We start from the raw sequence: 288,358 nt of genomic DNA, 5'->3' as shown, positions 1-288,358 counted from the left end.
TCGCAATGCATTAGAATACATTGTCATGCAACTGTACAGAGAAAGAGAGAATGAAATGTTTGAAATCTTTCTCTTGATCGTTTGATCACTTGACGTATGATCTGATTTCCCCATGTATTGAGTCTAATGTAAAATTTATCTTGAAGGTAAATCCGAAGTGGAACCAAGAATCCGAAAATATTGCGCGACATGATCTTTACAGAAATCGTAAAACGTGCTTCCCGCGAGATGGCATTCCTCATATTACTTCGGGATGTACTCCCGTATGTATGTACACCTCAATCATAGTCGAGTCTATTTGCATACAATCTCTCCCGCGCATCTCATTTGTCCTTCTTGTGGGAGAAAATTTTGTGTGTAACCTTTGTGTGACGTAATCTGCGATGACAGGAGGCGGTGACACACAGCCAGCTAGATTTTTCCTTTCACACCAACGTTTGGTATATATTCCCCCTTCCCCCTCTCACCCTTCGGGCAATTTAGCGCGACGAAATGTGGGGAGCATTAAAAGTTCGCGATAAGAATTTTTCTGAGAGGCAAAGGTCGCGAGTCGCATTCAGGTCGAGTCGCGGCAGGTCCGAAAACGCTTCATAAAATTGCACGCGCGACCCCTCACACGTGATTCACGAGCAGTCTTGTCCCTCGTCCCGTGAGAACGTTTCACACGCGTGAGATAGACATAACACACGTACATGTACGACGTATATATAACAAGTAAAAGAAATTTCACGGCGAAACGGTACAACGTACATATACGACGACGGCAGATAACCGGATAACCGGCATTACGTAATCGGCGTTAAATATAATTATGCAGATCGGGATCGTATGCGCACCGACGTGTCTCTCTTAACATTTACCTTTAGCCCGGCCTGGATCGTGACGCTTAAGGACGGGTCACGCATGTGAGGGGAAAGAGGGAATTCAGCCGGTTCCTCTAGCCCAGACGACAAAACGCGACACCGAGACAGTGCTTCTCTACTGTGTCGCTGGTGAGAAGTATATATCGCTATAATGGGAAACGGTATTATCCATATTTAAGATCGTCATTTTCCCGCGGACCAGATAGCAGTTTACATCTTAAGACATGCTCGTTCGAGACATTCTCAGCCACGTTTCCTGTTATTACGATCAGTTGACATGGTTTCTTTAAATTATTTTGTTTTATATATATGTATATAGAATATATACATATATATATATATATATATATATATATATATATATATGTATACAGGGTGTCCGATTCGTGAGGGACCAAACGAAAAGTGATGATAGATTGGATCAAACTAAGAAGAAAAGTCCTCTACCATTTTGCAAAATTCGCAATAATTATTAAGTAATAAGCAAAAATGTCACATGAAGGTTTAATTTTTTAAATGGAACCCCCTATTTTTTATTATGTATTCTTATAGCTTATCTCGAGAGCTTTCCAAAACACTATAATAAAGTATTTCTTCATTGTACTTTTCGAGTTATGAGGCTTGAAATAATTTCTTAATTTTACATAAACCATAAAATATCTAGTAAAATATTCATTTTTCGATTATCTTACCTTAATACTTTTATATGCAAAATAATGAGAGGAATCAATTGGTGTAAAGAAAAAACATAGTTGTTTTTAAAAAAAATATGTAATTTGTAATTAACAATTACATTTTTTTTTTTTAAACAACTATGTTTTTTCTTTATACCAATTGATTCCTCTCATTGTTTTGTAGAGGACTTTTCTTCTTAGTTTGACCCAATCTATCATCATTTTTCGTTTGGTCCCTCACGAATCGGACACCCTGTATATACAGGGTGTATCTTAAAAAGTGGGAAGTATTGCGATGGTGGATTTAGGACACAAAAATAAGAGAAAAAGTTCATATAAACATATATACAAAACATCCATTGATAACGTCGAGATACTTCGTCAACGTGTTGAAGATGGTTGCCGGGAAATTCGAGCAATACCCGGAATTTTTGAAAAAGTCAGACAATCTATGATGAGACGTGTTGAAGCCTGTATTCAAGTTAGAGATAGTCATTTTGAGCTCTTCCTGTTACCTTAACTATCTTAATTCTGTTGAAAAATAAAAGAAGCTATAACTTGAAAACAAGATCATATCGGATATATGTTTATATGAACTTTTTCTCTTATTTTTGTGTCCTGAATCCACCATTGCAATACTTCCCACTTTTTAGGATACACCCTGTATATATATATATATATATATATATATATATATATATATATACAATTGTGTGTATATGCAATATTCGTATACATATATTATGTCAGAAATTGAACTCACAATCAAATTTACAAGTCAATTGCTCATGTAATTAATACGAAACTGTTTCAAATTTTGTTCAGGTTCTCGAAATTTAAAGGATGATATTTTATGTTATGTTTACTGTGAATCGAAATGTTTTTCTAATGTGTGTGTGTGTGTGCAAGAGGATCTCTCATGCTTGATTCGTGTAAACAATATTCACAGCACAACGATTTATATATAAATCAAATTTATATGGAATAATATATCATCTGTTTTTCACGCTTCCATGAAATGCTTGCTTACGAAAGAAGCATCATTATCAAGAGGATGTATATTTCTCTCTCTCTCTCTCTCTCTTCTCTACTCTTCGCTTCTGTTCCAATTTGTTCATTACACGGCTGAGGAAACTAATTGATTAAACCATGACGAAAACAGGGGAAGCGGATGGTTTCAGAAATCTGCTACGATTAATACGAAACGCTCATAAAATGCGACACTTTATCTGTATCAAATATTTAAAAAATTAAAATTTTTAGAATCCTAGAAAAAAATTTTTCTTGAAATTATTAAAATTAAAATGAAAATAAAATTAATTTTATAAAATAATATGTAAAATTGATCGTATTAATCTTAGAAACTGCAGAGATTTTTATTTAACAATAGACTGCTTATTTTTTCTATGGAGGAAACTTATTTTTCGATACAAAAAAAACGCTGGAAAAAAAACTAAGTATTTTTAAGCAAAATATATCTTAAGAATATGAATTTTTTAAGCAAATGAAAGCAGAATTTAAGCGAATAAAAACGAATTCTGTCTAGTTAATTAAGTTTATGCTCCAGGAATAAAAAGTTTTTTCTCTATCGTATCATCTCTATTAAATTGATTAATTTTATTAGTTGTCCCTTTCATGAGAAAAAATAATGAAATAAATGCTATGCGTTTAATTGTGTATATTAGTGAATTGTATCAACTTGTTCCTTTTTTCAGCGTTTTTACTACAAAAGGTTTCAGACTTACCTTTTCGCTGAAATGGGGGAAACTTATTTTTTAACATCGATCCGCAAGATTATAAACAAGAAATATTACAAGGAGTATTATAAATATATAATTTATATATTATAAATATACAATTCAAATTTTCACGAAAAAATGTACAATTTAGGAAAAATTAAATATTTTTAAGAAATTTTTGTAAAATATATATTCGACGAATTTTGTTTCGTGGATCGCCTCTACTGCTTTCTCGGACATGTACGCGTCAACATACAATAACGGTAAAGTAAATTTGCGGCTTTCACGCTTTTAGATCTGTTTCGCTTCTACCTCCGTATGTATATGTATATAATACAGGCGGCGAATTTAAAAGGACTTGTACACGTTGCGTGTTCGCGATCTGCGTCATATTTAATTGCCAATAAACTGCCTGCTCTACTCGCCCGTCGAGTTTGTGCATCTTGTTTTCCAACATAAAAGTTTCCGCATGAAGTTTTAATCGAAACGCAAGAAATTAAACGATCCGGACGCGATCGCTTAATAGAAACAACATTCCCCGCGCGAGAAAATCCGTCTACTTCTGCGCATCTTTCAAATGTTATTGAATAAAAGAATCACTTGGCTCTTGGTGAAAAATAAATCGCGATAAACGAAAGCTAACTGCTCGCGTATCTTGTTTTCGCATTTGACAAATATCTACTTATTGCAATCAAGTCTTGCAATATAAAATTAAATTTAAAATTTGTAGTAAAAATTAATAAAAATTAAATGTGCAATAGAATATTTTTTGTAAAAAAATTTGTATTATCCAGATATGTAAAAATATCACTATCAAATGGTTATCTTATTAATTTTTACTCTTTATAATTTGTTTTTTTAATTGTTCAATGCTTAGAGAGACAATCGTTTTGTTTATTTTTCAGCGACGGGATATAATTCTTGTTACTAGCTTGTTACTATTATTTTACACGTGTTGAGTGATAATGAAATTTCTCAAACCGACAAACAATTAACTAAAACACTCGCCCCCTGGTAGCTCGTTAAGATTTTTCGTGCGCACTCATACGAACAAAATGAAAGTACATACGTACAATTAATTATAATTACAAACCACGCGCCACATTGGACTGTACTCGTGCCTCGACATTGCATTTTTGTCATCGACGAAGCGCCGATAATAATGACAGCGATCATTAACATCGCCTTTTTTGCCGCCAAACTTTAATTTATCATCAAGTTGGCGAATACACGACTTTCTCGTATCGCCAACTTGATGATAAATTAATTCTGTATCAAGATTTTCTTTTCTTTTACACGATTTTCTTTTCTTTTATGGAAATTTTAAACTTTTTCGAAATGCAAACACTGAAAAAAGAAACAAGTTGATGTGCCAATCTAATAATATATACAGTTATTACGCGTAACATTTGTCTTATTTTTTCTTCTGACGGCTAATAAAATTAATTAATTTTAAAAAAAGATGATATAATAGATTAGAAATTTTTTACCTCTGAAACATAAACTTATCCGACTAACTAGATAAAACTCGTTTAAATTCTGCTTTCATTCGCTTAAGAAATTCATTTGTTTAAATAAATATATTCTGCTTAACAAATATTTAATTGTATTTTTTCATAAAATATCTTTTCCTTGTGATATTTTTATCAATAATTATAATCTACATATATATCTTGTGGATGTGTCAAAAAATATCTTCCTCTTTCGAATTTCTTGCACAGATTCTAACGAAAAAGTCAGCATCCACTATCATTGAAATTTCTTTAATATATTTTCAAAACATGTATTTAATTTCAAGATATTGATTAATTGAATTGACAAATCATGTTAAAAAGTGAATAATGTAAATTAAATAACTTTTAAAATAAATCTAGTTCCAATGTTATCTTGTTAACAGATCGCGAAGAAAGTCCCGAATCGCGAAAACTACAAGGATGGAAACGGTGCCCTTGTGATTTAGTTAAATTTGCCGACGAAGTCGGGAATAAATCTCTTCGCGAAAACAACTGGCCTTCGCATGCAGATAATAACTTTGAGCACGAAGGCTTTCCCTTGAGAGCTTCTGATTACGATATAACATTTCGCACCCACATGCGCGTGTAAGAACGATCAAGAATTAGTACACGAAAATGATACTTTGTTTTTGTGAATCAAGTCATATCGTTAAGAGCATATCACAATATGTACACATATTTCTTGAACTTTTAGATAATTGACTATAAAAAACGACTTCAAGTCGAAATTCTATTTATTGTATAATTACATGTATTTACAAGACACATTAGGCTATTCGTATATCTTGAATTTTGTCGCGAAAGTAGAAATCTAATTGAACATTTTATAATTACATATGCCGCTTGTAATTTATTATCAGATATTTATACCTTTTAATATAAGTGGTACATAAAAACCAAATTATTTTTATAGCAAGAGGTAGAAGATGGAAGAATTTTCTTTATATAAATAGTTTGATGTAATCCCCAATTTACTCTCCTCTTTCTTTCTTAGCTAAACAAGATACAGATCAGTTATAAAAGCGATCCAACTGTTTCCATCACCGTTAGAATATTTCCAGGAGAAATAATCTCCGATGAAATAAAGTTTCCGACCAGTGCTAGATAAGAAGGAAGCGCCCCATTATAGAGCGCACTTCTCGAAGCCTAGAGATCGGTTCGGAGAAACAATTCACGGCGATTTCCCGTCGACGCGTTAACGGGAACAATCGCGTCGATCGAGCCTGCGGATCTCCTCGAGCCCTGCGAACGGCTGCATCGAGCGGAATAGCAGGGCGTGGGGTTGACCGGACTACTCTCCGGAGAGCCGAGATCGCTCTCGCAAGGTGGCCTCAAGTGGGATCGTGGAACGAAGGGGAGGGAGATGGAGGAAACGACGCGACTTAGAAAGTGAAACTGAAAACGTCTCTCTAATGCGAGAGCGGACCCCACCCTGGCGTGGCCTCACACTGCACGCTCCCACACATGCGTGGATGTGCGCGCGATCAACGGCGTATTCATAAACGACACCGGGGGAAGAGTTAGCGTCACGGTGAAACCAAACTTGTTGAAGACAAGTAAGAATTTCTTTTACGTATTTTACGTTTAAAATGGAATTTCGAAATAAGAGAAAGATGACGAGGAATATACACGAAAATTAAAATTAATTCTACATTCGTGTTGCGAGTAAAGAGACAAAAACTTGTGAGACGCGGATGTAGGGGCAAAAAACTTGGAATTCATCTTACCTATCATCAACCGATCGTCTGACATCCGCCTCTTCTACCGCGAAAAAGATAGGAACAAGAAGGGGAGAGGAGAAGGAGCAGAACGAATTTCGTGAAAGGATGCCGAGAATAGGGGAGAGACAGGCGATGAAGGAGGGGAGAAAATTTTTGCGCAGTCTGCCCTCGCTCTTGGGAGTAAGTACATATGCAATGCTTGCAGAGGACATATGTACAGTCGTCATTGCGCGACGATATCGCGAACATCCAGGAAGAACAGCGAGGTGGGGGCGAGAAGGAAGAGGAGGAGGGAGGGTAAGAAGAGGAAAGATCTCTTAGAAAGTAAAATCAAAGAGCACCAAAATAAAAGAAAGAAAGAAAGAAAAAAAGAGAGGAACATTTCCACACCGGTAAACACTCCCCACCCTCATCGAAAGAGACTGTATTCGAGTGAACACCCACAAACAGCAAGTCGACTGTTAGTTAACTGTCAGTCGGCAGAAAAAGTCAAAAGTTAGGTTAGGTCGACTTCAAAGTCAGACTGAATGTCAACTTAAAGTCGATTAACAGTCGACAAATCGACTATAGCTGACTGGCAGTCAGCTAATAAGTCGACTTAGAAGTCAACTTTATGGCGATTATAAGTCAATTTTCAGTCAATTTTCAGTCAATTTAATGTCAATTTAATGTCATGTCCATTAACTACTAAATTTTTATTTTAATGTCATTTCTCAAAAACTTGATCAATTTAATTCCCAATGGAAAATAATTGGTATTAGATATCCACTAGATATTCTTCATAGGCTTAAGGATATCCACGAATATATGAAAAATAGCAATTATAGATGCTGTAAATATCCAAATGCCCACAATTCGAGGTTTCATAAATATCTACAGGATATGTTGTAAACCAATATCTTGTAAATATCTGTACAAAATTCAGTGGATATTTATTATATATAAATACATTTTTTATTACGTATATATTGATATTTATTCTTTGATGGATATTCATTTAATGTTCTATATATAGATACATATATGATGGAATTTTAAAAAAATAACCGTCTGTGGTTAATTATATGGAGCTCTGGAGCTCCTTGCAAAAGCTAGAGAAGACGCGACTATAATAGTCCGCTCTCTTTGACCGATAAGCCGTGATTTTCGTGGGACCCGTGCCGCGGCCTTATATTATTATCTTAGATGAATTCCACTTTCGAGTTAGGCGTTTTCCTTTTCCACCTAGCGGCGAGGCGTGAAGCTCGTGGAAGCATATGAATATTTCTATTTATCCATTGGATATCTTTGATAGCTACTTAGTGAATATACACTCACACGCGAAAGAACGAACTATTAAATTTTAGCAAAATTTTTTAACATCTTTCAATAGCAACAAATCAGCAGAAAATCACCGTATTAATATGAAATAAAGCTCAAATTAAACAAGTCCTCTTAAAAACTAAAAAAAAAAAAAAATTTGAGTTAAAAGAAATGTTTTACAAAATGACGAATGCTGAAGATAGACTTCGAAAAATAGAAAACAAATTCTTTTTTAAACTGCTGCATTGCTCAGGAAAATCGGCTCCCTGGTGCAAATACTTTAATTATATAATATTGTTACATATAATACAATTAAAGAATAATGAAATTAAATCAACCAAGTCTTTGAAAATGCCTAATTTAATCAACTTTTCGCTTTACCGAAAGGCGACTTTTAATTTTCTGAAAATGGTCGACCTTAAGTCGACCTATAGTCGATAGTTAAAGTCGACAATAAACCCTACTAGAAATAGTTGACTAAACGTCGACTTAAAAAGACGACTTCAAGTTGACTAAAAAATGTCGACTATCAGTCGGCAAATAGCCATTTGTGCTGTGTGGGCATGCACGCTACGCACGCGGTACGCATGATTACCGCTGGCCGTATCTCCGTAGAAATGCGGATTGGCGACGAGATTCACGAGAAGCGGAATAAAAGTGGAGCGCCCGGCTATTCCTCTCTCTCCTCTTTTTTTCCCTCCTTTCTGTTGTTTGTCGCTCGTATCGTCCCACAGATCGTGGTCCAAGGAATTTGACATTCACAAATTTTTTAGAGAGCACCTAAAGTTTTCGAAGAACCTGATAAGATTTGATCTCTTTGAGGGAAATTATAATTAAAATATATGATAAATGTATAATTTATAAAATAAATAAATTAATATATACAATGAATATTTTAGTATATAATACAGCATTTTCTTTTTTCCCCTCTGTTTTATTATTTAAAAACCGAAAGGCAATTCTTTGTTATATTATATTCCAAGGAAAGGTAAATGCATTACGATATCGGATCGATTCTCTTCGAAGCGGAAAGATGATCGGCGATGGACGGAGAATCGCCACCGGCTTTCGTCGAAGACGTTCGAACGGAGCGCCGGAGTGAATGAAACGAGTGAAAGTGAATAAGTCGACGGAGATTGCGATTATATACGGGTAATGTCGATACACGATAGACGCGCTTCATTGATGAAGTGACGGGTTGAAATATGAAGCAATATTGCCGTTGAAAACCTCGCCTATATAACTTCGTCGAAATTGATCCAACGCAGTAAAAAGCAACATTAACACTGACGATACTGTCAATTAATGAGACTTTTATATATATAGCTGATTTTAATGAGAAAAATCACTATGCCTGATGATGAGTAGGAAAATCTCAAAAATTGTTTTCCATATATTTTTCCATATTATATTATGATTCAAGGAAGAAAAATATTAGAGAATAACTATTTCTCATAATTTTTTCGATGCTGAATACAATTCTAATTTCCAAATTGTTGCAAGACGTTACAATTTTCAGGGAAAATTATAATCAATGTTGAAAAAAGGTATTTTAATGTATGTTCTTTATTGCAATCAAAGTTATGCTGTTGGGTTTTTTCAATTCTCAAAAAAAATTTATTTTGTTGTAAATGTAAATCTATTGCGGAAAAGTTGCGAATTAGATCTTTAAAGATCTACCAAATAACTTTCTCTCAATTATGTTTATGGATTTTTGGTCATTGAATATGAATCTGACGTCAAAATTGATAAATTCAGAATGATAAGATTAATATGGCAAATGTTAAAATTAGAAAATGTTCGAATTTTTCAAATTTATGTATATGTAAAAATTTATATGTACATTTTAAATTTGTCAATTTTAACACACAGAGATTCGTATTTAGTGATTTAAAACAGCCTCAAGTTTAAATAAAGAAAAATTATTTAGTAGATTTTTCAATGATTAAATTCGCAATTTTTCTGTAATAGATTATATCATATATATTTAATTATAAGTCTTTTTAATGGTAATCGACAAATTCCTTTTGAAAGCTAAAAATCCTATAACAACATATGTCTTTATTTGCAACAAAACTTCTTCAATAAATCACATACTGTATCTATAACATGTTTAAAAAATATTTTGTACCCTTTTTTTCTTTAATCGCACATTTTTCAAAATTGTGTAATGGAGCAATTAAGTACTCAATAAGAATTGAAAAAAATAGATTCAATAAAAATCAAAAAGATTAGGAAAAATTATTTTTTATTATATTCAATTATTTTTTTGTTATATTATATTCATTTTTTAATATATTTATTATTATAATTTTTAATATATTTATAATATATTATATTTGAAAAATTATTTTTTAATTGTATCATAATATTTTTAATTATTGATTGTAATTTTTAAATAATTGATATATGAAATTATATATATATATATATATATATATATATAAATTATTGATATTGATAAACAAAAATAAATGCGAAAAATAAATGAAATCTGTGAAATTTCTTTAAACTGTACATCTAGTTACATTTAGACCCAATTCTTGCAATAATAAATTCCATAAATTAAATTTCATAGATATATGGCGTACCGATTGTTATCGAATAAATGTTATCTAAATGTATAACGATTTATTATCTATCATATGTTATAAATAATTTCAAAGTGGAAATGAATAAAATGGTTCACGCGTATCCGTGGAAATCTTATTTACGGACGCATCCAGTTTATTCTATTAAGGCCTTTCGAAATATTCTTAGGTGAACCACGCGCAGTTCCCGACTTCCCCCTCGCAGGTGCGATAATGGGTCACTACTTTCGCACTGGCACACCTGGGTTTCCTCGCAAGCTTACCTTAGTCTTTGAATTTTGTTGTGCGCATCTCTACGAGCGTGAGATCTTTCATTTTTTCACATTTCCCGACAAGTATCTCTCTTCGATTCTACTGGAAATTAATTATCTGATTAATGAAAATATCGTGCTTGTATCATATAATTTTCATACATAAATATTTCTATTTACTTTGCATCTAGAATTGCACGAAATATTAAGACAAAGATTTCTGTCTCGTCTTGAAATTTGATATAAGAAAATATTTTTAATTAATTGTCAAGTCAATACCGAGATTAAGATTGTCAAGAATATTAATTTAAAAGAAAAACTAATATATGTATATTTGTAAATTAGATGAGAAAAAATTACGTTATATTAGGTAAACTTAAATAGTTTTATTTAATAAATAAAAACATTTATATTTAACAAATTTAGGAAATATTAATAAACAATATAAATTATTATTATTAACAATATAATTAATAAACAATATAAATTATGTTAAACAATATAAAATTTTATATGATTATTTAAATACACAAAACTTTGCATACAGCACATGTATGCAATTCTCTGAATGTGAGCGTCTGGATTTTAGTATCACTGTATATAACTCTTTGTAAAAATAATATACAATATATATATATATATATATATACATTTATATATTATATATATTTATTTATATATATTTATTTATATATATTTATTTACTTATTTACTTACTTATTCATTTATTTATTTATTTAAAAATCTCGCCTTGTTCCGATTTTATTAATAATTTTAATCGAATATTGAATAATTGTTTAAATTATAAAAATTATTTAATATTAGAAAAATTGTTAATAAAATCGAGACAAGGCGAAATTTTTGCTATGAAGAGTCAATCAAGATTAAAACAAAATTGAAGTTTTCGAAAATGTTCACAATATAATATTTTTACTAATATTCTTACCTTGAGTCTTGTACAACCATATTCGCATCTCATAAATTATCCTATCTAATAATTTATGCGCAACGACCTGGCTTTGACGTAAAAGTAAAATTACTGTTTAAGCGTATTACAATCTCGATGATTAATAATCGCTAATTATATAATGTCATGTTATGACAAGAATCCCATAAAGATTATTCCTATAAATATTATCTGCTTACCTTAACGAAACTTGGAAATTGATTTCCAATACTTGTCTCTAAAATGTAATATCTTTCTCATAATATTCAATATCTTTCTATTTAACTATGACATTATAATAAATTATACGAGATGATGCTTAATTATTGTATACGCCCTATACGTCCATATGACATATGTCGATGTAATAATTACGAACGTAATGTCGATCGTCTGTTCACAATGCGACAGACATATTTGATGGGAACATCGTATCTCGATTCGCTTCTAAAGAAGCTATTTATAATCATAATTTCAATTTGATTCAGTTGCAAATTGGGCAAGAATAATTATTACGGCTCGTAATGCATTAAAATAAAACGACGATAAAAACTCTTTTCCTACGTCCCCCACAAGAGAAGGGAGAGGAAGACGAGATGTACCAGGAAAACACTATGAGAATATTAAACCATATCTCGCACAAGTGTGTCTACCATTACTCACAATCCCATCACGGTCCCGCATCTTCTCGTCTGGTGCTGCATTTGCCGTCCATTGAGAAACACATCGTGTAAGAATGATGTGTACGTATTGCGCCTTTTATCTCGTTGTTGCATTACGTATTCAATAGTAAAAAGCCTATGTTTTTTTATTAATACGGGAATTAATAAGAATATGAAACATACTCATTAGTTTATTTTTGCCTCCAGTAAATTTCATGGTGAGAAATTTCACGTAAAAAATTTCGTTTTCGCAGTTTGAAGAATTATTTGAGCGAGTGGATTTTTTAAGTTCACATGAAACTTTTCACTTTTCATGTTTCTATTCTAGAGATGAAGTTACATTTCGCTGCCTAGAAGATGATATATGATATTTCAGAAACGCGATTTTAACCGGAAAATTCAAGCAAATCATATTTGCTTTTTGTAATATTTAATCAAAATTCTTTTCCGATTTCTATTACGATTAAACAAAATATTTAAAGCAGTTTGTTCAAATAAAAGTTAGCAGTAATCTAATGAATATTGCTTGTTATTTAATTTTTGTTGACACTCTAAATTAATCAAATCAAGCTTCAATAAGATATCAATTAAATATTCTGAGAATTTTTCATAAAAATCACATTGTAAGATGATGAGAACAGATATCAACATTTTTATCTCAGTAACAGTTTACAGAATTTATGCTAGGTATATATGCATTGCCCCTTCCTTGTTTTCAATTTCTACGGCATCTTGTTGTTGCAGTTAGTCGACTCTTGGACACACATACATACACATGACCGCGAATTCTCGAAATACATTCGTAACTCCTCAGTCTCATACATTTGCCGACGTGATCTCTCCACCCTTCCCAAATTCCTGCGAGTTTTATTTGTAGGCTTAAATCCTGCCTTGACATTGCACAAGCCTCTTCCCTTCGTACATTCTCTGTATATTCTCAGAGTTTGCCGGCGGTCTTTTGCAATTTTTCTCTGTATGTGTGTGTGTATGTGTATATATGTGTGTATTACTACGCACCTCGCTTAGTGAGATTTATGAGAACTTGTCGAGATTTTTCCTTCACGCTAAACATGTATCAAATTACGGCCTGTAAGTATAATATGGCGTCGACTCTCAATATTATTATTTCAAGTACTAGAGTAGATTATAACATAAAATTTCTTGTTTTATTACGATTTCTATTTCCCATTATGTACTTAAATTGGACTTATTGTGTTAAGATAAAAGCTAATTTTATATATAAGACTATTTTCCAATATATTCTTCAAAAAGATTGATATACTTGTCCCATCTTGGCACGAATTTGAAGATCCCCTTTCGATAAAAATCCGGCTCTTGATGTTTAAATCGTTCTTGAATAGCATTCTGTACTGCTGCATCATTAAGGAGACAATTAGAAGAAAAAGGCCTGGATTTCTCTTTCTTATGAATTTTCTTCACAATAATATCAGACCTCGTTCTTCACAATAATATCAGACATCGAACTCAGGAACTTTTGTAATCACTTAATTGGACCATTATGGAACATCCTCCCTACAGTTTAGAATTATCTCCTTCCGATTTTTACTTATTCGGACCGCTGAAGAAACATCTCGGAAAAAACGATTTCCAGATAATGCAGCGATATAGAATTGCTATTCAAGAATGATGTTTACAAGAGTCAGAGAAAGAGAGAAGATAAAGCGTATCAATTTTTTGAGGATTATATTGAAAAGTAGTCATTAACTTATATTTTAACATAATAAATTTAAGTAATAAATAAAAATTGCAAGACAGGGAACCTTGCTTTCTGATAGCCCCACTCTAGTCTTACAATTATACAGGTTATAATTGTTTCGAAGAAAAAATATGTAATTCGCAATTAACAATTACATATTTTTTCTTAAAAATAATTATGTGTTTTCTTTACACCAATTGATTCCTCTCATTATTTTGTACATAAAAGTATTAAGGTAAGATAATCGAAAAATGAATATTTTACAAGCTATTTTACGGTTTATGTAAAATTAAGAAATGATTTCAAGCCTTATAACTCAAAAAGTACTTGAGGGAAAAATATTTTATTATAGTGTTTTGGAAAGCCCTCAAGATAAGCTACAAGAATATGTAATAAAAAATAGGAAATTCCATTTAAGAAATTGACGGTGACTTTCACGTGACCTTCAAATGACTCTCCGAGGTCAAATCATTGCCACCATCTGATGGCTCCCTTCAAGCCATATAACTTTTGTTTGAAACATTTTTTTATTTAACACACCGTTTCGGAGATATTTGAGCGTATTATTTAAAATGGGACACCCTGTATGTCAACGAGATATAAAAATTCAATATTATCGATCATATGCTCGCGACGATGACCCGAAGGACATATTTTCCAGGCATGAAGAATCCGGTGAGGATTCTCCCGACGGGGTGTGCCCCGTAAACGGTTCCCTAATGCTCTATCTCTTCCTCTCCTTTTCTCGGTCTCCTCCCGCTAATCCCATAAATGGCGCGGTAGTGACGGCGAGACCCGACGGTATCAGCGTCAGGCATCTCGGGCACCGTGTGCCTTACCGGCGATGTGTACCTACTACACACGTGTGGGAAGAATGTGGAATATCGCGAGTGGAATGAAGCAACACAGAACGCAGACCATGCACGAGCGTACGTACGCGAATACACGGAGGCGCATGGATGCGCTCTGGCGGGCGTGTAAACGCATAATCACCAGGAACAAAACGCCGCGAATTACCGCCTCTATCCTCGTAAATGGGGATCTCCCCGTGCCGGCTCTCGCCGCATTAACCCCTTGCACTCTCGGCCAGATTGATCACGTGAACACATACATACACACACTCGCGTTCTTTTCACTCCTATACGTATGCGCTTTGTAAATTGATGATACTGAAATCGGGATAATCGTCGGTTCGGTAGCTCGATAATAGAAGGAAATGTTGCACGAATTTTTTTCTCGATCCTTCAACTCTCAGAATGATTCTAAGATGAAGTGATAGTATTTTTCCGTATTAATTTATTTCATATGTTAATCTTCGAGCGATGAGATGATAATATCGATATTTCGATGGGCGTGTTGAAATATGCTAAAATACGCAAGAATAGCAAGATGATTATACTGTTTCGCGTTTCTATCTCGAATAGACAATAACACATGCCCACGATCTCCTAGGTGGGTAATGATTACGATATTGTCAATGGGAAGAACAATACGCGATTTGGTGGATAATTACTGCTCGTAATTATTCGCGCATTTATATACGTCCGCGTGAAATATCGGATAAGCAATTAATATCGAATCGTGGAAGGAATATCGTATTATGATATTTTCAACGTTTTCGAATTTTATCTTCTTTTCATATTATATAACTTTCCTAAAACAGACTTTTACAAGAGAGAAATAAAAACTTTTAAACAATTTTTATATCGGTAATTATTATGAAAACAATTACACCTTGATTTTCACATATATAAATCATCAACAGTCTTAAAACTTTATAGCCAGAACGCGCGTGTATAATATAATCGATAGAGTTCTAAATCACGTCTCGATCTTCCATGACGATTAGGGTAAATGATAGTGGCTTCAACATGATAATAGTCTTCTTTTGGGATTTCATAATCAAATATATATGTTATTCGTTCTCATTAATTTAATAAATTATTATATAACAGAGCTCATGCACAAAAAATAAATAATACAGAAATCGTTTCAAGTAATAATACATATTTGAATAGCTCATTAGCATAAAACGATTATCGCAATCGTTTATTTATAAAAAGGTATAATTACTTTTTTTTTACATATAAACACGATTGTTTCATAATTATTCTCGTTAACAAAAAAGAAAAGATTATTTCGCGCGTTAGCGTCAATCGTTAACGTCAATTAATACACACGAATTATTACGTACACGACGTGCGTAATTTAAAAATCAAACATGTCGTTTACTATTTAAATATCGAAAGAAAGAAAGGGAGGGAGAAAGAGAGAGAGAGAGAGAGACGAAAAATGAGCTCGCCATCAACTCAATTATGATCACGAGAGGCAGGAAAGACGAAAGAATGAAAAAAAAAAGATAATTACCGAACGCGATCGGTAGATTAGGTGTGCATGAAATAGTTGACTATATGTCGAAAGCAACCAGCTGGTTTCAATTGCGTCATGCTGAAGATTTTCAAGGACTCCTCCGGGCTGACCATCGGTAGTCGGATCTGAATGATATGTGTCATAGTTTGCAATTACTCGACAATTGTTTCGATGACAGCAACAGTTTCATTATTTAATTGGACATCGAAATTTCTATATTAAATCATGATATGTGTAGGACAATTTATATAAAAAAATATATCTTTTTCATAATTGTTATAGATTTACTGACAATTTATTTTTATTTCACCATGTCAGTATAAAAAATTAATTATATTAAGATATAAAAAATGATTTAACCCTTTTGTGCCTCGGCTTTCCTAAAAGAGATGCGTTTTATATGAAGACGGTTTTATAAATTTTTGGGGATGCTGGATTGAATTTGCTATCAAAATTTAAATTCAAAATGGCGGCCATAACAAGCTGAAATATCGATATATTCAAAATATGAGCTTGGATTTTATTTTTATACATATTATGTTTTTTTTCTATACAAACACACGCTCGATTCGCAATGTTATTATACACTTTTTTTGCGAGACTCTGTTGCCCATCATACGTATGATTTTTCGACATACATAATATACGGTTATTCCTCACTATCTAAATGTTTGATTTTTCGCAAAGTTTAGACAATTATATTTTATTGAAAACATCACATTTCAAAATGCGTCTCTAAAACAAGTCTAATTAAAAATCGATTATTTTTCAAAAGTTCTGATTTTTTTCATAAGTGGCACATATACAGGGTGTCAGGGCAATCTCTTCCCAAAAAGAAGCTCTTGTAGCTTACCTCGAGAGCTTTTCAAAACACTATAATACAGTATTTTTTCATCGAGTACACATAATTGTTTTGAAAAAAAAAGAATATGTAATTTGCAATTAACAATTACATATTTTTTTTCGAAACAATTATGTGTTTTCTTTACATCGATTGATTCCTCTCATTATTTTGTACATAAAAGTATTAAGGTAGGATAATCGAAAAATGAATATTTTATTAGATATTTTATGATTTATGTAAAAATTAAGAAATTATTCCTCATAACTCGAAAAGTACTCGATGAAAAAATACTTTATTATAGTGTTTTGAAAAGCTCTCGAGGTAAGCTACAAGAGTTTTTTTGAAAAGTGATTGCCCTGACACCCTATATATGCCAGAGATATGAAATGGTTAAAGAGAGAGACAATAATTTTACTTTAATAACATATAATGTAATCTTATATAAGATAAGAAAAAATTCCCTTTTAAAAGACTTGCTCCATTATACTTACGTGCAGGCTGAACAATGCGTTTTATATGTAAATTGACAGAGAATGTCATCTCCTCTCTATCTCTCTTACTATGTCTGTGTATGATAATATACCTTTCTTATGCATCAAAGAGAAAAGTAGCAGTTGGCGATTTATTGAAAGTGCAATGTTTAAAGTCGAGGTTTTACACCAAGTCCAAAAGCATCTTTGCACACCTGGCGATAAACGTCTGTCAGCGAAACGCAGTAAGCATTCTTTAGTGATTCACCGGTTGAGATCTTACACTTGTTCGTAAGAACCAAGAAACCGTATTAGCATCATTGGATGTTGACGCGTATCTCGCGAGATTATTAAGCAGTTGTCGTGACCTCGTGTCGGGAACCTCAACCGATTTCTCATCACGGTCGACAGCAAGAAGCTTGTCGTAAAACTTGTAGCGAATTATTTTCAAGAGACAGAGTCTGTCGCAAATAATGATAATTAAAATAACTGTAATCTCTATTATATCAATTATTCAAGCGTAATCGATTATTTGATGAAGAAATATGGTGGCGTTTCACATGCCAAATGTGCTCATATTATTAAGGTGCGAAAATTTTATTTACCTTTAGTACATTTTTCACTTTTACTTTTCGATAGGGTTGTACGAGATACCAAGATTAGTTTTGATATATTTTGTCAGAAAATTCGAAACAGAATAAAGATTTTTAATTAATTACCAAGACAATAACAAGACTAATTGTAAGATTGTCAAGATTATTGATTTGATGTTGTCAAGAGTGTCAATTTAAAAAAAAGCTGAAATATGTATATTATTTTATAAATTAGATGAAAAAGAAATTTCCTTACATTATGTACGAATTTTTAAAAAATTTTATTTGATAAATAAAAACATAAATTTTTATATTAACACATTTATAGAAACAATTAACATTAAAACAAAATATAAAATATTATATAATTATTTAAAATTAAAAGTTAAAAGTTTTGTTTAGCTAAATAACGTGTACAATTTTACACTTTTATTTTGTTTATTGTATTAATTATTTCTAAATTTGTTAATATAAAAGTTTTTAAAAGAAGCTTTTTTAATAAATAAATTAAATATTTCATTGAAAGTTTCGTTAAATAAATTTATACATATATATTGTATCGAGGAAAAAAATAAACAAATGACATAAATAATTATCAGGTTATATTATAAAAAAATATGTTAAATATATATATACATTATTTTAAACAATTGTTCAATATTAGATAAAAATTATTAATAAAATCGCGACAAGGCAATACTCTTTTGCTATAAAGATTCATTGAGAACCATCAAGACAGAGAAGATTTATATAAATTTTCGAAAACTTTTTTTCAATATCAATACAATATTTTTACAAAGATTATCTTGTTTCAAGTCTTGTGTAACCCTACTTTTCGATTTCGCGAACTATTTTGTACACAACATCCTACTCATATTACTCACGTCCAATATATATGTATATATTAACGCTCGCGTAATAGGTCAAATTGATAAACGCGTGTGACAGCATGTCGACGTTCGATAAATTTGCCTTCGCAAAGAACGTGTCTTCTTTTTTGATAATAGTAAAGTCAAAACACGTAACGGCAGGCATTTCGCGGATCATTACGGCCCGAGATCCTTATCGAATCGGACATACCTTATGATTTATCATCCGGCCGCCAAAAGTGCACAAAGAAATATGATTACGCGTTGCGTAACGCGACGAGGTGTGTAACGAAGCCGCCCGATGGATGCTTGCGCATCGCTCTGACAGTTACGTAGGCATGCATTTTCGCTACGCGCGGCTGCGTAAGCGTTTGCTACGCATTCACCGCTCCACCCATTGAAAAACGCGACGGTTCGCGATGACCAACCCAGACAGAACAGGAAAAACGCGCTGCCTTTCTTCCGTGTCTCTAGCCTATATAATAATAAATATTCACTTGCTCTCGAATACATGCGAATGAATCCTGCGCTGCCAGTCTCGCCGGTTTAGAGACACATGATTTCGCGCGCTCTTATTGGAAACTTGATTTGGTGAAACAAAAAATATAGATCAGAGTATATATATATATATATATAGGGAGAGAGAGAGAGAGAGTAGTAGTAGTTACGGAAGCATAGTGTTGTGTCACACGCGAATAATGAAAAGAAAGAGAAAATAAAAAATAGAACGTTAAAAAGTAAGATATGAAATAAAATAATAAAATTAAGGATAAACTTTCGAAAACGATCCACGCTCGATTGTCACGAATTTTTATAGAAACACTGTAAATGATGTCAAATGAATGTCCTTAAGCGGATTTTTATCGATACAAACATTTAATGCTAAAAATATTTGGTAATTATTTACTTATACGGATCACCTCCCGATTTCAATAATTCTCACATGTTATCAAGATCATCACTCTGAGTAATATTGTGAAGGTTTTAGTCGGCGGTCATTGATTATTAAAAAGTTATAAACAAAAAATGTCTAATGAATAATATGTAATTTTATGACACCGTGTACAAATTATGTTGTCGTTTGACATTGTTTACCTTTCTTATATTGAAATCAGATAGTGGAACAATGATAGGCTTCTATGTTTTTGATATTTCTTATGACTTTGAAAATATTTAAGAGAAGGTGAGTTAGTATAAGACAGATTGTTGTACAGTTAACATGAAGTTCTACGAGTTTCTCGCTTTAACAACAAAATATGATGAGTTATTAAACTATTTGTGCGCGAAAAATGTTACATTTGTAACTTTCTATGCAAAGTGAAGTATATCCCGCATCACAAACATGGGTTGGGTTAGGTTATATCTTCTGAAAGTGGGGCCCCCCGCAGGGGGGCGGAACACACTGTCCACGCATGTACTTTCCAAGATGAAGCAAAGTTCACTTAATCTTGACCTCCATTAAGAGTAAATTTTGCTTCATCTTAGGAAGTACATACGTAGGTACAGTATGTTCCGCCCCCCTGCGGGGGGCTCCACTTTCAGGAGATATAACCTAACCCAACCCGTATTTGTGATGCGGGATACACTTCACTTTGCATAGAAAGTTACAAATGTAACATTTTTCGCGCACAAATAGTTTAATAACTCATCATAAATATATAAGTATAAGTAAATAATTACTAAATCTTTTTAGCATTAAATGTTTGTATCGGTAAAAATCCACTTAAGGACATTCATTTGACATCATTTACAGTGCTCTTACAAAAATCCATAGTAATCGGGCGTGGGTCGTTTTCGGAAGTTCAGCCAAAATTAATGAGATATAAAATTTTAAAAAATAAAATATAAAAAATATGGATACGTTGAAGAATACAAAAAAAAGTATGATATAAGTGTACACATTTTTCTATGAATAATATCGGGATCGTTCTCAGTTTTAGACCTCTGCAAGTATTGTTGCAAGCATTAATAAGCTTCGCTCTTTCTTCATCCCCAACACCCTTTCGTAATTATCGTCGAAGCATTGGTAGAATTTAGATCTCGAAAATTGTGCAAGTGGAAGGATCACAATCGACAATCCCGGCTCAACCGAGCTAGATCTTTATACTCGAGACTTATCTCGGATGCATCATTAAAGCAAGTCGTTGCGCTCACGGGATTTCGCGAAAATTACAACGAACGAGGATCGATCCGAAGATCGACAATAAAGACGAGTTTGCGACCGTCGTGGTAATCTATGTCGATGCAAGTCAAAGTATTACAATATCTCTATTAGCACATCGAGTTGCTGCGATGAAGTAAAGCCACAAAAAAACCACATTGTATGTACAAGAATCAGCTACATTACCAGTCTCATTTTTATAGTTCTCATTGCATGATAGCATATATACAATACTTACTTATCTTCAATAAGAATTGCACAAGAAATAAAATCAAGATAGAACTTGAGAAATAATAAATGTCAATGCTTTTTCAACAATTTTTGTCTTTAATCATAATTATTTAGAATCCTGCATTGAACTTTTATCGCACATAATGTCTCTTTTTTTCATTTTTATTATACTGTGTATATCTCAAAATTATTATATATATCAAATATTCTTTTAATGGATTTGTAGTTTAATTTTTTTAGCAAAGGTGTGGGGTATTAACGAAAAATGAAGAATTTTTTATAAATTTTCAATTATATATCTTAGTGTAAAATCAAGTCTCTAATTAAAACTCTATTCAAATACATTTCATTTAAAATTAACTCCATTTAATTGATAAGTTTTTCTTTCTCAATTATTTATAACTCAAAGATTATTGATATTTCAATTAATATTTTTACTAAAAAAACTCGTTTTCTCAAATTGGCAATAAAACTCATTAAAAAAATATTCGGTAATTTTGGAATACCTTGTATACAAATTCATGACGGAATGTCCAAGAGGAAATTTTTCTCCTACTTCGATCAATTTTCAATTAAATATCTATTTTGATGTTTTAAGTCAAATCACTCTCTTTTAAATCTATTTAATCTATAATTTTATCGAAAATTTCTCTTTTAAATTTCTAAGTGGAAAAACTATTATTATGCATATTATATTTACTTTATGTTTACATACTATATTTATTATATATATTTTGACATACAAGGCAAAGAAGCTCAATGATTCTACGTAAATCAAATAATCGCGCGAAATCTTTTCGAATCTACAAATGTAAGATAATATTGAGGTTACAAAAATAAGAGAACGCAAAGTTTCGAGATATACTCGAGATTATTCGTGTCAGTTGTAACAAGAGGCGCTGAATTAAAGCGATCTCTACCCAAGCGGATCTCAACGATCCACGAGAGAGAAGCGTTTAGGATGATTTGACTTTCACTATGAGGCTTCCGGTGCGCGCGCGCACGCACGCCATTGTCAACAACGTTCTTAGCAGGGCGACGCGATTCCGCGTGCGTTCTTTCTTTGTCGACAATCACACCATCAGCGACATCGTGTCGTGCCGTCCTCGACGATATAGGCCTACTCTGTTCGCGTAGGCGTCTAATGACGGGTTCCGCGACAGAAATGCTCGCGTGTATACACGCGTGTCAACCCCGTCCTTAGCCCCGTCATATGAGAATAGAATGCGCGAAGCGCAAAGAGGAAAAAGGGAGGGAAAAAGGAGGGAGAGAGAATCTGTCGCGACCGTCGGTCACGAATTCCTGACCCGCCTCCGTAAATCTCAAATATCACGATCGACAACCCTGAAGTGACACTAAGACTTATAGCAAACTGTCATCTGGCTCTCTCGGAGACCTCTCGTTGGGCAACTTCGGGACGCAATTTTGATCGCAAAGAAAAAAAAGAGAGACAGAAAATCTTAGGCCCGTATTTATAGTCGTTTCTCGAATCTCGTCTCAAGAACGTATCAGATGAGATACTCAGATTGGAGTTTTGTGTCTTGAGATACGAACGGTTCAATAGTTACATTTTGATTAAAGATCACTTGAGACTGTATTTAATTGAAAAATGGAATAATTACTCACATGAAATTCGTCTTGAGTTTTAAAATATTGATTAAAGCAGCGATACGCGCTTGTTTGAGTAACCTTTTTTTAAATAAGTGTCATAAGTGAATACAAAAGTGACAGAATGTCATCGATACAAAAAAAGAAAAATTTTACATCTTTTGAAAAAAAGTTTTCACTTGAATGCATGGTCAAGTACAAACATGTTATTGAAAATAAAAAAACGGATGGCAGTTCCATTAAAGCCAAGCAAGAAGCATGGCTCAAGATTGCATCTGCTTTCAATGCTAGCACTTATATTAATGAAAAGGTAATTATTATATAGTCTAATTATATCTGTATCTTATTATATCTGTATCTCTTAATAAATTCCTCTTCAGACCACCATTCGAAGGGATTTCGTGCATCTTTAATATAACGTTTTGGTAAACGTTCGCGTAATTCCTCATGTATATCATATTGATCATAATTTTCATAAATATCATATTGTTCATAATTTTCAATCCAATTCATTTTAATTAACCTGTACATTGTTAAAAATTTTGTAATAAAAATATTTTCACTATTAAGTGCTTCTTTACTATGAAGTAAAAATATTATTTATATTACTTATATTAATCATATATTAATTATTTATATTATATTATTTATTTTATTTATATATTTATTTATTTATTATATTACTTTTTTATTATTAGGTACACTTATATATTATTAAACTGCAATATAAACGTACTTCTATGAATCAATTGATGATTAATCTGTGTAAATTATTTTATAAATTCTGTCAACTTTTCCTCAAGTCACTTTCGAACCACACTTGAGTGATACGCAATTTTTCCCGACTCAAATCTTAGCTACGAAATCTAAAGACTATTAATATGTACACGTATGATCTTTTCTCAAGTATCGATTATTGAAATGCAATGAACATAGCTGCATCTCAAGACAAACTTCCTCTGAGTATCTCTATTGAATCGAGATTATAAATGAATATCATATCGATTCTTAAGATTCATTTATTAAACCGTATCACATCTCAAGATTAGTTTTAGCTGAGTTTCTCAGCAGAATCACGACTATAAATACGGGCCTTAGCAATGTACGCGATATAAGATTCTGGTAAATAATTATTTATTTATTTTTTATATATATAAAAAATTATGTGTAAAATTTAAAAACGCAACGTAATTTTACGCAGAAACATAGTAAAGAATTTCTTTGTTAGCAATTCCGTTGTGTGGAGCGTCATCGGACATCATAATACCCCTTGAATGCGTCGCTTGATGGTTCTTTTAATGATATGATAGTGGCCGCGTGCCGCCGAAGCCGAAGGTTCAAATTTCCAAATCGAAACACAACACGACGCATTTATTGGAAACGAGCCGCAGTAAGAAAGAGGGATCAGACATCGCACACCTTTTTGTCCGACATGACAAGAGATTACAAAAAAGGTCATCAAACTGTGAAAGGGAGAGCCTTTTCTCGCGTTTCTCCGCTCTTCGTCTGCCTTTTTATTATCATTATTATTATTTTTTATTCCTCTTTTAATCCCGGACCGTATTAATAACTGTCCTGACCAAGTAACTGTGTCAGGATCGTCATGATCAAGTTGCGTAACAAGACGGGGAAATCCGCGAAGATCCGATGATGATCTAAAGTCTCGCAGGGCGTATCTTGTCTGCTCAAATTACTCGCCATGCTTAGGTTTCGCCAATTTGAAGCTAAAAAGCCAATTAAAGATTGACCCAGAAACTCGCGAATTGGGTAAATTTTCTGCCAAATACCGAGTAAAGATGAGTAATCCATCAGAAAACCGCGTGATCGGTATTTTTCACTCAAGAATGGAGAAGATCAGCCTCGTAAAATTGAAATCTTTATTGAAATAATATATTAAAATTATTTTATTATTGTATATATATATATATATATTCTCTCTTCTCTATTATATTGTATGTTCCATCCATTTCTAGATGTTGTAAATTTAATTATAACGAGTGACAAAATAATTATACATTATTTATTTATATATATATTTTCAATATCCATTATATTAAACAATAATATTAAACAATAAGAAATCATCATAATAAATCATCATAATATTATTAAACAATAATAAATCACGTGCATATATTGATTCAAGTATTCAAAAATCAATCAACTCTGTTATATGTACAAATTGTAATAATTTCAAATTTTTTAAGTCTAAGATAAGAAAATAAAGTAAATAAATCAGTAAAAAATGAATTAAGCAATCACAAAAGTATTTTTCTCTAACGATACATGTTAAAGACATAGACTTACGAGATCGATCAGAGAGAGAAAGAAACGAGTTGAAAGACTTTTAAGCCGCCAATAGAGCAACGAAACACTGACAACAAGCTGGTCCGGTCCTAGGACAACCGGATCGTCATCGCGGAGAGAAACCGGAGCAAAGTATCTTATGGTGGGGATGGGACAATACAGTTGCAGCGGTGAATTAGCGCGGCCGGGAGGCGAAATAGAAGGGATATCACGATGTGATGAACGAGTTAGAAACGATGAGAAACAGTTTCGATCTTTGACGAAGATGAGTACATTGACCCACTCTTGATACAATTGCGTCAATATCGAAATCGAAACGGATTAAGTAGGAAGTCGATAAAGATAACCAAATGAGTCACGTAACGAAATCAAAGGTACATATGTAAATCGAAAATCATAACATTGATATACAAAGGCAGAATCTCAAATATTTTAAGTCTTTTTAGAGGTTCTTTTATGATGTTGATTTTATTTCAATAAAACTTTAACAGCAATCCGCCGTTTGTTAATTATAATTATATTAAATAATTTGTAAATTAAAGTTTGAATTCGATCTTTCAATGAAATTATTCTTAAAACCTCTCTCTCTTTTAATTTATACGGTCTATTTGCAATGAAGTTCAAAATAAAAGTCTAAAAATGTATGTGTTTTACTTTTTCAAATGTTTTCTGCATTATATGACATTTTTAAAGTTCTAAACAGTTCTATTATATCTTAAATTTTGTTACAAAAGTCATATTATCTAAAACAAATTTTAATACTCAATGAAATATAAAATCTATTGTAGAGGAAAAGAGAGAGAGAGAGAAAGAACTATTATTTGTTATTTAATCTTGCTTTTGTATTTCCTTTTTTTTCGTTGGAGCCCTGAACGTATCAAACATGCAAACGAAGAAGAAGAAGAAGAAAGAGGTGAAGAAAAAAACGGAGAAAGAGACGAATGTATTCGTGGACGATGGAGTGTCGATACAGTTGCAAAGGTGAATTAGTTGCTTGAGAGGTTACGCCGCGAGTAACGATAGAGAAGAGATAGTGACTGTTCGATATTTCTCATCTCTCGTCCCTTTTCCCCCTTCTCTTTTCATTCCTCTCTCTCTCTCTGTCTCTCTCTTTCTCGTTTCCGCGAGAGCGTGTGGCTCGACTGGGAGAATTCCGGTGTGTCGGTGACCACCGAGTGGGAGTGGTGCACCAACACCATCCACCTCCTCACCGGGGTTCCTGCACGGACCGATGCACAGAGAGTGGGAAAAGGACAGTCACAAGAAGAGCACCGGAGGAATCTAGCGGAGAGGAAGAAACGTTGGCTAGAGGGAGAAACGTCCTTCGACAACAGGGAGTAGGAAAAGGAGCACGAAGAGAAGCGCATAGAAGCAAGAAGGAGGGATACTGAAGGAGGGAGGAGGGCAGGTCGCGTGCCCGGCGTGGTGTTACTCTGTGTGGCTAAAAGAGAGGAGAGCACTTACCTTACTTTACCGACGTCTCTCACGGTTAACACGCAGGGTAGCTCTCCTTCACTCCGCGTTCACACTTACACGAACAAACGCACGACAGTTATCACGCATACAAACAAGTGTCAGCGTACGCTCATACCAACCCGCGTCGCGGCCACACCGTATGATCCGATACATTTACGTACACGGATACTCGATCTTCTCGGTGTATTTCCCGTGTGTGTAGCTCACCTACCTACCTACCTACCTACCTACCTACCTACCTACTTACTAACCTACCCGCCAGCCTACGGATTCAGTCTCCCCGCCCAATCGACGGTACCCGCGACAGTATATACGTATCCACGTGTCTGTGTGTACCTGTGTGTGTGCAGGCGGCATCGCCCCGCTTTACACACGGCTTACTCACCACCGTACGAGGACCACTCCACTCTCGTCGCGTCTCACGAATCTCCTTCGCGAGAGCTGCTCTTGCTGATATTCCGCTTCGTCCCGTGCCAGGAAGGTGAATGAGAGGGGAGAGGGATATCACGCCTCGCGAGAGAGGATCTGGACAACGGAGCACAGGCGCCAAACGATCGCCGGACGGTGGTGAGCAACGGTGGTTCGCTCCTTCCATCGTTCCTGAAGAGAGAGAGAAAGAGAAACGTTGAAAGATCAGGACCTTACGTTCTGTCAACGCGCGATACGAATACAGGGATTGACAGTGTCGAAATCCCTCGAGAATCCCACCGAATTTTCGCTGTGCGGGAGAACTTTGAGACAAGGTGATCAATCATCGTTTAACGTGCCGATCACAAGGGACTTCTAGTCAGAAAGGATAAAATTTTCCTGAAACGATAAGTCTACGTTGTGTGGTGTGTGTGGTATTGATAAAGGGATAGGCACTCGTGTATATTGCCTGAACGGGAACGATCGAGACACCGTTATCCGAGCACGTGGTCGCGCTAAGTGTAGTAAAAACGAGGATCTTCTAATTGGATATATTATTGAAAAACGGTCCAAAGGTTTGCGGAATGTTCGTGCGGACGTTTCGACAACCCGTATCCTCATAAACGGGCCGACTTTCAGCACTCGTACAGGTGAAAGGGGAGAGAAAAAAGAAGAAAAGGAGTGACCTCTGAAATGTGAGGATAGTGTGTTGTTGCCAAACGAGTGCTCTTTTGTCATCTCCGTCGCCTGCTTTTATTCCTCTTCTTCCCCAGTGTTGTCTTTCCATCTTCCTCTCTGTTTTTCTCTTCTCTCTCTCTCTCCATCTCTCTCCCCCCCCCCCTCTGTCTCTCTATCTATCTATCTATCTCTATCTCTATCTCTCGCCCGTATTATGAGCAGGGCAAAAATGGAAAAGTGTCACGAATCAACGGAAGTGCTACCACCCTCGGCAAGGTCGAGATATGACGTATAAGGTAAAATAACTTACGATTCTCTCTCTTCCTCTTTTTCCTTGTTTTCTTCGCGATATCCTGGTGTTTTTGATTCTTTGAAAATCGTGCGAAGATTGTGTTCGGTATTCGTCGAGTCTAAAGGAGAATATCTAAATTTGGAAATTAATATCTCCCTTATATATATATATCTAACATCAAATCGCTGGTAGAGCTGATAAAATAACGAAAATATGAATTAAAATATACAGAAACATTGCAGAACAGATTCTGACATTTTGAAAAAAATATAAAGACTGTTGATAGAATTTATGTCAATTTAATAAAATAAAATTTAATAAAATTTAATAAAATAAAATTTTATAAAATAAAATTTATAACATAAATATGTATTGCAGTTTATACGATCCATCAAATTACGCGCTCAAAATTGTATAAGTTAAAAATCTCGTACATATTCCTGCTTTCTCTTTGTAAGTAAAATTGCAAAATGAAAATTGCCACACGAGATAACTTACACGATTGTCTTAAGGTTTTAATATTGGAATTATAATACCTATCTCTTAATTGAGTGTCTCGGGGCTAGATTTTCTCGTTAGTGCGGTAGCTCGTTGTCGACAAAATCTCAATTCGTACTCCTTTTGGCGCCAGCGTCTCCCGGTAAAATTACGGCGCCTATTTGAAATGCAGACCTGAGGTGTCGCGAGAGCGCGATAATCTATGAACGGGAACATCAGGAATGAGTGATTGGCGCATACATACAGAGAAAGAGACTTTCATTTGAATAAAGACAATCGAACGCGCGCGCAGAGTCAAGAGTGTGATTACGGAAGTTGCTTCGCGCTTGATGGCTTGTCTATGTTACATTTGACACGTACGCGCATCTCGCGAGGAGAAAATATGGTAATGTGACAGTAACTAGAGCTGATTAGTATAGGATGTAAACATTATCTGCTGCATTATTTTTAATGATGCACAATTTATGATATTAGAAATTTTTAAGTGTTTGGCGAAAAACATCGATAAAGTACTACAAATATTATTTCGCATATCCATGATTATGTAATATTATATAATAATCATAAATTCAAATATTATCTTCTCTACAATTGAGAAAACTAATAATTTTTGCTTGAATTTATATAAAATATTCGTGAAATTATATTTCGTATTTTCTCATGAGAGCACAGCTTGAAAAAGCCTTACGTAATATGGAATTAATCGCACATATTGTCACGGGGATCAATGACAGTTCGCGTCTTGACATTTCGCGCGAAAAACGCATCCGACATCTAACACGTTCGAAACCAGTTCTAAAGCTGCGCTTGCGAACTCCCTCCCGAGCAAAAGCAAAGTCACCCACGTTCGTTCTTATATCACGATTCGTTCTGCCGGAAAGTAGACATTGCAAAAGCTACGTTTCTGCCGTTTCCTCGTTCATAAATTTACGTGCCTTCAGGCGTACGCCTTGACTGCGCCCATTCGAGAACACGTGAGACCGCCCGATTCACGAGACAAGCAGGAGACTTTGATAAATATATTTATATTGAAACAATCGAAAATACTACATATCGCATTAATGCGATATGAATACAAAAAAATGACTATCACTAAATTATTCGGAAATGTATATATAAAATATCATTCGCATAAACATGCCCGAAATTTTAATTTAAAATAAATTTATCCGAAATTTAGAGTTTTGGAATACGATTTTATTTTACATGCAATACAGGAAATATATTTAAAACTAAAATATATATATATATATATATATATATATATACAGGGCGATCCTGAAAAACGTTATGTCTTTAAAATGACGTATTCCTGACACCATTCTAAGACAATTTTTCCTTTACCAAAATTTGATTTGAAGCGTAGTTTTTGAATTATGAGCAAAAATAGTTAGTAAATCACGCGTCGGGTACAGAAAGCAGGCAGGAGCGGCGCGGCGTGCCGCGAGCGCGGGCGCAGCTGACCGCCCGATGGGTGATTATCACCGCATGAGTCGCTAACTATTTTATCTTATAACATAAAATTATGCTTTAAATAAAATTTTGGTAAAGAAGAAAATGTCTTAGAATTATGTCAGAAATATGTGTTCCTTAAAATAACGTTATTTTAATAGTGAAAAGTTGTTCCGGATCGCCGGCCGTCCGACGTTGCAATCAGCTGATTGCTACACGCGATGTGTGTATGGCGAAGTGTGTGCGTAAGAGAGAGAGAGAAAGAGAGAGAAAGAGAGAGAGAGGGAGGGTAGGAGGGACAGACATTCATACACACGCACGCACTTTTTTTCTCGCTTTCTTTCTCTCTTTTACGCAACACTCATACACTCTCTCATTCAGTCTCTCACTCACACTCTCTCGGTCACTCACTCACTCACTCACCTGCTTACTCACTTGCTCACTCACCTTGTAGCAGCGTAGCGAATCTTCATGCTATGTATTGTTGTTATCTGCTGCACGGTTATGATTGCTAGAGATGCGCGACACATCGAAATTTTTTCGATTATTAGTCTCACACTCGATTGACACAATACAGATTACACGATAACGAGTTTACTGTTTATTCACTCACTATTGATTTATCGATACCAAAAATTACTTTCAAAGAAACGCGAATGCAAACAGCACATGACTCGACGCGAAGCGACGGACCGCGGAGACTGCGCGACCACAAGAGTTATGTTGCCAGAAACGCGACACGCGACATCTAACAAACGACTTGCGCGTGGCGCGTGATTGACGCGAGATAAGACGAACGATCGGCTAAAACCTTCGCATTGCGAATGCGGTAGAAAACATGAAACGTATAATGACATACTTAAAAAATTAATTATTTATTATAAATAATAACTATTTCTAATTATAATAAATAATTATTATTTTAAAAAGCATGTGTTGTACGTTATTACGTTTTCGAAATTATTGCATTCACGATGCGAAGATTTAAGTCAATCGCAAGAATAATGTAATTTTAATTACGTCGCGTGTCGCGTTTCTGGCAACATAACTCTTGTTGTCGCGCAGTCTCCGCGGTCCGTCGCTTCGCGTCGAGTCATGTGCTGTTTGCATTCGCGTTTCTTTGAAAGTAATTTTTGGTATCGATAAATCAATAGTGAGTGAATAAACAGTAAACTCGTTATCGTGTAATCTGTATTGTGTCAATCGAGTGTGAGACTAATAATCGAAAAAATTTCGATGTGTCGCGCATCTCTAGCAATCATAACCGTGCAGCAGATAACAACAATACATAGCATGAAGATTCGCTACGCTGCTACAAGGTGAGTGAGCAAGTGAGTAAGCAAGTGAGTGAGTGAGTGAGTGACCGAGAGAGTGTGAGTGAGAGACTGAATGAGAGAGTGTATGAGTGTTGCGTAAAAGAGAGAAAGGGAGCGAGAAAAAAAGTGCGTGCGTGTGTATGAATGTCTGTCCCTCCTACCCTCCCTCTCTCTCTCTTTCTCTCTCTCTCTTACGCACACACTCCGCCATACACACATCGCGTGTAGCAATCAGCTGATTGCAACGTCGGACGGCCGGCGATCCGGAACAACTTTTCATTATTAAAATAACGTTATTTTAAGGAACACGTATTTCTGACGTAATTCTAAGACATTTTCTTCTTTACCAAAATTTTATTTAAAGCATAATTTTATGTTATAAGATAAAATAGTTAGCGACTCATGCGGTGATAATCACCCGTCGGGCGGTCAGCTGCGCCCGCGCTCGCGGCACGCCGCGCCGCTCCTGCCTGCCTTCTGTACCCGACGCGTGATTTACTAACTATTTTTGCTCATAATTCAAAAACTACGCTTCAAATCAAATTTTGGTAAAGGAAAAATTGTCTTAGAATGGTGTCAGGAATACGTCATTTTAAAGACATAACGTTTTTCAGGATCGCCCTGTATATTGTATAATATAGTCATGATGCATTCACACATTAAAATATGCGACATACAAAAGTAGTTGTAGAATTTTTTCTTAAATTTTTCCGTGAATTATAGACTGTGTGTGTAAAAGAGTAGATTTAAGATATATTAATTGATATAATATAAATATTTACAGCTACATAAAATACCAAAAAAATGAGCTATTATTATCGATTAAAAATTAAATTATTATTTATCTTTAGATGAGTTTAAACTGACCAATCAGACATCTCTAATTTAATTGGTCAAATTATACGTAAGAATAAAAAGAGACGCGAGTCATAGAATGTTCGATTAAACGAGATATCAACAATACATTATTCATAGAATAATGAGCTTGCATCGATGGCGCACGCAAAGATGCACTACTATAGATATCTCGAGGACAGTTTAATAGTTAATTGATAATTAACGTCATAATTTTTATCGTTGTTTTCACAACAACATCGTGAAACCGATGTTGGGGCGTCGAGAGCTCTCTTGTCCCGTTATTTCCTTCTTCCGTTGCCTTCGCTGTTTCACCTCGCGCGATCCATCTCTGTCTCGCTATCGGCAATTTGTTAGAATCAGTTTCGGCGAATCCATTGACCGTCCGCCGATTGCAATAAATTGCAAATTACATTGGATGCAAATCTTGCGTGAAAGTAATTGTAAATGATACGTGCCGAAATCCCTTAGGAATACCAATAAATCGCGCGAGCAGAAAATTTAAGGAAGTAAATTGCCATGAGTTTCTCCCGATCTTTCTTTTATTGACAATTGGTCCTTCACACACATTCATACAAATTGTTGGGATTCTTTTTGGTTTCAGCAATTTTATGTCATCATCATCATCATATATATATGATGATGACATAAAATGCTTTTATTACGATTATAAGACAGAAATTAATATAATTATGCGTGGTAAAATAAAGAATACTAGTGATATAATCTCACATTAAAGAAATAAAAATGATAAATTTTTATTTATTTATTACATAAAACATTACATAAGTATTATATAAATATATAAAACATATAATATAGACAAAATAAAATATATATATAAGGTATATAATAATATAAACTATTATTATTATATTTTTTCCATAAGTTTCCTTTTCCTTCAATGGGAGCAGAATCACGCATATTATTTTATACAAAAAAAGTGAATCAAATTATATAGAGCTAAATATATGATGTAACAGAAAGCCATAGACAACAACATATTCAGTACATTTTTCTCTTCAATTCAATCCTTGTAAAACCGAATAGAATTTGGCGGTGTTAAGCAATATTGCACAAACGACATCAGGATCTCCTATCTCTTTTTTTTACGTTGCTCAACAAACCAGGCAAATGTATACAAGCGTCGACAGATCGGTATTTGAATACGGCGGCTATTACGAGAATACAGAGCATGACAATCATGAGAGACTCCCAGACGTCCGAACAATGTCCTCACTTCAGTTATAGACTGGCGCAAACGGCAATAAAACGGGCCGCAAACGACAATACCGTCACCGAGAGTACCGGTCATTAAGTATCTCTGTCGCATGATCTACCAATCGTCTTCCACGAAATTGTACATTGTTACAATTCCATAAATTAAAAGGCAGAAAGTCAATGAGAAATATTTGCAGTCTTTTATCGTTCTTTTAATTTGTTTCCCTTTTATTCCTTCTTTGTAAATCTTGTCCTCACACACACACACATACGCGCGCGCACGCACGCACGCACACGCACGCACGCACACACGCACGCACGCACGCACGCACGCACGCACGCACGCACGCACGCACGCACGCACGCACGCACGCACACACACACATACATACATACATATATATATATATATATATATATATATATATATATATATATATATATAGAGAGAGAGAGAGAGAGAGAGAGAGAGAGAGAGAGAGAGAGAGAGAGAATAGCTTTCTTTTAGTTATAAAATTACAAAATAAATTTAAAATATTTAATAAAATATTTTTCACGTAAAATCTTTTCTTAAAAAATGTTAGATTTCTAATTTAAGTTTTGTTGCCTCTATCTTATTTCTACACTTTTAACATAAAAACTCTTCAATTATATAAAAAATATAATAAAAATATTTTAAATATTGGAAGAATATAATTTAATTTTATTTTTTAGGATCAATATAGCCATATCCATATTGTTTGTCCAATTTGTAAATAAATTCTGCATGAATAAGTGCAATTCTTTTTTGTAACATAAACTGTTGTTTCACTTTGTAAGGCAAATTATATCCTATTTCAAAGATTATTATTATTTTTAATTTTTATTTCTAAATTTCTTTTCATGCACACAGTTTTTTTTTTCAAATTATATCTCCACAAATTATTTTTTACATGAAATCTTCTTTTAAAAGAATGTTAGATTTCTAATTATTAAATTTAACTTTTGCTTTACTGTATCGTTTATATATTATATTTTTAGAATTAAAACTGCTTCAATTTTATGGAAAATTTAACAAAATATCTTCTTGGAGAAGATTATAAAAGCGTAATTTAATTTTTTATTATTATATATATATATATATAATGTGCAACTGTTAATTGCAAATTAATATTTTTTTTAAACAACTATATGTTTTCTTTAAATTAATTGACTCCTCTCGTTATTTTTTACATAAAAATATTGAAGTAAGATTATCGAATAAATATTTTATGAAATATCTTACAGTTTATATAAAATTAAGAAATTATTTCAAATCTCATAACTCGGAAAGTACTTAATAAAAAAATATTTTATTAAAATATTTTGGAAAGCTTTCGAGATAAGCTATAAGAATATACGACAAAAAATAGAGGATTTCATTTAAAAAATTCAGAACGATCTTCACGACGTAATCTTGACGACGCTGTTCAATGTTATAGTAATATTACTATATAATGAGTCACTTAAAATTCTACAACTTTTGTATGAAGCATTTTTCTTTAAAATGCTTTATTTTCGAAATATTTGGCCGTTCCAAGACTTTTGAGGCATTCTGCATATATGTATATATATGTATACACAGGGTGTCCCAGACTTAACGAATCAGCCGTTAATAGCAAATTCCTGAGATCATTTAAAGGCAAAAATTCTAATACCAAAATGTTGAGGAAGACTTTATAAAAATGTTCAAACTACTGACTACTGTCGCATTGAAGACACAATCGCGCTCACTGTAGAATCCTATTTTTCATTGATCTCTTTATCGATATTATCGCGCTGTACGCCTTGATGCACTATGTCCCTGAAAGGGTCTCACAGGAGAACGTAACGCGCCGATTGGTAATCTTTAATCTTTTGTAGCGCCGACACTACATCTTCCTCAACATTTTAATATTAAGGTTTTCGTTTCCAAATGATCTCAGGAATCTACCATTAACGACTAATTCGTTAAGTCTGGGACACCCTGTATGTGTGTGTGTGTGTGTGTGTGTGTGTATATTTACCGTCCATACATTCATAAATAAATTATTTGAATGAGCGATGTATCAGATTTTTTGCGATATAAACAGATTCGCTTTTTATGCAAATTATACTCCGCCGGAAAAAGAGCTTACATAAGAACTTAAGTGGGGAAATTTGAAACAATTTCAATAGTCTTTTCACGGGGATACCAGTAGCCGTAAATGTAAATTCGTTTCACAAGATCTTCGGTAGCATAGAACTACAATGCGTGGGCTCTTCGTCTCTGTTTATATATTTTCGCACGTACAATGGACTGGCTGTTTTTAAATTAAATTCGACGACTATCGTGAATACCATTATTCAGATCATTGCCGTTTAAAAGACTCCATCTTGCATTATGGACGATTAATACAATGTGAATCGAAAAAGTCTTTGAATTTACGATTCTCATCGAGTGTCGATGGGACTCCGAATAACGAGCAATCACTGCTTCGGATGCAGTATCTCATTGATAATGATAAGTCGTAGGAACTTGTTGTTTCTCGATTCACTTGCAAAGGAAAAATATGCGCAGACCGGTTCATTTTTACACGAAATTATTACATGTAATCCGTCATCGGTAATGCCGCATCACGTCGAAACTTATCGATTCTCGCTCGCTCATAAAAGTTATTTTTTCTCTGGATTTTATATAATTAATATAATAGTCCTCAAAGTACTACCGGGAGGATTTGAAATTGAATTGGAATCTTGAAGTCGTATTTTTAATGTCGATTCGGTGAATTTTGCGAATTCCAGCGCTTGCGATGGAAATGACAATTTATTGATCGAGGATGAAAAAATTTCACAAAAACACGGAATATTTCATTACATCTCGTTGGAAATATACACCTAAAGCACTTTTATGCTGCTTTCTTGCATGCAGCAAACATTTATACTATCGAACATGTGTATACTTTGATTTATAATATGCATTGAAGTAAAATCATTGTATAAGGACAAGGCACACTTTTTTCTTTTAAGCAAATTATATATTAATTATAAACAAGATACGTTTCTTTTAAGCAAATTATATATTATTAATTAATTATTTTCTAATTAATTACACAGGCCTGCGGGGGCAGTTACAAAAAGCAGAGTAGCTGAATTTGATAGATTTTTTGACGCTGAAAACAAATCTGGCCTCAGAATTTCGCCAGCACATCAGGTTTTCGAGTAATTCATATTTAAATAGTCGAAAAATGGCAATTTCAACAAATTTCATGAATTTCTTATGAAAGAACCTAATTTTTTGAAATATTTCTACCAATGCCATCATATAATGCTAGTCTACATCTTTCAAATCCATTTTCGATTGCCGCTGCACGATTTTTTTTCGCTGAGATATACAAGTATGAAGTTATAAGAAAATTTACATAAGCATTAATATGACAAATCCATCTTGAAATTTGAAAAAGCTTACATGTCAGGTTCGGTTGTCCAAAAAAGTCCTGTAAAAATATATCTAATACAATTGTTACACATTTTGATAAATTTTTCTAAATTTTATATCTTTTTATTGTGATTCTGTCTGTCATATCGGATGCGCTATTTTTAATTTCAAAAATGACAGGCGATGTTCAAAAATTTATATTTTTACCCAAATTTTGATTCGTGATAAGACAGAGAGATAACATGGTTTGAATTAGAATAGCTTATTGGATCACAATGCATGACCAGTCTTATAACTTGTATATCTCAGCGAAAAAAAATCGTGCGGAAGCAATCGAAAATGGAATTGAAAGATGAAGAATAATACTGTACGATGCCATTGACAGAAATATTTCAAAAAATTAGGTTCCCTCATAATAAATTCATGAAATGAGCCGAAATAGCTATTTTTGGACTATTTAATTACTCAAATTACTCGAAAACCTGATGTGCTGGAGAAATTCTGCAGCCAGATTCGTTTTCAGCGTCAAAAAATCTATCAGATTCACCTTCTCTGCTTTTTCTAACTAATCAAACCTAAAGTTTCGCCTGTGTTATTAATCGTTTCATTATTAAAATACAAGGAATGCGAAAATGATCGTAAAAATCTAGTCTGATAATTTTATCATTAACTTATAAAAATACAACCTGTAATTTTACATAATGAGCTTTTATAGATTATATTATAATAATGCTATAAGAAGCGTTATATCATTCGTTATTTAATTGTAATGGACGCGACATTGTTAGCCTTGATGAAAATGCGGCTGCGATCTTCAAATGGACATGGCGACCTTGCTAGCGTAGAGAGATAATTGTAGCGATGGAAACTTAAATTTGAGGCCACAGTCTACATTCGAAATGTAAGAACGACGATAATATCGCGTAATGTGGTGGTGAACGAAGACGTAAAAAAAGGGCGGGACAGAACCTATATGTATCATTATTCCACACGTGTGTATAAATATGTTACCGCTTTTGAGTCTCATACACACATCTCGTTGACCCTCTTATTTCACCTTGCGATTCACTTTCCTTCTATACGTTGCTCGATCGAATATTTATAATTTTAAATATACAGCTGGATAAATATTTAGCGATGCAATGCAATTTAATTTAATTAATGTTGTGCACGAGATAGTACACGCGATTAAGGAATGCTGAAAGTACGAAGACAACATTTCGTGTCCAAATGACTGTGAAACGAATTGACTTTGTGATTTTCGACTACACTGCGTTAATTATTTTTTAGTCAAAAATAATTAACTCAAATTATTTTTAAGCAAAAAATTAATGAATCGAATTATTTTCGAGTCAAAAATATTTGAATCAAAATTATTTAATATCATAATTTTTTTTATATAAAAATTTGCCGCAGAATTAAATGAAAAATGAAGATAAATATAATACATGCAATTCCCCAAATTTAATTAAATAAAAGCGTATATTATCAAAAAGTATCCATAAGTAAGAGAAAGACTTATATAAGCTTTTGTAGAGAAATGTGAAAATTTGTTCTCTTTAACAGTGCGATATAACAATGAGAACTTATCGCGTGTGCATTAAATGCGTTTCTGATTTGCTTAATCAGCTCTCCATCATCGCTGAAGCTTGCACACACTTGTTACTTTTCGCTCGTCATTGTAAGACAAGCCGCCTCCTGTCTTGGCATTGTTACACGCGGACATAATCATGAATTGAAATCGAAACCAGCATCTTAAGACGGTCAGTCATCCGACAAATTGAAGGGATATTAGTGTGTATAAATGTTGCGTGTGTGTATGTGCGTGTATGCTACGATTTTTGTCGCTTATTCTCATTATTCATTTTTTCATTCTCGAATCAGAATTATGATCCTATTTTCAATCTCAATTTTCTCACATTTATAAATTTGAAAAGATTTCGACAGATTTGATTTATATAGAAATTGTGGAGAGATCTCCTCTCTTTTCTCTCTCTCTCTCTCTCTCTCTCTCTTTCTCTTTTTACTTTGTGCCTCCAAAAAACGAATTTTCAACTTAGAGGTTTAAAAGAGAAGTTTTGAACAAAACTATAACTAAATGGTTTCGAAAATAATCGAAACAGATGTTAAATTAAAAAATTAATAAAATAAAAAATAAAGGTTAAATTAAAAAATTAATAAATTAAAAAATAAAATCGAAGGTAGGAGAAAAATTTATTTCTACCATGTTTAGCACTTTAGCGTGCTGAAAATGAAAAAGGATCTATAATTATACGACAAATTTGTCGTCTAAAGATACTGCAATCCATTCCATTTGGCTATTTATCAACGGATATAAAAGGATAGTAGACGTTAAACGTGATTGCCGATTTGTCAGACTGAAAACGGAAATATTCTCACGATCGATGCGGTCTATTAACGATCTACCTGCTCATTAAAATTGCAGAAAATCTTCGCGAGCCAGCAGAGAGAGAAAGAGAGAGAAAGGTACTTAGATTATCCCATACATCCTTTCACCAATTTTCGTTTCGTGCATCATTAGGCGACGGCCTTGTAAATAGTATCTTTGAGTATCATTTCGTTCCAAGGTTGCCAGGGCATTTCTAATTTAGACATTGATTAGATCTCTTTCTCTTTAAATATATCGCGATAGATCTTAATATCTACGGAAGCCATTTCGCGGAGACTTTTTGCGAGTTTTGTGAAAACTGATAATCGCGATTTTTTTGCGTGTTAATAAACGAAAATATTAGAAATGTTTAGATTTTACTCAGCGCAAAGAATAGTAAAAGATTATTTATTTTTCGATTTCCATGATTGATTGAAAATTTTGATTTTCAATACCATTCGCTATGTTTAACGTTATGTTTAACCTTTCGATTCAAAAGTTCGCGAACTCATCGAATGTAAATGCAAATCAAATGTATTCGACGATTTACATCTAACTTATCGATGTGCGACGCCAAAATTTATGTACGAGAGCGCAAACTATTTTTTCGCAGTGAATTTATCAACTCTTAAACAATTTCGCAAATCTCGATATTTTAATCAAAGCAAAAAAATCTTAATTAATCAAAAAAGATAATTATATCATTATATATTATTATTTACTTTTGTATTCTCTTATCATCAACATTTTTCATATAATTATTTATTTTCTGTGAATATAAAAAAGATAATAAAATATCTAGATATGTGCTTGAAAGCTCAAAAGTTTAATTCGTTTGTAAATAAAAAACGACCACATTTTATTATATATTTTATTATTTCTCTGAGAAATCGTAACTCGTAATCGTATTCTCGATCGTGAAAAATACATCACATCCGAAATGTTAATCCTTTGAAAGAGACGTTGCGGCAACCGGGAGAAAGAAATAGGCCACGAAGATGACAATACCAGAAGATAGTGTTGGAGGCTCCGCGTTCTTACAAGAGAGGAGATGGGAGACTGTGCCAAAGGAGAGACGGGAGAAATGGCGTTGACTAACAAACGATGATTTCGTCGTACAGCGTGAATATTTCATAAGGAAATGGTCAGAGATGTCGCGCAGAAGTTGGGCACTGTGATGATAGCGACCAGACGGATCAGCAGATGATCGAGCGTGAAGAAAGGAGACGAGAAAGACGCGTTTACGACGAAAGAGAGAGAGGGGAAGAGGGGGGGAGGGGGAGGGGGGAGAGAGAGAGAAAAGAGGAACGGGACAATTGCGGAAGACGATGGAAGGCAAAGATGGATGAAGCGAAAGAGGGGTTTAAAGAAAGGGAATCAGGCCACAATAGCTGGGCAATAACCCCCCTCCCCCCTCCCCCGAAAGAAAATTCATGAAAATCTATTCCTGATTTCGTAGCCGATCGTTGTATATATTTATACGCGATATGGAAGAGTTTGTGTGTATAAGATCTCTCTGGGTTTTTTTTTTGTGTGATTGATCGAAAGAGGAGAGTCCCCTCATAAAACATACGTACCCGTAAAAGCACGCCCTGATCCGATTTAATATTGATGAGATGCTTAATTTCGAGAGTCGAGGATAGCCTACTTTCTTTATTTTTGTACAAAAGGCGAGTTAAGTGTTTGTATTCATCGATAAATGTTGATAAAATATTTTAATCGCTTATTAAACCACCAATCCACTCTAGCAATATATAAAATTGATAATTTTCAGGAATTTTTTGTTGAAAAATATTAAAAATTGATCCCTTTAGTATATTACACATTTACATAGATTTTACATTGATGTTTTTACATAATATCAATATTTTTAAATCTGATTCGACGGTATAATATGCTGCTTCTCGTGTAATTCTCATGTTATTTGAAATGAATAAGCTCGGTCTAGTTTCATTATGTAGAATATTTATGAGATACTGAATCTAATTAGAGAAAATTGTAAAATAACATTAGTGTTATTTTAAAATTAGATTTTAATTAAAATGTTAAAATTTATTCACTTCTCGTAAATTAGTATTGATTACAAATTAATATCAAATAATTTATTGTACTTAGCTAATTGTATTGATCTCATACCAGTTTTTATTTTTACTTTCATTATTTTTTTAGATCTGTAGTTTTTTTAAGACGTTTTTTATGTACTTAGCGTACTTTTTTTATCTTTGTAAGGTTTTTTAGAGGGATATCACCACTTTTTGTAAAAATTTATACTATATCTGCAAAAAACATATATGCATTTTTTTAGCATTTAGCATTTCGAGGCTAACTGAATAAAAATAAAATGCGTTTTAATTTCTTAGGAAGAATCTATGTACAATATTTCTGCAATGTAAGATAGATTTTATGGCAAATGTTATTTGAAGTATACAAACCCTCACGAATTGCTTCTAAGTACTTGGCTAGTTGCAATTATTAATTTCATATTTAGTTTTGATACTTAATTTATTTAGAGGATATTTTTAAGGGAAAATTATTTTTAATTTTTATTAACTTTTATTATTTTTTAAGTTTTAGGGGAAAACATTTAAAAAGTTTTTTTATTTTATACAAGTTGTCATGCTTTGTGTATACTTGGTGTATTTTCTTTTATCTTTGTAACATTTTTCTTTATGGGATATTACTGCTTTTTGTTAAATTAATACACACAAAAAAGTGTGTGTGTGTGTGTAACCTTTAATCACTTTATCATTTCTCTTCCATGTTATATTATTGTATTATCTCGCGAAATTCTTACTTTTACATTTAAAAAGTTGAATTTAAATTTTTGTAAAAAAAACATCCATTAGTTTCTCTAGGAGTCTTAACAGGTCGCGTATTCTTTTGCGGTGTTTTTTGAAATATTAGAGATCACCCAAGGAGTGATTTTTGAAAGGACAATAAATTAGTTCTAGATAAATCTTCACTAGAAGACTTATCTACCAGCACAGCTTTTATATTTTTGTGGCACCGCTTCTACGATACTAGATTTTACCCTGAAGGGATGGTTTCTGAAAATTGTTACTATATAATAAATTAGTCTTCTTACAAGATTTACCTAATGGCATAGGTTTTATATTTTTCTGGTACACTTTTCTGATACATTTTCGAGATATTAGAGTTCACCCTCAAGGAGTGGTTTTTGAAAATTGTTATTATACAACAAATTAGTCTTTGTAGTAATCTTAATTAAGGGCATAAATCCCGCATTTTTGCAACGCATTGTTTTCGAAATATTGGGGTTCATTCCTAAGGAATGGTTTTCGAAAACATTGTTATGTATTATACATTAAATTAATCTTTTTACAAGTCTTATCTAACAGCACAGATTTTATATTTTTGTGGTACACCATTTCTAATATATTATATATTATATAATATATATTAGATTTCATCTCCAAAAGGGTGATTTTTGGAAATTGTTACTAAAGGACAAATTATTATTTCTAGAAATTTTATTTAAGTTCCATATTTTTTCGGTACACCATTTCTATGATATTAAATTCCATCGCAAAGGGGTGGTTTTTAATTACAATTTTTAAAAATTGTTACTATAAGATAAATTAATATTTCACACGTATACACACATATACACATATCACACGTATGCACGCACATACACATATAATTTACATGCCGCTTGGGGGACAAAATCCTTTGCATGTGTGCGTGCGAGTATACGTACGTAAGTCTGAACCTGTGGAGAATGAAAAATGTCACAATTCTGATATACGATTATCATTTTTGAAGATTGACTGCACCGATCTTATTCAAACTGGTTGCAATCGAAAGCTTATATTCACATTATATCATAAAAGTGCCGTTAGGTTTATGATTACGGCTTTAGTTCCTGAGATATTTTAATCGAACGTTTGACATAAAATTCCGGATAAGCTACTTGGTAGCGCCGCATTCAGAATAGTGACTCTCAATATTCGAATTCAATTTTTTATGTACTTAGTGTCGCGATGCTACCACGTCGTTTGATATACATATATATATACATGTCCCATTTTAACTTGGACAGTAAAATATCTCAAAAACTAAGCCTAGCAAACAAAAATGTTTCAGACAAAAGTTGTATGGTTTGGTTATGGGGGCCATAAGATGGTACCATTGGTTTGACCTTGAAGAGTCATTTGTTCCCCCTCGAAACCATACAACTTTTGTCTGAAACATTTTTGTTTGCTGGGCTTAGTTTTTGAGATATTTTACTGTCCAAGTTAAAATAGGACACCCTGTATATATATATATATATATATATATATATATATATTGCTCAACAAAATTATCTCATAAGTAACTTCACATCAAAATATCGCATAGATTTTTGCAATTAACAATTCCATATTTTTTCTTAAAAACAACTATGTGTTTTCTTTACACCAATTGATTCCCCTCATTATTTTGTACATAAAAGTATTAAGGTAAGATAATCGAAAACTGAATATTTTACAAGATATTTTACGGTTTATGTAAAATTAAGAAATGATTTCAAGCCTCATAACTCGGAAAGTACTTAATGAAAACTAACTTAATTATAGTGTTTTGGAAAGCTCTCGAGATGAGCTGTAAGAATACGTAATAAAAAGTAGGCAGTTCCATTTAAAAAATTGAAGGTGACCTTCACGTGGCCTTCAAGTAACTATTCAAGGTCAAATTAATGACACCATCTTATGTCCCCCTTGAAACCATACAACTTTTGTCTCAGACATTTTTCTCTAAAATGCTTCGTTTCCGAGATATAAATCTGTAACACTTTACGTGGGCCACCCTATATATATATATATATATATATATATATATATATATATATATATATATATATATATATGAATTGTTTATAGGATATTAGTGGGTATTATTTTTAATTATAGTTGAAAGCATATACATGTAGAGAATTAAATGTTTAATTATTTGCTACTTCCCGATTCGCACTATTTCGCTAACGGAAATTAATAACGAGCTAATCGATTAATTAGGAAGACACTTTCTAGAGCGTCCAATTAAATTACATATGTTCAGTCTATCGATCTTGATGCGCCATCACTCACAGGCGTTCCCCCATTTAATTTTTACACTGTTGCGCTTCTTGTGTCAATCGATTTCATTCCTTTTAAATCACATTCGCTCGTTAAAGACGAAACGTTATATTCTGAATCGAAGTAATCATTCGAGCTTGGAACAAAATTTGTGTCGATATTTACTCGAATTAATATCATGTTTTCGAAATGGTATTAATATTACTTTATTAGGTGAATTTACATGTTATAAATATCGACGTTATCAATTTTATAATAATATAAAAAACCTTTTTCACGTTTTCAAATGAAACAATTGCATATAATTTAGCACATAAAGTATGTCAAAGTTCTATTAAGTTTCATCCAAAATTTGCAAAATTTAAAATTGTTAAGATCCGAATGATATCTCTCTAACTCTTCTTTCTAAGGAATCAGAGATTTATATCAGACAAATTCATATCTTTTAATCATGTTTCTTTAAATCGCAAAAAAAAAATAAAATAAAACAAAATATAAAATTAAAATATAATATTATAAAATTTATAAAATATAATTTATAAAAATTTATAAAATAAAAATAAAAAATTACAATAAAAATTATAAAATTTTTCGCGAATTTTCCCAATTATATTTTTTAAAAAAATCATCTTCCAATACTAACAATCAGTCTCACAAATTCGCAATTCCGCCAGCAGGTAGAAATCATTTTCAGCGCAACTTAACAGAACTAAGAAAATTGTTGTGCTTTGATGACGGTTGTGTTTAATAGCAGAATCAATTGTTTGATATCTCTGTTACGCCAGAACTTTTCGACATTTCCCCTCCCTGATCGTCTTCTTCCTTTTTCCGTCCCTCATCATCCTAATTCGCTGTTCCCCCGACGAATTATTACGGCTCCAGCGCGATGAAAAGATGTACAATTCACGGGGAAGGCTGGCGGGGTTTATTCGCGATGAATCTTGATGCTGCATACCTATTTGTTATCCACAGCTGCAGGTTGAATACTTTCACAGCCGATTTTTATTATAGGCAACTTTTTATTGAATGTGAAACTATATTATAAGCAAGACCAGACAGATGTCTATTGCATTTATACGTTTTTCAGTATTATAATATACTTAAAAATAATCCAGATACATAAACGATAAAATTTAGAAATTCAGTTTCTCGTGCAACTGATACGATTGTATTTATGATTCTTTTTTGGAAGATACCTATTTTTATAATTTTTCGTTTGTTCTTAATTTCTCTGTTTCGCTATTTATACAAGAAATTTACGAAATTACCAATCAAAAATAACGAATATATTAATGAGTGGAAATGTGTCAATGAACGAAAAGAATATTAAAATTTAAAAAAAATTTTTTAATCATATAGAAAATTTAATTTTTCTCCTTACAAAAAACATTTTCTTCATGCATTAATATGTTGATAATTGATATTTTTCGTTATTTCTGATAATATTATGCATTTTTTGTATAAATAGCGAAATAGAAATTGCGAAAGAACGAGAAATTGTAAAAGTAAAATTAATTTTCTAATTAATTAGTCTCGCGAATTTCTTTGACCACCGAGTCGATATTCGAGAAGTGAAATCTCAATAAAATTCAGGCAAGAGATGCGAGAGCAACAAATTAAGTGAGCAAAAGTGAGACGCATGCGTAAGAACTTATTAAAATCTCGAAAATTATGGCCGAATTAATTTTTTCGATTTCAACGCGAATTGTAAATACTTTCTTCAGTTTTAGCATGCAAAATATCCATCATAAGTTAGTCTGTAAAAAAAGAAAAAATAAGTTAATATATATATAGTTACACACATTTATGTAAAAATAATTTATCAAAAATTTACATTCCCTTTTCTCTCTCCCTCGCTCTCTCTCTTTCTTGACGGATAAAAATACAATATTGAAAAGGGATTAACATAGTAATTATTCTTTTTATATAATAGGGTTCACTCATGAGTAATGCGGAATTCGACGAAATTGTTTGCTTTACGATTAGAGCATAGGTCGAGATTCCGCATCGGCTTGCTTTACACTTTTGTGGAGAAAACATCTCGAGTAAGTCGCGCTATATAACTAAATCATCGTAATCGATAGAGAAAATTTTAAGCCGCTTGATATCGAGATATGTCCGCGCGCGCGCGTTTGGAATCTCAAATATGTATTGCATTATAAAAAGGAAATCCTTAAATGATGAAGAAACGTACTGAGCGATATCGCGTCGTTAAAATCGTCGGCAGGTCCGTAATGCCAATTTCTTCCTCTTTAATATCTCCCGAATGCTGTTCGGTCATCAATCGCCGGAGCTCACTGGGCCGGAAAAACGCGTAAGGAATTCACGAGATGGAAGTTGGCTCGGACAGATTATTCTCATCGTTGCTCAATCCTGAAACGGCCAATCTTACGATATAATCGCGACAGAATCGTATTACTCAATAGCTTCGATATTTTTTTTTGTGAGACGATGATAAATTTCTTTTCGTCGACTTTCGATATCCTCGCGCTTCTTCGCGATTTTACGATCTTGTTGTCACAATCGTCTTCTTGAAATTTGTTACGATTAATTAAAGCAAGAGAGATGTCATTAAATACCAGAAAAATATGTTGGATTGTATATTAAAATTTTTTATTTTATTCAAGATATGTAAGCGATGGGGCGGGGGAAAGGGGCATGCCAAGTTTTCATATCTTACTTCGACTTGAAGGTCGTTTATGCGATTTAGAATTTGTGTAAAACTTATTTAAATTATATACATCATATAAAAAATGCTTTAGGAATTAAAGTAATCTTAACTCATTTAATATCGATTATGAATCAATACCACATAATTTATTGTACCTGGCTAATGGTATTGATCTCATATCGGTTTTTAAATATTTTATTTTTATCACTCTTTTAGATTTTTTTTATGTACTTGGCGTATTCTTTTACCTTTATAAGGTTTTTTAGGGGGATTTCACCGCTTTTTGTAAAAATTTATATTATTTCTGCAGAAAATATATATTAGATTTTTTAAAGATATTTTTTTATGTACTTGACGTATTTTTTTTACCTTTGTAAGGTTGTTTCTAGGGGGATATCACCACTTTTTGTAAAAATTTATATTATTTCTGCAGAAAATATATATTAGATTTTTTAAAGATATTTCTTTATGTACTTGACGTATTTTTTTTTACCTTTGTAAATATTATTATTAAAAATCTCTCCGGAAGATAAAATATATTCAAATTAATAAAATTTTTAAGAATACGTAAGAATTTTTAATTACAGTTTTGTTGAAAATTTTGTAACTTTGCTGTTCTCTTTATGTCCTCCAATGGAGTTAAAAATCTTCTTCCCTTCGTCTCGTTGTCAGATCGTTTCTTTGCGAATCGCAAGCGCGACGATTATTTTTACTTTAATTAATTTCTGCGTGTAACAGGATAAACATTGGTCATGTAATCCACGCATATTTATCCACTTGTTATCCAAACGAAGCACGTCCCTGGGTTACTTGTCGTGGAAAGGTTTTAACGAGGAAGATTTTAATCGACCGTTTTTTCTCGCATATGACGTAATTCCTCTTTCTTCGATTGCACCAAGAAAAAGAAGAACCAAGCCAGGACCAAAAGAAGAAAGCGAAATTTTCTCCCCGTGTATATAATAAACATTTCTTCATAATGCTTGAATTATTCTCTTATAATACTTCTAAATTACTTAAGTAGTGTGCGACTTAAATTTCACTGCATTGTGAACTGGTCATATTTTTTTTTCCTTCCGAAAACATATTATCTATTTTTTCATTATGACATTATTAATCTAAGAATTATCAATACTAACAATACTCACGGGAAATTTTAAATAGTTTTACGATATTCAAGTATACAGGATAAAAAAGTGTAATATAGCAAGAAAAATGCCCTTATTATTCACTCATTGCTCAAACATAGTAAGTTTATCAATAAGTGTTATTAAAATAGGAGTCGATATATGATAATCAACGGAAAAATCGCATAGAACTCTGCTTCAAATGTAATTTTATATTTAGAAAGAATTACAAAATCAATCATTTTTAAGAAAGAAAAATTGTAAAATTTGTTAGTAAGTATTTTTACATTCCACAAAAATAATTGTCATTGTGTTCATATATATGTTCTCAATGTATTTCTCAAGGTACAATTTAAAATATAACCAGTAATAGAGCAATATATAAATGATCCTATTATATATATATATATATAAAATAAAATATAATATAATAAAATTATAATGTACAGGGTGTCCCGAAACTAATGCTTGATATTTTAAAGGCAGATTCTCTGGTCAATTTAAAAACGATTTTTCCTCAGCGAAAATGTCGAGGGAGATCATTATTTTTTGCATATTCCCAATTTTTGTCATCATGTATCTTTCTAACTAAGCCTCAAATTAAAATTCTATTAAAGTAAACTCTACCTAAAATTAACTAAAGAATGTGACTTTATTAATATTTTATTCCCATAAGCCTTAGTTTGCAAAAAACCCTTTATTTTCAATCGTTTATAACTCGAAAACTATTAGTGCCGCGACATTTTCGCTGAGGAAAAATCGTTTTTAAATTGGCCAGAGAATCTGCCTTTAAAATATCAAGCGTTAGTTTTGGGACACCCTGTATATATAATAAAATTTTTCTTCTTTATTTCCCTATCTCTCTTCACTCGTCTCAAATCTCGCAAAACAACTTTCAGAAAGATCTTATATCGCGCGCGAATATGTGTCGTCCTCAGTTTTAAATTTTTGTTCGTGCAGCAAAGTTATCACTCGTTTCTTACTGAGAGAAATGAAGTGGCCCAAGTGTGCATTGTCGTTATTTTAGTCAGCTATTTTTTTCGACTCTGATAATTTCCTTATTCCGTCTCTTCCATCCATGATAGCGTTTTGATAATGTGGTGAGAAATCGAAAAAAGAGAGAAAATAAAAAGACACATGTCGATTTCTGCATTTTTTCGTTTTCCGTATATCGGATCTACATATGAAGATCCCAATTGTTCTCTCTCGATAAACCAGCTAAAAAATGTCGACATTTAATTACGACGGACCGCTTTAAGACGCCGCCCTGTCGGGGTGATAAACTGTGTCACATGTCGCTAAATTGATATATTGCGCGATAAGAAATTATTATTTTTGAATGTGCAAGAGGCAATTGAAAAAAAAATTTCGATGATTGGACATATAAAAATATATACGGGCAGATAATTGTTTTATAAATAAATATTATCTGAATATATAACTGCAAATAAATTTTTTTTTTAATTGCATATAATTTTTTCTTCTTTTTATTGAATTCAGAAATATATATGTGTTCTTTTTATTTCTTTGGCGTTTTATATAATAATAACAACATTTTCCGTATTTTTTTCAAAACTTTTTAATTTGATTATAATAATTGATCAAATATATTTTTTACATTTTTATAGAATTCCCATAGAACGATGAAAAGAAAAGAGAGAAAGAGTTGATTGTTATATAAATGTGATATATATAATATTGATATATAATAATATTGAATATGTTGATGCAGCCCAATATCTTCCATTTTAAAAAATTAAGAGAAAAATGTGTATTTGAATGAATATCTTCTGAAAAATTTTATTTAGAAGTCTTAGGTACCAAAAATTAAAAATTTACAAGAATAATTTACTTTATTAGCTTCCCATCAATTTTCTAACAAATAATAAAGTCTTTTTCTGGAAATTGTTGCAAACTTGCCACTTAAAATTTTTGCAAGAATAGCTACTCCAATGAAAATAAAATAAAACATGGTTAAATTTATCATATATCTTTCTCGAAAACAAAAATGTATTTAGGTTCTTTTCGTAAAATCGTCCAAAAAATAAACGGAGTGGAAACTTTTCGTTGGCCCACTCATGTATCAACATCATGTATTTTCTATGTAAGTTTCTCTTTGAAATAATGCAATTTTCACTGTTTTCCTTCTCGTAAGAAATCACAGGAGAATACAAGTGCATCCTCTCTCGCGTTTGCTGCTGATACATACTTCTACCATTATGTTACCAGATATCTTTCTTGTCCAATTACCTCATTACTATGTTACTGGAAGCGGCTCTCTTTATAAACTTGTGAAATACAGCGTGTAATACGAAAAACTGACCACTCGGCTCTAAAGAAATATATTCATTATATTGAAAGCGAGTAAATAGTTTCGCCTGCTCCATCTCTCGTATCTATCTCATTATCATTATCGTGTTATAACCAGCAACAACTGTGTGTTCTACTCACGCTTTTTAAAGAGACGGCGAATACGATGTAACGCGATCACGTAACGCGCGAATCTTCCTCGTTAGAAAGAAAAATCGTTATTACATGAAACGCTTGAATTTATCAGGCTCATTAGCCGCTATGATTCATCATTAATGCATATGCGATGGGTCAGTCGGCGGCTCTAGGAGAAAGGACGTAAACAATGGATACAAAGGATATTCGCACACATATAGATTGAATCATTTTACCGTCGATTAAAGCCGGGAGGATATAGATCTGCGTAGTATAGTATCTTTTGAGCGAACAATCGTGTGAAAATTTCAATTTAAATTCTCGGAAAATTTGCAGCGAGAATGATGCTCATACTATAGGATGCTGCACTTATGTTGCAACGATAATATGGTATTTAGGATACGCTCAAAAACGAGCACATAAGGTTATCATCCGAATGTATAGCATATATATTTATTACGTTTGACATATCTCCGATGAGCCGATCCTTGATTGAATCTGATTTTCCAATCTCCTACACGCATATGAGCTTAGGAGCTAAAATGTTTGTTTTCTTAATGTTTTCGATATTAAAGGGGGAGAGGCACGCCAAGTTTTCATATCTTACTTCGACCTGAAGGTCATTTATGCGATTTAGAATTTGTGTAAAACTTTTTTAAATTATATACATCATATAAAAAATGCTTTAGGAATTAAAGTAATTTTAACTCATTTAGTATCGATTACGAATTAATATCACATAATTTATTGTACTTGGCTAATAGTATTGATCTCATATCGGTTTTTAAATATTTTATTTTTATCACTCTTTTAGATTTTTTGATTTTATTACAGATTTTTTTTTATGTACTTGGCGTATTTTTTTACCTTTATAAGGTTTTTTTAGATATATCACGTATTAAAAAAGAACTCTTCTCATATACATATATAAATATTTAAACATAAGATAGTATATTTAATATCTTTCAGTAATATATATATGTGTGTGTGTGTGTGTGTGTGTGTGCGTGCGTGTGTGTGTGTGTGTGTGTGTGTGTGTGTGTGTGTGTACGCGTGTGCGTGTGCGTATTATGTTGAAAATTATTAATATTGAAATCAATTAATTATAAATTTTACTAAAATTAACTTGAATACTCGCAAGTCATTGCTTTTATTATTTTCATTTGGAATCCGATTAACGTGCGTTCAGCAGATGAAATAATCCGCGAAAGAAGCGTGCAGTAAAAGATTCTGGCAGAAAGGCTGAATGCACTGGCAAAACGTGCTTTCAAAATACGCTACGCATATTGAAAGGAGTTGTGGAACATTTAAACTTTTAAATGTTGCTCTCAGTTCGATCGACATCATTCATTATTCATTGATTTTCGTGCGCTATGAGGAGTGGCGCAGCAAGAATTAATTCGCCAACAATGTATCGTGTCGAAAGATATACACGCGCCCGCATCGTCGATTATTATTTATGATTTCGCGGGACTGAGTGTGTAAGAATGTGTGCGTGTCCTCCTGGTGAACATACGCGCTAGTCCACGTGCGCGGCGCCTACGCGCGCGTGTTTCTTGCCTTGTTTCTTTATGTCACTTTATAGCCAGTAGCCTTGCCAATAACGCGCGCAATTCGCATTGTAGTTCACTCGTAAATATGTCTCTCTAGGGTGTCTACTTCCTGAACAAGTCTGAGATTTCTTTTTCAGAGAACTAATAAAGTTAGAAAATTATTATGGAATTTTATTAGAAATTTTTTTGAAAACAATTCTCTTTTTCATAATTTTACTCTTATATTGCAAGTATTTGTCGATTGATTGAGATGTGAATTATACGTGTCCAAAATATATTATAAATATATATTGTTCTCTTTATACATATATTCAATATATTCATTTGCGACAAACTTAAAGGGGTGATAGATTTTTCGACAAATGGAACAATTTTTGTTAAACAACCCGTGCCCTATATAAAAAGAATATATTCAATATTTTAGTATAAAATATATATGTATATTCTCTCTCTCTCTCTCTCTCTCTCTCTCTCTCTCTCTCTCTCTCTCTCTCGCTCTCTCTCTCTCGCTCTCTCTCGCTCTCTCTCGCTCTCTCTCTCTCTCTGGTTTTATATTCGATACTTTAGCATATTTGAAAATATACACATTCTTGATTATGACCTTATATGATGAAAAAATGAAAATGTGCAAGTGAAAAATATTTATCGTATAAAAGCTCTACAATTCTTTTTAGTGCATTTTCAAATATAACATTTGAAATTTAAATAGCTCTTTACATATCTTTTGAGCAAAAACACACATATAAAGAAACTTATGTTGAAAAATTACATTCAAAAATTCTCTGATTTTACTTGGAATTTTGAATAAAAATACTTAGAAGATTAGAGAATCTTACTTTTTTTTTTTATAAAATTTGAACAAACATTCTGTTCTGTTTTTATGACGATTTATTTTCTTTTTTTCGATGGATTCTTCGTTTTATGTCTCGGATCGAGATTTAATGCTCTATACATAATCAATTTTCCGAACGATATAATTGCTTTCCTTACAAATAAAACGACAAGATAGATAGATATTTATACACGATACCACGATTATATAAGGTGTATCATATTATGGTTTGGATAGATCGCACTTGTTTGAAAATGTGAGTACAGATCTACGGACATACATTTCCTCCTTCTGTAGATTATTTTTAGCACATGTTTTCCTTCACAGCAGGAAATTGAGCCAATAAATAAGAAATCTAATACACGTTTGTGTATCTTTGTGTCAAATTAATAAACACATATTAATTCACCAATGATTTATAATTCATCAGTGATTGCGTGTACTTCCATAAGTGTACTTTTCCCTATGCTTTAATAGAGAGTATCCGTTTAAGGTTGGCCTTATATCCTTCCTTTTTTTTATTTATATCCTCTCGAGATTTGTGAACGTTGCGCGGCGTCAGAATGAATTATGTGCATGTCAAGTATGTATATATCAAAGAATTCTTTTTCTACGAAAGTAAATTAATGGCACTTTAATCTACTGGCAACGTTACTGGCATAAACCGACAGATGAAAGGCACGTGACGATCGCAATCAATCGGTTCTAATCGACGGCCTGACTTCTTGGAAGCGAAAACCGGCCTCGGATGTCAACGTGTGACAAGTTTGTGATCTAAGGAGAAATAATTTTTATTTTGTTAGATAAATTTTGAATTATTATTTAATAATTGCAATTTTGATTAAATAATTATTTAAATTATTTCCTGTGTTATAATAAATAATTAATATTTGGAGATAATAATTTCATTAAAACATTTAAAAATATGATATTAATATGATAAAATACGATATTATCAATTAAGACTTTATTACGTGATTTAGAATTGTTTTATGCTCAAGTTACAAATATACATTTTCGCGAAATTAAATGTTATTACCTGAAATAATTTAATTTTAATATATATATATATATATATATATATAAATGAAAAAAATATTTATAAATTATTTATATACAATTGTATTGTATTGAGATGTTAAATAGCACTTCAACACTTCTACAGTATTATTAATAAAATATTAATATAATAAAATTATGTCTAGTATTATTAATATAATAAAATTATGTCTATATGTCTATATATGCATTGATTATGTAGGATCAGGATATTATATTTCAGGACAAAGATTTTTATTTATTTAGTAACTAATAATAAATAGTATCTTAAAGAAATTAATCAGTATATTAAAATATATTTATTATATAATATAGAAAAATAAAATTTATTATATAATATATATTTTAGATAATTATTTAATAACAATTATATATTAGCTACAAAATTATTAGTTAAACATATTAACTACATATTTATCTGATAAAATAAGAATTTTTTTTTTAAATCGCTCACATACTGTCATATATTGTGAAAACAAATTTATTTAGAACAGCAACTTATCTTTTACGCAAAATATCTCAGATTATATATATATATATATATATATATATATATATATATATATATTTATTTATTTATTTATTTATTTATCGGACACATTTTTCATGTACATTTTTCGCCTCTTTCCTCGTCTCTTATTTCTCAACAGAAAATCCTATGAGACTATGAACTTATGAAATTTGGTTAACGCATAAGTTTTCTTAATTGCATGTCAAGCTGTGAAGGTAAATGATAAGGTGAATTGTGATTAAAAAAACATTTAAAATTTCATGATTCATCACGTTTTATAGAGACTTCGCTGAGCGATCATTAATCTTCGAAATCTGTCGTCTCATTTACTCGGAAGCACGCATGCGAAGCACATCAATGACCTTATCGGCTACTATATTTTTTCTCTTTTTCGTGTTGAAAATGATTAAGGTTCATCCGATTGCCGTTACTTTTACAGCGGTGGCCTTAATAAATGTCACGAAAGGAAACAGAATATTGTCATTAGCAAACGCAATCTCATGTTTTCAAGAGAACAGCGTTATTCTTCAATTTTGGATTACTTCTTTTTATTCTAGCAAAAATATTAAACATAATAGAAAATCAGATTATTAAAGCCTATGCTATTTACGTTTACTATAAGATATCAAAATTAATTTTTAGCTATTTAAAACTAATTAAATAATATACATGATCCCCCTAAAAAAACCTTATAAAAGTAAAAAAATACGCCGAGTACGTAAAAAAATCTTTAAAAAAATCAAAAAATCTAAAAGAGTGATAAAAATAAAATATTTAAAAACCGATATGAGATGTATTTACTAAATGAAAGGATTAACAAATATATATTGTATATATGTATATGTATAATAAAATTTTTTATTTTATTCAAGATATGTAAACGACGGGCCGGGGGGGATATCACCACCTTTTTGTAAAAGTTTATATTATTTCTGCAAAAAATATATATGCATTTTTAAAAATTTTAACTAAGGGCGTAAGTCGCGTATTTTTACGAACTTCATTTTCTAGATATTAGAGTTCACTCCCAAAGGTGGTTCTTGAATATTGTTATAATACATAACGATAAATTAGTCTCCTTGGTAGTCTTATCTAATGGCACAGTTTTTATATTTTTGTAAGACCCCGTGTTTGAAATATTAGATTTTACCTCCAAGAGGTTTTTGAAAATTATTATACGATCAATTAATCTCTCACACGTATACACACACATATATACATATCACATGTATGCACACACATGTACATAAATGGTTTTGTTTCTTAAAGCATTTTTGCACACCAAAGCAAATAATCATATATGCAGTGTGAACGCAGCTTGAGGGACAAAATCGCTTTGAATGTGTGCATGCGAAGATACGTTCATGAGTCTGAACCTTATTATGAAGAAAAATGAAAAATGTCACAATTCTGACATGCGATTATCATTTCTCGGGATTGATTGCACCGATTTTATTCAAACTAGTCGCAATCGAAAGCTTGTATTCACATTATATAATAAAAATGCCGTTAAACTTTCGATTACGGCTTTAGTTTCTGAAATATTTTAATCGAACGTTTGACATAAAATTCCGGATAAGCTACTTGGTAGCACCTCGTCGAGAACAGTGACTCTCAATGCTCGGATTCAGTTTTTTATCAGTTTTTTATGTATTGTACTTGGCGTCGCGACGCTATCGCTTAATATCTCGATTATTATAGAAGCATTCAATTTTGTTGCAATCTAAAAATGATCGTATTCTAAATAATTAATTTCTAGTGCTCTTCATAATTAATTTCTTTATTTCAGTACATTTTTTAAATGATTTTTCCATTAATCGTTTCCTATTTATTAACACGACAATAAAATAAAATTTCCTTTTGCCCTCTTTAATTTAAAATTTTCTCTACTATACAATATGAAAGACCTTTTTATTTGATAAAAAAAAAAGTATATCGTCAATAGTTTCTTAAAAATAATATGTAAGAGAATTAATGAGAAACACTCTATATACAGGGTGACCCATTTTAACTTAGGCAGCCAAATAACTCGAAAAATAAGCAAGATAGAGAAAAATGTTTTAGACAAAAGTTGTATGGTTTCGAGGGGGCCATAAGATGGTATCATTGGTTTGACCTTGAAGAGTCATTTGAAGGTCACGTGAAGGTCACTTCAATTTTTTTAAATGGAACATCCTATATATTTTTGTACATTCTTGTAGCTCATCTCGAGAGCTTTCCAAAACACTATAATTAAGTACATTTTCGTTAAGTACTTTTTGAGTTATGAGGCTTGAAATAATTTCTTAATTTTACATAAACCGTAAAATATCTTGTAAAATATTCATTTTTCGATTACCTTACCTTAATAGTTTTATGTACAAAATAATGAGAGGAATCAATTGGTGTAAAGAAAACACATAGTTGTTTCGAAGAAAAAATATGTAATTTGCAATTAACAATTCCATATTTTTTCTTAAAAACAACTATGTGTTTTCTTTACACCAATTGATTCCTCTCATTATTTTGTACATAAAAGTATTAAGGTAAGATAATCGAAAAATGAATATTTTACAAGATATTTTACGGTTTATGTAAAATTAAGAAATTATTTCAAGCATCATAACTCAAAAAGTACTTAACGGAAAGGTACTTAATTATAGTGTTTTGGAAAGCTCTCGAAATAAGCTACAAGAATGTACAAAAATATATAGGGTATTCCATTTAAAAAAATTGAAGTGACCTTCACGTGACCTTCAAATGACTCTTCAAGGTCAAACCAATGATACCATCTTATGGCCCCCTCGAAACCATACAACTTTTGTCTAAAACATTTTTCTCTATCTTGCTTATTTTTCGAGTTATTTGGCTGCCTAAGTTAAAATGGGTCACCCTGTATATGCATATATAATTTAATAATTTAATAAATGTTAAATATATATATATATATATATATATATATATATATACATACGTAAATATAAATTCATCTAATATTAAATTTCTATTCGAGACATGTAGTTCTCCCCACTATATAAAACGAACGATGATATCCGATAAGATATCTTATAATATCGATATACATGCGGCCCTGAAGAAGCACTTATCGTATACGTAGGTGAATGTCGGCAGAGAAATCATACCAGCAAGGACGATGTAGCGAGAGAAGAACAGGGAGACGGAAAGGATGGGCTGGAGAGAGAGAGAGATACACATACAAACTACGCCCGGCTCATCCCGACTTTCTAGAAATCGAAAACTGGATCGCGCGGCTGCCAACATCTCCGGAGATCTCGAGAAACGTCAATCTCCCCAGGTTAATTCACGTAACAGACGTCAGTCTTCTTGCTGACCGCACGCTCTCTTTTTCTCTCTTTCTCTCTCTTTCTTGCTCTTATTTTCTTCTTCCCGTAACCAGCCGTCATTTTTCACGTGGACATTACTCACTCTCGGTGAAACTACATTTCAGATAGATTTTTCAAACAAATCCAATTAAAGGCGATCGAAGAGCTAGACAAGAATTAATCATTTAACCGACAACATTCTATTTCTCGATTATTTCCGATTGTGCATTATATTTCTCTGTCAAATTTAGCATTTAGATTCTCAGACGAAAATTTTCTTAGAAAAAGGAGAACAAGATTCACGAGATCCATCAATGTTGAATCAATATATTGATTATAGCGATTGATGGTACATTAAAAAGACATTAATATATATAAACATTACTAATAAACATTAATTAATTAATAACATAAACATTAATTAATATTTTAGAGCGTTTATTTCCAAAAAAAACATGTGGAAAATCTAGAATTTTCAAAGATTTCATTTCCATTTGGAAAAATGTTTATCTTACGAGAGCTATTCAGTTTTTTTCAGTATATTCGCAATCTAGCACTTGAAACTTAAGCAGCTATGTGTTTTCTTCGTAAGTGAAAAGCATTAAGAAATATGTATAATAAAAAAATACTTATTTTAAAAAATTTACCAACAAATTTTTTTAAATATTCTCTTTACCTAGAATTATGAACAAATACATATACCTGAAAAATCAAAGAATTTTTTTATAAAATTTGAGTAAATATATCGTGTTAATTTATAATATTCACTTTAACGTAAAATTTAAAACGATAAAGTAGGACTGCACAAAATATCAACACTAGTCTTGAGTTTCGTCTTCTCGAAATTCGAGAAAAAAACAAGACAAAATTTTTAATTACTTATCAAGATAATATCCAAGACTAAAATTGTCAAAATTATTGGACTTGTTAAGAGATTACTGGTTTTTAAAAGAAGCTAAAATATATATATTTGTGAATTAAATAAGGATATAATCACACAATATACACACAATATTATAATCACACATTATTATAGAATTTAAAAAATTTCGTTTAATAAATAAAAGCATTTATATTAACAAATTTAATAACATAATACAATAAACAAAATAAACAATATAAAATTAAAAAAAAATTATTTAGTTACACACAACTACGTACAACACATGTACACGATTCTCTGTTTGAGTAAATGTGAGTTGAGTTTACATTCTGGCATCACTACCTTTTCCTAAGAAAAAATAGCATACAGCATATATACACACACACATATATATATATATATATATACATATAAGTTTGAAAAATAAATGAATGGCATAAATAATAATTATTATCCTAGGTTACGTTCCAAAACGTAAGTAACCGAAGGAAATTTTACTCGATGGCTGATTTGAACCAATCAGAAAGGCTTAAAAGAGTTTCGGAACGGCCATTCGAGTAAAATTTCCTCGGTTACTTACGTTTTGGAACGTAACCCTAAATTGTTATAGTATACTACAAAGTTAAATTAAGTTAAATATTATTTTAAATAATTAGCATTAGATAAAAATTGTTAATGAAATCGTGACAAAACTATACAAGATGAAGAGATTTTTATATATTACAAGATTCACTGAAAATCAAGATAAGATTTAAGTTGAAAATTTTCAATATATTTTTACGAATTGTTTTGTCTTGAATCTTGTGTAATCCTACGATAAAGAGATCCAACGTAACTCCACCGCATATCATCGAATTTCCGTCTTCTCGAATTTGACAGGGCGTCGCCCGAGGATGCGTTCCGCTCGCGAAAGTTTCTCTCCGCACGATAGAGTATTATTACACGAGCGAACGCACAAGGGAAAGTACATGTAAATCGAACTTAATCGACCAGATCTCATACCGGACGACACACACTCTACTGCTATCACTTTCTTCGGGGCCGCGCGAAAACGCGGCGGCATTTTCTGCATTGCGAAAAAATCGACAATCCGCCGTAGTACATACATGTAGGTACATACTTTCGACTTCGTTCGCTGGTTAAGTCGCGCATCAAGGCATCCTTACCACCGGTAAAACGTCCATAATTAACGCTTTTCACTATTATTTAGTTGGACGAAGAGTGGTTTTTTTGCGCGCGAACGTCCGCTCCTTTTATGCGTCGCTGTTCATTTTCCGCCTTGCCTTTCCGCTGACAACACACGTAGCGGAGTTTCTCTTTCGCTGGAGTGGACATAACTGCAGCGAGAAGCCGCTAGGGTTAGTTTCTGGTTCATAACTAGATCGAACGTAAAACAGTATCCACACAAGCAAAGCCGTCGATCAATATCAATCGAAATCTACGAGATTCAGATATGTTTACGGTTCAGTAATAGAGGCCATTAAATTGTTGCATTAGTTGCTTACATCTACAATTTAAGCGATTTTTTAATTCATATATTTATGCGTTTTGACAGAGTTTGATCGGGAATTGGGAATATGTACAAGACTCAGACAGCTCAGTGACGTTTTAAAAAACGTATTAAAAATAAATGTATTGGACGTTTCGTATGTATTTAAAATATCCAAATTAAAGCCTAGACCATCTTTAGGACATTTTATGGATATCCATTGTTACTTCTTTGGACATCCAAAAATGTCCATTTTAAGGATCAAACAGACTAAAATTGGACTTGTTTTGAACATTAAGAGAATTTTATAAATAGGTATAAATAATCCCTACTCGGCATGTAATATTTCTGAAACATTGCTGCAATATTCTATTTGAAATATTTCACACCTTTTAGCAAATTGAAATATTATACCTTTCACATTTATTACAGAAATATTGCACGACCGTTTCTGCAACATTTCAATGTTCGCAAACATTTCAAATGCAATCTTGCTAAAAGATTTCAATAATATTTTGATAATATTACTGAAATATTACTGAAATTTTTATTTTTTTTTGTTTCTGATAGATCTTGGAACTTATAAAAATATAAAAAATTTGATCAATTAGACATTTTTGTGTTTTTCTCGAAATTAAATCTCTATGAGACGTTTATTTAAAGGTCTAACCGTAAAGGTATTAATCGTTTATAATATGTTTGAAAAGTGTCTATTAGTGTTTTTAAATGTTTTTTATTAAGATGTTCTCGATAATCTATATACAATTATCTTACGTATACTCGGTAACAGGAATATTTATATAACACGTAATAAATGAACTATTTTCCATTTATACTCCCGTTATTTATATTCTCGTTTAGTTTCAAATAATCTGTTTAATATTCTGAATCTCAACAAGAAACCCAGTTATTAAACAAATTATTTTAAATTAAGTCAGTTTATCAGAAATTAAACTGATCAAAAAGAAAAAATATACTTTGGATCTTACGTTAGTATCAGTTCTCTACATCCATTTCACTGTAAATCTCTTGTACTGAGGAGTTCTTCCTCTTTTTATATATAGATTTCATTTAAATAGTAATATATCACATTTATAGCAACATCGCACATGCTTAATTATATGTATATATATATAACTTATTATTTATATATTTTAAATAATTTAAATTTTTATTTAAAAAATTTTTATTACTTAATAATTTATATATTACAAAAAATATTTAGAAAATAATTTATATATAATTCTCTTTCGCTCTTTTCTTTTTTTTTGGCAGTTTATATTAATATTTACTACAATACTTATATATAATTTGATAACTCGTGACTTTATATTTTATATTTCATTACATTTTATATTTTTATTAATCTTTTGCACTCGAGCTAATTTTGTTATATGACCTACCAGCAACTCGTCAAGGCATTTTTGTAGTATTTTGTGTACTCATTATGTATCTTTGAACATTTTAAAAATGTTATTAAAAACTTTATTATATCAAATAAAGGAAAATTCTACTTTACTATTATACTCTCAGTATCATAAATAATTTCATTATAATTAGCGAAAAGTAAATATTATATATAATATTATTATTTTTTCATTACAAAATGTATATCGTCGCTAGCGGTGCTTCTGAGGTTGTAGTCCACGATTTGCAATAAAAGTCTCTCTCGCGTTTTTACGTTTAGCTCAATGGCACGTGTCGATTGAAGATAAAATATATTCGCTTTCCCACCATGCGCAGATAGAGACATCAACGCTCGCAAGATGTGCGATTTCAACGCAATTGCGACATTGTCAACCGAGTTACAATAGAGTCTTTAAAACGCATTATTAGTGAAAAACGCTTTACTTTTTTTTTACTTCTCCTTAAATTAAATATATCAAGCTGTTAATGTTTTAAACGAACAAATAGCAGAAACAAATAGGAGCTAAAAATACTTATTATGTTTTTGAAATTTATATGTAAGATATTTTTAATCTTACACAATTCAATTTTATTTCTAATAGTATTTTTACTTTAGAACAATTACATACATGACCCCATACAGCACAGGTAGATCCTGAGTATGTACTCAGTATATCGCAAACGTAGATTGTGTATATCCCACTAATATTCGATATACATATTATGATATTTTGAGAATGTACGGAGGATGTTCCTATGTCTGCCTTAGAAACCTACTCAGTATATACTCAGAATATTTCTTGGTATATTATGAGTATATTTTTAGAATATTTTAAGCATATTTTTACATTAATAAATTATATATGAATATAGAAGATAGTTGGACTATATGTAGAATAAAAAATAGATTCTTCGTGATGTAAAAAATAAATAAAAATGTGAAATTATTTACTTTATAAACAAAACTTCAGACAAAAATGTTATTTCTAATAGATGAATATAAAACGTTTGAAAAACACCTATTAGTGTTTATTAAATGATTCTCCTTGAAATATTGATCTCGATAATCTATGTACTATTATGTAAGTACACTCGGTAATAGATGAAATACCTTAATAAATGCAGTAAATGGATTACTTCTCATTTTAATTTCAAATAATCTGTTTAATATTCTGAATTCCAACAAGGAATCCAGATTATTAGACAAATTACTTTAAATTAAGTCAGTTTATTATAAATTAAACTGACTAAAAAGAAAAAAGAAGAAACTTTGGAATTCATGTTAGTACCAGTCCTTTATGTCCATTTCACCAAAAATTAAGTACGAGTTTAGTGGCGCGCGTAGCGGCAAAATGAAGAAACACATGCAATATTATAGAGTATCCTGAAAATATACGAGAAAGAATATACTAATACGAGATATTCAAAGTATATTCTGAGAATATATGAAAAATAATATACAACAAGAGATGTTATGGGATTATTCTCAGTATATTACATCTGTAACGTATATTTACAGTATGAGTATAGAATATTCGAATGATATCATGTGCTGTGTGGGACAGAAACAACTGAAAATATGGATAGTTATTGTCTTCATAACTTACGAAAAAAATTAGATGTTTTATATATATATATATATATATATATATATATATATATGTGTGTGTGTGTGTGTGTGTGTGTAAATGTAAATAATATAAGAATTATTATAATTCATCAATTAACACATTTTGAAAATTTTCGTATTTTTTGCACATCTCTTTTAATATATTCTCTTTTTTGCTTTATTCTAAATCTTATTTCCTCTCTAAAGTGTTATTCATGTGACACAAGTAGAATGTGTATACTAAAATATAAATTGAATATCGATATCCCTTTGTTATTAATTGTATTGCTATAGATATCGTCATTTCATTATATATCGCGGAAGAATTTACTGAGAACTTTATTCGCTGACAAGAAAATCTCGAATAGAATTAATTGCGCGTATGATGATGATCCATTAATAAAATTCTGTCAATTAGTAGACGCAGAGTTCGAAACACGTGTCGGAACGAAATAGGGAAGCATTTAGAAATGAAGAGATAGAATGTGTGTGTGTGAAAGAAAGAAAGAGAGAGAGAAAGACTCGATTCAATGATCCATAAGATGTGCGATCGCAAAATCTGATAGATATATCTTACATATCCTGGCAGGTGTTTCTACTCTATCTATATTTCTTTTCAAGCCCCGACGTGTTTGACGTCAAGTGGTAAAAATGCGAGCAATAGATTTGCCCGGGAGATCGATTTCCTCGACTTCTAAAATTCTTGTTGTATAGCCTCGGGCCGAAGATACATTTATCACAAACGCGATCGATGGCTTGATTTATCGAGCGTTCCCTCTCTTTGCCTTTCTCTCTTTTTTTTCACCATCTCTCCCTATCTCTCACCGCTTTTTTCATATTACGATCGGTAACGATGATGTCGATAGAGAAAGGAAAAAAAAGAGAGAAAGAGAGATCCTTTCACTAAATGTTTTCAAATCGCATCGTTTTCTAGCGGTCCTATAATGCTTCTCTATTCTTCTCTTGACTCGGCATACATAATCTGATGATCTATCGCAGTAAGAAAGAAAGCTAAGCACATGATAGGTTTTCGATTTATTGAAGCACAAGCGGTGAGGCTCGCTTGTCAACCGGTCGATGTTACGCGATATATATCTCTAATAATCAATTGTGTCTATCTGATGATGCCATAGATTGGTATATTCAATTACTTTTGATCGACAGTTCGAAGATGTCGTAATCGGGCATAACCTTAAAATTTGTTTAACATCATACATCTGTATTGCTTAATATATTTTTCATTTCTTTTTCTTGCTATTGTCGTGTCAACCTTAGGTTTTGTCATTACTAAAAAGTGTATCGGATTTAAATTAATTAAATTTATTATATTTTTAACGTTCAGTATATTATCATATTTAAATATATATGAGACATATAAATAATTTAAATTTTATAGTTTCTACACACACCTTTGGTCAATAATTAGTTATATTAAAGATCCATCATTTGATTGTGGAATTCTAATTTTCCTCTGATATGGCAAAACAGATATAAATTTAGATATCAAAAGTATATTGCAATATGATTAGTAATTAGTACTAAAAAATCATAAATAATAAACAAAAGTACTTTGTATCATTACTAAAAATATACTATATTTTAATATTTCATACATATTGACATCTATATAGATCATCCCTTAATTTTACATGAAAAAATAAATTAAATTATGATAATTTTTTTTATATGATGTTTTATTTTTAACAAGAGTTAAAAAATTGATAATATATTACGCTCTCTCTCTCTCTTTTCTTGAGAATAATAAAACACAATCTTAATATACATTATTGGATCTAACACAATCTTATTATACATTATTGGATTTATCTCGATAATTACATAGGCCTGCGAGGGTCAGTTATAAAAAGCAAAATAGGTAAATCTGATAGATTTTCTGAAAACGAATCTGGCCGCAGAATTTCCCCAGCACGTCAGGTTTCCGTAATTTATAGTTAAATAGTCCAAAAATGGCAATTTCGGCCAATTTCATGAATTTATTATGGAAGAACCGAATTTTTTGAAGTATTTCTGCCAATGGCATCGTATAGTATTAGTCTTCACCTTTCAAGTCTATTTTCGACTGTCACTGCGCGACTTTTTTTCGCTGAAATATACAAGTATAAAGTTATAAGAAAATTTACGTTAAGGAAAATTTACATAGGCATCAATATGACAGATCCACCCCATCTCGAAATTTAAAAAGGCTTACATATGTCAGGTTCGGTTGTCCAAAAAAGTCCTGTAAAAATATGTCTAATACAGTTGTTACGCATTTTGATAAATTTTTCTAAATTTTATACCTTTTTATTGTAATTATGTCCGCCATATTGGATGCGATAACTTTTAATTTCAAAAAATGACAGCCGGCGTTCAAAAATTTATGTTTTCATCCAAATTTTGATTCATGATAAGACAGAGAAATAACACAGTTGAATTGGAATGGCTTATTGGACCACTATGCATGACCAGTCTTATAACTTGTATATCTGAGCGAAAAAAAATCGTGCGACAGCAATCGAAAATGAATTTGAAAGGTGAAGACTAATACTATACGATGCCCCATTGGCAGAAATATTTCAAAAAATTAAATTATCTTATAATAAATTCATGAAATTGATCGAAATAGCCATTTTTTGATTTTTTAACCACAAATTACTCAAAAATCTGACGTGCTGGACAAATTCTATGGCCAGATTCGTTTTCAGCATCAAAAAAATCAGATTCAGCTTTTTGTACTAACCAAACCTCAAATTTCGCAGGCCTGTGTTATTTATATATACATATAATATATAATAATGTATATATATATATATATATATATATATATATATATATATATACATCTACTAGTTATCTTTAAAGGATATGGACCTTATAGACATTTAGATATTTATTAGATATCTATTAGATAATTTTTTCTGTGTGGATATTAGAAAAAAAAGATTATTCATTATCTGTATGAAATAATTTAAGATTAAAAATATAATTTTCCTGAAACTTTGTTAATGCTAATGATAAACGTATAATATTCTACGTGTAATATTTTATATTTTAGATAAGCGAGGAGCGGGACAAGATCGAGTGACAGAGGCAGTGTGATGAGCGGATATTTCGGTAGTACCACTCTGCCCCCGACGTTGTTGCACGACCCGAAGTATCCTCCAGCCATGCGGGAGAAGGATTCGAGTCCGAGAAAAATGCCGGGCCACATAAGCCCAAAGCAAGCTAGCATTTATCCCCTGAGCGTCCGCGTGCCGGACGTCGAGGAATTGCCATACGACCTCAGTCACGGTCACGGACGTAGCCTGTCGAGCCCGACGAATCAGCAACCACATATGAGTCCCGCGGCCAGACCACCTCAGCCTCATCACCAGGACGATCTCGATTGCGAGCCGCTCGATCTCCGCGTCGATCATAAAAAGGAACGGCTAAGGGACGAGAATCAGAACGAAATCGAGGTGTTAAATCAGAACAGTCCGGGCGGCAGTTTGCCCTACCATACAGTGCTCTTTCCCCAGCATCATGCGGTACACCCGCTAGTCCTAGAGGCCATGTACAGATCACATCATCATGGCTCGCAGGTGCCTGATCTGCCAAAGATCCAAGTTAGAACGCTGCCTACGATGGTACCTCTGCCATCCAATAGATTTTCGTCGTCCACTACCTCTTCCCCTTCCTCCTCACAACTGACAGCAAGAGCCGTCAGTCCAGTCAGCAGTCAACATCAGCAACAGCATCAACAGCAGAGCCATACTACGCAGCAACAACAGCAGCAGTATCATCAACAACAACAACAGCAGCAGCAGCAGCCGCAACAACAGAATTCGAGTTTGTCACCCTATTCGATCAGTATGCAAGCCGGTCTCAAGCCTAAGGACAGATACTCATGCAAATTCTGCGGCAAAGTATTCCCGAGATCGGCGAATTTAACAAGACACTTGAGAACGCATACCGGTGAACAGCCGTACAAGTGCAAGTACTGCGAGAGGAGTTTTAGTATCTCGAGTAATCTCCAGCGTCACGTCAGGAACATCCACAACAAGGAGAAACCCTTTAAGTGTCCACTCTGTGAGAGATGCTTCGGTCAGCAGACTAACCTGGATCGGCATCTGAAGAAGCACGATGCGGACGGGCCTACGATACTGGACGAGGTCAGATCGAGGTATCACAGCCAACTTCCCAGGACCGATGATTCCTATTTCGAAGAGATCCGCAGTTTCATGGGAAAGATCACCTCACAACGACAGGCCATACCATATTTTCCCGGTCTGTTGGGCCACGCTACCGACGATTTCAGAAACGACAAGCAACAACTTCAGCTGGAGGAAAAGCGAGGCGATTCGTCGTACTTTAGCGATCGGGACAATCTTAGTTCAAGATCAAGCAGTACGGCCAGTAGGCCAGAGAGCATCCAAGAGGAACAGAGAGATACAAATTCGCCGCCACTCTCGCCCGGCAATAACACCTGAGTCTGAATATGCGACTATGATAATCCGGTTATCAACTAGTTCTGTTAAGAGAGTTTTCATTGATTGTGGTTGAAATTCAAGAACAAAAGAGAATTTGAACCGTCAGAATAAGAGCGAAAATCTTGGAGAGATGATACTTTCAATCATGCGAGATTCGCTTTTACTAAAAATTGTACCGCTCTCGCGAAACGGACTTTAGATTAATTCAAAACTATGATACACGAAATAAATCTTCATAAAAATTCTTGCAAGCCGAGAGATATGAAGATGGAATTTAAAGATAAACAAAAGTGATTTATTCGTGAAGGTAAATCTTGAAAAATCGGCGATGAATCTATGGCTGACAAAGATAAGCGATATCAATATTTTGGATCAATATTTTCTATAACAAATTTTGATAATTATGAATTTTAAAATATACATTATTTTTGCCGAACATTACAACTGAAAAATTTGAACATAGATTCACTGGTAAGAGGAGAATTAAAATGTGGTGCCTTAAAGAAACATGTGCCTAACTTGTAGGACACGATCCTAAAGAATATAATTCAACCGGATCGAAATATAAAAAGCCTTAATATAATAAAGTTAGATAAATGAATAACTAAAATTATGCTAAATAATATCGTACTATAAGTAATTTTAGACTTAAAACGTGCTTAACTTAAGGTATGTTTGAGCGAGCCAGAAAGTCATAAAGAGTTTGGCGAAATCGACGGCATAATCCTTAGCAGAGCAGTTTGCAGAGATGATAAAGATGAAGAAAATATCTTATATATTCCAAATTGCTAATTAGAAGGAAAAAAGTATGAATATATTTTAAATTCATAAGAAATTTCATCTTAAAAATTATATTTATATCTTGACATTTTTATATACATTTGAAGATACATAAACAAGAATGACCTATTCATGAAAGTAAATTTTACTTGAAAAATGGCGATAAATTTTTGACTCATAATGATAAGCGATATCAGTTGAATCAATTTTTTTATTATTCATTTTTAAAAATCACAAATTTTAAAATATGCATTTTTTGCCAAATATTACAACTAAAGAATTTGAATGTAGATTTACAATCTGCTAAGAAGAATTATGTGAATACTTGTGTTACATAAAATTTTATGTTTTCTAAACAAGAAATTACATTTGATATCAGACATTACTATGTAAATTATTTTCTCGTTCGAAATTTTGTATATTCATATTTCTTCTTCTATATTTCTTAAGCTCGATATTAATTGTAAGAAGCATTTTGTTTCTCGCTTCGTAATTTTGCTGAATCACTCCAATGGAATGAAATGTTTAAGATACACTTGTAACAATCTCTCTTTCTTCTTCTTCTCTCTCTCTCTCTCTCTCTCTCTCTCTATTTATTTAGCAAGAATCATATACGAATTAATTACTATTTTACACAAATCGCCGTGATATTATCTTATTATTAATCTTGTATTGATATGGAAAGCGAAAATGTAAATTACATCACCTTACGATCAGTATTATTCGCAAATGGTAATTCCGAAGGGAAAAAACAACATTGTTCTTAATCTACGTTAAACCACGCCCGTTAAATTACGATGGCATAATGCATGACTAATTTGCAAAGAAGAAAGGATAGCGCAGAAAAAAGCACCGGCGCTGTAATTAAGGCCGTTTGCAATCCTTTCGATCGTCCCTACATTTTTCCACCTTTTACAATGCATTCCTCTCGCGCGATGAGATTCTGTAGCTTTGATGCCGACATAAGTCCGTTTTCGAGTGCTTTGTACACGATGATTTTATCGTCCGAAATAAATCAGTGTATGCGGATTTATATAATAAATAATATAGTAATTTTTCACATACACACACACAAGTTAACACACATACAATAAATACGAGAGATTTTACAATAGCGATAAAAATAATTTGAGAACAGACTGCTTATAAGCATATTATTAATTATTAATTGTTTAAATTTTATTTAGATTCAATGTCCTTAAAAAAGTTCTTTTTTCATAAAGAAAGGAAAATTAAAGTTGGGTTAGAAAATTAAAATTAAGTTATTCAAAAACACTTTTAAGGTATCCGTCATATTAATGTTGAAAACAATATTTTTAAAAAAAGTGTTTTTTTTTTCAAGTTTTTCAGACTTATTTCAGACCACATTCTACTTAACATTCGTCTTACAACTCCGTCAATTTTGCGAATTTTCCATTAAAATTTGAAAAAAACATTTTCTAAATAATATACTTTTAGAAAAATATAAAAAAAAGAAAAATCGATTTATTTGTCATTCTAAAATAGACTGGAATTTTAAATATTTACATTTTACTTTAAGGATTCAAATCCACAAAAAATGCAACCTCTTATGAAATGCCCGAGGTTTAACATTGATATTAAAAATTGATACTAGAAAAGTTTTAGATTGTAAAAGGCATCGTTCGATTTTACAACCTGAAAGTAAATTTCAGTACTCAAGCAATTTTCTTTCGAAATGTAATTCGCGAATCGCAAATTGTTCCGATAATTTTGCGGAGAAGTCCGACAATAAAATAATATTTAAAAATTAAATAGGCGAATCTTGCCGATCAATTTATCGCGAGGTATACAGAAAATAGAATTGTTTGGAATAACATGAAAAATTCATTGCACTCTGCGCATCTCGGACTATTAAGTTTCCAATCGGGGAAGCAATGACGAGGAAACAGTTGAGTTTCTTCGACTTGTGTTGCAATATTTTGAATTGAATCTTTGAACTGATTGACGTTTTCAAAAATATCGATAAACTATCCATAAACGCATATATTATATGTTTATTTAAATGTGCATTTTCAATTAAACAAAATGATATTATTAAAATTTATTAAATTACACAAGCTCAAAATAATTACATTTTTCGATAAAAATTCGTTTCTTAAAAAATAATCGCAAAATATCAGTATTCTGATAAAAATGAAAGATAATTATTTTATTCCGTCTCTCGAAATAAAATTATATCGAAAGGAGAAGTCGCGATATTACATTTCTTACGATATGTAATTATTCATCTGAAATATACCCAGAGAAGGAAAGGAATTAATTACTGTTAAATAACAATTTCCCGCGAGATCTAAATCGCAGACTTAACAGATCCTATGATACTTGAGATCGTAATCAGTGTTCTCCTTCTGCATTGCGGACTTATGCGATATTTTGAATTAATTCTGTTGCTCGGAAATTAAAATAAAAATGCGAGATTTATCGATATTAGTTTTCGCGTTATTCGCGCACGCGTTTTCCTCACATTGCATATTAATCCTGCAAGAAAATTACTTGAGAGAATATATATCAGGCGCGTAATATCCGATCGCAGTTCTCTAGGATCGCATTCTTTTTTACTCGCGTTTACTTAGCGGAATATACAGTAGACGGCGATCTGCTCTGTTCGATGGAATTCTGTTTCCAGACAACCTATGTCCGGAAATGATATCCGAACAAAAACTACACAGCGAATAATATCACTCCAACGAACGATGCGAAATCTCACGATAGATTTCCCATCGAACCCCATTCGCGGCGAAGAAAGGTGCCTCGATCGAAACTGAGAATCCGTAGCGTGGAAAAGTCGCGTGTTTCCTGCCGATGATGCTCGGCAAGAAGAAGAGGTGAATATAAACGAGCGAAGTGCCTGGTGAACGGGCAATCCCCATGCGGATGATGATATATCCCTTCTCATCGTTTCCTGCGGGCAATCGTTGAAGACCATAAGTTAACACGAAACGATGTAATCGTCTTCCGCTCTTTAGTTTAGACGCAAATTTATCGGCACTTTCTAGCAAAGCGCACGTTCCACCATCACAGGTGCAAATTCCCTTGAAGGGACCTATTGACACCCTAAGATTAATCCGAACAATTCTCGACTCATAGTAGCGAGAGTGTAATGTAAGAGTCAAGGGCGCATAAGAAGAAGGAATAAGGAAAGTTAAAGGAATGATTATCTATCTTGCGTGTGCGAAAAAATCGTGGCAAGAGCCTCGTATGAATGAAAATCCCGGAATCTTATATGTTAAGATCTTATGTTTGAGGAAATGTTCCCGCATATCTAAAGTATTATAGGGAGAATTGTATAAGATCTCTCGTATGCGCAGATATACTTTAGAATACACACACACACACACATATTATGCATACATAATACTTGTACATAAGTATATACATACATAAACATATACGAGGATTTTGTCATGAAGAATTGATACAGGCATATGCACAAGATAAATTATAGTGTTATATTAAATTAAAAGACTCGTGGCAAAAGATGTAAAAAAAACCATTTTCTTTTAACTTGTCTAGAAACAATATTGAAAAAAAACATGTTTTTCTTTAGCGAAAAAAAAACAAATTTAGTCTTTTTTTCATTATATTGTTTTTTCTTATATTTCTTCGTTTTAGTACGGAATAATAAAATATAAAAACTAAAATTTTTATATTTTTATATATTTTTAATTTATCTTTTTTGAAAATAATTTTAATAAATTGATAAGAATTGAATTAATGAGATTTTTGCTTATATGTAATTGTAAAAAATTTTAATATTATATAATAAATATTATATAGTGTCATATAATTTTAAAATTTTATGATTTTAAAATAGATGAATTTATGTAAAATTTTAAAATGTATATTTTTATATTCTCAATTCTTAGTTAGTTGTGACAAATATATGCAAATCAAATAGAAATTGTTTGTCCAATAATAACATTAAAAAATTTTTGTGAATTTTTAAGAATTCAAAATTTAGATAAATTTAAAACATCTTTATCTTATTTAAGAAAAGAAATACACACACATACACACATGTATACATATAAAATCTTATCTTTATTTAGACGATTTCGAAATTATCTAAGCAGAACATACTGCTTACGACAATTTCCGATAGAGATTGCGCATCATGAATGTTCTGTCGTATACATTCCGATTATTAAATTCATAGAGTAGCATATTTAGAGTTGCAGAGATTATACTTTCGCCGCTAAAATAAACTCGCGACACGCAATATTACTATCACAAGCGCTCGATTTTCTTGGAATTCTCTATGAAACGCGGATGAAAATCCTGAGCGAGTTTTTAAAAACGAACTAATTGCTTTTCTCAGTTTCGATCCGGCTTCGGACGCAAGTTTATCGCGATTTCTAGATAAAACATCATCGAAGTAGAAAACAAACAGCGCAAGACAGCTTCGTGATGACAAGTGTATCCTGAGCGAATTTAATTAATTATAAGTCTACGTATCCATTGATCCAGAAAATGTTATTATCATAGAGATAAAAAAATTGATATAGATGATGTGGAAGTTTTCTATATTGTCCATATAGAAAAATTTATAATTTTAAGGGAATTCTCCTGTCAATGAAGTTTAAAAAAAAATCATAGATCGTTTGAAAAATCGAAAGATAAAGATTCAGATATATATAATATTCAAAACACGATTCTGAGCGAGAAAATCTGTTCTTAGCAGATCCTATTTGTTTTTTATTTTTTTCTAAAATCTTTTCCAATTTCTATTTCATAATAAGATTTAGAATATTTAAAACACTTTGCCTAGGCAGTTTAGAACGTCTCCGGTCACCATGGATTAATATTTAATTTTTGCAGATAAAGTCAAAAATTAATTCAATATGAATTCTGAATATTTTAGAGTCAGAAATTTGAAGATGATAAGAATAGACATTATCTTTTTTCTTAAGTTTAAGATCCGAGTTTTGCAAGCTTTAATGTAGTCGTATTGACACTTTTATGTAATCGGCAAAATTTAAAGAACTTTCAAAAATTTCACAGTATAAATTCCATAATATAATTAATATATTTTTATTTTTTATTATATTAAGAGAATATTGAATTCCTGGTATAAAAGTGATTTTGTTAATTTTTTAGAATCCATAAATATTTTATTTAATATAATTCGTCAAAAGCTAAATTTCCATTTCTCTTTCAATTCTAAATAAATAAATTCATATTTGAATTAAATTAAATGAGATTTTCAATTGGCATCATAATACAATTTATGTACTCATTTATGCATTCATTTTTTTAAAAAACTTTCTAATCGGAATCTATGTTGTATTTGATTTTGAGAAAATCTTGAATACGAAATCTCTATCAATGATGCCAGTTTCGAGACGCTGCCCCGTACACATTTAGTATTAACACATATAGAGAAGATAGCACACACAAAGAAAGAACCGTGTCGCACATCCGTCTAGCCTTACGATAGAGCTGACAATGACTCGTAAATCGCAACATTTTAAGTTAAGCACTTCCCCTAAACCTAAACGATTCACTTTTCTATTAGCTTATACAGAGAAGTAAAGAAAGAAAGAGAGAAGGTAAAATGTAATAATCTCGGATAGTTACTTGAATCACTGTGCGGGAAAAAAATCTTGAGAAGCAAATTTAAAAGATGGAGGGAAATTATTGCGATAATACATAACTATACGTAACGCAGATGCCTTCAAGATAAAAGCACGCGAATCTTGTTTTGCTCTTGGTTAGTAGAAATCAAAGAACTTGCACTCTCGCTGCGATAACGTGTAATGTATCAGTGATATATTTTTTACAAGAGAGACACAGTTGCATAGAAATTTCATGTACTCAATATTCTCACATTTTAAAAAAAAAAAATTAATTCCGCGCCTCTCTATGCTGTCTCAAAAATCTCCGCTCGAGTCCTGTCGCCGAATTCTTCATTTTACTCTCATTATTGGTATTTTGTAACATGGCCTTGCGCGGTGACTAAACTCGCACCTTCAGATCGCGGATCAAGTCCTGGCGGATTCTGCGTTCTTTTCTTTCACACGCGCCCGCAATCGCAGCCTCGGGTGGCCTCGGACCTTTTTTACGTTACACTTGTGCCACGCCCTGATTGAACGGCTAAGCTCATCGCGAAAGTGAAACGCAATAATGAGGCCGAGATGAGTTTCGACAGTCGAGCGAAAAGAAAGAAAAAAAAAGAGAAGGAAAGAGGTAGATGAGTTTAAGGAAAGAGAAAAAAAGACAGAGAAAGGGAGAGGAGAAAGAAAGAAAGAGAAATGTAAAATCCTATCGATCAGAATCTCGAGGACTGGAAGTCATTTTCTTCGCCACATCTCGCGCAGAGAGAGAGAGAGAGAGAGAAAGAGAGATGTTCTTAATCTTAATTTTCTTTTCGATTAGATGCATGTTTAATCGACAATACATCGTCATCTTTTCTTTCCATGAAGCGAATCTCTTTAGTTTCATTAATTCTCTTGTTTCTCTCGACATTTAATTATAGTACAAATATATATATATATATTTTTATCGAAAATATTTATACATTTATGAATTTCTGGAAAATATTATTGTTAATCTTTTAATTTAATAACGAATTAGTTTGACATTAAGAAACGGAGTGTGTATTTTAATAACAAAGTCCAGGTCAACCTTCTGATGTTTTCGGACTAAATTTTCCCAAATAAATTCTTGTAAAAAAAATCTTCCTCAGAATGCTCTGCTTAGCATACGCGAGTCCTATGTTACCTTTCGATCGCGAATCATATATTCTGATAATATATATATATATATATATATATATATATATATATATATATAAGTGCGTATATTTTATAACAACGAAACGATAAACAGATAATAAGAATAGCACTGTGCCTATAATATTTCTCGTGTATATATGAACGTATAATTGTTAGTATTCTTGTGCGAGGCTCAATTTTAGTTAAGCAAAGACAAGTAAAAGTAGTGCAATCCAAGTGTTTTCGAGTGTCTTGAAATTTCTTGTACAAGATTACACACATATTACTTTGCACCACGTAATCGCGCATACTCTCATGTACTGCCGACATCCAGCGCAATCACTCGTGTCGCAGAGATTCATTTATTTCGATTCGAATGTTTCGACAGATATTATTTGAATGAAAGTATATGGTACATAGTTTTATTTAAAGAATCACATTTTTATACAGATTTTATGATAATTTTATGACAATTTAGAATAAAGGGAGAAAAAGAGAGCAAATTTCGCGATTTCGTGAACTAACATCAAATAATCACAATTGCATGCCATTTCGGGGAGATGTAACATGTTATATCGTTTAGTTTAAGTTCGATGTAGATTCTTATTCTATAGCTGCGTGTGATTCGAAAATTTGACTTATATGTCGTAATGTCACACTTTAAGCCTTATATTGCGATCTCGATCGTCGAATTCTAATGGGACCGTCGATCCAATTTTATTCAAGTGTTCGTATCCCATTCTCTCCTATAATTATATAGTCAACGCGCACGCGAATGCGTATTAAAGAGAAATTTGTATAAAGAGAACTCTTTAATTTTTATATCAGATATAAATAGAAAGCACGCATATATATATATATTGTATATACATGTATATATATATATATATACATATATATACACACAAATAATATATACAAATATAAATATGTGAATCATAGTACCATGATTGTGATTTGACCGAGGTTACCGTGTTATACGTATATACGAGAAAGCCGTAAAGCATTCGTTACCTTTAGAACAAGTAGTCTTTAAGAGATATATACAATTTTACACACATACATACATACATTACACGTCGGTTTTTACAAAAGCTCAGTTCCATCCCACAGATTCTTTTTATATTTATAGTTAAATATTAAAGAAAGCGAGTGGAAAAAAGCGCCAAGCACTTCAAAAATCCAAACGAACAATTATAGTATTGTTTGATATTGTTAAAAAAGAAGAAAAGAATACGTTTTACTTTAATAAATATATTTTTCAATGAGTCATTTAAAAATTTCTCGTTTTGTGAAAAGCTCAATTTAGTTTCAAAGTCCTTTAAAACGAACTTAAATATAAACACACACACCGTATTTCAATTATTCGCATTTTAATTAATATTTTAAGATTTAACGTAAAGTCTTTATAGGAGAGAAAAATTAAGACATTATTTGAATAATAATAGATCAAATATCTTTCTTTAACAGAGAAGTTTAAATTATGTGCATAATTCGAACTATATTCGCATCGCTCTCTCTGGTTGCTTTTCGAAATAATCCATTAAATTGTTTGTCATGTCCGAGGACATGATTGGCTCATCGAATGGGACAATCGAGTAAAAATGATGATGTCCATGAACGATCCTATAATTGTTCGTCACTCCTATTCTCCATATGACATTTATAGCTACGTAGTCACGTCTTTGTAGCACGATGATGACTGTATATATGTCAATATGTAATATTTGATGCAAGAAAATATACATATATATGTAATAATGCGATAAGGTCTCCTTTGGTTGGTTTTACTCCACTAAATTTCCTTTCCGCAATTAAAGCTTTCGATGCAGGAACCTTAGATAATCGTATTTGTCGGTCAGACAGAGAGTATTATTAACGTAAAGATTACGAGTAATTTGTATGTGAAGAGATTTGTAGGTGCGGCTGCCACAGCTAATCAATTGTATAATAAATTTACTTTTTTATAATAAATTCACTTTTTATATTTTTTTAGATAGATTACATATTTGTTTTTTCTAAAAGATCGATAATGCATTATCAACTTTTAATATAAAAATCTGTACACAATTTTTTCTTCAATAATATTTACTCTAATTTCTATTAATTGCGATATATCTCCAGCATTATATATTGCACTTGAGCATAAACATAAAATCAGGATTTAATACAATTTTTCTTTTATCAAATGTTCAACTGTTCTGCGCGAATTGTCTTTTTGTTCTTTTTGTATGCGGAAAAAGGTCAATGGTGGTTTCAATCGAAGACAATTCTGTTTTCAGAATATTAAGTTTTCTCTTTGCCATGTAGAGATAAAGGATCGCAATTAATGTGAGAAAGCAGCAGAAAACGATGGCTTGATAGTCATAGGTATGTGAGAACCGGAACATTTAAATTACCGATGGACTTGTTAACGTGATGGACGTGACTCGAAGACAAATTCCAAAAATGATGAAACAGATCTGAAACAATGTCAACTCAGTAAACGGAACTAAAGGTTGTGTTAGAATTCGCGACATATCATAACAATGAATCATACAGAATGTCTGGAATTAAGGGGGTATTTCTAGTCTAGAAGCCGAATTTTTATGCTATTTTTGCGAATTTAAAAAAAATGTATAAGTTATTTTGGAACAAGGATTTCTCTTATATGTATATTTAGCCATATTTAAAGTATGTTTAAAAATTTTTTTATTAAAAAATAATTATTAATAAGCGCGGTATATAAAATTGAATAAAATCATGAAAAAAAAGTTGGTCCATGGCTTGCACGATTCCGGTTGTTCTGCTTATTTGAAACAAAAAACCAAAGAGATTCTTAATTAATATGAGTTAGCTATCGCTACCAAAATGAAAAAAATATTAAAAATTTAAAAAATGACGTCATTTAGAAAATTAAATTTCGATTTTTTTTTTTTTTTCATCATTGAAGGCTGTAAAAAATTAAACAAAATTATTTCGACTTGATTTTGGTAGGGACTATAGCCACACATTCTGAAGATGTGTGCATAAGCCCGACTCAATTGATCAACTGGTTTTTGAGATATCATGCGAGCCAATTTGAAAAACATGGTTTCGAGGAAAACGCGTTTAAAGTATTTTGTACTGATAGAGATAATTTTATTTATGATCAATCAGCTAGTCCAGGGCCATATAAGGGACCTTGCTCTTGCTCGTAAAAGTCCTGCTGAACTACTCTCTCTTTCCTGTTTCTACCAACGTCGTTTAACTTTAATCTTAGCTTAACTCACTCTTCGTCTCCTTCTAACTGTTCTTTCTAAAAAAGACAAAGAATGAGTTAAGCTAAGATTAAGGTTAAGCGACGTTGGTAGAAACGGCCATTATGCTTTTGTCTCTGGCGAAGTTAGTTGAAGGTTGTTCCGAGCGGATGATATGAGCTTTGTTCCAAAAATTTGTGTACATTTCCGCTTGCTGGCCAATATTCCTTCCCATTACATTTATAACTTTCAAAATTGCCATAAATCTTTCATTGAAGATAAAAATTGCCAGAAACGTTACTATTTTAACAACCTTTGCTTCAGAATGAAAGTGTTTTGGAGCAAAAGTCCAAATCAATGAATTCAAAAAATTTTCATTGTTATGTATTATGTTTGTGTTTCTACTCCTAAATAACGTTCCAGCAATTCACTAACCGAACCTAACCGAAATATAAATGCCGACACAATGCTATTGTGTGTAAGATCGCTCCCTACAAGGTGCTATAACTTTGTCAATTTTGTGAATCGGGCTAAATCTTCTTGCAGATATATTTTCTATATGAAATACTTGCAAAATATGCAAAGAAAAAAAATCGATTTTTCCGACTCTCTAGACTAGACTACCCCCTTAATAGCTTTTTCATCAAGCAAATTATAATTAGCTATTTCCAATCCGTTATTAAATCATAATTTCAATTTGTAGCAATCAGTTGTAATCAGTTCAATGTGTGTCAATTAGATGGAAAGAAAGAAATACAGTTTTGGTGTCAACATGTATTTAGACAACTGATCTTAAATAAATAATATATGCAAACAGATAAATAATATCAAATATAGATTAGCTGTTTATCAAGTAATATCAGATATATTATGGCAAATTATATATATATAATTTTATATAATTTTAACATTTTATACAATTATATACAATTTTAACATTTAAATTATATATATTATATTTTTACATGCACAAAAATATTGGGAATTAAAAAAACAATGTTAATTATAAAATAAATTGGAAGGGCCACGTTTGTCTACAAATCGTTTGCCAATAGCGTCGACATTCCGTTTGCCGACATTCCGTTTGTGCACAAAAATTATTGCCAACAGATCGATTACCTACGAGCTTTATTGCGCACAATAAAAAAATTAAGGGATAAACGCATGTTTGCACACATAATATTATTGCCTGCAGATCAATAGCCTACAAATTCTACTGTGCACAATAGAAAAAAATTAAAAGACGAACGCACGTTTGCACATATAATATTATTGCCAACAGATCGGATTCTTACAAAAAAAGGCTGCTCTTCTGAAAATCATCATGCTCCGATTTGATTTATGTAAATAGGTTCCACATGGGTTTGCATGGTATTTAAAAATTAGATATAATTCGTGAAAGTTTTTTTTGTTTATAACTTTTTAATTAAGAACGAGCAACGACTAAAATCTTTTGAAGATTATTCAGAGTCGTAACCTTGACAACATATGTCCTTAGAAGTTAATATCAAGATCAACTGAAAATCATTTCGAACAAGTTGTCTAAAGGTAATATTCACTTTTACGAAAAAATACTTAAAAAGTGTCTTAATTTTTGAGTCGTTAAAAATCCTTTTCGTACTTCTTTTTTATCTAACAAGAACCTATTTACAAAATTTGACTTAAATCGGAGCACGATGGTTTTTCGAAAAAATAGCCTTTTTTGTGCGCAATAGAACTTGTAAGCAATCGATCTGTAGGCAATAATATTATTTGTGTGCTGTGTGTGCGCAAAGTTATCGTATGTGCAAACGTACATCTATTTCTTCATTTTTTATTTATGTGCAATAAAATTTATAGGCAATCGATATAGGTAGTAATATTATGTGTGCAAATGTACGTTTATCTCTTAATTTTTTTATTAGAGTTGGTAGGCAATCGATCTGTTGGCAATAATTGTTGTGCGCAAACGGCATGTCGAGAAACGACGCTATTGCCAAATGATTTGCAAACAAATAAATGATAAAAATGAGGCCTTTCTAAATAAATTTAGTCGGATTTTCCATACATATTGTGCAAAAAATGTGATTGTTGATTTTTTATATAATATCCTGGTAATTCGATTATCTTCGTTGATGAAAAAGGAATCATTCGTTTTGAAAACGACATGCGAATCTATAAATAAAACCTTATTCATCTGCCGACCAAACTTAGCCTGGAGACGATCAGATCCAAAGGCATGGACAGAATAGTGCGCCTTCGGATTAAGTGTCTTCTTAGACTCGCCAAGGACGTGACTTTGACCCAGATATGAGCGAACTGTGCTAAGTAGTCTGCGGATGTGCTCATTCATATCGTCTGAATAAAAATTATACCAAAAGAACCTGACAAAGATTAATCTTTTCACTTTCCATTGTGCATCTCGATTCTACTGATAATTAGTCTTAATGATAATAAATCTAATAAATGTCCTTTTTTAATCGATTGCATTTAATAAGTTATCCCAAAATTGTGTGCGTATTAGATAACAGTTCTTGTGATTATCGTATACAATTATATAGTACACACACACACACAGACACACGCGCGCGCGCGTACATACGAATGTTTGTTTATATGATTCTAAGTTATAAGCAAGCAGATTGTTTTTCTGCTCGGGAATGCTTGTAAAATAAATGTGAAAATAAATAACATGATTGCTTTTATTTTTTATAAACGTAAACTTTTACAGAATAAAAAAATTAGTAGGAAAAGGTCCATATAATAAAACAATCAAATATAATAATAGAAAAGTCTGAGCACCATAACGTTGGGCGTTATTAATATAAAATAAGGTATAATTATTATTTATTACACAAAATCGCATGAATGTTGGATAATCTACGATATCAATTTAATAATAAATCAATTTGACAAACGTTTCTAAATAATAACACTTATTTAAGAACAAATATTTAAAGATTTGTGGAAATTTTATTTAGTTGCATAATTTTATAATAAATAAAAAGAATTATATGTATATATATAATATTTTAAGCCATTGGAATGTAATAAACATATGAATATGAATCGTCATATGTTCTATTAAAAAAAAACAAGAGTTAATACAACGTAGAAATAATAATATAATGCTATTGAAGGAACTTCAACATATACACGTTAACTTTCAATAAAAACGTATATGTCTACTGCGGTTAATTAAAATTAAAAGGAAACAAGATCTTTGAGTCATTATTGTTAATTAGAATGATATACTAGGATGATAATACACTAGTCAAAAAAAAATAGGGAACACTTTTTGAACCCTAAAAATTGGACTATTTTCAAACCGCTGGAACTCGTCGAAAAATCATCGTAGACAAAAAATTAAAAAAGCATTTTAAAGCTTGAAGTTTCAACTTTAATAAGCAGTCGGCGGTTTTTTTAAATTTTTTATCTTCCTTATTCTGCGCTTGAAAAAGGAACACATTATTTAGTTCCTTAAAATTATGTATCTTTAACACGCCTCAACTTGATAAAAATATTTTCCTCGAGAAATTCAATTAAAATTCCATAAACTACAACATTTTGCCTACAAAATGCTTTCTTTTAAATTTTCCTACGATTTTTTTGACCGAGCTACATGACTTCGAAACCAACATTTTTTTTTTAAGAAAAAATCGTAGGAAAATTTAAAAGAAAGCGTTTTGTAGGCAAAATGTTATAGTTTACGGAATTTGAGTTGAATTTTTCGAGAAAAAATTTTTTGTCGAACTGTAGAATGTCAAAAATACGTAATTTTAAGGAACAAAACAGTATTCTTTTTTAAAGCACAGAACAAGGAAGATAAAAAATTTAAAAAAACTAACGGTAGCGCGTTAAAGTTGAAATTTCAAGCTTCAAAATACTTTTTTTATTTTTTGTCTACGATGGTTTTTCGCCGAGTATCGACATCAAATCTAAAAAGTACTGGTTTATTTTCAAAATCGTATTCTCGGTCAAAAAAAATCGTAGGAAAATTTAAAGAAAAAGCGTTTTGTAGGCAAAATGTAATTTATGAAATTTGAGTTGAATTTCTCGAGAAAAATTTTTTTGTCAAGTTACAGCGTATAAAAAATATATAATTTTAAGGAACTAAACAGTGTGTTCTTTTTTAAGGTATAGAATAAGAAAGATAAAAAATTTTAAAAAATCACCAACTACGCGTTAAATTTGAAACTTCAAGCTTCAAAATGCTTTTTAATTTTTTGTCTACGATGATTTTTCGACGAGTTTCAGCGGTTTGAAAATAGTCCAATTTTTAGGGTTCAAAAAGTGTTCCCTATATTTTTACTAGTGTATGTCACAATGTAAATTATAAAACAAAATATAAAAAAGATAAATATATCGCGCCTCAACGCGTGGAAAAGGAGAGAAAGGAAAATAAATTTAATATAAAAACTTATAATTCAACAAAGATTAAGAAGGATTTAAATCGAAGACACGTGAATTAAAAATTAAAATGAATACTTTTAGAAAAATGTCTAGGAAAAACTGGTAATAATTTTGGTAAATATATCGATTAGGGGGGGGACCTAGCCCCAATGACCTTGAACTTGACATATGTTATTATTATGTCATGACTGTGAGTGATCCTCAAAAGATTTTAGCCGTCGCTTGTTATTTATTAAGAAGTTATTAACAAAAAAAGTTTTACGAATTATGTGCAATTTTTAGACATCAGGTATGTTTTACAACGTGAATCTCTACCAGACTCATTCATTTATGTACAGCAAGTAAAACGCGTGGACAAGAGAGGGACTCCGCCCCTTCTGTCCCCTTATCCCGAAAAAAAGATTCTGTGTATATTGCCCGTCAATAATTCGTTCCGTTTCCCTAGCGAGGAAAAGCAACTTATCCTTTGCTAATGTATAAGAATTCTAACATTAAAACAAAGGATAGATATTACCTATCCTCGCTAGAGAAATGGATGAATTATTGAAGAGCAGTGTACAATACGAAAGCACGATGCAATTTGGGTTATAGGCCGGTATTCATAGTCCGATCTTATATTTGAGATCGTCTTAAGTTCGAGCTTGAAATGCTACGCAGCCATTTGATTGGTTGAATGAGGTCTTAAGTCAACCTCGGACCAGACTTAAGACAATCTTAAATATAAGATCGGACTATGAATACCGGCCATAGAACTTAACCCAAATCAAATTTTATCTTGACTCTCGTTAAGAGTTAACTTCGGTTTATCTTATAAAGTACATACACAGTGGGTTCCGCCCTCCCTACGGGGAGGTATGCGAATACATACATTTTCTTTCTCTCTCTCCCCCCCTCTCTCTCTTTCTCTCTCACTCACTCACTCACTCACTCTTTCCGTAATATATAGTATACAATTTTGAAATATAAATTTTATTTGATTGACAAATATATCCCATTCGTTACGCTTATTGTCTTTATTTCTTAACTTACACATGAAAAGCGTATATTATGTTGAAAAATCATTGAATTGATGTGCTAATTATAAACAAAGTTTTATTTAAATGTGATTACAACTTTATTATAATAAATAATAGTTTATACGTGTAATCAACGTGTGCGCGAAAACGACGTGAGATAAGCATTCGAAAGTCTCGTAGCAGATGCGCAGCTTACAAAAAAAGTGTAACGAATCGAACATGTATATATTCAGAAAAAACATACATATATTTAAAAGAATAAAATCCAAGCTCATATTTTAAATATATTAATATTTCAGTTTTTCATGGCCGCCATTTTGAATTTGCCATTTTGAATTTAAATTTTGATGGTAAATTTGAAATTAGCACCTCCAAAAACCTACAAAACTGTCTTCATATGAAACACATCTCTTTTTGAAAATCCGGAGATATACGAAAGGGTTAAATTATTCTAAACAAGATACACACACACATATAGTATTTCTATTATTGATCTATTTTGTGAGTATTATAAATATGTTTTAATCATTAATATATATTATATATTAATGATTAAAACATTTATATATTTATTATATTAACATTATTACATATTATATTTATATATTTATTATATTATATATTTATTATATTAACATTTATATATATTTAACCTTAGTTAAATATATTATTAACAATCTGATTATATATTATTTTCAAATAACAAAATTTTAAAAGACCATATAAATGGCCATAGAACTCAATCTATTTCGAATTAAACTTCTCTTTTCATATTATTATTATTATTATTATATATAATATTATATTATTATATTATTATATATTATATATGATTTATTTTAAAATAAATGTTTATATTAAATTTTCTAAACTTTCTACATCTTTTTCTTAGGAAAAATTAAGAATAAAAAAGAATAAAAATAAAGAAAAATTCGCCTACAAATGTGAATTTATTTGGATGTTGTACGAAATATGAAGTGTACTAAGCAACTTGGCATTTTTGTGAATAATAAACAAATTAACCAATCTCATTCAAGCATATTCTCGAAAAATATAAATTATTTATTAACATAGTTAAACTTTATATATAAAGAAAAAAAATTTAAATTTTTTGAAACTATATATTATATTATACACATATATACATATATATATATAATATAGTCTCAAAAAATTTAAATTTTATATATGTATAGTATGATATATATAAATTGTTAACTTAAAAACATAATAGAATTTATAATTCATCTCTCACTAAAGAGTTCAATTTTCGCACGCTTCCTAAAAATAGCGGCAGTCTGGTTGGTTTATGTTCGATTGCGAACATAAATGGACGATCTACAATAAACTCCATTGGTGAAATTGCCATTCTTTTTGTCCTCATTTCGGCAGCTGTAATTAATAAATTTTTTATATTTAGTAGTTTTCTATATTTATTAGTATTCGCATAGTCTTTTATTATTCATGAACAAAATTCAATAGCAAAATTACCCGTTACAGCAGCAGCTTCTGTGCCTTGTTCATTAACCTCTATAAAAATTTTTTGTAACACATTGCTCACTTTTAAAGGAAATTTTGAGATACGTCTAAAATCACAATTATCCTTGAACATCATATTCAAGCCAATCTGCAAGTAAGAATTTTAGTTTCTATAATTTATGTGAATTTTCCCTTTCGTGTCAGTTTAAAACATATTGCTTACCTTTTTTAAAATATCTTTCAAATTAATGGTAATTTCAAATTTAAATTTCGGTAGATATAATTCGAAATCGTCGAAAAATCTGTGTCTATTCACCAATGTTTGCCAATTAAATTTTTTTTCCAGAACCTGCAGTTCCATCTCTCTATCCGGCAATAGTATTACCATTACAATGTCTTCATTCTATAATATTGTGTTTTTATTCAATTTTATTCTTGAATACATTCTTTATAAGTAATAATTATTTACCAAGTATGGTATTTCGATGAATTGTGTATTCCAAACTGGAATTTCACCATAAAAATATGTCGCTTTTCTAAACATTGTTGGAACAAGATATGTTTCTGTTCTTGAAACATAAAATTTGCGTTGCTGTGTATTTTCTTCATTAAATGTTTTTAGCCATCTACTTTTAAAGTGAACAGCATTTAGCAACACAAATTTTGTATCTACACTGATATCATCTATTCACATAAAATATTTGATTATTGAAAATGCTTCATAAAAGCTATCAATTTTTAATAGTTAATCATATATGTGAACAATATACCTGGAGATATTATATTGGATATTTTATTATGTGTCGCTACTTGAACCCATGTATTAATAGTTTCTGCAGCATGTATATTATCTTCAAAATCTATTTTTGAAATAGAAGATTGAAAAATATTCATGCATGTTGATAAAAAATCTTCCGTTAAATCAACTTCTTTTTGAATATATGCTGCATTTGCTACATGCAATGTGACATTTTTCATATCCTAAAATATATTTGAATATGTCATTTCCTAGAAGAATTATGTATTATAATATTTATCACATATAATGTTTTTCACCTTACATTTAACAAAATGATCAGAGCTTTAAATTCATCGTTCAAAAATTCTTTATCACTATAACCAAGAGCAGATCTCAACTCATCCAGTGTAGATCCGCCAGCACCATTAGAAAGTAAGGATAACAACATATGTAAACTCAAAGGAGAAATTATCATATTTTTGTCAGTGTATACTGATAAAGTCTATAACACAAAATGTAAATTATAAATTAGAACTTTCAAAGTATAAACTTGATTGACATAGGATAAAAAGACATTGATTACATACCATGTACAATGAATCTGTAAAACCATTACACGCTGTAGATATCTTTTCAAAAGCATTTGACTCATTACTTGATGATGTATCTTCAAAAGACATTGCTAACATATGAAGGACAGCACTATCAATGATTAGCACAAACAATACTGCAAAGAATATATTTTATGAGAAAATAAACAGAGGAAGATATACTATTTCAGATAATACTAATAATTTATGGCAAAGTAGAACAAATAATTATATATAAAACTCTACATATATTGCCTTGTTATGAAAACACGTTTTAAGTATTAACATATTATTACCTGTTTTCTTATACATTGTGACAATTGCGATTGTATGTGTATATATATATATATATATATATATATGAGTATAGAAAATAAGAATATTTCAAATAAAATTAAAGAATTATTAACTTAATATGTACATGTATATAGCTCTCTGTGAGTCTTCCTTTATTTTCGGTTGAATGCTAATGATCAATCATTAAATGACTAGTTATAATATTTCAGGAGAACTTAAGAGTCAAAAAATTGTAAATTAGTATATATATTACTTTAATTAAATTTTAAACACGAAAATTCTCTTCTTTTAAATTTAAGTTAGGTTAGTGCTATTCGCGCCAGCTGTTGAGAGAAAAGACTGTTAAAAAAAAGCAGAAAAGAATGTATGATTTTCATAAATTCGAAATTCAAACGATTCTCACGTGGTTTTAAAGATAGTTCGAAGATTTGTTTCAACACATCGGTTTCCAAGTATCTGGAAAACTTTCCGTATAATATCTCCAGGATTTTCGCCACGTGATATTTTGGAATCTTGACACTACCACCCGACAGCATTGGATAAAGCGTGATCACCAAGGCTACGTTCCACTTAATGATCGCGGCACTCGTAAACTTAGCGAACAACAAGGATAAGATGATTCTGCGAGCGTTGCGATCGTTAAGTGGAACGCAGCCAAAGTGGGCCCCGTGGGCCCGGAGATAATAGAAAAGATGATATTACCGACGGTGTTAATTATATTGAAGACAATTACAAGATGAGTTATTCAAATCATGCGAGTATTTCAGGTCATCCAGCTATCGTTTTATCATCGAAAATAAATTAATCTTTTATATACCTGTCTCCAAAAATAACAAAATAAAATTTATTGTATCAAATCACTATTTTATTACAATCGACAATGCAAAGATTTTATTACCTACAGTAGTATACAGCAAGTTTTTTTTCCAGTCATGCTAAATCTCATAAGACCATCAATCTTTCAAGCGACGCGATAGCGTCGCGACGCCAAGTATATTAAAAACCTGATTAAAAAACTGGATCCGAGCATTGAGAATCACTGTTATCGACGCGGCACTACCACAGTCTAAAGGCCATCACACATAAAATTCCATAAGCATGTAAGACGTAAGAGTAAGGAACTCGATCAATTGGAGGGGCCAATACTCGACCGTGATTGGTAGATTTCCTTACGCTTACGTCTTACGTGCTTATGGAATTTTATGTGTAATGGCCTTTAAGCCCAATTCCACAACTCACTTTAAGGGTCGGCTGGAGAGATGGTGATCTCTCCGTCGGCGGAGAGCCGGGAACTATAAATTCATAAACCCATTATTTTGGCCAAAATATAGAGAGAATCATATTAAAATTATGATATTCGTAATCAGGAGGATCGTCTGCAAGGTGCCATAGAGCGATTTTTTGGATAAAATATCAAAATAAAATTGCTAATAAATATGAGAGATGCGCACCTAGTAGCGGGTCAGGTGCAGCTAGATACGAGTTCGCGTATTTTATTTATTATAAATTTTTAAGAGCCAAAATGCAAAATCTGGCTCTGTCGCACCATACATAATTTTATAAGGAATATATTAGAAAAAAAATTTATGAAAAAATATCATTTCTTCGAGGAGAAATAATGGGTTTACGAATATTACTAAATTAGAGAGACGCGCGTCTAATAGCGGGTCAGATGCAGCTAGATACGAGTCTCGCGAATTATATTTATTATAAATTTTTAAGAGCCAAAATGCAAAATCTGACTCTGTCGTACCGTGTATAATTCTATAAGGAATGTATTAAAAATAATTCATGGAAAAATATCATTTCTTCCAGGAGAAATAATGGATTTACGAATATTACTAGATTTATATCTAACATACGTCTAGGGAAATTTCCATGGTAACATACTGGCGGTTTGACAAGGAGAGATTATTGCTCTGTCTTTGTCTCTCTCTTGCATTTCATATGTATGTAATGTCTGTGTTGGTACAAACACCAATATACTGCGTACACAGATGATTATTATTATTGAAGGATAATGCCAGACAAGAATTGGCTATTATCCTTGTTCCTGCTAGCAATCATAATCATAGTTTTACAAATCAATAATGATATTTTTTCAATTATATCGATATAAACATATACATATTGTTGCGCCCGCGGAACGATATTTCTCGAATCGCGCGCGACACAACCGATCGGCTCACGCTAATCTCGCGGCACTCGAGAATAATGACACGTATTTATAAATAGAACTCAGGAACTTTATTAACACCAGAGAACACAACACAGAACTCGGAGAACACAGATTTATGAAATAGAGAGCCGCGGACCGAAACGCGTCCGCTCAGCACGACAGCTGACTCCGGACTCCAATATGATGCCGGAAAACAACAACACGCCGGTTGTTAATAAACAGCCCACTTAGCGATGATACACGGGAGATCGCAGGAAAGTAGGCGCTCAGGGATCGATAAATCAGGGACGCAACAATATATATACTGCCACATAAATATTAGTAATATAAAATCATAAATAAGTAACTGTAATGGCATAATGCGAGGTGTTCAGTCTATCACCCTATAAACTCAAGTTGAGTCCGTGCACGTCAACAAGTTTTAGTTATATTTTATTTTAAAAATACATTTTTTGTTATCAATTTAAAAATAATTTTGAAAAACATTGAAAATATTTTTACTTATTTATAATTGCATATATGTATAAGATATAAATAATAATTATATAATTGTAAATAACAGTTTAATCAGCATATAATTATTTTTAATAATAATACATTTGAATATATAAAATATATAAAAAAATATATAAAATATATTAAAAGATATTCTCTCTGGAAAAACCATAAATTTAAAAAGAATATTTAAATTTAAAAATAATATTAATCTTTTTCTTTTTACAGTTGCTATCAATTTATTACCTTAAAAAGATACATTAATGTAATTCAAAAAATAAAAAATTTTTTATTTTTTTTAGATCTTATAGATTTCATGTTACAAATCAAATTATGCATATGCATTTTATGTATTTCGAATGTTTTCGTATAGTTAAGCATTTATAGGTAAAATGAGATATAAATATAAAGCATCTACATAAATATAAAACATTACCAGTAAAAATATTTCATAATATAAAGAATATTTCTCCTTAGATATAAATAATAAAAAAGTTGTGTTTATTACACCTATTATATACCTATTTTCTTATTTTTCCTTATTGTTTTCCTATATATATTTTACATTATAATAAAAAAAGAACATTTTTATTTGTAGGTTCAATTTAATTTAGCAAAAAGTGTTTTACAAAAAGAGTATTATATAATTTATTAATAAATACTTAAAAATTAAAAAATTAAAATCAATTTTGAAAAAGATATGTAAATGAGTTTTACATCCCGTAAATGTGTAAGGATTTTGAAAAATTTCTTCTTCAAGTAAAAATTGTTGTAAAGATAATGATAAAGAATATATAATTTTAGCTTAAAATTAATATATTAAAATGTAAAATAAAAGAACTAATCACATAAGATATCAAAAATCACTGTGAGAATTATTATTGAATTAGTCTAAACATATATAAGACTTTGTCTATGCGAATAAAACAGGAATATCCATGCTTTTTTACACAATTTACCTTTATATTAATACATGTTTATTTTTTCTGAATTTCTGCTAGAAGAATTAATTCTAAAAAAAAATGCAAATGCAAGAGAAAATTATCATCAAAAGCTGTAAGAAATCTCGTTAAATTTTTTATTGCTCGTGAAGAAAGATTATCATTATTTATAAGGCAGTTTCGTAAAAAATTACAAATAAAAATAATCAAAATTAATCTGGGGTAATCCTACTTTATAAAATTTTTTTTTTCTATTTTTTTTATCGTCTCAAATGCTCATTTAGGTATCCCAGAATGATATCAAAATGGTTTTATGTGGTGGAGAATTCTTTAAGTGGCTCAAAAACGCGATTTTCCGAATGAAGGCACGGCGCCGTTTTGCGCGTAATTTGAGCGTTGTCGAGTTCGGCAATCGATAATGTAATATGTCAATATATCGACTTGACATAATTTATAGCTTTTAAATTTAGCCAGCAAATGTCTCTAATACTAGAATTTTGGCGCTGAAATCATAGGTTACGCTCCGAAAAACTGTTAGAAAATACAACAGTGCGATTACTTTCTGTTCGTGAGTGCGCGTGGCTTGACACGTGCTCGGCATTGTTTCTGTGAAATTATTTGTGTCTTTAGAAACATTCGTACCAGAAAATGGATAAAAACAGTATATATCAACCGTGTCAGTCTCGAAAGGGAAAAAGAGGCAGTCAGAGTTACGCCAAGAGAAGGAAAAGCAGCGGCAAGACAGTGAAGAATAGATACGTGCTGGAGCAAGAAGCTGAGAGCGTCGGCACGTCGTCGAAAAAACTTAAATTATCCAAAGATAATTACGAAATCGATTTTGACAGCTCTTTTGGATATCGTATAGTGAGTTTTGCGTCAGTTTTCTCTGCTTTATCTGAATTATTAGTGTGCAAGACGTGTCAGAAACCGGTGAAATTCACCGAATCAAGTAAACAAGGCTTGGGCTTCAAACTCGTTGTAAGCTGCGATAATTGCGCCCTCGTTTGTATAAATAGTTGCCCAAAGATTGAGAATAAAGCATACGAAATTAATCGACGACTAACATTGTCAATGCGTTTGTTGGGCATTGGCGTAAATGGCATAAAAAAGTTTTGCGCATTCATGGATTTACCAGCTCCAGTTCATAACAAAAGCTACGACGAGATAATTCAACATATTGGTAAGGCGTCTGACTTAGTAAGCTCCACTTCAATGAAAGCAGCTGCAAAACGAGAGAGCGAAATGTCTATAGAAGCAGGTGAAAACAATGGAATTACAGTCTCAGGCGATGGGTCCTGGCGACGTCGAGGCTTTTCTTCACTGTTTGGAATTGTTTCTCTAATTGGATGGCACACTGGCAAAGTCGTCGATGTTGTAGTAAAAAGTGAGTTCTGCAAAGCTTGCATGTATTGGAAGAATAAAGAAGGTACTGCCGAATACGAAGAGTGGAAGGAATCACACGGCGAAACGTGCGAGGCGAATCACGAAGGATCTGCCGGAAAGATGGAGGTCGATGCTGCAACAGAAATGTTTTCTCGTGCAAATGAAAAAAATGATGTCAATTACATTAATTATATTGGAGACGGTGACTGTAAAACATTCAAGGCTATTCTCGAGCAAAATCCAACGGTCAAAAAAAAGGAATGCATAGATCACGTACAGAAAAGGATGGGCAACAGGCTTAGGAACTTAGTAAAGAAGACAAAAGGGCTCAGCGGAAAAGGAAAATTAACAGGCAAGTTAATTGATAAATTGAGTATTTATTACGGGCTCGCTATTCGAAGGCATAGTGATTCTCTCGAAGACATGAAAAAGGCAATTTGGGCAACGTTGTATCACAAAATTTCAACAAACAGTAAACCTCAACATCATTTCTGCCCAGAGGGCTCCAATTCTTGGTGCGGTTGGCAGTTGCACAAAGCAGTCAGTGGAAATAAAAGCGGGTATAATCATGATCCTGCCATGCCAATGGAAGTTTTTAAAGCTATCAAGCCAGTGTATGAGGAATTGAGTAGCGATGAGCTACTGACACGTTGTTTAGGCGGGTTTACGCAAAACTCGAACGAAAGCTTCAATTCGCTTGTCTGGTCTTTCGCGCCGAAAAGTGTCTCCAGTGGCAAGGCTATTCTCGATATCGCAGTTAATCTTGCTGTATTAGCTTTCAACGATGGATTTGTTGGAATTATGCAAGTTATGCGGATCTTGGGTATAACCATCGGACTCAATTGTTATAATTTCTGTTGCAACGCCGACGCTACGCGTATTTCGCTGTCCGAGCATTCGCTCTCTGAACAGGCCAAAGAAGCCCGTAGAGCCTCAACTTCTGCAAGGAAGGACGAAGAGCAGGACAATCTCCATCTAGAAGGCCAATTGTACGGCGCAGGCATCGCAGATTAGAGGTAAATAAAAAATTTTGGTGAAATTTCACTACTTTAAATTTAAATCGCGTTTTTCTCGAAACTGTGTTTTTTGAGCTGGGCGTACCTCTAGCGCTTACAATTCTCAACCGATCGATTTCAAAATTTAACTGTAACTTCATAATAACATTCTCTAGTAAAAGACGTAGGGGTTTTTTGATTGGTTGAGTTGAACCGATTTTATAGCCGATTTTGGACCAATTAAAAAAAAAATTGTTTACTTGAAATTCACGCCATTTTTTTTTAAATCAATATTTTCAAAAACCCCTACGTCTTTCACTAGATATTGGGCTATATTTTAAAAATTTTCTTGGTTTTTTGTTCTAGATGCAAAATTGCGACCTGTAGGAGTACGCCCACGGAGGTATCGTGAAAAAAATGGATTTTCTTAATGGCTGCTGTGCCGCCATTTTGTTTATAAAAATTTTTTAAAAAATTTTTTCAATAAGTTCTTTACGTAAGTTCTTCATTTAATATTTCAAACGATATATTTTAGATAATATTAATATTTTGTAAACAAATATTCTTAATTCTCTTCTAGGAATTTAGAATTTCCACTATTAAAATACTTCTCTTAATAAATATGATAAAACTCTTATTTTATTAAATATTATAAAACGAAACACAAAAGATGTAGAAATGGTAAAGGATTAAATATATTTAATAAATCGAGTAATTTTCGATAATTATTATTACTAAGTAATGACAAATTTACAGGAATTTACGAAATTCAAAATTTCTGAAAAATATTTTTTCTATAGGAACGTATATATTACAATTTTTTAGTCTGCATTTTGCGCCGCAGCAATTATTTCTCTCTTCTTATCATTTTAGAAAGTAAGAAGAATTTTGAAAATTTTATAAAATAATGAAAAATTGCTAAGTATAATAAATTTTAATTTTTTTCAAATATTTCAGAGATTACTAACGAGATCTCTTAAAATACATTACATACGTTTTTAATTTAACAAAGAAATTATAGATAATTATAAAAGTTTGAATGAAAATTGAAAATTCGAAGCAATTCTGATGATGGCAAAAATGGTATAAATAGTAATATTTTGGAGCTCTCTTCAAATACTCTGCATGATGAAAAGCTTGAAAGATATATGTATACATATTTGTTACGGGTGGGGGTACCATTCGCAGCAGCGGGCAGTAACGATTCAGTCGTGTTCGCAGTCTCGCTCTGGCCAGTTCTAACTGGAGTTACGGAAATGAGTGGAGTTTACGTCGACCGATAAAAGTTTATCACTTAATAAACGCTTAATAAACGCTCCATTTACGAGCGAAGAAAAAAGTGTAAATCTCAACAGAGACAATTGAACAGGTGAACAGCTTTAACCAATATTGAATATTCGAGCTCATAGAATTAAAAATTTCTGTCGATTTGTTTCATTATGTTTATAAATTTGTAAGTTTTAAATTTTCATTAAAAATTACAAAAGTCGTGACAATATTTTTTAATTTAATTTTTTTAATCGAAACGTACGTAATCGAAACGTACGTTTTGTTATTCGAAACGTATTTAACAGAAATACAAATAAATACAAATAAGTTCTGGTACTTTGATGAATATAAATAACTGATGTAAAAACAATCGTGTATTTACTAGTCAAAGATAAGTTCGACAATTGTAGGAGCAAAATGGTATTGAGTGACATATTTATAGTGTTGCGTTTATAATGTCGTGTTTATATACGAGCTATTTTAAAGCTATTTTAACGTCCACACACAAAGGCTTTTCTCAATAATAAAAAATCTTCCATCGTGACACCAAAGTAGAATGACGTCATATACATTATATGTTTGAGAAGAAATTTGAAACGCGGTTACGCCAACGTAGTAGTGAATTTTGGAACTCTAGGTATGCAATTTGATTTGGAATCCTTATACTTAGAGATACAACTTTATTTAAAGGTTGCATGCAACATCAAGGCTCTATAAATGCGTGTCAACCTACCTAACAATTCAATGCCAACGATAAGTGGCAAAACGTGTAAATGATTTATTTCAATTCATGACATACGTTACATACTATGCATCGCGCGTGCATTTAAAGCAGATTTTGCGCTTGTTGATATTTAAGAGCCTAAAAACTATTACAAAAACAGTATACAAAATTAATAGTTACTTAAAGAAATTTTTTTAAGACTATTTTTTTAAAACTATTAGAAATTGAACTTTTTTTTTTATATTTAGGATATGTTTTTATTAATGTTTAAATAATATGTATGTGTTGTGTTATTTTTAAATTATATTTTAAATTATATTATATTTTTAAATCTTGGATTTACTTTTTAATTATATTATATTTTATATCTTGGATATTTACTTTTTTTGTTGAAAATAAGCCTTTATCATGTATTTAAAAATGCATAGTTTGATTATGTGACATACTGCTTCTCATGTAATTGTTTGAAATAAATAAACTCGCTCTAACTTTACTCTGTCTAATGCTTATGGGATACTGAAGCTATAATCCAATTTTGAAATAACATTATTTTATTATTATTATTTTATTATTATTATTGTTATTTTATATTTTTTAATTTTATTAAACAAAATTAAAAAATATAAAATAACAATAATAATAATAAAATAATAATAATAAAATAATAATAATAAAATAATAATAATAAAATAATGCTATTTCAAAATTAGATATTTCAATTTTGATAAAATTTATTCATTTCTTCAGAACATTAGAAAAATATTAAAAATATAAATTATTAAGTTTTTAAATTCTATTTAGGTACGGTATCTCCAGAAAAATGTTCTCTTCTATTTAAAAAAAAATTAAAGTTATTCTACTAGTCTATTTTCGAAATAACTATTACATCAACTTTGAAAAGTTTTGAAAAAAAACGCATTTTATATAATTGCATCATTCCATTCAAAATCTTATAATTCCGTCAATTTTGCGACTTTTTTAATAAAATTTGAAAATCAAAAATATTACTTTCACAAAAAACTGTACTTTTAGAAAATACAAAAAAAAATCGATTTCTTGACCCTCTAAAGTGAATTGAATTTTTATCGATACTTTTTACCTTTGCTTCAAATATACAGTATCGTTTTATTTTTTATAGTATCGTTTTAGTTCATTTCATTCATACGCCTATATAGGACGTTTAATTCTCCAACTTTGAATCAGCCGGACAATTTTAGATGTGTGCACTTCTCTTCCTGAGTTTCGATAGGAGACAGCTGTGATAGAACGCAGTTTCAAAGATGCGGGAGAGTGACTGCGTGCTTCCTGGGGCGAAAAGATCGATAGAGTACATGCGCGTCTGGTCATGTCGCGACGCGCACGAGTTGTCCGAAACGCAATGCAACGCAATCTGCGTTTGCTCTCGAATTTGTGCGCGTAAAAAGTAAGCAAAATCGCTTTCGAAATACATTTTTACGACGAGTGGATGAGATCGCACGAGGCGCGTAATCTTCTTCTTCAAGCTCGACGATACCCCAAAACGTCATAGTCGTCTCTGCGACGGAATTAATATCAACGCGCATACTGACCTAGAATCGCTAAACGGATCGTCATCGTTGCTTCTCCCTCAGTAGTCAACAAGCGCGGTGAGTCTTTCTCTCGGTCGAACTGCGGAAATAATATATGGATAGTGATTTGTAATTTAATAATAATCACAAGTATATATAGAAAAAAATATACCCGTCGAACAATGCTATTATGGTGGACGACATTTTCGAGTTTGACATTCGATTGTGCTGATATTACTTAATCACTATTGCACTTTGACTGACCGATGACGCTAATTACGTTAACACACGATGCTCGTAATACCTATTTATAGGCGTGAAACAACGTTATCCCCACATAATGTTTTCCTGCGCACCGCGATCTGACATTTTGACAGACGCTCACGCTTGCATTTACTATACATCATAAATTTAATAAATTTAATACATCATAAATTTAATAAATTTAATACATAATAAATTTATATTTTATTAATTTATATTTTTTATACTATTAGTAAATTTATTTTTTATTTTAAAACTATATATAAAATAAGTTATGAGAGATTAATGAGACATCTGCACAAACAGAAACATATTGCGAAATTATTATCAAGTATAATTTAAACAAATATCTTAAGGAAAATTTTGTTGCATAAATATGCATTTTAATGTTAGATATTTATTATGCGGTAACAGTCTCGTCGTGCATATTTATAGCATGCAACCACATGTTAGCCCTGAATTTGTCTATAGTACTCATCTATAGTACTTGTCTATAGCAATGCTACTCTTCTTTCTAATAGTCTGTAGCTATATTTAGGCAGATAAAAGCCAAGCGATGTTTTATTTTATGAAATCTCGTGTAATATGGATATTCATAAATAAGAATGAATTTACAACAAGCAGCTACATATTTTTTTCTTTTAAAATAACTATGTATTTTTTTTACATCAGTTCCTCTCATTATTTTGTGCATAAAAGTATTGAGGCAAGGTAATTGAAAAATGAATATTCTATGAAATATTTCATAGTTTATGTAAAATTATGTCAAAAATTAAAGTGTATAAAATAGTGTACAAAATATTTCGTAAACTATTCAATTTTTACCCATCCTACCCTTATAACTTTTTACGCCAATTATTGCGAGGAATTAATTTGTATAAAAAGTGCGGTTCCATTTAAAAAAACTAAATTGATTTTCATATAACCTTGAAAAATGATCTTAAAAATCAAGATTATATCAACGTTTTCTTTCAAAATCCTATAAATTTTATGTGAAACGTTTATTTGTAGACATCAAGTTTCAGAAAAAGCAGCTTGTAGCACTTTATATAAAACATTCCATATATATAACTTTTATAAGCGTGAAGCAACATTATCAATCTTGCAAAGAGATATTTTAGATAAATAGCTTCGCTGATGACATTGATAAAGTAAATAAATTTATCGTACGCTTATGATTTTATCATAAAGACTTTTTTGCAAGAAATACAATAAAAATTACTATTAATTAAGACCATTGCTTGATGAAACGAAAGTAGCTTTTCTTATAGGGTAATGTCGAAACGAAAGTAGCTTTTCTTATAAGGTAATGTCGATTAGTAATACGCCAGTAGTAACCCTAAGAAAAAATATGTATAATGAATGAAGACGCAACAGTTGGATAACTCATCGATTATCTAGCAACAAACGAAAGAAATAGCACATACATTCTTTCAGTAAAAACTAGTTCATCAAGGAAAGTAAAACTGTAATTTATAAAAAATCATGAGCAATAAAATATAATTTCAGTTTTATTTTTAATCTTTTTTTCGATTTTATTTTTAATATTTTTCTACAATTTTTGTTATTATATAACCGATATTTCTAGGACATCAATTTTAGAGAAAACTTCGTCGCACTTTATATGAAACATCCTGTATACATATATTTTTAATCAATCTTAATCATACATGGCAGATAATCAACTTGATGACATTGATAAAGTAAATAAATTGTGTGTGTGTGTGTGTGTGTGTGTGTGTGTGTGTGTGTGTGTGTGTGTGTGTGTGTGTGTGTGTGTTATTTGCCAATCCTTTTTAATTAATAACTGTTGCAAAATGGTAATGGACTTTTGTCTTCAGTTTACTGTTCTCTATTCGCTTACGAGTGTTCCAATTTTTAACGAGATTAAACGAGATAAAATCCTGTATTTATATATAAATTATTACTAATCAAGACTATTGTTCGTCGAAATAAAATTATGATTTTTCTTACAGTTATCGATTAGTAATATACCAGTAGCCCTGAGAAAGAATATGTATAATAAATGTAGAAAATTTATAATAAATGTAGAAATGTATAATGAAAGAATATGTACAATGAATGCAAAATTGCAATCACGATATAAATATTGCCTTTGAGCTGTGACAGTTATTGCATATTCAACTAAATGGACGACAAACAATTTTTGTTTTAGCCATCACAATGCAATCGGAGAAGAATGATACCGACACTGAAAAAAATGAGACTGTCAACAATGAGGTCACAATGACTTCTGTCGCAAATGAAGTTACGAATTTGAAGATCGAAGACGGTTCAACAAATTCAACGCCAAGTAGTCCCGGTGCCGAATCAGGTAGCTTTTTAGCGAACTTCAAAGCATTTTCCAAGTTCGGCGATCCAAAAAGCGATGGTAAATTAATTACATTAAGTCAAAGTGACAAATGGATGAAGCAAGCAAAGGTGATTGATGGGAAAAAAATCACTACTACGGATACGGGAATTTATTTCAAAAAACACAAGTATGTCTTTTAAAAAATTAATTTCATTATGTTTATTATATTTTCATTATATTGGTTTTATGATTATCTCTTGTTCTAAAGTTGTGATTACTATAGCTTAAAATAATGCTTTGCTTATATCATTAAACTTATTTTAATGTTTTTGTCACATCAATAGATCCACAAAGCTCGGTCTTGAACAGTATAAAACATTTCTCGACGAACTAGCCAAAAGTAAGAAAGTGGAATTAACGGAAATAAAAAAAAAGATGGCCAATTGTGGATCACCCGGAGTTACAACTGGCTCCAGTTCAGTACGTAAACTTATTTATCTGAAGTTAAAATAAAACATGGACAAATAATTACAATAATTTAAAAAATTAAAAATTAATAGTAAGAGCCAAAGCGCGATAATTGAAGAGTAAGAAAAAAGAGAAAACATCTTTTTTTTTTTAGTTATTAGTATATTTCAAAACATTCGTCACAATACATCCATTAAATATGAACATTTCGACTACTTTTTGGTCCATTTTTAGCATTAATATTAAGTGTTAAAAAATAGATAAGATAGATAAGATAGATAGATATTTATTTCTTACCTTTTGGCATTGAAAGGGGTTTTACATAAAATATACATTGCAGACTTTATAATAATGTTTTATATAAAAATATGCTTAACTTATATTACAACGTTGCTTCTCATCCTAATTAATTTTAATTATTTCTAGATTATCTCTTTTACTTTATTCTCTTTTCTTAACCTCTTAGTTTTCTTCATTCAACTGATTTCCTCTCCTTGTTCTCCTAAAATTTGATTCACTCTTTTATTATTCCTTGTATTTTTTATACAATTTGTACAATTTGTTACTAAATGCTCTAATATTTCAATTTCCTTCTGACATATCCTACATATTTTCTCCTCCTGTTCACGCCAAAATTTATTCCGGAGTTCTTCGTTTCCACTTTTAAATCTCGCAATGATCTTTTAAAAATCTTTCTGACTTTGTTTTCTTAAATATCCTGGCACTCCTATCGTATATAAGATCTCTATATCTTATATCATATCTAGAATTCTAAATTTTATTCTGTTGGGCCCTTTTTGATTCTCTACATCTCTTTCATCTTCTGTACTACTTCGAAACCTTCCTCTCTTAATCTTTTAATTTCTATCCCGGACATTCCATTTCCATTGAAAATACATTTCTCTGTCTATCTCCCACCCATTTTGAGCTTACCTATTTTTCTGTACTTCCCTAAAACATTCTTTCAACATATATTATTGTTCGATTTCTCCCTAATTTTTTCTTCAAAATTAACAACTCTTTTATCTGTCTCTATTTTTAAAAGTTGTCTTTTTGTTTCTTATCTTTTTATTTCTTCCCTAACAATATAATTTGAAGTGTTCCAGTCTAATCTGTCTATTATACAAATTTATCCTGGCACTTCTCATATTCCCTCCATCCCCAGATCTCTGCTGCATACATTAAAAAAACTTTACTAAATGATCAAACAGATCCTTCTTCTAAAGTCTCCTGCGAATTTTCTTTGCCCTATTTACCTGCTTCGTGACGCACAGAACTTTTTTAATCGTTTCTTTAATATGTCTTTCTATTCCATTATTTGCAACATATAACGTAAATATTTAAAATGATCGACTTTCTCTATCCCATCCCCACAGCCATTGTTCTCTTTTCCTTCTACCCTCTCCTTAAAAAAAATATCAGACAATAATATATGAAATTACATTAGTCATTTCGCACTCGACATGCAAATAGACTACAATTTGTTATTTTGTAGTAATCTGGCGAGCACATTTTCTCGAACAATTCGAATTATATCAATACTATTATTATTAGTATTAATATAATAAATCCTGATACATTCATATGTTTAAACAAAAGATAAGTATGCAGAGAGTTATTAAACGAAAAACAAATTTTAATAATAATCAAGAGAATGGCTCATCAGATACTGTTCTTTTTTGTACAGTTGATTGAAGACAGTACAAAACGCTATGGTGTGCATGTGCATTTCATGGCGACTTGAGACTTAAATCTTAATTTGGAGAACGGCTCGCCAGACTACTTTTCATCAGACTACATTTAGAAATTAATCTCTAATATTTTTAAAACTCAATATTAACGTCACGCTAAACAAGAATCAAAAAATGGTTCGAAACGTTCGTGTTTAATGTATCCTTAAAAAAACTAACTTTTTCAAAAAGGTAAAAAAAAGGCGCCAAGTTCACGCGAGCAAGTGGAAAACTATTATGTTCTCCACATTTGTTTTAATCTGTAATCTTGTAATATATCCTACAAAAATTAATAATATCAAAAAATTGCGCCAACTGAAAATAAAATCTTACATATTACTTTATTACAAAAATAATATCAAAAAATTGCGTCAATTAAAAATAAAAATCTACAAAAATATTTTAAGCAGAAAAAGTTATATAAAATAATTGTTTTAATTTTTTATAAAAATAATAATATTAAAAAGTTGTACTAACTGAATAAAAATTTATACTGTAAAATTTCTTTTTTTGTTTGCAATATTAAAAGAAAAAAATATATCTAATAAAATAGCAATATAATATTTATTATAATATATTTAACGTGATTTATAGGCTAGAAAAGCAGCATCGACGGTCGACAGACTAACCGATGTTAGTAAATATACTGGCTCCCATAAGCAACGTTTCGACGAAACCGGGAAAGGTAAAGGCATAGCAGGTCGCAAAGATATATCAGACACATCTGGATATGTTCAAGGCTACCAAAATAAAGATACGTACAAGGACCATTAGTACTCTTTCGATAATAGATATCTTTAAAGACACACTGCTGTTGGTGATTTGGCATATCTCAAAAATCCAGCTGAAATATATTAACAATAAGACTATTGCCAGATCGCTGACAATACGTTTGCAGCAATCGTACTCTTACGATACTTCCACTCTTGATATTTATGTTGCATTTTTTGCGATCAAATTTTTTGACACATATAACAGGTTTCGATGAGAATATTATTTATTATTTTTTTTTTAATATAAATGATTTTTGTTCGATTAACTAAATCTACTTATTCTTTGCAATTCATGTATTATTTCTAGATATTTCTTGATATTTCTTGATTTTAGATATTCTTTCTATTCAACTTTGTTGATTACTAGATACGAATAATATTCGTATATATATTATTTTGTTTGTGGGATTTTTTTGGGAGAATGTAGAATATATATAGCTTAATATATATAAAACTACTAATAAGTATATTTAGTCTACTCATAAGGTAATACGTAATATATATAATACATTTATAAAATTGTGTCCTAATTTTTTTTCACAATTAGTTAAGAATAAATTCTTTGGAATTTTTGCACAATTTAATAAAGCAAACAAATACAATCAATTTCGATACAAAAATATATTTGCCGTTACAACTGTACAACATATATGTATAAGACAAAATTATATGGTATTCATTATATAAAAATCTTGCACAAACTTAAATTTTTGTGTTAAGATAATATATATATATGCAATTATGCTATTGTATATAAAAAATATATACATAAATCTCTTTAATTGGAGAACTAGTCATACTTAATTCTCTTAATTATATCTATATATTGATTATTGATTTTATTTATATAAAGAATAATATACTTGTCTTTTGATGAATGTAATAAATATAAGCACGAAAATCGTCTGTTATATAAAATAATATTGATCGAAAATGTTTAGATATATACGCATACATGTAAATGAGGATAAAACAATATTTAATATATAATTAGACAAATTATTTTCTACCATATATATGTAAAAAATAATATTTTTCTGCATATTAAATATTAATTAAATGTATTGAAACATCTGTATTGAAGCATTTCCTTTGCTAACGATACATCAACTATATACATATACGAAATGTACGCTGTTAAGTTTGTAGCTCTCCGTTTTAAATAATTCACACACATTAAATGTAATGTCTACATATAACTAAATGAAGTGTACTTACTGTATCTTGAATTACTAATGCATTTGCGCTTATGATACTTACACACATTTAAGACCAAATTTTGTAATCTAAAAGTTTTATACAATTAGATGTTGAAGCATTTAATTGTACATGATTGAACTTTGTTTCGCTTATGATTTTCGCATACGAATTACATATATGTATGTAAAAATTACAGTCACAATTTCTTCTCTTTTATATCCTTTCTTTATTATAATATTTCCTTTATCCCAATTCATTTGTGTTTTTCTAAACTAATCTTTCCTGATGCAGCAAACTGCAGGATATTTACCACATTACACTACTACATTAGAATAAAAAAAAAAACAAAAGGTATCGTATATATTAATACCACAGACAAATATATGTTAAATTACAAATATTAAAAAAATTATAAAAATTTTTTTATTTTTGAAATGATAAAAAGGTATTATACCTATATATATGTTCTTTTATTTTATTTTTTTTATTACTTATTATATATTTATTATATTGCATATTATTGCGTATTATTGCATTATATATATTTATTACATTGCAATAATGTCCATGTAATGAAATAAAAAATAAAAAAACAAATTTTTGATAATTTTGTCTTTTTATTTATGTATTATATATTTATAAGAAAGATTTTTTATTTAAGTATATTACTTTACTTTTATCTTTATATAGTTAAGTCCAAAAAGAAAAAGTTAATATTTATTAAGATGATAATTTTGAGTAATCTTTTTTAAAAATTTTGTCATTGTTCATTGTTTATTAAAAAGTTATTAATAAATAAAAGTTCACGAAAAACGAGAATTGAAAATGTGAATTGAAAAGTATAATTTTAGATAGATACAATTTATATAGATATTATTATTTAATAATGAATCCCTGGAGGGTCTGTGATATCTAATTTAATGTATTTATTGCATATTATTGCATTATATATTATTATATATTTATTACATTGCAATAATGTCTATGTAATGAAATAAAAAATAAAATAAACATAAATTTTTAATAATTTTGTTTTAATGTATTTATCTTCAAAAAATTAGAAAAATTTTGAAACAATTTAAATTTAAACATGTGTCGTTGCTATTAATATTTTCTGTAGCTTATTTAAAGAAAAAAATGCCTAAATAATTTATTTTTATCAATCCTTATAAGGAGATTTGTATTCGCAAAAATTGATGTTAGACATAAAAAGTTATAACTTTTTGAAAAATTTTTAAGGAAAAATCTTTTATGTAATCTTTGCTTTAAATAGGAATTTAAAAAAATTTATTTTATTAAGCGTTGCTAAAAAAATTATTTATTTCAGAATTATTTTATACAGAAGAACGAAATTGCGTTATATTATGATGATACGACACAGATTTTTGTAATGAAACAGTATTTTTATATAATAATTTAATATATTTTACTTTATTAAAAGATCTATTAATGAACTTAAAACTATTAATATTCTTTTTTTTATAAAAAGAACTCGAATCTTTCGACGCGAAATAAGATCATTTTTTTATTTTTTGTTCTGATTTCCGTCTATTGGACGAAATTTTGTATTATATCAATTTACAATAGCTAGATTGCATCAATTCCACTGTAAAATATTAAAAGATGTTCTTATTATACTTAATCTTTGTTATTAACTTCATTAATTTTCAATCTGTATTATTATTAATTCTGATACTATTTAGTTAATTGAAAATGATCATATTAAAAATCCTCTTGCAAGCAGGGAAATATCATTAACTAAGATCTTTGCCAAGGATCAATCTTATATCTTAAGTCATTCAAAACGAGCCCAGCAAAACCAATTATAATAAACTTCCTTTGATATTACTTCCTGTTTAATTAATTTAATTTAACAGATAGTTTGTATATAATTTAACATTTAAATTTCCTAAAATACAGTTAATACAATATATATAAGATAATTTATATTACGCATTAAAGAAGTAAATAATTTGATCTTTACATCAACCTAATAAACAATAAGATGAAATAAAAAATTCAAAGATCGCGTTAAGTAAATAGAGATAGTACGGAAAAATTATGCCCAGATATAACCTAAAACATTCTCAAGATCATCCTGAATATGTCTAGAATAGTATAAGACATTTGTAGGATATTTATACGTTTTAAGATAGTATTATAAATATATTTATGAAAATTTAATATATACATACACGGTCTGGCTATAAAGTTTTAGGACTAATTTTATAAAACATGCTCAACCAGCGATATCTATCTTTCATCATTTGAAATCTCTTGCACTATGCCATTTCATATTTCCAGAGAACACTCAGTGCTATCTGAATAATTTGATATTAATAAAAAATTGTGTAAACATCACTATTTTCTCTCTCTCTCTCTCTCTCTCCGCTTTTTCGTTCTCTCTTTCTAACAAGACAGTTTAATTTTCAATTTTAATATATAAAAAGTCAAAACTTAAATTACTTTATACTGAATGCATTTCATTTAGCGACATATAATAAGTCGCGCAATGCAAGCGCCCTTTTTATCCTTATTATTCACTGGATATTGAAAAAAAGACAAAAAAAACAAAAGGACGTTTGTGTCAACTTGTATTGTTAAATAGAAATAAGTATCTACTATATTACTCTCATGTTTTTATTTTATTTTTTCATAAATATGTTTTTTATAAATATGTTTATGAAGAGAATCATTTTCAAACATTCTCTCTCATGTAGGTATTTAACTACGCAGTAAGCAAAATGTTAACAAATTGTGTGCAAATTGGCAGCAAATTTAATCAAAATTCCACACCAAATTCATAGCCATCTGTGTCCGCATTAAGCTCGTGTTTTGCTAGCAAACCTTGCTGACATAACCTGACAGCAAATTGGTGACGAAACCCGAGCAAAGCTTGCTGACATGTTGACGTCAAATTGTCGGCAAAAACCGAGCAAGATCTGGGCGCGCGCAATCTGACAGCATATTGACGGTAGTAACCGAGCATGATCTGCTTTTGACCAAAGTGCAATAAAATTTAATATTACAGAATAAATTTTATTGGTAAATTATAATTTTCTCTTCATAAATAACTATGAAATGTAATGTTATATCGTAGTTATATCTCACGTAGCAAATTCTCTTTCAACTTAATTAAATTAATAATAAAGTAAATTGTGAAAATAATTAAATTTAATTTATAAAATTGAGACATAATTTATATGATAATTAAACTCTTGCTTTATGCTTCAAATAGAATAATTTTCCATTTATCCTGTTGATTCTAATCAGTTTAATATTCTCATATTAGGCTTGTATGAGATATCAAAAATTAAACCAATAGAAATATACTTTTGATCTTTTATTAATAGCCACTAGCAGGCTTTATATCTACTTCTAACAGAAATTTGATTGCGAGAAAGCGTGCATCGCGTAGCGGAAAGCGAAGGAACTATTGAATCAAGGCATTTAAATACCGATTATGCAGGTTCTGCTCGGTTTCTGCCACCAATCTGCCGTCAAATTATGCGCGCAGATCTTGCTCGGTTTTTGCTGCCAATTTGACGTCAAGTCATGCAGCAAGCTTTGCTTGCTTTTTGCTGACAATTTGTCATCAGACTTTCCTGCACAGATTTTGCTCGGGTTTTGCCGCCAACTTGACGTCAAATTTTGTGCGCGCAGATCTTGCTTGGTTTTTGCCGCCAATTTGACGTCAAGTAATGCAGCAAGCTTCGCTTGCTTTTTGCCGCCAATTTGTTGTCGGATTTTGTCAGCAAGCTTTGCTCGGTTTTTGCCGCCAATCTGCCAGCTTAATCAGGTAATAACAACTCTTGTAGCAAAATTGTAGCCTTTTTGCTGACAACAATTTTTAGCAAGCACTTGGCGAAATCTGTTCGAGCAGACTTGGCTAACTGGGTAATAACTTAGATATTCACTATTATAATATTTAAAATTCTATATTACTAGTTGTTTTATCAGGATATGTCAATATAAAAGTAGAAGTATCCATTGCAATATAAAGTTAATTTATTTGACACCATTGTTCATCATAACGGAGTCAATAACATTCGATATAGTTGTTTTTCAAATTGGTCAAGAAACTCGACTTCTGCGACACTTTATGTACGCTAGGGCAAGATGTAAATATTATAAATATTGCTGCGAGGTTAATAATATCATATTTTTCTCATGTCCATAGTGAAGATGTCTACTTTATATCTGAAAAATTTAAAAGTATATATAATTTATAATTATACAAATATACGTTCCACGTTTAATTCATTAACGAGATGTTGCATAATATATATATAATTTTTTTTTATAATTATTATATAAAATACTGATATCAAAAAACAAATTAAATAATTCATTTCAATTAGAATGACACTCCATTAGAGTAATTATTTAGTGTATTATACTAATATAATACACACATGATTATATACATAAAATCTCGTATGAGGAACGTGATATTTTTATAACGTGCGATAAATTACACTTTATACGATAATTCTTAAATTTTAATTTAAATTCTTAAATTTGTGAAAAATTTTTTGTGTTTCTTTTATAATAAACAACGTGTATTTTCAAATTTTATACAAACTATAAACATTGCATAATGTAGGACATAGCGCGGAATATATGCCTCGCATTATACGAAGATCTACCGTATATATTTTTATTCGATTTATACAATCGAATAAATATCATGCAATATTCACTTCACAAATCATACAATATATGTATATGTCATACAATATTTAAGCTCGTATAATATTAGAACGTGTCGGATGTCTTTCGTATGTTTAAAATTAATATTCAAATAAACATTTTAATCAATGTTTTGCCAGCTATATAAATACCAAATATCCTGCATGATAATAATAATTGACAATAACGTCGATGTGTATATCATCGATTGATATATTACAATTTGTTTCTAATAAATGGTTATAATGATAATTTAATCGACGAATTTTGTGCCGGACAATACTACTAAATCGACACGCTTTTGTTACAGCAATTTTCATAAGCTCTAAAAATACTTTTACTTGGCAAGATCCGTAGATACTATAAAGAATACTGAAAAACGAATTTTTTCAAATATGACTTATAAAATAACACACCATTTATAGTAACATATAACTCAATCATCTGTCAGAATCTTCATTCAAAACTAGCTTTTAAGCATACAATTATATTTTGTGCATTAAATATAATATAAATATATGCGTTAAAAGATTGTAAAATATTGATAAAAGCAAGTTGAGAATGATTTAAATCCGCATGCGAATCGTTTAACACATATCTTTGATTATATATTTTCGATGAAAAAGAGAAGTTTTTTTCTCTCTCTTTTTTTAACACAGAACGTAAATATGATCGAATCAAACTTTCGTGTTGAATTTTCTGAGCAACGCTAAGGATTAAATATCTATATAAGTTATTCGAATGTATATAGTAAAAGTATGTAAAAACCGCTCGTCAAGAGCGCCATCACATCAGAAATGTATTTATGATACAGAGATATTTCAATATTAAAAATATAGTTTCTTGATTTTTCACGATAAGTTGTTGCTACCATTTGATAAGCACAGATGCAGAGTGAAAAACCTCATGTTTAGGCTTTAGGAAAATTTAAATTTAAATAAAGCTTGAGACTGTTTTTTTTAAATACGCTCGTAAATTGCATTATGGATTATAATAAGCGTAAATTATTATTATTATTATTATTATTATTATTATTATTATTGCGCTTATGAATCGAATCGATTTGTATAGACTTAATTTATTCGAGCATCTTATATATATAATCAAGTAACATATTATAATTCTGTAAGAGTATCCACTGACGCTCGAAGGCGAGATCTAGCGATATAATCTTCATGCCCTTTATTAGTTCCAGTACCATCGATCCGAGAAAGGATTTCATCTTTCAAGACTGCGAGTACTTTACGATCTTGTCTATTGTGAGCAGGCACATTTTGAAGAGCTTCCTGAACATCCGACAAGGCATCTTCTAATAAGCCTAAATCCACACGAGCCTTAGCTCTGGCATAGAATGCTTCGTAAGAAATGGAACGGACGCCAAGAGCTTCATCGGCGAGTTCGATAGCTTCGACGCATTCCTGTGGAAAAGAAATGCATTACATCGATGTAAAACCAAGAATAAATTTGAAATTTGGATTCATACAGCACGCCACATTTCAATTACGCTGGAGCAATGTTTCAAGTTGTTCTAAGATTGTGTAAATATTGTGTAGGGATTGTGAAAACATAACTGTGTAATATTTCATTAGAAATATTACAACATTTCAAGAACATTACAAAAAGCAACTCATACAGCATAGAACATTGCAGCAAGGTTACAATATTATGGCAATGTTGCTGCAATGTTGTTACAATGTTCCGTGCTGTATAGGCAAATCCAAACAATATCAAAAAATCTTGTATTATACTAACATTCATCTTGCGTTTACATCGGCTGAGATTTAGAAGGAAATTCAATCGAAGCTGTGTAAAAGTTTGCAGCTGTAGCATCATATGACTTTGTTCTTGTCCTTGGCAATCTTCTTCCGGCGAGGCTGGAAATTTTCTAAGAGCATACGCGTATCGATGCGACGCTTCCTTTAATCTATTCTTCCGATACAAAACGTTGCCGTCTTCTAAAAGCTTATTTAGCAGGATTATTAAAACGTCCGACTTTCCCGCCGCCATAGCCCATGTGGCAGGACCCAATTTAGCGCCACGACGCAGAAAACATTGGACCACCGGTATATTACGACATCCAATAGCACGGTCCAAAGGTCGCATGCCGTGAAGATCGACGTGTTCCACCGCGGCTCCCTTTTCGAGTAACAACTGTACCAATTTTGGATTACCCTGTATATAATTTTGTGAATATTAGAGATCAATACACGTGATAATGATATATGTATTTGCATATATAAATAAAATAGACTCTACCTGAAATGCGGCCAAATCCAAAGGAGTCCTACCAGTATTGTCATTCGTACTAACATTGGCGCCACGATCAAGCAACATCTGTACGATGATTACGCGTCCTCTAAGGCAAGCCCAACCGAGAGCAGTGAGTCCTTCCTTGTCTCTTGTTTCTAAAATCGATCCTTTATCGAGGAACAATTCGATAAGATTGGTGTGACCTTCGGAAGCAGCCAGCATTAACGCGGTGCGACCATCAGGATCGCGTTGTTCCAGAAGCGATATAGCTTCGTCCAATATTGCGTCCGTGCTAATGGATAGATCTCCTGGAGAATAATTTAACAATTATAAAGCCAATCTCTTTCGGATCGCAAGTACGTTGAATAATTTCAATCACAAGTTGTACTATAAAAAGAAAAAAGCAAACCTTGTAAAAGTCGTTCAGCAGTACCCCAATGTCCTTCCTTGGCGGCGAGCATGAGAGGGGAAAGGCCTTTCGCATTTACAGCAGTAGGATTAGCACCGCGGGCCAAAAGTGCGGAAACTGTTGCAGTCGAGCCATTCGCGGCGGCGATCGTTAAAGCGGTTTCACCTATCAATGTATCGGGACGATCTACAATCACTTCAGCCATGTCTAAAAGATATTCCACAACAGCTTCGTGACCTTGCGAAGCGGCTGCAACAACGGCTTGTTGGGCAGCTTCTTCTCTGCCTATTTCTGACGCACCGCTTTCCGATCTATTCTCACCGGCTGGTAAGATCCAATCGCAAGCAAGAAGATACCCAACCACGGACAGTCTTCCGTGCCTCGCCGCGTGTACTAGAGGGCATTGGCCAGCCATATCCGCGTGTCCTAACAAGGCTCCAGCGGCAGCCAATCTATCAAGTACATTACAATAAGCAATTGCACTGCATTGTTCTGAAGACTTATAAAAACTTTACCTTCTCACAACGTCGCAGTGTCCTCGGGCAGCTGCCAGCGATAACGCGGTACAGCCTTGACTATTAGTCAGTTCGACATCGGCACCGAATTCAAGAAGAAGGGATACCATCTCGACGAAACCCTCGTGCGCGTACATACATAAAACCGGTGCGTTACCTAAATACTCAGTTATGTGATTGGGCGATGCGCCCGCCAGCAGGAGCAACCGCGACACCTTCACATTTGGACTGTAGATATTCCGAAGCGTGCATAACGCTGAAGAGATGCATTCGGTCGACAGAGTCAGCCAGATAGCCTATAAATGAATGGGGCTTGGTTAAGTTTTTAGGTACGTTACATCATGTTAATTATATGCCTACTTGTATATATACATATATACCTACTTATACATACTTATATACCTACTTGTATATCGCGCGAAGGCCAACACGGAGCTACACCTCTATAAACGTGCGCTTTCAATACGTGATGACCTAATTCCAAGGCTTTATCACCATCTAATGGCGCTTGAAGGCGGGATAGTCTAAACGCTATCGCCGCGTGGCCGAGTCTATAGTCACACAGGAACTTTGTCGATTCCCCTTCATCCCTTCTCATCAACCATTCCCTGAACGACGGATGGAAGAACATGTAGGTATCATCTAGACGTTTCACGAGAAAACCAGAGAGCATCTGATAAAAAAAAATATTATTACATTAAATAAGCGGGCGAATACATGTTGCGACTTGCATAGAATTTACATTACTCTATACAATTCAAAAGTATAAATAACTGTTAAACGCATCAACAAGTAATCGTAGAAGAACATTTTGCAACTGACAACAAAATATTTTTTTTTTTATTTATTTCATATATATATTTAATGTTCGATTTTTTAATATTTTTTATTATTAGATTACTGTAAAACCTATATGATTTACATGACATCATCGGAAAAAAGACAGAGAGAAAATAGACTTAAATCATATTGATTAAAAAAAAAAATAAAGTGTATAAATATTATATAATGTATTTAAAATATACTTGCCTTGAATCTCTGTAAAAAGTCTTCCCATGAGATAAAATGATCTATATTTAAAGAATTTACGGAATAGAAAATTTCAGGTAAGGTCAGTGGATATAGAGCTGCCAAACAGACAGCCAGAAGAGGTTGCACTTTATCGAACGAAGCTACCGTAGGAAATCTCAGATTAAAATGCAACTGAAAGATCTGCGCGAGAGAGACTGGTAGTACCTAAGGGATAAAATATCGTTATTCGTCATTTTTTGCTATCTTTTCGTGATATAATCAAGAAACAAAACAATTTATATAATTTACGATTATATTCTAATTATGATTAAAAATATCCTCGTATGTTTACCTTATAACTCGCGGATTTAGCGACTAAATGGCCGCTCTCGATAAGATCGAGCGACAGTTTGGCGAAGAGGAAGCTGCCTTTAGCTAGAGCAAGCAGATGCGAAGCAAATCTCGTTTGATTCGCGCTGCACGATGATTCCGTCTTGCCATTCACCGACGCAGTCACGTTCGCCTGTATGGAGGGACTCTGCGCGAGTCTGTAACCGACATAATCGGACAAATCTTTTGCGATACTATTACCAATCACATCATTCGCAGTCTTGTCTAACGAAATTCTCGTGTATGGCAATTGCTTCGCACAATCTAACAACTGCGTCCTGACTGTGCAAACAATCTTCAACCAACTGGGAATGTTAGGTGCATGTCTCGTCAGAAAAGAAGCTATAGTATCGCCTCTATCTGGCCTGTGGTATTCCGCTTCACAAACGGCGTCAATTAATATTACCTAAAAATAAGATGTATCGACGTTTATGACATAATATAATGTTTTACTAAGTAATTATCCGTCAACGAAGAGACAATTGCAATTTCAAAATGATATGTTGATTCGGCTTTTTACCTACCATATTCGAGACTGGTAGTCTATTGGCTTTCTTCAAAGTGGAAAGCGGTTCGATAATACCCCTCGAGAGTGCGAGATCCGGATCAACGGTACATTCCCTTTGCGATAACGAGCCTTGAAGGTGAGGCTCAGACAATAGATATTCTCTATACGAGATCAATTGAGGAGCCTGGCAAAGTTGCGCCGCTAGTGAATGAATTAAATCCGGCACTAGACAGGTACTATTGTTATCGGCTTGACAAAAATGATACGCCACAACGTGTGAAGCTAATTCGCGAACCTGTAATACGTTGTGATCGATTTGTGCTTTTCTTATAAAGATACAAAATTGAAGAAAACGCCCGTAAAATGTTCCTTACTTTTTCGTTGGTATGTCGAATATTAGCTTGAAGAGTTGTGTTACTACTTTGTCTCTCCTTCTCGTCGCATTCCTCACTCATCTCCGAAGATCTATCCAACTGTTCCCTCCTTCTCCCAAAACAACTGTGTTCCACTAGTTGCAGTACAAGCGCAGTCTTTCCTGTGCCCGGCGATCCGGAGATCAGAATGCCGGGACTAGAGCCATTGATCACAGATTCCAATTCGTGTAACAACCATTGCCGTCCGGCGAAGAGCGGATCCTCCTCTAGTAACGGCACTTCGAAGAACAAAGGCTTCAGGGTCAATTGCGCCGCATGATGTTGAATGAAACGTACTAGAATTTTAACGCATACGGATCTTTATTATATTACTTGCCGTTCAAATATTTACATATAAGAAAAAACGATATAGTACATCCCACATTTGTTTAAATCAATATAAAATTTATGATAAACGGATTTTATTAATTTTTAATTAATTGAAGTATTCTAATTGAGATCAAATTTTTGAAAATATTGAAGAAGAAAAACATTTCCTTTCGGATTTCAGTGAAAAAAATTATATAATAACTATAATGAGCAAAAATATAATTTTCTTTTTAATTATAAAATTCAATAAAACAAAAATTTTAACTCAATAAAAATATTAATCAAATATTTACAAGGATTTTTCTCTATTTTCAAAAAAAGTATATTCAAAAAAAAACATTAACACTCATTTGCAGCACCTTGATTTTCATCAAACATTATTTCTACAATGCTTCTTTGTTCTATTCCATCTTTGTAATTTTTCTTTTACACGTTTTGTTAGTCTGCCAGAAAAATGATTTAAAAAATGTTATAATAGAGCTTAAAAGGCATATTATATCCCCATGGAACATTTTTGCATTTTTAAATGAATACATCCTCATATATATCAAATAGAAGAAACGATTTTGTTATATTTTATAAATTCAGTTATATTTTATAAATTTATACCTTCAGAAATACAGCAAGTACATATATAAATATAATGACAATTACTTTTTTATGGAATAAAAAATAATTTTAAAATACTTAATAAATTTTACAACTCTTTTCATTAAAAATTATTGATTTTGTAATTTTTTTATATGTAAAATCATATTTAGAGCAGTTCTATGCGGTTTCCTAATTGATTGTATATTGCCATATATCGATTCCCATTTCAATGATACTTATTCGTAAGTTCATTATATTTAAGTAATGAAGTAGAATATTCGCCCTTGTCAGGGCGTATTATACTATTATATCCTATAAAGAGTGGTTTATTACATTTAGCATCCGCTGAACCCTTAATGTTGCCTGCTCTCGCTGATCTCCGAGTGCAAGATCGTCTGTTCCTCAACTGACCAAGCTCATCGGCTTGACCTGTTTGCGCGGCATTGGCAGAGTGCCTTCTAGATGCGAGAGGACTCGAACCACTACCATTTGACAGACCAGAGACAGACACCGACATGGACATAGACATCGATGTGGACGCGGATAATGACGTGGAAATGGATGCCAGGCTACCGGCGCTGTCACAGTCTCTGGACTTGGCCTTTCCCTTGGTTTTGGCCTTTGGTTTGACGGGGCATCGCAGCGCTGCCGCGGCTTCTGCTTCACTCGATGTACCCGTTAATGTCGAGACCGGACTCGTATTCGTTGAGGCCAGTGTCTGCGTTTCGAAGCTAGTCAGACTACTGAATGAAGCTGCCGAGCTGTCGTGTCCTTGGGCTGCCGGAGTTCGCGCGGAGGGACACGCGTTTGATTCTGAACTCACATTCGCTCGACCGGATCCTAGCAGCAGACCCAATCTCATGTACAGATCCGACTGCGACGATTTCCTGGTTTTCGAAGATAGCGGTTTCACGCAACCGCCCTCGTCATCTACAAGACAAAAAAGCTAGTTATGACTACTATCAGTATAAAAGACGATCAATCCAGTTCAGGCAGTGTTGATCTAAATGTTTCAAAAATCAATAGGCAAAACCAAAATCACACTCTACCATTCAAGCACATTCAGGCGAACGCGTTATCGCTCGAAGTTCATTTCGAATTGACATGAACTACAGTTGTGATTGCATGTAAAGTTGCACGGCAATTACATTCGTAAACATTTCGCTATATTGATCCATTTTTATTTTTTGCATCTGCCTAAATGTATCATTATGTTTTAATACAATGAGCACGCTGCAAAATCTAAGAAAACAAATGCTACATCCGAGGATTTCAAATATGCGATAATACAAATATTTAGTGCTTTAAATATATTACGCATTCTGTCGAATTATTCAGCAATCTTCAATTTTTTATTCTTTTCGGTTAGGAAAAATTATATAATTTAACATTTTATACATAATTTAACAAGATGATAAAATTTTGGCAAATTGGGATTCCAAATCTGAGCAAATACGAAAATTTGATTTATAACTTAAAAATTACATTATATTATATTATTATTATTGAAAATGTGAGGATACATTAACAAAAGATATTATTATCATTTAGTTCGACAAAAGAGCCAAGAATCATACGAATTGGGACAAATCTGACAAAAACAATTATAATAAAAAACAATACAAAATGTGCATATATCATGCTGCTAAAGTGAGGCACTACAAGAGATGTTATCGCGAAAGAAACATATTCGCGCGAGCGAACACTTGCCGTATGAGAAACTCGCGCATAATGATTTTTAAGGGTCCATCTATTCTAATAGTGTGAAAAATTGATGATTTTTACCAATCCTTAAAAAAAAATTTGAAATTAATCTTTTTGACATTTTACATCTGATTATTATTGATGTTTAAATAGTATGTCAATATTTTTAAATCTTGAATATTCAACTTGTTTTAATTAAATACAGACTCTATCCGTAGCGTGTGAGAAAATGTACAATTCGACAGTGTAAAATGCTGCTTCTCATGTAATTATATAAAATGAAAAAATTTATTTCTTGAATGTCATAAAAATTAATTATTAATTTTCTAAATTCTAATTAGGTTCAGTATTCCCAAAAAAGTGTTCTCTCATTAAGAAAAAAATTGAAATTATTTAGTCGTATAATTCAGTCTATAATTTTTTCAAGACATCTGCCATATCAATTTTAAGAAAAATGCAGTTTTCAAGTTTTGCAGACTTCAAGACCCTGCACGCCATCCTATTCAGAGTCTTATAACTCCGTTAATTTTGTGAATTTTTCAATAAAGTTTGAAAGACAACTCTACTCTTAGAAAATATAAAAAAATCAATTTTTTTGATCTTCTAAATTAGACTGGACCCTTAATGTTCCTTTGCATTATTATAATTCACAAACTACAAGCATCTCGAATATGTTTCAACAGCAATACACATGGAATTTGAAAGAGTCTCCCTGCCTGCGACTTTGTCTGACGAGCCGATAAGCTGATTCAGCCCGTCGCTAGCTGTGCCTTGACTGCTGCTCCACAGAGACTTGATTTTTCCCAGGACAACGCCGGGCCATCTCGCTTTTCCTTCCAAGGACGAGGTCATCCAAACTGCATACGCGCGTGTAGGTTTTTATATGAGATTTATAAAGATATATCACGCGACTTCAGTCGCTAAATTTTTCCTTCGAGCAAGTGTGACATGGAAATTTATATTTTATTTAAAAAAAAGAAATAAGCATACCTGATAACGCGGAAGGGTTGTCATTCGTGATCGGTTCGGGCGAGGATGTTGTACGTCTCGAGGATCTCTGGGCGGCGAAGGAGCTTCTGAGCACTTTCGGGTTAAGAAAGAATCTTTTTCGTTGATTTGGCGGCGTAGGACAACCTACAACATCGGTTTTATGTTCTTAATAGTAAATATTTCGGATATATAGACATAAAATAGATTTCAGATTATACATCTCAACGTACTTTGTGTCATTTCAAGTTTTTGTTGACCTTGAAAGATAGAAGAATCTGGAAGCTGTGAAACCTTGCTTCTCAAGTTCTTCCCCATCGCTGCCAACGGGAGATTTTCTACTCCAGCTCGCTGCTGAAAAATAATAAAGTAATGAATAATTAACAAGATTGATAATTTATTATTGGCAATTTAATGTAGCATGATCAGCAAAAAAATAATTAAATTCATTTATTCTTTTATAGCATCGCTTCTTTCTAATCATGAATATTATACAATATTAAACGATATCTTTTTTCAATTATGTGCAAATTAACTAACAAAATATATATGACAAATTTTATATTTAAAAATATACGAGATATATTTTAGAAAAAAATATTAGGAAAAACAAATTTAATTTGTCTGATTTAAATATCTGTTTAAAATTTGAACGAGATTTTTTCTGATCGGTTTAAAGTTTATATAATTTTTATATTTTTATATTTATATAATTTTTATATTTATTTCAATTCTTACAAAAAATAATACATTGCAGTAGTTATCAATAAATTTGACAAAAAAATATTAAAAGATAGATCAAATTTTTATGTATTTTTATATTATGTTAAGTATTATATTAAGTATTTTAATTACATTATATTAAGAAATATATTAACATACACATACACGCACGCACATGCATACGCATACGCACGCACACGCATACACATTTTTATTTCTTACAAGAAATATTCACATTCAAATCTTCCGTCATTAATTAAAAATTATTAATTATAAATATTTTTTCATATGTGATACTTTGCAATTGAAAATTTTAATTAAAAATATACATTAATTAATAATTATAATTTAAAGAATCCCATTGGTTGATTAGCGAGGTGCGTTCTCGAATTACTAGAATACGAACATCGTAAAGGGATGCACGTCCCCGATGCACTGTCGCGAATGTACGAAACTATCGACGAAATATATATTGTTGCGATTACCAGAGATGCATGGTACGATTCACGTATTCGAGATATCGAAACGGCATCGCGTAAACCTCGGCTGGAAAATCGAGAACGAATAGCTGTATTTTCGAAAGCCGAAATCGTATCACAAGTTGTCGACGATTTCGAATAGTGGATTATATTTTAATTTTAATATTTTTTTTGTTATACATTTCATAAATGCTAAAAATGTATATTTTTGTACGAGCTTTGAAAAAAATAAAAGCATAGTTCCATTTGGTCGAAAAAATTATAATATTTACAAACATTAAATTTTCCTGAAATAATATTTTAGGAAGCAGAAAAAAATTTTTTTAGATATCTTTAATTTATTTTTTAACATAGCAGGTCAAACAGAAGTGAAAATCTGTCATGTTATTTTTCCTTATCGTCGCGACAATAGACTTACGTGCATAATCCGCGACGGTAGATTAGCCCTCGTGGTGATTTTGGTGCGTGGTAGCCTGGGGCTGCCGCAGAGAGAATTCACCGTCGATGACTCATCGAGCCAACCGTCTGTGGGCGCGAAAACAGACAGCGGAGCCGCGGAAACGGTGAACTCGTCCCTGAAAGTTGGTTCCTCCAGTCTATCATCGTTGTTGAGATCGTAGCCGTGCAAGCAAAGCGGACAGGCCTCGTTCCGAAACAGGCAGGAGTAGCAACGCTCGTGACCGCAGGAGTCGATCAGACGACGTTTCTTGCCCTTGTCGAACGGCATCTCGCAAGACGGACACATGGATCCGCCCAGCATCCCCGTTGATTCGACCAATGCTCGTATCTGCGCCAGGTCTACAAACGATAATTTCACATTTTCTCATTACTAACTTTTTATTATTAATTCAAAGATTGTACACGATTTAATGTAAACAATTTATCGAAATGTCTTATAAATTTAGTGAAAGAGATGGAAAATAATTTGAGGTCTAGAGAAAAATGAAACACATATTCAAGGAAAGTTCAAAATTTTATTTATACAAGCTTACGTGTCAATATAGTCAATATTTCCTTCCTCGGTTTTCCTTACAGCCCTTAATTTGAGATAGGATCTTAACAAATTCTGAAATAAATTAGTGTCGACTTCCATATCGTTTCTTGAATTAAACGTGAAAATATTTTAGATTCTGAAAGACGCAATCAAGATTCCCATGTTTCAAGAAAGAAACGATAACAAATATTCTCGAGCAACTTTGCTTGCACATTTCCAAGAAATATTAAAATATGAAATTCGACATTAAAAAAAATTTGTTTCAGAATTTGTTACGATTTGAACGAGGAGAACCTACTGATTGTTGTACACATAAATTTATATTAAATAATGTATGGTCAAAGAAATATTGGATTTTTACGTGTTTGCATTTTTCTTTAGACTTCTAAAATGATTATTTTCCATTCCGTATGAAGAAGTAAGTGCAAGAAAGTTATATGAGAGAAACAAGAATATCCTCTTCCGCGAATCAAATCGAATCGAGTCAGTGTGCCACTTTATGAGACCGCTGGTCTTTTGACAGTAGGCCTATCTGTCATGATGAACAACCCGTTCGCAGCTCGATATCTCGGAGAGACACGGTTTGACCAACGACAATGCTCGTTCATCACGAATGCGCAGATAAATTGAATAGAACGCGAATTGGAGACGCCATATGAAGCGTTTTAGAAAGTAAGGTCAAGAGGGGATTTCTGTGCGCTCTTTTCGATCGTGTTTATATAGTTTAGTAAGTTCAATGCATATTCTTCTGGATATCCTTCCGGATTTTTTGATTTCTTTGGCTGGCAGAAATGCACATTTTTGCAAAATTTCTTCCGATTTTTTAACGTAAATATGCATAACGTATAAACATAAATATTTAAGAATCTCATCTGTGCCTCTCTCCGCGAACACACAAAGATCGCGGATAAAGTGCGGCAAATAGGGAAACGGGAAGAGAAAAGGAAGTCGCACGACCCCTTCAAGCCGGTAACTCCGCGTGAGACAGGTGCAACTACGCAACCCGGGTTACCGTAAGCTGGGTCAACGCACTTGAGTCTGGTGCAGAGACCCCGCTTCCACTTGTAAACTCGCGCATCGGTGTCGTTTTCTCCGGACTGGCGAGCTTCACTGACTCATACATACTCCTCGTCTCCAGTCGTGTTTCGTGTTTAGTCCAGTCGTGCGTTGATAGACACCAATTGATATCTATTGGATACGATATCATTGAGTGTTATCTGATCTACTCCGAGATGTTTATTCTGGAAAAACTTGGAACTTTCAGGAATTTTTTTATGGAAAAATCAAACAATTCTCATGGGATTTTATTGAAATTCAGGGAATGTTTTGAAAAATTTTCTTTTCGATTATTTCGCTCTTATATTGTAAACAGGCTATAATCTATCGATAAGTCAAATTGTAAGAATTGTGCTTTTTATATATATATATATATATATATATATATATATATATATATATAACTGAACAAAACCATATTAAGCTGGCCCCCCCACCAACGCCAAATAAAGTCTCATCTATTAAATAATTTAGTGCTAATTATGTGCTAATTTATTGCCGTAGTCCAGATTTTGTTGCTCAAACCGTTTAGCAGAAAATTACGTTTGAAGTGGGGGGGCCAGCTTGACATTAAGCTAGCCCCTCCCATAATGAAAAAAATATATAAAATGCTCCAATTAAAAAATCAATTACACTAGAATTTGTTGCTTCAAAATCATGTAAAAACATTTTGGAAAAATTGTGTTATTTAATTAAAACCAACAAACATAAGTATCGCTGAGCGATGCCATTCATTTGTACAAGAGAAAAGCAATTAAAAGAATTTGTTGCTCGTATGTTTTTGGTATCAAAACAATCTGTAGACATTTTACTATCGAAATATATGAGAAACTGAATTTGTTGCTCGATTTAAACTATTAAAAATCGACACTTTGTCGCCACGAGCTCTATGTGGCACGCATTAATATAACATAAATGAACTAAAAGAATGGCATCGCTCGGCGATACTTATGGTATGTTGGTTTTAATTAAATAACACAATTTTTCCAAAATGTTTTTACATGATTTTGAATCAACAAAATAGCAACAAATTCTAAGTGTAATTGATTTTTTAATTGGAGCATTTTATATATTTTTTTCATTATGGGGGGAGCTAGCTTAATGTCAAGCTGCCCCCCCCCCCTCACTTCAAACGTAATTTTCTGCTAAACGGTTTGAGCAACAAAATCTGGACTACGGCAATAAATTAGCACATAATTAGCATTAAATTATTTATAAATGAGACTTTATTTGGCGTTGGTGAGGGGGACCAGCTTAATATGGGTACTGAACAGAGCTAGGTCAAAAATTAATAAATCTTTGAGCAACATTTCGATATTTATAAATTTGACTGCATTATACAAAGCATTTTAACCTTTTAAAATATACGATTAATAATTAATTTAGGAATAAACTGAAGATTTGCCATGTAGAATTAAAATTTTTATTTTCATGAATTTTTGTGTATACTGTCACTATAAAATTTTCGTAGAACATTCACTATAAAAAAATTAGTTCAACATTAAATCCAATATTTACGATTTTGAGGATTGTATTCTACAGGGCAAATCTTTACTTTAACTCACAAATTAAATATAAATTTTATATTTTAAAATGCTACAAGCATTTTGTGCAATATCAAATTCATAAATTTTGAAATATATTAAATTTATTAATTTTTGTCGTAGCTGATTCGTTCACAGTTGCTCTTTAATCTCCTTTTATGTAAGAAATACAGAAACATAATAAAAATTGAAAACAAAAATAAAATTAATTTAAATTTAAATATATAGTAATTTAGATCGATTAGGCGACATATAACACAAATTTTGAGATACATCTTTTTTGTATGAACGAACAATATCTGTTTTCGCGACACTATCATAATTTTTTGGACATAGACTCGAGGGGAAAAAATCTATTTAATTGCACGAGATTTTGGCGATTAAATTTTCTATTATTCCTTATTGCTTGTTATTACAATCAATTATTCTTTTTACTTTTTTAATTGCGCTAATGAATTGTTATCGATGAGATTAAATCTAGATTAAAAAGTAGCAAAGCATCGCATTAAACCTCATTCTTGGAAAAGTCATCTAAAGAAGTGATCTTAAATCGTGTGTAGAGAAAGTCGCTTCCTTTCGACATCAGTTATTGTTAAAGTGGATCGATTCTTTATGCTGGCGCCGGTGAAACAAGATATCATGACATCGACGATTTTGTAACGATAATTCCGTGCAAATATTTAGCACAAGCAGAACTCTTTGTGCGAAAAATGTTCTCGAGTAATATTTTGTAAAAAAAAATGAAAATAAAAAACCATATAAAAACCATATTAGATACATTCGAATTTGTTCGTTCGATTCACTCGTGACGACCGATGATATACGATGTGTCCAGTCGACCGACATCGACTGAAGCGAGAACGGGGGCGATTAAAGCCTGTTCGCCAAGTGAGAGAATCAAGCAGAACGACATCCACACCGTGGCCACCTGCTGGTCGACCAACTTCCCCGTCTCCATTTCCATCCTCCGAGCTCTCCCTTTCTCTCCTCCCTCCCTTCCACCCTTCCTCCCTCCCTCCCTCTCTCTCTCTCTCTCTCTCTCTCTCACTCTCTCTCACATCGTTAAGAAATGAAGTCTGAGAACCTATGTCCTCGTAAATTGGATCCCACAGACGATCTGACCCGAATCAGTGCCCAGATTCACTGCCGGAAGCCACTGTTTCTTTCTCATTTTGCCAACAGAAACGATTATTGGCAATTTCAACGTAACTTGAAATTCGTGTCACGTTTTCCTCTCCGTTCATCTCTGACAATTTAATAAATATTATGACTCTTAAATCATTGATGTATTATATTGTAGGTTTTTTCTTCACACTTATCATGTTTTCGCTCAATAATGCTTTTGAATCAAAAACATACATGTATATGTTTTTGACGTTTAGTATTCGAAAGAAATAATACAATCAAGATACATGTTGAGAAACCCAAACACCTTCGATAGATTTTGTACAATGGTAAATAAAAACAATAGGAGACGCGGATCGAAGAACGTTACTCGCCTGTCGTTTCGGTTTCAGCAAGTCACAAGTCACGTGTATTAATCGTTATTCGGTGCGTTCAGAAGAGTAAGAGAAAGTTACTCCATCGAAGTACTCGCCTACAGTCCTGTCGTATTTAAAATCGATGTCTTCGATATACCGGGAGGCTACGAAATTTCATACTCGGTCACGACATCATAACATATTTCAAAATTCATAAGTGAAAACTATAACACTGTAATATACTTAAATATATATATATATATATATATATATATATATATATATATATATATATATAGAATGTGTAGAATAAATACAGGGTGGCTTATTTTAATCAATCCATTCCAATATCTCAAAATTTAAGTTTTAAGTTTCAGAAGAAAACTTTTTAGACAAAAGTTGCTTGGCTCGAAGGATGGGAAAATAGAGATATTAGTTTGATTTGTTGGATGTAGGTGCCAATGTTATGTAAATGTTAACCTAGCTGTTTTAAATAGAATTATTCTAATTTTTTTACATAAATCGATTTCTCGCAATATTTGGCATAAAAAATTATAAGAGCAAAGAAATGTGAATGGTCAGAAATTGTGTGTGGGTGTGAATATAGTTTACGAAAATTTTATATTTTAATTTGACGAAATTTTGTATAAACTATGAAATATCTCCTAAAATATTCATTTTTACGACACACACACATACAGAGTGTTTTAGTAAAGATAAACAATCTTTCATGAGTGTGTGAATATGTGTATGTGTGTCGAGTAAGTAAAAGTAACTTCATAAATTCTTATCAATTTTTTTCTATAACGCACCTCTACCAACATATTTGTCTTTAAAATTAAATTTTAAGAAAACATTTTTTTAAATAACTTTTGTATCACGTTGTAATAATTTATAATTGATTGATTGAAGGATTGTAATAATTTATAATAATAATTTTTATGTTAAAATATAAAATCTTTCCTAAAATAACTTTAAAATAATAATAGATTTTTTAATACAACATCGGAGAGCCAAGAGTCGACCACCTACAAGCTTTCTAATTTGCAAAACTTGGTAAATTTCTTTTATTTTTAAATATGTTTTGAAATTTTTTCCACATTTTTTCTAAAAAGAGTTCTACTCTTATTTCATTTCAAAACTATTTTTGAGAAAGATCCATATGATCAATAGAAAATAAACGATAATGATAATAAAATGATAATAAAATGCGTTGTAGAAAAAAATTCTAATCTATCTATAAGAAATCTATAAGATTATTCTTATCTGCTTTACATGCCTACGAGAGATTGCTCATATTTATAAAAAAAATATATATATATATATATATATATATATATATATATATATATACTATAAAATAATAAGTCATTTTCTCTTTACGCAAATTTTAATCTTATTTTGATATCAGATATCAATCGAATTAGAATATATTTACAAGTTTCCACGAAATAACGAAGCTAATCGCCAGTGACGCCATCGCTGATAAAGCATATTAGATAACTCGAAAATGCCGTGGATCTCACGCTTCTCATGATTAAACAGTAGGAAAACTCATGCTTATCGCTCAACTACGTTCTTTTACGATCCAAAATGTGATGCAACGTGTGTGACACTTTGTTCTTACAATTATTAGCGTATTCCACATGTGTGGAAATTTTTTTTTACTTGCATTCGCGCGCAAGACTGTAATTATTGTTACATTCGCGTGATATAAATCTATTTCCAATAGAATGAGCAATATCCAGAATCTCGATCTTGTCTGCTATCTCTGCGTATGTATGCGTGTAACGTTTACACGTCGCCTTCGAAAGCCCTCCGAGTTATACATTCACACTGCATGTATTCATTTAGATAACACTCTTATGTTATACGGACCTGTTACACATGAAAGCAATGCAATTTCTAGATAAATCCATTTCATAACCAATACAAGAGACTACAAAAAGACCTGTAAATTACAGATTGAAGGAAGTCGCTGTCATAACAATTGCTTTTGATTGGAAAGGAGGGAGAAATATTATATCTTTATTATATTCCGCAAATTTGTTTTTATCAATTTTCTATTCCATAGGATTGATACATATGAGCATGTTGCTATATATTTAAAGTTTAATTTTAAATTCTTCCAATAATAATTATATGTTTTATTTTATAATATATTTTTTCATATATGTTCATCTGTAAATCAGTAATAAGTATTTGACCAATTATAACTAGACGTGGATCTTTAAGAAGACATTTAATTAATCCATTACAGATAATTAATTCAATCGGTGTTGATAGATCCTAATCGCTCTTGTGATTTAATATTACTCCAAAAACAGAGAAAAAGGTTTCAAAATAGATTTCGCACATATGTGTGAAATTATCTTCCTTTAATGGGTGATCACCTATTAAAATCGTATAGATAATCGTTATTTATTTCGGATTTTTTATCGAATATTTTTTGATTGATTGATCGTTAACAACTGTAAGATGACTTTACTGACTTGTAAGATCTTGCCTTATCTCTTTTTCGTTTCCTCTATTCAATCATGTTTTTTGGAGCAATGGATTTTTATTCAAGTGCCAGATCATTATGAATGAAATGATATCGAAGCTTTCGCTGTGCGGCGTAACCACAGCAAACATTTCCCGTTTCCGAGCAGGTTGAACATGTTTAACGATTTACATAAAGGTGCGGTTAGCAAACCAGACGATTTCCGATTTTATGACACTATCACGGATTTGTTTTTCGAAAGCGACGATGCTTATCATTTGCTAAATCCTAGCTTGATAATAATATCATCTTGATAAAGAGCCGACGGCGTCAACTCTATCTGAGTCACTTCAACTGAATAAATAATACTTTTATTTCAATTTATAAATATGACTGCATGCACAATACAGGATGGTTATTACTCTCGTCGCACAAATCAAAAAATGTCATTGTGCAGCCGTATCTAATCGTGGCCCACTTTCTCCTTGACTCCTTCATACGATTTCTGTCAAATGCATGTAAGAGCCTAGTCTATTTTAGGTCAAACAAATCAATTTATTTTTTACATTTTCTGGAAGTATGGTATCTGAAGAATATTTTTTATATTTCATCGAAAATTTTGCAAAATTGACGGTGTTGGACTTTGAATACGATAGCGTATAGATCATAAAATGAACCTTCAAAACTTTATATATAAACGCAGTTTTTTTCAAAAATCTATCTTCAAAGTTGTGACAGATATCTTGAAAAAACTAATAGATAGAATAATTCAATTCTTTTTTAGAGAATACATTTTTTGGGGAGATATTGAACCTTAATGAATTAGAATTTAGAAAATTAATAGTTAATATTTCTCTAACCTTGAAGAAATGAATAAATTTTAGCAAAATTGAAATATATTTAATTTTAAAATGACACTATATTTTATTATTTTTTAATTCTCTGTAAATTTAATTAGGTTCAGTTCTTTTTAGACGCAAGGAGTAATATGTCATATCATCGAACTAAGCATTGTTGAACATGCACAGAAATTCGTATTGAACGAAAAAACTGAATATGCAAAATTTAAAAACATTGATGTATACTGTTTAAATATCAATAAAAATATAAGATTAATTTCTAATATTCTTTTTAAAAAATCATAAAAATTATCAACTTTTCACACTGCTAAAGTAAATTAGATCTTTAAATAAGAAAGAGTAATAAATATTTCGTGACTAATTTATATAATAATAATTTTTTGTTTCTGTTAATATTAAGATTTAATAAGAAAAAAGCTGCTATGAATATATTGATTATCAAAATTCTTGAACGTGTCAGACGAATTAGTCATCGCTTTATTTCGCAAAAAATTATGCAAAAATTGATAAAATTCTTTGACAATGAGTAACTTTATGTTAGAAATTATTATTTTTAAATAAATCACACATATTATTCAAATACATGCCTAAGAAGTTTTAGATACTTTGAGAAAGATTTAAAGAGAATGATCGACAGGTGATGAATGAAGATTGATTAAAAAAAAGAATTTATTATAGATATATTTTTGAAGAAAGAGAAAAAAAGTCAATTGAATGCCTTTAAATATTACGATATAGCTGAAAAGAAATGTACAATAATTGAGTATAGTTGCTTCTAGTGAAAATTTTATCTCTATTTTTCACACATAATTTACTATTTACATACTTATTGCACTTAAATAGCTTGATTTGCAAAAATATTCACGCTATATAAATGTGTAAAGAATGTATGAAAAGAGAAAACATTTTTCTCATCAATGTATAGCTCAAAAAATTAAAATTTTCGATGACGACAAAGTGAGTCATATAGCTAACGTCGCATGAGATCACCGTGTGTGTACTTTCTTCAATGCCTATTTCATGTTTGTAAGCTCGGGTTGCATTAACGAAAAAAGAAATAGAAAAAAGATATAAAAGAGGAAAAAAGTGGCATCAACCACAAAAAAGTTTTTTGAATACGACCGAATTTTTTTACGTTTCGTGCTGGCACCCGTAATGATAGATTGCAAGACATCATCCATCCTTTCTATTCTTTATTTGTATCCTGCCACACAATACCGACTCACGTAAACAGGTGTACTCGCACATTTCGCACACAGAGATGCGTTTGGGCGCACAATTATAAATGCCATATAGTTATATTGAGAATGTTAGAGCGAATTCGGATCTCTTTTTTCGCGCAGCCGTTTCTTTTCACGAGACCCACCTCTCGAAAGAACCACTTCAATTGACCCACTTATTGACGCCATACTATATTAAAATAAAAAATATACTTCTGAGAAATAGACATACATATACAGTGCCGATCAAAAGTGTTGCATCCCTTATAAAAATGGGGAAGTTATTATCTATTTCTAATGAACACACAAATATATACAGGGTGTCCGATTCGTGAGGGATCAAACGAAAAGTGATGATAGATTGGGTCAAACTAAGAAGAAAATTCCTCTACCATTTTGCAAAATTCGCAATAATTATTAAGTAATAAACAAAAATGTCACATGAAGGTTTAATTTTTTAAATGGAACCCCCTATTTTTTATTATGTATTCTTATAGCTTATCTCGAGAGCTTTCCAAAACACTATAATAAAGTATTTCTTCATTGAGTACTTTTCGTGCTATGAGACTTGAAATAATTTCTTAATTTTACATAAACCAAATATGCAAAATAATGAGAGGAATCAATTGGTGTAAAAAAAAAACAACTATGTTTTTTTTTTACACCAATTGATTCCTCTCATTATTTTGCATATAAAAGTATTAAGGTAAGATAATTGAAAAATGAATATTTTACTAGATATTTTATGGTTTATGTAAAATTAAGAAATTATTTCAAGCCTCATAACTCGAAAAGTACTCAATGAAGAAATAATTTATTATAGTGTTTTGGAAAGCTCTCGAGATAAGCTATAAGAATACATAATAAAAAATAGGGGGTTCCATTTAAAAAATTAAAGGTAACCTTCATGTGACATTTTTGCTTATTACTTAATAATTATTGCGAATTTTGCAAAATGGTAGAGGACTTTTCTTCTTAGTTTGACCCAATCTATCATCACTTTTCGTTTGGTCCCTCACGAATCGGACACCCTGTATATATATATATATATATATATATATATATATATATAATCAAATTATATTTTATTACTATTATCTTATACTTAATATAGTATAATTTTATGAACATAAATAAAATAGCTAAGGGAAAAAAATAAAAAACTTAAGTTATTTATTTGCATTTTCTGTTTTCAAAGGTAATATATAATGTAATTTTTATCGATACTATTTATATATAAAATACAATTTATATATAAAATAAATAAATATTTTTATGGTATTATTTATATATAAAATAGTATCGGTCACAAAAATATTGCATTGTCTCCAAAACAATACAGAAACGCAAGTAAATAATTAAATTTTTTATTCTCTTCTTTAGCTGTTTCGTTCAAATAATAAATATAATTCATAAAATTATTAAAGCATAAAATAACAGTAATAAAATATAATTTGGTAATATTTATATATGTTTTTATTTATTCATCTAACTGATAATGTGTGTGTGTGTGTGTAATTACACGTAAAATTCAAAAACACTCGATGAGAGATAGATGAGCGCATTTTAGGTGCAGACGACAGGGAAAGTTAGACACTGTATCGAGGGCAAGGTGCGTGGTACAGGTGTACACATTTCGCAACGATGCATTACAGGCTGTCATGAAATATTAGCGGATATAACCTCCTGCGGTCTTTCATACTCAATAAATATATGTTGAATTGCGTGAGAAAGACTTTTTCACATTTTCATAAAAATATATTTATTTTATATATATGACTCATAATTTAATTATAATCTAAGATTTTTCCAGCTTTTGTTATATTTTCATTCATTTGATTATTTATTTATAACCGTATTTAATTCTGAAATATTACTGATATATTCAAGGGGTGTCTCACTGTCGCAATACATGTACATTTTTCCTGGAATTACTTATGCATTACTTCGAATTACTTCGCATTACTTCGAATTACTTCGAATTACTTTGCATTACTTCGAATTACTTCGCATTACGTTGTATTATTTCGCATTTTACCGCGCTTACGTCTGAAGCAGCATCGATAGCATAGGAATGGGGATGAGTGGGGGTCATTTTGGACGGTACACAGTGTCTGTATGCATGTGCGGCCGTTCAGAACCATTCCCACTCCCATATTGTCGATGTTAAACTTATAGAAAAGTTCAATCTACAAGATATTGTATCTCCTGATTATTTGAAGCAACTTCTCCTTTTTACTGGATATGACAATATCATATCAATAAGCAAAATAAACGAAGAAAGACTTTTGCCAAAGAAAAGTTAACTTTATTGTTAACTCCTGAAGAAAAAAAAGATTTTTTTGGTATATACACGACAAAAGAACAATATTTTGAAATTTTATTTAGGCGTAAAGAATTATTAAATATATTAATTAAAAGTAGTAAAAAGTTTCTTGAATCTACTATTCTTGAAAAAACTCAAGAAAAAAATTTAGAATGTTTATGTGACGTTAGTACACAACATCAAAGCACGTCTAATAAACGTAAATGCTTAAATAAAGATAGAAATATAAAACGTAATAAAAATAATTTTGATGATACAATTAATACATCTAAAAACAAATCTTCTTATTTAACTGAAGACGATAAATCTAATGCTGTTAATCATATTAAAAATGTAGTTTCAAATTATATTATTAAATTCCTACATATAATATTAAATTCCTACAAAACATCGATTATGATGAAGCTAAAAAATCACAAACTCTTTCTAACTTAGATAATATTAGCATAGAAATAAAAAATCAAACTGCTTATGTAAATTGCACAGAGTGCAATTTTTTTTCTAAAACATTTACACAAATTGAAAATAATAAATATAAATGGGTTCTTTCAAATTTTAATAAGCATTTTAAAATGCATTTTAAAAATAAAAAGTCAAAATATGGTAAAAAATTCTAATATTTTAAATTTTCTTCAAGTAAATCCAAAATCTAATGTAATAGAAAAAAATAATGAACAACCTGATGAATGTAATAATAATGTCGTCATAATTCCGTATGATAATGCACTCAAGAAAATACATGTATGGAAGCTGAAAAATTATCAAGTGTCTCATTATGTTCTTCATCAAGTGTTGATGATTCGATTCAAAAAGAAATTAATTTTATTGAAAATGTATCACAAAGTTCTAATTTCATATGTACTCAATTTTATACGGATGATCAACTAACATCATATAATGCAAGTCTTTTCTTGGATTTTTCCTCGGATTTTTCTAAGAGTGAAATTACTAAGGAGGCAAATCAAAATGACAACAGCAATTCTGATGAAATTATCTAGCTTCCACAAAAAATAACAAATTTTCCAAGCAGATTAGATCGAACAAAGACAAAAAGAAATCTTGTTTTAGATATAAATCAAACGAAAATCACAAACTTTGTTAAAATTTGTGAACGTATCAAACAGCATGTAAATGAATGTGAAATAATTTCTCAAGAGTTTGTTTCCAATTTAAGACTTTTGGATGAGGAAAAATATTATGCTGCCTATTATAATAACACATTCTATATTGGAAGAGTCATTGAAATATTTGAAAATTCTACAAAAATTAAATTTTTAAAATCCGAATTAGATGTTTATAAATGGCCCAAAGAAACAGATATTCAAATAGTACAAAATGAATACTTATTCTTTGGATCAGTTACTCTAATTGGAACCGAACCGTTTTATTTAAATAGACATGAAAAAATATTAATTGAAAAAAGATACAAAGAATTAAAGAGAATATATAATGATTAACTATATGTAACTCAAATATGTGTACAAATATTTGTATTTTATATGTGTTCATGTTCGTAAATTTAAAATGAAAGATTTTTATTCTAAACTTATATATATATATATATATATATATATATATATATATATATAAAAGTTTAGAATAAAAATCTTTTATTTTAAATTTACGAACATGAACACATATAAAATACAAATAAAATTAGTACAGATCGGAATAAAATCATTAATGATTTTATAAATTATAATATTTAGTTATACATATATTTTTTAATTATTCATGTATATATTTATTTTATATATATATATATATATATATATATATATATATATATAGGTAAATGAATAATTAAAAAATATATGTATAACTAAATATTATAATTTATAAAATCATTAATGATTTTATTCCGATCTGTACTAATTTTATTTGTATTTTATATGTGTTCATGTTCGTAAGTTTAAAATAAAAGATTTTTTTTTAATTAATAATTGGAACAAAGTTTAAAATAAGACATTTTTTAAAATTTATAATATGTATATTTTGCAAAATAAAAAATTATAAATAAATATATTTGCATTACATAGAATTACTTTATATTTCATGGAATTGTTTCGTATTACGTCGCATTACTTAGAGTACATGGTGCATTACATGGAATTACTTGAAATTACCTGATAATTCGCAATACATGTACAAATTTTTAGTCAGTGAGACACCCCTTGGATATATTAATCCTTTGCACTCTAGCTAATTTTGTCATGTGGCCTATCAACAATTCTAAGTCATTTTTGTGGTACCTATGGGAAATATAAAAAAATGTTATTATATCGAATAAAAAAAATTCTATTTCATTATCGTCACTGCTCTCGGTATCATAAATAATTTCATTATTCGACTGAAAAGTAAATATCATAAATAATTTCATTATAAAATGTTGCCGTAACGGCGCCTATGGAGTGCAAAGAGTTAATAAAATATTAATATATTTTTTTCAAGCATTAGAAAAGAGTTATTTTAATTATATTTCATTCTTTTTAATTCGCACAAATGCAGATAATTATATCACAATTATTCAAACAGCAAAAATAATATAATTGACTTATATAATCATTTCTTTTTACAATATTTATATTTGTTAAGTAATAAGAAATGAAAATTCAATATATTCACATTTGCTTCATTTCATAAATAATATCAAATATTCATATATATTTGCAATATATAATTATTTACAATATAAGTTGACATTTTCCTGCTCCTTTTATTTTATCATTCTTGCTTTAAAAAATTTTTTAAATTATATGATGTAAAGAAAATAAATAAACATTTATTTGAAAGAAGAATATTGATGATAAGCTGAAAGCTTGAATCTCAAGAGGCTTTTCTTGGTTTCGTTTTATAGTTAATTCTGTCTTCTGATAGCGATGATGTCTTATCTATTACTCGACCATCCCGACATATAATTCAATATAACTAATTATAACGAAATAGATATATCGAGATTAATGCGTTTTTCTTTTCCACAAATCGATTTTTTTCATTAATTGCATATTAAACTTGATAAAGCGTAGAACGTTTATGATACACATGAATCATATCAATCGCAATGTTTCCAATGTTTAATTACGTATATGAATAATTTTTTTCACTCTTTGAGTTAGAGTATTGTGTGTTTACCGGAATTTTTTCTATAAAGATATTTTATTTCATACAACATTGATTTTTGGATCCATAATTTCCTAAATCCCATTAATAATGGATTTTTGATGCAATAACAGATGTTTTTCTTATTTTTAAAATGCATATCTAATTTGGCACATCCTTTGATACAAGAATCCTGTCTTCACCTTTTTCGAAATCAAGCCAGATATCGATTCGATTGATTCTCATCAATCGCGCTTGCAATAAAGTTCCAATTTTCCAACATATGGTCGGTAAATTATGCATTTTCCATGGGAACCAGTTCAGTCGTCGCAGATCTACGCATGTACGCGTGCAGTTTAACGGAAGTTCGTCGTTCCGCTCTGTGGCGTCAACTGCTCAGACAGTGTCTTTAGCAAAATAGTATAGCACAACGCTCATCAAGTTCCCACCTTTGATTCACACTTATGCTAACACCGACGAATCTCTGTGTCGTTCAGTCTAAAGCTGAAGAGTACTGTTATTTTGCCAGAAGACCAACGATGCTGAACTAACGCCGGCAACTGATCATTAGAATGTATGAGACTCGACATTTCCGTATGCACAGTTCTTATCTAAGAAAAAAAAGGAAAAATAAATATATTCCTTGAAGAGTTTTAAAGGAATAGAAAATTATCAAATTTAAATTAATAACTTAATGTTATCAACATTTTATATTTGTTTGATTAAAGTTATGTCACTATCTAAGCAAAGATATTATAACATACTTGTAATGTTATCAAACTTTTTCCCAAAGCAAGAAAATTCTATTAATTATATATATTAATTTTATATATTATTAAAAAAATATTATTAAAAAATTATATATATAAATTATATACAGGGTGTATCTGAAATGATGCACTAAACTTTAAGAGCGTATTCTAGAGATCAAAATAAGACTTTTTTTTCCTATTAACATGGGTCCGCAAATGAACCCCCCTCCGAGCTAGAGGCCCCTAAAGTTTGGGGAAAAAATTAAAAATTGGCTGTATTTCAGAAAAAAAAAAGGTTTTGACGTTACCTATCACCCTCTCTTGAGAGATAAATAAATTTGCGTTGCGGATGTTTGGTCAATTTCACACATTTTCGAATTTTAGCTCGGAGGGGGGTTCTTTTGCGGACCCATGTTCATAAGAAAAAAAAGTCTTATTTTGACCTCTAGAATACGCTCCTAAAGTTTAGTGCATCATTTCAGATACACCCTGTATATTAAAATTTTTGATGTGTTTTTTTATATAAAAAGATATTATTTATATACGATATCTTCTCTTATAATATCGTTATCGAGCGTGACGCGCTTGAGAAGACTTCACATAAAATTTAATCACGTCTCTGATAACAAGCGACAACACGCGATCTAAGCGCCAGGCAATCGATGCGTGATTACATTCTCAGGGCGAGTAGATCATAAGCTCGCTCTCTCTCTTTCTCTCTTTTTTACAATTAGCATATTGAGGATGCACCGCATCTCATTAATTAATTTTAAAATCGCACATCCTAGCAGTTCTTATTTGATCGAAATTGTCGCAAAATGCAAAAAAGACATACTATGGAAGATTTAAAATAGGAATTCAAATAAAAATGCGATTTGAAATTAGAATAGAAGACTCATTGCATGATTCTTCGTGGTTTTTAAATAAATCAAATCTGTGTTCGCGCGAATTTAATGAAAGTGATTTTTGAAGTGATGTTGAAGAGACACAAATTGCGTGTGAATCTCGTGAAGAAGAGATAAGGAACGAGCAATCTTTCAATTATAAACTCACCGAGTACGGAGAGACTGAGACCGGAGCCAGGGCGAGGCGGTCTGTTGGGGGGCGCCATGTCGTTCTTCTCTTTCTCTTATGTGTGCTTTCTCTTTCTCTCTTCTTTTCTATTTCACACTCTTATGTGTGAAAACTTTTTCCTATTCCCCTTCAAATGTAGATACGTATTGTACGTATTGTCCGATAAGATAGAGAGATCCTACATCGCACACTCGGCAATACACTCGGATCTGCATCATACATATTCACACGCGAGCAGAGCGAGTAGAACGAGAACTGTGAGATAAACCGTATATGTACCGTCACTTATTATTTCACCTGTTGATGGCTGAGTAGATTAGACCAACCCCTTTCCCCTGGTCAGCGTGAGTCATTTAAATTCGTGGAAGAAGAAGATTTTGCCGAGACTCTCGACGTATCGTAATTATTTTTCTCTTTCTTTTTTTTTAGATTATCAATGAAATAATAAAATACGCACAAGCACGCGACGGAGGTTCGCGGCGAACTGACTGACTGACTTGCGACTAAGCCACCGTCGACCAAGCATGGTTGCCTGATTGGCCGGCAGGTCGGCCGACTGGTTGACTGGCTTGGCTAGCTGGTGGCCGCTCCGACAACTTTGCCGATCCTCACGGTCGTTCTTTTACGACTGGTGCTCTTTCTATCTCCGTCTATAGCAAAGAGGAAGCTTAGTCTCTCTTTTTCTTCCTCGATCTCTCTCCCTCACCGCGTCCTCTTCGTCCTCCGCCACACTAAAGCGGCGCATGCGTATCTGCAAGTTGTTCGGGATTGCCGCGAGTCTTCTGTTCTCGCGCCTTATGTATTCAAGTCTATCTAAAACTGCAATATTTTCTAAAGGTGCCATTTTGCCAATCAATATCGTCCAACTTCATAAATATATATAGAATCTCTTATGCAAAGGATTCTAGAAAAGTAACAAGTGTAAAAGATTGGAGAAATCAAATTGAAGCAGAAAATTCTTACAAATTATTCGTAAGAATTACTCGTTTTCTCGATACCGCATAATGAAGAACATGTAAGATGAATCACAATCAGCGATGAAAAAGTGGTGCATCATAAAATAAATTATTAAGAATTTTTATATGTAAATAGGTGCGTGCAATGATAGAAAAGATACTCGACTAGCCATTCACCGTAACAGATGTATCTGTTTCGCGTTTAGCGTTTGTCGATTCGCGAATCATTACTTTCTACTTTCACATCCCAACTTAATACCTGTCTGATCTTCATGTGCGCACTAACGTGCGTTTTTTCCTCCATTGCATCGGAAGGTCATCAAGGAGTTCGTAGGAATCCTAAGATGAACGGTTCCGATGATCGTGGCGAGGAAGAGAAAGAGTACATCAAGAAATGTGCATTCACTGTGTAGCTAACCTTGGTCTAGGCGATACTTAAGCGGTAATTTCCCACGCGATTTCATGTTGCTCCCAGATCAATGGTCTTTTTTTGGGAATTATTATGCGAAAGCCAATTTTTTGTAAACTCCTCTAATTATTACAATTCCTAATACGAAGCTTCATACGAATTAAACAAATCAGTTAAACACATTATTAATTGCTCTTAAATCCTCTACTTCTTATTCATTTATTTTTATCTATTTATCAGTTCTATTATTATATAATAGTTCGCAAAACCGCGAGTAATTTTTATCTCATTTACGAGACAGCTTCTAGCTTATGCATAAGTCTGATTTTCAATGCTTAATGGAAGAAAGCAAATATAATAAAGTTTACATTTTAAAGACGAAATAGAAAATTTATAAAATAGATAAAATATGGAAACTTTATAAAATTCATAGATGATTCATCGTAAAATACTTTTCGAGACAAATTTTTGTTTTCAAAAGCCTGTATCAATGGAAAATAGCCGATCAATAACTTAGTGGCGGGATATTTATTACGATCATATGAGTAATTTAAATGCAATATTGCGTGAATCTTGACAAAACTTGGGTCCGTATTAGTATTTAAATATTTAAATGGTAACTTTATTTATTCACATAAAAGAAAGGTGGAAAATGGAATCTTTCGCTACATTTTGTAGAATAAAATTTTCACGATAAAATTTAAGAAAGAACTGAATGGATCAGCTACGTCAAAAGTTAATAAATCTAATACATTTCGAGATTTATGAATTTGACATTATGCAAAGTTCTTTTAATGCGTATTAACAGCCAGTGTCTCACGAAAAGATAAGAGTTGGAAAATGCACGGCTAAACTTTTCGTTGCTATGTGATACTCGCCGCTGATATGCCTAGAGCACACAGCTATGCGAAATGTGCGCTCATTTGCCAGTCCTTATTAATTAATATTTATTGCGAAAATTGCAAGCACACAAAATGATAAAGAACTTTTCTATTCAATTTTCGCTCACGAATCCAATCTTCATTTATCATTAATCCAATCTTTATCAAACACCCTGTGTGTGCGTGCATGTGTGTGTGTGTGTGTGTTGAGATTAAATTATATTCTAAAAATAAATTTTTACTTTAACTTACACGCAAATTAATTATTCATTTTGTATTTTATAGGATTAAAAGTGCTTTGTATAATGTCAATTTCATAAATATCTCTCGAAATATGTTAAATTTATTAATTTTTCATGTAGCTGATCCGTTCAATTCCTCTTTAAGATGAGGAATAATAATTTGCTCTATCATTTAATATAACGTAGGAAAGAAAGAGAGAGAAATGCTGAACATATAACATTATTTTTCTTAATATTCCTAAGATACGAATGAAGTTTTATAAAAATTTAATTATAAGGAAGGGTGCAGCTGCGAATTAGCGAATTGGTAGTTAGTCTTCGGTTTATCGACGTACTAAAGTATATATACTTGTATGTACGTACGTCGTTGCACCTTTCTACGTGGGCTAGTGCAGCGGATGCGGGTGGGCGGACCGGGATCGGGTCCACGGTGGTGCGACCCAGGCAGGGCCCACATTGAAACGAGCATCGGTAATTAAACGAGCACTTCACTCGACGGACTCGTCATTAAAAACAACGACGACAACTCGACGTCACGCTCTGCTGGTTTTGCTTCTGCTCCAAGACGTGTAGAGATGTTATTGCAATAATATTCCAATATATAAATAGATACATGTTAGTCGAATATTTAGTAAAACTTAAGTAATGTAAATTTAAAAATGATTTGAGACAAAATTTTTACAACGGACGCAAGAGCAGGTTGATTAGAACTTTGTCTTCTTGAAATTTTGTTCCTTAATGATATAGATCAGATTGTCTCAATATCCTTCTTTTTCTTTAAATATGTGAGTTTCAAATAAAAATTTTTGCCGAAATCATTACAACAAATAATAATAATAAAGTTGTATACAAAGAGGAAAAGGACTCAGTCAGCATCAAGACGAACCTTATACGGGCTTCGCCACAGGGCTCAGTCTTGAGCAAAAAGAACCGTTGTATATGACACGCATTTCAATAGATCTTATCAATAGACAATCATTGAACTGAAATACATTCGATATTTGACTTAATTCTTGCCTAGCGGATTCCAATTTTATTTTCAGTCTTACAAACTCTCTGAATAAATACAAAGATATCTAATAGATATCTAACATTTGTAATATTTATGCAACGAAAAAAACTACTCTGTATTTATGTTTTATATTCTAAATTAATTATTTATAATATCTTTTCTATATTTTTTCTTTTAATTATGATAAAATTAGTTTTGCAAAAAAAGAACAAACTATCATAAGATAAAAAATACAACATATATATTCTCTTATTCAAGAGAATATATAAAATAAAATTGTACTATGAATACGAATGGATACGGTTACTGATTGGGTAATTCAAAGATATGAGGATTAAATGAGAAATTGTACTTGTTTTACGAAAAAGCGATAATAATACTAAAATATTCAAATAAAATACACAATACTTAACTAATATATATAATTATACTACATTTTGTTGGATACAAGAATTATATTTATGTATTATATATGCCAAATTTTTTGCGAAATGACATCTAAATATTTAGTTTCCGATTTTTGGTTTAAAAAATATATCGCAAAGCAGAAATATAATTATCAACTTGAGTTATTTCAATTTTCTCAATTTTTTAGATAAATTTCTATTATATAATAAATTTATTTATATAATAAAATTAATATTGAAATATATAAGATGCTTAATGTATTAACATTAAAAATATTATATTATAAAAATATTATATTTTAATATTAAAATTATTATATTCAATAAAATAATATATAATTACATATTTTATTTCAGTATACATGTATCTTAATATAATTGTAGAACTTATAAGAAAAATATAATTTTCATATAAGAAAAATATAATATCAATAAAAATATAACTAATTAAAAATAAAAAGAATTAAATATGAAAATACTTGATGTTGTTCAGAAATAATACACTCACACGCAAAGAAATGAGACACTAAACTTTAGCACAATTTTTTAACATCTTTCAATTGCGATAAATCAGCAAAAAAATCATCGCATTGATATGAAACAAAGTTCAAATTAAAGCTTGAATATTCCTCTTAAAAACCAAATTTGAGTTACAAAAAATGTTTTACAAAATGGCGAACGTTGAAAATAGATTTTGAGAAGTGGGAAACAAATTTTTTTTTAAACTGTTGTACTGCTCAGGAGAATCGGAGAATTTTCTTCAAAACGGTATAACTTTATCAAAAAAAATTCATAGAAAATTGATTGAAATATGGATTCATTAGGAAATAAATAAGCTTAAAAATTCATATATTTTTGTATCAAGGAGCCGATGGTGCGTGTGTGCGTGTATATATTATATTAAAATATAAATACTCAAAGTGCAGAATTATATTGTACTTCATTAGATACAGCAATTTTTATATTAAAGTATGCTAATAAAATAATTATATTTTATTCCGAAGAATCCGCGGAAATTTCTTTTTTTTTCTTTATCAAATGGAATGTAGTACCATGTTGTAACTGCAGGACCGAAAATTATTAGTGTTAGTTGAAGCTCCACCGACGTATTAGGTACAATTGGATGCGTGGGCAATGTTAAACGTTAAATCGTTCCACTAATCGTCACGATAGGATACGATGCGACAAGATTGTTACTCGCCTACGACCGAATTTCCTGTAAGACTGATGAAAAGAATACGGTCTTTTGGGTTAAACAATAATCACGGCATGATTAAATGGTGCGATACAATAAATTTGTCACAAATTACGACAAATCCTTGGCAATAATTTGTAAGTGTTTTTTGATTATAGATGCTGACAAATTTGTATGTCAATTAAACTTCGGTGTAAACAAACTATTAGTAAGTATCACGGATTATATTACAGATGTATAAAAATTTTAAGAGAAAGATGTGTCTCGCTCTATGGAAGAAAAAGAAGAAGAAGAAATATAGCTATTTATCTTCACCATGAAAGCTTATAAATCGCGGCAATCCAGAAATGAATAGGTACGTTAAATCGGTGTCGCATGTTTATAGCTTACTAATAAACGTCTTAGCTGCAACCACGAGATTTCTCTCTTAAAGAATATCGTCATATTTTTACCGCGATATTTATGTTAATAAATATAAAAATTGAACGCCGTGAATAACCACGGAAAAACCATTATTCGAAAACAAAAGACGATCCTCAATATCCCCTTGTGTCATTTCGCTATCGCATTTTAATCATAATTTGTAATATATATTTCGCGGTTTCGTAATATTAGATACCAAAATATGTTTGTATTGTTCTGGTCTATTATGACCAACTTAACTGAAGCAATTGAACACCATATTTGTATTGAAATAACATTTTTACGTTGTTATATGTTTTGTCAGAGCACTTATTCACGCATCTCTTACCACATAGAATTTATTTTGAATTTATTACAGTCTAGATATTATATTATACAGAATGTAACTAATGATACAACCGGGAATGTAATGTTCTACGATAAAATAAGTTGAGTGTAAAATAAATTGTTTTTATATAATTTTATTTATATAACTTTTTATATAACTTTGTTTCCAAGAAAATTTATATATCTATAAATCTGTAATGTGATTTTTTTCTATGAAAATTATAGATTGTTCCAATTAATAAGAATTTTATATGCTAGTTTCATGTTTGAGATATTATCATATCAGAAATATTATCAGAGATATTATCTATTATTATCACAAATCAGAATAAATAATATGATGTTATAAAAATGTTTTAGATTATTAGGATAAAATACAAAAATAATTAATTTACTACAAAAAATAAATTACTTTGTACATATGCATCTTTTGATTTGACTATACTAGAAAATACGTCGAATTCTTCGCATTCCCGACCAGTGGTCTCAGAAATAATTTCTCTCTCTATCTAAGGGTTAATCACAGAAAGGGGAAAAAATTTCTCGGGTCCTTAGACGTCTCATAGACTCTCGAGAGTTGCTCCCTTTTGTTAACAAACCGTTCATCGAATCCATTCTATGAGCTTAGGATCAGCAGAGAGCCAAGAGGGATTCGGATTTGTAGAGAATAAGAGAAATCATCTCTTAGAGAAAAAAAGAAAAAAGTGCTGGTAAACCTCTGTATTTTTCTGCGAACGAAAATTTAGCATTTTTAAAATTGATGCTAAAATTGAGGTTTCAGAATTGTTACATTAACTGATTTGCGAAATTGAAAATCAAAGAACTCCGTGATAAATTCCTGCTCGTGTTTTGCGTCATAAGGTCTCCCGTATATCGGTTTAGTTCATTGGTGTGGCGCGAGACAGCTTGAGGACCTTCTGAAACACATACCGCGGAATCGACGGACCAATAACGCGGGGGATACCTAGTCCGCCCACGCGCGCGAACGTAATTTTACGCGCAAGTGTGCGCGTACAATAAAAATCAAGTGAGCAGCGGGGGGCTCGCACCGGTTCTCCATCAGGTTGCTACATTCATACCGGCCGACCGTGCATGCGAATTAAGCGACCGTCGTCGTCCGAGTGCATCTCCTCCACTCTACACGAGTATTGTCAATAGTCGCTCACATAGGTGTAGTCGTGCGAATGCCGGTGCGTCGTGCAGATCATCGTCATATGTCTAACTGTAGTCTCTATGAATTGAAAAATGAAATTTTAAAATTTTGTTTAACGAATGCAGTTACACAAATATGTACGACAAATGATAAAATGAAAAGTCCTAAAATATTATCTCCAAAAGATTAAGCCATCTTTGCAAAATAATAATAATATAATCGTAAGATGATAATAACCTATACAGCACAGAATATTGCAGCAATATTATTAACATTGTTGTAACATTGCAATATTGCCGCAATATTACTGCAATGTTTTGTGCTGTATGGGTAAGATGACAAAGAAAGATGATAATAAAATAATCATAAGATTATTTTCAAAAAATAAAATCATAAGATTGTCTTTGTAACTACCAGATGCTTGATATTTTGACACATGAAACATTTTGATCAGTTTTAGTCTTCACGGATGATACGCATATCGTTTACGTCCGCCTTAACGAAACTACGCCTCATTTGCAACACAATATATGCGGAAGTAGGTACGCGTGCATTTGGTTTTGAATAGACGACCAGTACCGGGCGTCTCAAAAATTGTTCGATCCGACACTGTTAGCTGTTATTCGCATGTATCGTCTTAAAATAATTTGAAAATATTATTGTGCGCTCCTTTCAATAAATAAAAGTCTTTAAATCTCTGAGAGAAGAAAGAAGGCAATTCCCCTTTACGTTATTCTAGAAGCAACACAAATACACGCACGGTCGCCCACGCGCACCACGCGACACTCGCCTGTTCATTCATTCGCTCTCTCATATCCCTCTTTCATTCAAAACCCAATACATGTACTTCGATCGCCCATATTCGTCGGGGTTCTCTCGTAGATAGTCGTGCGTGCACGTACACGTGCGCGTTATCGCGGTACAGAAATACACGCATGATGCGTACATCGAGCATCAGCTCGACGACGTCTTACATTTTAAGATTGCAGTATCTTAAGAGGAGTGTCATCATGTTCTATCTACGCTCTTCTCCCGCTCCCGGCAATTGTTGGCTTATTCGTTGATTTCCTGCCTCGTTTAAATACTCAGCGATCGACGACACATTAAATTTTCAAAGACTACTCGTGAGAATCCAGCAACGTTGGCACAATGTTATTAGAAGATGATAATACGAGAAGAGACGTTGAAATTTTTAAATATTTTAAAGACTTATAACGGGAAACACATGATCTTATGAAAAATGCACTGTAAAAGAATTAAATTAATTTTAATTTTAGGAATTATTTTATCTTGTCGATGAGTAATTATGTTTTACTTAATTTTCGTTTCCGTCTGCACATTACAGTAGATTTGAGATATAAGAGAATAAGCAATTATTTACGAGAAAGAAATTGTGCATACTTTACTGAAAAATAATGAAAAATATGAAAAATGTGGAAAATATGAAAGATATGGAAAATAATTTCATCATATTCTGCGATTTCTCTTAAATGAATATTTAATGTCCTATCTTGAATTTTATTTCCTATGTATAAAATATCGTTGGTTCAATTATTCGCATATTTCCACGCAAATATTATAGTGCGAAGAAAGGATTCGAGCTGACGAATGTAGTATTTTGCTCCAGGCCAAATTGACGCATTCGCGGAAGATATATTATACATGATATTTCATGCGTATGTTTCAGTAATCAAGGAGTTGAAAGTTTATGATCGAAAAACGGAAAATGCAGAGAGAGAGAGAGAATCATATGTAATTTATTTTTCCCGCCTACATAATTTCTATCTGAAAAAATCTTGATACGAATGTTCTAACCGAACTATGGGAATGTATATATAGTTACACAATTTACAGCATAAGTCAAATTAAAATTAGTATGCTAGTCGAGTCAGTATTGATATAATTAAAGTTTATATTTTGTTATAAATAATGATGTATTTGAATAATTTTTATTAGTTTCAGAAATATACATAAACAAGTAAGAAGATCTTAAAACTCCTATTCTCACTATTGAATTGTGATATCAGACACAAGAAATTATATGAATTTTATTCTTGCGAAATACATCAAAATAAATAAAGTTTTTTGAATGCGACTAATATAAATTAAAATTAGTCAAAAATTCCGTTTTTTGTTATCCTACATTAATAAATGATGATGTGTGACTTTACATTTGTTCTACATTCTCATTGTCAGTGAAAATAGAGCTTATGATGATTATTAAGAAAGCTATTTATTAACTTACGAATTAAAAAGAGATTTGACATATTTTACTAATCCATATCATTATTTTATTAATTCATAACTTAAGTATTCAAAAAAATACTTATCTTGATATATTTTGAAGGAAAAAAAACTTATATTGACTTTTCTTGCTTCTAACATTCTAATTCAGTGTGTCTATAAAGGATCACAGAAGCCTTGATCTATTTATTAACATAAAAATATATCTCTTTTTATCATATATATTTTAAATATATAAATTAAAAAAGAGAAAGAAAATATATTTCAATGGAATATATTTCTAATAAAAATTTTGTAAATTGCTATGATAAAAAAATAATACCTAAACAAGAGTTTGAGAATACGATATGTAGTTAATTAAATATTTTAATTTAAAAAATCTGAAATTTTTTTATTGACTGCTATATATTTTTTATTTACTGATATAAATATATATATATATATATATATATATATATATATATATATATATAGAAAAAGAGTAGATCGAAAAAATAAATAAATAAATAAATATATATATATATATAATATATATATATATATATATATATATATATTTATATTTATATATATATATATATATATATATATATATTATATATATATATATATTTATTTATTTATTTTTTTTTTCGATCTACTCTTTTTCTAAATTCCACAAGAAATATATATTTCTCTATTATCTTTGAATAATCCTTCCAAAGTGAATATTTAATAGATGTATTTGACAGACGAAAAAATATATCAGTACGTGAGTGGACGAATGAGGAATATAATATCAATATGATAATGTTAAAAAAATTTGAAAAGTGACATTTCATCAGATTTCTATCAAGGGATTGTAATCGTGTGGTACTTGAAACATCCTGTATACCGATTCATGATCTTTTCTCCACTGAGGGATTATACGTGCCCAGGATCTTATGAGGAAAGATATAACTTCGCCGTTTTATATGCGTGCACTTGGCATGCGTCCGCTACGTGTCCTGCATAAGATCGAAAAGCGGAGATTGTCACGAGACGATTCTCTCTCTTCGAAAGCAGCATCTGATGATTAACACCATTAATGTAATACGCGCGATTATATTGAGTTCAGTTACAGTAGAACAGAAGAAAACATATTTCATAAATCGGTCAATCCTAAACTCAAAAAACCGATTAAACATTCATATTCGAACCCAAGAGTGTTGACCCAGTAAATACTATTTGTTACAGTATAACAGGGAAGTAACAAATAATGTAAAGCAAGTTACCTATATGATATAAAACTGTATAATACATCAATCGTGTTATTTTGCAATATTATAACAGTAATATAATAAAATATCAATATAATATTGCAATATATGTAATTTTTCATTTATCGCTATCCATCAAAATCTAACTCATATTCAATTTTTCACCATGAATTGCAATATAAAGCCTACAAAGGACAAATATTAACATAAAAATATATCTCTTTTTGTCAGATTAATTTTTAATACAATTTAAAACAGAGAATTCAAAATAACGGATTATTCGAAATTGACAAATGAGAAATAGGTCATTTACTGTCTATTTAAAACAAAAAATCGAAATTTCTATACATATAAATTAAATATCAAATTTTATAAATTAAATAATAATAATAAAGTTATATAAATAAAATTAAATATTAATAATATAGATTTTTTTATTTCTTTAATTATCAATTCTATGATCGATTCTATATGAACTAATTCTATATGGAATTATGATGTAACGATATAATATATGTATTATATTATATATTACATTTATGAATAGAAAATTACAATTAATTTATTTTACCAGTTATATTTACTTATGTATATTACTTGTAACGTTTCATGTTACTACTTTTATAAAACATTAATATAACAGTTCAGAGATTATATTTATTATAATTAAGTTTATTTGCGATATTTGTATCTCCCGAAGAGTAGATATAAATCGATAATAACATATAACATCCACATTGAATAATCGAATAAATATAAAAAATGATAAAATCAGATATAGACCAGTACGCATTGACCTGTACGCATTACGTTTCCAAAAATGGACTCGGACATGACGACGAACTCCGTTCAGAGTTACGTGTATGTCTTACACCCACGTGCATGTTGTACCTACGTGCATTGCGATCTTTTCACGTTCAAATTCGGAAGTTGCGTAGGTGCATCTCAGGTGTGATTCACAGTTTCTCAATTTCCAATCGTATCTTACTTGACTTGGTCAGTAATATTCATATTCGTAAGACAAATCTATCACATTTATGATCAATTCATTGCATCATTCATTCATCATTGTATCCTCAATTAATTACTTCTTTCTATCGGATTAATACATCAGTTGATTTTCGCAAAGTATATTTTATATCACGAAATTATATCAATGGCAATGTTTGCTTTTTTTCAAAGCTACGCGCGAAATAGAAGCTCCGACGGTAATTTGAAGCACCTTACCATTCATCGGTATGCTTGCATCGATGACAATATAGTTTATATAGTAGATAGGAAATTATGGAACAATAGCAATTGTGTATAAATTTTGTGTATAAATTTCAAAATTGTGTTTATGTATTGTCTACATCATATTTATATAGTCCTTTTTCATGTAAACATGTAAACTACGCATTTATATTTGAAAATGCGTAGTTCGACAGTGTGAAATGCTGTTTCTCATGTATGTAATGTAATTATATATTATTTATATATTATTATAATTTAAACGTCAGAATGAAAAAGCAATAATTATAAAATAAAGTAATTATAGAAAAGTGTTAATATAATATAATATAAATATATGTATATATATATATATATATATATATATATATATATTTACATATATATATATATATATATATATATATATATATTTACATATATATATTATTATATAAATATATTTACATATATATATTATTATATAAATATATATATATATATATATATATATATTTATATAATAATATATAATATTTATTCTGTTTGTTTTATCAGAATAAATTTTAGTTTGTTGAATCCTCTGTTGATTTTTCGAGGAACCGTTAAAATATTAAAATTGTGTCGTTATATTTAAGTCTCATGTATATGCAATATAAATAAAACATCTTCAATAAGCTATATTTCAGATTATTAATTGTTGTCATAGATAATATACATAAATAGTTAAATATAGTTTACATTGTTTACATGTAGATATAGATGAATATAATTTATGAGTAATTGCCCCGTTGGCAACTCTCATTAATTGAAAATCTTCCATTTGAATCTAAGACTCACCATTTTTGTAAACTTCCACATTGACCAATGTCTCCTCGTCGTCAGTATCAGGTCCGAGGGACACCGGCGTGTATACGATAGAATCTCTCGATCTCATTTCTTGTTTTTTCACGTCAATTGGATAATGCTTGTATTTCGCAGTACATTCAGCAACAGACTGTGAAATGCAAAATAAAATTATATAAGTTTTATTTCTTTTTTAATATATTCTAGATGTAAAGAATTCTAAAAAATTTCCCAATAGGAATTCAAATCTAAAAAATAAAAAAAGCGCTTTAATAAGTAATGCATATATTGAAATGAAGGAATTTGCTAGTGCAATAAAATTTTGCATTCGGGTGTAGAGTGCGCAATAGTAAGTAGTACAATAGAGCCCGCATAACTCTATCAGATGACTCGAAACCCGTTGCCAAATATAGCAACTGTAGAAATTTGCGCGGATTTTTCTCTGAACTTTATGTTTCGCGTTTTATAAATATCAAACATGAGCTTGTTTTCATGATTGCATTTTTCCTAAATTTAGAAGCCTGCTTGTTTTACTTTGCCAATCATTCGACTATTTACAATTCATATTTTAATGAATCTGAACGCTCGACAGGTCTTGTAAAGTGAAATATAAATTAACCATGACATAGGTACATGCAATATTCATATGTGCGTATGTGTAACTTCAACTTAAATTACACAAAGTATAAATAGAACAAGTATAAAGAGTAAGCGAACTTGACGATGTCGTTATACGATATGATATCGATATTTTAATCATCTGGTTTTCACCGTTAAAAACCTAGTTTTCAAGGTAATATTCTGCGGAATGTTAATCTATACGATTTTATTGCAAACTAAATGCCTAAGGATTAGACAAGAATATTTCAGACGCCAATAGTCTATTCGGTTTACTTTTATAAATCTTTCATGAAGCATAGATTATATATTCTCTCTCAGAGAGACCTATTTCGTTACATAAAACAAAATTATTTGGTTAAACTATTTTGTATTTTCGCACGTAGTTGTTTGTTGTATTAACTAAAAGATTTGTTTGCTCAAACAAACTCATATTCAAACAAGAGGTTTAATTGATTCAACCAAATTTTATTTCATTCGACAAAATTGGAGCTATCAGTGTATGATATACATTTGTTTTATTTGTCCTTGTATTTGAAATGTGTATTTCAGCCGGAATAATTTTAGCTTTCACTATCTCGAGTATTCATGTTTGTCTACGACTCTTTCACATTCGTCTAAACATCTATTGATTCATTAGATAGAAGATAAAAATTCCGACAACGCGTTCACAAAAGAATTTTAAGTTGGATTGGTACGTCTATTTTATGACTATTAATTGATTCTAGAGAAAGAGATTTGATATATTCTTTTCTGATTTATTCTTACTATTGAAAAGAATATTTGCGTTAATAGAGATAACAATAATTAAGTGATTGGACAAATATACTTATTATTAGAAGTATTTAAATATTAGCTGACCGCTGCATTTTCTCTTTGATAGCTCTCATCGAAATTTATTACTAATACACAAGACAAAAAAAATAATTGTTCTTTTTAAAAAGAGTGATTATTCCGTATAGTTTTTTTTACACATTCGGCTTTCAAAATATTCTAATAATTCTCAAATAATCAAAATTTTAAAAACTTGAAGATTAAAAATCGAAAAAAAAGGCTTTAACAATTTTAATAACATAATAATAACATATTTTAATAACATAGTTTGTCATGTTATCATTATTATTTACGACAAATTAGAAAAATTTTGTTCTATTAAAAATTGAGTATAGAAATTGTTAAAACTTTTAATCTTTAAAAGAAATTTGTTGCAAAAATTAAGATTTCTGAGATTTTAGTGATTAAATATTAAATTTATAAAAAAAAGTGACAGTTTTTAAGCTATTAAAAATAATTTATCAGACATTTTTCAATTGTTTATTAAAACTTAAATTTTTGAAACAGTACTAATTATTTATTTAATATTAATTATTTATAAATTTTTAAGTTTCTAAAATTGAATTAGTGATAACAGAGTTAATAAGTTCAGAATAATGAAATAAAAAATTAATATGTTATATGTGTATATTAAAATTAAAAAATTTTTAATTTTCTTTTTAAATTTATTATATTTATATAAATATTTTTCTGAGATTATTGAAATTAATACTACTTGATTATTGAAAATCTTGAATACTGAGAATCCAAAATATTAAAATTAATGAATAAAACAGTTCCAATATAGCAACTATACAATAACTAAATAATTAAGCATTTTCTGTTAGCTAATAAATTCAATATTTAATCACGAATATTTTATACTTTATTTTATTAACTTTTATCTTCACAATAAATTTCTTTTGAGCATTGTAAGTTTTAACGCTGTGCTTGATTTTAGATAAAATAAAACTTTTGTAGAAAGAGAAAGGGAGAGAGGGAGAGAGAAAGAGAGAGAGACAGAGACAGAGAAAATACATCAACTATGATACAAGATACAATATATTAAAATAACCTTTTTGCAATCTACATTTTACATTTCTGAAACCTATAATGTGATAGAGTTCTAAAATCAAAATCACATATTTTGAGTTTTAAAAAAACTGCAAGGAATTAAAAAATTCCTTTTCTCAAGTTTTTGTCAAAATTATATTGATGTAATATATTGCGAGAAATTCGCTTAATACAAGTCGATGTATCGATATAAATTATTTATTTTTTTTATTTTTGATCCCATAGCAACCGGTTCCTCGTGGCTGCGTACGCGTGGTTCCTCCTCAAGTTCTGAACGCGGGAGTTATTTCGGGAGGCGCGACTGCCACCGTCTCGACGTACCGGTAGACGCCGTCATTCTTCTGGGATTTGATCACTGGAGGAAAGATAGTCTCTGGGAATGCATCGCGGGAATGTATACCGTCGGTCGATATTCTCGTTTTAAACATTTTGTATGAATTGTCGCACACTTCTTTGAAATAAATATTTAAATAAAAATACATATATCCTTACACAAGGAAAAACTTATTTTCGTGTTACTTTTATTTTTGAAGAATATTATATGCAGAATAGTTACATTTAAAAATCTAGATTGATCTTTACATGATCTTGAAAAATGAATTAAAATTCAAAATTATCAACTGCTTTTTGCCTTAAAACTTTATAAGTTTCGAAATATTCTCTGAAATATTTTTGTATAACGTCAAATTTTAGGGTAAATACTTTATATGAAACACTTTGTGAAATAAATTATAAATGAGATATAAACGAGATATTTAATTAATAAGAAATAAAGATTCATTAATATTTGTTGTATGCAAGTAATCTACATCTGTCTACATACTTTGTCTACATTTCTATCATACAGCGGCGGATGTAAAGTTTCATCCCGGATGACTGTTACGGCCACGCCTTTATGTTTGCAGGGGGTCCCAGATATACTTGGAACAAAGAAGAGCAAAAAGAGATCTTTCGGCAGTCGTTGCTTAAAACATTTTCAAAGAAATGCTGCTAAAGAAAGTTGTTGCCGTATTTTCTCTAGATCACTGTTTGTGAAAGTAAATTTACATTCCCGCATACATGTGGGAAAACAAGACAACACTATCAAATAAACTGTGTGTCTTAATATAATTATTTATGTAAATTTATGAATATCTAATTATAATTTCTAATCTCAAATATTTCGAGATATATTATTTGTTTAGAAGAAAAATAATTTTATTTGCTCTCAAGAATCTTAAAAATAATATACCTTCATTAACTTTAACGAAAAACTAAACTCGAAAAATTTGACAGCGAAATTTGACAATAATAATATCTCATTAGTAAGTTAAAAAAAATCGGGTTTCTCTAACAATTATATCCGGCGAAAGAACAAAAAAAATTATTCTATTCTTAGAATACTCTGCCTCTCTTTCTCTCTCTCTCTCTCTCTCTCTCTCTCTCTCTCTCTCTCTCTCTCTCCCCCTTCCTCTCTCTATTACATCTCTTTCTCCTTTCCCCTATTCTCTCTCTTTTCCTTTCTTTTTATCTTATAACAGATCTATTTATTGTACTCTTGCGACAAAGCTATTCTAAATCTTTTAAATTTTCAGCGTCGTTTTATAAATTTTTATTTTTTTGGATTAAAATTTCATTGCTATCGATTACGCTAGTCGATTAATATCATGCAAATGAAGTAATTTTAAAAAGTTGTGTTATAAAGTGAATTAAGTAATTGAGTCACGGAACAAAATAATTTGTATGATTACACAGAAACGCTAAAAGTGAGAAGAATAACGTGGGATAGACGGCAGGATATATGTTGGCATCCGTTTTACTCCAAATCCTGTCAATGGTTTCTCACATGATATGTAAAAAATTTATAAATAAAAAGAATAAGTAGTTTCGATATATCAAAGATTTAATAAATTAATTATGCGTATATCTAATTATGAAAAATTGAATTCTAAAAGGCATATGTAAATTAGATAATAGATTAAATCCACATTCAAATGGTAAGATTGTTTCTCGATTTTTTTAATTATTTAAAAGAAAATTATTTAATAAAAAATAAAAATAAAAAATAAATAAAAATTCACGATTAAAAGGAAAAACGGTAGATATATGAAAATGATTGTGTGTGCAATATATAAATGTAATAATTGTGTAATATAAAAATAAAATTTTTTATATTTATTTTTGAGTAATAAAGCATTAAAATGCGATCATATTCATATAATTCTCTCTCGAAAAGTGATTATGAAAATTGATTATGACATGTTTATAATCGTACGAACAATTATCGCGCGAATTTAAATTCTTAGTTTCCATAAATTGATTATTTTATTTTACTTTCGTGTCACCACACCTACGGGGAGGTTAACGACCTCGCAACTTGCGATACATCTTGTCTCTTAGATACCCTGGATCCGGATTTTTCGGGGAAGTTATACCTTGACGTACCGTATGTCCCAAGTTGAATGAACTTGACTTTCCCTAATCGGAGACGCTTCCTTCCGATTCTCTTAGCACACGCACGTGCCACCTTACTGCCGATACGAACACAGGGGGATCTTATATAGAGACTAAACCCTATTTACCACGTAGTTTATGCGCCCGATGATCCCAGGAGATGACGTACCTAAATCGCTGCCGAGATTATCCCTTAACTATATTTGGCTTCAAACGAACAACTAAACATTGGCGCCATTGATTTATATTTTCTGGCTGTAATCTGATTTCTATTGAAATATATGAGTCTTAGCATAATTAAAGATTTGTATTGATATCGTATTATTCTGAAATTAAAACCAATTAGCGTTTCTTTCTTGTAATTTCTAAATTAAAATGAAAAATTAACATTCTTGAGTTTAAAAACTTTTTATCTATTCATTTTAGATTAAATTCTCTATCATCCCTTTCCCTTATTTTTAAATCTGTTCTAATTAAAATGTTGCGATAGAAAGTGCAAGACACGATGACGTACTCGTATAATGAAAAAATCAATGTTAGATAATATAAAATTACTATAGATTTAGGACTTGGAGATGTAAATAGAAAAAAAATTAAATGTTTTTTTATAAAATACGTTTTGTATAAAAAATCTGGTTTTTTCAAAATTTTATTTTATTTTATATATATGTATTTTTAACATTTTTACTATCGTTAAAGCCTAAGTCTTTTATAATTATTTTATAAGTCTTTTATAATTGGTCTCTTTCATCCATTCACAATTCACGAATATAAATATTTTATAAATTAAAAACGAATTATTTTATTTCTTATTTTATGTTTGAAAAGATATATTTTTAAAGCATTTTAATGGGTTAATGAAAATTTTATGATTAAAAAAGATACAAACACAATATAATTCAGAGATAATTTTCAATTAAACGCATGATAAAATTTTTTGTTATGCATCTAACTGAAAATTATTTGCATAATATCGTGTTTGTTATAATTTACTGCAAAAATCTCATGTGTTAATCCATTAAAATTACTCTTTTAAATTGCTTTTGAAAAAAAATTAATTAAAAACACAAGAACTTTAGTCTTATATTATATTAATAGAAAATATAAAAAAAAAGATTACTTTAGAAGGAAATAATGAAAGAAAAACAAATTTGTTTCCATTTAAAAAAAGAGATTTTTTTACATCTCTCTTATAGGATTATCATTTGATTAAAGATATCATTAATCATAATTTAATACTAAAGCAAGATTTTTTAAATAACGAACGAGGGGACTTGTTATAGATGGCCTTGTATATATAAATTACATAAAAGCTATATACAATGTTGTAACAAGGATGGCCTCTGGAGAATAGCTCTGAAGAACAATCGGGAGGATCAAATAGTATTTGTGCGAGGGTATAAAAGCCGAAAATGAAGTGGCAGCACGCGCGCATAGCTTTTCGGCTGCACGCGAGAGGGTAGCTACACGTCTCGTCTTGACGGGTGACTGTTGAATGCTGACAAAAATAGCGGCGCGACGGCGTTACACACCTATGGATACAACGAACGGCATCAATTAAACGGAAGGAAGAGTTCCCGGTCAGAGGAAGCTCTATTTCCGGTCTAAATCCTTCCTTGTCTCTCTTCCCTTTTCTCTCTAAGTACAATCGAAGATTTATCTTCTCTCAAATTATTAAGGAATATGATCCGTCACGCTAAATCCCTTGTAATTATATTAAAAATTTCCTTGGAATCCCTTGGAATTTTATTAGAAATTAAACTGACAAAAAAGAGATATACTTTGAATTTTATGGTAAGATCTTTGTAGGCTTTATATTCAATTTCACGATGAAAAATTGAATACGAATTAAAGTTAAGGCTGATTTCGCCGCAGTGGTAAAGAAAAAATATGTATATAACAATATCATAATGCAATAATGTGTTCATGTGTATTCCTTTATGTTGTAGTGTTGTAAAAAATAATACGTGATATATTATATTTTTATATCATATAATTAACTTATATTATTTGTTACTTCCATTGTTATATTACTGTACAAATAGTTTGTTGGAAATATATGCTTAATTATTTTTTCACAATGATTTATTATTTACATTAGATTGAACGATTTGTCCTTTTATACAAATATAATTGTACATTTGATTTTTAAACAAATTTGATCTCTTTAAGAATGTAGTTTCCTGTGAACTTTGATTCTCCGAGTCACGCCCTAGCATAAATAATTGCGACTTCGAGAGATTGATCGATCGTTCAATATGTCTTAATATACATACATCAACGCATTTTTAACGTTTTCTAATATATTATTTTCTAATTATACAATGCGCCACATATCTTGCACTTTCTTTTATTTATAATGACTTCGACTGATTGTGAATTAAAATCAACATACTTTATTGCATTCGATTTTCTTTTTCACAACTTTGTCAAAATTATTTACACTGAAATATTATTAAAACCTTTTCCTGATATTTCTTTTCTTCCTTTAAAATTGTGAAAGTAAGGATTAAATAATGAAAAATTGTTTCCACTTGAACATTTCTACATGTTTGTGGATGTATGTATTTATAAAAATTAATATATATTTATAAAGTTAAAATAAATTTAGAAATAAAATAAACTTATAAACATTCAAAATTAAAAATTTTCGGATTTTTCAATGAAATACACAATTGACTACTAGAAATTCTCGCGCCTAACGTGTCTCACCGGTGTGTCTCAGCCTGGAAATAGCAGCGTCGTCGGGCCGTCGACTCCTCTCAAGATTCTCGCGTTCTGCGCGTGCACGATGACACTTTCTTTTCTTTCTTTCCCTTGGATTTCTTTGTCGCGGGTGAATATCGCTCAAACAGGACCAAAATTCTCGTCGTCTCTCGAATATAAAACGAACGAACAGGGCAATCGAATGCGCGAAATTCGGAGAGAAAATTTCCCAACTGCTTGTAAATACGTTTCGCGGAAAGATAGGTTTTATTTTTATTTTTTAATAATATAAATAAATAAATAAATATAAATAAAAAATGTCTAGAAAAAAATAAATAAATCGTCCGGTTGGATGCGCGATTAAATTCTGTGAGTAGCTTGCTAAGCCCTTTGTTTTCTTCAGGACTTCCGAACGAATCAGCGCGCAGCGATCGACTGCCCCAACTCGCCCCGAGATGTGAGAAAAAGCTCGCTCGGTGCCAGCTTCCCTCCGTCGTACTTCACCCCGCTAGACGTTAACTGTCTGCCACTTTACTTTAGAACTGGTTGCAATCATGCCGCTTTCGTTTATTCTAATGCACCATGTGCTGTAAAATAAATAATTCAAATGGCTTAACATTTTTTTAATGCAAGTATGAATATTTTATTATATCAATTAATTTCTGTCTCGCTATTATGTATGTAAAAGCATTAATCTAAAATAAAATACTTTTAAAAAAATAAGATACTTTATCAGATATAACATGTTTTATGTTATATATACAATATAATTATTAAAATAAATTATGAAAAATATTCTTTGTAAATTATTAATTTTTTAAATAATTTAGTCTTAAACTGTTTATGTGCACAGAATGATTAACAAAATTCGTATATATAAGAGAAATCATATATTATTTTACATTTATTATTTTGTTTAAGAGAATTTATATAAGAGAAATCATATATTATTTTACATTTATTATTTTGTTTAAAATTTTTCTTTCTTTTCAAATCGAAAGTGACTTCATACTGAAAACAAAGTTGTGTACTAATTATATAATATCTTTTATTAAATTCTACAACACTTTTATTAAGACAACTTTTCTGATATCTTTTAAATATTTCACTATGGAATAAAAAAATAATTAAAATAAAATAAATAAATAATTAAAATAAAAAAATAAATAATTAAAATAAAAAATATATATAATTTATATAAAATGTTCATCCAGAAAATTGCCCATATATATATGTAATCATTTATATAAATTTATATATAATATGTATGAGCAATTTGTTTCTTACCTCCTTAAATTTTACTTTTCATAAAAAGACAATATAAGAAGTTATTCTTTTAATTATTTTTCAATTATTTTTTTTATTATTTTCCTCTTATATTTTTCCTGTATACAGATAGAAATTATACAAGAGAAAGAAAACATATATAAAATATATATGAATATATTTTATATATAATTATATGTATATGTTTATACATAATTTTTTTTACATATTTATAAAAAAATCCTTTTCTTTCTCTTGTTATTTCTATCTGTATATAGGAAAAATATAGGAAAATAATAAAAAGAATAATTAAAAAATAATTAGAAGAATAATTTTTATATGGTTTTTTTACAAAAACAAGCAAAAATAAAACTTTATTTATTTCTCGCTGATAATATTTATTAATTCTTTTCAGAATCAGTCATAATGCATATCTAAATATATATCCGACCTGAAAATATCGAATCCGGAAATGAAAATATTTTTATCTTTTGTACACAATGTAATTATCAATGTAATATCGAATACTAATAATAAAGTTGAAACATATGTTTTTTTTCTTCTTTATTATTCATATATTTCTAAAATATAAATAAAGCAACAAGTCAAAAAAATTTTTAATACTTTTTTTTACTCCTGATTATATGTCTAAATATTACAAATTCTGATATCAAGAGACACGGTAGTGTCTCGCGCCAAGTTCATGCGAAGCATTAGCGCGGTACTCCGTGTATCTATATATACGAGAGTCGGACAGATGAGAGTAACTCAAATTATCGGATTTCAATAATGGCTGATCGAATCGAATTCTTACTAGCTTTAATCGATAGAGCGAGTTTGAATTATATAAAGAAAGTATCTTTATTTTTGTCCTGCGTGATCTATAAACGAAGGTCACATGAAGGTCACCTTGAATTTTTCAAATGGAACACCCTATATATTTTTGCACATTCTTGTAGCTCATCTAGGGAGCTTTCCAAAACACTATAATTAAGTTAGTTTTCATTAAGTACTTTCCGAGTTATGAGGCTTGAAATAATTTCTTAATTTTACATAAACCGTAAAATATCTTGTAAAATATTCATTTTTCGATTATCTTACTTTAATACTTTTACGTACAAAATAATGAGAGGAATCGATTGGTGTAAAGAAAACACATAATTGTTTCGAAAAAAAAAAATGTAATTGTTAATTGCAAATTACATTTTTTTTTTCGAAACAATTATGTGTTTTCTTTACATCAATTGATTCCTCTCATTATTTTGTACATAAAAGTATTAAGGTAAGATAATCGAAAAATGAATATTTTACAAGATATTTTACGGTTCATGTAAAATTAAGAAATGATTTCAAGCCTTATAACTCAAAAAGTACTTGAGGGAAAAATATTTTATTATAGTGTTTTGGAAAGCCCTCGAGATAAGCTACAAGAATATGCAATAAAAAATAGGAGGTTCCATTAAAAAAATTGACGGTGACCTTCACGTGACCTTGAAGCAACTATTCAAGGTCAAACTAATGACACCACCTTATGTCCCCCTTGAAACCATACAACTTTTGTCTGAAACATCTTTTTCTAAAATTAAAAATAAGAAAGTTATTTGGGGTGGGACATTAAAATGGGACACCCTGTATATACAGGGTGAGCCATTTTAATTAACGCACGCAATTATTTCGGAAACAAAGCATTTTAGAGAAAAATGTTTCAGACAAAAGTTGTTTGGTTTCAAGGGGGCCATAAGATGGTATCATTGGTTTGACCTTGAAGAGTTATTTGAAGGTCACATGAAGGTCACCTTCAATTTCTTAAATGGAACCTACTATTTGTCATTGCATATTCTTGTAGCTTATCTCGATAGCTTTCCAAAACACTATAATTAAGTACTTTTTTGTTAAGTACTTTTTGAGTTATGAGGCTTGAAATAATTTCTTAATTTTACATAAACCGTAAAATATCTTGTAAAATATTCATTTTTCGATTATCTTACCTTAATACTTTTATGTACAAAATAATGAGAGGAATCAATTGGTGTAAAGAAAACACATAGTTGTTTTTAAGAAAAAATATGTAATTTGCAATTAACAATTCCATATTTTTTCTTAAAAACAACTATGTGTTTTCTTTACACCAATTGATTCCTCTCATTATTTTGTACATAAAAGTATTAAGGTAAGATAATCGAAAAATGAATATTTTACAAGATATTTTACGGTTTATGTAAAATTAAGAAATTATTTCAAGCCTCATAACTCAAAAAGTACTTAACAAAAAAGTACTTAATTATAGTGTTTTGGAAAGCTCTCGAGATAAGCTACAAGAATATGTAATGACAAATAGTAGGTTCCATTTAAGAAATTGAAGGTGACCTTCATGTGACCTACAAATAACTCTTCAAGGTCAAACCAATGATACCATCTTATGGCCCCCTCGAAACCATAAAACTTTTGTCTGAAACATTTTTCTCTAAAATGCTTTGTTTCCGAAATAAGTGTGTGCGTTAATTAAAATGGCTCACCCTGTATATATTTTTTTTTAATATAATATCTCAGCAAATTATACTAGAAAAAGAAGTGATATAATCCCCAAAAACTTACCTTTTTAAAAAAAGGTAAAAAAAGGGACGCCAAGTTCATGCACTAATTGTATCCAATTGTCATATTGTCTACAAAAATAGTGATATAAAAAAATTGCGCCAACTAAGAATAAAAATTTGTACAAGATAAATAGAAGTACAAGGAAGAAAACTTGTACAAGTTATATAAAAATATTTATAAATATTAATCTTTCCTCCGCCGACATTCCGGGAGAGGTCCAAGGCCTGTTACAACTAGGAGATAATTTTTGCTTACCAATTGGAAGTAATGAAAAAGCAATAGTTGAACTGGTCAAAAATATTGAACATAACATTAGAAGGCTTCCGATTGGTGATCAAATTGCTATCAGGAACCGCTCTGCCCCAATAATTAATAAGATAGCTGGTCACTCTTTTTGGTGTGTCGGAGGAGGATGAGACACTTATTCGCACGGCAAACTACAAAAAAATTCCTACGAGGAAATCCCAACGTTATTTTTACAAGAGCGGATAAGGGAAATGTCACGGTTGCCCTTGACAGGGAAATTTATTTAAAAAAGATGACAGATATGTTTAGTGACGAAAGCACCTATTTGATTTTAAGTAAAAATCCGATTAAAAAAATGATTAATGGTCTCCATGAGTTGCTAGTGAGATGGAAAAATCATAACTACATTTCCGATATGACTTACAAGCGTTTGAACTGCACTGATGGTGTGTTACCGAGAGCCTATGGATTACCAAAAATTCATAAACCGAACTGCCCATTTAGGGTGATTGTCTCCTCAATCAACACTCCCCTATACCAATTAGCTGCATTTTTACATAACATCATCTATGACGCTATCCCCAGGGCACATAGTCATGTTGCCAATAGCTTTGAATTAGTCAAAAAACTATCAGGTGTACAGTTAAATGACCACTTTAAATTACTATCATTGGATGTTGTTTCTCTCTTTACTAACATCCCATTAGATTTAGCGTTGGATAGCGTCTCAGAGAGATGGTGTTTAATAAAAGAAAAGTGCAGCATTCCCCGCGACGAATTCTTGACTGCAGTTCGGTTTATATTAAATTCTACTTTCTTCACTTTTAATGGAAAAATATACCAACAAACATTCGGAACTTCCATGGGCTCTCCCCTATCCCCCATCATTGCCAATATCACTCTGCAAGATTTGGAAAATAAAGCAATTGGACGAGTTTCCTTCAATCTACCATTCTATTATAGGTATGTAGATGATATAGCTTTGGCGGCTCCCTCTTCTATGTTCAATGAGGTCTTGGGTATCTTCAACTCTTTTCACCCAAGGTTTCAGTTCACATTGGAGGAGGAAGTTGATAATAAACTTAATTTTCTTGATGTTACGATAATCGTGAACAATAATTTAATTGAATTCGATTGGTATCACAAACCTACTTTTTCCGGGAGATATCTAAATTATAAGACGAATCATCCACTATGCCATAAGAGGGGAACAATCGTAGGATTGGTGGATCGTGCCTTTTTATTATCGCATCCGAGATTCCATCAAAAAAACTTTAAACTGATAGTCGGCGTCCTCTTAGACAATGGCTATCCTCTATTTTACATTTTCCATGTAATACGAGAGCGTCTGAAGTTACTATTGGCCTTGAATCGAACAGGCTTGGAGCCCGCCGAGGACCACCCTGAGAAAAGACCCTCTTCATATTTTACAATCCCATACATTCCAACGTTTTCGGAACAATTTAAGCGAGTTCTTCGTAATCATGACACGGGAGTTTCTTATTTTGGCTTAAATAAACTTCGTAATTTTGTCAAGGTCCATAAAGACATAATGCCAAAAGATTCGTGTAACAATGTAGTGTATAAAGTCTCGTGCAATGATTGCGATGCGTCATATGTCGGCCAAACTAGCAGACAGTTAAAAAAACAAATCTGAACACCGAAATCACATTCGACGAAATACGTCACAACCTTCGGTTATAACTAATCACAGACTGGAATTCGGTCATGATTTTAATTGGGAAGAATCTGAGATTTTGGACAGGGAGTCCTCGTTGGGCAAAAGGCTTGTCTCTGAAATGTTATTTATCAAGCGCCAAATGTTATTTATCACTGCGCATGTCCTTGGTTGAGTCCATGTTTACGTCCTGACAACCGAAGACATATTTATACAGTTCGTCATCGAATCTCGAATCGACATGAGGCGCACAGCGGCATACTATATTATTAATTGTAAAAAGCGCGGAATCTGGTGAGCCATGCTTCTAACTATTAATTTAAGCAAAAAAGCTTATTCACGTGTAATATCTTTCGGTATTTATTTTATTATTTTTACTCGATTTGTTAGATCTGCTGTGACGTCGCATAGCATAACTATAGTATATTTAATTGACTGTTGGAAGCAGAGCGCTTACTAGACCTCCGCGGGATGCAATTTAGCGTCACCTACGCATCGAGAACAAATTCGTTTAATGTAACGCGTCACTATCTATAATATATATTGTTAACATCGCTCTGAAGAAGGATCAAAAGATGATCCGAAACGTTCGCTTTTTGTTATTATAATGTATTTTTTAATAAACTAATATTGAAAAAAGAAAGAAGTGTTGTTGCTTCTCTGCGCTCCAACTACCGCGCGTTGGCTCTTATGCCATTTTCTTTTTAATTTTTTATATCACTATTTTTGTAGACAATATGACAGTTGGATACAATTAGTGTATGAACTTGGCGTCCCTTTTTTTACCTTTTTTTAAAAAGGTAAGTTTTGGGGGTTACATAATTTACGTAAAAGATAAATAATAACAGATATGTGCGTTGCAACTTATAAATTTATTTACTTGATATTTTATCAGTTTTTTAGATACAGTTTAGATCAATTCAAATTTTCTCCGATAGAAAATTAGTTAGAAATTACGCTATTAATCAAATGAGAAATAATATCACGAGATTATAATGCTAAATGATATCTTATATTGAGTATCGAAAATTCCATCATATAAGGATATAATACCGAAATCGCAGCTTGAGGAGAACAAAAAAAAAACGTTTTAGAATTCAAATTTTATAAGAATGCAATTTTCACTTGTTTTAGATAATAAGAAGTATGAATTATTATAAAAATATTAATGTCTCATTTAATATCTTATTTTTTTAAAAATATGTAATATCTTAATATCTTCTAATTAATGTAATTAATTAATATATTATTTTTCAAAAAGAGACACCTTTCTGTTATGAAATTCTTGATATTATCACAAGCATTCAAATTATTTTTACTTCAAATACTTTCGCGGGAAATATTTGAAATAAAAGGAATTCGAATGCTCGTTTCACCAGATTAACGCGTGAATTCATTAACCATGACATCGTATATATAAGAAAGATATATTCTGTTGAAAGACACATTAGCATATATGCATATCGACGAAGTTGTCCTTGTTTTTAAAGATTGAGCCCCATGCACCATATTTGTCATTCTTCTTTGATGCTTGTTGCTGATGATGTTGCTGTTCTGCCGACGATGTATGCTTTTCCTTATCTTTCCTATAATGAATAATAATATTGGATATTTTTTTACACAGCCAAAAGACTTCCGGTCGATATCATGGACACATATCATCGAGACTCGGATTAATCAATAAATCTACAATCACTGCTTATAAAAATAAATAATTATTAATAAATAAAAAATTATTAATATATAAATTTATTAATTACTAAAGAGTGAAAGATTTCACTCGCCAAGTATTTATTTTTCCTTTCACATTTAATGACTGAATTTAATGAATGATTTAAGAACTGGAAGCATAATGACATGAGATAAATCTCGTTTTTTCCCGAAAAGTTGAAAATTCAATTGAAGTATCTTTTCTGCCCATACATTTATTTTTCCTTTTCTAACACTTTTCAACAATACTCTATATAAATAAATAGACATTTATATGAACACTTATATAAATTGTGTCCAATATTAAATTTTTTCATTGATCTACGTCCGAATCTTGTTTTGTACGAATTTTTATTTATTAGTAACTTTCTAATATAAACAATAAACCCTTTTAAAAATTACTCAAGGTTATAATCTTGACAATATATAAATGTTAACTGGAAGTTTTTTAAACCTGATATATAAAGATAAATATTATTTACTTTTAATATATATTGCTATTCAGTGTTCTCATATTTATAAAATTTTTTTCAATATTTTATAGTAAAAATATTATTTTACAAAATTAATACAAATTAAAATTTTTAATGTTTTTAATTAATAAGTGTGAATGTGATACATACTTGATTTCTTGATAAGGTTTTTTAATGGCAGATCCACTTATGTTCGTGTACACCATTTTTTATTTTTTACAAATTTTAGCTAATGAACAATTTTATTTTTTAGTTAAAACAACTAAAGTTGATATTAAAAGCAGTCTGCACTGACAATAAGCGATTGCTTAGAAGTAGTTTATTGAACTTATTCTCGAGTATCACTCGAAAATTCAATTAAAGATTGTTATCGATCGTTATAAAAACTGAAAGAAAACATTATATTTTAAATTATTAATTTTATATTTTAAATTTGTCTTCTTATAAAAATATATTTGCAGTTATTACGTACTCTACGGCACGTGATGTAAATGAACTAGAACTAATAATTCAAGCCGATTTCCAGCGTTGCCTCGTCGACTTCCTTTGCGTGTTCCAAGATTTTTTGCCAATCTGCGAAAAAAATGTAAAATCATAAAAATTATGAGTTGGAGTAGAAACAATTATTTTTAAAACCACATTATATTTATTAATGCTATAGAGAGAGATTTTCAAAATACATATATGATAGCAAAATATACAATATGATAAAATATAATTGATGCACAATCGAGATATTTTGCTAGATATGGATGCATAAGTTAATTAGAATGTCTGATTTTTATATAAGATCGCAGAAATTAAAATCTGCGATATAAACTACTTATCATTAATGATTATTCAGATTTATGCAAGAGGGAAAAGAAAAAAATGGGGATAACTGATGACGCAACATTGTTATTGCAATACTTTTCCTTTAATAAAGAATCTTAGAATCTCGATTAATACTTTAGCTCTTGTCACATCATACATATTTTTAAATTTGCATTTTTTTAGTTTCTGTTTTATATTTAAAAAATATATTAACAAATAATATTTGTCAACTGGATGCCTAAACAATGACCATATTAAAATAAGAGCGCGAACTTCTTACAACTTCTCGATTTCTTATGGTAAACAAAAAAAGCAAACGTAAAATAGAAGTTAAAAATTATTAACTATATTATTGAATAATTAGGAAAAAGATTTGCGCTTTCAGGATAATCTTGTCTAATCGATGAACGGACAAGTAAGAAAATATGCTTTCTTCTAAAAAAACATATAAATAAATTAGCCGACTAATCGGTAAACTGTGCAAATCCTGCTTTTTATGATTTTCCACTCACCTGACACTAGGTAGAAATGTTGGGGAATTGCCTTGGCAATCTAAGATATTGCACCTCATGGACACATAAGTGTTCACGATAGCTGCGTAATTTATTAGTCTTGATAACGTACAATCGAAACTCCACAGTATTTAGTGCTTACAGATAGGTTAGATAGATCGACTAAAGAACAATCGGATTTTTATCCGAATCTTAAAATTTAAAAACGAACGTTATAACCTTCAAAAGACTGAGGAAGACTGCTGGTTCTCCATCGATCCTGCTGCTTTTACATAGCTCTATCAGCATTCCCCTTCCTCGCTTATCGGTCGCAATAAAGTGGGGATATTGGATGAACATAACTGTGGACCCTCGTTCGTTACATTCGTTTATTAAATTCGCTTTGTTGTTCATAAGTACACAAGCTAAAAGTGAACAATAAATTATTGATTTTTCTCGGTCAATCGGAAATAATGCACGAAAATATATATATATATATATATATATATATATATATATATATATATATATATATTTTCGTGCATTATTTCCGAACATTTTTCATTTACATCTATTTGTAATACAGCAAAAAGAACGTATTAATTGATATTAAACGTTTAATATCAATTAATACGTTCTTTTTGCTGTATTACAAATAGATGTGAATGAAAAATGTTCCTAATTTTTTTCCAGGAACAATGTCTTCTATTGCGTCATTTTATTAGTTGAGAATTAGAATTTTTTTATCGATTCTCTTTCGAGTTCTTCAAAGTTGTTTACATTATGACGCACAGAGGTAGCCTCATTTACATTAATGAGACATTTTATATTTCATTAATAATTCATAAAAACATTAAATGATCTTATAATACTTTTAATAGTGATCGTTTAGTTTGTAACACTTATGCCCGATTTCACCAACCGCGTTTAACTTTAATCTTAGTTTAACTCACTCTTTATCTCCTTTTAATTCTTCCTTTAGAAAGAGACAAAGAGTGAGTTGAACTAAGATTAAAGTTAAACGCGGTTGATGAAATCGGGCATTAATCAGCTTGTCTTCTAAATACAATTGCATATTGTGACATATTAAGTTTATATGGATTTTCTATGAAGTTATATGATCGTATAAAATAATTATATTTTATATACTGGGTGTTAAAAAAGTCTGGACACGGTCGAATATCTCGATAAGGAAGAGTTTTACTAGAAAGTGTTTCAAACAAAAGTTGTATGGCTTCGAGGGGGACATAACATTGTACCATTGGTTTGACCTTGAAGAGTTATTTGAAGGTCACGTGAAGATCACCGTCAATTTCTTAAATAGAACCCCCTATTTTTTATTGCATATTCTTGTAGCTTATCTCGAGAACTTTCCAAAACACTATAATTAAATTAGTTTTCGTTGAGTACTTTTTGAGTTATAAGGCTTGAAATCATTTCTTAATTTTACATAAACCGTAAAATATTTTGTAAAATATTCATTTTTCGATTATCTTACCTTAATACTTTTATGTACAAAATAATGAGAGGAATCAATTGGTGTAAAGAAAACACATAGTTGTTTTTAAGAAAAAATATGGAATTGTTAATTGCAAATTACATATTTTTTCTTCAAAACAACTATGTGTTTTTTTTACACCAGTTGATTCCTCTCATTATTTTGTACGTAAAAGTATTAAGGTAAGATAATCGAAAAATGAATATTTTACAAGATATTTTACGGTTTATGTAAAATTAAGAAATTATTTCAAGCCTCATAACTCAAAAAGTACTTAACGAAAAGGTACTTAATTATAGTGTTTCGGAAAGCTATCGAGATAAGCTACAAGAATATGCAATGACAAATAGTAGGTTCCATTTAAGAAATTGAAGGTGACCTTCATGTGACCTTCAAATAACTCTTCAAGGTCAAACCAATGATACCATCTTATGGCCCCCTCGAAACCAAACAACTTTTGTCTGAAACATTTTTCTCTAAAATGCTTTGTTTCCGAAATAATTGCGTGCGTTAATTAAAATGGCTCACCCTGTAGATAGTACAATTGAGCAAATTTTATTTTAAATGATGAATTTTATTACAAATAATAAATAAAACTAGAAAATTTATATATACACAGAAATTTTTATTCGGTAAAAATATTTATTAGCAAACAAATCTTTGATTTTATTTATATCAAAATTTTCTTAAATAAAATTTCATTTTTTATTTGTTAGAATGGTAAATTTTAAATATTAAAAAATAATCCTTAAAAACGTATTATTATTTGTGACAGTTTCAAAGTATATAAGGGGGATCATTTTTGTCTAACGTGTTTTATAAAGAATAAAAATGTTAAAAATATATCTTAAAATTCATATTCTTTTTTTATTCTTCTAAATCTATACCAGAATAATAAATTTGCAAAATAATTTGCTTCAATATATCGTTATTGTAAATATATAAAGCAAAAAAGGCTCAAAGTGCATTGAGAAACAAATTATAACTTTTAAACAAATGATTGAATCAAAATGGAACTTTTCCAAAATAAAAGTTAAGATTAAGCAATAATAAAAAATATATGTCTTATTAATTAATTAAAATTAGATGATTAATTTTGAGACACGAAAAATCATAATTTTTCAAGTATTGAAGTGGACTTTCATAAATGAAAAATGCATTCTATTTGTAACAAATGTTGTTATTGCTATTACTACAAAGCTATTACAATAAAGCGATCACATATTTCGATTGTATATGTTTAAAGAACATTTATAAAGTATAGAAAGTACATTTAAAAAACATTTATAAAATATGAAAGTACATGTAAAAGATGGAAAATCTGAAATGCTCTTTACGGAGCGTGATGTCATATTTTTAGGTACATAGAAAGATATTCATTTATTTTAATCAAATAAAATGTGTTTAAAAATACTCAAAAAACAAATTTTTAAAGAAACGTAAAAATTCACTTTTTTCTTACGAAAAATATACGTAAAGTATACATATAATATGTGTTTTTTTTGTCCTCTAAATATTTTGCTAGCTTGTCACTCAGAAACAACATAAGTAACTGGCCCTTCATTTTTTATTTCCTCGACTTTACAATTTTTTTTAGCAATGAGGACGGTGATTTTAGTATCGTTAATTATTGACTAATCAATACCGTTAGAAATGATGGGGAAGGAGGTTATTAAAGATAATCAATATGTGGTATAAGGTTTAAATTTCGACTTAAAAAAAATTACTTCTTAGAAAATCGATTGTCGGAATGTCATACATGGCACAGGTAAAAAATATCACCTTTTTTCTCGATTTATTAATAATTCATTTAAACAATATTTTTTGCATAACAAAAATAAATAAAAAGTTATATTTGTTATTCATGAAAAATATTTATTTTATTTAAAGTTAAAAATTTTTGTTTCTTAATTAATAAAAATTTGAATATAATTCCCAGCTCGCCGACACAAATATAATACTTCTTTAGACACAAATGTAATATTTTTTTATAAGCCAAAATATATTATATATATCGACCTTATTCATCATGTAATTCAATTATGAAAAAAATATGTTTCTGCGATACAAAATTGCCATTTTTATTTGCATCTGAATTTTATTTGCAATAATTACAATTCACAAATAAATAAATTGTTAAATAAATTATTTGAGCTAAATCAATTGATCATTTTTCACCATTTGTAACAAAATTATTAGAATAAAAAATTATATCCAAAACAAATTTACAAAATTTAACAAATAAATAACAAAATTTAACAAATAAATTTAACAAATAAATAATAATGTAATTATACAGTGTGTTTAAAAAAACATTCATAGTAATTAATACATATAGTATTGAATTAAATGTCTTTGTTAGTAAACATAAGTCAAAAATTCAATTGTTTCAGAGATATAAATAATTTTTAAATTACTATTATGACTCACTTGCGATTAATGGCTTTTATGTCACACTTGAAGATTTATTTCGATGTTTACAAATCACTTTCTGAATGTCGTCATCCAATTTCCATACATACTTTAATAAGATTTCATTGGCAGTCGTTCAATTGTCATTATACTACTAATGATTGTAAATCTATTTGGTGATTACACAGTTATGTAATATCATGCTGAAAATGGTAATATATTATTCTAATTAAGAAATGGCAGATATGTATTTTATGATTGTGTTAATGGAAATGCTTCACCATAATATAAAATTGTTTACACAGGGTGTCCCGAAACGCTTGATATTTTAAAGGCAAATTCTCTGACCAATTTAAAAACAATTTTTCCTCAGCGAAAATGTCGCGGCACTAATAGTTTTCGAGTTATAAACGATTGAAAATAAAGGGTTTTTCGCAAACTAAGGCTTATGGGAATAAAATATTAATAAAGTCACATTCTTTAGTTAATTTTAGGTAGAGTTTACTTTAATAGAATTTTAATTTAAGGCTTAGTTAGAAAGATACATTATGACAAAAATTGGGAATATGCAAAAAATAATGATCTCCCTCGACATTTTCGCTGAGGAAAAATTGTTTTTAAATTGGCCAGAGAATCTGCCTTTAAAATATCAAGCGTTAGTTTCGGGACACCTTGTATTGCTGAAGCAATTAAATTTTAGATCTATGTTTACTAATGTAAGACTTTTTTTACTCACAAGGAAAGAAATAGAAATATCTCCCTCTGATTTTGATAAACTTTGGACATGTTGTAGTTCAGATCAAAATAAGAGATAGTATAATACGATTTTTTATACGTATATATATTTTAGTTTTAAATCAGAAATAGATTTAGATTAGGTTATATCTTCCGAAAGTGGAGCCCCCCCGTAGGGGGGGCGAAACCCATTGTATCCACGCATGTACATACATTTCACCTTGATTCTTAAAACGTACATAATGTCTAAAACTTGCACATAATTTCTTTAAACTTTTTTTGTTAATAACTGTTTAATAAATGACGAGCGACGGCTAAAACCTTTTGAATTCATGTCATTTAGGACAGCGACCTTAACAACATATGTCAAGGTCAAGGTCATTGGGGCTGGGTCCCCTATTCAGCACATTTATCAAAAAAAGATACCAATTCATTATTTTTTAATCACGTGATGTCTTTTGAAAATATTGAAAATAAATGTCGAGCATTCCATGAATTTGTGCCTTAAAAGTTTTAACGTATTTTAATATAATAGTGCAATTTTTTAAGAATGTCATATTTTTCGAAATTTCTTCCCCCACCTCCAGTTTTATTTTAATCTAGACTATAACATATCCAAAGATCAAAATCGAAGAAGAACATTTCCATATTTTGCTTTGTCAGTACTATATGTATGTACTATCATATAAATGCTGTATGTATTTTTTAACACCCTGTATAAAACTAAAAATGTAGAAATTGTTAGAAATTATCTTTTAATTTCTTTCCAATTTGAAAATTACTCAATATTCATAAAAAATACTCATTTTTTCTCTCGATTTATTTATAAATTAAAAAAAAATGCTATTCGACTAGAAAAAATTATTTAAATAAATTTTTATTTAAACAAAAGGTTTATTATATTTTATTATTGTATTATATTTTTTAATTTATTATATTTGTGTCAGAAATATTTATTTTATTCATAATTATAATAATCATTAAATTTTTATTTTTCAATAAAAAATTATTTAAACATATAATGCTTTCCCCTTTCAACTTTACACGAATACATGAACATAAAAATTGTTTGTTCCACGGGAAAGAAATATCAATGGATATGTGTTCCTCAAAAATCTCCAACACCCTTTTACCATAAAGTCGCGATTGGTAGTGATATAAAAACAAGAGGCACGTATTCATAGTCAATGATATAAAAACATGGGTGGGTCCACGTGAGTAAGAGACTCACGGCGTTAAAAATACATTTCGATACTCGCAGTCCAACGAAACGACACATTCGCTTCCGTCACTTTTGCAAGAACGATTCATATATCGCACCGATTCTTAGGAAATATCCTTTCTCTTTTATTTTTTTTTCATCTTCTCTTCTGTAACTCTACGAAATATTTCCAGCATAAAGATTTTTTATCCTATTGAACATATACGTTTTTTTACAATATTATTTAGAATAAGAGAAGAAGATTTTTTTTATGTTAAATATGATAACAACCATAAATTTTGATTAAATGAAAAATAATTTGATTCTATCATATCAAAAATCGCCCGGGATCCAAAAACAAAACCAGTCATATTTTTTAAGGAAAGATCGATTTTGTAGAGGAGTTATGACAACTTAAAGTATAAAAAATTTTGTAAAATATTCAATTTTTTTGTTTATGCTATTCTATAACTTCCCAGCAAACATGATGACGTCTAAAAACGTCTTAATGACGTATTAATGACGTATTATACGTCATTAAGATGTTTTTAGACGTCATCATGTTTGCTGAGTTGTTACATGGAATATTGTGAATAATCGATTTATATAAAAAATTAAAATAGTTCCATTAAAAAAAATCTAGATTGACCTTCACATGGCTTTAGCACCTACATCCAAAGTTAAACTATATTCCTATCTTTTTTCTCTCTCCAAATCCTACAACTTTCAATTTAAAACATTTTTTTCTAAAATGGCATATTTTCAAGATATTTGCCTAAGATGAAATACCCTGTATATATTATATGACCTCTGTGTGTGTGTGTGTGTGTGTGTGTGTGTGTGTGTGTGTGTGTGTGTATGTGTGATATATTAAAACAGAAAAATATTTATTCCTATTCATATAATTTTGTCACTTGGTTATTCTCTCACTTATATCTAATAAATGTCTCTCTTGATCTTTCAATTAAATCACGAATCGCAATCATGGATGTTTTTTAGCGGAAGACAGTATACGATAACGAAACACGCTAAAACTGGAAACCTTTATTGCAAAATTCAACGGTTCTCTGCATGTGTAATATATTTTTTATTTTACAAAGTAATCGGCGTGTTAGCGTCGTGCCCACTGAACAGAATCAATTAAATCAAAATAAAAATCGACTTGCATAGCTTAAGGTAAACTAGAATCTGATGCAACATTGCTTTCTTGTGTCATCAGGACGCAGATCGCATCGCAAAATTCCTCCCTGTATTAGATGTAGCGATATAAATAGAAAAAAATGTTTCGTTTTTTTCAAAATTTTATTTTTTTTCAAATATTTAATTTAATCTTTATGTTTCGAGTATTGTAAGTTGATTTTCCATTTTTTATTTTTGATTTTTTAGATGATAGATTTGAATTAATCATCATTTAACTGATTGCATTCCATTTGGTTATATAGTTTAATAGTTATTATTTGTAATTAGATAAATTCTTCAAAAATTAAACAAGACTGAACTTAAATTGAAATTATATTTATTATACATAAACAGTTTGTAATTTTTAAAAATGTGTGCTTTAGTCACTATTGTGATATAATAAAAAAACTAAAGTTTAAATATATTTATTTTTTTTAAATAATTTTTTAATGGGTTAATGAGATTTTTATGATTAAAAGGATATAATTCGTATAATTTTTAGATATAATTAGAAGATTAAATATAGATATATAATATATATAAAAATTTTTGTTAAATTTTTCTAATTGAACATTATTCGGATCATATCGTATTTAATATAACTTTCAAAACAAGATAAATTAAAAATATAAAAATTTTCAGTTATTTTTATTATATTTACAAGAAAAATATGAAAAGAAAAATATAAAAAGAAAAATAATATATTAAAAAAGTAATGAAAAAAATCAAATTTTTTTTTTAAATTTATAATTATTTTTTGAAAAAAAAAATATTTTTATTTTAACATTTGTTTTCTATTAGAAAAAAGAACGGTTTTTTTATTTTTTCAATAAGAAATGTGAGAACATTTAAGAGAAGAAAGAGAGATACAAACATCGAATCTGAAATATATATTTATTTTTCTTTAATATAACATTTTTTCTTCTTATATTTTTTATTAAGAGGATGCCGGAGTCGCAGCCGAACTCCGACGGGTAGGCGCCCTCATTTTAACATAACTAAAAGTGTCGGTACATTACCAACACTTATAGTTATGTTACCGACAGTATTTTCTAGAATAAAAAGACATGCATATTTTAGAAAGAGCAATGTGAAAGCTTTTCTTTACATTGTGTTTATTGGAACAAAAAATATGTTGCATTTTCACTGCTCTATCGTCTCGCACAAGCAACGATTTTAGAGCATAGATCTATCTTTATTGCGTACATATTTAAACATAATTCTAATATCATTGCTCTCATTTAGCTATGTTTCTTTATATATATAATAAAAATATATTGTGAAAAATATTTATAAATATTATATACTTATAAATTTTATGAATACGATATTACATCAAACAATTTGCATAAAACATTTTATATTGTTAGCTTTTGATTATATCGATTTAACAATGTCATGCATAAATTGTAATTTGTAGAAAGTTATATGCAAATATCCTTCTTATTGTATATACAGAGTGTCGCAGAGTACTATACATATATAAGCGCTTGTGAGGAGCGCAGTAAATTGAAGAAAAAAGTCCCATAGCATTTTACGATTTTCGCAATAATAGAAATTATAAAATAAATAAATTATATAATAATATTAAATAAAATCGAACGAATGTGTATCTACGTGTGTGTGTGTGTGTGTGTGTGTGAGAGAGAGAGAGAGAGAGAGAAACGCTCGACCGTTCGAGCTATTGCATGGTCCAGCGTGTTAGGCTTTTCGTGCATCGGCACGTGACAAGGGGAAGAACAGCGGGACATGCCGTTGTCATTCGTTACGTCATCGCCACGCCGCGCTGTCCCTCCCCTTGCCGCGCGCCGACAAAATGCCTAACACACTGGATAATGCGACAGCTCGAACGGCCGAGCGCTTCTCTCTCTCTCTCTCTCTCTCTCTCTCACACACACACACACACACATATACACACACACACGTAGATACACATTCGTTCGATTTTATTTAATATTATTATATAATTTATTTATTTTATAATTTCTATTATTGCGAAAATCGTAAAATGCCATGGGACTTGTTTCTTCAATTTACTGCGCTCCTCACAAGCGCTTATATATGTATAGTACTCTGCGACATTCTGTATATACAATAAAAAAGATATTTGCATATAACTTTCTGCAAATTACAATTTATGCACGACGTTTGTTAAATCGATATAATCAAAAGCTAACAATATAAAATGTTTTATGCAAATTGGTGTAATGTCGTAAAATTGATAAATAATATAAATATTTTCATAATACATTCTTTGTTTCAAAAGCATCGAAATGATAGATTTATATCGATAATATAATAGGTTTCATCGTCCATTTCCAGACGCAACCATAATATATATTTTTTTCGTCTCTCCGATATATGCAAATGAGATATTTGTACTGAGGCGTCTTTTTCTAACGATATTCATTAGAATATTGTGATCAGATATGATAAATGTAAGATATATGAATAATTTATCACTTTGGAAAAGGCAATTTACTTTCTGCTATAATTTAAAAAAAATGTTGCTTTGTACATTTCACATTATTGAAATATTTTTCTTTACAAGGATTTCCTTCTAAGACTATAGTTTATAGTAGTGTAGGGAAAGCCGCAGCATAAATTTCATAGCATATGCTATCAAGTTGAAACATTTCAAATATTATATTATTTGTAGGCAACGGCAATAAAAGTAATTTTTTTTAGGCACCAATAGACCACACAGCCGGGTAAGCTATCGTACATTCGAAGCTTGGTGTTATCAAAAAAATCGCCAGCGATCAGTATAATTTGCTCAATAATTTGTTAGCTTTTGTCGCTATATGACATGCTACAATTATATAAGAATTATCGCAATATAATATAGCACACTTTCAAAATAAGAATTCTCTTATAACGTGTAAAAATCGGTTCAATGATTCATTTTATCTGGATTTTTATTCTTATCAAATATGCCTTTTAGTTGAGGCAGTGTCTTTATGATCTCTGAATTAAATTTCGTTTAAATTTCGCTTCCAGAATGCACAGGCAAATCGTATCTGATGTAAAACATTTTTGAAAGTAACCAGCACACAAATGATCGCTTTTCGAATTTTTTTTGAATAACCAACATACAAATTAGATCGCCTCTGGATTTTTTTTTCAATAATCAGCTCACGAATAGATCGCCTCTGAAATAAATATTTTAAATAACCAAAGCGCACATGCAAACCGCATCTGATATGAAATATTTCTAAAAACAACCAGCCTACGAATAAATTGCCTCTGGATTTTTTTGAATAACCGGCACACGAATTAAATCGCCTCTGGATTTTTTTTCAATAACCAGCACACGAATTAAATCGCCTCTGGGTTCTTTTAAACCAGCATACGAATTAGATCGCCTCTGAAATAAATATTTTAATAACCAGAGCGCACATGCAAACCGCATCTGGTATGAAATATTTCTAAAAACAACCAGCACACGAATTAAATCGCCTCTGGATTTTTTTTCAATAACCAGCACACGAATTAAATCGCCTCTGGGTTCTTTTAAACCAGCATACGTATTAGATCGCCTCTGGATTTTTTTTTAATAATCAGCTCACGAATAGATCGCCTCTGAAATAAATATTTTAATAACCAGAGCACACATGCAAACCGCATCTGGTAAAATATATAATCTGTACGTGTGTGTGTGTCTACATATATACACACACACACACACACACACACACACACACACACACACACACGTATATATATATATATGTGTGTGTGTGTGTGTGTGTGTGTGTGTGTGTGTGTGTGTGTGTGTGTGCGTGCGTGCGTGCGTGTGTGTGTGTGTGTGTGTGTGTGTGTGTGTGTGTGTGTGTGTGTGTGTGTGTGTGTGCGTGCGTGCGTGCGTGCGTGTGCGTGCGTGCGTGTGTGGGTGGGTGGATGTGAGTGTGGATGTGTGTATGTATGGACGTATGTATGTATAAAAGTGACGCGAGAGTTACATGAGGAAGCGAGGTAATAAGAACGAGCGAAATAACAACAAAAACGAACGAGGTAGAAATAGCAACAAGGATTCGAGCTCGAGAATCGGATCTTTCTTTCACACTATTATTTTCCTCTCGCTCGCATCTATTACTGTCTCGCTCGCTCCTATTATTGTCTCGCTCGCATCTATTACTGTCTCACTCGCTCTCGATTCTTGGGTCCGCTTATCTTTTCGAACTGTCTATCACGATTGTCAAGTGTGACGGAGAAAACAAGACCATGAGTAGAGAGCGAGCGAGATGACCTATCATCAAAGAGTTCCGAAGTCTTACAATCGGTTTCTTCGCTTCCTCTATCCATTCCGAATTCATGAAAATGTAAACATCTTATAAAATAAAAATTGAAACTTTTATTTTTAATTTCATCGGTTTGAAAATAATTTTAATGAATTAATGAGATTTTTGCGATTTTTGCGAAATGATATTAAACACGACGTAAATCGGATAATTTTTAATTAGTCTGATAATACAAGTTTTATAATTATATATTTAACTAAATTTATGCGATTTATATCGTGTTTGATATTATTTTAATCGCAACATTCTCATTATTCTTTTAAAATTACTTTCAAATGAATAAAAAATGCATTTTATTTTCTAACATGTATTCGTGAATATTATAAATAAAGTCTCATGTAAGAGACTTCGCAATGTTCAACATCGGAAACTTTTTCGTTATTTATAATAATTTACGACTTTAAATTGCCATAAAGTAAAAACTAAAACTTTTATATTTTATTTGATCTTTTTTGATAAAAAGGGATTAATGAAATTTTTCCGTTTAAAATGACATCAAATACAATATAATTCGGATAACTTTTACTTATTGTTATATAAGTAAAAGAATGTATCTAATTGAAAATTATTCGAATAAAATGTTGGGTTGTTTAATGTGATTTTAGTCGTAAAAACCATATTAATTCTAAAATATGTTCAGTAAGCTAAATTAAGTAATGTAAAAATTTTAGTTTCTAATACATTTTCAATGTTATCAATTGTGATGTTCACATGACATCTTCTGGTACATTTAAATATGTGAAATAAATAAATAAATAATTTTAATATGTATAATAAATTAAAATAATTTGTTTCACTGCACAATATATAGATCATTTAATATTAATTATATCGACCATATTTAGACCAGGAGACGTCATGTGAACACCACAATTAATAACATTGAAAATGTATTTGAAACTAAAATTTTTACATTACTTAATTTATCTTACTGAATATAATTTTAGAATTAATATGATTTTTACGACTAAAATCACATTAAACAACCCAACATTTTATTCGAATAATTTTCAATTAGATACATTCTTTTACTTATATAACAATAAGTAAAAGTTATCCGAAATATATTATGTTCGATGTCATTTTAAACGCAAAAATTTCATTAATCCCTTTTTATCAAAAAAGATCAAATAAAGTATAAAAGTTTTAGTTTTTATTTTATAGCAATTTAAAGTCGTAAATTATTATATTATAAATTATTATAAATTATCATAAATAACGAAAAAGTCTTCGATGTCGAACATTGCGAAGTCTCTTACATGAAACTTTATTTATAATATTCACGAATATATGTCAGAAAATGAAATGCATTTTTTATTCATTTGAAAGTAATTTTAATAGAATAATGAGAATGTTACGATTAAAATATCAAACACAATATAAGTGGCATAAATTAAAATATCAAACACAATATAAGTGGCATAAATTTAGTTAAATTTATAATTATAAAACTTGTATTATCAGACTAATTAAAAATTACCCGATTTACGTCGTGTTTGATATCATTTTAATCGCAAAAATCTCATTAATTCATTGAAATTATTTTCAAACCGATGAAATTAAAAATAAAAGTTTCAATTTTTATTTTATAAGATGTTTACATTTTCGTGAATTGCAAATGGATAGAGGAAGCGAAGAAACCGATTGTAAGAGACTTCGGAACTCTTTGATGATAGGTCATCTCGCTCGCTCTTTACTTATAGTCTTGCTTTCTCCGTCACACTTGACAATCGTGATAGACAGCTCGAAAAGATAAGCGGACCCAAGAATCGAGAGCGAGTGAGACAGTAATAGATGCAAGCTAGATAATAATAGGAGCGAGCGAAACAGTAATAGATGCGAGCGAGACAATAATAGGAGCGAGCGAGACAGTAATAGATGTGAGCGAGAGGAAAATAATAGTGTGAAAGAAAGATCAGATTCTCGAGTTCGAGTCCTCGTTGCTCGTGTTATTTCTCGTTCGCTCTTATTGTTATTTTGATCGTTCTTATTATCTTCTCGCTTCTTCACGTAATTCTCGCATCACTTTTGTACATACATACGTCTATACATACACACACTCACACACACCCACACTCACACACACACACACACACACACACACACACACACACACACACACACACACACACACACACATATATATATATATATATATATATATATATATATATATATATATATATATTGTGTATATGTATAACTTACACAGAATATTTTCTACGTAACTCGTTGTAACGCTGTTTTCCCGCAGCTTGTTACGCATACGATTGTTACGCCGCTGCGTGACAGCGAGTATCTATGACGCGGAATTCGAGAAAGAAAACAAGAATGTAATGCTTTAATGTGCGCGTACATGTATACTGAAGTAAACTATTACACGCAAGATGAAAGAGAATGATGGTACGAGATTGACTCTCCTTGTCACACAAACCGACTATAGCGCCGTCTGTCGCGATAGCGAGCAACTAATCTACTGCTCTGTTTTACTCTTGTATCGCAGTCTCACACTCAACAATATGCATGAAAATTTTGCGTACCGAAATTATTTTTACTACGATTCTAAACTCATTTCTAAAAGTTTATTTATATTCCTTCATGCAATCTCTAACAGGAAGCTATGTTATTTTGTACATATAAACTGCAACATTTTTATATTAAGCAAGTTTTGTTACGGGTTGACGTCAGAAGCTGATAAAAAAACTGTAATTTTTCAATTTTTTTTGTTTTTGACATAAAACTAGTAGGTTCCTGCTTTGTTTTTATATATACTTTAATCGTGGAGAAGGAATTATAATTCTGTGCAATCAATAAAAAAATTTCGGTATGGAAAAAAATAATCGTTTTGTCGGTAATCCGGCATCCTCTTAATATAAAAAAAATTAACTGAAATTTTTATATTTTTAATTTAAACCTTTTTTTGAAAGTTATTTTAATGAATTATTGGGTGTAATGAATTATTCAGTAGAACAATCGTTGAGTTGTCAACATTCAACATTGATTTGTTGATTCTAGAAGTAAGAGCCAAACATGTTTGATTGCTATGGATTGATCCTGCTGAATGCCTAATGAAACTGAGAGTACCGTCTGCACGGGACTTAATTCACTGCAGATAGCAAAAAATTAGGCAAAATATTTGAAAATAAAAAAATTAAAAAAAAAAAATATATATATATATATATATATATATATATATAGCATCTTTTATTTAAAAAATCCTTTATTTTATTTATATATCAATTTCTTCATCAAAACTTTATTTGCTATAATTAAAAATTGACAATAAATATATAATTCAATTTTTTATACTTTAAAATTTTATAATTTAATTTCCTAAAAAATTTCTTGTGGAAAGATGTTAAAGAACCACTATTAAGATTATAAAGCGACATAGTGTAATATTAATAAATGGAAATATTGTATAAATAAGGTAAAATCCACATAAAAAATAACTTTACTCACAATATTATAAATTTTATATAAATATAAATCGAGATGGATGAATATATTGTATCCTTTAGAATATATTGTATTATATTTATTTAATAACATAATTTACACTATATAATAAGAGAACTTAGCGTAAGATTTATCTAACTAGCTGAAACACTACAACTTTTTACAGGAGTCAAATTAATCAAATTATTCGAATTTTCAGCTAATTCTGTGATACTAATTCTACCACGTTGTTGTACAAACTTGGCAATAGATTGAAGTTCACCCTCCGAAATATAAATAAACTTCCCTCTATCGTCAATTACTCCAGTCAAATTACCATTTGCTTGCAATTCTTGAATTCTTTCTACAACACTAGCTGTTTTTAAACCAAAATGTGCAGCTAGATCTTCTAGGACCAGTACTTTATTCTGTTTTATATATACCAAGAATTCTTGCAATAAGTTTCCTTCACACTCTTTGTTTTCCTGTTCGTAACCTTCTTCTTCAATATTAAAAGCTTCTTTCATCTTTAAATATTCTTCATATTCTTTTTTCTCTTTCTCCTCTCTAGCTTTTTTCTCTGCTTCCTCTGCTCGCAATTCCTCTGCACGTTCCTTCTCAGCCTGTTTGTCTCTTTCTTCTTGTAAAAGATGCTCTCGCTTTTTACGCTCTTCTCTCTCTCGTTCAACTGCCTCTCTCTGAAGCTTTTTCTCAGCTTTAGCTGCTAACTTTGCTCGTTTTTTCGTCCCTATCTTATGATCTGGTAATTCTATTTTATCATCTGGACCATCATTATCTTCATCAACTTGTCTGTTTTCTTCTTCATACGATTGATAATTAGTATGTCCTTGCATACGATGCCTGACATTTCTCACACCAGCTGCTCTTCTTATCGGCCGACCTTGTATTACAGCATCTTGAGCATTAACATGTGTTTCTTGGATACCTGAAGGATAAAACTGGTTTATTTATTGGTAACATATGGTTGACATAATTAATTTTTCTTTAATAAATAAAAAATTAAATTCTCTTCAAGTTGGTGACTTAAGTTAATTTGATTCGATATAATTTTTTATGAACATAAATCATTTTGACTTGATATATAAATTGACAATCACTTGACAAAAATATTGACAAAAAAAAAACTATTTCAAAATCGATATAAAAAAGTTACATGATTGAAGTATATTTATCACAAGAATTTTTTTACTTTTAAAGAAAACTAAATGAAAACGTACCTTCAGATCTACGTTGTAGAAAAATGATACATATGATAATTAATATAACAATCGTCGATGCGATAAATATCAACAGATTTACATCCATTTCGGTAGATTACAACTTCAATTACAATTCAATTACGATTGGGGATTGAAATTTGATCAATCGAAAAAAGGGAATCTAGATGCTTCTTATCTTGATTACAAATTCCGATTTAATTTTTTCGATGCGTAATCGTAATCTCTCCAAACGAACTTGACAGAGCGCCAGCTGATTGTCGGAAGTATCGAATTGAAGTTTAAGATGATGGCGCCACCATCGACGTCTACTAATGTCCGCCTGCATTTCATTTGTTTTCTGACCAAAGGCACAGTATATACAGTAGCGCAACTCTCTGTCGGCATCTTTGATGTTAGCGGTAAAAATGAACTGCACATGCGCGGACTTGGTAGGTAACCAATCACGGCAGTGACCTTCTGTCTCGCTTGCTCTCTCTTTCTAACCTATTATACACACACTATACAAGGCGAGACATGACATCGGAACATACACTATACTGGGTGACTCATCTGAAATTGTATATTTCTAATCAATATAAAAGATACAATTTCAGATGAGTCACCCAGTATAGTGTACGTTCCGATGTCATGTCTCGCCCTGTATAGTGTGTGTATAACCTCAATATAGTTAGCAGACAAATTCAATATTTCGCATTTTCTATTATTGCATTCGTTTGGGAATTATTTGGGCAAGTTTAGGAAAGCATTTTCATAGTTTGGGAAATAATAGTTTATTTATAATTAATTAAAATAAATTGAACGTATAGTTAGCAGACATAAATATTTAAAAAAAATTTTTTTTTTTTAATTAACGTGAAATTATTTGGGAAATATGTCTGTAATGTTTTTAACGTTTGGGAAATAATTATTTCATCTGAAAATCGGTAAATATGTCGATGAAAGGAGCCCGCCTCGACCTCCGGGAACTTAGTCGGGCAACTTCGACTTTTTTAATTTTTTTTTTTTTAATCGTTTGTTGGTTAATTTCTTACGACAAGCATGGAGCTGACACACACACACACACACACACACGGGGGGGTGCAAGGGGGGCCTTCGGCCCCCCTCCCGCACCCACCCCGTCCCCCTCGCTTCGCGTGAAAAGTTGCAAAATGGAACCTCGCTTCGCGTGGAAAGTTGCACCCTACCGTAGGCACCCCTACCGGCGGGGTGGGTGCAGGAGGGTGCAACTTTCCACGCGAAGCGAGGTTTCACTTTGCAACTTTCCACGCGAAGCGAGGTTCCACTTTGCAACTTTTCACGCGAAGCGAGGGGGACGGGGTGGGTGCGGGAGGGGGGCCGAAGGCCCCCCTTGCACCCCCCCGTGTGTGTGTGTGTATGTGTGTGTGTGTGTCAGCTCCATGCTTGTCGTAAGAAATTAACCAACAAACGATTAAAAAAAAAAAAAATTAAAAAAGTCGAAGTTGCCCAGCTAAGTTCCAGGAGGTTGAGGCGGGCTCCTTTCATCGACATATTTACCGATTTTCAGATGAAATAATTATTTCCCAAACGTTAAAAACATTACAGACATATTTCCCAAATAATTTCACGTTAATTAAAAAAAAAAAAATTTTTTTTAAATATTTATGTCTGCTAACTATACGCTCAATTTATTTTAATTAATTATAAATAAACTATTATTTCCCAAACTATGAAAATGCTTTCCTAAACTTGCCCAAATAATTCCCAAACGAATGCAATAATAGAAAATGCGAAATATTGAATTTGTCTGCTAACTATATGATCGTGTGTGTATAATAGGTTAGAAAGAGAGAGCAAGCGAGACAGAAGGTCACTGCCGTGATTGGTTACCTACCAAGTCCGCGCATGTGCAGTTCATTTTTACCCATGCTGAAATTGCCAGAGTTGCACTACTGTATATACTGTGCCAAAGGTGACGTGTATATTCCGTCTGGCATGGGTACGACTGTTTATTCGTGATTCGATATTTTGTCGTTCTATCATCTATATTGTACCTATTATGCAAAATATGTTAAAACACGGGGGTATTTTCGTTGTTTTTTTATGCGTCCTTAAATTCGGGACAGGTTTGTATTTCCACATCGGCGAGACAGAACGAAAATGTTTCATTGAGGAGATCCCCGATGATACTACAGTCATAGGTAAAGTTCAGTGCTAAAATATTTAGCTATATATTTCAATTTAGGGCCGCCAGAAAATTATATTTTACTATAATATTTGTTATATTTCAAGATTAATTTTTCTGACATTTATATTTAAGAATAAAATTTGAATAGGTATAGTTTAATATTGGTTATGATTTTTATTCACTTTAGTTTAAGATTAATTTATGAATTTTAGATTAATATTTATAGTTATTCAATTGAATAAAAATAAATGTAGATAATTATGTTAAAAAATTGTTAATATTTTTAGTTATATCAATAATCTTAGTTATTTTTTTTTGTTAATAAATTTAATACTTTATTTAATATTTAATTTAAGATTAACTTCAATGTTAATAATTATTTATTATAAATTTTGAACAACTTTATATTATTTATTGACATATGTAATATATATTTCATTGTCACTATTAATTTATATCATAATTTACTTAAATTAAATGCATCATTTGATTTAAATGTATTAGGCCCGGTTGCACCAACGTTATTTTAGCTTTAAGCGAGACTTAAATATATGTCTATCTTTATCTTTCTTTCTAAATAAATAAAGACAGACATATATTTAAGTTTCGCTTAAAGCTAAAATAATGTTGGTGCAACCGGGCCTTAGTAATAAAATAATGTGCCATAGATTCCTTTGACGAGAATCCTATTTCAACTTGTTACCACATAGATATTAATATATGTGAATTGTATTGTATAAAATGTAGTTTCTTTTGATTTCTTAATCATTTTTATCTAAATATCTAAAGATGTTAAAAATTTTATTTTGTTTTATTTTATTTTTTGTAGTCAATTACAAAGTGGAACTTTATGATCCAAAAAGTGGGGGTTTTATGACAAGTGGTATTGGTATGCACGTTGAAGTCAAAGATCCTGACGACAAGCCTATTCTCTCAAGAGTTTACAGTTCCGAAGGTCGAATTTCCTTTACTTCACACACACCGGGAGAACATGTTATCTGTTTATACTCAAATAGTACCGCATGGTTCAGTGGTACTCAATTGGTAAAGTATATACATACTGTATAATTGATTATCATACTGAATTGACATATAAGAATATGGAAAAATAAGATAGATAAGATAAAAAATAGATCACAAATTAGATGATATAATTAAACTATTTTTACAGAGAGTACATTTGGATATTCAAGTAGGAGAACATGCAATTGATTATGCCAATGTAGCACAAAAGGAGAAATTATCAGAGCTTCAGTTAAGAATACGCCAACTATTAGATCAAGTCGGACAAATAACCAAAGAACAAAATTACCAGAGGGTATGAGACAAATTGCCAATTTACTATATAAAGCAGAGTCTTATGTAATATAAAAGAAAGTAATTAGAATTATTATAAATACATTTATATATATTTATATATATTTTCTAGTACCGGGAGGAGCGCTTTAGGCAAACATCAGAAAGCACTCATCGTCGTGTATTTTGGTGGTCTTTGACTCAAACTGTTGTTGTTCTAATTATGGGTGCATGGCAAATGAAACATCTGAAAAGCTTTTTTGAAGCAAAGAAACTAGTTTAATTGTTGCAGTAAAATATTAATCTTAGACAACAATATCTGTTTAATTATTTGTAGCTTCAGACAATTTCCATCAACATTTTTTCAACACATCACTTGCTGACATTACATTTATATGAAATTGTTAATTATCTTATAACTAATAATTGTCTAATATGTAATGTAACAATTCGTAAGAAAAATGTAGTATATATAGGAACATTTTAAATAATATATAATTCTATATAACTATAATACTTAAATAACATTTATCATTGTATTGGTTTTTTCTAATAATTATTTACATTAAGGGATATCTCGCTATCTTGATCGTCGCATACGTTGTAACGATGAGATTGCTGATTAATTTCATTTTACTTTATTTGACGGTTTCGTGTAGTTTTTGATACATTTAACGAAAAGGGTTTACTGAATAATTTTCTGACATTTAATAGAGAATATTATATAAATATCTATTTAATAAACATATTTCGAGTGTCCATATTATTCAATAAGACACAGTATATACAGGCTGTGTTCCAAAATTCACTGCCAGTACTGAAAATCTATAGTTTATGTGACGTACACTATAGATTTTCAGTACTGGCAGTGAATTTTGGAACACAGCCACAGTAGCGCAACTCTAATAATTTCAGCGTGGGTCAAAATGAACTGCACATGCGCGGACTTAGGCCCATATTCTGAATCCTCTTTTATCGATAAAAGTGCTTCTAAAAGTGGCTTATAGCCAATCAGAAGGCTTATAAGCCACTTTTAGAGGCACTTTTATCGATAAAAGAGGATTCAGAATATGGACCTTAGTGTGTAACCATGAGCAGAGATCTTCTGTCTTTGTTCTTCTCTTTATTTGCGCTCTCTCTCAATCTTATGAAAATCTTATTTGTATTTTCTAAAGTAGAATCATGAGTTTTAGTTATAAAATTATTAGAACTGCCAAAAAAATTTAGTCATTTATTATATATATTCAGCTTTAGATAATTTCATGAGAAGTTATTCTTTATAGAATTATAATTAATTTAAATGAGAAAAAAATGTTTATCTTATTAAAAAAATGTTTGTTATTGTTATTGTATTATTTATTCTTTTAAAGATAATATTTAAGATAAGATTTTTCTTTTTAGAATTTTTTTGCATTCTCAAAAGTAAAAAAATATTTCAGATGTGTCACCCTGTAGTGTATGTTCTCTGATGTCAGATGACTCACCCTGTATAACCTATATGTAATAAATTAGAAAGAGAAAGAAAATAAAGAGAAGAAGAATAAGTGAGATAGAAGGTCACTACCCTGATTGGTTACACACCAAGTCCGCGCATGTGCAATTCATTTTAACCCACGCTAACATCAAAGGTGCCGACAGAGAGTTGCGCTACTGTATATACTGTGAATAAGATCATTTAGTTTATAGTCATTTGTAATACGTCGCTCATGTACTTATGACACTTTTTTATATTTTATATCGATTTTGGAAAAATTTCCCCAGAAATTACTAAATATGATTTTTGGCTTTTATTTATAAGAAATGACGATCACACAAATGTTTTAATTAGTATATTCGTGACTCACAAATAATTCTTCATCAATTGACCCATGGTTCAATCGCTCCGAGGTAGTTTACTAGATGTTATTGACCAATCACAGTCATTCTTCTGAAGAATATATGGTTACATTCTTCAAAAGAATGGCTGTGATTGGTCAATAAACTAGTAAACGTCTAGTAAACTACCCCGGAGCGATTGAACCCGACAAGTCGAAAACGCTATAAGTAGCAATCGAATGTGATTGGTGAATTCAAACATAGGAACCAATCACATTCAATTGCTACTTAGCCGCTCAGTGAGCGGTGCATGGGTGAATGGGTGCATCCAGAAGCACAACCGCTCAGGCCTACTGCACACAGGACGCGGCAACCCGTTCCGCGCGGCGGAAGCTGACTCGATAGCCAATACAAAAGTTGGATTAAGTTCAACTTTGACGCACAGTGGATGTTATGTATTTGCTGATTGACTGTCGCGTCGACTTCCGCCGCGCGGCAAGCGTTGCCGCGTCCTGTGTGCAGGAGCCCTCACTGAGCGGCTAAGGTCCATATTCTGAATCCTCTTTTATCGATAAAAGTGCCTCTAAAAGTGGCTTACAGCCAATCAGAAGGCTTATAAGCCATTTTTAAAGGCACTTTTATCAATAAAAGAGAATTCAGAATATGGACCTAAGTAGCAATTGAATGGGTGCATCCAGAAGCACAACCGCTCACTGAGCGGCTAAGGTCCATATTCTGAATCCTCTTTTATCGATAAAAGTGCCTCTAAAAGTGGCTTACAGCCAATCAGAAGGCTTATAAGCCATTTTTAAAGGCACTTTTATCAATAAAAGAGAATTCAGAATATGGACCTAAGTAGCAATTGAATGGGTGCATCCAGAAGCACAACCGCTCACTGAGCGGCTAAGGTCCATATTCTGAATCCTCTTTTATTGATAAAAGTGCCTTTAAAAGTGGCTTATAAGCCTTCTGATTGGCTGTAAACCACTTTTAGAGGCACTTTTATCGATAAAAGAGGATTCAGAATATGGACCTAAGTAGCAATTGAATGTGATTGGTTTCTATCTTTGAATTCACCAATCACAGTCGAGTGCTACTTAGGCCGGTATTCATAGTCCGTTCTTATATTTAAGACCGTCTTAAGAACCCATTCAACCAATCAAATAGCTGCAATGCGGTCATTGATTGGTTGAATGGATTCTTAAGACGATCTTAAATATAAGAACGGACTATGAATACCGGCCTTAGCCGCTCAGTGAGCAGTTGTGTTTCTGGATGCACCCATTGCTTTCAGTCTGAAATTTCAAATTGTTTGATGATAATCCTAATTTTGATGGTCAATCGCACGTTCTGACGATTCTCCAAAGTAGAGTTAATAGTGTTAGTAGTAGTGTTGGTCAAATAAAAACCCGTAGAAAAAAAAAAGAGTATTTCGAATGTGTTTTCAATAAATTTTCGAAGATGCCGCAATGCGAAGTTTGCGGTTGCACCGATTTTTATAAAGCATCCGGTTACTCCTTTTGCTCGACATGTCAAACGCAGAATCAGGTAAGCTCGAAAGAAATGTATTTAGAAAAAAAATGCGTTATTAATATAAAAAATTTCTAGGATGCTGGAGAGGAGCTAGAACTAGAATTGCCCGTAGAAAATAATGTGAAGTTGCGAAAAACAAGAATTCGTCGTGTAAGAAGTGACAAAGCAGGTTTGCTTTTCTCATTCTAAAAGAATAATTCACATAATATACTATAATATACAAAATTAAGCAAATTTTGATTAGATATATCATCAATGAAAATCTGGTATTTTTGTATGCAGATGAGGAAGTTGGATGGACATCATGGGAATTGTATAATTTTGTCTTAATTGGTTTGACAAATGAGCTTATTGAACTCGGTGTGTCAGCTGACATAAAAATAACAGTGTTACAACTATGGGCACGATATCTAGGGAAACTGGAAATAGCTTTTATATCTAAAAATAAAAAACTGCTACCTAAATTAGCCAGGAGATATAAGAAAAGGTTATTTTAAAATTTATTCTATTTATATAAACCATTTTTTTTTTTCAGATTAACATAAAAGAGTTTATTGAAATTTTTATGTTATTCTATGTATATTCTGTGTTCAAACACATTTAAGATATATATATTTCTAGAAAAAGATAATTTCAAGAGTCTGCAAATTTTATATTCATTCAGAATAATGCATTATATGATTTTTTTTTTACAGAGATGCTGAAATTATATATGGCAAGGTCTTGTCACAAAAAAAAAGTAAGAAACGAAGAAAAGTTGAAAGTAATGCAACAGATTCTGCAATTTCTATCTCTTTAAGTGAAGAGACTTCTTTAAGAGAATTAAATAGGAATAAAGTATGATTTGACAAATATATTTGATTTGTGAAATGTAAGAATAAGTTGTAAATATAATATATTCTTTACAGAAACTTATGATTACTGCAGATTACGATAGATTTATGGAGTCACAAATGAGTTCAGAAGGAGATACACTGAGTACATTTAATCAAAGTGTATATAGCATGCAATCTAGTACACACACGCAACACACAAAACAATCTTTTGAAAGGTAAAAAGAAATCCAAATAGGTATACCTAACAATTGAAATATACAATATTGCACTCTGCTATTTTTTTATGTTTCTTTTTATTACAGAATACATTTTAATTCTTTTGCTAAGGAGGAAACAAGAAAGATAAAAGAAATGGCAAAGAAAATACCAAGATACAAATGCACAGAATACAAACAAAATCATATAACAACTCAGTACAAAACAGGACCGGAATTAATTACACCCATGAAATTGTGGGCAATCTTGTATTTGGCATTAAGAATTCATAATCAAGATATACATTTAAGTGATATGCTAAGGTACAGTTTGTATTTTATTTGTACTCAAACACTTTCCAAAATAATAAGATACAATGTTGCATTTACACTATAGTAAAAGAAGATATTTTTTTATAATAATATGTATTATTTTATAGGTTTTTTATAATGTGTTTTTATATTAAAATGTAAACATTTTTCAATATTAATATTGTGATCTTTAGATCTTAGCTTATATATATCCTATTATATACATGTGCTTATTATTTTCTATATTTTTCATATTAATGCAATTTTTTTGTAGATATGGGAGAGAAGGGCATTTATCTTATTACAAATTGGATCGATTGATACCTCCTGAAGTGGCTTTAACACGAAATGATATAAATTTCTTATCACGAGCTATGGACATAACGCATAAGGGAATGAGAAGAATAATTGGAAGAATGGCGAAATTTCTTGGCGTTACGAAAATAATTTGTCCCGATTTTTTACCGCTTATCAATCGATATTGCAGTGAATTGAATTTACCAAGTATGGATGAATCAAAATATCTTAATTTGATGCACATATAGAAAATACAAAAGTAAAAAAACTGTATTTTTAGGAGGGATATTGTTATACACAGAAAGATTTGTAGCTTTATCTCCACCAAAAATGAAGTTTGATAAAAAGTCCTGTATTCCCAATTATGAAGGTCGTGCTATGGCATTTATTATTGTAGTATTGAAAACGTTATTGAGTTTGGATGGCATTACAGAATATGAAATCAGTAATGTTGCCGATAAAATTAATAGGTATGTATCAAATAGAATTTCATAATGATGACATTTGAGACACACAATTTAAATATATATTATTCTTCAATAAATTTATAATAATTTATATCAAATTACTATGATAGCAGCTGAATTTTAACCTTTAGAGGACTGAGATATCTTTTTTAGTGAAATCTTGTAAATTTCACATTAGAAACTCATATATATGCATTATACAAAGTTATTGTACAGGTTTGAGCCATTATGGTTTCCAGCCCTCTAAAGCTTAAGAAATAGTCTAAATGGAGAAAATATTTTCAGGTTTTTTATATTATATAATACAATATAATATTATAATTAAGATTATTGTAATATTTTTATTCTAATATTATTTAATGCATTAAATACACATAAAAAGTGTCATTATATATACGAATAAATGATGCACATATATATATATATATATATATTTATAGATAAAATGGATAAGAGGGGATGAATGATTATAACAATTGAATATATGTACATGCATTCAATTTAGTTGATCATAATTATTTTGTGAAATATGTTTAATTTTTAAAAATCTCATGTAGACTTAAAAATCATTTTATGGACATGTCTATCTATGAAATATTCTGACAATTCTTTTAAATTTAGAATAATAATGCAAAATTAAAAATAATGCAGTGTCAATGTAAAGATTTTAATGCTCCATGTATACTAGTACATGGTGGTATTAGAAATTTTGATGATGAGTTAATTATTGAAAAAATAACAAGTTGTAAAAAAGCAGCATTCACTGGTTATCAAAGTCTGTTAAATGGTGCAAATTCTATAGAGGCTGTAGAGAGTACGTTGTGGTGGTTAGAATGTGACGAATTCTTCAATTGTGGTTACGGATCGGTTTTAAATAATATAGGTATACAAATGTAAATGATTGTGTCCAATATAATCAAATTATGACATGTTATATTATACTAAATGCTTGTTAGGAAATATACAAATGGATGCATGTATAGTAGATGGTTCTAAGTTGGAATGTGGATCTGTAGCAGCAGTGTCAGATATAGAGCATCCGATATCACTGGCTAGATATGTTCTTGATAATTTTCCCAACTCTATTGTAGTAGGGGAAGGTGCAAAAAAATTAACAGAAAATGCAAAATTAAATTTGTTATCTAAGGGAAATATGATCGCACCTACAGCATATTTAGCTCATATTAATAAAAAAACAGGCAATTGCAATATTAATCTGGATATTGGAGATAATTATACGAATAGAGAAAGTAAAATGTGCATGCAATATCTGGAGAAAAAAATTGTTTTGATAAGAAACTAATCTGATAAAATTTTTCACACACACACACACACACACATACACAGATTATGGAAGCACCGTTGGCTGCATAGCTTACGACGGATGTACTATTGCTGCAGGAATTACAAGCGGTGGTTCAAATGCAAAATTAATGGGCAGTGTAGGCGATTCTATACTAGGTTGCAGTATATATGCTAATAGAAATGTAGGATGTTTATTAACAGGTCATGGAGAATCTATTGCAAAACTTGGTTTATCAAGAATCATTGCAAACGATATTGAAAAAGGATATTCTTCATGGAAAGCTTTGAAAAGAAATCTCGATTATATACTAAATAAATATAATTATATTGTCGGTGGTATCGTATTTGAAAAATCTGCTGAATTGAGTGTATACTTTACCTCTCATAGAATGCCCTATGCTGTAATTATGAACGATTGCATGACATTTGGTTCAACTTTAGATGACAAGAAGGTGGAAAGATATACCGAGATATACCAAAGACACTTTCCGTGCGATTGTAGATTGCCTTTTGTAAATAATTTGACATTGCAATATATCATGCTCTTTCTCCTAAAATCTGCTATGTCATCTTCTATTTTGATCTAATGTTCTAATTTCTTAATGTTCTAATCATAATTTTTTTTATTTCAGTGCAATTAACAATGAAGGTATAAGTGATACAAAACTATTTAGTTTTCGAGAATGGCAGAAGTACATTGAATGTAGAAAAGCTGTTTTAGCTAATGCACACTATCCCACCAAGTTAAAATACAGTTCGCACATACCAGACGTAAATAGCTTATATGTCAAATTTTTGGAGGCCATTGATTCCAAAGTGGACAGAGAAGAGCCTGAAATAATTACAAACAAGCATCTAATATCGCGTAAACTTGTTCACGCAATGAAGCAGTGTATTACTAATATAAGTTACATTGATTTACCAATAAATGAGACGAACGAGTTCTCTCCTTCATTAACGGCACATCACTCGTATCTTCAACAATTATTGGAACACCCATTATACGATCTTCCAAATGTGCTTCAAAATGGATTTTTTCCTACAAAAATTGGATATATGACAAAACCAGAATTGTAAGTATTACTATACTAAAAGTTATAGCCTCTCAGTTATAAATAAATATATTGTTATAAATAAATTAATATATAATATATTGTCCCACTCTTTTATTTTAGCCTCTACAAATTGGCCTCGCATTACAATATGCAAATACATTTCATTGATTCAAATTTGCATTTTGTTGAAAAGACTGTAAGACCTTTTGAGCAAACAAAAATGGCTAGTATAAAAGATTTGAAGGATAATATAGCAATACAGGATTCTTTGAAGGAAGAAATCGAGAAAAAAGAAGATTTCATTGAATATTTACATAGCAAAATGTCTTGTTGTCTCAAAATTGATGTAAAGAAAAGACAGTATTATGACAATATTTGTAATCCAATTATAAAGGTCCTTCCATTAGCATCGTCAGATGAATTTATATTCAATGAGATTTTGCCGAATGGTAAATTGTCAATCCCAACGTCAGACAACGCCAACGACGATGAAAATGATAATGATGATGAAAATGATACATGTTTAAAAGATATTGTTTCCAAAGAAACGGCATTATTGTTATCCAAATTTTGTAAAGAATACGATATGGATCTTTCAAGTACAGAAAAAAGAGCTATATTTAAAAATTTAAATCAAATAAAGAAACAAAAGCACAAAATTTTTAGAAATGCACGCGGTAAATTCATAAAGCAAAATAATATCAAAAACCCAGAAAAAGATGATTCTTATACAGAAGAATCTGAAATTATTTCAAGAGAAAGTTTTGAAATTAAAAATATATTACCAAACATTTCCGATATTTTGAATTTAAGTACCAATGCATCTATTTTTGATGACTTCATGAAAAATGAAATTGAATATGATCAGTTGGAAAATAGTAAAGAACCAGTAATTAATGATACTGCTTTTATATTAGATGAAAATTTGGATGACCACACTCTCAAATTGCTCAGACCTTTTAAAGATTATTGGATGTATCATTGTAATTTTAGTCGTGTGAAGACCAAAAATTTTGAATTATTCGAGAAAATGTTGCCAAGGAGTTTTCGATGGTTACTAAATGAATGCGCAGGTATCATTGAAATGTCAAAGGAAGATCTTTATGAAGAAGTATGTCTCATTGAAGCTTATTATGCTTATTTTTCGGAGCAATCCACTCCGTCAAATTCAAGTACCGAAAATAGCAATAAAGCGTATATTAATGCAATTTTGAGGAAATGGTAAAGCAAAACGAAAAATACTATCGATTCAACTAATACGAGTTCAAATCTGTGATATTGTAATTATATTTTAATAAATGAAGAATTGATAATATTTTTCGAAATACTTATAAGGTAATTAAAAATACAAATTTTGAGAATTAATTTTACATCAGAAAATTAACAAAAAAGATTATGTACGAGAATCCTTGAAAACTTTGTTACAAAGATATAGGTCTTCAAAGGCCCATTAGAGAATAATTCCTACTCTTATTATATTTAAATTCACTAGATTTTTACATGATGTCACCTAAAACAATTAGTTTATTCAATGCCCATTAATAATATAATCTGCAATAACGACAGTTGCGAATTTTAATATGTAATATCTCTGATACTTTTTTTCATGTATGAGAAATATAATTAATGCGTAGATATGAATAAAAGCTTGTGTTAATTCAAAATCGTTTTGAAAATCTTATTTAAAATGTGTAGTTATTATTATGTTTGTGTTAATAATAAAAAAATTTGCCATTTTTAAATGATTGTTATCTTTTAATAAAGCCCCTTCATATAATTTTTCTTTTATTGTTCCAAAGTAGAAATACTCTTAAAAAAGTATGTAATCTTAAAGTATTATATCTAAGTATTATGTAGAAATACTTTTAAAGTTTATATAGATCTTCACTTACACCCTTACATATATATGTACAAATTTATATTAATATAATTATATATATATATATATATATATATATATATATATATATATATATATATATTAAAATTATATGATAGTTGAAAACTGAAAAAATATTCTTCTCAAAAATAAAAAGAATGATAATTTATAATAATTTTATGAGTTTATAATCTTGTATATCTTTTTTATATAATCGATATGAACAATGATCGTCAATCAGTTTTTAATATATAAATTCTGTTTTAAAATAATGGAAGAATTTCATATTACATGATGACTTAAAAAAAAAGAGAGATATTTATTATATATATTTATTCTCTAAATAACGAGATTAATATGTTGATGAAAATAAATATTAATCTATACACGCACAAGCACATATATATGTATATGTATACCGCTACAAGATAAGCTTCTGTATTCTTATGTCACAGTGTATTGTGACAACGACTCTACCGACGTAACTATACGCACGCCCGAGAGTGGCGAATTGTCGTGCTTGAGGCGCCTTTTATGCGAATTTTTAAACATTTATAACTAAAAAAAGGAAGCCTCTATTGAAATTTTTTTATTCTTGATTTTCGTATTATTTTATCATGAAGAATCACCCCTTAAATTTTGGTCCCCCTCTTGCCGAACATCCTGTATATACAGGGTGATCCATTTAAGTAAGGCTACTTAAATATCTCTTCGAATTATGATATTCGATACCATTCACATTATGCAAAAAATATTTTTTACATAATGTGAATGGTATCGAAGGACCAATATCCGGCAAGAATATTTTTTTTTCAAGGTCATTTTTTTAGGAGTTTTCAAGGTCATTGATGTTTTTTGCATACAACTATATATTTTTTTTATTGCATCGTGTAGCTGATCAAAAAATACGTTCAGACATGTATATTTTGAATCTTATATTAGTACCAATCTTTTATATCTATTTCATGATGAAAAATTGAGTATGAGTGTTAGTTAAGTTTATTAGTGTTGCCGCTTAGCGGCAAGCAAAGAAACATGAATATTGTAGTAAAATAATGTCTTTGCAATATCTTTATTATATTACACTGCAATATGCAATGTTGCTGCAATGTTGTTGCTTCTGTGCTATATGGATGCATACATATACAGGGTGTAACTTAAAAAGCTCCCACTAAGCAAATAGTGTTATTCTTGATTAAAAATCGAGTCGAAAAGTCCTAAACCGTTTTTTTTTCTATAATGCTTAATAAAGCAGTAATTATTGAATAAAGTCGCGCCAATCAGCACCGATCTTTCACACGTCAGTGAACCCGGCTAAAAATCGGCTCGATTTTTAATCAAGAATAATACTATTTGCCTATTGACAGCTTTTTAAGTTACACTAAAAAAAAAATGTAATTTGCATTATATATATATATATATATATATATATATATATATAATGCAAATTACATTTTTTTTCTTTAAAACAACTATGTATTTTCATTATAATAATTGATTCCTCTCATTATTTTGTGCATAATAGTAGTATCGAGCTAAGATAATCGAGAAATAAATAGTTTATGAAATATTTTGTGGTTCTGTAAAATGTTGTCAATTTAAAGTATAAAATATATCTCGTAAACTATTTAATTTTTAGCTATCTTACTTTTATATCTTTTTACGTGGAATATTGTGAGAAATCGATTTATATAGATAAATTAGAGGGTATTAGTTTCATCACAGCACTGTAATATTATAGTAACATTGCAACAACATTTTTCTGCAAGATTGCATCATTGTAGAAACATAGCGATCGAAATATGTTGCTTCAAAATTGCTGTAATATTGCTGCAACAATAAAATGTCCGCTTACGGAAATATAATTTTTTATGTTATCTTTTCCGACAAAGCAAAAAAATGTCTTTATTGACATCTTTTCACTTTGTCGAAAAAGATAACATAAAAAAGATAATAGTATGTGGCACGCGTTTCTCCACTTGCTACGCGGTGATGCCACTCCTAACTCGTATTCGATATTTATCATGAAATGTATATAAAGAACTAATATTAATATAAAATCTAAAGTATATTTTTTTCCTTCTCATTCAGAGAGCGTACATGTGCTACATAGATATTGCTCTGATTGTGTGCGTGTGTCCTCTTAACATCAGTTTATCAGTTTAATTTCTGACAAACTGAATTTAAAATAATTTATTGACTAATCTGAATTCCTTGTTGGGATTCAGAATATTAAACAGATTATTTGAAATTAGACGGATAAATGGGAAATAATTCATTTATTTTGCGTGTATTAAAAAGTATTCCTATTGCCGAGTGTCGATAATTATGTCCATGAATCAAGTCACCTTTTAATCATTATATGGACAAAAAATTAAAAAGTCACTCAATTCGGGTCATAAGATGGCTTTTAGCCATTTTTCCGTCGACTTAACGATGTCAGTAAAAGATGCTGTGACAAAAATATGTCCAGTTTTAGTAGTACTATTTTAAAATACTTTAGTAGTAGCTATTTTAAAATTATACTATTTTTATTGCTGCAACATTGCTAAAATAATATTGTTAAATAATGTCTTTGCAATATTTTTGCAACATTATAATGCAATGAGTAATGTTGCAACAATGTTGTACTGAGCAATGTTGACTAAACTTCGTCCCTCCCCAGTGGAAGGTCTCTCAGATAATAATGACCCTAAAGCCGGACAAAAATCCTGCAGAATCCCAAATCTTACAGACCTACCAGCCTACTACCAATAATACCTAAAATATTTGAGTCTCTACTACTTTTAAGGTTGCTACCAGTTATAGAAGAGAGAAATTTGATCCCAGCTCACTAGTTCGGCTTTAGACAAAACCATGGAACTATCGAACAGGTCCACAGGCTCGTGGATAAAATTGCTCAATCTTTTGAAAAAAAAAGGAGTATTGTTCAGCTACCTTCCTGGATATATCTCAAGCGTTTGACCGAATGTGGCATGATGGTCTACTTTATAAGATCAAAATAAATCTCCCTAATAATGACTTCTTCAGTTAGTTCTTCAGTAGCCTTCTAAAATCTTACCTTGAAGACAGGCACTTTCTGGTCAAAAATGGTGAAACTCTTACTAGACTCTGCCCAATTCAAGCGGGAGTATCACAGGGCAGCGTGCTCGAGCCAATTCTATACTTGCTTTATACAGCAGATCTACCCATAAATAATGCAGTCACAGGAACATTTACTGATGACACTGCAGTCTTAGCCTCGCACACAAACCCATTGGTTGCTTCTGACATCTTACAGTCAAGTCTCAACAGCATATCTTTCTGGACCAAAAACTGGAGAATCAGAGTTAACGAGACAAAATCAACTCACGTCACTTTTACAACTAGACGTGAATTTGCCCTCCAGTCAAACTAAACAACGTAGAGGTGCCCCAGACTGAGCATGTTAAATACCTGGGAATATATCTGGACAGGAGACTGGTGTGGAGTAAACACATTTTCGCCAAGCGTAAGCAACTGGGACGGCAATTACGCAAAATGTGCTGGTTGCTTGACAGTAATGCACAGCTAAACCTCACTAGTAAACTGCTATTTTATAAAGCTATACTAAAACCCATTTGGTCTTATGGAATCCAGCTGTGAAGTACAGCATCTCACTCCAACATCGAAATCATTCAAAGATTCCAATCAAAGATGCTAAGAATAATAACAGCTGCACCATGGTTCGTGACAAACGATTCCTTACATCATGATCTGAACATTCCCATGGTGGGGGAGGAGATTGAGCGAAGAATCAAGACTTACAAAGAGAGAATCACAAATCATTCAAATAATTTAGCTAAACATCTTATGACAAGAAGAAATTCACGCAGATTAAAAAGGAGAACTCCAGCAGACCTACTTACTAATTGACATAACGTCATTTCAAGTTCAAAATGTGTCATTGGATACATTTCTTACAAGTTCACTTATTAACAAACTAATTGCTGAATGTCCTTAGGACAGATTGTAAGTTAGTGATAGGAGCCAAAAAAAAAAAGGAAACAATATTTTTGGAGATGAAAATTCGCTTTATCTTGTCTATCCTATATATATATATATATAGGATATACTAGTAATTTTTGTCTATATAATAATATTAATATATAATAATACTAATATGTAATATAATAAATATATATATATATATATATATATATATATATATTTATTATATTACATATTAGTATTATTATATATTAATATTATTATATAGACAAAAATTACTAGTTAAAAATATATATAGAAAAATCATTAATCAATTTTTTATTAATATTTTTTTAAAGTAAATTATTTAAAAAATGTTAAATTATATATAATTTATATTTTTTATGTGAAAGAGATTTTAAAATATATTTATTTAAATAAATAATAATTTCCTCAATAATTTAATCTCATTTTTCTAAGTTTACATTAATATATAAATCTTAATTTATGCAGATTAATTTTTTTTAATATCACCAAATGTACAAATTTTATTTTGTGAAATAATATTTTTTATAATGAAATGCGAAAAATTAATTTAAAGTACACGGCATATGTAATTTCCACTATAATCTTTAATTTATTGTTATTGAATTTTTTTTGCATAGACGAGATCAGTATTTGTTATAAGTATCTATATATGTATCTATTTTGATCTAACACAGACTATTGTCAAAAGATTTGTTCTTTTTAGTTGAATCTTTTTGTATTTCCTTTTCTTTTTTCAAAAAATAAAACTAAATATATATCTATCTTATTCTACTCCAATATTTAGTTTACCTAAAAAGAACAAATCTAAAGAGAACATAAGTGCCTCGGGCGAATGCAATTATCAACTTCTATTTAATTAACTATGCTAACTTGAAAAAGGAAAAGAAGATCTAATTTGACTAGCAACAGGTGAAAATGGGTATGAAAAAGATTAAGTGAAAAAAATAAAAGATTATCAGAAAAGTTTTCTTAAGAAGAGGAAATAAAAAAAAAAAAGAATTCTTATAAAGGATACGAGCATAGATACTTTCGAACATAGGCTTCCGGATAGTAACAAACTTACAATTGTCAACGATTGTTTAACTGCGTTTCACTTCATCTTGTTATTCTTCTATATTTAATTGACTTACGTTGACTCAAAAAAAGAGTCTAATTTGACTGGCTATCAACAGGTGAAAATTATTGAGTAAAAACAAAAAAAGGGACTATCTTCAGAGCAGTGGCGTAGTAATGGGGGGGCGGAAGGGGCGGTCCGCCCGGGGCGCCGTTTTAACAGGGGCGCAATTGAGTATTATGTAAATGTATTTTTATTGCTCAAAACTCGAGCATTGTTTAATCAAGTATGAAAATCTCACCTTTTCTCTAACTTGTCTAATAGAAGCATGAAGCACCTAATAAAACTCGACATTTCTCTATTTTATCTATTGCTATCATAGTTTCTAGTGTAAAATAAGAAAACTGTTTTGTCTTTGCTTATACTATCTTTGCTAATACGCTCTTTCTTTCTCCGCGCGGTTCGATTGCTTCGAAACAATCGAACGGCGCGGAGACAAACAAGTTAACTCTTGTTGATTCCACGGTATTTTCTGTGCTGCGCTTGTTAGTATAACCTGCAAATCCTCAGTTTTGAGTCAATCTTTCGCGGATTGTCTATAGTACATAGCATACGGCTTATATATACAGGGTGTTAGAAAAGTCTGGAAACGGTCAAATATCTCGAAAATAACAATTACATATTTTTTCTTAAAAACAACTGTGTGTTTTCTTTACACTAATTGATTCCTCTCATTATTTTGTACATAAAAGTATTAAGGTAAGATAATCGAAAAATGAATATTTTACAAGATATTTTATGGTTTATGTAAAATTAAGAAATTATTTCAAGCCTCATAACTCGAAAAATACTCAATAAAGAAATACTTTATTATAGTGGTTTGGAAAGCTCTCGAGATAAGCTACAAGAATAAGTAATAAAAAATAGGGGGTCCCGTTTAAAAAATTCTAGGTGACCTTGCTCTGACCTTGGCGACGCCACCCAAGGTTAAACTCATAGCGCCAGTAAATAGATCTTTTGAAATCCTATAACTTTGGTTGGAAACATTTTTCTCAAAAACGTTTCGTTTTCGAGATATTTGACCAGACTTTTCTAACACTCTGTATATATGTATCAACAGTTAACGCTCTGTCGCTAAAGAACCGGTAAGTATTTAAAACATTTGTTATCTTTAAAGAATTAATATATATATATCGTATATATACAGTACAGGCGCCCCATTTTCCCTTACTACGCCACTGCTTCAGAGAATGCTCCTAAAAAGAGAAGAAAATTTAGAAAAATAAGACATTTCGAGATTTAGAATATAAAAATATATATCTGAACATTTGTGAACACGTCCGATCTCGTCCATGGGCGGCACAAACTCGCAATTGTTCAACTACATCTCGCTTCGTCATATAAATATATTATAAATCCGTGAGGGCGACGCTATCAGATGTGACGCAACTGGACTCGGCTGGGCTCGGTTCATCTCGGCTTGTCTCGGCGTCAGTCGCTGTCAGTAGGTGTTCGGCTCGTGTCAGTGGTGGTCAGTAGTAAACACCAGGTCGTACGAGACGAATGGTCGGTGTTACGGTACTCGTGCGTCCTGCACTACCGCTAAAGGAGCACTGTCGCGCGCGTGTTGCGTGCGTGCATGCGTGCGTGTGTCTCACGCATTGAAAAGCGCACACCTGCGATCAGTGCGGATCGGTACTATCGGTAGTATAGTGCATGGCACGCACTGCGTGCGACTATTAGGGGACGGTTGGACCCTCGTGCTATCTCGACACATTTCGGCAAGTCCTCGTCGACGACGCTACGTCAAATTGTGCATCCTGAAAGAGAGGAAGGTTCATCGGTGCTACGACGACGACGACGTAGCTGCCCTCGCGATTCTCACGGGTAAGTCTCTGTCTTTCCCCGATGAGTTCTCCGCAAGTTATCGTACAACGACCTCGTTTAACTCACATTTTAGTACTCTTTTTTTTTCCTCCCTATCTTACTTACCTATGCCGGGAAGGAGCGCGTTTTTTCCCGCCAGTTCGTATCTGTTGTACAAACACACAGATAATTTGTAGAACTTTGACTCTACGAAATGTCAATGTCGTTCCCCTCCAGGGAATACTTGTCAAATTTAATAAATAAGTCGCATGTTTTATGTGTTACCTATTTTATGAGATTCTCGATAAGTAATCATTATAAATACTCTTTGTATATTCCGAAAATATAATCAAGGAAAGAAGAATCATAATTGTCGTGAATAACTTTGGCGCGAAAACATTCAGGCGGCATGGATCTGGCTCCCCTTTGCTCCCCTTCCGGTGTATATCTTTTCTTTTGCACCTGCTGTGAACTCGAGACACTGACGAAAACGCGAAACGAGACAAGTATTAGATAAGCTTAGTAGTATAAGATAAACATTTTTTTTATTTTAAAATTTTGTGTACCATTAATTTTTCATATTGTCTCATTTATGCTATGATTATTACAATTTATTAATGATTTTCAACTTTTTAAGAACGAGTATTTTTTGAAAAATCAAATTTTTACAAAAGCCAAGAAAAATATTTATTTAACGAAAACAAACATAGTTTTGATTAAAAATCAATTGAATGATATGATGTTTCTTAGAGCAATCAGTTACATAGAGACTAACTTCACACTCTACGCGCTCATACTTTAACTCTGATCTTTTCCTCTTCTCACTGATTGACTAAAACATATCTTCTTTTTTATTAGATTGCGAATAAGAGAAAGGAAATGCCTATCAATAAGTCTTAATATATATAATTCTTCTGCACTTGTTTTTCTTCCGGTTTCTACTGATTTCGCATGTTGATTGAGAGATTTCTTTGATCAATCCTGAAGTCACTAAATTTTCAGAGAGCTTCAAATTTTAGAAGGGAAATGAAAGAAAAACATGAAAAAAAGTCAATATCGATTAAAGTTAAAAATTTATGTACATGTATTTTGAAAAACACCTTAGAACGTATATATACGTTTGCTCAAAGGGTTAAAAAATAAAAAAAGAGAGCATAGTATATGTGTTTTCTATTTAAATTAAAACGCGTATACGTAATGACATCTCTTTGGAAGAAATATATTTTTAACATGAGACAAGGAGTTTTATTTTGTAAAGTGCTACATCTGTGTTTGGCGCAAATCTAATCGGATGAAATGCAATGCGATGACAGATTCTACGGTCCTATTTGATAGCCAAAATCATGTTTGATGTATCCCTCGTTACATGACAGCTGAAATCAAATGCCCGCAACAAATAATGTGCAGTCGGAACAAAAGAGGACAAAGAAAAATCGTTTTGCAATAATAAATCGTTCAATAATATTTAAAAGAAATATTTATTCTATTTGAACTAAAATCGTGTATCCCGATAACTTAGGAAAAGATAAAATGTCAGAATGCCTATTTTCTAAAAAAAAAAAATATTCTAAAAAATTTTAAAAAATTATATTCTTTTGTATCTGAAAGACAAGAGAATTCTTATGGAATTTCATTGAAATATAGAAAATTTTTAAAAAAATTCTCTGCTGTTACATTGTAAATAGCAATCCGCCGAAAAGTCAAGTTGTGAATTATATGTTATATATATTTGTACACACACACACACACGCATATATATATATATATATATATATATATATATATATATATATTTGTAAAATATATTATAAATATATATTTATTTTTATTTATATATTCAATGTGTGTGTGTGTGTGTGTCTTAAATAGCGATAAACAATGAAAATTTTATGCAAATGAAAAATACTTATGTTGTAAAAGCTTCAGTTTCTTTTTTCAGTATATTCACAAATCTAACATTTGAAATTTAAGTAGCTCTTTAAGTGACTATTTTTTCTTTATACAAGTGTAAAGTGTTAGAAAATGCATTTAAAAAATTTACTTTAGTAAATTACACCAAAAAGTCTTTAAAAAATATTTTCTTTAACTGAAATTTTTAATAAAAATACCTGAAAATTATATAATTTTCAAGGAATTTTTTTGCACAATTTGAGTAGATACTCTGAAAATATGTACCAAATTAAAATTGCACGTATATTGATATTTTGAATAATTGATGTGAATAAATGCTCTACTAAAGAAGCTGAAGGAAAGAAAATGTTAGGAGACATAAAAAAAGGAAGTACAAAAATGTTATAAAATACTTATATGTGTTTATTAATTTATGTGTAATAAAATCGAATGCATATATATGCATTTATATTGTATAATATAAATTCTAATCGAGTAGTTTGAATGATTCGGGATTGTATTAAAAAGTATATTGCTTGCTGTATCAAGTATGATGAATCCAATTGTCGAAACGATAGTTAATTACTGAGGGTTAGCATGATGCAAGCACCTATTGCCGCTTCGTAAATAATCCCTTCCGGTTACGTCTTCATCATTTGCTTGTCGAAGACATCTTCTCGAGATAGAAACGATATTGCTTTGAATACACGTACATAATGATCGTAACACGAGCTATACAGGCGAAACTGCGTATATTTGATAGATACTCACAGGTTTTTATAAAACATGCATTCTTTTTCGTTTTATTAACGCTTAATACAAAGGCAAGTTATGTTTCATTATCAGGCTTCATCGATATTAAATCAAAATGAATCGAAACACAAAGTGTGTCGCAATCATATCAATGTTTAATTAATTAACTCTAATTTAAAAAGTCGATTCTGCATGTCATGCCATGTATTGCTGAATTTTGAATTAAAATTTACCATCACAATTTCACGTCGAATTGTAATGGCAAATTATATTACCCAGACGATTATTATATAAAGAAGTGTTGCTGTTTAATAAATATTTCATATGTCTAAAGAAATCATTATACAGATAGATATATCTAAAAAATTATTGTACAAATATGTTGTTTAATGTTTCTTATAATTTTTTGCTGTTTTAACATTTTTTGCTGTTTTTACATCATTTTGATAGGAAAAGTAATTTTAAGCAATAAAACAAACATTAATGCAACACTTTTTTTATACATATTGTATTCTATTTGTACATATGAAATGTATGTATAATATATATTAAAGAACAATAATTCTTTATAATAATGTAATTATTATATTATTTCTGAAATCTATATATATATATATCTATACTATATTTCTGTAACTTTTCTGTGAAAATTTTCTTCTTTTATTTTTCTTCTCGCATTTTTTCTAGTCGCACTAATAAAAACAATTATTGATAATTAATTTACACACACACACACACACACACACATACATATATACACGTATAATCATAAATCTTTTAAAATTTATAAATTCGCTTTTTGTATTAATTATTTAATTTTATAGTTGATAATACTGACTTTTTATTGACTGTATGATATTTTAGTGCTATCTTGTAACTAGGGCAGGATGCTAGAGAATTGATTTGAGAGTAATTTTAAACTTTCGCGAATCCGAGCCCAGCGTCAGTTACATAAAAATAGGTACTCAAATTTTCCGCTAAAAGTATCGAATCAAATAAGATGCGATTATCTTTACGTGATTTGAGATGATTAAGAAATAAAATTTAATATTGTGAGAATGCTATGAATGAGAAGCTTAACAGAATTTCTAAAAAATTAAACCTCTTTGAATTATATCATAGTAATATAACAATTATAATGTGTCATATAAAAGCCTACAACTTTTATATTTAACATTTTTTTCTATCTTGCATATTTTCAGAATTATTCAGGAGTTCCGACCTTTTTTCCGCATCCTGTATATACTTCGTACTTATATATACTATATAAAGAAAAATTTTGAAATTTTACATTTTACTTAAAGATTTATATTAGCATTTTTTTATTTTTGTTCCTGTTCTGTAATCATGGATTCTCATCATTCATTAATTTAGTTTAGATAGCTTGATATACATTTACTTTATGATTAGAAGAGAAAAATCATAATTTTTTTTCGAAATTTATATCAAAATAAATTAGTTTTTTTTCACTTCCACTCGTACATTTGATAATATGGACTGATAAAATATACCAAAGAAACTCATTTCAATATTCATAGATAATAAATAATTGTATCATAAGGTCTAATTTTGTACTGTAAAGAAATATAAAAAATTATAAATACATATTATAAGAAAATGTACGCAATTATACATGCATTATTTATGTATAATAAAAAAAGGAGGATTTTCGATAGGTTTATTTTATTCATTTGTATTATCGAATGCGAGTAATGATATGAGAAAAAATTAATTAATTTTAATGTACATATTTTGTAAACAAAAATTCACGTGATGTTTTGCTTTTAACGTAAATATTATAATGAATAAGTATTTAGAAGAACTCAATTTCTCTTAAAAATATCTTCCGAAGTTTTCAAAATTCTTTTAACTTTACGTCCCATCGTGTTCATGAACAAAAAAATAAAATATGTATGTCAGATGCTTCTGAAGCTCTTTGCCTTGAAATAATATCGACTGAAATAAATGTATATCTTATATTTTAATACAATTTCTGTCAGCATTAGTTTGTGTTTAAAAAATATAAATAAATGAATGAATGAAAATAAAAGAAATAAATCAAATAAATAAATAGAATAATTGATTTTACACAATAATCTTACAAAATACTTTTTGTAAATTACAAAATATTCTTTGTACATTCTACACAAAATAAATAAATAGAATAATTGAGTCTACGTTTTGTTTTAATAAATAAATAATTCACTTGTCGATAATTGTGCGAATTCACAGAAAACCGCGAATTAAATTGCTAACACGAAACAAATTGCAAATAGTGGAATGTAGGCGAATATCACCACTGCAATCTACGGTCGTGTAAAATTAAAATGTCACTATTTTGAAAGCTGTATTTAATGCATTTTCTTTTCATGTACATTAGTGATAGATTTATTTGCAGGCATGCATGGAGGAACCGGCGAAAACAGTAATCATAGAGAGAAATTATTACTTTTATATATCATTTATCATATATATTATCAATACTCGTAAATTATTCATGATATCATGTTTTCCATTTGTAGAAATGTGCGATTCCATTTCTCGCAAATCTTCAAATGCCTGAATAAATATTTTTTTCCAAATGTTTGCATATTTTCTATATATGCAACATTCTAATAGTTGGAATAAAAAAAACAAACTATAATAAATTAAATCAAAATTATCCGAATCATATTATGTTTGTCATTTGCCGCAAAAGACACTAATTCATTAAAATTACTTTCGAAGAAAGATAAATTTAAAATATAAGATCTTTAATTTTTTATATTAACAAAAAGAAAAAGTAATCTTATATTATATTATATTATATTATAAAAAAATAATGGAAAAATTATAAATATTATATCATAAAACTGAAGGTTTAAAATTGCTTAACTGTATATTTCTTTACATAATGTAGAGCTTTTTAATTTCTCTTAAACAAAGCTTAGCTCTTCTTGAGCTAACTATTCTATCAATTGAGATTTTGTGGAAATATTATGTTAATTCTATGGCATAGAATCATATCACGTACTAATGACGTAGCGTCAGTGTAATCATAGAAAATCGTACATGCTAGCCTTAACCTCTCCTATTGCATATTTTCCCGCATGTACGCGGTTACGTTACAGATCACACCTGTTTTCGATTTCGAGCTTTAATAATCTAAACACGACATATCCTTCTTGTTTATATTGCGCACATGTTTGATGATTGCGCAACGAGGGTATAAACGATTGTCGTTCAATCAACTGCCTATATCGTGAACATTTTGATGGATTAACAACCATGTGAATATTATTTTGTGCTGAAAAGAAAATTATTAAAACATTTCTGCATCGCCACAATCTAATATCGTAGAGGAATTTTTCAAGAGAAACATTAATACCATATGTTTTTCTTTATTTCCCATTAGAGATGTAAAAAAATCTATTTCAAATAGAAAACAAACATTGAAAATGTTTTTTCTTTATTGCAAAAAAAAGAAACAAATTTGACTCTTTTTCATTATTTTTTTATATAATATTATTTTTCTTTATATTTTTTGTTAATATAAAATATAAAGAGAACTAAAGTTTTTATTTCTCTTCTTTCAAAAGTAATTTTAACAAGACTTATTACATCAACACGACATATTACAGCAAACATGGCATCATTCGGATAATTTTCAGTTACAATTCGATGTGTAACAAAAATTTTTATTATTTTTTATGATCTTTTTATTATATAAAAATTTTTATCGGACTGAAAATTATCTAAATTATGTCATGTTTGGTGTCATTATAACCACAAAAAAACTCATTAATCCATTAAAAATACTTTCAAATTAAAATTACCCTCCATTAAAATTACTTAAAAAAAAAATTAATTAAAAATATATCAAATCACATGAGCTTTAGTTTTTTTATTATATTACAATAATGTGTGACTAAAGTACATTCTTAAAAATTACAAATTGTGTTTTTGTATAATAAAAACAATTCATCCAAGTTTAATTTTGATATGTTTTTGGAGAATATACTTAATTAAAAATAATAATTACATAATATATACTATATAGCCAATTGGAATGCGATCTACATTTAAAAAAAATTATGATGATTAATTCAAAATATATATATCTGTCATCTAGAAAATTAAAAATAATGAAACATCAACTTGCAATCAAAATATGAAGATATAAAATATTTAAAAAAACAAAATTTTGAAAAAATAGGTTTGTTGTTTTTCTTCCACAAAAAACCATATATTATAGAAGGGAGAAATTTGTTTTTTTTTACACATCTACTTTTTCTACTTCTCATATATGTACATATATACATGTTTTATCGATCGCTCTCGATTTAGGGAATTAACGAACGCGGGAATTAACGAGGTTAACGCACGTTTTATTAATTATAGCGTCTCAAGGTTGATCGATGCCGTTGTTATTGCTCCGAATTTCGTACACGGCATGATGTTCGAGCAAAGATAAAAGCGAAAGTATGACGCAATATGCGTATCTGGCGTTGAGACACACGCTGATGATCTTGCATAACGTCGAATGTATCTTGGGGTATATCCTTGGAGTTTAAAACATTATTGCGAACACGCCCTTTTCTTGATGATTAATCATTATTTGCTTATTAATCGCGAGCAAAGTAACTCGTCCTAGGCACTCACATGTCACGGCAATATAGCATTCATGAATTGAATTTCGAATGTAATCGTATTCACCTTGGCCCACTCGTTCTCCAGCTTTTGACCAGTAATAAATATGAGCATGTAAAAGTTTTCGCTTCGACGACGATTTATATCACTATGTAAGTATATTACACTATACATTATAACGCGGATAACTTATTTCGACGCCAAATTTTATTTCTCTGAGCTTGGAAACATAATACATATGCGTGATATGAATAGTAAGTATATTACTAGTTGATTTTTACGTATTCCATAAGCTCGAAAATTTTGTCAGATTTTTACCATTCGATTCGAAAAAAAATTATAATCTCTGTGTTGCTATTAGTGATCGATTTATTATACAAGTATGTAATCGTCATATAAAGTCATCTATAGGTATCTTTATAGGACTAACTGAGAAAAAGGATGTGCTATGGATGTACAGTGTATTTTAAATTAATTTTCAGCATTTGATTATAAAAGAAGTATTATTTCACGAAAAAGAAAAAAAATTGTACATATAAGAATTATGATATTAAAAAAAATTGACATTGTAAAATTACACATTAATTAATATCTGTATAGTGTATGGACCTCGAGAAATGATTAAATAATTGACGAAATAATCATTCATAATATCAATTATAATATCATTTAAATAAGTAATAAAATATATTTGCAAATTTTTTTAAATAATAAATTATAATTTTATACATTTTTTAGATAGTTTAGATAGTTTAAAAAAAAATCTAACACTAATGAAAAATTATTCATTTCTTTGCATATCTTTTTAAATTAATAATTTTTGTTCAATAATGTTCATATATACATATATATACAGGGTGGCTGAAAACTTTTCGCACATCCGAAGTGTAAAGGTAGATTGGCTCAAATTAAGAAGGAAGATCCTCTACTGTTTTGCGATATTTGCAATAATTAACGAAAAATTAATTAAAGAAAATCGGCCAATGCGCGTGGCTAGAAATGCGCGGCGGCAAAGGCGGTCTCACTGTAAGGAGCGATGAGTGTGTAGGCGCGCGGCGAAGGCTCCTCCCCTCCCCAATCACCGTTTCGCTGCGCGCCGCCATTATGTTACAGTGAAACTGCCTTCGCCGCCGCGCATTTCCAGTCACGCATTGGCCGATCTTTTTTAATTAATTTTTTGTTAATTATTGCAAATATCGCAAAACAGTAGAGGACCTTCCTTCTTAATTTGAGTCAATCTACCTTCACACTTCGGATGTGCGAAAAGTTTTCAGCCACCCTGTATATATATGCACACAATAGGAAACGCAATTATTAATTTTAACATGTTTAAATTATAAAAATATAAAACAATTATATATAATATAATATATATAATTATAATATAATTATAATAATTTTTCAGCAAATTTAAATTAAAAAATAAAAACTTGTTTGTTATACTGTGTTTGCTACACAGAGTATAATTAGTAATAATAAATATAATTATTATATTCTACACTTATGTTAGCGCTACTGCGTGTCTTGATAATACAGTTTTACAAAAAAATAACTTTTCTTTAAATATAAATACAAGTCGCTTTCTATAATTTTTCTTAGGTGAATTAGTTTTGTTTCGGCGTGTTTTTTTGAACTGTCAACAACTAGAGTCAATTAATCAACAATTAAAGAAGGTAATAGGACTCTTAGAGACCAATAATTTTTTATATCATTGTCAAAATTTTTTATATCATTGTTACGTGGTTTTTGTTTTGGAATCATTTCGCATTTACGCTCTGTCTAATGTAATGTAATTGGTATTCTTTTCTAGTAAGCTCTTATAGTCTGCGGTTTCCTTTCACTAGTTGCGATACACGTATAGAATACGTGATAATTTTTCCAGCAGAGCTTGATCGCGAATTTCCCTACAAGTTAAACATATGATATTTATTTTGTGTTGCTTCAGAGTTTTTAGAGAATAATGCATATAAATTTCAATATCTTAGAAAGTCATTATTTTCGCGCATCAAATAAATATTTTAAATTAAACGCGTAGGCGGCCTTCAAACACTATTATTGGAATTGTTTTGCATATTTGAGCGCTTAGTTGAATCTCTTATCAAGTCATAAAATCTAGTGTACTTCAAACATTTGCTGATTTCATAAATACGTTTAGCTCACGTTTGGATCTAAGAGAAATGATTAAATTATTGGGGAAATTATTATTTATTTAAATGTTAATATATATTTGAAATTTTTTTTTAATAACAAAAATTATAATTTTACATATCTTTTAGATAGTTTAATTAAAAAACTAATACTAGTAAAAAATGATTGATTTCTCTGGATATCTTTTTAAATGATTTTTACATATATTTTTTTAAATAATTTTTACATATATTTTTTTATATGTTTCATATAACAATGCTCATATATATATATAACACCCCGTATATACACACACACGCGCGCGCGCGCGCGTGTGTGTGTGTATACAGGGTGTTTCCGGACATTTGCGACAAACTTAAAGGGGTGACAGATCTCGATAATGAAAAAATTACGGGTTGCTTAACAAAAATTGTTCCATTTATCGAAATCTATCACCCCTTTAAGTTTGTCGCAAATGTCCGGAAACACTCTGTATATACAGGGTGACCCATTTTAACATAGGCAGCCAAATAACTCGAAAAATAAGCAAGATAGAGAAAAATGTTTTAGACAAAAGTTGTATGGTTTCGAGGGGGCCATAAGATGGTATCATTGGTTTGACCTTGAAGAGTCATTTGAAGGTCACGTGAAGGTCACTTCAATTTTTTTAAATGGAATACCCTATATATTTTTGTACATTCTTGTAGCTTATTTCGAGAGCTTTCCAAAACACTATAATTAAGTACCTTTCCGTTAAGTACTTTTTGAGTTATGATGCTTGAAATAATTTCTTAATTTTACATAAACCGTAAAATATCTTGTAAAATATTCATTTTTCGATTATCTTACCTTAATACTTTTATGTACAAAATAATGAGAGGAATCAATTGGTGTAAAGAAAACACATAGTTGTTTTTAAGAAAAAATATGGAATTGTTAATTGCAAATTACATATTTTTTCTTCGAAACAACTATGTGTTTTCTTTACACCAATTGATTCCTCTCATTATTTTGTACATAAAACTATTAAGGTAAGGTAATCGAAAAATGAATATTTTACAAGATATTTTACGGTTTATGTAAAATTAAGAAATTATTTCAAGCCTCATAACTCAAAAAGTACTTAACGAAAATGTACTTAATTATAGTGTTTTGGAAAGCTCTCGAGATGAGCTACAAGAATGTACAAAAATATATAGGATGTTCCATTTAAAAAAATTGAAGTGACCTTCACGTGACCTTCAAATGACTCTTCAAAGTCAAACCAATGATACCATCTTATGGCCCCCTCGAAACCATACAACTTTTGTCTAAAACATTTTTCTCTATCTTGCTTATTTTTCGAGTTATTTGGCTGCCTAAGTTAAAATGGGTCACCCTGTATATATATATATATATATATATATATATATATATATATATATATATATATATAGAGCGAAGCGTGGCACAGTAGATAGCGCACTAGTCTACAAAGCCAAAGGTCCCGGGTTCGATTCCCGATAGAACCGAAAAATTGTATACGCTCGCTCCTCTCTCGGAAGACACTGGCAAACCGAGAACTCTTGCCAAGAGAGTCTCTCTATTTTTCAGCCATTCGGAATCGGCATTAAACTGTAGGTCCCATATACGTGTGATAATCTGATGCGCAACACAGGTATATGAAAGAGAGAGATCACTATGTTCGGACACGAACAAAAGGACTAAGAAGAAGAAGATATATATATATATATATATATATATATATATATGTATGTATAATATACAGAATGTTTGATAAAGATTGAATCAACGCTCGTGAGCGGGTAGAGCGCAGTAAACTGAAAAGAAAAGACCTTTACCATTTTGCAATTTACAATAGTTATTGAAATATTAATTAAAAATGATTGGCGAATTAGCGCGCATTGTATGTGTTCTCTAGTCAATGGCGAGTGGCGACACGGCAACAAAAAGTTTGGTCGTGCGTTTCTTTGATTTTTGTCTTTTTATTACAGTGTGACTATTCTCTGTTGATACGCCTAGAGCACACATCTCTTTTAATATTTTAGTAATTATTGCAAGAATTAATCAAAACCTGTATATTACAATTTATACCTATATGTGTGTGTGTAAAGGGCAATTAATATTTTAATATGATTAAGTTGCAAGAATCAAGAGACACGATAGCGTCTCGCGCCAAGTTAATGAAACACAAAAGTAACGCATTTTAAGAGCGATAGATTCGTAGAGTAACGAAGTTTTTAATTATTTAATCGAGAAAATCCATCTTTTGCAATTGCTATTTATACCGGTGATAAATTACTTAATGGAAGTCAATACATACGCATACGCGCGCATACACATACATATACATCTTGTTCAGTTTGCATTCGGGTAACGCGCAATTGCGGGGAATAATTGCGCTATTCGTCCAACCATCAATTCGTTATTAATTTGCTCTGCGTATCTACCTTACAATTAGAAGAAAACCTTGCTAATCTGCCAATTTTGATTTTAATGAATTTTCATACATGTAGAGCGAATAAATAAATTAATTCAAAAATTCTCAATTAATATTAGAAATCTCAATTTTAAAGGATGAAATTATCTCTTATATGTAAAATAGTTAAGATTTTTAAAATTTTTAAAATAGTTATAGGATTTTTCTCGATATATCTAAAAAATTATTTGAAATATCAAAATACTCGTATGTTTTATACAAAATTTATGATATTTTATGATAAAAATACTTCTATTTAAATCACGCCAGTAACATTAAAAAAGATAATTATTTTTAAAAATTCTCTTTTTGTTTTTTTTTCCTTATATTAAAGAATATTTTTTGCATTAAATATCATAAAATAAAGATAATTTTTTATTTTGAGTACTTTGAGATTTATATGAAATCGTAATAATTTTTAGGAATAAATTATTATGTGTATGTATGTGTGTGTATGCGCGCGCGCACGGAAAGCACATGTATGCATCAATTTTACGGCTGACATTTCCATAATATCAATAAAAGTTAACACATTGTATATTTTACATTCTCTGTATGTATTGGCATATTTATTACAAACATTAACGATAAATATGTTTATTATCTAATAATTATCTAATAATTATCTAATAATATACTATTAATATACTAATATAATTTTTATTGTTACAATATGATATCCTTAAAACAAGAATTCGTATAAAAATATTTTTCTCATCAGAAATAATATATTATAAAGTCACATAACATATCGAAAATAACGTGGCATTTTTTATACATCTTATTCAAAAAAAGTTTATAATTTACTTTTTTTTATTTTCGAACTATGGGGGTAGCCGTATTTCATAGCAATATATTCATTCTTGAATACTAAACATATTTAAAAAGAATGTAAAATCGTGGAAAAGGTAGTATGCTGTGTATATAAAAATTGTATATATTCGCAATTAAATTATCAAATTATAAATTGATATAATTTAATGATATAACATCATATCAGGGGGTGAATGTTTTCATAAAGTTTTTGTATATTCTAAATAGAATCAAAACATTTATATAAAGATTGAAAGTATTGAGTAGTCAATTTATCTGTCTTTGATGCAAAATGTACAAATATTTGTTTAGAAAATCTAAAGTTATTCTTCTACACATCGAATTCAAAATGTCCAACTTTCTAATAAGATAAAATATCTTGTATATCTCAAAAAATTTATTGCATGCAATTTAGTTTTATGTCTGTATTTGTTGAACGTTTATAAATTTCGTTATTTTTGTTGTCACAGTCCTAATGTCTTCTATTACAATTTTTCATATTTTCTTTTACAATATTTACGTTCAAACGAAAGAAAATAATTGGGGCGAAAAACTTATTCTTTTAATTATATACATTCATATATATTGAAAACTTTTCTATAAAACACTTTTTAATATCTTGAATAGATTTTGAGACATATATCGAGAGAAATATTGGAAGCCATTCATTTTTTTCCAGGAAAATTTCTAAAATCTATTTACTGCAACAAAAATTATTTCCTACTTTTTGCCCTTTGCAATATTTGGAAAATTAGTCGGAAAATCAACGATAACAAAAATTAAGACAACTTTTTATTAATGAAAAATTATTTGTTAAATATTATCGAAGAAATCGCTACTATTTCTCTAAATATATATCGAGCTTGTCGATTATAAAAAATGAAATATATGTATGCAGTCCTCGGTTCTCGAGTGTTATTCTTTATTCTTTTATACCATTCTGCTTTTTGTATAGAAAGTTAATCACGGGGTTAATAACGATGGCACAAGAATTCGAACGATTTCTCATTATCAGGAATCTTTGTTACAATTTCCATAATGAACCTTGAAAACCACAATTGTTTACTTATCTGAATAGGACGACATACCGATTCAAAATGCAATCGACGTATAAGATTCCGGGTCTCCAACACCACTATGTCTCTTTAGTGGTTTTCCAAGTCAATAAAGCCACGACCTATTGATCCGGATGTCCTCTCTGTCTCTTTTTCTTTCACTTTTTCTTTCTCTAGCTCTTTCTTTCTCTTGAGGTGTCTTATCGCTTCTCGTCGAAGGCGTACGGGTATGTGCTACAAAAGATAGGTAGATAAAAAATTGACAGACACAGACCTTTCGCAGGATGACGCTGATGTTAAAACATGAATTAAAGTATAAATAATAGTTATTATATGGCTATTATTTATATTTTAATTATATAATTTTTATCAATACCTCCGATCGCATATACCTGTAATAGTACAATGTTTATATTTATGTCTCTCCATTGTGATATATTGATAATGAAGGATTTATTGGACGATATGGAAGATATGATCTTTTTATACTATTTAATAAAATATAGAATATAGAATTGCGATGTTATATATAGAATTTCTAAATTCCTCGGAAAAAACCGGAACTCCAATTAGAATTACAGAATTTTGAAATTATCATTTTGTAGAATAAATAAGAGTATGCAAAAAATACACAGAAGATAATTTAATATAAAAATTATTTTTCCCAATTTGAAATTTATAAATTTAAATGAGTAACAAAAATATATGTGTTCGAATAACAAGCAAGAAAACGAAAAGGGTGAATCAAAATGGAAAATACTTATACGATTTGTTTTATTGTTGAGAAATCCTTTTTTGTAATATAAAACGGAAGCGTCTTTCACCAAAGCTAGCGAACAGGAAATAGTTCGCACTATTTAAGGTCACGATCGATCTAATAATGGAGTTAGAGATATAGTTGCGTATGCATATATAATCTAGAATTTTTGTACAATTTCGTATTATGTAGTTTCGTGACATTTTGCAATTCAGTTATTATTCACTTGCATGCGTCCATCGGATTATCTAGGCCAGCTGCAAAGTAATTGCCAAGCGACGTAATACTGTTACAATTAGCTAGTTGGTAGCGTTGAAACGCATCTTCTCCAAATTGAAATCTTCTCCAGCTGGCTTTATGCAACGAGTTTTTTTGCAACAATGTCTCATTTTTTATGCCTTTTTATAAATTGTTGATACACAAGTATGCATCTCTAGAGAAAATGCGAATTTTGAATAAGCAATTCGGCAAAGCAGGGTCAACCGAACAGTGCCAATCTAAGTATCCATTACCTAAACTATCTGTGTCAGCAATATTGCGCAAAGCGTTTGTTTAGTTTGCTGACAACATTGATATGCGTGCCTATGTCTACCAGAGTGGTAGCATCATGCATAACGTAATCAGCAACGAGAAAATAAAGACATTTGCGAGGAAAAGAGTGCGCAAATATCTGCAAAGGTGATCGTCTCGTGGCAATTTCGTTCTTTTCGTCAATTGTATCCTTTTCGAAACAAAGTGGCGAATTTATGTGCAAAAAGTTCAGGATCATCGGTAGAACCTTGATATAACTGGAATGGGCTATTTACGTTGGCACGCTATACTTTCTGATGGGCGTCGCCTATTAATGATCCCGTGAGGTACATTTTTAATAGGCTATTAACGTTAGCGTTGATATATTTTCTAAACGGCTCGTCGATGACTTTGCTCGATGACACGTGTAATGAGTTCGATCATATTTTTCAGAGTGAGACTTTCTATTTATGCATAATAGATTGCGTTGGAATTTTTTGATTTTAACTATAGTTTTATTTTTTTTTTTAATGATTTGCAGAAAAATTTCTATTTGAATTTTGAATTTTATTTCACTTAAAATATCATTAAATCTACAAAATGATGGTGTTGAAAGTATCATATACGCGTTACATTATCCATAAATCATCCTTTTTGCATTACTGATGAATAAATCATCCAATAACGATAATCCAAACGAAGGCTATTAATAAATAATAAAATTTGAATTATTTATGAGATTAAAAAAGAATGCTGTTCTTTCTTGGAAAGATTATAAAAAAGTTCGAAGTCTTATAAAAGCATAGGCAACTATATAGGGATTCATGAGGATAATCTAATACCCTCTTCTAATTTCTCTTTCTTTCTCCTGAACATTGACTTTACTATTACTAATACATGTATTCAATTTTATAACAACTAAACTACTTTTACTTTTTTTCGTTTTAACCTTATTTTGTTCAAAAATTTATCATTAAAATCTACATCTTGCTATGATACTTTATACTTATAATTTATAATATATAAATTATGTATAATTTTTCCGTATAACTATAACGAAATAGAAGATATTAATTGCTAATTATAGAAATTAATTGCTACATCAATATTAATTATATTTAGTCAGTGAAAAGTAATTCCATAATAGACTTTCATAAAATTAATAATAGCACAAATACAAGGATAACTTAATGTTAACGACAGTACGAGGATGAACATTAGGAATGTGATGTGGAATGTGTGGCTTCAGTTTAATAAATGAAAATTGCTGGCAAGCCGTGAATACGAACTGTGTAATGAGAATCTTGAGAAAAGATTACGTTTAAAAATTGCTTTTCTCGTTTTATAATCTGTTGTTTTATATCTGTTTTTTTCTATGTTTTCCTTCGTAGTAGTGCTCTCGATGAGATAAATGTAAACATGTGTTTTCAAGATAAACAAACATTAAAAGTTGAAAAATTAATAATAATTATATATTAAATCACATTTTTTTAATCTAATATTTTTCTATGCCGTTTCGATAAGCTTTGTTTATAACCAATATGTCTTCAACGACGAAAATTCAGTAAAGTTTCAATCGACGAAAACAACGAAAGTATCCAAAAATCTATCAAGACCAAGAGAGAATTATTCACATAAAATTCTAAATCCGTTTTTCTCTGTTATTAACGGTATATATACCGAGAGGAAATTCTCTCTTAATATCCAACTATATGATATATCGTTAGCATGTGCAAATACGTTCTCATTCGTAGAGTTGAAGCGGTGGAAGAGGCCATAGTATAGGAATTGTTAGACAAATTCAATTATATCTCAATGGATATGTTATATCTCCTTAAGCTTTAATTAATGTTAAATATGTAAAAAGATTTATTTATTTCAACAATACTCGATCCCATGTACTTTATTATCGATAATATAATTCGTTCAAATTGCAGGTTTCATCGCTAATGTCACTAATAATGAATCGCAACGTCTCACTGCATATTTTTATATATTACAATAAAAATAAAATATTCTCAATATAACTACGGTCTCTTTTAAAAATAATAGAAACCTCTAAAAATAGAAATTGATTGCTGAATAATATAATTTAACTATTGTTCAATTTTTTCTTTTGTATCCGGAAAAATTAGGGAATTCTCGTAAAATTTCATTAAGACTCAGAGAACTTAAAAAAAAATCTCTTTGATAATTTTATTCTCATATTGTAAACAAGTCGGCAAGCCAAGTGAATAATGTGTTTAAAATTATAAATATCTATCTTTGTTCAATATTTTAACAAGATACTGAATATACATATTTTTATTGTACTTTTTAGTGAAAAAATAAAAATTTTATGCAAATGAAAAATGTTTATCTTACAAAAGTTATTTAATTTTTTTTCAGTACATTTGTAAACCTAGTACTTGGCTTTATGTTTTTTTTATATGAATAAAAATATTTAAAAAATGCATATAATAAAAAACTTATTTTAAAAAGTTCCAACCATCAAAAGATCTTTAAAATATTCTCTTTACCTGGCTTAATTTTTGAACAAAAAGATATCTTGGAAGATCAGAAAATTTTTTTACAAGATTTAAATAGAACCTTGAATAAGCACTATAATATCTGCTCGTATCTTTTGTCAAAATGGAGAACGACAATGAAGCATAAGTATGATCCGTTTGCAAATTAGTTCATATAGTGACCTTGCCACTTAAACCATGAGAGCCGGTAGCAGAGATTAGTATTAAATATCTGGACTATTCTCTTCTCTAGCAACTAGCGTTTTACTCTTACGTAAAACATTATTTCTCTCTTTCTCTCTCCCTCTCTTTAGAAGAAAGTATATTCAAGTATTTTATCTTTATTATTAATTGTCATACATTGTTACATCGTAATTGATTAGTCTAATTGTTGCAATAAGCTCCAATCGATCACAAATGTCATACATACTTATCGTATGGACTTAAATAAATATAATGAATGGCCCATATAATATGTATCAATCTTTCAATGTATAAGTCAATTAATGTACAACTATATCACTTATTGCCAACGACAGATTATAGATATCGAGACGTGTCATTATATTAGAAATCATAACTACATCGTAAAGTGCTTCACTTACAAGCTGACTACGATATATGTTCGCATAGTGCGATTAAAAAGGAGAAATAAAAGTATTTTGATTAACAGGAAGAAATAAAAATCTTATCAATTTTTTAATATTATCAAAATTAAATTATCGAGACTTAGATCTTTAATATAACGATATACGTATATATACGAATCGTACATCTTCATAAGAATTAATAAACGAAACTATGCGTTAATGTTGTTGAATATCGTGATTAAACAAACATTCGCAAGTGTGCATTACACTTGTGTGATTCTTCAGCCAAAGTTTATTATGCTTTACCCTGTGCATCTGTATCTGATTAATCGATAACGTCTATTCTTTTCTTTTTTTTGAAAGGGTTACGTCTTATTGTGTAATATTCATTTAAGAACATTTTATGCATATAGATTTTTATATAACTATATAATATATATAACATTTTATCAAATACATATATAAAATGTACAGTTGAACACAAATATAAATACATATATGGAAAAATTTGGAAAATGATAAGTTTAGAAAAAAATGAGCGCACACGAACGTAAAATTACCTATTTCGTTTTATAAATTAATAAATCAAAATGTTTATGATATAATAGATCGAGCGGACTTTAGAACTAGAAACAGATAATAATAGATATAATTGAAAAAGATGTATCGCGCGAGCTGCAAAAATACTTAATCAATTACAAAGTTTAAAAAAACTTTTGAAAATTAGGAAAAAAGGAATCATTATTTTAGTTAGGAAAAAAGAATTATCGTTTTAGTTTTTTAAATATATTAAATTTTAATATTGAAAATTTTTATGATATTTTAATGTATCTAATATGTTACCAAGCATGTTACAGTCATCGCATATGACATGTTAAAAAAATTTATTTGATTCAAAATCAAATATACTAATAAAGCCTTTTTTTTAAACTTAAGAAAGTATTTGTATTGTGAAGATTATATATATATATGTATATAAAACTAAAATTGATACAATTTTTATCAGATTAAATATTGAGTTTATTGTAGAAAAATTAATTAATAATTTAAATTGTTGGAGAAAATAAAGATTTTTTTGATTGTTTATTAAAGCTGACAAATATTTTTTGATTGTTTATTGAAGCTTAAGGATTTTGCAAATTGCTGAATATAATGCTTATAGAAATTTGATGTTAAAATAGATAAATGGGAAAATCAATATGTGATAGATGCTAAAATATAACAATTTCAAATTAAAATATAACAATTTTGTAAAACTCTCTCTATATTTTGCACGCATATACATATGATATTTTATCAATATGTATGTATGCATGTATGCATGTATGTATGTATGTATGTATGTATAAAGTTTTTAAATCACGAATTCAATATTAAATAAAAAATATCTATCCCATATCTAAAAATTCAATATTAAATAAAAAATATCTATTCCATATTTAAAAAATATAGCAGTCATAAAATAAGTTAATTACTGCAGTATAATAGATTCAATATTTAATCATAAAAAAATATTTCTTAACTTTTATCATTAAAACAAATTCCTTTGAAAGTGGAAAATTTTAACAAAATATTGAATTTTGAACAAAGTAAATTTTTCTGGCATATCAATACGCATATAACTATGACATAATAAATTGCATTAAAAGTAATTCTGTCTACAATTTTCAAACTTAAATTTTTCTCAAAATCATAATGCGATAACAAAATATTTTTGATGTTAAAATCACATTGAGCATAAAAAATTACAAGGAATATTTTTTTTCCTAAATTGCATTATTCCAATGATAGCACTTGGAGAAAAAAATTAAAAAAAATTCTCATTTTCTAGCGACGACAAGGTGACGAAAGTGGAAGCTGAAACGGCTACGAGGATAAAGGCTGGCAGGAAGCTAAGATTAGCGAGGTGTCACCACGCGTCACGCCGGTGTGGTGGGTCTATGGGGGGCACCGCCTCAGCGGTCCCCCGGCTCAGGTCCAAACGGCAATTGCCGGAACGGCAGTGCCATTTTGGCACGAGTCAAGACTGCCCCGATTCCGGTACCACCGGCCAAACGGATGAAGAGCCCCTCCAACATCATGAGGCAGTCCAGCCTCACAAAACTTGGTTCCATGATCAATACAGCTGTCAACAAACGTGTCGGTGAGTCTGCCACATCTTATCTCTGTCTTCAAATTTTTTTCAGATACGCAAAACTTTAACAAATTAGAAGATTAACAAGATTCTAATGTCAAATTCAAATCTCGCGGGTAATAAGAGCAGATGCCGGATTGTTATGCGTCAGTTTTATAGAAAATTAACATTTTTTTTAGGAAATTGATTAGTGTGCACGAATTTTTCTTACTCATATATCAAGTACGCATAAATTTTAATTTGAGATTTAATTTTAATAAATTCTTCTTACTCCTCTGAAGAATAAGTTGCACAGGAAAATTAATTTTCTGTGAAACTGACGCATGACCATCTTGCATATGCCTCTTATTAGCCTGTGAGATTTAAATTTGCAAATTTTAATTTTCTTTTTAAAATTTATATAATGTAAAATAACTATTTTTTTAAATTAAAACTGAGACTTATATTCGAATTGATACATACTTATACATGATCTCACAATCACTATATTACAATACTTTAATATTCTGAAAGTGAAATAGAATTAAACATTTTTATATGAAAATGTCAAAGTCATAGTAATTTTTGAATTATAAGCAATCAAAATTGCAGCCAATGATATCACGTAGAATTCGCGCGCTCAGGCCCGTAACTACATTTATGTATCATCTACTTTATTGATTTTCATTAGTCAAATGATATTTATTTTTACTACATAGCGGAATTTAAATAATTAAGTTTATCGTTTCTTATGTGTAGGTATTATGTACAGTAGGCGCCAATAATGCCTTAACATATGAAATTGGTCGCATTCGGGATTAATAATGACTAGATATTATTAAGTTATTATTAGTCTCGAATGCGACCAATTTCATATGTTAAGGCATTATTGGCGCCTACTGTATATTGTGAACATCGATTGATATTGATGAGTTGTTTACGAATAGCTTTAACTTCATCTTATTAAATTTAATAAGTTAAATAGTTAAATTAATCAATTTCTTAAATTGTCACTTATTGAAAAATTAAATATAAAATGTCAATTAAGAATATCTGAAAAATAACATTTTTTCAAAGGAATTTTCAAATAAAAATTACTAAGTTTTATAGGAGTGCAAGAATAATCTTCATTTGATTTTGGCGGATAATATTAAGATCGCATCTAACACAAGTTGAAGTTTTCAAAAATTCTTAATTTCTTTATTATATATTCTTATAGCAACGAGATCTTTTCAAAACAATAATTATAAGTATTTTTATGATCATTTATTTTAAGATGTATATCCCTCATCTAAAAATTTTTTTAAAAGCACAAGCTTATTCAGAAAATTGTTATTTTTAAAAAATAATTATTTCTGTTTGTCAATAAAATATACAACAAAATGTTACTTACATTTATTTTCATTATCGTGCTATCATCTTCGTAAAAAGTTTAAAAAATTTTTCTCCTTCCATGACTATAAATGTACAATAGCGAACTTTAGAAAACTTTTTACACATTTATTTACACATTTATATTTGTTTTTGCATTTTACGTAGTTTTAAGAGTTTAAATTAGATAATATATATATTTTCTATATAAACTATAGATAAATTTTTTTCATGAGTTAGATAGACGATCGAATATTTCTTTTGAAAATAAAGCTATCGCTTTTGAAAAATGTCTTTAATGAGTATTTAAAATAGAACATTCTTCATATAAGCAGAGTGTATATACAAGATGAAAAAAAAGGATTCATTATTTGTTTCTATTTAGATAATGCTTATGCTTAAGTAAAAAATATTTAGTGGACATAAATCGGAGATAAATTTAACCTTAAGATAATTCTATTTGCTTTCCATGCATATTATATAAATAGAAACAAAGAAATTATTTAATTTCTCAAAATAAAAAATTATATATTTTATCATAATCGTCTCTAATTTTGTCAAGGTTAGTTTTTGGCCTTAATTTTAGTTCATTAAGCATTTTTTGTAACATAATGTAGTGAATACCATCTATAGTGAGTCCTATAAAACTTGATTTCTTTTTTCTAACACTCTATATATACACCTGAACACCTGAAAAATTCATTATATTTATTTATTAATAAGATGTTGGGCCACCATTTGCCTTATCTATACATATATATATATATATATATATATATATATATATATATATATATATACATACACATATACATATACATTTTATACAATTATATATATAATAAATAATTATATTATAAATATTCTTTATACATATAAACTTTACCAAAAGTCAAATGGATTTAAATCTGATAAACGAGATGGTTATGCAAATAGATCATATATATCCTATTTGTTTTTCATTAAAATGGTTTCAAATCTGCAATAATAATGAAAAAATAGAGTTTCCGCTGTGCATAAAACATATTTATTGTCAAATTAATAGAGAAATATTTCCCAAAATTTTAAGTAATTCATTTGTGGGAAATTAAAAATATGTTAATAAAATATTTTTGTTATGCAAAATATAAATGTATTTGACTAGACTACTGCAAAAAACTCTTGGCAAACATTTACAAACAAATTGTGTTTCTTCACGATTCTAAAATAGGATGTGAATTTCTAGCAGTTGAAACATCAATATTGTGAAAATTATCGATTTCATTTCCAGAGGATGAAATCTCATCAATAAATATTACATGAGAACTATGAAATTTTTAACTATTTATTGAGCAGTTAAAAAGTACTTTACTTGTATATTTAAATAATACAAATGTTTTGAATACTTTAAATATGATAAGAATTAATAATAATTTATCATTGAAAATATTTTCTACTAGTATGATGATTACACTATATCTTCTTACAAAGTGAACGTCTTTTACAAGATATTCTAGGATTATATGCGATTTTTTAAAGAGAAAATTCATTCTTCTAAATCAAAAACACTAATAAATTGTGATCTATCATAGTTAAATAAATTGGTCTTATATTTTTTCAATGTTATATAAACATTGATGAAGTTTAGATAACATTTTCCTGCTGTCTGCCGTTCAGATAAGCTTCTTGATACAAGCATGTTGTTTATGCAACAATGTCATTCGTTTTCCTATATATGAAATGTGCATTTGTTATTTCACAATTTGTATAAATATTAGCTATTTCTCAGATAACATACATATACAAGATTAATACTTTATCATTTTTGCAAGAATGACAGTAAAAATAAATGATAATCGAAAATGAAAGCTAAAAAATAAATGAAAGCTACATTATTTATATTGTTATTTCATGTAGAAAATTTTATGATTTGTAACTTATTTATACTAATTTTATGTACAAGAATTTTATGACTTCGAAATAGTTTTTAGATTAAAATTAATTTGTTTATTTATTTTAATAAGATATAGTTTCTTAAAATTTAGTACACTTTTCATAAATACGCTATATATTTATGTGCGCATGTATTTATATAAATTTTTTTAAAAATTGATTTTATTTTATTTTAATTCTTTTATTAATTTTTTTAAAAATTTATTTTTTTGAAATTTGGAGAACTTTTTGTGCAATTTAATTAGTTGAGACTTTGAAAGTCTCAGGCAAATAATTATACAATATTTTTTCAAAAATGTAGTTATTAATTTAATGTAGTTAATAATTTTCATCGATGTCACACATTATTAAAACATATCTTAAAAAAAAAGAAAGGCATCGAAATTACGTGCCTGTTTAATGTAAAAATGTTCTAATTTTTATCTAGAATGAATCAAAGTATCTGAAAAGTTAGACAATTCTTATAGGAAACTTTCTTACAAAATTTGAATAGATACTTTGAAGCAACACGTATATTTGCATGTGACGCTTAGGCCGGTGTATTCATAGTCTATTCTTATTTCAAGATCATCTTAAGTAATAAGTTAAGATGCTAATACGTTCTGCGATTGATTTATAACATCTCAAGTCTGTACTTAAGATGATCTTAAATATAAGAATGTACTACCGGCCGTAGATTAGACTTTTCTTACGCCTATTTACATGTAAATACATACGTTGTTTCGAAACAAGTCCTGCTTCAGGTGCATTGTCTCACGCCAAATAAGTAAGAATCAAATATTTATCATAGAATATAATAAATAGAATCACTTTTTAGATTTAAAAGTTAATCTTATGATTAGTTTAATATGAAAAACTGTCTTTCTATTATAAATTTAATTTTAAATAATTATAATTTGGGAGGATATTAATTGTATAATATTCATTGTAAAAAAATTTCGGTAATTATGCACTTTACGGACGTCCTTCAATGATCTTGACAATGATCTTGAGATCATTGAAATCAGGCGTCTGTAAAGTGCATAATTGCCAAAATTTCTAATAAATTTTAACAATTAAATGGGATTATTTTTTCTGAAAGATATATCATTTCTTAAAATTTACGTCGCACTACAACGATATTTTGCGATTTTATTTCAAAATTTAAATTATTATTTTAATTATCACAACTCAAAGTAGTACTTCGATAAATATTCAAGTGATTACGCGAGCTAATGCATATAAAATATTTGTATTTGCTTTTTGCATATAAATATATGTGAAGCATATGTTAACAATTAACATTAACGCTTAACAGTTATATCATGCTAATAAAAACTTACATTAATTACATTATATTGTTAATATTTTATTATTAATTATTTACATTATACATATAATACATTGGTAAAATATTTTTTTACGTTATACATTTGCTTAATTACCTACATTATATGATTGGAATTACATTTCATTCATTTATTGGTTCTCTCAGAGAAACTACTATATTTTAAATGATGAATTTAATTGCATTTAGTTGATTTCAATTGATGAATTTAGTAGGAGTTTATTTATTTTGTTATATTAATTTTAATTTTAGGCAAATCTATGCTATTTTTCTATGATTATCATTATATATTAATGAACTAATAGATTTGTGTGCTCAATATATTAGATTCTCTTAAATAATAGCAGAATTTTATTAGATTTCCTATTTGCACATAAATTTTTAAATAGAAACATTGTTTTGATATAGTTTTCTTTTGAAGTTTTCTATATTTTATATCACTACTATAAAACTCTTAAGAAAAACATCTTTTTTTTCACAAACAATTATACTTTATATTAAAAATGTAAATCGCTTATATATATTGTAACAAATATTTCTTACATAGTTTTGTAATATAGTTATTTAATAGATTATTTCATTCAAATGTTCACTAATATAGCCTTCAATAATATTAATTATTTTTTCATTATTTTTTGTTTGCTTGTGTTATTTAGTTTTTAGTTTTTAAATCACCTACTATACAAAGTGATTCGTAAAACATAATATAATAAAACAGAAAATAATTTTCTATATAAAAATAAATCGAAAATAGAATATATAAAATTTTTTCGTGCAAAACTTTGTTTCCAAAGAAATTTTGAAAATTGGAAAATTTACATATTAATATGTAAAATAGACTTTAAAATTAGAAAAAATGATGAAAATAATATTTTCGCACTTTTCAGTTTGATTTTTAGTCACTTTGTCACATATCGAATTTATTTTGACAGCAGCTTAAATTTAAATATTATATATTTAAAAATGCAATACTTCGTTTAATGAAAAAATAAATTTTATCTTAGTATATATTCTACTTTATGATTATAGAGTTCTTATAACTTATTTTAAATTATTTTAAAAATGTATTTATATATATATACACGTGTATTAGTAATCATATTGTCAAATTAAAATCGACAATAATATTATAATACAAGCTTATTAAAGTTCATTCAAATTAAAAAAAAAACAAATATATACACTAATTTGTTCCGTATTTTTAATTTATTTTTGTATGACAAACGCTGTTATTTGAATTTTCTTTTAATCACACTATATATATTTGTCGATCTATCTTGTATTATATATACAATAGTACATCATATCAGAGGAAATCTTTCTCTCCTTCCAACTTCCTATTAAGAACGTAAATAAATAAAGTTTGTGTATCCGACAGTCGAGTCGGAGAACCTTTGTATTTGGCAGCCGATTAGTAAACCTCTTCGAGATCGGCATTGCACTGCGAAAGCTTGACAGGATTGAAAGAAGATTTAAACATTGTAATTTGTGAAATAAAATTGTCAGCACGAGGATGTATACGTCAGCTCATATACGTGTTAAGAAAAAAGCCGTTGTCGATTTAAATCAAAATAGAGTTCATGGCATAGCACCCAAACAGAAGAACGAAAAGGACGGTTGCACTGGCCGCTATTATTTTCGTGAGTACTAATAAGACGGAAGGTTGCCAGAGACTTTCAAAAAAATAGAACGCATGTTATAAAGCGTGATGCGTATATTTATTCTGCAAACGTCTTGATATAAAGTGTGATTTACTTTCACAATCAGTTGCAACATTTGTTTTGACATTATTTGAATCGTATATAAGGGGACAAAACTTTCTCTTCAAATATAACTCTTTTTCTTGATGACTAGTGTATATTGACGAAATTAGATTTAAATTTAATTAAATTCTCTTAAATAATAGCAGAATTTTATTAGATCTTTTATTTGTATATAAATTTTTCCATACATAATTGGACATTGATGATCGAATTACTCGACAACAGTTTTGTATTTGTATGTATATATGTGTAAATTGCTTCTACATACACACAACACACAAGATAATCCCAAAACCATCGAATATCTTTTTAACCGATTTTTGCGCTAATTTTTCCTCAACGAGTATGAGTATGTATATACAAGGTGTCTCATAAAAATTATGCCAACGCTCAATGTGAGCGGCTGAGCGCAGTAAACTGAACAGTCCCTTATCATTTTGCAATCTTCGAACAAAATGCGCGGTCATTCGCCAATTTTTTTAAATTAATATTTCAATAATTTTTGCGAAATTTGCAAAATAATAAAGGACTTTTCTGTTTACTGCGCTCTACCCGCTCACGAGTGTTGGCACAATCTTTATGAGACACTATATATATAAATATATATACACATACACACACATACATATGTACGTAATATTACATATTCGATCTGTCAGGTACGGAAAAAAAATTATACGTATTACTTATTACAAAATTTACTTATTACTTTATTATTCTTTTGAATTATATATATATATATATATATAATTCACATTTACAAATATAATTTACATTTACAAATGTAAAAAAAGGTACGAAAACCACTTTTTTCTCTAATAGAAAACAAATTTGTCTTTTTTTTTCATTGAAGAAAACAAATTTGATTTTTTTTCATAATATTTTTAAATATATTTCTTTTCTTCACAATTGTTTGTTAATATAATTAAAAAATTTCTAAAGTTCTAACATTATTAATTTATTCTTTTTTCGACAGTAATTTTAATGAATTATGACTTTACACGGTGAATCACATATCAAACACGACATGATTCGAATAATTTTCAGATTTTAAATTCATTTTAAATGCATAACATAAATTTTTATTATCTATCTAACTGAAAATTATACTAATTATACTGTGTTGTTTGGTATTATTTCTCATTAATAATTAAAGTTACTTTATAAACAAAATTAATTATAAATATATGAAGTTAATTTTTTTTATCATATTACATAGTAATTAAAGTACATTTTTAAAAATTGTGTTTTTGTATAATAAAAGCAATTCATGCAAATTAAAATTTTGAGGTGTTGTTGGAGAACATATATAATTAAAAATAGTAATTACATAACTATATAACCAATTAAAATGCGATTCACAATTAAAATTTTGATGATTAGTTCAAATTTATCACTTAAAAAATGAAAAATAAAAAATGAAAAATCAACTTGCAATAATATAAAGATATTAAATATCTGAAAGAAAAACAAAACTTTGAAAAAAACAGAGCATGTTTTTTACAAAAAAAAACTAAAACCATATGGGAAAAAATTTTTTTTTCTATTTACATCTCTAAATTCATTACATTTTATCTTTAAATAGCACCAATATTTAATGATGACGAAAAGTTTTTGAAAACTTATTGAATTTGTCAACGCTTATATTTTCTTATAAAAACCTTTTGTAATTATTTTTCATGTTTAACAATAACTTTATAAATACAAATTATAATAATCATCAAAAAGTCATTGAACTACATGTGATTTCAAAACTGCATTCATAAACACTAGTAGTAAGTAAACATTAATAGTAAAAGCAATTCATAGATTACATGTAAAGTATTAAACTATCTAAGCCAAACTATCAGAACATAATGAATTATATATGAAAATAATAATTTTGCTTTCAAAAGTATTTTTTGCTCCAATTATTAAAAGATTACGATGGGCAGATAGCTTAAAATTAAACTATTGTAAAAATAACATATACAAAGATCAAAGCAAAAAATTAATAATACTCAAATTATTTGACTATTTTTTTACTACTTTTAATTTCTAAAAATATTTTTTGTTCAAACTTTTAAAAAGATATCAAAATACGAAATACAATACTCAAATGTGGTTTAAAGAAATTAATTGCATAATTATAATATCAGAATTGAATAGAATGTTTCTTGAATCATTTGCTCTCAAGAGCAGGTTACGATTTTTTGCTCGCGTAATAGTTTATGAAATGACTACAAACGATCCACGCAATCAAAGCTACAAGAGCAAATGTTTCAAAGAAATTGCTCGCATGATTATGGCATCAGAATGGCTGCGTTCAACAGGAAAAGCTGCTTCGCAACTGTTGTAAAATGCGTGAATCTGATTGGTGTATGCTCTTAGATTCAGTCGAAATTAAGAGCATACACCAATCAGGCTCACGAATTTTACAACAGTTGCGAAGCAGCTTTTTCTGCTGAACGCAGCTAATGTTGTCTGAATTATGTGCTTTAAGAATATCCAGGTCTCGATTTTTTGTTCACGAAATAAGTTTAAAAAACGAATAAAAACATCTGTGTTCTTATGACAAATATTCTCATTTTTTTGAATTACATTGTTCCGAATGTGTGAAGTATTATCGATACATGCATGTCGAATCCTAGTGGAAATAATCTAAATCTTGTTAGTGCAAAGTTATTAACAGAGCGCCTCTAATGTGCTCTGCAAAGAGCAAGCTTCGTGTCTCATACGAGCTCATGGCACTTCGTACCATTCAGAGACAGTCTCGTATGGCATTTTACTCGTGAAAAATCAATTGCCGAGCGCCGCGAGTCGTTATAATTGATTAATCGATAAACTGCTTCAGTTTTGTGGATGAGACCATAAACGGTAATCGGCCTTTCAGATTTTTTGCATTGAGAATGGATCGATCGAAGATGCGTGTTTCCAAGACATTTACGCATTTGCGAAGAAATACGCCGTTGTTTTCTTCCCTCGAAGAGTTGCACGACAAATTAACGGAACTTTTAGGTAAATGCTTTAATATTATTCGCGAAAGCTCTTCATGATGACAAGCTCAGTATCACGATCAAGTGTCTCTTTTCATAGTCGAGATCTCTCTTGAGAGAGATTGTATGTAAGAGTTGTATTAATATTTGTGTATATTAATAAATACATATATCAAAGACTAAAAACATATATTTATAGTGTGTACACATTAACTGATACTAGGCAAGCAGCTTGTGTAATACTTTTGCAAAACTATCTCTATCTCGATATATGTCGTTTTGTTATTATACAAATAGATTTATTGTTCAGAGTATCTGCTTCCTGAAAAAAGATGGAAGAATTGGAATTCTCAATTTCTTTTGTATCTGAAAAAATTTGATTAAAATTTGGAAAATATTTAAAAAAATTCTAATTTTGCTCTTATACTGTAAGCAATCGGCAAGCCAAATGAAGATTAGATGTTTAAAATATAACTATATATATCTATCTATGTTTATAAATTCAATATCTAACTATATATGCAGTATCTATTTATTATAATTTTTAATAATAAAAAACTAAAAATGTGCAAGCAAATAATTTTTATTTTACGAAAACTATTCAGTTTTTTATTTAAAAACTTACAGATATTTTTATTTATTTAATTTTTCGAAAATTTTCCTGATATAATATTTTGATTTGCGAATTTTAAAACACCTTGTATATATATTTGCAAATCTAGTATTTGAAACTTAAATGACTGTAATTTTTTCATATGAGTGAAAAAGATTAGAAAATGCATATATAGTAGAGACTAGAAAATTGTACTAAAAAATCTTTAAAATATTTCTTTTATCTGGAATTTTCAATAAAAATAAATCAGGAAAAGATCAGGGAATATTTTTTAACAAGATTAGATTAGATTTAGATTTTTTTAACAAAACTTCAGTAGATATATTGGATATATCAGAGTTATATCTGGAGTCTTACCCTTAATCGATTATATCATGGAAAATAATGACTATAATTGTCATGGATAAAATATTTTGCAAGTCTCTCCTCCGAAGATAATCTTAATACTTAACATGTATAAAATAAATGAATAATGCATAATCTCTTTGTCATTGTGCTGTGTTGTAATTATTAAGTCTTTGTGCGATTTAGTTATAAAAGAATATCTTGAAATATACACATACAGGGTGAGCCATTTTAATTAACGCACGCAATTATTTCGGAAACAAAGCATTTTAGAGAAAAATGTTTCAGACAAAAGTTTTATGGTTTCGAGGGGGCCATAAGATGGTATCATTGGTTTGACCTTGAAGAGTTATTTGAAGGTCACATGAAGGTCACCTTCAATTTCTTAAATGGAACCTACTATTTGTCATTGCATATTCTTGTAGCTTATCTCGAGAGCTTTCCAAAACACTATAATTAAGTACCTTTTCGTTAAGTACTTTTTGAGTTATGAGGCTTGAAATAATTTCTTAATTTTACGTACAAAATAATGAGAGGAATCAACTGGTGTAAAGAAAACACATAGTTGTTTTGAAGAAAAAATATATAATTTGCAATTAACAATTCCATATTTTTTCTTAAAAACAACTATGTGTTTTCTTTACACCAGTTGATTCCTCTCATTATTTTGTACGTAAAAGTATTAAGGTAAGATAATCGAAAAATGAATATTTTACAAGATATTTTACGGTTTATGTACTCTTTTACAAAATTGCATTATTGATAACGTAAAAGCTTTGAAAGATTAAAGATGTAAAAATTTGAAAAGATTATATTGAGAACGTATAATTTCTATTACTCGCGTGGATTTTAAAGTAGCGACAAGAAAATATGAGAAAAACCGCGGATACATTATCTCGCGGAGTAAATGTATGACGGGTCATTATTCGAAGATGCATTTTGCTGAATGCGAGAAGACTTAAAATGCACTCCGTGACAAAAGAAAGAAAATATGTACATCTTACGTCGCACTAAGTTATTTGCGTCGGTTACTATTTTTTATGGAAACATTATTTCAAAACACCTTGCATACTTTGTATTCAAATGTCTCTCCAGTTTTTAATTCTCTTTATTTTATAATCTTGTTAAACAAAAAAAATACAAATGTTAAAATATATTACAAATATAAAAATTTATAATATACAAAATATTCCAAACTTTACAAATCAAAATACTATAACAGGAAAATTTTCGAGAAATTATAAAGTAATAGTATTTGCGACATTTTATTGCAAGCAACAGTTTTTGTAATATAAAGATTTAAAACTTTGTGGCCAATCATAGGATACGCAAACAATTGTTTATTAATAAGTCGCGTATCCACTAACATTAGTGATATACAATTCACAAATAAGCAACTTTTTAAACGTATCTTATGATATTGTAACGAATTGTTTTAAACTTTTATATATATATTTCTCAAAAATTATTCTACTTAAAATAAAAATTTACAGATATTTTTATTTATTTTTATTTTAATTTTTCGAAAATTTTCCTACAATTATAGTATTTTGATTTGCGAATTTCAAATACCTTGTATATATTCAACTATATTATATATGAAAAAAAAATATATATATACATGTATATGTGTATATTTTATGCCATATTATACGCTATAATTAAAAATGTTAATATTAAAAATATAACTTGTATGATATTTTTTTCTGCGAATGAATATTATATATATTATTTTAATCTAAATATATATTTATGAGAGACATTTCAATTTCATATATTAAACGCAGAGAAAATATCGATAATAATTAGCTTAAAAAGATTACACTTTCATGTAGTACATAATCAAGTCAGCTCCTCTTTTTAAATATTTTTAATGTATTCTTGCAATAAAATTTTCTATTTAACATAATATGTCATCATGATATGAATAATTTTATTTATCGCAAAAAACTTCTCTAATAACACTGTTAAATATGAAAAATGTTTCTGTCTGTAAAATAATAAATTCTTATTAATTTTAATGTAAGAAAAAAGAATATGACATTTAAAATTTCAAATTTGCTCTTATTCTCATGATATAGCTTTTCTTAGAATTTAGAAAGATATTCAATCACAATTTTTTGTTAAGAAAATTTTGAATTCTATTAAAATGTGATAAAAGTGCTTCAAAAGTAAAATATAAATGAAAAAGAAAACAGAAACTTAAGTAAATAGATAAAAATTTTTCTATATACTGATCTTGACAAAAACACAACTTTTTACAACTTACTTTATTTTATTTATAATAACTTATTTATATTTTTTCAATCAAAACGCAATAAAAAGGAAGGTTAAAAGACCGTGGCGCAGGATGTTAGCACGTAAAAAAAAAAATAATAATAAAGTCTCTAAATAAGAGACATAATATATTAATAATAAGTTAGATGTGAAAGTACATAAAGTATGTCTAAAAATATTAATTCGATTGAAAAAATAATACATACGTACGTTTCGATCTTTTCAAGATCCTCTTCAATGTTCGGGATATCATTAAAAAATTAAATTAAATTTAAGATAAAAATAACAGAGCGCGATTAGACAAGGACAAGCGTAATAGGAAAACAGATAGACCTTGACAATTCTGATGGACGCAAAATTTAAAAACGCAAACAATTGATATAAAGAATAATTTAAAATAGAAAGCGCAAATTACATAAAAAGTTAAAAATAAAAAATAATGCCTGGCAATAAGCAATGTTTCTGAAAAAAGGCAAACGCTCACCTCGTCATCAGAAAAAAGACGCAATTAACGCATACGTGAAAATTTAATAGAAATGTAATGCGTGACTATCCACCGATGAAAAAAGTCCCTAAATTTGTAAATTAGTCATTAAGTCGTAGAATTAAAATTGAGCCTGATCAAAAACTTGTAAAAATTTTTGTGGGAGTCTCTCTGAATTGAAGATCCTTAGGATAGCGGGCAGAAACAAATTGACTCCTTTAATCGATGAACGAGGTGGAAGCCTGTGTAAGCACAAAAAAGAGCAATACATATCAAGAACAAAGAAACTCATGCCAAGCATAAAAGTAATAAATAACTAGTAATTCAAAATCCTAAAAATCCGTTAACAAAAATGAAAAACGTTAGTTATAAAAGAGTATAATGTACATAGTATTATACAAATGCCGTAGGATAATATAGAGCGAAATCGAGAGTCTAAGTTTGATACTTACGAAGATGGAAAACAGAGAATCGAGATAAAACCATGCCTAACGGTGAAGGATTGCGATCGTGAAAAGACTGAACAATAACTAACGGAAAGAGAAGTAGGTATAGGAAGGGGGAAGGGGAAGAGCGGGAAGTAAAGATGAGGGGAAGGGGAAAAAGGGAACTTAGGAAGTGGGAGGCAAAGGAGCGGGAGATTTTGAAAAAGCAAGGCATTTTTTAATGATAGGGAGGTAAGAGTCCAATAATGAGGTATCATTTTGTAGGTTCAACCCATTTTTTTGCTGGCTGATATGTAGCATCTCAGAAACAAGTCTTTTTCTATAAAAAGGTTCTTCAGCAAGGATTATTGTGTCCTCCCAATTAAAATCGTGATCCAGGAGTCTATGAGATGAAATGACTGTATGGGAGTCAGAAGAATAATTACCAATAGACTTATGTTCTTTTAATTTAGTCGTTAAACGTCTGCCAGTCTGCCCTACGTAAGATGCGTCACAATCCTTGCATAAAATCTTATAAATAACACACACATTTATGATTCATTTTAGGTAAAGGGTCTTTATGTAATTTAATGAGACCGTTCAATTTATTATTCACTGAGAACGCTAATTTACCACCACTATCGTGTATCAATGAGTAGAATCTTTTTGGAATGCCTTTAATATAAGAAATAACAAAAAAGTTTGATCTAGGAGAAGGAGGGAGAGGACTTGTAAGGTGGGATTCTCTGTTATGAATAAGAAATAAAATAATTCTATGAATAAACTGGAGGGGATAGGAGTTTTCGAGGAGGATGTTGATGACGAAGGAAAGATTTTGTTCACGGAATTTTGGATGGGAAAGATGATATATTTTTTCAATATAATAATCACAAATAAATAAAAAGATTTTGTATTATATTAAATTCTCCTGTAAAAAACTAAATTAAGTATTTATTAATAGAGTTGAATATATATATCTTGAAAACCCCCTAGAGATTTAATAAAATTGTTGCGGTGGCTTATTCTTTTTTCCCATTTTTCCCATTCCTAGTGAAAATTAATTTGATAAAAAAAGAATTTTTTTTATTTTTTATTTTGTTATCATTTATAGATAAAAATATTCTGTTTACTTATAACACCATATTCATAATTGTATTAATCAACATAATGAACATTCAAGGTTTATCTATCTGATGTTTTCCAATTTCTTTAATTCTTCATTTTCTGTAATTATTTAGTGAGTGTTTATTGTGCTTGTTTTTATTATGCATTTTTCGTTCTCTTAACATATTGCATGCGTTTGTCAACATATCATATAAAGATTTTTTTGCAATGTTTGGCTTCTTGAAAATGATTTTAAATTATTGTTTTTATGAATATTGTTGCTTAATGGATGAGAATCGATAGAAAAATTGCCAGGTTTGATCTTCGCGAGTTACTTTGAAAATTCAAATACATATGATTTTTTAATATTATATATAGATATTTTTCTATGCGTAATCTTATAATTCTTGTTTCTCACCACAAAATGTTATTTTTTCAAGTTTTATAGTTGTTAAAAATAATACAAAAAAGAAATCGAAATGTATTATTTTCACAATTAAACTTTTTTTAAAAAAATTATTTTTCTGAATCTGCTTTCTGCGGGTAATTTTCATTAATCTATTATTACATTTTATAAAAATATTTCTTCAAGATGTGTTATTAAATATAAATTAAAAATGTTGCAGAAATAATACTCAATGATATAAATTTATCAAATATATAAGTTTTAATCTGTGAAAATATATTCTCTTACATACACGATATATTTATAAATTATCATATGCGATATATTTATTTTTTCTCTCTCACTCGTAATAATTAATAATAGTAAAAATTACATAACAAGTAATAAAATATTAAAATTTTGTAATTTAAGACATAATAATGAAAATTGTTAAGCTAATTTTGCAAACTGTAAATTTCAAATAAATAAAATCATATTTGGAAAACAATTTTTACCTTGGAATTTTTACATCTTTCTGGTTCTCTATAAAACAAAATTTTGTCTATAAAGTACAAATTATAATAAAAATATTGTTTTATTTTTAAATATATATACATATATATATATATATATATGGTATGCGCGCGCGTATTTTAACATATACAAGATGTTTCTCTTCTAACAAGAGCATATAGAATATCTCTGTTTCCTTTGATGATACGAAAAAGATCACAGAATGAAAATTGTTCGACTCAAAATTAATATTCTGATAAGCAATTTTTTTGAGTGTTATCTTTTATGAGATTTTAAGGTCATCGACATTTTTTTAAATGAGATGGATTTTCATTAATGCACAGTGATGTAGTTTATAAAAAAACAAATTCAACCACGTAGAATATGTTGAGCTTTAAATGATTTTGCATCACAAAAATCACGTTTAGTAAAAAATAAATTGTATTTATTGTATATGTATTTTAGTACAAAGATGTATCTTATTTTACAGAAGGGTTCAAAATAACGACCTTTAACTTGTTTCAAATTCGATAAATAAATTATTGTTTCATACTCTTTCGAGAAATTTTGGAGTGATTGCGATGCATGCACACCGAATTCTTTCTCGCATATCTTTTGATATCGCGATAAACTTTACACCTAAATTTTTTTACATATCCTCACAGAAAAAAATCAAGAGAAAAATAAGATCCGATTATCGAATCGACCAAATTCTTTGTAATGCACTAAATTATATAAAAGAAAACATTGAAAAATTTCGTTTATTATAATATTGGTCCCTTTGAATCGAACAATTTTCATCGTGTGATCTTTTTCGTATCATCAAAGGAAATAGAAATAATCTAAGTGCTCTAGAAAAAACTATATATAAATACATCTGTATCTTTATATATGTATATGTATTTATATTATATTTATATACATGAATATCTATACATATATATATATATACAGGGTGTCCCATTTTAAAAGTTCCACCCTCATAACTTTTCAGGATCAACGTTTGAAGGAAAACGACTCGGATAAAAGTTGTAGGGAACAAAGGGGGCTATCTAATAGTGACCTTGGATTCGACATTAAAGGTCATTTTCAAGGTCATTTGAAGGTCAACTTCCGTTTTTTAAATGGGAACCCCTATTTTTTTATTACTTATTCTTATAGCTGATCTCGAGAGCTTTCCAAAACATTATAATAAAATATTTCTTCATTCAGTACTTTTCGAGTTATGAGTTAATACTTTTATGTGCAAAATAATGAGAGGAATCAATTGGTGTAAAGAAAAAACATAGTTGTTTTTAAGAAAAAATATGTAATTTGCAATTAACAATTCCATATTTTTTCTTAAAAACAACTGTATGTTTTCTTTTCACCAATTGATTACTTTCATTATTTTGTACATAAAAGTATTAAGGTAAGATAATCGAAAAATGAATATTTTACTAGATATTTTATGGTTTATATAAAATTAAGAAATTATTTCAAGTCTCATAACTCGAAAAGTACTGAATGAAGAAATACTTTATTATAGTGTTTTGGAAAGCTCTCGAGATAAGCTACAAGAGTAAGTAATAAAAAATAAGGGTTCCCGTTTAAAAAACGGAAGTTGACCTTCAATTTTGCTATGTTAAACGTCTCTCATCATACTGTTGTTGCATTCTGTGAATAATCTCTTACTCTCTTTCTAACTGACGAAAATGTATCACTGCTCGCATTTCCTCCTCAATATAATTGGAGCACTTGTTTTAAATTGACACCAAATCATAATGAAAGAGAGCAACAAACAACAAACTGTCGCTCTAAACACATAAATAAATATATTTAAAAATTGTAACAAATCACAGAATAAATATTGCCAGCCATCTGTTCAGGAAAATGATAGTCTCTTTGCTTTTTGAATTTGCCGCGTCGCTGACCGGCCGTTCGCGCCTGTTCGGCCATCCTCGGCCGTCCTCGGCCCGCAGACTTTCTCGCGCAAACTCCGTACGTTCAACGTAAGATGGTGGTTACCGCCGAAGACAGCGAGCGACCTGGTCCGCGCAGTGACGTCACGCCGCGTAGTCGTCGCGTTGCGTGCGGTTTATACGTGCGCCTATGAACTTCCGCCATTGAAAGAGAGAGAGAGCTCCGAGAGTTACTCCGAGAGAGAGAGAGAGCCGCGCTTTTACACTCGCGAAACAGTCGACCGGGAGAATAATGTGACCCGGGAGATAGAGAAGTGACCCCCCCGGTGTTCTCTCCCTCGTGTGTGTATGTGTGCGTGCGTGCGTGCATGCGCGCGCGTCAAACAAGAAACCACCACCCACACGTCAGCGCCGCGTACCGCGTGCGCGCTTACATGCCTTTCCGTGCTCTCGTCGGCTAGCGAGCGTGAGCGACTACGCTCCCGCGATTAACTCGGAATCGGAAGTAAACTCGAGACCGGGATCCCCCCGCGATCCGGTGTGTCGTGTCGTCGAGACGTATCCCCTTCTCGTTGTGTGCGCGCGTGCGAGAGATGGCCGGTAAGTAGCCGCTCTCTCATCATCAGCCTCTCCTCATTATTTTCAAAGGAAAAAGAGAAAGAACCGGCAGCGTGATATATACATCGACGACGAGGTTTCCTCGCGAACCTTGACCCAGATTAGAAGGAGAGAGAGACCTCCTCGCGATCCTCTTTCGCGTTTCTCTCCTCGAATAATAAAGCGCGTCCTTCGCGCACACACACATATATACACACACACACACACTCCCGGGATTCTCCTCGTGTGCGCGTGGGGGGAGGGGGTGGCAGATACTCGGCTACGTCGCCGGCGACGGCGACGACGGCAGCGGCGACGGCGACAGCGACGGCCTAGAAACGCACGCGATGGATTACGCCGAAACTTCAAGTAGGCCTCACACTTTCACCTCCCCCTCCCCCCCTGCATCTGTTCTGTGTTTTTTGCACATACACACATGTAACTCTTCCTCTGTTCCGCATCGTGTATATCGCGGATCTTCGCAGGAGGAGGACAACTCCGTCGTGCGTGCCAGCCATCTTCGTTTCTCGCGTCTTCCCCCTCGCTCTCTTCCCGCCGCTTACAACTCGCAATAATCTTGCTATCTCACAGTGCGTCTTCGAGCCGAAAGCGGTCGAGAGACTGTTATTTTCTCGTCATTTTTTTCGTCATTCTTATTTCACTTACGCTATTTTACAGACTAACAACGCTTTAAAATTTCGCAATTTTTCTCTTTCCTTTTTGTGCCACAGGTGCACTGGACGCACCAGGACAACGATTTTGCTTTTTATTCTCCTTCGTTAAAAAATGTGTACCAACTTTCTCTCTTAATTTTTACATGTTAATCTTTTTTCTCCCTTTTTTCCTCCTTTATTTCGTGATGTAATTTTAAAATTTATGAAAATTATAATTTTTTATATTTTATAATGATTGCAATATAATATAAAAATAATAATCATAATACATAATAATTATTTTATAATTTACAATACAATAGTTTATAATTTTATTGATCCACCATGTGAAGAGTTGCAAATCTTTTTCTCCGAGTATTGCATTATTTTTTGTATCTTATAAATGGAAATTTGATATATGGTTGAAATAGAGCTCTTGCAAGACATTAAGTAAATTAAATTATTTTGGCCATGTGCAGAGTGTGTATAAATTGATGGATTAAATATTCTATATATATATAGCTTATTATTTTGAAAATAATTGACTTAAAAATTCTTCATAAAAGCCATACATTACAAGATGAAAAATTATTGCTTTATTAAAAAAAAGAAGAAAGGCATCAAATTTATATGCCTATTTAAAAAATTGGCTAAAAAAATGTTTAATATATATTTTATTTAAAAACTCATAGATAAAGAAAAGTGTGCAATTTTTATATTTACTTTAATATATATTTTTTATTTTGTCCAAAAAATTACGCTGTTTTCATATATATTTGATTGTAAAGTAACGAATGGAAATAGTATAAGTATTGTATAAATCCTTCATATCCTGTCCTTGCATTTTCTTTGTTTTCTTCATTTCCTTTGTTTGCTTGTCATAACATGTTGCAAGCTTTATAAGCTACTAGTGGCAAAAGAACTGAAATGCACTGAGATCCTCTGATTAAGATATTTATAAAATGTTAATTGACTATTGTAAAAAATATTTTCTATAAACATCCAATAATATGTGAAACGAGTGTGAAGAGAAAGAAAAGGATATTTTAAAATTCCTTTATATTTTATTACAGGCAATGGTGACATACAGTGGTGTTTCTCGCAAGTCAAGGGAACTTTAGAAGAGGATGTTACAGAAGGCAAGTTTGACCTGTGTTTGCTTACCTCAAGAAACAGACTGTCTTTTATCTTATCAGTTTACACATATCAAAATAAAAAGAACTAGTCGCGGATCATATATAGCTTTGCATATGTATTAAGATTCAAAATTTTTATCTTGATTTAATTTATTTCATAATTTTATTCTCTGTACTATTAATTAATGATATGCTTATTTAATTGCACAAAATTTTGTTGTATTCTGTACAAAAATTGCTTTTATTTTTATTACAGCTGATATAATTTCGTGCGTTGAATTTAACTACGATGGCGATCTCCTTGCAACAGGAGATAAGGGTGGACGTGTTGTCATTTTTCAGAGAGACCCTATTGTAAGTGCAATTTATTATAAATTTGATAAATAGATGCAATTTGCACATTTCTACTTTATTCATTATTTTTTATTGTATTTAATATAATTCAAATAATGAATTAATACATTATTGTTATATATTGATATTGACTAATTTAATGTATCTCTTATTCATGATATAAGATTTTATCGCAAGAAAAAATACTACTCGTATATTTATATCAAGATCTTGTATTATTATTTTCAATCTTTCTAAGTCAATATACACGAGAGTATTTGTACCATCCCTACAAAGCTTATGTAACATTTAGTAATTTGGTATTTCTCCTATCTTCTATTGAGTCAAAATAGCTCTTCAGTAAACCTATTAAAGGTACACACTATCGTTTGAGCTTGTAAGATAACATTGATAAAGTGGTTGAATGGATATGTTGCAAGATATTAGATGGTTATAAACTTTCTTAAGCCTGATATTTGAATTATTTTAGATGAATATTACAAAATTGGACAACCATAAATATCCCAGTATAATATTTGAATATTTCAATATGATATTTGATATATAATTGAATTTCTATCTTGGATAAAATATACCTATTGTTGAAATAATAAACAAAATTATTTGTACAGAGTAAAAACAGTATACCACGAAGAGGCGAATACAACGTGTATAGCACTTTCCAGAGCCATGAGCCTGAATTTGATTACCTAAAATCATTAGAGATAGAAGAAAAAATTAATAAAATTAGATGGCTAAAAAGGAAAAACCCTGCCCACTTTTTACTCTCCACGAACGATAAAACAATCAAGTTGTGGAAAGTTAGTGAGAGAGATAAAAGAGTGGAAGGGTATAATACTAAGGAGGAAAGTGGCGCGATCCGTGATCCTGCCTGCATCACTGCCTTGAGGGTAAATATATTTCGATTTGATTACATTTATTATTTATGTGTGCATGTTGCAAACAGACAAATAAGAGTAATTTTTAATATTTATAATTAATATATATATATATATATATATATATATATATATATATATAATATAAAAGTAATTTTTGTAGAAATTTTATTCTCTCTTAGAGAAATGATATAATTATAAGATTTCTCATATGTGTGTGTGTGTGTGTGTATGTATATATATATGTATGTATGTACATTATTGCATTATAGGTGCCAACCATAAAACCAATGGAGTTAATGGTGGAGGCATCACCAAGGAGAATATTTGCCAATGCGCACACCTATCACATAAACAGTATAAGTGTCAACAGTGATCAAGAGACATACCTCAGTGCTGATGATCTTAGAATTAATCTTTGGCACCTTGAGATAACTGACCAGAGTTTTAGTATCCTTTTTTTAAACACATGTATACATATGTCTGTGTGCGTGTATTTATAGTATTTCAATATAATGGAATACAAGATATAAGTTTCTTAACTCTTATGTACAGATATAGTAGACATTAAACCAACTAATATGGAAGAGTTAACGGAGGTTATAACTGCAGCGGAATTTCATCCTGCGGAATGCAATGTATTGGTATACAGTAGTAGTAAGGGAACTATTAGACTTTGCGATATGAGATCCGCTGCTCTGTGCGATCAGCATAGTAAGCTCTTTGAGGAGCCAGAGGATCCAACCAATAGAAGTTTTTTCTCAGAAATTATTTCAAGCATAAGTGATGTGAAGCTCAGTAATTCCGGCAGATACATGATTAGTAGAGACTACCTCAGTGTAAAAGTGTGGGATTTGCAAATGGAAACGAAACCGATCGAATGCTATCCCGTAAGTTTGTGATCCTTTGTAAAGAAAGCGATATTTTTATATGTATATTCACTAATATAATTTTGTTACAATAGGTACATGAATATTTAAGATCAAAATTATGTTCATTATACGAAAATGACTGCATTTTCGACAAATTTGAATGTTGTTGGAGTGGTAATGACTCGGCTATCATGACGGGCTCGTATAATAATTTCTTTAGAGTATTCGATCGTACGACCAAACGCGATCTCACCTTAGAGGCAGCGCGCGACATTGCCAAACCAAAAACACTCCTGAAGCCAAGAAAGGTTAGTACATTTATAAGATCTTGTTTTATTCATGGAGACTCTTATACTCACTCGAAGATTTACATTCATGTACGATATAGGTATGCACGGGTGGTAAACGCAAGAAAGATGAGATTAGCGTTGACTGTCTGGACTTCAATAAGAAGATACTTCACACTGCATGGCATCCATCTGAAAATGTGGTGGCTGTTGCTGCTACGAACAATCTCTTCCTATTCCAAGACAAACTCTAGCACATCTGTATGCAAGTATGTCGAGACTTGAATATTAGCAATGATATTTTAGGATGTCTACTCCCTCCAATCTTGTAAAAGAATTCGCTGATTTTTTTCAGATATTTTTGTTTATAATTTCAGGTAAAGAAAATATTTAAAAAATACTTTAGTGCAACTTTCTTATTAATGTATGTGTTTTTTAATATTTTGTATTCGTATGAAGAAAAAACACAGAACACTTCAGTTTCAAATGCTAGATTTTTATAAATATACTGGAAAAAATTTTGATCAGTTTCATGAAATAAACATATTTCACTTCGATAACACGTTTTCATTTTTTTAACATTAAAAATTACAATAAAGAATATATATTGTACATTCAATATAATATATAGTGTATATGTTTGAAATATATTTATAAATAAAAATAAAAATAGGTTTAAAATAATAACAATTAAGTAATAAAAAAATGGCAAATAAAAGCCAAGATGCCATATTAGTGTTAGAAAAAGAAAAGGTGTTTTTTTTTCTTTTTTATTAATATATTACAAAATATTCAATTTTGTTAAAAATTAGATATTAAGTAATATTTTCATACTTAATATTTTTTAACGAAATTGAATATTTTGTAATATATTAATAAAAAAGAAAAAAACACCTTTTCTTTTTCTAACACTATAATATCGCATCTTGGCTTTTATTTGCCATTTTTTATTACTTAATTGTTATTATTTTAAACCTATTTTTATTTTTATTTACACGTTAAATAAAATTACGCATTAAATAAAAAAGGAAAAAATGAATGACAATTTTTTTTTATACTCTAATTACCATGATTTTTACTGGCCATTTTCTGTCAATTAATAAATATATTTATAATATATTTTAAACATACACAATTTTCACAATTTGGCTTATCGGCGGATCACTAATTGCTTATGATATAAGAGCAAAATTGTCAATTTTTTTTTTAACCTGTAAACTGCCGGAAAAGCCACTTTTGTGGCTCTGAACAAATCTCGAAGTTCTGCGTAATGTATGTTATTTATATAGAAAAATTTTTAGGAAAAAAAAAACCAATATTTTAACGAAAAAATGCCGGCAGTTCTAAAAGTTAATAAAATTCTAGGTTTTCCTTTGTTTTTCTCACATTTTCTAGAGAGTAGACATCCCGAATTATTTTCTCGGATTATTTTCAAAATATCACTATATTCTGATTTGACTCTCTGTAATCATTCATCTCCTTGTAGATTATACAACGGTACATATTAACGTGAGCTAGGCACGTTGAACTGATGAAAGCTCCCAATGCAACCACCGGGTGTCCGAGTAATACTGACGATAGTCGACTGCTAGTCTGTCAGTGGTTGACTGACCGAGGAGTGGTGTACGTAGCGCCGTCCACGCAGCTCACATTCATACATGCTATATACACATACATAGAGACATACAGGATTGCACCTCATACTTTGTCGCGCACATATTTTGTGCATATTGAAAAGAGATGCAAACACGAGATTATACTCGCATAACTCTCCAGGCTATCGAGTTCGCTAGCTCAAATATATTTGCAAATGAAAAGAGACATACGCATTTGACAGAATATGTGATTCATCCAATTCGCAGACTCGTGTTGGCAGTTAATATGATTTATAAATAACTAATAATTAGTAATTTTTTGTGCTTGTATTATAGAAATTGTGCCATTGTACGGTGCAGTCTATACGTGATCACTGTAGACACACAGGGTGTTTAATTATCGCATTGGTGAAGTGGACAGCGATGTGAGTAGAATTACGAGTTGCTTGTTAGCTCGTTTTTACGTACGATCAATACGAATACGTGGTATAAAGTATTAAGTTTTTCTTAATTAAAAGCCTAACTAGCGCGAGAAAAACGAAATCAGTCGTGCCAACGAAATTAATCTGTAATTATTGTAATATCCTAATTTTATATTGTTACACGCACGACATTTCCCAGTCAACTATAAACGTAAAAAATATGCAACAACTGTATTGAAGCAAGTTTCCCTTCGCTTTGCAATTAATAATCAACCCGAGCGTGACCTTAAAATTACGAGAATACAGAATAAATAATATTTATCAATAGTTTTGCTTACGAAATCGAGATAATAATGATCATCGCCAATACAGTTACCATTATCAGCAAGATCGATTTTATTAAATTAATTTCTCTAAATTATACATATATATATATATATATATATATATATATATATATATATATATATGTATGTATATATATCTACAATTTAATATCACCACATGTTAAAAACATGATTAATAGGCCTATATTTTGGTTAGTTAATTATTTTTACAGATCAATTATTTGTCTTAGTCGCCAATACGAGTCAAAAATAATGGAAACTAATCGATTTTTTCTTCCATTATGTCTAAAAAAACTAAATGTTGCTGCATTAAATGTATCGAGCAATAAGTGTGTGGCGCCGATTTAAACCAATGTATATCAATTGTCATTTTCTAAAATTGCCCGATCGGGAGTAAATGGAAATCTGATAGATATGGAATACATTTTTTCTAATCTTATTAATAATTTATTGACACTTATACTCTCCTACAGATATAAGGCAGCAATTTCATACATGGATAAAATAAACCTAAAAGTGCATTTGACGATGGTAAGCTGGGCTTGCAGAGTTTATATAAATAAAATATATATTTGCTGAATAATATACACACCAGCATAATGTAACTTTGATAAATATTCAAAAACATAAAACTAGAGCGTTTATATTGAAAACTCACACGTTGAATTTTTTAATCATTTAATTTTTTTTTAGTCAATCAATTATACGACGGTTATTTATTATATATTATAAAATTTTATTAAGCAACAATAAATAAATATAAAAATAAAATATTGAAATAATATATACAAAATATAATATTAAAATCCTCTCTACAAAATATGATACTAGTATGATATTGATGCAAAATGTGTAATCTACACAAACAATCTACACAAATTGACAAATTTTATACAATAAATAACGCTAATGACAAAATAATAGAAATACTCATAAAAAATTAATCGATAAATATGTGTAAATTATTTAAATTTTTAATATCAGTCATTTAATAATTGCGAGTCATTTAATACACGCGTTTTAAAAGATGCTATACATTAAATTATATTTTGTACATATATACATATATATAATCGATATTATAATTTCCTAATATTATTTTTTATATAATATATAAAAATACACAAAAAATTTAAAAAAAATTTTATTTCTTGGAAACTTTTTTTACAAAGGTAAAGTATTATATTATGTATAACCAAAAATATTTGCGTGTGAGTTTTAAATATGAAAGTTGTGATAGCATAAATCTATTTCTAAAATAAATTATATAGTATGAAAAAAACAGCTTCGTGATAATGTAAGAATAAAGTTACAGATTTATATAGGGACAAAATTGAAATATAATGAAAAAATATATATGCACACAAAATGTAATTTTCTATGTTAAAAGTAACGCAAAGCTTCTTCATTAAAAAAACTTGCTTTGAAGATCACCAAAATTATAAAAATGATCAAAGTTTAAAATATTAATAAGTTTGATATATATGTATGTACAAATAATTCTCAACATTGAACAAATTTCCAGGATCTCTTAATTTTTGATAAGAACGAATATAGTTAGTTCTTTAAAGAGAGAATACGCATTAGCAGAGTTATACCTAAAATTGATTCGATTTATAAGATCACGATTAAATTTATAAGATTTATAAGATCACGATTGAAATTGTTAATCATTTGTCGAGAAATTTGCATAATATTAGTGATTTAAACATTGATGAAAATTTTCATTTTAAATGATACATTCTAATTATATATGTGACTTTTTATATTTATGCTATTATTTAAACGATTTCATATAAGTACCAGTAAGTTATAATCAAAGATGCTTCGGACATCCTGTGCGCTGATTTCTAGAGCCAATAAATTGCGTATTATTACGTTTTTTTATAATACAGTGTTTTAATTCCTTGAAATGAAATACATAAGTATGATATGAATTCATTGAAAATATGTATAAGACATTCACGACATACAAAATTGTACAATCTGTAAGATATTGCAGAGAGTAAGATGTAAGATATACAGTAAAATCGCGAAGAATTTGTTTTGTACTTGAACGAAACGCAATTTTATTTTTTTTTATATATATAAATTATGATAATTTGCTGCTATATCGATACATTATAAATTATTACAAGTGTGTTACAGACATTTATCTTTTCTTTTATTTCACTAAATGCTACATATAGCTTTACAAAAAAAAATGTAATGATCTGATCGACTCAACAAGATAGATAGGGCGATACCTGTGATGCTTGACTATATATATAAAATACTGAATTTATTAGGCGATTAAAATGACATAATATTGCGGCAGTCTTGAAGATAAAGCATTGCGAAAAGAAGGGCCACCTGACATAAAATCCAACTATAATCAAATATAAATATATATAATTATATATATAATTATATATAGAAAAAAATCCTCTATATATGTTTTTCTTTCTCTTATCTAATTTCTGTACATTAGAATAATTAGAATAATTTTTGCATTTTTTTTCTTTTTAAGAAAAATATAAATTTAAAAAACCTTTCTAAGAAAAACAATGCAAAAATTTTTTTTTAATTTTTCAATTCTATTTTTTTCGCATATATAGAGATTATACAAAGGAAAGAAAAACATACATGAACATGTTTTATATATAATTATATATGCTTACATTTAATTTTGTACCTATACTTTTTTCCTGACTCCTCCACACAAAATTTATAGTTTATTAACGAAAAATAAAATAATACAACATACATTGAGAAAATTGCAAAATTATAAAAATGCTCTATTATTATTGCATTCATATAGAGACAATTTCAACGTTGATGCTGAACATGATAGAATCTTGGCACGCGAGATCTGTCTCGATATGATGTTAAAAGCTATTGTATTACATATTAATAACAGAAGAGATTGAAGCTCTATTTTATTAATACGATCATGCAATAATCCGGATGTAAGATTTCTCATAACGAACATAATCGAGTCTCTCTTCAACTTTTTCACGTACATATATCCAAAGAGAAATACAATCGTTGATCTTATGTAAAAAAAAAAGAAAAAGAAAAAAGGAAACCTGGACGGTGAAAATAGACCGACGTAATTATAAAGAAAAAAAATTGTGTGTGTGTGTGTATATATATATATATATATATATACAAAGTGTCCGATTCGTGAGGAACCAAACGAAAAGTGATGATAGATCGGGTCAAACTTAGAAGAAAAGTCCTCTACCATTTTGCAAAATTCGCAATAATTATTAAGAAATAAGCAAAAATGTTTCGGCGCATGAGAAGCGGTAGATCGCTCGCAGTGTCCGATTAATAAGTGATCAAATGAAGTGGTGGTAGATTGGGTCAAACTGAAAAGACAAGTCCTCTACCATTTTGCAAAATTCGCAATAATTATTAAGTTATAGGCAAAAATGTCTCAGCGCATGAGAAGCGATCTGTCTACCGCTTCTTATACTCTGAGACATTTTTGCCTATAACTTAATAATTATTGCGAATTTTGCAATATGGTAGAGGACTTTTCTTTTCAGTTTGACCCAATCTATCACCACTTTTCGTTTGATCACTTAATAATCAGGCACTACAAGCGGTCTACCGCTTCTCATGTACCGAGACATTTTTGCTTATTACTTAATAATTATTGCGAATTTTGCAAAATGGTAGAGGACTTTTCTTCTTAGTTTGACCCAATCTATCATCACTTTTCGTTTGGTCCCTCACGAATCGGACACCCTGTATACACAATTTTTTTTATACATTATATATATATATATATATATATATCACGTCAGAGAAAAACAACTTTTATTATACAAATTACAGGGTTGTGCCATAAATTTCAAAATTATGTTTACACGATTTTATGTATTATCTACATCATATTTACATGGACTTTTTTCATACAAACTATGTATATTATTATAAATTATCAGTTCAAACAAACAGTAATTATAAAATAGTGTTAATGTATAATATTAATATATATATTCTTATATTTTCTCTTTTTTTTGTCAGTATGAAATCCAATTTATTAAATCCTTTATTGAGATTTTTTATGGCATAAAGTATAAAAATTAAATTACGTTTAAACTATGTATATACAACATAACGAAACATACATAGACTATTATAGTTTACTAATAAATGCTCAACCCTGACAAATTATATTTTTATTTTACGTATATAATTTCCCTAACATAGGTGTCGCGATTGACAAAAACATGAAAAATTTTCGTATAATAAGTAAAAAGTAATCATGTTCTATTGTTTTGTCATATGATCTTTTTTTCTTCTTTCGTTAAAAGTAGTTCCAAAAAATGCCGCTCTTTCAGAGAGTCGCGACTTCTGACAGCTGTGATTAGAGTCCCTAGAATATAAAAGAATGAGACGAATTATGACCAGACGATGGCGTCGTGAAACGTCATAAGAAAACGAGATATGAACGCTAGAATGTGCGTGCCTCGCGTTTCGATTCGCGATTCGAGTTATTCAAAGTCATTCATAAATGTTCGTCAAGTCATTGCGGTCAAGTGCACCATTACGAAATGTAACCTGTGAATCGACTTCCTTTCTCGGTGTTTTTCGCCGTTCGGTGAGTTTTCCTCAGCAATTTTTGCGGATAAGATTTTTCATCGGTCGATCTTCGCGAAGAAAAAAAAACCAGTTTATGTTAATTTTGTGGGGGAAAAAAGTATTCCTTATTCTCTCTCACGAGCATGTATTAAATTTGAGAAACTCATATTTCATTGTATTGAGAACAGATTTTGAAAGATGCTATTTTGAGGTTATGATTTACCGTTAGAATTATTATTTACGTTTACCCTTTTCTTACGCTTGCCTTTCCTCTTTTACTGCCACTTTTTTTATGTGATTATATAATATTGTACGTATTTGAATAAAGAGAGAAGTGAAAGGAATTTTTCTTCTATTTTCAAAAACATGATGCCGTTATATTTCGCTTTAATTATTAAAAAATTTAAGCGTGCCTTTATTATATAACCAAAAGGAATGATTGCTTTTTTTATATTAAAGCTGTATCAATATTATACTTTTGATCCTTAGCAATATTATTGGTTCTACACTGGATTAAAAATGTAATAAATATTTGACATATAATTTTGAAAGTGGAATAAAGTTATTTTTATTTTTAACTTATACATTATTAAAATATTTTAAAATTATATATAATTAAATATTTTAATTATGTATGTTGTGTATACACACACAAATATATATATATATATATATATATATATATATATATATATATATAAGATTTCTATTTAAAAATCAATCAATAATATAAAAAATACGTGTAATGAAATTAATTTTGTAAATTAATCAGACAACTATATAAACTAATCAGAAATACATAAGGTTTTTATTTTTATACATGCATATGTATGATGCAATAGATATATGTATGTAGTGTACATTTTGACAGGTAACCTCATGCAAAGAAAAAAGAAAGTGTCAAAAATTTAAATTGATGTGGAGTTGAATTTTTCTTGGACAAATCTTACGTATGCATGCATTAACATAAAATATTAACTTGAAAATCGGTAAAAAATAATTTTTTTTAAAGTTTTTTTATTTATAATATTATATATAATATTAAAAAATATATAATATTAAGTATAAATTTATAATATAATAATATAAATATTCAATATTAAATTAAATATTGAGTATATTTTTTTGTAGAATTATATGTATTGTGTAAAAAATAAAATTAATTTTTATGTTGTAATAGGTGAAGCTTTTGTATTTGAATTCCGAAATGCTGCTTCCATATACAATACTAAGCCGTGCATGAAAAACGTGTCTTCCTCGACGTTTTTTATTACAACATTAACAGAATGGAGACTTCATTGAGAGAAAGGATCCTCAGCTTTGCTGATGTTATAATGAGAGTGCCACCACTATTTATAATCGATGAGTTACTCAGAATTAGTCTTGGATTACCTAACGACAATATTGTGCTGGAGAGTACTGAAAATAGTTTCAAAACTATCAATGTAGGAATTGTTAATTCTATTTCTGCAGTTACAACAGACTCGTTCCTGATGGAGCAGTTTGACTTGACTCGTTTTGCTTATAAAACTTATTTGATAATCATATTCAAGTTTTTATCCTGTTGTTTGGGTGAGTAAAATTTTTCTATTTGTAATTTTTATAAATTATATATATAACTTTTTTCCCTTTAATAAAAATCAAGGTTGCAGTCAGTAAATTTACAAAATTGTCTTATGTATGATGGTAAGCACTTTTATTTATATATAAACAAAATTTTTCAAAACATGAAATATTATTTTATGTCTCTTTATGTATCTATAATTTTATATCTATTTTGGTAAAATATCTAATAGAAATCTCTGATTCATCCTTGCATTTTATTTATATAAATCTCTAGAGATTTTTAGATAATTATTGTTATTTTGTACAAATAAAATTTTTCATACTAAGCATGTGAATTTCTGATTGCAGCTTAAACTATTGAGAAACAAGGAAAAAAGAAAAATTATGCATATATATAGATTCAGAAAATATATATTCCTTTACATTTAAAAATTACAAAACGAAATAACATTTATTGTTAAATTTCTCTAAAATTTTCACAAAATTTATATTAAAAATTAATTGTATCTCATAGTTTTATTATATTTTTTCAGGATGCCTTGTAGCTTTATACACATTTATGTTATGTACTAGACATTTAATAATTGTATACTTATACTTAATATCCGTTGGGGTGATATTTGTATCATATTGGTCAAATGTTAGTACAATGAAAGCAATTATAACTTATATAAATTCTCATGAATCTGCAACCAGCATACTTGACAACATATTATCCTTGAATTTATCAGATGTTCTGTATAATGGTCCAGGCTTACTGATTATTCAAAATTATATACTACAATGTTTGTTAGCCAGTATCTTTTGTTACATTCATCTTGCCCCAAAACATCCTGTAGTACAAAAACTGCTTGTACTGAGTTTTATGTCACCATCCATTTTGGGCATTCATCCCTTACCGGTAAGTCCCCCCCCCCCTCTTTTTTTTTAAAGAAATATCGGTGAAAAAAATAATTTGGAAGAAAGAATATTTTAGATTTGTTAATGAAATATCAAATGTATATATTTTTTTTTCTAGGTACAATATTTATATCATGCGCCAGTATGTGCGACGTTGATTCCATTAGCTGTGTGCAAATTTATCATCTGGTATAATGGCATGTCTATGTTAAAAACACTCTACATGGGCTATCGACATGCGCGCAACTTTATAATCAATTACGGTTTATCCGCTCTCGCGGAAACAGAATGGATGCGTCTAAACGTACCGTGCGTACTTCGAACATTCTGGATGTTACGAGTGGGAGAACAGGTCATTCAAATTTTGGGAAATCATTATGGCGAAGAAACATTTAATTATTACGTCATGATCAGGACGCTATTGGTAAATGGTTGCGAAACTTTGACAGCTGTTCTCGGTATGACCAGCATAATTTCCTTTATTTGCCATTATATTGGCTGTTTCTTCCAATGGGTACTGTTAACAGAAGATGAGGATGAGAAGAGTATTGGCACAGTGTCCGCTATATTGTTCTACATTCTTGCTTTGCAGACTGGACTGACAAGTCTTGATAGAGAAAAGCGTCTAGTACGATTGTATCGTAATTTCTGCCTATTGTTCACGGCAATTTTACATTTTGTGCACAATATAGTGAATCCGCTTTTAATGTCGCTCAGTGCTTCTCATAATCCAGCTCTACACAGGCATTTGCGAGCTTTGGCAGTTTGTGCCTTTCTTATATTTTTTCCGGTATCATTACTTATATTCCTCTGGTCTCACTTTACTGTCAGCACGTGGTTATTGGCCGTATCGGTTTTCAGCATCGAAGTAATAGTCAAAGTAGTGGTCTCGCTGGCAATTTATTCACTCTTTCTGATCGACGCGTATAGAAGCGCGTTCTGGGAACAATTCGATGATTGTGTATACATTATACGATCATTCGGCAACACTGTAGAATTTGCATTTGGCATTATACTGTTCTTCAACGGTTTCTGGATACTAGTCTTCGAGTCTGGTGGAGCTATTCGTGCCATCATGATGTGTATACATGCTTATTTCAACATTTGGTGCGAAGCAAAGGCCGGATGGAGCGTATTTATGAAGCGACGTACGGCTGTGAACAAGATCAACTCTTTACCAGAAGCAAAGGCCGAGCAGCTTGAAAAACTAGATGATGTTTGCGCAATTTGCTATCAGGAAATGCAGAGCGCCAAGATCACCCAATGTAACCATTATTTTCACGGTGTATGCTTGCGAAAATGGCTATATGTTCAAGATCGATGTCCTCTTTGTCACGATATATTATATAAAGTTGAAAACGTGCAAAGTAGAGACAATGGCATTCTCGCGGTTGAGGAAGACAGAAGAAATCTTATTGAAATGTAAAAGTCACACTTTCGGGATTATATTATTCTTCAATGATTTCTGGAGACTAAATTTCGAATTTGGTCGTGTCATGTTATGTACATACATATTTTCAACATCTCGTGCAATATATATATATATATATATATATATATATATATATATATATATATATTATAAGAAGATATGCAAAATAGATGGCGCTCTTTATCGCAGTTGAAGGAAAAAAATAATATTGAAAATAATGTATTTTTGTGCACAAAATTCAAATGTTCAAATTTATTAGAATAATCAAAGACTACTGACTGGATTCAATAGATATACGGCATGTAAACTGATATATGAATATATATTCACAATTTTTAAATAACAAAGCACCGAAAGCCTAGAAAATTTCACTTCATAAATCGCTCAGACTTTATTATCACGAAGCGTCGTAAATTTTAAGTAATTGTGTAAGAACTCTCGAGTCTTTCGTCCAATTTTATGTAAAATCTTGTAAATAAACTAGTGCAATTAGGAGAAAAAAACCTATTATCTTGTAAGAAAGTACTTGGCACATAATCTCAAATCTTTAGCTCTTTGTCGATTCAATGAGTGTTCACATCGCTAAATGTATTTTTGGATCGATGTTATGTCATGATCATTGTACGCACACATGTGCAAGTATGTGTATATAGTGTGACACTGATATAAGCTTCCCTGTACATGACGTGCTTCCATTTTTCTTAATTATAAGGTCTATTCATTTTGCTCGCACTCTAGAATTTTTTGCATTTAAAACAGCTTACATATATATATTCGGATGTTAAAGAAAGAAAAAACGAAGAATCTGTAAAAAGTGCAAGCAAAACGAACAAACTTATAATGACATACAATTTTCTACTGAATTAAAAGAGATACGTAAGATTTTAAGATTTTATTCTATAAGAGATTTAAATTAAAGACAAAAAGTGTGAATAAAACTTTAATTTTATTACAACAAATCTTTGATTATAATTATTATTATAACAAATCTCTTTCATTTTTAAGTTATAATTAGGCTAAAATAATAGTTTGTTTTTAAGTAACTTGATGCTATTAAGTGTACGATACAATATTAACGCTTCAAGTTTTATGTGATTTTGCTCTTGTGATATAATTTAATATAACTGCAATGAAGAAATAGGAATCTCAAAATTAGTCAAACTATAAAAGAAGATTGAGATTGCACAATTAATCAACATAAAGAATTTTATTCTTTTTACTTGGATTAGTCAAAATTCTATGCAATATCAATTTTTTATATTCTGATATTTCTAATCACGCAGGTATAAGAATATATATATGAGATATAAAACAGTAACAAAAAATTATTTAAAAATCTTAAATTAGTATTGTTTGAAATAGATTTAGATTATAAAATGACGTAAAATATTGCAAAGTAATATAATTTTTAACATTTTTATTTATAAGAATATACTTGTATAATATTTTTCTGTTAATTGATGATAGAAAATTTATAGATAAGAATACTTAAAAGGTGCAAACAAAGCAAGACAAATTTATATAACTTTTATTTCCTAGGAAACTTTTTGATTTTTATAAGTACTTATTCATGTTTTTTGTTTCAGTTTTAGGTAAAATTAAAGTGAATTTTCTAATAAAATTTTCACATATATTTGCTAAAATGGCATTAAGATATATGAAAAATTCGACTTCTTGTAATGTTTTTTTTTCCCATCAAATTTGTTAATAATTGTTCTGATACATTATTTTTTATAAGAATCAATTTTTTTATATAATCAAATATAAAAATTAAATAATTTTGAAATAAAGAATTGTATGTTCAAGTTTTGAACGGATATTCAAAAGAAACAAAATCATCTATTAAATTTTTACAATTTTTTTTTAATGTTTGAATATATGTCATATATATATCCTTAAAGAGAAAATTGAAGCGAATTATTTTCTTTTGAACTCTCTCGAGTGAGTGATTGTTTCTGCTTCTCTAAACTCGATGGATGATAATACTTTTAAATAAATTTTTTACTCTCCTTCCGTTTTATTCGGAATATTTTTTTTATTTTATTTATAAAATAGAAGCATTGTTGGCACAAAAAGATGTTTTATGTATTGGAAATATATAAAATACTAGAATATAGAACAATATATTTTAACGATGATATGTTCAGAATTCTGACATAAGCTTGATGAAATCAATGATTTATCAACTTTTTATTTGATTGATCAATTTCTTAAGGCACATATAGGATATATGTTTAAATTTTAAACGTGCTTTAAAAGTTAAGAGATTATTTGTCCCTGTCTCAGTATGAGCTATTAAGTACATATAAAAAACTCAATTTTAATTAATTAAAATTAATTTTTTCTTAAAAATGTTCCTCAAATAGTCATTAAGGGTGCATTCACACGTTTGCAATAAAGCAGAAAGCAGAAAAACAGAAACCCAATCAGAACTCGCGCTGGTAATAAGCAGTGTGAGCAGAACATTAAGCGGCGTCTACAATGGCCGGTATTCATAGTCCGTTCTTATATTTAAGATCATCTTAACAGAGAGAAGACTGGGGCTCCTGCACACAGGACGCGGCAACGCTTGCCGCGCGGCGGAAGTCGACGCGATAGCCAATCAGCAGATACATAACATCCACCGCGCGTCAAAGTTGAACTCAATCTAACTTTTGTATTGGCTATCGCGTCGGCTTCCGCCGCGCGGAACTACAAAGCCAACGTCCATGAATGTTCTCAGAGGGTAATATATAATGTGCACAATTTCTGGTTTTGTTCCGTGCTATGTGCACGAAATGCCGGTAGCGCACCAGTGCTGTATAACAAGATACTTATGCATGTAAATTGATAGTAAATAAATTATTCAATCGCGAAAGATACTGTAATATTCAAAGATGAAATAAATAATTGTAATTAATCAGCTCACTATAAAAAATAAATGGAAATTCGAGTAAAGGCATTAAGAGCTTAGTAATAGAACAAATCATCATGAACAAATTATATATTAATCATCGATAACTAGAAAGGACTATGTAAGGTATTTCACTCAGGACTATGTAAGGTATTTAATTGTGACATTATTACATTCAAAATTATTTCCATCAAACGGAAATTATTTTATACAGTTTAATTAGTACTTTTGGTGACACACATTAAATTATTTCAACATATTTAAATTTCATATATACATTGATAATCTTGACACAATTATTTCACATTCGAGAGTTCCTAATAGTTGATTTTTACTATGAATTCCTCATCTACTAGATTTTAACGAGAATGCATTGCATAACCTGAGTGAACTTCAACATCATGGATCTAACATCGATACGATATATTTGTAGTCGTCCTACATCATCAACTAGTGATGTACCTAATGGCTACAACACCTTCGATTGTTTCACACAGATTGAGGAAATTTCACTAATCTTTAAGTACCTGCTCCATACAACCTCATTGCGAATCGTTCGCCTTTAATTTAACTTAAATTTAACAATATTATTGCGCTGAAGATGGCTTGAAAACAAGCCGAAACGTCCGCACTTGATATCATCATTTTTTATTTTCATATTTTTATTTTTAATTAATTTATTATTTTATATATACGTGTCATGTATTTACCATTATAGCTTTATTAATTTCTAGATTAACTGATGTAGTTATCGATGATTAATATATAATTTGTTCATGATGATTTGTTCTATTACTAAGCTCTTAATGCCTTTACTCGAATTTCCATGAAATAAATATTTTTCTATATTCATTGTCATATTTATATCTTTTTATTTACAAAACACAAAATGCCTGCTGTGGGATAAAAACATTTTTAACCGTATTTCTATAAATCTTCTTAATTAGCAGTAAACTGATCTTTGATATTTATCAATCATTTTTTTAATTATTTGAAAATTTAATTATTAATACATGTATAGAATTTGTCAAATTAATCACTGATTCTTCTGAAGTTTTTATAATTAAGACTCGAAAAATATAGATGTTGCAAAATATTTTGTCTCTTCCTTTATATAAAATATAAAGAATTCATATGTTCTATTTTAATATAGCTAACATTATTTTTATATATTTTTATTATAATTTTCATACCAACATAATATTTTTATGCTTAATATAATATTTTTATGCATAATATTTTTATGCTAAATACATATTACAAAATATATGACAAAATATAATACAAATTTAATATAAAATATAATTCGAAATTTAATACAAAATAATTTATTACATGGAATAATTTATTACACGAAAATGTCCAAAATATACGTATAATATAAAATTTACTAAAAATTGTTACATAGTCCAGACGAGACTGATTAGCAAAGATTAATTACGCGACATTTATTATTAATAATAGATATGCAATAATAGAATTTAATAAGTTTTATATAACGTAAATAATCGTAATCAAAAGAGTTATTAATAAAAGTTAGTCATTAATAAAATTATTGATCGTTTCTTCGATTGTAAAAGAAAGTATTTGCATTACTGGCGCATTTTGTATAGATTATCAAAGGAAATATTCAAAATGAAAAGGTAGAATAAACTTCGAAATCAACAATTAAATTACTAAATAAATCGCGAATTAAAATTTGTGAGAAAACGCGACGAATAAATAAATCGACAATAATCGGAATATTCGATTGCGAGATACGCATAATTTTTATAATATGATAATCGAAACCATCAATAGACACGCGTGCGATATAATTATTATCACACAAATGATGACAGACGAAGATATTTTGGCAAACATTTGTGATCCGTATTGTTTATGAACATAAAATTCACTGTCCGATTTATTTGCGATTAATACGCGACTTTATACGAATTTCACGATTGAGAATAAAATACATATCCTATTTCGCGCATGATTATACTGAATAAGATGAAATGAGTTCTATAAGCTTTAAAATATAATTAAAAATCGCGTTGTGGCCACGTTTAATAGAAAATAACGGAACGAATGATTTTCAAAGTCCCTCTAATAATCGATGTAATAGTAGAGTTTAATAAGATTTAAATAATGTAAAGAATCACGATTAAAACAGTCATTAATAAAGTAATCGATCGTCTTTTAAATTATAAAAGAAAATATTTGCACTACCAGCAATTTGCACTATTAAAAACAATATTCAAAGATGTGGAAAGATAAACAAAGCTTCAATGTATAAGTCAACGATTAAATTATAAGATAAATCGCGATTTAAAATTCGCGATAAAACGCAACGAATAAATAAATCGATAATATTCAGAATATTCAATTGCAGATACGCGAGTGACATATCAGTAATCTGATAAAAAGAGGAGCGATCTTAAAAATGGAGAACGATTAACATCTTGTTTCTACATCAGATTTCGCAAGATCAATCTGCGAAGAAAAGTTAAGTGATCCATTGAATGTCGGGAACTTCACTGTAGGAGGGAACGAATCCAGGATCTTCCGGACTATTCCCGATAGCAATGATTTCAGTAATAAATCAACGACAATTATCCCTCGTCATTATCTTCAATTCACGAAATTGATATGCATATCAGAAAACATGTTCTTCCATTATTAAGAAATATATTTCTTTATTGAAAATTAAATGGATATAACGACCTTTTTTATTGAAATGTGATTACGAACGATTATATTTATAAATAATAAAATACATGCATTATTGGAGTTTGTGTTAAATGTGCGAACACATATAATTTGGGGTACCGTTCGCGCGCGCGAGACGAATCCAATCCGATATCAGCAAGATTTAAAAAATTTCAATTCCCCATACAGCACAGAAAGGTTGCAAATATATTGCAGAATAATTTCATTGAAACATTGCAATATTGCAAATCGGTTGCGAAACTTTGCTGCAACATTGCTGTAAAGTTGCGGCAACGTTAAGATGTCCGCTTTTTGTAATATTACAACGAAATGTCGCAGCAATATTGCAATGTAATATATTTGAAAAAATGCAACGTTGCTGCAATCATGTAGCAATATTGCATATAAAACATTTTTTCGAAATAATTCTTGACACATGAATCTTGGAAGTTTATAAAAAACATATAAAATAAAAAAATCTTTATATAAATAAAAATTTGTAATGATTGTATTCAAGATAATATATTGTAAAGTCATATTTAAATATGTATATTTAGATTTTATTATATCTAAATATATATATTTAGATATGACTTTACAATATCTTATCTTGAATACAATCATTACAAACTTTTATTTATATCAAGATTTTTTATTTTATGTTTTTATAAACTTTCAAGATTTATCTATCAAAAACTATTTCTTCCAATGATTTTATTTACAATAATATATTGTAAAGTCATATCTAAATATATATATTTAGATATGACTATAATATGTTATCTTGAATAAAATCATTGCAAACTTTTATTTATATCAAGTTTCTTAATTTATGTTTTTATATACTCTTACAATGATATAAAAGAACAAACATTAATTAGAATTAATTACATATTTTTATTTAAAAATTGTTAAGATCCATTTACATATATGTGTATGTGAAAAATACATAGAAATAATGTACAGAAAAACAAAAATAAAATATGAAATAAAATGTTCTATAAGATAATAAAAAAAATATATATATATTTAATGAAAAAAAATCTGTTTAATATTCTGAATCTCAACGAGGGATTCAGATTATTAAACAAATTATTTGTTTAATAATCTAGATCCCTTATTAGGATTCAAAATATTAAATAAATCAAGTCAGTTTATCAGAAATTTAACTGACACAAGACAAGAAATATAATTACTACATTAGTCCTTTGTAGGCCTTATATCCACTTTAGATGAAAATTCGAATACGAGTTAGTTAAGTTTGGTGTCGCCACATAGCGGCAAGTAAAGAAACACATGTTATACATTTTCGCTATGTTAAAATGTTGTTGCAACATTGCCAAAGTAATATTACAAAATAATGTCTCTGCAATATTTCTGCAGCATTAATTCTGGATTAATTTTCTAGATTCTTATTCTTATAATGTTTCTATTTCTTATAATGTTTAAATTAATAATTTCTTTTCTTTTAATCAATATCTTACTGATATAGGGGTACCCATTCGATTTGTCTCGAAATTTTTAAGTATTCGCACATTTTATGTAACATTCATGTATAATTTCGCTTATACAGGGTGTTTCAGATCACCCGTACCACCCATTTAAAAACTAGAGAAGTGGTTATTTCAAAAAAGTAAAAACATATTCTTTATAAATCGGGCGCGCTCTATCGAATGGTGATATTTTCAACTTCTGGTTCCGACCGGAAATAGGAGATTCAGACCGGAAGTGCATTTTTTTAAATGGAATCCCCTATTTTTTATTACATATTCTTGTAGCTCATCCCGAGAGCTTTCCAAAACACTATAATTAAGTTAGTTTTCATTAAGTTACTTTCCGAGTTATGAGGCTTGAAATCATTTCTTAATTTTACATAAACCATAAAATATCTTGTAAAATATTCATTTTTCGATTATCTTACCTTAATACTTTTATGTACAAAATAATGAAAGTAATCAATTGGTGAAAAGAAAATATACAGTTATTTTTAAGAAAAAAATATGTAATTGTTAATTGTAAATTACATATTTTTTCTTCGAAACAACTATATGTTTTCTTTACACCAATTGATTCCTCTCATTATTTTGTACGTAAAAGTATTAGGTAAGATAATCGAAAAATTAATATTTTACAAGATATTTTACGGTTTATGTAAAATTAAGAAATGATTTCAAGCCTCATAACTCGGAAAGTATTTAATGAAAACTAACTTAATTATAGTGTTTTGGAAAGCTCTCGGGATGAGCTACAAGAATATGTAATAAAAAATAGGGGATTCCATTTAAAAAAATGCACTTCCGGTCTGAATCTCCTATTTCCGGTCGGAACCAGAAGTTGAAAATATCACCATTCGATAGAGCGCGCCCGATTTATAAAGAATATGTTTTTACTTTTTTGAAATAACCACTTCTCTAGTTTTTAAATGGGTGGTACGGGTGGTCTGAAACACCCTGTATATAATATATAACATTATTAAAAATTATAAAAATATTTTGGATACGTGAATTTGTGCATGTATTTTATTATACATATATATAAAATGGTATATATCTAAAAACTAATATTTCAAAATGGCGATAGATGTCCAATACCTGCAAATAGTTTCTTAAAAGAAACTAAAAATTAATGTTAATATCCCCAGCACCTAGAAATAATTTTTCAAAAGAGACAAATTATATTAATTAAAAATATATTTGTTCGTAATCATTTCTATCAAAAAATTTATACAAATTAATTACAATATGAAATTACTTGAAAAATTAAAATTTATATACAACGCTATATCCATATTTAATCTACTATTAAATCTTTCTGGCATTATATATATAGACAATAATAATACCAATCCTAATAATGATAGAACATTTTTAACGAAGGAAGGAAAAGATACATTTCTCTCATCTAAATATATATTATTTAAATTAATTCGTTAAAGAAGCATATCGTCGTTGAATTACTACCGAAATCATTGCTTTCGGAAATTGCTAGGAAAACCTGGGATTAGTTCCTTCAATCTTACAATAAAAATTCCCAATTTTCAACAGAGTACCGAACTAGACGTCGCGAATGGATCTTACAAGAACCGGTGAGAAATAATTCTCCATGATGAAAATCGTTTCGACTCCTCGGCGGTACGAGCCACGCAACTTTCATTAACGTTTATTTAATGGAAGGAACAATGATAACTTTTATTAAAACGACAATCTCGTTTAAGAACGCGAAAAAGAACGCGAGAAAAACACGGTATTTTCGCAACGGTAATTTATTAATTTATTTATGAATATTTTCCGATACGAAAAAAAAAATTCGTAAATACAAATATAACTGAAAAAACAAATTATTAAATTCATAATAATTAACTCGCGATTCTATAATATCGAAGGTGATCGTTAAATTTTGTGAAGCTAATATTTAATCGTTGACTTATCACATCGAATCTTCTCCCTTATTCGACATTTCTTTATATTTAATTAGCAATATTTAGGAATATTATCTGACGAGAGGGACAGCGATAAAATTCTTCTGTTAAAATGATAATCTTGTATAAGGACGCGAAGAGAACGCGAAAAGAACACGGTATTTTCGCAATCATAATTTAATAACTTATTTTAAGAATATTCAGTACCGCGCGATATGGAATTCATAAATAAATAAAGCTAACGGAAAGCATATCATTAAATTTATAATAATTGACTCGCGATTTTGTAACGAAGGCGTCCGTCAAATTTTATAATGCTTATATTTAATCATTAATTTAGCATCGAATTTTTACATTTTATATAAAAATTTTCCGAATTTATTAATGACTCTTTGACATGAAAATACAAACAGTTACTCTTTTATGAATATTCCAAAAATATATACTACAGAAACAAATACTTTAATTTAATGAATTACTATTATGTTAATTACTATTATGTAATCATTATACTTATACTTTCGATAATTTTTCGTGTAATTTACATAAGAATTTACAATCGTAAATACAATTTCATATAATATAATTATAGTCATAATTGTATTGCATTTTGCAATTAAAATATAAATGTTAGATTATAATTAAAATACAATTATAACTATTTATAATTTACAATTTACAATTTGGAAATTTATGATGCTATCAATATCAAATAATAATATTCCATTTATTCAAATATTTAATAACATCGATATAATAATTTGATATTGATAGCATTAACATTTGGATTTAATATTATATTTGATTTAATACACATATATTTTTAAGTTTTAAAATAAAATATAACATGTTAAGATTTCTTAAACGTTAATAATTATGCAATTTCTTTAATATTTCTGAAGATAATTTTGATAATTTAAATTTCACTTTTTAAAACATTTTTATTTTTAAAACATGTTATATTTATTTTCACAACGTTTTTAAAAATAAATTCAACTTAATTAAAATAATTTTAATTTACCCCTAGAATTATTGGAATATTAAAAGAAAGAATGAATCTTTCTTAATAGCCCTAACAACTTTACTATTAAAGGATTCTAATAATTTTAATAGCTCTAACAATCCTACTATTACAGAATTCTAATGATCTTAAGAGCCCTAACAACCCTAATATTAATAGAAGAATTCTAATCATTTTACTTAATAGCCTTAACAACCCTACTTCCTGATTAACTAAAATTATTCGAGATTTGAGGAACCTATCTTTAATCATTACTTCACCTAATTATGTATATATTTTAGTCACGTGCCCTAACCGCATGCCCTAACCGCGTACCCTAACCGTACTCTTCAGGCCAGTTGAACCTACCTTTCGTTGATCCTGGCCACTTTCTTTCTCGATCTCTAATCAGAGATCGAAGAAGGAGATAATTACTCCTTCTTTTGCCGGATAATTACCGGCAAAAGAGCGTGAAATATTTACGCTCATTTAGTAACGATCGTTCGATTTCACGATCGTTCGTTAAATATTGAATATAACTTGAATATAACTTTATTTTAACTGAAATAAAGCCAAATTACTACAAATTTCTATAAATTATATTTTATAATAAAATATAAAATTAATGTGTGTATTTATCATATTACAAATTATTTAATTAATTAATCATTTGGCTTTATATTAAGTTAAAGTAAAGTTTAAAAACAATATCTACAAACAAATTCTACGATGGATGAGCTATGAGCAATTAGAAGATAAGTGCGTATTATAAGAATAAATTAGCATCAAAAATTAATAAAAATGATAATTGTTAATGCGGGTCCTTTATTTAATAAATTAGACAAAATCTTTACAAAAAAATCTTTTCTTGATCTCTTCATTTTTTAATATTTCAATATATTTTCGCAATAGATGTAAAGCATAAGTTCGAAAGAACTTATTAAAATTATTTAATTTAATTTAATTAATTTAATTTAATTATTTTATTTAATTTATTTAATTTAATCTATCCTAGCTCATCCATTTTAAGGCAACGGATTTATCTACAATCTACAATCTACATCTACATATACATCTGCAATCTCTACGAATCCGTTACCTTAAAGTTAAATAAAAGCTTTTTTCACTCACCGGCACTGATGCGTAACAGCGGAGTTGTTGTTATCGAAGCTAGTTGTCTGTAACATACAAATATAAAATTCATTTATAATAATGCTCACAAAATTCAATTAATATTTAAAGAAATTTTTATCACGCGGAATTTTATAACCGATGTGTAAAATAATAAGCAGATAAACACGTATGGAAAAATTTTATAAATTTTTGACTGTTTTTTAAATAGAAAATTTTATATGACTTTTATAAAAATCTTTCTCTTTAATTCATTTAAATAATAAGATCGAATTATTGTTCGTTTATAACAAGTTAACGATTTATAACAATTAATATATAAATAATAGATATTCACCATCAGGTTGCTCCGTCGATGTAAGATGCCTCTCCCAGGCCTCCTCCTCCTCTCATGTTGTTGGCACGCGATACTTTTAACGACACTCCCGCACTCGCGAGCGATATTTTTATATCGCTATTTCCGCTATTTTACGCGCGATACTTAACGATGTCCGCACTATTTCGGTACGATAAAAAATTTTCTATTTGATCGCGCGATGTATATACTTAATATGTATATACTTTGAACGGCACTCCCGGTTTCGGTACGAACGAAAATCCCATTTCACTTACGAGAATCAGCTTCGAGTCAACAGGTCGGGAATGCAACGATACAACAAGCAAGGACTAAGCCCAAACCGGAAAGAAGACGAAACGATTGACGGAAATAGAGGAAAATGAAGTTCACCAACTCTTTTTCGCGCATAATTATCCTATCTCGTATCGAACCTGGACCCGCTAAGCACGATTTCAGGTGCTCCGCCTGGACATATTATGCCTCCCGCGGTTGCTATATGCTACACCAGGCTAATAGACGGCAAAAGAAGAGGATACCCACATTTTTTAAATGCTAACATTCAGCAATTTAGAAAATGGGGAGGGCCTTAACCCCTTTTACCGAGCGAAAATCGTGCCTAGGGGAATCCACTCGACTCCTCGACAGGGTTAACACACGCAGTGCGTGTGGCTGTAGACGAGCAAAGAGAAGGGACCCATTGACGACCATTCCGAGCAATCGATCGAGTTCTAACTAATTCGGGCCGAATCACTTGACGAAGCATGAAGCACGAAGCGCGAGTGTACGTTGCATAGCAACGTGTGCAAACTCGAAACATCCCAGTTAGTTGGCATCGGAAGAGAGACTCGTGACAATAAATGAAATTGGGATTTTATATGAAAAAGTCCAAAAGTTCCGCGAAAACGCGACGACGCGAGAATACTACAACGCGAAAACGCGGTAACGAAGCGCTTGCCGTCCGCGGCACGTTGACGGCACCGACGACGCGAAAGGATACTTAGCTTCCCATTCAGGCACCTTAAGATTTATCATAAATAGAAAAATTTAAGATAAACCTCAAGGCACCATCCAAGTACTAAGCCCTCCCACCGCGACAAGGTGTACCCCATGGGAGGGTTATATTATATATAATTTTATATATAATATAATACATAATTTGAAATTTATTTTGTAATATAGTACATAAATTTAAATTCGCAAATATAAACGATAAATAAAAATATAAAGGATAAGAGAAAATATATTATATAAAGCAATGTCCAAAATAATTGCTTTTAAAACTAATTATTGCGCGCAATTAATTTTTACATTTTTACTTTCAAATAGATATATTTTAATATTATAAATTGCGTAATTAGAAAATAATTTATATTTCTTAGATATAAACTTTTAAAAATATGATAAATAAAAAAATTTCTATTTTTTTACATGAAATATTTAAATAAATATATTAATATGAAATGTTTTATAAAATATAAGAAGTATCTGAAAATATTAATTAATAAAAAATTTTATAAATGTTTTAATTATTTTAAAATAAAATGGAATATTTTTTATAAGTATATGTATTATATACGTTACAATTTAAAATCACTATTGAATCACTATCAAAGAAATAAAACCAAACGTGAAATATGTATATTTTTAATATACAGGGCGATCCTGAAAAACGATCCGTCTATAAAATGACGTATTCCTGACACCATTCTAAGACAATTTTTCCTTTACCAAAATTTGATTTGAAGCGTAGTTTTTGAATTATGAGCAAAAATAGTTAGTAAATCACGCGTCGAGTACAGAAGGCAGGCAGGAGCGGCGCGGCGTGCCGCGAGCGCGGGCGCAGCTGACCGCCCGACGGGTGATTATCACCGCATGAGTCGCTAACTATTTTATCTTATAACATAAAATTATGCTTTAAATAAAATTTTGGTAAAGAAGAAAATGTCTTAGAATTACGTCAGAAATACGTGTTGCTTAAAATAACGTTATTTTAATAATGAAAAGTTGTTCCGGATCGCCGGCCGTCCGACGTTGCAATCAGCTGATTGCTACACGCGATGTGTGTATGGCGGAGTGTGTGCGTAAGAGAGAGAGAGAAAGAGAGAGAAAGAGGGAGAGAGGGAGGGTAGGAGGGACAGACATTCATACACACGCACGCACTTTTTTTCTCGCTCTCTTTCTCTCTTTTACGCAACACTCATACACTCTCTCATTCGGTCTCTCACCCACACTCTCTCGGTCACTCACTCACTCACTCACCTGCTTACTCACTTGCTCACTCACCTTGTAGCAGCGTAGCGAATCTTCATGCTATGTATTGTTGTATCTGCTGCACGGTTATGATTGCTAGAGATGCGCGACACATCGAAATTTTTTCGATTATTAGTCTCACACTCGATTGACACAATACAGATTACGCGATAACGAGTTTACTGTTTATTCACTCACTATTGATTTATCGATACCAAAAATTACTTTCAAAGAAACGCGAATGCAAACAACACATGACTCGACGCGAAGCGACGGACCGCGGAGACTGCGCGACCACAAGAGTTATGTTGCCAGAAACGCGACACGCGACATCTAACAAACGACTTGCGCGTGGCGCGTGATTGACGCGAGATAAGACGAACGATCGGATAAAACCTTCGCATTGCGAATGCGGTAGAAAACATGAATAATTATTATTTTAAAAAGCATGTGTTGTACGTTATTACGTTTTCGAAATTATTGCATTCACGATGCGAAGATTTAAGTTAATCGCAAGAATAATGTAATTAAAATTACATACAATGTAATTGAATAATGTAATTTTAATTACATTATTCTTGCGATTGACTTAAATCTTCGCATCGTGAATGCAATAATTTCGAAAACGTAATAACGTACAACACATGCTTTTTAAAATAATAATTATTCATGTTTTCTACCGCATTCGCAATGCGAAGGTTTTATCCGATCGTTCGTCTTATCTCGCGTCAATCACGCGCCACGCGCAAGTCGTTTGTTAGATGTCGCGTGTCGCGTTTCTGGCAACATAACTCTTGTGGTCGCGCAGTCTCCGCGGTCCGTCGCTTCGCGTCGAGTCATGTGTTGTTTGCATTCGCGTTTCTTTGAAAGTAATTTTTGGTATCGATAAATCAATAGTGAGTGAATAAACAGTAAACTCGTTATCGCGTAATCTGTATTGTGTCAATCGAGTGTGAGACTAATAATCGAAAAAATTTCGATGTGTCGCGCATCTCTAGCAATCATAACCGTGCAGCAGATACAACAATACATAGCATGAAGATTCGCTACGCTGCTACAAGGTGAGTGAGCAAGTGAGTAAGCAGGTGAGTGAGTGAGTGAGTGACCGAGAGAGTGTGGGTGAGAGACCGAATGAGAGAGTGTATGAGTGTTGCGTAAAAGAGAGAAAGAGAGCGAGAAAAAAAGTGCGTGCGTGTGTATGAATGTCTGTCCCTCCTACCCTCCCTCTCTCCCTCTTTCTCTCTCTTTCTCTCTCTCTCTTACGCACACACTCCGCCATACACACATCGCGTGTAGCAATCAGCTGATTGCAACGTCGGACGGCCGGCGATCCGGAACAACTTTTCATTATTAAAATAACGTTATTTTAAGCAACACGTATTTCTGACGTAATTCTAAGACATTTTCTTCTTTACCAAAATTTTATTTAAAGCATAATTTTATGTTATAAGATAAAATAGTTAGCGACTCATGCGGTGATAATCACCCGTCGGGCGGTCAGCTGCGCCCGCGCTCGCGGCACGCCGCGCCGCTCCTGCCTGCCTTCTGTACTCGACGCGTGATTTACTAACTATTTTTGCTCATAATTCAAAAACTACGCTTCAAATCAAATTTTGGTAAAGGAAAAATTGTCTTAGAATGGTGTCAGGAATACGTCATTTTATAGACGGATCGTTTTTCAGGATCGCCCTGTATACTAATGATAAATAATTTATACAGGGTGATTCAAAATAACCCCCTTGTCCCTGAAATGACACATTCTTGAATCAATTCTAAGACGATTTTTCCTTTGGCAAAATTTCGTCCGAAGCTTAATTTTTGAATTATTAAAGAAAGTAGTTAACGTATGACGGGTCGAATACAAGAGGCAGGCAAGGGTGGCGCGATTCACCGTCAGACGCGGGTGCTTACGCGGGGCGCCTGCTGTGATCAGCTGGTCGCTATACACATACAGACACACATGCGAACACATACATTCTCTCTCTGTCTGTCTGTCTGTCTGTCTCTCTCTCTCATTCGCTCACTCACCTGTAATTTTTTTTTTTTTTTTACGAGAGAGGGGTAAATGCATTTTATGCATACTCACCGGTCGATCCAGTGAGTTATGTGGGACTCGAGTACCAAGTCGAATTACCAACTCGGTACTCCCTACCCACTAAAAACCCCTCTCTTTTCACGAATTTCCTTTGACACACTGTCCCTCTGACTTCCCGAGATCTGTTTTCACATAACGTCAAAAAATAGTTATTATTACCTTGTTCGATGACTTTTGATATATTGCTGTAATTGCTTGAAGGAGAAATGAATTTTCCGATAGATCGTACGTTTTCAAATTTAACGTAGATATCACGTTGCAAAAGACAAGAAATCCACACTAAATTATTAACTGAAAGTTTTTCTTCTTTCATGAACTGTATTCTTTTATAAACTTTAACATAATCACATTTATTTACTCACTCGATGAGACGAGAAATTTACTAATGACTCTATCACTAATTACTATTAATCACTGTCGAATAATAACTGTTGGCGATTAAAAATCACTCGATGAAAGAAACACGCGCGGACACGTTACTACACGACGCGACGACGCGACAATGCGACGATAATTATTCGGCGACTGCAAGCAGTTTTTGTCATGGTAGGTTGCGGTAGGTTAAGGTACTACTGGCGCTATCGAACGCGATCATGTGTTCGATTGAAGAATGCGGTAAACATAATAAACATTTAACATATTAATATTATTATTATCATGAATATGTGTGATATCCATACATCCTATGATATCTATTTAAAAATTAGATTAAATAAGTGTTTTTAAAATATTTATTACTTTTACTATTATCATATAAAATATTAATATTAAATATTTATTTAAGACAGACAGACAGACAGACAGAGGGAGAATGTATGTGTTCGCATGTGTGTCTGTATGTGTATAGCGACCAGCTGATCGCAGCAGGCGCCCCGCGTAAGCACCCGCGTCTGACGGTGAATCGCGCCACCCTTGCCTGCCTCTTGTATTCGACCCGTCATACGTTAACTACTTCCTTTAATAATTCAAAAACTAAGCTTCGGACGAAATTTTGCCAAAGGAAAAATCGTCTTAGAATTGATTCAAGAATGTGTCATTTCAGGGACAAGGGGGTTATTTTGAATCACCCTGTATATTATTGCGTCCGCGGAACGATATATATCGAATGCGCGCGACACAATCGGCATACGCTGACGTTCGTGCACTCGTAAATAATAACGCGATTTAAGGTGCACAAGAATGTTAATAAACCGCGAGTAACGTACAAGAATTCAGAATAATCGTAAAAAAACGGATCACAAATAAACGCGCGTCCGCACAGCTTGACAGCTGGCCCCAGACTCTCTAACAGTCGTTGTTTATAACAACATCTTGATAACGCGCGCGGAAACGATCTTCTTCGAAAGAATTCAACGGGTGACGAATACATTCAGCGGGACGGGACGCGGGGACGCAACAATATAATAAATAATGAATGTGATAAATAATTTATATTAATGACTTACATCATATCTTATTGGTCCATCCATTTCCAAAACCTCCTTCTTTCTTTTGCTTTCTTCGCTTTTTCCTCGTGGCACTTCAATCCTCGTTGCACTGATTTGAATTCCTCGTTGCACTTACACTCATTCACGAAAAGTTCCTCGTTGCACTTGGAATTGTGTTCAGAGAAAGAATTTGATAATATATGATACGTCTCACATCACTACTTCACTGCTCAAAAGCCACTGAGCGAATGATCGTAAGTCAGAAACATTACCGCGGTACTGTTTATATCGCCAAGGTTGACTATGTAAAGAAAGAATTTGATAATATGTGAAACGTCTCTCACGTCACTACTCAAGGTCACTGTGCGAATGATAATAAAGCCATGTAACGTATTAACAATAGCGCGATACTATTTATCAAGGTCGAACACGGTGTTATTGATAATTCTCTCGTTGCCGAAATATTTTCTGTAATATAAAATATTTGCGCGAGTAATATTAAATTATAGAAGTATTTTAATTTATTGATTAAGATTAATTGATTATTTATTAAACTACTCGTCATGAAGTCTTTCGTTATGCTAATTATTTGCATCTTTAATTTAATTGTTTTATTTCGTGTTCTCTCATAATCTAAATTATATTTAGATTGTCAAGTAGAACGATAAAGTAACACGGATGAAATACATTTGTGACTCTAAGTATTAAAATAATAATTATTGTTCGTAAAGATTGCAACGATCGAAGTTCGTTGCAATCTTTACGAACAATAATTATTATTTTAGTACTTAGAGTCACAAATGAGTTGACTCATTTGTGATTATTTAATATTTTGGATTCCTATCACTTAATCGATTTTCGATTAAATTGTATACAATTGTAATGTACATTTCGAAATCTATCGTCGAAATGAAATTAAGTATTAAAATGAAATTAAGTATTAATCATATCAAATTATTTCTTAATATACCTATCAAATTAATCGCGTTCAGAAAAGGAATTTGTCGAAGCTTTTGGCATCACTATTTTGTTTGGATTTATTGCGCGAATGATAACACCTAACCAAAGCATGTAAATATTAATGCGCTATATGTTCCAAAGGACGCGATATTATTATTAATTTGTTGTAAAAATATTTTATATATTATAGCATACATGTATGGGAGGGGAAATATTAAATTAATTGATAGAAATATTTTAAATTGTTGATTAATTTATTATACGATTGATGTATTACGAATCTTTATATTAATACCGACTTTGCGATTTGACTGTCAGACTAAAAACAATAATGAAATAAGTATATTTAGTCAAGTTAATATTTTTTTTGGTATAATATCTACATATATGTCATGATTATTATATAAATAAGACATTTATATAATTTTCTTTTTTTAAGAAAGAGAAAGAAAGAAAGAGAAAAATGACTCGTAGTAATATTAATTACAATTTCAAGAACTTCCTCTGATTATCTGTTATATATATAAACGCCAAGCACAAATTAAGCATGCAATCAAACAGTACTTTTACAGATCCCTTTTAAAGCAAAGTGTCCAAAATCATTGATTTTGAGAAACTAATTATTACGCCCAATTTATATTTTTATTTGTCCGTTGAACAGATATTTAATATCATCAATTGCACAATTATTGAAAAAATTTTGTCTTGAGTATAACTTTTAAAAAGTATAATGAATAAAAAAATCTAATTCTTATATATAAAATATCTAAAAATTGTTATCTAAATATTGTTACGTCCAGACCCTGGAATGGATGGGCCGTATGGAAGAACGTAACTTACTTACCCCGTGACACACTTTATTCGGGCGTGTGTATGGATCGGGTCGAGCGCACTGTCAAGGGCCTGGCACAAGTCAGTGACCGGAATCGTCCCTTTAACTCTGTGAGTGTCCCAGGCCGTTACGCTCGTCGGTCCCTTTTCGGTAAGAGAATCGAATCTCTTTTACTCGGGACGGGACCCTGTGCGATTTCGGGATTCAGGGAATGAGAGCGGGTAAAAAGAAAATAAAAATTTTACTATAAATTATAATTTATTCAATAATTGGTTGCGTGAGATATGAACATTTTTACAGTTATATAAAAGTTTTTTTTTATGCAAAAATATAATTAAATTTTCTGTGTTGTAGTGTGTGAGTGGGGGGGGGGGGGGAATTTCGCGAGTGTTACATAGGTTCGGGGGTCGTCAGCCAGGATAAATAGTGGGGAATCTAACCTTAATTAATTAATCCTGGCTGGATTATTACAAATTTATTTCCTTTTATTTCAAATTTTGCTATCTAAACATGTGCATTATAAAGCGAAATGGGAGAAGACGAAGGGTCAAGGGTTTTCAAATTGGATAGTGGACGGAGAGAATTTTTTCCACAGAGCTTGGATTGGAACTCCTAGTGGAAATCGGGATCCGGGGAGGTACCAGGGGATGATTGAGTTGGAAGGGGCGGTGGTTAGGTAATGCAATAATTCTTCGTGGTCCACTGGACCAGGCCCCACGCAGAAGCCTCCTTCCGGTAGGGGGAGATCGAGGAGGGGGAATTGAGATAGGAAATAATTCAATGGATCGGGATCGGTGGGTGCAGGGGTTTCGTGAAGGTAGGAGGGGTCAGCGGAATTAGAGGAGGGCTCAGAATTACACGAATCTTCGTCTAAATCGAGGAGATCTCTCGCGAAATCTTCGAGAGCCTCACCAATTTCGGAAGAATTCGAGTGATCATGGACTGAAGGAGAGGGGGAATCGGAGTCGAGGGTGATAACTGGTATGGGATGGGTACGCTCCCGGACAGGAGATGAGGGAGAACGAGGGGGTTCGGGAGAGGAGACCGGAGAATAGCTAGGAGGTGGAGGTGTATCTTGTAGGTCTGGATTTTGTAAATTATTATTACTAGTATTACTATTGTCACTATTATTACTATTATTACTATTAGTGTGTGGGGTAGAAGGGGAGTCCGTTACGTTATCTGTTTCTACGTTATTATTCGGGGTTTGGTTCTCAACGGGGGGTGTGATTCCCGTAGTCAATTTCTTTTTTAGCGCCCGATTCCAACAATTTCGACGCCGTAACGCTGCTCGGCGTTTACCGTACCCCGACACTAATAATGATTTAACGGTGAATGAGGGGATTTAAAATATAGTTAAGGGGTTGTCGCTAACTAATTGCCGTTAACTCTATTACCGTTGTCATCGGGAAAAGATACTTGAATCTTAGATGGGATAATAGCCCGTTTATATTCTTAAATTTAACTGATCTTAATTTGTTGATTATTGATAATGAAATTATATAGGTGAAGGGATGGTTAAGAGAAAAAGGGAAATGAAAGGAAATAACGTAGTTTGAAATTCAAAGAAAAGGTTTCAAATTTAGGAGGGTTCAATCGGGAATCGGTTTTCGGAGATTTAAGCCGGATTAGAAATCGTTCGCGAACCGCCTCGTGGAGATTCTAGGCGAACTGGGAATTGCTCGCGAACCGCCTTGCGGAGATTCTAGGCGAACCGGGAATCATTCGCGAACCGCCTTACGGAGATTCTAAACGAGCGGGGAATAGTTCGCGAACCGCCTTGCGGAGATTCTAGGCGAGCTGGGAATCGTTCGCGAACCGCCTTGCGGAGATTCTAGGCGAACTGGGAATAGTTCGCGAACCGCCTTGTGGAGATTCTAAGCGAACTGGGAATAGTTCGCGAACCGCCTTGCGGAGATTCTAAGCGAACCGGAAATCGTTCGCGAACCGCCTTGCGGAGATTCTAGGCGAACGAGGAGGAAGGAGGAAGATGATTAGGAAGAGAAAAGAGACAAGGAGTAATTAACGATTATTAAATTATTGAAATTTATTTTCCAGAAAATGGATGTTGATAAATTCTTTAATTTATCTATCGATTAAAGTAGCAATTGGAGATTAATTGGTCAAGGATCATTTCCAATGACAATCAGTTAACAAATGGGGAGGGGAAGAGATAATAAAATTAAATCAGACTTACTTCTTATAGAGAGCGTTGATATAATAGAAAGAAAAAAAAACAATTTAGCCGGGACGGATCTTGAATCACGGTCGGAGAGTCGGGTGGTTCCGATGCTAAAGAACAGGTGACTCAGTTGATTCAGAATGGTTGCACTTCGCTCACACTTCACGTTTCGGTCAGTTAATTAACCCGAGAAGAGAAAATTTCCTCGTAGTTAGACGCACAGATTTTTCTTTTAATACTGCGGAGTAAGCTAAGTGTTGTCGGAAAATTTGGATACGAAAAAACTGTGTCTCGCGTCTTGCGCTCGAGTTTTTAAAGTTATTGCCCCTCCTCTTTTCTGGATAGTGGGAATCCCTTTTGGGCGAATGAGATAATTTCAGTTACTCTCTTCTTAAGGGCAAGGAGACTGATTTTGGAGGGGGAGGCGTTTCTAAGATTTTAATAGGCTGGCCCTTTTGGTTCAAGATTTGGCTCTATCCAACAGAGAGTGGGAGCTTAGCGGACAGATTTATGACTCGCGAGAGTCTTTTCGCGTTTCGGCTAGCACTTAAGAGTGGCCAGGCGAATTGTTTAATTTCCCTTTTTTTGATAGCCCGCCTAGAATACTGCAGGCTTGAAGAGTTTCTGATTTCATAGCTCCACGTGTGGAGCGCTATAAAAATTATATTGCGGCGCTGGTTCCGATTTTTGTTTAGAAATCTCTAAATTCCAACGACTGGCCATCCTTAGCTCTAACTTTTCTTGTTTATTTATTGCTTCGAGTCTCCCGGTCTCAGATATCCGCTGCAAGGATTAGATATACATATGTTTATCGTTAGCGCGATTCTTAAGAAGGATCGCTTTGTTTCTAGAGTTCCAATGGTTCTAACGGACATCCCAACTGTAAACATATGCGAGTTCGATTTTATTACAGCTCTTTATTTTAGTGGAATTTCTTATTTATAACGACAGGCTATCCGCGTAGTCTAGGCTTATTTATTATTTTTCATTTCCTTGGTTCGGATATCGCCGAGAGTTACCCGCGCGTGGTTATCGTATAGTTTTTGTATAGTTTCGAAGAAAGAAAAGAATCACGACGTCCATCGGACGTAACAATATATTACAAAACATATTTTATAACGTATTAATGTATCTATTAAATGTTAATATATCCATAAGATTTTCATGTATCTCGTATAAAAATATTTTATTTTATTTTATAATTTTAAATATTTGAAATTAAAATGTGGAATGTATGTTATACAGGGTGTCAGGGAAATTTTTGCCCATACGAAGTAAGGAGGTAGATTGGCTCAAATTAAGAAGGAAGGACTTGTACTGTTTTGTGATATTCGCAATAATTAACGAAAAATTAAATAAAGAATATCGGCCAATCTGCGTGAGTAGAAGCGCGCGGCGACGAGAGTCGTCCCATTGTAATCTTATACTAGGCGCGCGGCGAAGCGATGGGCGGATCGCTCTCCGAGACATGATGGTGGCGTGCGATATATCGCAATACCGCGCCGAAAAATGACCCGTCCTTTTAGTGGCGAGAAAATGATGCGCTATCATTTCCACACCACCTTGCGGTAGATAGCATGGTGCGCTTTTTTTTATAGTGGTTTCCCCCATAGGCCTATTCCACTCTCAATTTAAATATTTGTGAAAATTGTTCAAAATGCCGTTACTGTACGCTGAATGTATCGTAAATGTAAAAAATTGATGATGACAGTACCTTCACAAAAATTGATCCATGGTTGAAAATCCCTCGATAAAATGTGTTACACACGTTGGTAATGATACGGACGTAATCCATTACACGTAAAGCGTGATGTACTGCGTATCGCGAAAAACCAAATTCGTGTGCCACATGACGCACGCTAATTCCAGGATTTTCATAAGATGCTTCCAGAATCCTTTCTTCATCTCGTACACGAAGACGCACTGCTGGACCGGTTATCCCGATATTATGCACGACACCCAGTTTCACATAATTATTGCACAACACGTAAAATTGTACGTCCACTTGGTTTTCGTGCACGCCCGAGAAATCATTCCACGTAAATTGCGGCCACGCGATAAGTATTTTCTCCCGTTAGCCCGTATGCCACAATCATATCCGTATATTTCTGCAGAGTACATTTCATTTTCACTGTTAATTTACTACGCGAACACATGATTTTTACTAAAACTGTTTCAGCTGTCGCAGGCTGTTGCCAGAGTGCATACGCCAGCAGCATGCAACTATAGCTGAGCGGACATGTGAGTGTAATCATAATGCGCAGGCGCCGAGCTCACACGTACGCTTACACTCGCATGTCCGCCCAGCTGTAGTTGCGTGCTGCTGGCGTATGCACTCTGGCAACAGCCTGCGAGAGCTCAGACGGTTTTAGTAAAAATGTACTCTGCAGGAATATACGGATATGATTGTGGAATACGGGCTAGCGGGAGAAAATACTTATCGCGCGGCCGTAATTTACGTGGAATGATTTTCCGGGCGTGCACGAAAACCAAGTGAACGTACAGTTTTACGAGTTGTGCAATAATTATGTGAAACTGGGTATCGTGCATAATATCGGGGTAACCGGTCCAGCAGTGCGTCTTCGTGTACGAGATGAAGAAAGGATTCTTGAATCATTTTATGAAAATTCTGGAACTAGCGTGCGTCATGTGGCACACAAATTTGGTTTTTCGCGATACGCGGTACATCACTTTACGTGTAATGGATTACGTCCGTATCATTACCAACGTGTGTAACACATTTTATCGAGGGATTTTCAACCACGGATCAATTTTTGTGAAGGTACTGTCATCATCAATTTTTTACATTTACGATACATTCAGCGTACAGTAACGGCATGTTGAACAATTTTCACAAATATTTAAATTGAGAATGGAATAGGCCTATGGGGAAAACCACTATAAAAAAAGCGCACCATGCTATCTACCGCAAGGTGGTGTGGAAATGATAGCGCATCATTTTCTCGCCACTAAAAGAACGGGTCATTTTTCGGCGCGGTATTGCGATATATCGCATGCCACCATCATGTCTCGGAAAGCGATCCGCCCACCGCTTCGCCGCGCGCCTAGTGTAAGATTACAGTGGGACGACTCTCGTCGCCGCGCGCTTCTACTCACGCAGATTGGCCGATATTCTTTATTTAATTTTTCGTTAATCATTGCGAATATCACAAAACAATACAAGTCTTTCCTTCTTAATTTGAGCCAATCTACCTCCTTACTTTGTGTGGGCAAAAATTTCCCTGACACCCTGTATATATTGTATGTTATATACACTCACCCGCAAAAAACGGGCCACTAAATTTTAACACAATTTTTTCACATTTCAAATATCGATAAATTAGCAAATAATCACCGTATCGAGATGAAACTAAACTCAAATTAAAGCTTGAACATTTCTCTTAAAAACCAAGAAAACCAAATTTGAATTACAAAAAATGTTTTATGAAATGGCGGACGTTGAAGATAACCTTCGAAAAATGGGAAACAAATTTTTTTTTCAACTGTTGCGTTGCTCAGGAGAATCTACACGCTAATACACAAATGTATGAGTTTTGAAGCTCATTTATTTCCTAACAAATCCATATTTTGAACAATTTTCTACAACCTTTTTTAATAAAGTTATACCGTTTTGAAGAAAATGTTGCAAAATGGGCCTTTTCACCGCAACGCTTTGCAAGAGGAATCGAACAATTTAAAACAGGAAGAAATTTGATTAACAGTATGCTCCAACAAATCGAAGAATTGATAAATGCGAAAGGAGGCAATACGCATTATTAAACACACATACACACACACGCACGCACGCACGCGCGCGCACACACACACACACATGGGATCAGATTCCTGCCACGTCCACGTCGTTGACCCTGGATAATGTCAAGAGCAGGATACACGCATATGCATATGTACACGCACGCACTCACACAAGATTTAAATCCAACCATATGGAGCATCTTGGGTCGAGTTACACTTTAATTTCTTTTATTGAAAAAGTTTTTCTCGATAATTTATTGTTGAATTGCAGATTTTACAAGAAAAGTCCTATTTTGCAACATTTTCTTCAAAACGGTATAACTTTATTAAAAAAGGTCGTAGAAAATTGTTCAAAATATGGATTTGTTAGGAAATAAATGAGCTTCAAAACTAATACATTTGTGTATTAGCGTGTAGATTCTCCTGAGCAACGCAACAGTTTAAAAAAAAATTTGTTTCCCATTTTTCGAAGGCTATCTTCAACGTCCGCCATTTTATAAAAAATTGTTTGTAATTCAAATTTGGTTTTCTTGGTTTTGAAGAGAAATGTTCAAGCTTTAATTTGAGCTTTGTTTCATCTCGATACGATGATTTTTTGCTGATTTATCGCTATTTAAAAATGTGAAAAAATTGTGTTAAAATTTAGTAGTCCGTTTTTTTTTGCGGGTGAGTGTATATGTATATTGTATATTATATATATGTGTCTTATATATTATATATATGTTATATTGCATGATAATTTAGAATGAATCACTATCCAGACAATGAAAAAAGAACGAACAATGTTTATTATGTATGAAAATAATATATAAATATGATAAATAATAAAATTATTTACCGCATATGTGTGTGTGTGTGTGTTTCGTACGTTGCCCAATGCTTTTCCAGATCTTTTTTTACTCTCTTGTATATCCTTCGCTGTTTCCTGGTGGCACTCATCCGCGTATAAATACGATTAATTACAATTAGTAAAATACGATTAATTACCATAGTCTAATACGTGGGACATTTTGCATGATATTCTCGATCGCGGAATAATCATATGAAATTCGCACTTTATTATATCATAAGAGCAACATTTATACGAGATTAAAATTAATAATATAGCAGTAATAAGCAGAACGAGTAGCACTAGTACTGTTGATGTATGTATATACAGGGTATCGCAGACCACCCGTATCAGCCGAATATCTCAAAAACTGAGCGCGGCAGACAAAAATATTTCAGACAAAAGTTGTAAGGTTCCAAGTAATGCATTACATGGCGATATCAGTTTGACTTTGAAGAGTTATTTGAAGGTCACGTGAAGGTCACCGTCAATTTCTTAAATGGAACTCCCTATTTTTTATTACATATTCTTATAGCTTATCTCAAGGGCTTTCCAAAACACTATAATAAAATATTTTTCCCTCAAGTACTTTTTGAGTTATGAGGCTTGAAATCATTTCTTAATTTTACATAAACCGTAAAATATCTTGTAAAATATTCATTTTTCGATTATCTTACCTTCATACTTTTATGTATAAAATAATGAGAGGAATCAATTGGTGTAAAGAAAACACATAGTTATTTTTAAGAAAAAATATGTAATTTGCAATTAACAATCATAAAGAAAACACATAATTGTTTCGAAAAAAAAAATATAATTTGCAATTACCAATTACATTTTTTTTCTTAAAAATAACTATGTGTTTTCTTTACACCAATTGATTCCTCCCATTATTTTGTACATAAAAGTATTAAGATAAGATAATCGAAAAATGAATATTTTACAAGATATTTTACAGTTTATGTAAAATTAAGAAATTACTTCAAGCCTCATAACTCGGAAAGTACTTAATGAAAACTAACTTAATTGTAGTGTTTTGGAAAGCTCTCGAGATGAGTTAGAAGAATATGCAAAAGCATATAGGGTGTCCCGTTTAAAAAGTTGGAGGTGACCTTCACGTGACTTTCAGCTGACTCTTCAAGGTCAAACTAATGACACCGTCTCATGTCCCCCTTGAAACCATATAACTTTTGTCTGAAATGTTTTTTTCTACAATCAGAATTAAAAAAGTTATTCGGGGTGATCGTTTAAAATGGGACACCCTGTATATACATAAAATACAAATCTCGTAATATCAAAAATTAAAGTAATGAAAAATCGTGATACAATTATTGTTTAATTAATAATTAATTTATACTTGCTTTTTAGAAAAATTTAATCAAAAGATACTTGTTAATTATAATAATTATAACGAATTATGTTGCAATATTAGTCACAATCGGGTTGGAAAAAGAATTTAATAATATACGAAGCGTTTCGCACACTACTATTTTATTATTCGAGTGTCACCGTGCGAATGACGACAAAACCGCGACATATATAGCGCGCTTGCTATACATCGCCAAGGCCAAACATGATATTATTGATAATTCTCTGCCGAAATATTTTACGTACTACATATACATATACGCGGAATTTTAAATTATAGAGGTATATTTTATTTTAAATTAATTATTAAACGATTGATGTATCATGAAACTTTTTGTTATGCTAATGATTTGAATTTATTTGATTGTTTTACCGCGCTTTTCCGAAGTCAAATTTTATAATATTTAGTTTTGCATTTTAAAAGACTGACTTAGAGCGAGCTAAATAAATAAATAAATAAATAAATAAATGATGTTGAGAGAAGAAAAAGAAGACATATAAATAAATAAATAAATAATAGTGTGAAAAGAGAGAACGTACTAATATTTTTATATAATAAATTATTATTAATTAAATTATTTATATTTTTATTTATATTATTTATATTATTTATATTATTTATATTATATATATTATCAGAGAGACATATATGTTACCCTCTGAGAACATTCGTGAACATTGGCTTTGTAGTTCATGTCCACGTTTTTAATGTCCACAGAGGGAGTATCGCTTCCAGGGATCACTTAAAAGCGGACTATGACATCTCTCAGTCTTCTCCACTGAAATATATACTAACTGGAATGAGCGCTGGCGTACAAAACTATTGTCTTCGTGCGTGACGAGAGAGAAGTCCCAAGTTCCTCGGTTATCTTTGTCTAACTTACATTGTGGTCAAGAGTGGGGAGGATAGCATGCAGTCCGAGCAAAAAGTCATAACATCAGAACACTGAAATATATAAGTTACAGTGTAGCTAATAAAGACTTTAATAATTTTGATTCAGACTGTATTAAACAAGGACAGAGCGATACGAGAAACACCTTGACATGCTCTCTCTCGTCACGCACCGACAGGCCCAGCGCTCATTCCAGTTAGTATATATTTCAGTGGTCTTCTCTCTGATCTTAAGTAAGGTTTGAAAATGTTATACGGCGTCTACAATGAAATTTTAAGGCGTAAAACTTAAGAAATTGACCAATCACAGTCGAGTATTTTCTTTATACTTGACTGTGATTCATTGAACTATATATAAACTGGAAATGGGAACTGCCATTGTAAATACATAAGCGGACAGCGAGCCTGAGATAGATAGATGTTCAGAGCAGGGTGTCCCGCTCACACGTATATACGCACATGCGCAAATCTTGGACAGTACAAGCAGATCTAAAAGGATAAAATGAGACACCATGCCCTGAAGATTGTTCTTTCTCGGCTTGCGAGAAGCTCTTCAGTTCCCATTCCAGGAAACTGTATACAGGGTGTAACTGAAAAAGCGCCCACGGAGCAAATAGCGTTATTCCTGATTAAAAATCGAGTCGAAAAGTCCTGAACTATTTTTTTCTATAATGCTTAATAAAGCGGTAATTATTGAGTAAAGTTGCGCCAATAAGCACCGACCTTTAGTGTCTCCTTGTCGAAATTTTCTTTAAGGAAACGCTTTTTTTATAACTTCCTTTATATTTTTAAAAAAGGTAAAATATTTAGAAATCCTATAGATTAATTTAGTTGAAATAAGTTTAATAATTAAATTTAAATTATAACGTATAAAGAAAGTTATTTCCACTAGTTATGATTCTGTAAATGTATTTTTAAACAAAGCGTTTCAAAGTATTTAAATATATTCGTCTAATTTGTATAATTATTCAATTCGTATTTAAAGTCAAATCAATAGTTCCCTTGAAATACTTTATTTTTGCTATTACCTAAATTATTTATATTTTAATCGTATTTATTCTAAGTCTAAATTTCTAAAGTCTAAATTTAACTTCTAATGCACATGTGCGTAAGTCCTTATATACTTAAAAGGGTAATTGGAGGGAGTACATTTTTAATTAACTAAATAATCGTATGGAATAAGAACGGTAAGAAATTACTATAATTAATATATTAAGTGTTAGAATATATATATATATATACATATGTACATATTAAAATTAAAATTAATAATAGTATAGTTAATAATAATAAGTAAAATTGAATTATAAGGCTAATATTACATTTGTCGTATGACAAATTTTTTAAGCATATTGATTGGCTGCGGGATAGTAATTTTTTGATTCTTTAGAAACTTTCTATCCCGCAGCCAATCAATATGCTTAAAAAATTTGTCATACGACAAATGTAATATTAGCCTAAGTAATGGCTATCACACATAAAATTCCATAAGCACGTAAAACGTAAGTGTAAGAAAATCGACCAAACACGGTCGAATATTGGCTCCTTGAAGGGGCCAATACTCGACCATGATTGGTCGATTTCCTTACGCTTATGTTTTACGTGCTTATAGAATTTTATGTGTGATGGCCATAAGCGTCGTCTGAGGTCCATATTTTGAATCCTCTTTTAACGATAAAAGTGCCTCTAAAAGTGGCTTATAAGCCTTTTAATTGGCTATAAGCCACTTTAAGAGGCACTTTTATCGATAAAAGAGGATTCAGAATATGGACCAAAGTATTAAGAGAATACTCGACTGTGATTGGTCAATTTTTTAAGTCTTACGCCTTAAGGCCGGCGTCCCATGGAGCGGAAATATTCAGCGGAACGGAAAGTGCGGAGCCAGGGCGACCAATCACAGTCATTCCGTTTTTTTTGTTTTTTCTATGGCTGTGATTGGCCGCGTTGGCTCCGCGCATTCCGTTCCGCTGAATATTTCCGCTCCATGGGACTTCAGCCTAAAGGCTTTCGCACATGAAATTCCATAAGCACGTAAGACATAAGCGTAAGGAAATCGACCAATCACGGTCGAGTTTTGACCCCTTGGAGGGGCTAATACTTGACCGTGATTGGTCGATTTCCTTACGTTTACGTCTTACGTGCTTATGGAATTTCATGTGTGATGGCCATTAGTCTCCTTAAAATCTCATTGTAGACGCCGCATTATAGAATTGAATATCCATTCTTATTCCATAGATATAGTAAAGAAATAAGATGGGTAAGTGAATCGCAACCACGGTCTTACATACAGGTCTGGAAACTCAGGCCTTTTTTAGTGGTGGGGGAGGTCTCACTTAGTGTGTCCGTTTTTCGACTAGAAGTCGCAATACGAGCGAGAGAGACAGAGATAGACGGCAGTAGTCGTTCTCTCTCTAACATACGTCTAAATGCGACTTCTAGATCGCAGCGAACCTAGCAGGCAAACTGTGAACTCCCGAAAAACGGACACACTAAGTGAGACCTCCCCCACCACCGGAGTTTCCAGACCTGTATGTAAGACACGGTCTTACTACTGCCGTCTATCTCTGTCTCTCTCGCTCGTATTGCGACTTCTAGTCGAAAAACGGACACACTAAGTGAGACCTCCCCCACCACTAAAAAAGGCCTGAGTTTCCAGACCTGTATGTAAGACCGTGATATAAGACCGTGATCGCAACTAAATCTAGGAATTTTAAGATGACGGGACGTCACACAGGTTTCTTTCTGATAAAACCAAACTAAGGGCCTCCGCACAAGGTGTTCCGTAACGCATTACGTTACGTTAAGTATTGATCGTAAATTTAACTCCGTACGTAAACTAAAACTTCAGTCAACGCACAGAAAAAATCGTAACTTAGGGCCACTTCAACCAACTCCGATTAACTCTAATCGTTGATTAAAGGGTTGCCAACATGACAAAATAATTCAGTGTGACCAATTGTATTTCTAACAATATACAGAGAGAAGTCAATATAATTGTAGAAATACAGTATATCGTCAGAAATACAATTGGTCACACTGAATTATTTTGTCATGTTGGCAACCCTTTAATCAACGATTAGAGTTAATCGGAGTTGGTTGAAGTGGCCCTAAAAGACATATCTTTACGTTACGATTTTTTCTGTGCGTTGACTGAAGTTTAAGTTTACGTACGGAGTTAAATTTACGATCAATACTTAACGTAACGTAATGCGATACGGAACACCTGGTGTGGAGGCCCTAATTCCTTTTTAGTTCTAAACGAGTGCGTCCACATGCACTTCTATCTATTTTGTAATTAATGACTAAAAAATATATAAGGAAGGCCTCTCTACTCTTCCTTTTCCGCCGTGAATCTTTGAAGCAGATACATGTGTTTTCTCGAGTGCGAAATTCCTCATTTCCATCAAAAAGTAATAAAAGTTTTCCATAAACATGATATATCTCAAGAAATATAAATATTCCTAAACACACAGGTAAGCTTTTCTCTCTTTTATATTTATTATTATTAATTATTTATTATATAATTATATATATGTATCTGTATATATAATTATATAATTATATATATATATATATATATATATATATATATATATATATATATAATTTTAAATATTTTAAAACGAATAGGAATAGGCAAAAATTACATCTAATACAAAATTGAATCTTAAATTATTTATTATTTTCTCTGTTTTTTCTTTTTATAATGTAGTATCCCTTTCTTGAGCATACAATGCACGCTCCTTCATATATCATTACTTATATAATAAATAATTTAAAATTCAATTTTGTTACATGTAATTTTTGCCTATTCCTATTCATTTTAAAATATTTGAAATAATGAGTTAATAAAAAAAATTGGAAAAAAAGATATGCTGGGAATCGTACCAGAGTTCCAGCTCTCCGACCGATACCGCCTTAATTACTCCCCAGTCGACACAATTACGTGTTCACTATATAACAGCTATACATTTCAATATCACATTTTATATAACGTGAAAGTTGCTGCAATGTTGTAGTTATATTATAATTTCGCCCCTTTTCAAAAGTAACGGTGATGATACATTTATGTTACAAATACATAACCGAAAAACATAGTTGCTATATATATGTTACATACTTACTTGAAAATACTGCAACCAAGGAATAACATTAATGAAACATATATAATACATAACATATATATAAATAAGATATATACCATTAATAAAACATATATATAACATACGTAAATAAGATATAATTGTAATAAGACGATGTAACGTTTATAAGGCTGATGGCAGAGAACAAGACGTAAGCGCTTACATCTGTCGTAGTCGTAGACATAAAGTAAAGCAGAACAAAACATATACGTACGTCGTGAGAGGCTCTTGTGTGGATGCGGTTACATATACGCTTTTCTCTGCCTTACTTTACGTTAACAACCACGACAGATGTAAACGCTTACGTCTTGTTCTCTGCCATCAGCCTATTAAAGGAAAAATAATTGTTACGATGTTATTGATAAAATACTTTATTTCTTAAAATTTATAGTATTTTTTAAAAATACTTAAAATTATAATGCACAATATTAATATATTAACATTGAGACATAATATAATTATCACAAACAAAAAAAATTATTATATCATGAGAATTTCTTGTACTTAAAGCACTTAAGTATCACAATACATCACAATACAATGTAATTAAAGAATAGTAACTCATCTATTGTTAATTTTTTAGAAAAGTGAAATCTCAAGAAATTATAAAAAAACAGACAAATAATAATCATTACATTAATACATATACTATAAACCCCTATTATTTCATTACATTAATACATATACTATAAACCCCTATTTTCTTTAACGCACGAGTTGCAGAGAAGCTTTAAAAAATATATAATTCTAATACCGGAAACCAGTACATTCTGAGTTAATGTAATTGAGCAAATATTTTTCTTGATATTATTGCACGCTTTTCTTATCCTTGCTATCTATATTTCTAATGTTGGTCCTTATTTTTTCTCGCAGCTCGTTGCTTTGTGAAGCGAAACCATTCTGCAGCAATGTCTTCAAATTCAATTTCTTTTAACAATTCATGAGACGAAGCAACGGCTTCGTTAATTTCTGTAATTATTCGTAAATCATGAACAGCATAATTGTTTTTCTTCCCTTTCCATGTAACATATTTAGAATGCTTTTTAAATTTCTTTTATTACATGTATTTTTGTAACACGTTCGAACATGAATTCAATTCATATATTTCAAAAGTAACTTTCCTAATCCTGAACAATATAGGCTACGTTCCGATATTCACTGCCAGTACTGAAATTTATAGTGTACGTGACGTAAACTATAGATTTTTAGTACTGGTAGTAAATATCGGAACGCAGCCATAATAAAATGCGGACTTACTAAAATTTATTAATACATTTTTATCTTATGTTACTGTTAATCATAATAATATATAGCTCAAATGTATATTTACCTTATCTCAATTTGAGCCGATGTGTTAATTAGCGTTATTTCTGCTATTCTGCTTCTTTTCTTTGAGATTACTCCCGATATTACTTTTGAATGTCCATAAAATTATTAATTAAAGTTTAAAGTATGCCAGATAATATATGGCACGTGCTATATAAATCTTAGCGCGGCGAGAGAGAGGTTAGACCACACTAATCCTCGATAATTTGAGGAATCGCAGATATAATGCTGCAAATAATAACAGCAATCTAATATTAAACACAAAAGGCTTTCCTTTTTACATTTAAAAATAAATGCACTGATAATAAAATAACTTACCTATTAAAAAGTTTTCTATATGGTATAGGAAGTAACGACAAGCCAAAACGGAAAGAACAAAAGATCCAACGCCACGGACGATTGTAATAAAGGTTGCGTTCCGAAATTCACTGTCAGTAATGATAATCTACAATATATGTAACATAAACTATAGATTTACAATACTGGCAGTGAATTTTGGAACGCAGCCATAATATAACATCTATGTAGTTTCAACGTTTAAATTCTATATAAAAATAATATTATCATATAACTGATTAATGATATCGATTTTACGTTGCTGCAATATCATACTGCAATATTGGTTATATATTGAAGCACCACATGCTTGTTATGTAAATAATATGTTGCATTCGTACATTTATATTACATAACAGGAAGCGATAAATAGAAGTAACTGTGATATAAATATCACAAAACATTTGTTATATAAAGTATT

General features: G+C 30.5%; 11 protein-coding genes and 3 long non-coding RNA genes across 36 annotated transcripts in view; 8 read left to right on the top strand and 6 right to left on the bottom strand.

Moving 5' to 3' along the window:
* Nucleotides 1-17,698: 17,698 nt before the first annotated feature.
* On the bottom strand, nucleotides 17,699-18,375 carry LOC145976495 (uncharacterized). Its single transcript, XR_014440251.1, has 3 exons — nucleotides 18,270-18,375; nucleotides 17,948-18,125; nucleotides 17,699-17,879 (listed from the first exon to the last, which is right to left on the bottom strand). It is a non-coding gene; the product is annotated as an uncharacterized LOC145976495 (long non-coding RNA).
* Nucleotides 18,376-27,325: 8,950 nt separating this feature from the next.
* On the top strand, nucleotides 27,326-72,173 carry LOC145976385 (uncharacterized). 4 transcript variants are annotated; one of them, XM_083107452.1, is made up of 3 exons: nucleotides 27,326-28,291; nucleotides 57,818-58,001; nucleotides 66,473-72,173. In XM_083107452.1, exon 3 carries the CDS (start codon nucleotides 66,516-66,518, stop codon nucleotides 67,884-67,886), a length of 1,371 nt encoding a protein of 456 aa, XP_082963578.1. In that variant the 5' UTR covers nucleotides 27,326-28,291; nucleotides 57,818-58,001; nucleotides 66,473-66,515; the 3' UTR covers nucleotides 67,887-72,173. The 4 variants fall into 4 exon arrangements, with proteins under 4 accessions (XP_082963578.1, XP_082963574.1, XP_082963586.1 ...); XM_083107448.1 differs by having other exon boundaries at nucleotides 57,804-58,001; XM_083107460.1 differs by lacking the exon at nucleotides 57,818-58,001 and having other exon boundaries at nucleotides 27,326-28,012.
* Nucleotides 72,174-85,067: 12,894 nt separating this feature from the next.
* LOC145976409 (antichymotrypsin-2-like) lies at nucleotides 85,068-96,971 on the bottom strand. 6 transcript variants are annotated; one of them, XM_083107483.1, is made up of 9 exons: nucleotides 96,837-96,971; nucleotides 96,686-96,764; nucleotides 86,832-86,971; nucleotides 86,567-86,746; nucleotides 86,276-86,486; nucleotides 85,975-86,189; nucleotides 85,729-85,908; nucleotides 85,518-85,653; nucleotides 85,068-85,418 (listed from the first exon to the last, which is right to left on the bottom strand). In XM_083107483.1, the coding sequence occupies exons 2-9, from the start codon at nucleotides 96,708-96,710 to the stop codon at nucleotides 85,264-85,266; spliced, it is 1,242 nt and encodes a 413-aa protein (XP_082963609.1). In that variant the 5' UTR covers nucleotides 96,711-96,764; nucleotides 96,837-96,971; the 3' UTR covers nucleotides 85,068-85,263. The 6 variants fall into 6 exon arrangements, with proteins under 6 accessions (XP_082963609.1, XP_082963620.1, XP_082963602.1 ...); XM_083107494.1 differs by lacking the exons at nucleotides 96,686-96,764; nucleotides 96,837-96,971 and adding exons at nucleotides 87,256-87,454; nucleotides 87,535-87,678; XM_083107476.1 differs by lacking the exons at nucleotides 96,686-96,764; nucleotides 96,837-96,971 and adding an exon at nucleotides 89,022-89,703.
* Nucleotides 91,201-93,801, top strand: LOC145976375 (uncharacterized). Its single transcript, XM_083107437.1, has 2 exons — nucleotides 91,201-93,145; nucleotides 93,491-93,801. Exon 1 carries the CDS (start codon nucleotides 91,395-91,397, stop codon nucleotides 93,141-93,143), a length of 1,749 nt encoding a protein of 582 aa, XP_082963563.1. The 5' UTR covers nucleotides 91,201-91,394; the 3' UTR covers nucleotides 93,144-93,145; nucleotides 93,491-93,801.
* Ringer (tubulin polymerization-promoting protein ringmaker) lies at nucleotides 94,324-103,608 on the top strand. 2 transcript variants are annotated; one of them, XM_083107538.1, is made up of 4 exons: nucleotides 94,324-94,493; nucleotides 99,105-99,429; nucleotides 99,587-99,722; nucleotides 102,035-103,608. In XM_083107538.1, exons 2-4 carry the CDS (start codon nucleotides 99,113-99,115, stop codon nucleotides 102,212-102,214), a joined length of 633 nt encoding a protein of 210 aa, XP_082963664.1. In that variant the 5' UTR covers nucleotides 94,324-94,493; nucleotides 99,105-99,112; the 3' UTR covers nucleotides 102,215-103,608. The 2 variants fall into 2 exon arrangements, with proteins under 2 accessions (XP_082963664.1, XP_082963673.1); XM_083107547.1 differs by lacking the exon at nucleotides 94,324-94,493 and adding an exon at nucleotides 96,335-96,742.
* Nucleotides 103,609-109,089: 5,481 nt separating this feature from the next.
* Rols (zinc-RING finger and ankyrin repeat domain-containing protein rolling pebbles) lies at nucleotides 109,090-156,007 on the bottom strand. Of its 4 annotated transcripts, none has more exons than XM_083107391.1 (17): nucleotides 155,496-156,007; nucleotides 147,840-147,996; nucleotides 118,834-119,213; nucleotides 117,447-117,567; nucleotides 117,217-117,360; nucleotides 116,943-117,083; nucleotides 114,856-115,452; nucleotides 113,563-113,897; nucleotides 113,205-113,483; nucleotides 112,643-113,086; nucleotides 112,309-112,515; nucleotides 111,686-111,952; nucleotides 111,280-111,575; nucleotides 110,765-111,216; nucleotides 110,362-110,663; nucleotides 109,858-110,277; nucleotides 109,090-109,523 (listed from the first exon to the last, which is right to left on the bottom strand). In XM_083107391.1, the coding sequence occupies exons 2-17, from the start codon at nucleotides 147,934-147,936 to the stop codon at nucleotides 109,221-109,223; spliced, it is 4,785 nt and encodes a 1,594-aa protein (XP_082963517.1). In that variant the 5' UTR covers nucleotides 147,937-147,996; nucleotides 155,496-156,007; the 3' UTR covers nucleotides 109,090-109,220. The 4 variants fall into 4 exon arrangements, with proteins under 4 accessions (XP_082963517.1, XP_082963521.1, XP_082963532.1 ...); XM_083107395.1 differs by having other exon boundaries at nucleotides 117,447-117,564; XM_083107406.1 differs by lacking the exon at nucleotides 116,943-117,083 and having other exon boundaries at nucleotides 155,496-156,004.
* Nucleotides 156,008-159,568: 3,561 nt separating this feature from the next.
* Nucleotides 159,569-163,843, bottom strand: LOC145976292 (uncharacterized). Of its 2 annotated transcripts, XR_014440229.1 has the most exons (3): nucleotides 163,608-163,843; nucleotides 160,021-162,860; nucleotides 159,569-159,583 (listed from the first exon to the last, which is right to left on the bottom strand). It is a non-coding gene; the product is annotated as an uncharacterized LOC145976292 (long non-coding RNA). The 2 variants fall into 2 exon arrangements; XR_014440228.1 differs by lacking the exon at nucleotides 159,569-159,583 and having other exon boundaries at nucleotides 162,128-162,860.
* A 15,767-nt stretch (nucleotides 163,844-179,610) lies between these two features.
* Nucleotides 179,611-181,096, bottom strand: Ddrgk1 (DDRGK domain containing 1). Its single transcript, XM_083107348.1, has 2 exons — nucleotides 180,764-181,096; nucleotides 179,611-180,471 (listed from the first exon to the last, which is right to left on the bottom strand). Exons 1-2 carry the CDS (start codon nucleotides 180,849-180,851, stop codon nucleotides 179,681-179,683), a joined length of 879 nt encoding a protein of 292 aa, XP_082963474.1. The 5' UTR covers nucleotides 180,852-181,096; the 3' UTR covers nucleotides 179,611-179,680.
* A 1,525-nt stretch (nucleotides 181,097-182,621) lies between these two features.
* Eca (transmembrane p24 trafficking protein eclair) lies at nucleotides 182,622-184,733 on the top strand. Its single transcript, XM_083107351.1, has 4 exons — nucleotides 182,622-182,925; nucleotides 183,742-183,956; nucleotides 184,084-184,230; nucleotides 184,342-184,733. The coding sequence occupies exons 1-4, from the start codon at nucleotides 182,784-182,786 to the stop codon at nucleotides 184,489-184,491; spliced, it is 654 nt and encodes a 217-aa protein (XP_082963477.1). The 5' UTR covers nucleotides 182,622-182,783; the 3' UTR covers nucleotides 184,492-184,733.
* A 2,555-nt stretch (nucleotides 184,734-187,288) lies between these two features.
* LOC145976264 (TATA box-binding protein-associated factor RNA polymerase I subunit B-like) lies at nucleotides 187,289-193,740 on the top strand. Of its 3 annotated transcripts, XM_083107334.1 has the most exons (10): nucleotides 187,289-187,571; nucleotides 187,632-187,725; nucleotides 187,839-188,043; nucleotides 188,252-188,393; nucleotides 188,465-188,607; nucleotides 188,695-188,910; nucleotides 189,173-189,402; nucleotides 189,476-189,665; nucleotides 191,600-192,040; nucleotides 192,143-193,735. In XM_083107334.1, exons 1-10 carry the CDS (start codon nucleotides 187,485-187,487, stop codon nucleotides 193,245-193,247), a joined length of 2,853 nt encoding a protein of 950 aa, XP_082963460.1. In that variant the 5' UTR covers nucleotides 187,289-187,484; the 3' UTR covers nucleotides 193,248-193,735. The 3 variants fall into 3 exon arrangements, with proteins under 3 accessions (XP_082963460.1, XP_082963465.1, XP_082963468.1); XM_083107339.1 differs by lacking the exons at nucleotides 187,289-187,571; nucleotides 187,632-187,725; nucleotides 187,839-188,043; ... (3 more) ...; nucleotides 189,173-189,402; nucleotides 189,476-189,665 and adding exons at nucleotides 190,155-190,545; nucleotides 190,619-190,912; nucleotides 191,010-191,335; nucleotides 191,409-191,479 and having other exon boundaries at nucleotides 192,143-193,740; XM_083107342.1 differs by lacking the exons at nucleotides 187,289-187,571; nucleotides 187,632-187,725; nucleotides 187,839-188,043; ... (3 more) ...; nucleotides 189,173-189,402; nucleotides 189,476-189,665 and adding exons at nucleotides 190,156-190,545; nucleotides 190,619-190,861; nucleotides 191,010-191,335; nucleotides 191,409-191,479 and having other exon boundaries at nucleotides 192,143-193,739.
* A 27,116-nt stretch (nucleotides 193,741-220,856) lies between these two features.
* Nucleotides 220,857-247,486, top strand: Tws (protein phosphatase 2 regulatory subunit tws). Of its 5 annotated transcripts, none has more exons than XM_083107322.1 (9): nucleotides 220,857-221,070; nucleotides 240,779-240,844; nucleotides 241,098-241,195; nucleotides 241,807-242,085; nucleotides 242,346-242,523; nucleotides 242,629-242,963; nucleotides 243,038-243,253; nucleotides 243,334-243,501; nucleotides 244,719-247,486. In XM_083107322.1, exons 1-8 carry the CDS (start codon nucleotides 220,986-220,988, stop codon nucleotides 243,484-243,486), a joined length of 1,410 nt encoding a protein of 469 aa, XP_082963448.1. In that variant the 5' UTR covers nucleotides 220,857-220,985; the 3' UTR covers nucleotides 243,487-243,501; nucleotides 244,719-247,486. The 5 variants fall into 5 exon arrangements, with proteins under 5 accessions (XP_082963448.1, XP_082963436.1, XP_082963443.1 ...); XM_083107310.1 differs by lacking the exon at nucleotides 220,857-221,070 and adding an exon at nucleotides 227,087-227,310; XM_083107317.1 differs by lacking the exon at nucleotides 220,857-221,070 and adding an exon at nucleotides 230,307-230,430.
* Nucleotides 247,487-249,950: 2,464 nt separating this feature from the next.
* On the top strand, nucleotides 249,951-255,028 carry Trc8 (TRC8 ring finger protein). Of its 3 annotated transcripts, none has more exons than XM_083107280.1 (4): nucleotides 249,951-250,190; nucleotides 251,352-251,743; nucleotides 252,271-252,638; nucleotides 252,756-255,028. In XM_083107280.1, the coding sequence occupies exons 2-4, from the start codon at nucleotides 251,458-251,460 to the stop codon at nucleotides 254,061-254,063; spliced, it is 1,962 nt and encodes a 653-aa protein (XP_082963406.1). In that variant the 5' UTR covers nucleotides 249,951-250,190; nucleotides 251,352-251,457; the 3' UTR covers nucleotides 254,064-255,028. The 3 variants fall into 3 exon arrangements, with proteins under 3 accessions (XP_082963406.1, XP_082963416.1, XP_082963423.1); XM_083107290.1 differs by lacking the exon at nucleotides 249,951-250,190 and adding an exon at nucleotides 251,034-251,121; XM_083107297.1 differs by lacking the exon at nucleotides 249,951-250,190 and adding an exon at nucleotides 251,142-251,160.
* Nucleotides 255,029-285,473: 30,445 nt separating this feature from the next.
* The window catches only part of LOC145976189 (homeodomain-only protein), a 39,757-nt gene continuing 36,872 nt past the window's right edge, over nucleotides 285,474-288,358 (top strand). Inside the window, exon 1 of the mRNA XM_083107224.1 lies at nucleotides 285,474-285,606. The gene's annotated coding sequence lies outside the window, so the exon portion shown is untranslated. The remainder of the gene's footprint in view (nucleotides 285,607-288,358) is intronic.
* Nucleotides 286,726-288,139, bottom strand: LOC145976199 (uncharacterized). 2 transcript variants are annotated; one of them, XR_014440214.1, is made up of 3 exons: nucleotides 287,920-288,139; nucleotides 287,606-287,829; nucleotides 286,726-287,442 (listed from the first exon to the last, which is right to left on the bottom strand). It is a non-coding gene; the product is annotated as an uncharacterized LOC145976199 (long non-coding RNA). The 2 variants fall into 2 exon arrangements; XR_014440212.1 differs by having other exon boundaries at nucleotides 286,746-287,244; nucleotides 287,920-288,137.

The sequence above is a fragment of the Camponotus vicinus genome, unplaced genomic scaffold (assembly GCF_025532165.1).
Source record: "Camponotus vicinus isolate PSW18456_S1 unplaced genomic scaffold, iyCamVici1.0 SCAF_1, whole genome shotgun sequence".
In the NCBI taxonomy this organism is placed as follows: domain Eukaryota; kingdom Metazoa; phylum Arthropoda; class Insecta; order Hymenoptera; family Formicidae; genus Camponotus; species Camponotus vicinus.
The sequence above is the reverse complement of the archived record's forward strand: the minus strand, read 5'-3'. Positions and strand labels throughout refer to the sequence as shown.

Excerpts from the sequence above, each read along its gene's own strand:
- LOC145976385 (XM_083107460.1), top strand. The coding sequence starts at position 66,516 with ATGAGCGGATATTTCGGTAGTACCACTCTGCCCCCGACGTTGTTGCAC.
- LOC145976409 (XM_083107468.1), bottom strand. The coding sequence starts at position 87,667 with ATGCTGTCGGGTGGTAGTGTCAAGATTCCAAAATATCACGTGGCGAAA. Across the intron at positions 86,747-86,831 it reads TTACAGATTCATTGTACATG|ACTTTATCAGTATACACTGA; the intron begins GTATGTAATCAA and ends TTTGTGTTATAG. Across the intron at positions 86,190-86,275 it reads ATCCAATATAATATCTCCAG|ATGATATCAGTGTAGATACA; the intron begins GTATATTGTTCA and ends TTATGTGAATAG.
- LOC145976375 (XM_083107437.1), top strand. The coding sequence starts at position 91,395 with ATGGATAAAAACAGTATATATCAACCGTGTCAGTCTCGAAAGGGAAAA.
- Ringer (XM_083107538.1), top strand. The coding sequence starts at position 99,113 with ATGCAATCGGAGAAGAATGATACCGACACTGAAAAAAATGAGACTGTC. Across the intron at positions 99,430-99,586 it reads ATTTATTTCAAAAAACACAA|ATCCACAAAGCTCGGTCTTG; the intron begins GTATGTCTTTTA and ends TCACATCAATAG. Across the intron at positions 99,723-102,034 it reads TTACAACTGGCTCCAGTTCA|GCTAGAAAAGCAGCATCGAC; the intron begins GTACGTAAACTT and ends CGTGATTTATAG.
- Rols (XM_083107391.1), bottom strand. The coding sequence starts at position 147,936 with ATGAGATCGAGAGATTCTATCGTATACACGCCGGTGTCCCTCGGACCT. Across the intron at positions 111,576-111,685 it reads GGCCTTCGCGCGATATACAA|GCTATCTGGCTGACTCTGTC; the intron begins GTAGGTATATAA and ends ATTCATTTATAG. Across the intron at positions 111,217-111,279 it reads CACTGCGACGTTGTGAGAAG|ATTGGCTGCCGCTGGAGCCT; the intron begins GTAAAGTTTTTA and ends TGTACTTGATAG.
- Ddrgk1 (XM_083107348.1), bottom strand. The coding sequence starts at position 180,851 with ATGGATGTAAATCTGTTGATATTTATCGCATCGACGATTGTTATATTA. Across the intron at positions 180,472-180,763 it reads TCTACAACGTAGATCTGAAG|GTATCCAAGAAACACATGTT; the intron begins GTACGTTTTCAT and ends TTTATCCTTCAG.
- Eca (XM_083107351.1), top strand. The coding sequence starts at position 182,784 with ATGCAAAATATGTTAAAACACGGGGGTATTTTCGTTGTTTTTTTATGC. Across the intron at positions 183,957-184,083 it reads GGTTCAGTGGTACTCAATTG|AGAGTACATTTGGATATTCA; the intron begins GTAAAGTATATA and ends CTATTTTTACAG. Across the intron at positions 184,231-184,341 it reads AAGAACAAAATTACCAGAGG|TACCGGGAGGAGCGCTTTAG; the intron begins GTATGAGACAAA and ends TATATTTTCTAG.
- LOC145976264 (XM_083107334.1), top strand. The coding sequence starts at position 187,485 with ATGCCGCAATGCGAAGTTTGCGGTTGCACCGATTTTTATAAAGCATCC. Across the intron at positions 187,726-187,838 it reads TGTAAGAAGTGACAAAGCAG|ATGAGGAAGTTGGATGGACA; the intron begins GTTTGCTTTTCT and ends TTTTGTATGCAG. Across the intron at positions 188,044-188,251 it reads GCCAGGAGATATAAGAAAAG|AGATGCTGAAATTATATATG; the intron begins GTTATTTTAAAA and ends TTTTTTTTACAG.
- Tws (XM_083107310.1), top strand. The coding sequence starts at position 227,184 with ATGTATACGTCAGCTCATATACGTGTTAAGAAAAAAGCCGTTGTCGAT. Across the intron at positions 227,311-240,778 it reads CACTGGCCGCTATTATTTTC|GCAATGGTGACATACAGTGG; the intron begins GTGAGTACTAAT and ends ATTTTATTACAG. Across the intron at positions 242,086-242,345 it reads CCTGCATCACTGCCTTGAGG|GTGCCAACCATAAAACCAAT; the intron begins GTAAATATATTT and ends ATTGCATTATAG.
- Trc8 (XM_083107280.1), top strand. The coding sequence starts at position 251,458 with ATGGAGACTTCATTGAGAGAAAGGATCCTCAGCTTTGCTGATGTTATA. Across the intron at positions 251,744-252,270 it reads GTTTTTATCCTGTTGTTTGG|GATGCCTTGTAGCTTTATAC; the intron begins GTGAGTAAAATT and ends ATATTTTTTCAG. Across the intron at positions 252,639-252,755 it reads TGGGCATTCATCCCTTACCG|GTACAATATTTATATCATGC; the intron begins GTAAGTCCCCCC and ends TTTTTTTTCTAG.